The sequence below is a fragment of the Ceratotherium simum genome, chromosome 8 (assembly GCF_057802395.1).
Source record: "Ceratotherium simum simum isolate JZ-2026a chromosome 8, ASM5780239v1, whole genome shotgun sequence".
Classification (NCBI taxonomy): Eukaryota; Metazoa; Chordata; class Mammalia; order Perissodactyla; family Rhinocerotidae; genus Ceratotherium; species Ceratotherium simum.
The window spans coordinates 31334749-31623106 of NC_141907.1; the positions used below are offsets into that span (position 1 = coordinate 31334749).

A 288358-nucleotide genomic window follows, 5' to 3' on the forward strand; every position below is an offset into this window, starting at 1 on the left:
AAGATGAAAGAATCCACAGAGAGATCTGCTGAAGTCTTTCCTTGAGTGGACCAGGTACAGGGTGGATGTAACCACAAGTCAGGAAGTATGATGATCTTCTTTTAGATGGTGTGTACTCCAGTGTGCAACCCAGAATTGGAACCACAATCTTTGTTGATAAGATACCAGGAGACGTAAATGAGGATGAGCTTGTGCTGTTTCTTGAGAAGGGTGGTCTCATTTGAGATCTACATCCTATGTCTCATCAGAGAGGATGCATTTAGCACGTTCTGTGGAAAGGATGCTGACAGAAAGCTGGTAAGTTGTGTGACGGCCATGAAATTTGCCACAGTATGCATTTCTGTGGCAATCAACAGGCTGGATCGATTTCACAAAGTAAGACATAGGAAAAGATTTTGAAAGAAGTCACACAAAGTTTGGTCAATGTTATTTTCTGTCATCAATATCATCTCTATAATAACAACAAAAAGGTTTGAGAGTTCTGCTTCTTTAAGAATCACCAGTTAGCAGCACAAGCCAGAGGCTGGCTGGCTGGAAACCTAAAAAAAATAGAAAAATGTAATTACGGTTAAATGGATTGACCTGTGGATGAAACAGACTGAGCTTGTGGCAAGGTATATATTTTATCTGGGAGAATGAAAGAAATATTGAATAGGCCGTTTTTTGAATTTAGAAAACTCAAAAGGAGGAAGAAGTTGAAATATTATGCAGTCGCTCACAAATGGTAGCACGCTGTACACACTGTTCTGCGTCTGCTTTTCAGTCTCCTAGTTAGAAGGACATTTAAGGTGTTTCCAATTCTTTGCTAATATAACATAGCAATGAATAACATTGCATATGTCATTTTCCCTCCCATTCTAGTATAGAAAAAATGCTATTTTAACAGCTAAAATATCTCCTTGTTGAAAGAATGACATGAAGTGGTCTATGTGAGAACACTTGATACATTGCAAAGTGTTAAGTATTACTATCGTTGGATAAATGAACAAATTAGATTTATAAATTATGTTTCACAATCCACCCATTTAGTGTTTGCAGCTCTGTTTTAGAAAACCTGTATCTTTTTGCTGCCCTTATTTCCCAGATGTTGAGAGTAATTTTTAAAAAGAAAAAAAATTAGTGTTTCTAGGTTGTGACCATTATAACCTGTTGAGGTTAAGGTTGTGTGGGCTCCCTAACCAGACTATCTGAGTTTCAATTCCAACTACTTTCTAACTATGTGGTATTGGACAAGTTTTTTAGCATCTCTAAACCTCAATTTCCTTATCTGTAATGGAGATGAAATTGAATCATTTTTTCAAAATCATTGTTGAAGACATTTTTTAATTGCCTTAGATCATGGATGACACTAATCGGTGATTAGGGAGAAATTTTAGACCATCAGTAGAAATTTATTAGCTATTGGAGAAAACGCTCATAGAACATTAGGCCCCATGGATGACACACAGATGTACTCATTATTGTTCCTGCCAAAGGAGAGAAAAGTTTGCCTGGGGAAATGAGACACACAGGACCTAGAGGAAGTATTGAAAGAAAATTTGGGATTAATTCTTTTGTAATCTTGGAGTGGGAAAGGCCTTTCTAACTCCGACTCAAGTTATAAAGAAAGGATTGATAAATTTGCCTACATTAAATAGAATCTTCTGTGACAAACTGGGGAAAAATATTTGCAACTTGTATCACAAAGGGCTTATCTCCCTAATCTCTCCAAAGAGCCCCTAGACATGAATAACAAAAGAGATCAACAACTCAAGAGAAAAAGGAGCAAATGATACAGAAAGATAGTTCACAGAAAAAGGAACACAAATGTCTTTTAAGCATATTTTTTTTAAGTGCTCAAGATATTTTTTTTACCCCCTGTTGTTTCCTGTGCTATTTCCTATTCTTTTTGTGGTTACTCTTAAAATCTTAACATGTAAATTTCCTCAATCAGGTTTAAAGTTAATATCTCTAGCCTCCACCCAAATAATACAGGAAATTTAATGTTTGCTTACATAATATATTCAAATGGTAGAAAATTCAAAAGGTGCAAAAGGTTATATAGAAAGTGAACTGTCTCTAATCTGCCCTGTCACCCAGTTTCTATGCACGAAGGCAACCACCTTTGCCAGTTTCAAGTGTATTCTCCCAGAGATCTTGTATATAAAACAATTACATGATGGATTCTTTTGTCTTGATTTGTTTTATCCAAGTGGTACAACACTGTACACAGTGTTCTGCACTCTGCTTTTTTCATTGAGCAATTGCGAAAGCATTTTAATGTTTGTGATTATTCACTCCTTCCTTCCCTGTAGATGGAGCATATGAGAAATCCGTGTTCATTGTCATAGCCCACTGAGATGTTGTAGTAGTTAATGCAGAAAAATCTGACTCATATAGAAATAAATTTATTCTATATCATACTCAGAAATGTATTTCATTCTTTTTAATGGCCAAATAATACATATACATTTTTTTTTGCAGGGGAAGTTTTGCCCTAAGCTAACATCTGTTGCCAGTCTTCCTCCTCTTTTCTTCCTTTGTTTTTTTACCCCCCAAAGTCCCAGTACGTAGTTGTGTATAGTTGTAAGTTCTTCTGGTTCTTCTATGTGAGCCGCCGCCACAGCTGACAGATGAGTGGTGTGGTTCTGTGCCCAGGAACTGGGCCCCGGGCCACCGAAGTGGAGCGTGCCAAACTTGAACCGCTAGGCCATCAGGGCTGGCTCCAAATAATATTTTAAAATAGGGATATAATGCAATCTGTTTAATCATTTCCTCTATTGATGAATATTGTGGTTGTGTCTAATTTGTGCTGTTTCAAACAATGCAGCAGTGAATAACTTTGTCACGTATCATTTCGTGTGTGTGTGTCTACAGGATAGTCCACTTAATTTTGAAAACCCTTCAAAATCTTTATTTTTGAAAGTTAATGCTTATGTAGATTCACCAAGCTGGTTGCTATTTTAATTCATCCATCCTACCTCTTCTTGCCGGAGCACATATTTTAGAAGTTGTTTAAGTCTTGACCTGAAAATGTCTTTTGTCACCTTCATTTGTTAGTAATAGTTCTGCCAGATAAAGGGCCCACGTTGATGTTTATTTTCCCTGGCACTTTGAAGTCACTGTTGAATTATGTTCTGGCCTTTTTTGTTTCTGACCAAAAGTGTGCTGTTAATCAAGCTGCCATCCTTTTGTAGATAGTTTTTTTTTTCTTTCTGATTGCTTTTTTAAAAAAGTATTTTATTAAGGTTTAATATACATACAATAAAGTGCATAAAATCTGAAATGTACAACTCAGTGACTCTTTACACATTTATGTGTCCATGTAACCATGAAGATATAAAACATTTCCAGTATCTAAAAGGGTACTCTCATGCCGCCCCTTTCTAGTTGGATCCCTTCCCTCCCACCTCTCTCCCAAGATAACCACTATTTTTTTTTTTTTTTTGGTGAGGAAGATTAGCCCTGAGCTAACATCTGTTGCCAATCCTCCTCTTTTTGCTGAGGAAGATTGGCCCTGGGCTAACATCCGTGCCCATCTTCCTCTACTTTATATGTGGGACGCCTGCCACAGCATGGCCCATTAACCGGTGCTTAAGTCTGTGCCTGGGATCCGACCCTGCAAACCCCGGGCTGCTGAAGCGGAGCGTGTGCACCCAACCACTATGCCACCAGGGTGGCCCCAATAACCACTATTTTAACACCTGACATCATACATTAGTTTTGCCTGTTCTTGAACTTCCTATAAGTGAGGTTGTGTCTTTTGCTCACTATTTGATGACATCTTTTGCTCACTATTTGATTGCTTGTAAGACTTTTTTTTTGCCCTTGGTGTTCTGTAGTTTTGTATGATATTAGGTATACACTTGTTTTCCATTTCTCTATCTCTGTGTTGCTTTTCAGCAATTTCCTCAGAGCTATCTTCCAGTTCACTAGTCTCTCGTTAGCTTTTTCTAATCTGCTGTTTAACCTTATTTTTTTTTTTATAATTTTATTTATTCATTTTTTTCCCCCAAAGCCCCAGTAGATAGTTGTATGTCATAGCTGCACATCCTTCTAGTTGCTGTATGTGGGACACGGCCTCAGCATGGCCGGAAAAGCAGTGCGTCGGTGCTCGCCCGGGATCCGAACCCGGGCCGCCAGCAGCAGAGCGCACGCACTTAACCGCTAAGCCATGGGCCCGGCCCCCAACCGTTTTTTTTGAGTTTCAAATTTCTGTATATATATTTTTTTTAGTTTCTAGAAGTTCTCTTTGATCTTTTTTCAAATCTTCCTTTTTAAATTTATCTTTTTACTATTAGTGTCCCATTCTATCCTCTTGGTTCCCATTTTTGCTTTTTGTTTTTGAATGATTTTTAATATGCTTGTTTTATTCCCTCTTTCAGCTTGTTCTATAATCTAAAGTTCTTGGGATGCTATTTCTTCAGTGTATGGTGTGTGCTGACTGTCCCTCACAGTGGATTGTTTTCTAGTGTTTGAATTTGTTTGTTTTTATTTTCAGCAGAGATTTGTTTGTTTATTTATTTATTTAATTTGTGGGAGTCTCTTGTGCCCTACTCTGTAGAAATATTATTACAGAGCAGTTTTGTATTTACTTCTGCAAGGTCCCAGGGGTTTTGCTATTTTGTTGCTCTTGTTATTATTGCTGCTGTTGTTTTGCTTGTTTTTTAAACTGTTTTGTTTTTGTTTTGTGGTCTTTTTTTAAACTGTTAATTGCTTTGTATACCTACAATTACAGTTATTAATTAATTATAAGATACTATTTACATGTGGTTGTAAAGAATACATTTTAGGGGCTGGCCCCATGGCTTAGCGGTTAAGTGCTCGCGCTCTGCTACTGGCGGCCCGCGTTCGGATCCTGGGCGCGCACTGACGCACTGCTTCTCCGGCCATGCTGAGGCCGCGTCCCACATACAGCAACTAGAAGGATGTGCAACTATGACATAGAACTATCTGCTGGGGCTTTGGGGGAAAAAAGGAGGAGGATTGGCAATAGATGTTAGCTCAGAGCCGGTCTTCCTCAGCAAAAAGAAGAGGATTGGCATGAATGTTAGCTCAGGGCTGATCTTCCTCGGAAAAAAAAAAAAAAAAAGAAGAATACATTTTAAAATGATGTGTATAGGGGCCGGCCCCGTGGCTTAGCGGTTAAGTGCGTGCCCTCTGCTACTGGCGGCCTGGGTTCGGATCCCGTGCGCGCACCGATGCACCGCTTCTCCGGCCGCGTCCCACATACAGCAACTAGAAGGATGTGCAACTATGACATACAACTATCTACTGGGGCTTTGGGGGAAAAATAAATAAATAAAAAATTATAAAATGATGGGTACAGATTTATATCTAGCAGCATAGTGCTACCCAAAACAACTATACAAAGTGATCTTAAAATTCATATGGAAGTAAAGGGCCATAATATGCAAAGTAATAGGAAGAATAAATGTTGGGAAACAATGCTCCATTGGTCTCTTGCATTTCTGCACATCTTTTGAGCAGGGGCACTGACAGATTTTTTTCTGGACTATCTTTTCAAGGATATTTGGGTAGCAAACAACTTTGGAAGACAGAAATAGTGTCTTCCTCCAGGGCATAGGGCAGATTTGTTTAATATCCAGGATGTTTTAGAAATGTTTCCCTCTGGGGTAAAGGATAGGCAGGCTTGCTAGCATCCCCCTTTAAAAGTTTGGGGTTTCCTAAGCTTGGGTTCCTCACTATGATGTGCGCAGCATTCATCTCAGCTCTTCCATGTCACACGTGGGACTTGGGGACAAGAGTAACTGAGGTGAATGTGAGCTTATGCTGCCTGCTGTCCTGTGAGCCAGAAAGTCCTTTGCCTCCGACTCACCAGCCCCTCATGTCTTCTGCCTGTATCCACGAAACAGTGACAGGGTAACTTGTTAGATGGCAAATAGATACATTCTCAGGCTCTTCACAGTTCTTCCAAATAAGAAGAGGGGAATTGTACTAGCAAATATTAAGATTTATGATAAAGATATAGCAAGCAAATCTGGCAGAGAGAGATGGACAAATAAACCAATGGAAGAAAATAATAAATAAGGACGTGTATATAGAAGAAATGGGTATATGACTAACGTGGCATCTTGGTGTGTAGGGAAAGAACTATTGAGTAAAAAACTCTGGAATAATTAGCGATCCAAACGGAAAAGCTAAAATTTAATCCCTACCTCAAAACATATCCACAACTATATCAAAAGGTAAATTCTAGTTGGATTCAAGATCTAAACATAAACAATAAATTTTTTTTTTTTTTGGTGAGGAAGATCAGCCCTGAGCTAACATCCCTGCTAATCCTCCTCTTTTTGCTGAGGAAGACCGGCTCTGAGCTAACATCTATTGCCAATCCTCCTCCTTCTTTTTTTTTTTCCCCAAAGCCCCAGTAGATAGTTGTATGTCATAGTTGCACATCCTTCTAGTTGCTGCATGTGGGACGTGGCCTCAGCATGGCTGGAGAAGCGGTGTGTCGGTGCGCGCCCGGGATCCGAACCTGGGCCACCAGTAGCAGAGCGCACGCACTTAACTGCTAAGCCACGGGGCCGGCCTAGTTACTGTTGTTTTTGTGTTACTTTTATTAGCTTTTGATTCCTGCACGAACTTGTGAGCAGCAATTCACATCTCATACGCATGTGACACAGGCTTGGAGTTTTGATTTCAGATCATGAACTCACTCTCCCCACCTCTGCCCCCCAGCCCAGCCCCCAACCCTCATCTTCACCCAGCATCTCACGCAAACTACAAGCTTCCCTGATCCTTGTAGCAAAATTTTTTCTAGTTTCCTTTTCACAGAGGTGTAGTCCTTTCAGGTTTCTTGGACCCTAAGGGATAAGATAGGACACCATGAATAAGGAGACTTGAAAAAAGAATCCAACAGAACTTTTGGAGGAAAAAAAATAATATAAATAAAAACAACTCCCTGCCTATCAGCCCGGGCCCACATTTCCAGTTGTGTGTGTGTGTGTGTGTGTGGTGTGTGTGTGGTGTGTGTGTATGTGTGTGTGTGGTGTGTGTGTGTGGTGTGTGTGTGGTGTGTGTGTGGTGTGTGTGTGTGGTGTGTGTGTGTATGTGTGTGTGGTGTGTGTGTATGTGTGTGTGTGGATGTGTGTGTGTGTGTGTGTGTGTGTGTGTGTGTGTGTGTGTGTGTGTGTGTGTGTGTGTGTGTGTGTGTGTGTGTGTGTGTGTGTGTGTGTGTGTGTGTGTGTGTGTGTGTGTGTGTGTGTGTGTGTGTGTGTGTGGTGTGTGTGTGTGTGTGTGTGTGTGTGTGTGTGTGTGTGTGTGTGTGTGTGTGTGTGTGTGTGTGTGTGTGTGTGTGGTGTGTGTGTGTGTGTGGTGTGTGTGTGTGGTGTGTGTGTGTGGTGTGTGTGTGGTGTGTGTGTGTGTGTGTGGTGTGTGTGTGTGTGCATGTGTGCAGGTGTGTGTGTGTGTGAGTGATGTTAAAGCCCTAGCCCTTGAGGCCCACACCTGGTCTCAGGCCTCCCTAAGGCCACGGGTGCTTCAGCTGCTGCTTTCTGCTCATCTCAGTCCACCTAGGAAAAATTTCCCAACACCTGAGAAATTTTCCTATCTTTCTTTGGAGTTCAACTTTATAATTGAAAGCATTTTGTGATATTTTACGTAGCACTAATATCCATCCGCATCGGGAGACTTCTCCGCAGGTGCACAGCCTGCACGCTGCCAGAACTCCCACCCATCACTGCAGGTTCCTGTAACCCTGCTAGCTCCCAGCAAAATCTCACTTAGGGGGAATGGGGCTTGAAGAAATTCTGAATGACTTTCAAGTTGTTAAGTTTTAAGTTGAAAAATGTTACTGGCTTTGGATAAGCTTTCCTGCTCTTGCTGGCAAACTTTGACCATTTACAAGAGAAAAATGTTTCAAACTTTTTCTTTACATCATTATACTGTTTCTGAAGCAGCACAAATGGTGAATTCCTGAAGTGTGAGCTTTCAAAAAGGTTGGAGTTATTTGAATTTTCACCTGAAAGAAAATAGCCTGTTAGGTTAGCATCCATTTCTCCCTACAGAGAAATGGAAGAGGAAAGAAAGCTGATAAAATCCAGAGAAGGAGGATAAGGAGCGACATTGCAATACTGAATAATAATGATAATGGCATGCTTTCCTACATGCCAGGTTCTGTTCTAAGTATTTTACCTTTATTAACTCAGTAATTCTATTGGCAGCATTGTAATGTAAATTCTATTATTTTTATCCCCATCTTATGGGTGGGGACACTGAGAACCAACACAAGTCAGTTAAGTAAATTGCCTAAATTTACAAAGCTAGGCAGTGACCCTTGGCCACCTGATGGTGGTCAGTGTGACAGGAATGGGGTCTTTCTTCAAAGGAGCATTCAAAGCTAAGGAGCTTCTGTGGTTATGGAACATTAAAGAGGAATTTAACACAGATTTGTGGAGTCCTGTCCCTGGGTATAGGAAGAAATGAGTTGTGGTGATTGACAGTGATGTTGAGGTCCAGGTGTGATCTTGTAGCACGCCAAATGTAACTGGAATTTTGAAGCCCGGGATGGGTAATGAGACACTAAGAAAATACTCGCAACTCAGAAGAACCTCTCTGGGTCATGAGAACAGTTGTAGATGTTATCCTAACACACAGCATATTAATCTTGGAGGACTCGTGGAATATGGGAAAATTGCCCGGAAATGCAGATATGGAAAAAACAACATTACACACTTGTATTAGTTAGCTTTTGATGTGTAAGAAACCACCCCCCAAAATCACTGACTTAAGGCAATAGACATCAAATTAGCATATCCTGTAATGTGGGCTGGGCTCAGATATGCAGTTCTGCCTTGGGCCAGGCTTGACTGAGCTTAGTTGAGGCTCACTCACGTGTTTGCAAGATAAGGAATGGATATGAGATGCATAATGGGACTACCAAGAGGTAGCAGGGCCTGGTTAAGGTTGAATGACTTGCAACTGTAAGGAAACCAAATAGTTTTTTTATTTTTCCTTTCTTCCTTCTTTTTTTTTCCTTCCTCCCTTCTTCTTTCCTTCTTCCTTCCTTCAAGTTCTGACTTAATATTGAGGAAAAAGACTGACTCTCTCCTATGCTTTTTTTTTTTTTGATGAGGAAGATTAGCCCTGAGCTAACACCTGCTCCCAATCCTCCTCTTTTTGCTGAGGAAGATTGGCCCTGGGCTAACATCTGTGCCTATCTTCCTCTACTTTATATGTGGGATGCCTGCCACAGCATGGCTTGATAATTGGTGTGTAGGTCTGCTCCCAGGATCTGAACCTGCAAACCCCGGGCCGCTGAAGTGGAGCACGTGAACTTAACCACTATGCCACCGGGCTGGCCCCTGCATTTTTTTTTTCGCTGAGGAAGAGTCACCCTGAGCTAACATCTGTGCCAATCTCCTCTATTTTGTATGTGGGTTGCCACCACAGCATGGCTGCCAACGAGTGGTGTAGGTCTGCACCCAGGAACCGAACCTGGACTGCCAAAGTGGAGGGCACTGAATTTAACCACTAGCCCATGGGGCCAGCCCCTCCTATACATTTTTTATACAGATGAGATATCCCAAAATAAAGAGCAGAAATAAGCCTTATTTGTAAAATAAAGACTTTGCCCATTATAAAATAATGCATGTTTATTGTAGATAATCAGAAAATTATAAAAATGTAAAAAACCAATGAAAATAATCATCCTGTTCCCATGAGTAAAGTTGAAATTAAAGACGTAGCAAGTGTTTCGGACAATCTGGAGTGTCTTCTTAGGGGAGAGTAAGTCTGTTCCAAACTGCTTTTCCAAAATCATGTTTTAATAAGAATACTTGAAAAGTTCAGTTGATAGATGACATGGTTTCTAAACGCTTTGGGTTTGCCTGCTTCACTTGGCACAACATCCGCTCATCATAAGCACTCTAATACAGAGCCCAGTGGCACCAACCTGCCTTCTCTTAAAGGAGTGGTGGCGTAGACCACATGGATGGAGACAGAGTTGCACAGGACAGTTAGAACCTCCTCTCTCCTTGCTGAGTCAATGCACTTCATTTTAGCCTCTATCTTCTCATCTCTATTAAAATCGTACTCTCAGAGACAAAGGCCTTCTAAATGCCCAGTTGCCCAGACCACATTCTGCTTGACTTCTCAGGAGCTCTTAACCTGAGATCAAAGATTCTCCAATGGTTCTGTGCATAGAAGCCAGGGAGTCAGTGAACTTGGATGGAAAATAAAAATACATTTTTTAAGCTACTTCTAGCAGTTCTAATCAAAATTTAGATTTTTCTTCAATTATGAATGCAGGCAACAAACCACAAAAGTATTTTCAGTCCCCATGACTTTGTCATTAATAGAAATCACACATTGTCATGTCACATTTCAGTAGACACAGGTATCTCAGGGTATCATGTATACTCATCACTACCTCAAAATCATGGTAGTTAATGGACTAGTGGCCAGATCTTGTTATTTAATATGTTAATAACAAAACACATATTCACCCTTTATCAGATACATGGTTTGTAAATGTTTTCTTTCTTCCATACATTGCCTTTTCACTTTGTTGATGGTTTCCTTTGCTGTGCAGAAACTTTTCAATTTGATGTAGTAGTTTTTACACTTTTAAATGATTGAAAAAATTTTTTAAATAATAATATTTCATGATGTGCAAAAATTTATGAAATTCAAATTTCAGAGTCTATATTCACTAGAACACAGCCACACTCATTTGTTTACATATGGCTTATGGCGACTTCTGCACTAACAATGACAGAGTTGAAAGTTGGGATGGAGAGTGAATGGCTTACAAAGGTTAAAATATTTACTAAATGGGCTTTTAGTAACAGTTTGTTGACCCTGAATTAGAAGAGTGTAAGGGTCCTGAGGACAGGGACGATCTCTCATATTTCTTTGGGTCACTTCAGTACCTAGCTCAAGCTCATAGAAAGAATCACTAATCCACAAATCTCTACTGGTTGAAAGCGCTCTGCTCAGCCCTTGGTGGTGCATTCCTGCCAGTTTGGGAATCTTGGTAAATTCTACCTCCCCTTTAATTTTTTCTCTAAGCTTCTAATTCAAGGACTCACGTTCCTTTCCCTTGGAAAATAGGAGAACTTCATCTTACATTTTATATTTAGCAACAGGAAAATGAGAAGAGGGCCGAATGTCTCTAGCTCAGCTTTACTGTTAAAGGAAATTACTAAGTAATGAAGCAAGCGCCCACTATAATGCTATTGCACAATATGAATTATTATGCAACAGAAAAAGTGATCAGGGGGCCAGCCTGGTGGTGTAGTGGTTAAGTTCACGCTCTCTGCTTTGATGGCCTGCAGTTTGCGGGTTCAGATCCTGGGCACAGACTTACACGCTGCTCATCAAGCCATGCTGTGGCAGCATCCCACATGCAAAAAATAGAGGAGGATTGGCACAGATGTTAGCTCAGGGACAATCTTCTTCAAGCAAAAAGAGGAAGATTGGCAATATATGTATATATGTTAGCTCAGGGCCAATCTTCTTCACCAAAAAAGAAAAGGAAAAAGTGATCAAAAGATGACTACCATGTGGCACATTTCTTCAATATGTACCGGTCAAGAGAAGTTTGATTCAGTCCAACGGATGCTCCCCCAAGCTGAAGGGTCAGAGGAGCCCAGCGGAAGTACAGCCCTCCCACAGAACACCTTGCAACAAGGAAGGTTATCCTGAAAGCCAAGGAAATAACCAGATTCTCCTTATGTCTTCTTTAAAAACAACAACAAAACAACTCTGTACAATATGTCCCTCAAAACTATAGTTTGATAAAGCAGTCATATGGTATAGAGGAAAAGAATTAGGCATGGAGGCAGAACATCTAGATTAAAATTCCAATTTCTCCCCCACAGGAAAACTCAAGCTCTTTAAGCCTAAATCTCTTCCTGTATATAATGAGGGAAAGGGGAAAATAACACTTACCTCTGAGGTCTACTAAGAGGATTAAGTAAGATGAGACACGTCAGTTACAAAGCACTATACACTCGCGCAAACATTCAAAGGTGCTGATGTATAAGAGCATTTGGTGCAGTGTGGAGCTGGAGGCCATGCCAAGCAAGTTGATAGTTCTTTACCTTGTATGTCTGTTCATTTATTCACTCATTCACACATTCATTCATGTCTGCCACATCCCAGAGATGACTGAAGGTGGCTTAAATACACACAAGTCAACAAAGAAACTTAAACATAAGTGAATACGAAAATAAGACTAAAGGAAGAAAAAGTAGACGAGGAGTAAGGTAGATAACCAATGCTTCCTAGACTTTGGATTTTCTGAACGAGTCAAATTTTCCCAAACACTGGGAACTGACACAAGTGTGCTATCATATTCTTTTGCCAGGTTAAGACATTAAAAAACAAAAAACAAGCCAACAAAAGTTCCTACCACTGACTCACCATCATTTCTTAAAAGAAAGACTTTCTTTTGTTAATCCCGACAAAGTGGAAATATAGGGTAGTCCAGTTTAGTTTTATAATTATACATTATACATACAAATATATTTACAATTATACATATAATTATACATAAATTACACATTGTTATTCATATTTTGTCTTGGATGGATGAAAACTGGCATAAGCTGGCAATGGCTTAGAAAGGCCGTTTGTGAATGAATGACTTAGTATGCAAAACAACCTCGATACTTGCCAAGCAGTGGATCCCAAATCTGACCCTTGAGTCCATTAGTCAGTGCAAGGATGGAGATAGAACAAGTTGCTCAAGGAAAGAAAAGTTATTCCTGGTAGAGCCCTGAGAGAAACTTTTTCCTGAAGTCTCCTTAAAAGGACATTGTGTGAGGGATTAAACAATATCCTCAGACTAAATCGGGCATTTTTATAAAATGTATTCCCCCAATATGGGCAAATGAAATAATGTCCAAGTGAAATTTGATGAAAGAAATTTTTCTGGATACAGTCCAGGCAAACTGCTCTTCACTTAGGTTGATCTGGTACAGGAACTGATTTTAGAGGATCCATATTCTGGAGGACCAGTTTTATATCTTCCAGGGAGTTCCCCAAAATGATATTTTTCTCAACCAAACTTTTGACAAATATTGAGTTCTTAGTTGTTGCATGATTTTACAATCCTTTTATAGTATATCTGGAAATCAGATCCTGTGTTGATGGTTAAACAAGGAGTCACATGCTTTAACTTTCAGCTTACCTAGGGGGAAGGACTGACATATCTCTTAGGACAGTTGAGAAACCTGATGAGGGCACAGGAGTAAACAGAAAGTTTCTAACTAAAGGAGGTTCTATACAGACATTCCATGAATTCCCAAATGTCATGTGTTACAAATTATTTTCATTCATTCATTCATTCCGTATTTATTGAATGCCCACTATGTGCAGGCTCTACTCTATGCATTGGAGATACAGCCGTGAACGAAACAAAAAAAATTCTCTTTCCTCATGGAGGGTGGGACAGAAACAGATGACAAATAAGATATGCAAGTAACTAATATAGTGTATCAGAGGGCGATCAATGATACGGAGAAATATAAAGCAGGATTACCTACCAGCAATGTCATAACAGCACTTGGGATAAAATGAAGTGGAAGTCTTGCAGTGTTGGAAGCTTACTCATCTTACCAGTCTGGGTGAAATCCCTGAGATCCATAACTCTGACAATTTGCAAAGAAATTCTCACAGACCTGAGACAAATTTAGATATCATAACAAAGAGTGACGTGCCAACACTTGCTCAGCTCTGTGCTTAATGCTCAAACCCACAAAACCAGCTCAGGTGGGAAGTGGGAACCCCAAGTAGAGGCTGGATATTGTCATAGAGCAGCATGGAACCGTTGCTTGTGTAGAGCAATGATTTAACAAACAGGAGAGGGAGCCGAAAAGGGAAGTGGAACCCGTGCCCAGAGTTTTATCTGCTTTGTCCATAAAAGGAGATGAGACACTTCACAGAAGCCTGCTCTGGGGCTCGACCATACCGTCCGCTTGTTCTCATGCCACGTGGATTTGTCGTCTTATCCATTGTAAGCACGAGTTCTCCCATGCAATAAAATTTCTGTTTATTTAAATTGCGGAAATTCCAAAATCTACATTGGTTATCTGCTCATTTTATTTTTTTACTCCACTATGTTTTATCATTCTTATGCCTTTCAGAAAGTAATTTCAAGGCCCTAAGGATTGTAGGCAAGTCAATGTAACATATTAGCTGAACTTGACTTTAACTCATTTTCTCATCATGAAGGATATTTCTTACAGCTGATTAAGATACTCAGGCATGACTTAACATACTGTTTAGATGCTGATAGTTATGCCTTGGGTTGGCAGGATTGGCAATTACCCAGCTTGCTACCTCGTCCCATGCTTGAGGTAGATGCTCCTTCTCCATCTTGCACCCTTTCCCACTGAACTTGGATTTTTTTTTTTTTTTGTGAGGAAGATCAGCCCTGAGCTAACATCCGTGCTAATCCTCCTCTTTTTTGCTGAGGAAGACCAGCTCTGAGCTAACATCTATTGCCAATCCTCCTCCTTTTTTTGTTCCCCAAAGCCCCAGTAGATAGTTGTATGTCATAGTTGCACATCCTTCTAGTTGCTGTATGTGGGACGCGGCCTCAGCATGGCCCGAGAAGCGGTGCGTCGGTGCGCGCCCGGGATCCGAACCCGGGCCGCCAGTAGTGGAGCACGCGCACTTAACCGCTAAGCCAGGGGGCTGGCCCTGAACTTGGATTTGGCTCAGAAAACTTCTCCACCTTGGGCTCCAGAAAGTCACCACCAGTTAACAGGAACAGGCATACTCAGTGAACCCCTGTACTATCCTAGGGTTCTATAGCCGCAGTAGTGTTTGGCCCCATTCCCTACTTAGTTTTATTATTGGTGACTTGAAGAACTACCAACAGAACACCTGCCTGGGCCCCCAGGGAGTTCTCTGTTGCCATCACCAAGGCCCCGTTGCTCCAGCCTCCGCCATGGCGATGTACCAGCCCTGCTGGGAGTCACATATCTGCACAAGGGGAAAGAGCTACTCCCTCCTAGAGCAATGACACTTGCATTAAAATCTGGGGGGTTAGCTCTCATCTTTCCACTCTGCACTAGGACAACAGGATGTCCCCTTCTGCATCCTACCAGCCCAGGTATCACCATCAGTCCCAAAGTCCTCTTTACTATTTCTTCCAGAGTTCCTAGAAATGAGTGCAAATGAGGTTGATGGCAGGCTATCCTCTACTCTCTGAGACAATGCTTTACAGCCAAAAAATTAGAAAATCCTTATCCCATATTGTAAAGGGAGTTCTGTTTCCAGGAAGCTAAAAGTATTATAAAATCCCTCATTACCATTCCTAGGGTACTGACCCCGGGAACTAGAACGGTAATGCGAAAATCACTGCTTCTCACAAGGCCGCAGCCCTTCCCTAACCCACATTAGGAGTCAGGGCGAATGGTCATTTGCCACTAAGTTGTAACTCTCTGAGCTGGAACTTGCTAGGTCTCAGCAGTGGGGGTGGGGAGAAGAATGTTTCCCCCACCACTACAACATTATGAGAGACATGGGGGATAGGCCTCCCTCTGCCCCCCATCCCTCCCACTTTCTACCTTTGTGACCTGATTAGCATCCCAGCTGGCTGCCTGTATGTACCTAAGCTTTCCTGCACTCTGGGACTTGGCGTGTGTGGAGTGGGGGCAAGGGAGTTAGTGAGGAAAAGAAAAGGGAGTGGAGTGGCAGGATGGGAGGGGTTCTGGCCAGAATGTTCTATAAGCAAAGACCGGCCTTGGCCTGACCCCTTTTCCCAGGAGCAGGGCTGGCAGGCAGGAATATTAGGTGAGAGTTTCAACCCTCATCTGGCAGGTCATATATGGAAGGCAGTTTAGGGGTGTCAATGCACTGGATGACAGTGTACCTGTCTTGATATCCTAGCACTCTGGAGATAAGTGGGTTCAGCAGGCTGCTGCAGAGAAGGAAGGAGAACTGTACAACTGAGTTGGAGGTAAAGATGTGAAATAGGGGCCGGCCCGGTGGCTTAGCGGTTAGGTGCGCGACCTCCGCTACTGGCGGCCCGGGTTCGGATCCCGGGCACGCACCGACGCATCGCTTCTCCGGCCATGCTGAGGCCGCGTCCCACATACAGCAACTGGAAGGACGTGCAACTATGACATACAACTATCTACTGGGGCTTTGGGGAAGAAAAAAAAAAAAAAGGAGGAGGATTGGCAATAGATGTTAGCTCAGAGCTGGTCTTCCTAAGCCAAAAAAAAGAGGAGGATTAGCACGGATGTTAGCTCAGGGCTGATCTCCCTCACACACACACAAAAAAAGATGTGAAATAATTATGGTGTGATTCAAGAGACAACCATATGGCTTAACTGGTTTACCTGGTCTTGTAACCTAATGAAGAACAATTTCCATAACCCAATAAACATTCTCATCATTAGAGTATATATGTCTGTATGTATTCCTCAGCTCTTTTTTAAAAAGATTTGAGGCTAAGTCTACAGATAACTGAGCTGTAACAAACAGTGAGCTAAGTGCTCAAGAGAGCAACACAGTGGCCAGAGAGAAAGTGGGTTATAAGGTGCTTTGGATCTTGGGGGTCCTAGCACCAACTAGTTCTGTGGCCTCCAAGAGGCATTACCCTCTTAGCTTCCTCATTAGTCAAGTGGATTTAATCATCTCTGTTCCGTAGAGTTTTTGTAAGGATTAGTGACAATGTATGTAAAGTACCTACCACAATGCCCCCAGTAGGCTAACCCTTCAAAGAATAATAGTTACTGCTATTACGGGAATCTCAAATCACGCTGTCTATAAAACTTTTGTGTCTCACTTAAATATACCTCCCCTGGACGTGAGCATCCAGAAGAATGGGATCAAGGAATCCCATGAGGGAGTCCTAATCAAAAAGTCTCCAAGAGTTTCTGTCAACTTCTAGGAACACTGTTAGGGTGGGGGTGGGGGGACCATGGACCTCCATTTGCCTCCTGAGCCAGGTAACAATAGCTGCTGCCGTTAGTCGAGGTCCATATATGTGTCACTGGGCTCAGCACTTTACATAACTGTCCCATTTTATCCTCACAATGGCCCTATAGAGTGTGAACTGGTTCCATTTGACAGGTAAGAGAATGGAGACCAGAGGTCGGCAGCTTGCCTACGTCACACCAGTGGTAGAGTTGGGATTTGGGTTCAAGTGCAACCCAGCAGCCCAAACTCTCAGCCACTTCCCTAAAGTCAGCTTCCTGCTACACTAAGCAACAAATCCCAAAAGATGCCGCCTGGGTTTCTCCACCACAGCCCCCTTCTGCAGCCGCCCCCCCCCCCCGCCCCCCGCCCCGGTCCATCTCCCTCTCCTTCCTGCTCTCCCCTCCCTGCTCACTCGTCTCTGGAGACGGTGCTAGGTCCCCTACTTCCCTCAGATCCCCCTCCACCACCTGGGGAGTGAAATTGCCCCTATTTACCTGGTGGGACAGGGGTTTGGGAGGTTTCCCTGTGTCCTGCAGACCGCCATCTCCTAATCCTAGGAGCCCGCTTTCTCACCCGTCTTACAGCTCCCTCCTGTCTCTTACACTCTACAAGTCCGCTGGGAACTTCCCCCAACCTGACTCAAGGGTAGGCACACCCAGGTGTGTGTGTGTGTGTGTGTGTGTGTGTGTGTGCGCGCGCGCGCGCGCGCTGGACCAGCAGGGAGAGAAAAAGCGCTCACCCCAGCCCCTGCGTCACGCCCGCAGTTGTTCAGAAACGGGGCTTACCGGTGTTTAATAAGGGGAGGACACTTTAGCCATTGCTGTTTCCGAGTCCCTGATTTTCGTGCCTCAGTTCACTCCCTGCCATTATCCCACCCTCGGACAGGAAGAAGGGGTGATGCGGGGGAGAGCCAGGTGGCTTGGTCGCCTTCCTGTGATCTGTGCAGTTTTCATATGTCCCTTTCAGAGGGAGAAGGCGAGAGTCCAGATGAGGGGGAGCGAAGAGCGGGCAGGCAGTGCCACCTGCTGAGAGCCCTGCGGGCCGAGAGAGCGGCAGGCAGCGCCACCTGCCATAAATAGGCCGCCGAGGACAGGGTGTACGACCGCACATCCCGCCGCGAGGGCCTCAGTCATGCGCGGGGCCCCCGGTCCCCGGAGCCCCAGGCTTACGGCGGGCCAGGAGCCTGCGCTAGGGCTGGATGGGGCGGCGCTCCAGATCGCCTCCCCCAGGCGGGGGCTGGAGCCCCCGGGGCGGGTTGAGGATGGACCGCCCGGGAGGGGAGAGGCGGGGAGGGGAGGGAGGCGACGGCTGACCCGCACTGCAGCAGCTGTTGCCCGCGTGTGACTCGCCTGTCCCGGCCGTGCCGCCCGGGCAGAGTCACGTGGCGCAGTGGGAGGGAGGGGGCATCGCGCCCCCCTCTTGGGTCCCTGGTGACCGAGTCGGGAGATCCCGGCTTCTGCCCTCCCCTCGCCTCCCCCGCGCTCGCCCAGCCCGGGAGGAGGAAACGCGAGCCGCGCGCAGACACCTCCTCCTCCGCCGCCGCCGCCGCCGCCGCCGCCGTCCCCGCGCCACCGTGCCTGTTGCTGCCGCCGCCGCCGCCGCGAGACTCGCCGTGTCCTCAGCCGGGTGGAGAAGAGGCGGGAGCCAAGCCGAGGGGAACCCCTCCCCGCCCCCCGCGGCGTGAAGAGCGCAGCCAGTTGGGCACGATGGACGCCCCGCCCGCCCGCGCGGTCCCCAGGCTGCCGCCGAGCATCTGCGCCCCCCGGCGCGGCCCGGGGCTGTGAGCGCGCCGGGCACAGGTAGGCGCTCTCTGAGGCTTCGCCCACGCCACCCTGCTGGTTCCTGCCGGAGCATCCCGGCCGCCCCTCACCCCCAGCACGCCCCAGCGCTCCCGGGCCCGCGGAGAAGCCGGAATCCGGCAGCCCAGGGGCGTTCCTGCGGTCCTTGCCACGCGGGGGGCTGTCGAGGGAGGAAGTGCATTGCTACCTGGTTGTTCCCTACTTGGACGAAAGCGAAACCTTCAAGTTTATAGCGACCCAGGAGCTCCAACAGGCACCCTCCCGCTGCCTCCCTCCACTCCTGCTCATTCGTCCTCGCATCTCTCCTCTCCAGCCAAAGAGCTCTAGGGCTAATGTGTAAGGCGACCAGATTGGGAGCAGGGCGGTCAGATGGATCCCATGGCATCCTTTAAAAGTTCAGGGTACTTTGCACTAGTAACTTTGGCAGCTCCACCAGTGCGCGAAACATTTCTTTCTATGGGCACATCCTGTACCAGTCATTTTGAAACCCTGCATAATTGTTTCTAGCAGCTTCCTGATCGTTCGGTGATTATGGGACCCTTCAAACTTCGCCACGCGTTGTTTTTTTAAAAACATAAATGAGGTGTCTGGTTTTTTTTTGAAATCCACCGAGAGGCACCTTAACTTGTGATTTTATTTAAAATAGCTTATTCTCTGGGAGTTGCTTAAAAAGGAAAAGAAATTGAAAGTGATGACTGTTCCTTCCACCAAACGGGTTAATTTTCAGAGTGCCCTACATTAATGAATGGGTATTCACTTCATATAGAGCTCTCATTCTTCCTTTTAGATGATTGGATGGTTTCATTTATTAATATAATCAGACTTTGAAAGAGCATTTAAAAAGGACCCGATTTAAATGGGTCACACCCAAGAAACTCAGCTATCTCTACAAGTCCAAACTTCTAAACTTTCTGCACTGTGTTTAAACTGAACTGCAGAGGCCTTGATAAAAAACCCTTCTTTAGGAAAGCAGAAATTCATTCTTTTTCCCAGATTCTAAATGGGATTGGTAGGAGTTGGAGAATGGCCCCCTCTGGGTTTTGTTGTGTTTAGGGAGCCTACTCTGTGTGGGCGGGTTGGTGTGGAAGAATGAATGGAGAGCTGCTGCAGGAGGCTGGGAATCCAGCTGGCAGAACAGACTCTTCATGTTTCTAAACACTTCATGTTCTATGGCTCACTTGGGTGGGGGGGATCCCTGAGGTGGCTGAGTTCTGCACCTTTTCTTAGAGTTGAGATGGCTTCTCGTAGTTGGGAGGAGGTGTGCCTCGTGATCAGCTCCTTCCTGGGAACCCTGAGGACTGTCCTAAGGAATAAGGACGTTGCATGAAAAAGTTTGTGTAAAAAATGAGGCTTGATTGCTTTGTAAACAGGTATTTTACAACTGTTGGCAATGGAATGCTACAGCACCTTCAAATCTGCCTGCTTCATTTTTTTCTGTACCAAATTATAAGACCATAAAATGTACTTTCTCTCCAGATTTGTCTGTAAGTAACCGTTGACATAACATGAGCTGCTGGATAGTGGGCACAGCTGTGAGTTAAAGGACACCATGAGAAATGTTTAGGGGACATTTTCTGAAGTGAACACAAGTGGAGTATCCTGAGACTATTAATTGAATGCAAGGAGGTAGAAAAGAGACTAAGCATAGCTCAAAGCAGTGAATAAAATCATCAGGCAACGATTAAAATAAATGCCTTTATGTGGATTTGCCCAGCTGTTTGCAAACCAGTAAAATAGGGAAAAATTCATTGGTGGTGTTATAAATTATTAGCATCAAAGTAGAGTTTTGCAAATAAGACTCCCTGCCATAGTCAATGATTGTCTTTCCCACTGAACGCTCTGGGGATTTCCCCTTTCACTATGAGAACGTTTCTGGTTGGGTGTCAGGGTTGACCTTTTATCCCATATGACATTGTTTGTCCTGGTACCAGAGAGTATGAGGAAGAAATGGGCAACGCTGAAGAAATGCAGCTTGCTCCTTCTCCCTTATTATCCATCTATTGACAGTTTCTGTCCCCCACTTCCCTAGAAGGCAGCCTTCACCAGAAAGCCTACAGTAGCAATCAGATGTCCCCCTGCCAGAGCCAGGTGTGGGCAGGCAGCTGCTTCCATGCCCAGATCTTCTAGAATCTTCTAGGATGTACCACTTGCAAGCAGCGGTTAGTGGTGCACCAAGCAGCATGGTGCTTACCTGTTCCCCATTCACACCAGCATCTCCAGTCATTGTGGTGCCTGGAGAAGGGATGCCTGCTTGAGAGGATTCTGTCTTTGAATATGCTTTTAATTTTATCTCATAAAATGACAACTCCCTCAGGCCTCTTTTAATCCCTTCACAGCATTTCTCTGAAGGTCCTTGGTCTCCACTCCTCAGATTCCCAGGTGACCTAAAACGTGTATCAGCCCATTTGGGGGCTTACTTCTGCTTATGTGTGGGGGCCTTGGCATAGTTTTCTTGGCCCTTTTCCCTGTCTTCTGTGCTGTTCTTCTCAAGTTTAATGGCCACGTTAGTCCCAATACATGGTATGTTTCTCAGCCCTTTTCTTTTCTTGGTCGTTAAAACTTGGAGAAGCAGAATCTGTTCATTAAAATGACTGTGAGTCCACTCAGCAGACAGAGAGTGTTGGGTTCGTGTCCCCCTGATGATGGCAAAGGATTTAGGTTTTCAGAGCAGAATTGTTACCTTACAATTGCCTTTGCTGATTTTTATCTTCATTTCTTCCTTTCCAACCCCGCATTCCAATAAAGAAAATTTTAAACCAGACTCTTCACAAAAGACATGAAGCTTTCCATTTTCAAAGTTTTTGACATTTTCAAGCCGAGATTTCCATTTGTCAGGTTCTTAGATTTAAGGAGAATGTGTCCCTTTTCAGGTTTCAAATGTTTAGAAAAAGATTTGTCATATTTGGGCCACATGAAATAATCTTGACACAGGTTTCAGTGAAGCTGTGCAGAATGTAGGAAATATGTTTTCACACCAACAAAGAAGCATTTAATTTTGAGTGTGCCTGCTTCCTTTGTGACAAGCAGCAGCTTAAAAAGAGAACATACTTATTTAACAACACATTATTTATGATCCGTGAATCTAGGTAAGCCCTTATGGGTTTGTTGTCACACTTAATTGATACATGTAAAGTCCTTAGAACAGTGCCTGATACATAGTGAGCTCTCAATAAATATTACTTATTGCCTTATTATATTTACCTGTTTATTTTATACTTGTAGAGTATAACTTGGACGTTAGATTTGGACTACTGAGGCCAACAAAAATTTAGGTAGAAAAACAACCCAGCTAACCCACTAGAAAGATATTTTAGATTTACCCCCTTCTAGAGATATTCTTATATCACAAAGAACAGAAATTTGGGCATAAGACAGGTCTGGATTCAAATTCTGCCTTCACATTTACTAGCCAGGGGACCCTTGTGTAAAATGGGGATGATAAAACATACTTAGAGTTGTAAGAATACGGAAGATCGCATATGTAATGTCCAAGAAGACATAGTTGACCAATAGGTATTCCTCTAGCAAAGTAGTTAAGAGCGAGCACAAAGTCTGGAGCAGAAGGACCTGGGTTCAAAACGTGGTTCTGCCACTTGCTACTAGTGTGACCTTGGGCAAGTGACCTCACTTCTCTGTGCCAGCAACTTCCTCCTCATCTCTCGTCTTTAAATTGGAGCTGATGATGATAATAATCCGTAAGAGTCCTTATTCAGATAAGGTAATAACAGTCCAAGGTTGTTGTGAGAGCTAAATTAGTTAACAGACACACAGTAAGTGCTATTATGTGTTAATAATAATTATTATTACTTTTAGGAGAATAACTCAAAGCAGCTGTGCAGGAGGGAGGGTTATACATAATCTCTGAAGGCCTGCTAGGACCCCCACCCCTACTCTTTTATCCTTTGCAGTAAAGTAGAAGAGAATACAAGAAGTGCAGTGGCATTCTAAAGGACTAGCCTTGAATTGGCTCTGATTTATATAGGAAGGAAATCATTCAAAACATCGTTACTTTATGTGTCAAGTTAGAGAGGCACACGCTGGTACTGCAGTATCTTTGATGATGAAAAGATTAGAACCACTGGCTCCGGGAGCTCCGTGCGATGGTGAAATAGCCAGCTGCTCCAAAGATCTTTGGAACCTGTGGGCAATTCCTGGCTAAGTAGAGCACTGCTCTGATTGGATAGGAGTCTATGGAGAAAGTGAACAAATAGTTTAGCCAAGCCGGAGCTCTTACTGCATGAGATTAGAGTGTTCAGGTGGCAGAATAATTCTGTTCTACTGCATGCCCACTCTCTCTGGGGTAAATAACGGAAGAATTAAACCATTGATTTGCAAGGGGAAGTGAATGGCCACCTGGGGACTCCCTGCTCATCCTGGAGAACCCCTGACTGCTAATCAATATTGTCTGGTTCCTAACCTGGCCTGGAGCTAGAAGCTTCCAACACCGCTCCCTTTATCCTTCTTTTTCTTTCCCTCCCCCTCTCCCACCAGCATTCGGAGGAGGTGAGAGCTGAACCTGCAGTAGCTGTGGTGTTGTTAGCTACTGGAAAGTCCCCATCCTACTCCCTGTGGTTTGCTGGGAGGGAGTGGAGTGGGGCTGGGAAGACAGGGGGTTCCCAATGGTGGCCTACTAACTCCCACCATCACTTCTCTCGCTTCCTGATCAATAAACCCCATGCTTTCGTCATGTACCTCCCCCACATTTATATTCTTGACGGGAAGATGAGAGCAGCTTTCTATTCCCACACAATGTCGGGGACATTTGGTGTTATACAGTACGAGTATTAGATTCATATTCACCAGATTTTAGAGAGAGAAGAAAACTTGGGGATGATTTTGTTCCATTCTCTTATAAGAATAAACTTGAGATTTGGAGCAGTTAAGTAACTGGCTTTCTCAACTTCACACTTGAAAGTGTTTTCATGAGGAAACTGAGGTTCTTTGAAGCACTGGGTTGGAGTCAGGGACTTGGATTATCCTAATTCTGTCACCAAACTTGGGCAAGCCCCTTAACTTCTCCAGAACCAGTTTCTACATTTCAAATATGAGGGAAATTTCTAAATGACTTAAAAGGACCTTTCTAGCTTAAAAATTTTATGATTCTAAGTGCATGCTTCAAGGGATATTTAGCATGGCAGGACTCACTAGCAAGTTTATTGAAACTGTTCTAATAAGAGTATCTTTGTGTTTTGGGTACTTACCATGTTTATGGACTGTGGTAGGTAGGAGTTGTATAGCATACAGACACTCTCTCTAAGGGATAGGCCTGTACACAGATGGCTCTACTAACAAGAACATAACTAGAAGCTCACTAGAATAATAGATCATAGTATTTCTTACTGATGGTATGAGGCACAAGAGGCCTCTTGGAATAGGTGGTTCTACCTTGGGCTTAAAGGATGGTCAGAGGTTGCATGCAAATGATGTGGACTGAGATGGCTTACAAAATAAACTAATGGTTTGTTAGTATTATTTGAATAGTTCATCTGTTTCAGGGAACTTTTTATTGAAAAGTAATACAGTTATTCACCTAGCCTAAGTTACTATGAATCTTATATCAGCAGAATCTGAATTGCTTATAAATAATTATGGCTATGTCTGAGGTAGAACTTATTATTTGATAGTTTATAAACTGTGTTAAGGTCCAATCTACTTTTTTACAGAGAAACTAAGACTATGCCCCAGCTGGTTGAAAAGTGAAAACTTTAGACATTCAAATAGTTTTGTCAGTGAAATAGCAGAACTAATTTGATGACTAATTATTTAACAAATGACTAAATTGTGTAACTTTTTTGCACTATGTATATATTCCCTTACAAGAAAAGTGAAAGTAATTCTACTACGCTAATTGCCACCGTGTTAATAACTGCCTCATCTACACTAATGGATAGATCTCAGGTCTATCCTTTGTAATAATTCTAGTACTTTAAACATGTCTTGGGATTACTAGCTGTCAACAGTTAGAACTTGAAACAGATTCAGTTACAGGAGTGGAAGTTGAGCCAGACATTTAATGCCACTTTCACTGGTAGGTCAGAGAGAGAAAAAAGGAATTAGAGAGAGAGAGACCATTATTTATGGGGTTATATGAACTTCAAGTCTGTTTTCATCGTCAAGGGAAGCTGTACTTTAAAGGAAAAGAGACAAGGGAATACACTTTCATGAAATACGTTGGAGCTCTAAATAAAGTATGGGTTTATTTCTGAAATATTGAATATTTAAATTAAAAAATTATCTCTGAGCTGTGTTCAAATTATAAAAATTCACTCTTAGCATAAAAACATAGAGTAAAAAGAACAGCCTTCCATTCTATTTCAGAAAAGGTTTAGAATTTCAGTACTGGTTTTAGAAATCCCAAACCTTAAGAGTTTAAGAAGCTTATAGTCTGGTTGAGGGACATCTATTCAAACTCTTAAAATAAATATGATGACTAGATGCAAAATGCAGGAGGATGTGGTGATGGATGCCCTACATCACCTTGCGAGAAAGGTGGCAGTTGATTGAGCTATGACTTAAATATGAGTTGGAATTAGGTTAGAGGACAAGAGAAGAGATCATTGGGAGATGATTCTCCGTGGGTCTCTCCTGTTTCTATACATTTTGTGAATAGAGACACTAACTGCCTTTGTTCTGAACTATATTTTTGTTTTTTTTTTTAAATCGCAAGCAGCCATGGAAGATAGATATAGAGTCTCCCTCTGGAGTGAAGGGCAGACATGCTTACTCCCCATTATAAACTATTTGGGCTCCCAAAGCTTAGGCGCCTCTCCTGTAACCCAGTGTGAATACAGATGTCACCCGGCCTGTGGGAATTGGGGGTCAGGGAGCTGACACAAATGCTGACTCTCTGGCTACTGCTGTTGCTCTGAGTAATACATCGTCCTTTGTCTCAGACGATTACTCTACCAGCAGGCTACCTTGTGGCAGGCTAACTTGTTACCTTGCAAGTAGGGTAAAACCTCAGACACTGTGCAGTTTGTGACAGGTGTTATGTTCCTGGGAGAGAGGAACAGTATACACTGTGGCACAGAGGCATGAGAAATCACATCTCACATGGGAACCACAACTAGTTCTCTATCTTCAGAGCCAAAAGGTGCAGTTGGAGATGTAGACAGGACCAGATTCTGAAGAGACCTTATGTACCATGTAGTAGATGTTATGGGGGCGGTTATTAAAGAATTTTTAGCAGAGAAGTGACATGATGAATTTTGTGTGTTGGTTAAATTACTCTAGGAAAAATATGTGAAGGATAAACTGAAGATTGGGCATCTTTTCTCCAGTTGAGAAAAGATAAGCCACATTAAGACAAAGAGTCAGTTTAGAAGTGATGATAGGATGAAGAAGGAATCTGAATGACTTATTTTAGTTTTTTCAGGCTGCTATAACAGAATACCATAGACCGGATGGTTTACAAACAACAGAAACTTATTTCTCACAGTTCTGGAGGCTGGGAAGTCCAAGATCAAGATGCTGGCAGATTCAGTGTCTGGTGATGGCCTGCTTCCTGGTTCATAGACTGCTGTCTTTTCCCTGTGTCCTCACATGGTGGAAGGAGCAAGGGAGCTCTCTGGATTTCTTTTATAAGTGCCCTGATTCAATTCATGAGGGCTCCACTCTCATGCCTTTTCACCTCCCAAAGGTCCGACCTCCAAATACTATCACCTTGGGGAGTAGGTTTCAACGTATGAACGTGGCTAGGACACAGACATCTAGTGTATAGCAATGACTCCTTGGCTTTTGACTTGGCCAGTAAATAGTGATGCTTCTCCCAGAGATATAGCTCATAGGAAGGAAGAGAAGTTCTGGGAAGGGGAGAGGTGAGACTGAGTTAGTTTTAAAATAACTAAATTGAGACTGAGGTGCCTATAGGCTATCCAGATAGAAATATTTAGTGGCCTGTGCTGACCTGGTACTCAGGAAGAAAGAGACTTCAATGGGAGACAAACACTTAGGAATCATCAGGGTGTATGCGGTAGATGCATTCTTGTGCAGCACTGAAGAGGATGGGTTGAGAATAAGGAGCAAGCTCTCCCACATCACCTGTGACAAGCAATTCAAGTTCTCCAGCCCTCAGTTTCCTAGGTTATAAAAAGGGCAACAATAGTAGTCTCTGAGACTAAGGTTAGGGGTGAAGGTGGTTATGAAGGTGAAATGAGCTAACACATGCAAAGTGCCTGGTACTCCATAAAAGTGAGCTGTTAGCAGCAGCAGCAGCAGCAGCAGCAGCAGCAGCAGCGAGAGTGTTAGAATGTGGTGGTTGACACCAACAGATTAGGTAAGACTGTCCAAAGAAAGCGGGTGGAATGAGGGGAGAGGATGATGTCAAGCAGGGAAGAAAGCCATCAAAGAACCTGAAAAGAAGCAATCAGAGAGGTAAGATGGGAACCAGAAGAGTTTCAAGCAGGAAGGAGTGGTCAACATCGAGAAATTCATCAGAGAGGACAAGGCAGTAAAGGACTAAAAAGCCCTCTTTGGATTTCACAACCAGAGGATGTGGGCAACCTTGATGGGAGCAATTTCAGTGGTTCCTCAGTGCTTCGAGTCACAATCCAGATTGTGGATGGGCAGTAGGAAGTGGGGATAGTCTAGACTTTACCTTAAAGAAATTTGTGTAGGGAAGAATTATGACTGGGGGATGTTTGAGGTCAAGGGAAAATATCTTTTTTTTTTTAGGATGGGAGAGACTTCATTCACTCCTTTAAAATATTTATTGAGCCTGTTTTGAGTCAGGCGCTGTGCCAGGCACGGGGGATAAAATGGTGAATCAGGCAGATGTGATCCTTGCCTTCATAGAGTTTCTCCTTAGCACCTGTGTACATGCTCAGGGAATACATGAGAAAATGAAGACCCAGGGAGCAAATGAGTAAAGAATAGTGCTTGAGACCCTGTCGACAGCTCAGCTCTGGACAGAAGGGTTTTATCATCCAATGGACAGGAAGGCATTGGGATACACCCATTGAAAGTCACCCATAGAGAGAGGAAGGCAGTTGAGAGAGTTTGAGCCTAGTAGAAACAACATCCGCTGTTGAGGAAGAGGAGCAAATTGTTGGGGTGATGGCTTATAGTTCATGAATTCAACAAGACAATATTTGTGACGGTGTTTGGAACATAATAGGCACTGAGTACATGTTTTTGGAATTTGAATTTGTGATTCCGACCCTCTTGTCTATGTCAGGGAGAGCCTTTTAAAACTTAAATGTTATCCTAAGTAATAAAGTCAGTTGTTTACAGCTGGCCTGGTTCAGTAGACTATGATGATAGATAGCTGATATTTTTTTCTTGCAAAATTACTTTTTTGGGGGGAGTCACCAGTAGTGAATTTGCTTATCTTAAAAAAATTCCTTGAAATATATGTTAACTAATACAACAGGGTTTAAAGCTATCCAGGTAGCATTATATTGTTTTCTATCATGCTTGCCTTTGTTGGCTCTATGCCGCTTACATTTAACAGGAGTTTCCCGGTGGGATCTTTGTAACCCGTAATGAGTGTAACAGTTATGGCATTTTCAGGTTTTATATGAAATACAATTTTAGGAAGGCTCTTTCTAACCAGAATGGCTTATTCAAACTAATATTCATTTCTTCCTGTGTTTGGGTTTCAGACTTTTAAGAAACTCTGAAATAATAACTCTTTGAAAGTAGCTATTGCAGTGACTTCATTAAATTCTAATGTGTCTGTTTTTCTCCCCTAGGATTCTGCATCAGAAGCACATAAAATAGATTGCTTGGTCTAAAATAGAAAACAGTGGCAACGTTTTGCTGAGTTTCCAGACCCTTCCCAAGATGGAACCAATAACATTCACAGTGAGGAAGCATCCGTTTCCTAACGAGGTCTCAGTGGACTTTGGCCTTCAGCTGGTGGGCTCTCTGCCTGTGCATTCTCTGACCACCATGCCCATGCTGCCCTGGGTCGTGGCAGAGGTGCGAAGGCTCAGTGGGCAGTCCTCCAAAAGGGAGCCTGGTACCAAGCAAGTCCGGCTTTATGTTTTGCCCTCTGGACTGAGATGTGAACCTGAACCGGGGAAAAGTCAACAATGGGATCCACTGATCTGTTCCAGCATCTTCGAGTGTAAGCCTCAACATGTTCACAAACTCATTCACAACAGTCATGACCCAAGTTACTTTGCTTGTCTGATCAAGGACGATGCAGCCAGTCGGCAGAGTATCTGCTATGTGTTCAAAGCTGATGATCAAACAAAAGTAAGTGGAGTTGGGGATCAAAAAGGTTAAGGTGTGGCTGGATGGTTTTTATTGTATGGGGGTCAGAACATTGATTTTAAGTATCCTGGAATGAATAAGAGATCATGCTGCAGTCATACAGAGAGTATTTCACTGGAATTTTGAATTATGGGATAGTTTCTTTATAGTCTTGAAGAACATTTGGTAACATATTAGAAATTATAAAAGTTCAAAAATTTAACAGAGAAATCTGTCTAAAATTATAAATAAGAGCTGAACTGTTAGGATTCAGAACATTTAAGATTGTGTTCTAAAGCAGTGATTCTCAAACAGAAATGTGCATATGAATCACCAGGGAATCTTGTTAAAACGCAAATTCTGATCCAATAGGTCAGGTATAGCCCTGAGACTCTGCATTTCTAACAAGCTGCTAGGTGCTGCTGATGCTGCCCCTTTACCGATTGCACTTTGAGAAGCAAAGTTCTAGATCAGTGAGCTCCGCATTTTTTGATCCTATTAATAAAAGTAGATTTATTTATAAACTGTATAAGAATACTATTAGCCAATTTCCCAAGGTGCAATGTTCACTTAGGCAAAGACCATTGATAGAAACAGTGGCTATGAATCTAAGTGTTGATACTTTCAGGGTTTCTGTTGCTATTGTTTTTTGCCAACTTCATGTCAGATCTGATTAGCTTGTTATTGTTGTATCTCATGATGTGGCTGAGAAAAATATTATATGAGAAGTGGTAAAAATGTCATCAGCTCTGCTATTTTCCTCTTCGTTTGGGCTTGCATTGTTGTTAGCATTGTTTGCAGTCCTGTGCAGGACTCGTTTGAAGCCACTTGTTCATTTTGTGAGGGTTGGTTTAGATAAAATTGGCAATATAATCCGTACAGCTACTTTCTCAATTGGGACCACGTAAACTGCAATTTGGTAGAATCTACAGAAAGCAAACGAAGAGGTGAGGGCCCCACTGTAGCCCTGTGAGCTGAGGAGTGCCGGCACGCCTCTGTGGCTGTCGGCCACGCGCACTGAGTGAGGACGCCAGGGTCAACCCATGTGGTAAATGTCAGTAAATAGAAATAGAAGTGCTAATGATTTCTCCCTGCCCCCACTGGGTTTTTTTGCACACCCTCCAGGGTGCACAAGCCTCATTTGGAAATTAATGTTCTTGGGTGACTAAGTAGGTTTGCGGAGAGTCACTTTTGTTTGTTCGTTCCTCGGTCTTTTTTACTCATTCATTCAGTAACTGCTGCTCCAAGTACCATTGGAGAGGATATTAGTACAGGCTAGAAGGATGGCAGAAGCATCAATAGGTAAATACCGCGTGGTCCCCAGGGCATGATGGGAAGACAGAATGGAGCCTAACACACCAGAGTGAAAGGAAGGCTTTTTGAAATAAAGGCTAATCTGATAGAGCTAATAGAGCTTAAAACCACTATTTTACCCACAGAATTAGGTATCTTTTTCTTATAAATCATTTAACGTTATTGTCCATGTACCTCAAATGAGCAGGATAGCATCCTGGTTCAGAGGGACTAACTTCCTGGATTCCAGTCCTGTCCACCACCTATAAACTGGGTGGCCTCAGGCAGCACTGAGCCTTTCTCATCTGTAAAATGGGGATAATTATAGTGTCTATCTCATAGAGTTTCTGGAGGAACAAATGAGCTAGAACAGGACCTAAAACTTAGTAAGCATTTATGGCCATAAGAAATTTTCATTAAAGAAAGTTTGACTGGAAGCAGATTATATGCTAATTTCATTTCAAGTCTTAGGTCAAAAGAAAAAGGAGACCAAGACAAGTGTCTTCAGCTCACAGGATGAAAACCTGGTCATCCTGGAGCAACATTTTGTAAGCTAGACACTTAGCAAGCTACATAAATAAACTTAATGGTTCCTGTTATTTGGGCAAATTCCAGAATGAAAATTAGAGGACTGAACAGCCTGTACTCAGGCCAGCTCTCTATAAGGACTGAGTTTCCTTGGGGAGAGTTTTTCCATAGAAGAGTTGTTCAGCACTTTATACTTTTGACTCTTGCCCAAAATCTTTTACAGCCATCTGAGAACAGGCTTCTGGCCATTCAGAGACCTGACAGGAAGAAGAGATTTATAATTAAATTCTGTAATTCGGGCTTCCAGTCTTGCTGAAAGGAGAGAATTGGCCTTACTCTGTGTTCTAAAAAGCCATGGTAGAAATATGAATTAGTTCTTAAGTTATTTTTGGCTTGCATACAATTTTTACAAACACAAAGTGCCAGTACTCAGAGTAATGAATTGCTGTCATCCTGCTCATTTTATAAAAGAGTGATTTATAACATAGGTATTTCAATCAGTGATTCTCTTAGGTATTTCAATCAGTGATTCTCTTATTGCTGGAAACCGGTAAACCAAATTGGCTGTGATTCTAACTGGTGTGATATCTTTTATGTTCTTGGGACATCCCTGGCTCTGGATCTCAGAGCAGAGGCTTATCTGCTATAGGAGCTTGTTAACCTATGTCATCATTTCTCTTGACTATTTGTAACATTTGCTCAGTGAAGTAGTTCTCCAGGTTAAGGCCTCTTCTAAATAGATCAGGTCAAACAACTGTGTTTGGCAGAGGAGGTATATGCATTTACTGCCACGGTGATAAGCACAAAACTGCTGTTTGAGAAGAAACCATTTGATCAGCATATACATTAACTTACTGAAGAATGTCTAGGGAGAAGAGGCACAGAAAGGAATAATTTTATTAGCACAATGTGAAGTTGTGTTTCCCATTGTATATTCCATAGAATGTACTCAAGGTGTTCCACAGAGAAAGGCTTCCATCATCAAAATGCATTAGGGTAGCGTCTCAAACTTTTAGATCTGAGGACCCCTGTTCACTCTTAAAAACTATTGAGGATCTCAAAGAGCATTAGTTTATATGGGTTATATATATTAATACTTACTGTATTAGAAATTAAAACTGAGAAATTATAAAGGTTTGTTATTTTATAACCTTTATAATTTAATTATAATAATTAATTATAAAAGTCTATTATTTTATATCATTTTATAAATTTATTATTTATTATTATTATTTATAATAAATTGTAAATTTCTTCATTTATTAAAAAACAAAAGTAATAAGCCCCTTACATGTTAGCATAAATAATATTTTTGTGAAAATAACTATATTTTCCAAAAAAATTTAGTGATGAGTGGCATAGTTTTATTTTTGTTGGGTTTTTTGGCAACTCGCTTTAACATCTGGATTAATAGACAACTACTGGATTCTCAGCTGCGTCTCAATTCATTCTGTTGTATATGTTGATTTGGTTGAGTATATGAAGAAATTTGGCCTCTATAGATGTACAGTAGGAAAATGGAGAAATACTTTATAGCCTTTTTAGAAAATTGTGGATATTTTTCTTTAATACTATACTAAAATTCGACAAGTGGTAGTTTCTTCAAGATTTGTTGTAATATGAAATTTGAAACGATAGCAAAGCACTTTTTGCACTTTGTTATATTAAAATCCATTGGTCTATCTTGCACTTTAATGACTCTTTTAAGCATACACGATTCTGTAACATCATGCATTGATAATGTATTGAAAAATACTGGTTCCCTGAGTTATACAGACCACCTTCTGACAACTGCTGTGTTAGGGAAACACTGTATTTTCTATTCCACTCTTGAGCTGTGCATTAGGCCATTAAATCCCCAAATTTATTGGAGCATAGGTTACATTTTCTCATAACACCCAAGAACATCCTTCAGAACACGTGTGAACACTGTTGTACAAGGTTCTGGGTTGAAGTGCGGTTTTGAGTTTGGGTCCATGGCAGGAAAAGAAAACATCCACTCTGGAAAACATGGTTGTGTGGATGACCCTGACTAGATCTTCACCCCATCCCATCACAAAGAAATCAAGAGTTTTGTCTGGACTCAGCCCTAGAAAAAATGAAAAGTCTAAGAAAATTATCTCAAGATTCTCCCCCTTTCCAGTTCTTCAGCTTTGCCTCTTCCATGCAAATCTATACTGGGGCCGGCCAGTGGCGTAGTGGTTAAGTTCGTGCACTCTGCTTCGGAGGTCTGGGCTTCGTGGGTTCGGATCCTGGGCACAGACCTACACACCACTCGTCAAGTGATGCTGTGGCGGCATCCCACATACAAAATAGAGGAAGATGGGCACGGATGTTAGCCCAGGGCCACTCTTCCTCAAGCAAAAAGAGGAGGATTGGCAACGGGTGTTAGCGCAGGGCCAGTCTTCCTCACACACACACACACAAAATCTGTATTTAGAAGAACATCTGATTTGCCACTCACTTGAGTGTTTCTTATGTCACTCATAAGAGTATTTACGTTTTAACCCTTTTCTTTATCTTCAGTGTGAAAAGCTCTGCCAGCACTGAGTTGCAGGTGGGGGACGTGTTGTGCTGGGGCTTCTGACACCGTCTGTTGCTGTTTAGTTTCAAGAAGAGGAAAGAATGGATTTTGAATGGGAAATGGCAGGGATTATGGGGGCAGTAATAGATGGAGGAGAAGTGTGGGTTTGAGTGCAGGCGAGGGGACTGGACAGTATGTGGGAGTAAGTCAGAGATGGAGTACATGGGAGTAGTCTTGCTATACGTTCTCACCGTTTTTAACTCTTTCTTTATCATACATGCAATCTGTCCCGGCGTTTCAAACACTGTTCCCGACTCCAGGCAGATTCTGATCTTCTGGGTTGGGTGCCCAGTCTGGGCACAGCGTGAGTGTTTCATAACTGTGATGGGACAGATGTCATTGATGCGAGAATGCTCACGGGCTTCTGCTTCTCCGTCTTGCCTAAGACAATCTTGTATTTGCTAGAATCTTACCAGCCTTACTCCCCTCCTCTCCCAAAGAAGTGTTATTTTTTGCTGGGAGAGAAGCTGAGTTGATCTCCGTAATGAAGTGCTAAAACCTTAGGGATGAGGAGGAAGGGAAAAGTGCGGAAAAGGAGCCTGGGGTGGGGGGTAGAGAAGCTGGAGTAACTGCATAGACTAAGAGGACTTTATTAACTCTTGCCGAGGAAGATGTCTTTGAGGGAATGTCAACGTCCTCTGAGGGAATGGGTTTCCTTTTCTATAATTTTTGGCAACTAAACTGCATTTCTTGAAGGTGATCTGAGTCTGAAACCTGTAGGCTCCCTTACTGCTAATTTTAAGAGTACTTAACTATTTGTGGACATAAGAGCAATAAATGTTTCCTTTTGAAATTTCCAGTAAAGAATCAGTGCCTTCTTGCTTGAGGCGCTGTAAGTACGTCGTCTTTCTCAGTAACTGATTTAGAGCGACCTCACTTAGTCTCTCTGGATTTGGTTATATTGGGTATTAAACAAAAAGGTAGTCTAAAGTTGTTTTCCTGTGGTTAGCAGAATTAATACTTCAGTCCCTTATTTTAAAAGCCAGAGTTGCTTTGACTGAATTTTATGATTTAATTAACAATTAAAAAAAATTTTTTTTATTGTAGCTTTGTTTCGGTTGCATTTTCCCCATTACTAATTTGTCTTAATAATTCCCCATCTGCTTGGAATTTTAAGTTAGTGACTTAAAATATGCACCACTTATTTCAGGATTTTCAATGGAGTCTGGCTTCAGTTGCATCTCTTGCTTGGCTGTTATATTTGCCAGCTCATTACTTTCTTTCTTTGCTAGAGTGAAGATCAGAATTATAACACTGAGCTGGAGCGTTTTGTTCCTGAGAGTGATTATTCTGAAGAACATAGTATTATTTTTCAGATATTCTTATCTGTTGCCCTCTCGGCATTTGGTCTTCATAGTTTCTCAATTTCAGACATTAGTCTCTTTTTGCTACTCAGGAAATGGTGCTGAGAAGGTTTTGTTGTGTATGTTTTGGAGGATTTTTGATCTCTGGTAAATTCCCACTGGGCATCTTTAATCCTATTCTGGTTTATTATGTAAGGTTTCATTCGGGGTCCCACCCGGTGGCTATGACTCAGTCACGGAACAGCGTATCCGTATCAGCTAACCAACGCTTGACCGTCTGTCATGCTAGACAGAAGTCGGTTGCTGGGTGCAAGGGTTGGCAGGGATTTTTTTTCATCTATAAAAAGAAAGTCCTGGACTGCATGAACTCCGAAGTATTTGTTGGAAGGTTTGGGTTCATGACACAGGATTGATTACATAATTTATTTCTGACTTTGAAAAATGAGTGTGAGGGCTTCAGAAGCATCCACCTTGTGATAGATGCTGAGATAATTTTTTAAAAGTCTTTATTGTCAATGCATATCACTTTATATAGCTTTGCATTTTTCACCAAATGCTTTGTTTGATAATTATTTTTTAATTTAAATCTGTTCCTAAGAATAGATTTTACGGGTATCTTGAACCTAAAGTTGACTTGTATCTTAAAGGGATTTATTTATAGCCTAGACCTTCACTGTCCAGTACAGTAATCAGTAGCCATACTGAGCACTTGCAGTGTGGCTAGTCTGAATTGAGATGTGCTGTAAATGTCAAAACAGTGGATTTCAAAGACTTGGTTAAAGAAAAGAATGTAAAATATCTCAATAGTTTTCTAGATTGATTACATATTGAAATGATAATATTTTGTATGTATTAGGTTAAATACAATATAGTACGAAAATTAATTTCACCTTTCATTTTACCTTCTTTAATGTGCTTACTAGAAAATTTAAAATTACCTATGTAGCTTGCAACCTCTTTCTACTAGTCAGCCCTGGACAAGGCTAGCCACCCAGGAATTATTTCTGGAAATAATCTGAACATTCATCAGAGTGACTCCAGGTTTCCTCCTTTTCTTTGCTGCCTTCTATTTGTTAATGATAGAATTTCACTCAAAGTTACTCTGAAAAGACCACATTCAAAACTATGACTTGTTTTTAATTCTAGGTGCATCTGGCAATGGACAAGAGCCCTGTGAGTCACTAGTTTGGGATATAATGAAAGAGATAAATCTCTTGTTTCTACTTTTTCTCTTTTGTAAATACTTTTCCTCCCTTTGGCTGCTTAGGTGTCCAACCCAATAATTGTTGCCTGCGAGCCTGAACCAACAACCAGAACAGGCCAAGTGGGGAGCTGGCTTGACTCAGAGGAACATCACAAGAGGCTGGATTGGGGATGGGAGTTGGGGGAGGGGCCTGATGTAGGACACACAAGAAAAGAGGTGGACTTGAGTGTGATCGCTGATGTGCGACACTGTCTCTGACCAAACACCTTAAATGTGACTCCATAGCAGCCGGTCCTGCAGGATCACTTCCCTGGCTGCTTTAGTTCCAACAGTGCATCAGAAGTCATCATTTCTTGTGGTCAAGAGATGTAGGTATTTGAACTGTTGCAGACTTTACGTTAATTCATTCTTTGGAATGCTACCAATGTGTCATGTACTTGGCTGGGTGCTAGGGTACAAAATCAAATAAGGCATGAATGTCCCCTCAAGAAGAATAATGATGTTTTATATGCCAAATATAGGTTCTGAATGCTGCACTGCCAGGAGTTAGCAAACATCTGTAAGTTATGGAAGAGAAATTTTGGGAGAGTGGGTGGAGGACTAGTATAATAAGCATTTGTAGTTATTTGAAAAGCCGCTGTGTACAAAAAGAAATAGACAAATTATGAATTGCTCCAGAGGGCAAGCCTAGGAACAATAGAAATTTGTAGAGAGATTTTTGTCTCTTCCTAACAATGATAGCCATCTAGTAATTAAATGGGTTATATTGAACAGTGGACATGGATGGATCCCGTCTCAAAGGGGTTTCACCTGGTAAGTCATCATCTTCCTGTTTCCATACTTCACACTATGAGGAACAAACTACCTGACAATGTTCCCTTTTTGTTTCAGACAACTGAGTTGCTCTTAAATCTGTTTTATGTTGAAATGAAGTTGTTCCCTGTAATGTCTAGTTGTTCATCACAGATCTATCTTCTGGTGGGACCCTCCAGAATGTAATGCATTTTCCATGGGACATGTGAGTGGGTTTTAAAGGCCTACTAGGAATTTCCCAGGCCAATGAGTTGGATGCAGATGGAATGGATGTTCGAAGTAGAGAATATAACATGTGCTAAGCCACAGCAGGACAAGAGAATGCAGAGGTGTCCACTGGGGCTGGGGCTGCTGCGATTACTGTTTTGCAAATTGCATAATCAGAGATGACACAGGAAGGAAAGGCTGAGGCCAGATTTTATAGGGCTTTGTATGCCTTGCTGAGGGAGTTGGATATTCTCCTTAAGAAGGTTGCTATTAGAGACATTAATCAGGGAAATGAAATAATTTGGTTTGTTTTTGGATTTTGGAGTGGCGGGTGGAGTAGAGGAATGACAGACAGATGAGGGGGACAGGTTAGGAGACTATTGCAGTAGTCAGTGTGAAAACTCAAGAAGCTTCTTGATCCACAAGTATAATGCGAAGTGGCTTGTTCTCGCTGAACCCAGGTTGATGTCTTCTGATCACTTTCCCTCTGGATACCCAGAGAGGTTTTAATAGTCTGTTTGTTGGTCTCTAATGGAAGAGAAAGTCAGCCAGACTCTAATTTCCTGTCCTATTGATGCTGACCTGCTTGGTTCCTAAGGAATGAGATGAAAAATAACATAGAAGTAAAATTCCTAATCTGGTCCTGCTTGGTCTTCTAAAAAGTATATCCCGGTGTCTCCCATCTTAAAAACAAACCCTTCCTTGACCACATACCCCATTTCAGCTCCCTCCACTTACCCAATTTTCTGCTCCTTTTTTCAAGAGTTGTCAAGGTGGCTACCTTAACTTCCTCTTACCATTTTCTCCTCAGGCTACCAGTTAGGCTTCTGTCTTCAGCATTCCACTAAAATAGCTCTTATGTCACAGCAGCCTACAGCTGGTGAGATCTGATGATCCTTTCTCTGCACGTCTCATCCAATTTCTCAGGAGCTTTTGGCATAGTTGGCAAGAGAGTGTTTTTTCTTTCTTGAAACACTCTTCTCTTGGCTTTTGGAAAACCACACCCTCCTGTTTTTCCTTCTACTTCAACGGTGGTTTCTATCCAGTCTCCTTTGTTTGTTCGTCCTCTTCTCAGTTCTGAGTTTCATGTCCCTCAAGACTTGGTCTTCTACATTTCTCTTCTAGACAGTCTTTCCAGATGAATTCATCATAGTGTTAAATACCACCTATTTGATAGTGACTCCCCAAAATTAATCTATTGCTTCAAACTCACTGATGAGTTCCAGACTTGTCTATCCAACCGCCAACTTGACTTTTCTACTTGACTGTTAGGCGTCTCAAACTCAACATGGTTAAAATAGGACTGAATTTACTCCCTACCAACCTGTTGCTTTCCCGGTCTTCTTCAGCTCTTAAATGGCAATGACAGTTGCTACAGCCAAACTCTAGGAGTCATCTTTGATTTCTCTTTCCTTCACACTTTCATCCAAATTATTCAAGACTCATTCCAAATCTGCCACTTCTCTGGTTCCCTTGCTAATCCTGAGCCCGAGCCTCCATCATCTCTTATCTGGACTGCAGCGGTACTTCTTAATTGTTCTGCCTGTTTCCATTCTTGCTTCTTCTCTCCAGCAAGCAAGCATCCAGGAGCCATCTTTAGAACATCTCTCAATTCATGTGCTTCCCTGCTCAAAACCTCCTTAGTGACTTCCGCCTGTACTTAGACTAAAATCTCATATCTTTGCTGGGATTTGCCCTGTGGACCTCGTTTCCCACACTATTTCCGGTGCTCTCTGGACCCCAGCCACTAGTGTTTGTATTACTAAAACATGACAATTTCATTCTTCACATTGGGTCTTTGCATTTTTTGTTGGCTTTGTCTGGAAAGCTCTGCTCCCACCTTTTCACGTGGCTCCTTCCTTGGATCATTATGAACTCAGTTCAGATCTCATCCTTTGGCCATCCAGTCAGAATCAATCACTGCCACTTCATCCAGTTTTAATGTCTTCATAACTCTTACCACTATCTGAAATTATCTTCTTTGCTCATTTGCTTCCTTGGGTACCGTCTCCCACCCGCCTAAGCAGCAAGAGAGCAGGGCCCTTGTCTGTCTTGTTCACTGCCAGACCCCAGCGCTCAGGACAGTGCTGATACATAGTGGGTCCTTCATGAATGAATGAATGAATTTTACCTTTTTGTATTCATTCTTGAGGATGTGCTCCTCTCTTTTTTTTTTTTTTTAACCCAATCTCATCTGGAAACCCCCTGTGCAGCCATATTAGTTTATTTCTTTGTTTTTCTTTTCCGTCCTCATCAGGATAGATTTCTCTTGCTCAGTCAGGATTTTATTCTTAGATACCACCCCTCCTCCATCCCTCTTGAGCTTCTTTCCCCTTAGAGTCTTTGTCATAAGATAATATTCATTGGCTCTCATCTCTTTGAAATCTACACAGTTCTCTTCGTTGGGTTTTATGAACACGAAATTTTCTTGGCATTTATTGGTGATGGTTGTGGGACAGATTTCATGAATGTCGAGCAGTTTTTACTATTGAGAAACTCTTTCTTGTGTGTAAGTTAAATTCTCTTGGCTGTGAGTTGAGCCCGTTTTTTTTTTTGCATCGATTTTTTTTTCTAAAATGAATACTTCTTCTGATTATAGAGGCATTTATGCTGAATGTAAAAAAAATAGTATAAAAGTGTTAAAATTAAAAGTTTCCTCTTAATCCTACCTCCCTGAGAGAAACCAACGTTAACAGATTGGTGTATATCCTTATAGATTTTATCCTTTTATTATATAAACAAATGTTTCTATATGTAATCACTTTTATTTTATTTTATTTTTATTTTTATTTTTTTTGTGAGGAAGATCAGCCCTGAGCTAACATCCGTGCTAATCCTCCTCATTTTGCTGGGGAAGACCGGCTCTGCACTAACATCTATTGCCAATCTTCCTCCTTTTTTTTCCCCCAAAGCCCCAGTAGATAGTTGTATGTCATAGTTGCACATCCTTCTAGTTGCTGTATGTGGGACGTGGCCTCAGCATGCCTGGCGAAGCGGTGCGTCGGTGCGCACCCGGGATCCGAACCCGGGCTGCCAGCAGCGGAGCACGCACACCTAACCGCTAAGCCACGGGGCTGGCCTGTGTAATCACTTTATATATTCATTTCTACCATTTCTTTTTTAACTCAGCCCCCCCATACACATACATGTATATATATTTATAAATACATATTTATTTATATAAATAAATGAATAAATAAAAATAAATATTTATCTCTATATATTTATATATAAAGTAAATATATATACACACACATAGCTGTAGCTATAGCTATAGATATATTTTAGACATTGTTTATGGTAGTAGAGGTGCATCCTTTTGAGTGATTGCGCAGTTGCAGCAGCAGAGAGAAAGGGTGGGCCAGTTTTTTGACTGTGGCAGAATTGCTCTTGGGTGACAGCATCATCTTTGTTGAGCTTTGATGAGCCATTTTGGTTATGAAAAATGAGCATGGTCAGGACGAGCTGGAAGTGACTCAGAGATGTGTGATCTGCTTAGCACAAGAAACAAACAGGATTTTGGAGTAACAAAAGCAAAAATGAGCAAGTGGGACTACATCAAACTAAAAAGCTTCAGCATAGCAAAGGAAACATCAGCAAAATGAAAAGGCAACCTATGGAATGGGAGAAAATATTTGTAAATCATACATTTGACAAGGGGTTAATATCTAAAAAATATGAAGAACTCATACAACTCAATAGCAGAAAAACAATGCAGTTAAAAAATGTGTAGAGGAACTGAATAGACATTTTTCCCAAGAAGACATATAAATGGCCAGCAGGTACATGAAAAGGTGCTCAACATCACTAATCATCAGGGAAATGCAAATCAAAACCACAATGAGATGTCACCTCACACCTATTAGAATGGCTATCATCAAAAAGACAAGAGATAGCTAGTGTTGGCAAGGATGTGGAGAAAAGGGAACCCTTGTGCACTGTTGGTGGGAATGTAAATTGCTACAGCCACTATGGAAAACAGTTCCTCAAAAAATTAAAAATAGAACTACCATATGTATACAAAGGAAGTGATAACAGGATCTTGAAAAGATATCTTCACTCCCATGTTCATTGCAGCATTATTCACAATAGCCAAAACATGGAAACAACCTAAGTATTGTCAACAGATGCATGGATTAAACGGTTGTGGTAATGGATAAAGAAGTTCAGAAAGAAGAAATTATGCCATTTGTGACAACATGGATGGACCTTGAGGGCATGATGCTAAGTGAGATAAGTCAGACAAATAATATGTCAGACAAAATAATTCAGACAAATAATATAAAAATATAAGACAAATACTGTATAATATCACTTATATATGGAATCTAAAAAAGCCGAAATAGAAACAGAGAGTAGAATGGTGGTTACCAGGGGCTGGGGGTGGAGGAAATGGGGAGATGTTGGTCAAAAGGTATAAACTTTTAGTTGTAAGATAAATAAGTTCTGGGCATCTAATGTAAAGCATGGTGATTATGGTTAATAGTACTATATTATATACTTGAAAGTTGCTAAGAGAGTAGATCATAAATATTCTCACCACAAAAAAGAAATGAGAATTATGTGACAGTATGGAAGTGTTAACTAATGCTATGGTGGTAATCATTTTGCAATATATAAGTGTATCAAATCAAAACATTATACACCTTAAACTTACACAATGTTATATGTCAATCATATCTCAATAAAGTTGGAAAATAAAGATACACAAGAACAATAAAAAAATAAAATAAAAACAACAACAAAGATTTTGGAGAAAGCCAGGCCTCAACAGTATGGGAAGCTGAGGCCAAAGTGAAATTCCTGTTTTCAGTGGCAGAGTTGGGGGAATGACCAAGGTTTTCTAAGAACAGGAGACCTAATATTTGTTTTTAGTTAGCTGCTATGTTGAATTATGTCGCAGTTGAATCTCGCTCCTCCTCCCACCATGTCCTCCCCTAGCTGATATCCCCAACAGCTATTACAGTTTGCTATACATAAGAGATCATGTGAGTGTTATTTGTGGACAACAAAGAAAAGGGCTGTGTGGTATATCTGCACACAGGGAACAGAGAAGGAACAAGTAATAAGAGCAGTAGGAGGCAGGACAGGGAAGAGAGCCAGTATTCACTGGGGGCTGGAAACTGGAGGTAGAGGGGACAGGAGGAGCCGTGGGCTCTCAAGAACCCCTGGAGAGTTTGGGATGGATGCTGGCCTTCTCTTTCCCCAAGAAAAGAGATTTTGATCCAATTTTTTTCATCTCTCAAGTGATAGATCGACCCTTGCTACTATCTGGACTATATATGGATGTACCATAATTTAGCCAGCTCCTATTAATGGTCATTTAGATTTTCCCCTCTTTATTATAGTTTTCTCTGCAACCAGAAATCTTGCTTAGCTTTGTGTCTGCTTCTAAGCAGACAGAGTTAATTAATATGAATTAATGGAAACAATGCTGCCCCCTCAAAAAACAGACTAAGAGTATTTTGAAGATGATCTCCTTAGCAGCAGATGTGGCCTGGAGCCCATAGTTGCTCTGTGCTACTTCCATGATGTTAAATTTCAACCTAGAGATTCCATTTTAATTATGATGGCGTGTCTTCATGGGATTCACGGCTTAAAAAAGCAACTGGAGACAAGTTGAACCTGCAAGTGAATAAATGTCACATCCATGTGATTTCCATTCTCAAAGCTTGATTTATAACACTTGGTCTTCTAAAATCTGTTCTTGCCTTTCTCCTTCCACAATAGTATGGATTTTCTCAGGACTGCTCATAATAAATGAGGTGACTACCACCGACTTTCACAATGATGAAAAGCAAAAGAAAGATTGTTTTACATTGGAAAGCTGCATATAGCATTTGCGTTTATGAGGAAAATAAAATTACACTAAATAATATTTTACGTTTTTCTTTGTTGGCTTTTATGTTTTAAATAATGACCAAACCAATGTCATTATGGAGTGTTTCTGGCGTTTTTTTTTTGGTGAGGAAGATCAGCCCTGAGCTAACATCCGTTGCCAATCTTTCTTTTTTTGCTGAGGAAGATTGGCCCTGAGCTAACATCTGTGCCCATCTTCCTCTATTTTTTTTGTATGTGGGTTGCCACCACAGCATGGCTTAATGAATGGTGCACAGGTCCGTGCCGGGGATCCAAACCTGCAAACCCCAGGCCACTGAAGCAGAGCGCGTAAACTTAACCACTATGTCACCGGGCCAGCCCCTGGCATTTTTGATCAGTATCCAAAACGGGGTGTACAAATGTACACTTCATCTAACAACTAATTATAAATTATGCTATTTTTTAAAAGATAAACAGCATGTAACTATTTTAAAAATTTCTTATTACATTTCTGGTATATATAACATTTTTTAAAATATTAATTAGCATAATTCAACGTAATTGTTGAATAACTTTTCATTTAAGGTTTTAGATGATATTTTACTTCTTGTAATAAAATAACAACAGGGAGAAAAGTCACACAAGAAGGTGATTCCTGTTTGCAGGCTTGAAGACTTATCCCCTCCTTTTTTTAAAATTAGAAACGTGTGTCTTGAAAATGAAAGGTGAGAAAGAAGATATAACCCAGAGAATTTTATGGTTATAGATTTTAATTTGATCAGTTTCTATGCAGTTCACTCCTGGGAAAGGACAGCTACTCCTATTTAAGACTTATAACGTGATCATTGGTTCAAAATGCATGTGCATATTTCTCAAAATAAATACTCTAATGTAAATTCAGAATCTGCTGTATCATCTGTTTCATAGTTTGAATATACAAACTTCCCCTTCTTTTGACTCTGTCAGTGCGAAGTGATTACAGTAAATTATCCGTGTTGACTCTTGCAAGTTAACAAACTATTTTCATCACAAGTAGAATGTTCTTATTTAGCTTTGCTACAGCTGGTGAGGACTGGTTTAGTTCAGTAAACATTAACTGTTTATCTATGCTGTGCCAGGCACTGTGTTAAGCATAACGGATACAAAACCCTACGAACAGCCCATGCCCTTGAGGGACTTCGAGTCCAGGGGCTGTGAGGGTGGGAGGGAGTTTGGAGGACAGTCACAGACAGATGCTTCAATATAATCTGGTAAGAGGTAATAACGTACAGTTATGCGCAGGGCACTAGGTGAGCTCTCCTCCACCTGGGGGTTCTGGAAAGCCATCTTGGAGAAGACTAGTGTGAGCCAACTCTTTAAGGAGGAATGAGAAACAGGTGAAGAGACACGGCACAGAGCCAGCTGAGAAAAGTGTGAAGTGGGGAGTGGCTGAAAAGAGGAGGAAGAATGAGTGAGTAGGTTTCTGGCCTTAGTGGCTGCCTGAGATGAGGAATAAGGGGCAGATTGAAGGAGAGGAGCTGATGACTTCCATTTGGGGCATGTGGGGTGTTGGAGTTGTTTGAGAAACGTCCCATGGGCTGAAGCTCAGAAGAGTGGTCAGTGCTGGAGATACGTAGATGGGGCATATACATAGTAGTCAAAACTGTGAGACTGGTTGACAACATCCAAGGAGAAAGGAACACCGGGGAACGTATTTTAGGAGGTGGGTAGGGGAAGGGGAGTCCAAAAAGGAACATTAAGATAGGAGGAGACGCATGAGGCAACAGTGTCCCAGGAGCCAAGGCAATAGGGAGTTTCAGGAATGAGGACAAGGAGAGCAGTGTCAAGAGCAGTAATGAAGTTTGTAAAGCTAATAGCTGAATAGATAATATTCCCTAGATTTGGGCATATGAGTGGTCACTGATGACGTTTGTCAGTTTCAGTGGAGTAGCAGAGTGTGGAGCCGGATGTCAGTGAAGAGTGGATGGACAGCAAAGACAGAGAGATGCCATTGTGACTTCTAACCCAACCCAGAAAAAGAAATCTATATGTATATGTATATATACATATAGATGGGTAGATATAGATATATAAAATTTTTTTTCTGCCTGACCTATTTTTATTTCCTTTTCCTATTTTTATCTCTACTCAAGCCCATTCACTTTTTGTTTTTTACCTCCCCTACCTTTTGATCTTAAAACAATAACTGCAACTAATTTGCATGGCTCTTTGTAATTTACAAAATACTTTCACATACATCACTGTTTAATATGCTCACTCACCCTCTGAGTTGGTATTATAACTAATCTATGTTTAGGGTGGAGGCTCAGACATGTAGGGTCCTAAATGCCTTGTCATTCAACCGCCTGTTTGATATTGAGGAAACTGAGACTCAGAGAGACTTAGTGTCTTATGTCAATTTCACTGCTCTTTGTTGAGGTCCTGGCACTAGAAGCCAATCTCCTGATTTTCGCTGCACAACTCTAATTACAGGGTGGGGACATTGGTGAGGTTCAGGCAACCCTGTTAGAACTCAGTGCAGGAGAAGCTTTGGCCCATGGCCAGCTAAGATCCTGTACCTTTAAACTATCCTGACTCACCTATGTGCTAGTTGCTGGTAGGCAATAAAACCAAACCTCAGACTCTCCAGGCTCATCTATGGTAACTGCCTCAGACTCTCTCACTTTGTTCCCACTCATGTCTTCTCTTGGTGGATGTTCGTTCTTTTTGCCTGAGCAGTATCCACTCTTACTTAAATTTATCAACAGCTGCTCCATATGGTCCACTGGGAATGACCCATGGCTAATTAGCAAATTCTGTTACTCAATGATTGGTCCAGGTGTAGTCTTGTAATCCAAGCCAGGCAAACCTGAATCAGTCCTGGAAGGAGAATCTCTCTGCTAGGTCTGCTGGAGACCACGTGGCCACTGCCTGGAAAGAGCCCTTGTGAATGAAGCCCACGTGAAGGCAGCACGGTGATGGATGGGGTAGCTGGGTCCTGACGACACCATCTGCACGCTGGGATCCAGCCTGCCTGGAGCTGGAGCTCTCCCTGCACTTTGAGGTATTGGCATGAGCCAATCAAGTCCCCATTTACGTTTAATCCTTTTGAGTGGCAGTTACAACCACAAGAGCCTTAACTAATATTTTCCTTTTTTCAGCCCCACTTTGCCTCTGTGTCTTGATTTGACTCACTGAGTTTGATCCTCGAATTCTCTAGGATTTGCTTCAGACCCATCCTTTTACTCTGGGCTTCCCACCTTGCTGGTTCCTGCCCCATCAGCCATCCCTTCCCATTCCCCTCCCCAAACCCTCTCGTGGGATATTTTCTCATTACTTTGCTATGAGTCAGAGTTTATGAGCTGCCTGCGCTTTGTTTGTATGAACTGATTATTGCTACTATTAATAAAGAGGGAAGAAATTTCTACCGTTAGACCAGCACTTGTTTTATTGTGATAAAATATGCATAACATAAAATTCACTGTTTTTAGGTGTACAGGCCAGTGGCATTAAGTACATCCACTATGTTGTGCAACTATCACCACTATCCGTTTCCAGAACTTTTTCATCATCCCAAACAGAAATTCTGTACCCATTAAAAATAAGTCCTAATTTCTCCCTCCCCCCAGACCCTGGCAACCTCTATTCTACTTATTGTGTCCATGAATTTGCCTATTCTAGGTATCTTATATAAGTGGAATCATACAATATTTGTGCTTTTGTGTCTGGCTTATTTAACGAAGCAGAATGTTTTCAAGGTTTGTCTATGTTGTAGCATATATCATAATTTCTTTCGTTTTTAAGGCTGAATAATATTCCATTGTTTGTATATCCATGTTTTGTTTATCCATACATTTGGATTGTTTCTTTCTTTTGACTGTTGTGAATAATGCTGCTATGAACACTGGTATGTAAGTATCTGTTTGAGTCCCTGCTTTCCATTCTTTTGGGTAGATACCGAGAAGTGGAATTGCTGGATCAACCAGCACTTTTTATGTGCCAGGCACTGTGCTATCTATCTTATGCTCATTATTTTACTTAATATTCACAACAACTTTATGAAGTAGTATTATTATTCCTACTTTACAGTTGAGGAAACTGAGGCTCGGAGGAATTAACATGCCCAACGACACATCCTTTTTCATGAACAACCCACACCTGTCGGACTCCAGAGGCCATGCTCTTACTCTGCTATAACGTCACCCCTTCAAGCCCTTCAGGCATATACTGTGTGTCAGGCACTGGGCCGCAGGCTGGAGTGCGTAGTCACGTGTTCATCATGCCTCGTGTGGTCTTTAGCGAGTTGAGAGGAAGAGCAACACCCTGTAGCATGTAGCATGCACTGCGTGGTGCCTGGCCCGTCTTTCGTGCATGGGGTCTTGTCGTCTCCATTTGCGCCACTGGGCTTTATTTTTGCCCAGCCGGTGACCAACTCTGCCAGCCTCTTTCAGAGCGTGGACAACTGCTTTCTTGTATGAGTCCAATCCTGTCTGTAGGTAGAGGGAACAAGGAAACAAGCTGAGAAAAAAAATGTCTGTATTTCTTCTGATTATAAAAGTGACACATAACCATTGCAGGCAATTTGGCAAAAAATGGAAACATATAGCAAAGAAGACAGAAACTACCCTCTAATTATTCTATTCAGACATAATTGTTTTCAATGAAAGTTTAAAAATAAATTAATAAAATGCTAGATTATCCTCTATTAGAAAAGATCAAAGTAGTTTGGTGTCAATTTACTCTGTAAAACAAAGGGAGAAATTGGCCCTAAAAGTCCCCCCATCCTCTAATATGTGTAAATTACTCAATTCAGTTCCTGCAGATTTATGTCTTTCTGTTTGGAGGATATTAATCCTACAGAATTTGCCAGATGGTGCCCTGCGATGGCTCTATGATTATCCATCATCATTAGGAGGAAATGCTCTATAATCTGTCTGCATTAACTTGAACTATTTGGAAGGAATGTGTGTGCTTTGGAAGAAAGCTACCATGTGAGGAAAGCATACAGGGAGACCTCTCTAGGGAAGGTGGTGAATCCTAGCAGTAAACATTGTTACCTAAACTCTACTGCCCGAGGCAGAGATAATGTAAATGACGCCAGGATCCACTCCAGGACAAGATTCCCTCCCTTTGTGTAGAGTATTCTCTGCCTCCCATCCCTTTAGGTCAGGTTTGCTCCTTCTTAATGCTTTAGCATTGCTCTCCAGGGCTGCTAATGCCATATGGCACCTTTGTCCAAATTAGACAGAGGTACCTCTTCCTTCCTCTGAGAGGAAGTGGCCCCACTCTACAGCTTGGCCAGTGGAGTGATGGTGACTTCATTCTTCACTTGCTTCCTTGTCCTGGCACCTATGTTCAGTGAACAACACATGAACACATGTAATGGTCCTGGCTCTGCCTTTTTGAGGCTCGTCCCTCTCTGGGGACGTGGAGGCTGTAGATATTCTAGATCTAGTTGATGTGCCTCCAATTCTGGGTGAGCCCTTGTGACATGGTCCTCAATTCAACACGTGTGTATTGAGCTCTTACCATCTAAGCCTAGTCCCCACGGAAAGCTACCTGGACTTGGGTACCAGTCTTGCCTTCTTCTTGGCCCCTGCCACCACCAACTCTGTGTTTTAGAGCCTAGAACTTTCAATCAAGTCATCTAAGTATTGGCTGAATTTATTGGAAGTAGTTTTGTCTACAGGTGCTTGATATATCACTATGTAATTATTAGCAGCTATTCAAATGAACAGAATCCTAATATAGTCACAGACACATCAGCTAGATCTTCCAAAACTATGGCCCTATCCAACACTCTCCTCATTTCTTTTTTTTTTTTTTTTCATTAGAAGCTAAAGTCCACTCTCTTTCTACTAAAACAGATTCTATTTCTTCTTTGGGTCTTCGTTCTTTTTTTTGTTTTGTTTTGTTTGTTTGTTTGTTTGTGAGGAAGATCAGCCCTGAGCTAACATCCATGCCAGTCCTCCTCTTTTTGCTGACGAAGACCGGCCCTGAGCTAACATCTGTTGCCAATCCTCCTCCTTTTTTTTTCCCTTTTTCTTCCCAAGGCCCCAGTAGATAGTTGTACGTCATAGTTGCACATCCTTCTAGTTGCTGTATGTGGCACGCCACCTCAGCATGGCCAGACAAGTGGTGCGTCGGTGCGCACCCGGGATCCGAACCCGGTCTGCCAGTAGTAGAGCGCGTGCACTTAACCACTAAGCCACGGGGCCAGCCCCTGGGTCTTGGTTCTTAAACTTGCCGGGGCTACTTGGTCTCAAGCCTTTCCCTTCTTAAACTACTCCTCAAGAGTCTGTCTCTGAAAACTATTGCGATTTCACTCACATTTTCGTCTGGGGAGCCCAGATCCATGGTTCCAGCTGTACTAGATATCCCTAGTTTTTGCTTTATCACAATGATGTTTGTATAAAAGCAAAACCAACAATTACATTGTCTTAGAGGTGGTGGATGGATTTTTCATGTTAGAAATAATCATTGTGCCATTATGCAAATGAAATTAATTTTGTGGATATATGTGATACAGCATGAAGCTGAGCTCCTTAAATACAAATCCTATGGTTTTGTCCAATTAATGCACCCTCAAAAATATTGGTAGGTTGTCAAAAAATTAAAAATAGAAATACCTTATGATCCAGCTGTCCAACTTCTGGGTATTTATCCAAAGAACTTGAAATCAACAATCCAAAGAGGCTTATGCACCCCTATGTTCATTGCAGCATTATTCATTACAGCCAAGACATGGAAGCAACCCAAGAGTCCATCAACAGATGATTGGATAAAGAAGATGTGGTATATATATACAATGGAATATTACTCAGCCATAATAAAAGACAAAATCGTCCCATTTGCAACAACATGGATGGACCTGGAGGGTAGTATGTTAAGTGAAATAAGCCAGACAAACACTGGCTTATTTAAGAGAAAGACAAACACTGTATGACCTCTCTCATATGTGGAATATAAACTAACACATGGGCAGAGAGAACAGTTTGGTGGTTACCAGGGGGAAGAGAGTTGGGGGGTGGGCACAAGGGGTGAAGGGGCGCATTTATGTGGTGACTGACAAATAATAACGTACAACTGGAATCTCACAATGTTATAACTATTATGACATCAATAAAAACAAAATATTGGGGGGCCGGCCCCGTGGCTTAGCAGTTAAGTGCACGCGCTCCGCTACTGGCAGCCTGGGTTTGGATGCTGGGCATGCACCAATGCACCGCTTGTCCGGCCATGCTGAGGTGGCGTCCCACATACGGCAACTAGAAGGATGTGCAACTACAACATACAATTATCTACTGGGGCTTGCGGGAGAAAAAGGGGGGGAAAAAAAAAAGGAGGAGGATTGGCAATAGATGTTAGCTCAGGGCCAGTCTTCCTCAGCAAAAAGAGGAGGATTGGCATGGATGTTAGCTCAGGGCTGATCTTCCTCACACAAACACACAAAAATATTGGTAGGTTGAATTCTGGTCATTATTGTCCCTTCACAAAAACAGTAATGATTGATATATGGCAAGTGTGATTAAAAGCTGCACTCTAGAGCCCCTTACTACTTCAAGGACCTTGGGAAAGGTACTGACTTTCTCTGTGCCTTAGTTTCCTCATCTGTAAAGTGTGGATGATAATAGTACCACTCTCCTGGATTGTGGCAAGGATTAAATGAGTTAATATGTGTAAAGTGCTTAGAATAGGGCCTTGGCAACTAGTAGGAGTTGCTGGTATACAAGTGTTAGCTATTACATGGGAAATACTATATAATTAGCTTTTGGAAGTCAGACAGAATTTGGGTATGCATTTTGATAATGTAGTCTTACTTTTTTAATGCTTCGGCCAAGCTAATTGAGATTAAATCCAACAGTGATAAATACCAAATGTTTAAAAACAGATTGGTGTTTTGTTTTGTTTTGCAAACTTTCGATAACTGAATTACCCTAGGAGTTTTTGCTCTTCTGTGGGATAGACTTGTTCGCAGTCAAGGTAAGTGTAATAAGTACAACCTTAATTTTTCCTTCTTTTGCATCTGATCGTTGAGTCTCTGTTTCCGTTACTTTTTCTTAATCCCTGTGGCAAGAGCCTCTACTCTGTTTTGTTTCTTGCCTGGTTTGTTTGGATTCTGCTGTCTCTCATACTCACTGCAGCAAGGCAGCCAGCTCTCACAGTGGGCAAACTTCAGAAAATTTAGATCTTGATTTTGCAGTTTGTCCGCACACAATAAACATCCAACCTGTGCCAGTTTTCTTCCAGGCTCTTTTTGGCAGAGGAATGATGACTGGCTGCCATGATTAGGAATGCTATGCGCTCCACAGTGGGTGGCCAGATCTGAGCTAAAATAGAAGAAATCCAACCTTAAGCTATTCCGATCTTTTCTGTTGCAGAAATTGATGTTATTATAACTGAGACATTTATAGTTCCCGGTTAATTTCCCTTTTTACACTACAGTAGTTATTTTTAACAAGTAATTTCTTGAAATTCAAGGTCATACGAACCATAGGCAGAATTGTCTGAAGCACTGAGAGCTCTTCCTGACAGGTGTCTAGGCTTGGTCTAGGAACCGTGGGCAGGAAGCAAAGAATTTGTCTGGACTGCTCATCTGAGCCATTGTCACCTCCTTTTATCTACTGGTGCCCTGAATTTGTCATGATGAAACTGTGAGATGGCTCAAAGTAAAACCACATTCAGTAATTTGTGTCTTCTTAATCTCTTTTTGATAATTTCATAAGTGACTAGTGGTATCTGTATTAAGGGATGCCAGGGCAACTTTTTCTTTCCATAATCTAGTCTAGCATTTATCCGTCTATTTATCTACCAATTTAGCTCTTGAACCAGAAATGATTAAAATGAACCATAAGTGATTAGCAAGCATACATAAAATACTACAATATTCTATGGATTAAAAATTGGTGATAGAGGATAGAAACACAATGATAAGGATATCATACTGGAAAGTTGATAGAACTTTGTTGATAGAAAGTTGATAGACAGAAAGGAAAGTTAAAATGCTGTACTATGTAGCATTACACCAGTGGTTTCAAAATTTAGCATGCATTGGCCTCACCACGGGGTATTTGTTAAAAATGCAGGTTCCTTGGCCTTACCCCCAGGAACTCAGGCACGTACGTTGTTAACACGTGCCCCCCAGGTGATTCTGATGCAGTGGGTGTAGGATCACCCTCTAGAAGCACTGACCTGTTTACTTGCTGCAGATGGGTAAATTAGGCTCCAAGCTTTCCGGCAGTCAATAGGAAAAGGGAAGGCTGTCTTTTCAAAGAACATAACATCTTTGGCATAAGGTATAAATGAAGGTTTAACCTATGCTTATATCAACTTTGATATCTGAGTGGGATCTTGACTTGCATAAGAATCCAGAAAGGAAATGTCTTCTATAGACCTCCCTAACGTGAAATATGTCAATGTTTGTTGTATTCAATTAAATGGCATTAACTGATCTTTTTAGGGGGTGTACCAAAGTCTCTTTGGGAGAAAGGAAAAGAAGAAAAAAAAGAGGAGGAGTGGGGGGATGGGAAGATACAAAAAGGAAGGGTGAGAGAATGAAAAATGAAACTGGCCGCCGGTTTGGACAGCAGTTTGGTATTATCTACCAAAGGTGAATGTATTGCACACTCCATGGCCCAGCAGTTCCATTCCTAAGAGTATACCCTATGGAATTTTTGCACATTAATGCAAGAAACATGAACAGAAGGTTTATAGCAGCATGGTTTGTAATAATTAAAAATTGGAAACAACCCAAATGCCTATCAACAGTAGAAGGGATAAATTGTGAAATATGATGGAATACGAAAAAGCAGAATAAAATGAATGAATTACAATTATGTGCAAAAACATGGATGAATTTTAAAAACATAATGCCGATCAAAGGAAGCAGGTGGAAGAAAATACATACTGTATGATTCCATTCATGTCATTTCAATGTGGGTAAAAAGAGAACTGATACATTGTTTAGGAGTACATACTTAAGAGTCGGAGTCACTACCTTTCCAGGGAAGAAAGATGCTGGGATCATGAAGGGGCACATGGGGATCTTTGGGCGGATAATAGTCATTCACTTCTTTACTTATATGATAGTTATTTATGTGTCTGTTTTAATATAATTTGATGAGCAGTTTTATGTGCTTTTCTATATGTGTATTATTTTTCACAATAAAAAAGTTTTTTAAAATGTTAATAGAATGTTATTAACAGGTTCATGGATAAACAAATGGCGGTATATCCATACAATGGGATATTACTTTGCAATAAAAAGGAAGAAAGGATTGATACATGTAACAAATGGATGATCTCAGAATCATTATGCTGAGTACGCCACTCAGAAATGAGGATATAGGGGGCCGGCCCGGTGGCATAGCGGTTGGGTTCGTGTGCTCCACTTTGGCGGCCCAGAGTTCACGAGTTCAGATCCCAGGCACGGACCTACGCACTGCTCTTCAAGCCATGCTGTGGCAGTGTCTCATGTACAAAATAGAGGAAGATGGGCACAGATGTTAGCTCATGGCCAATCTTCCTTACCAAAAAAAAAAAGAGAGATAGAGAATATACTGTATGATTCCATTTATATAAAATTCTAGAAAGTGGAGACTATGCTAGAGTGACAGAAAGTAGCTCAGTGATTGCCTGGGAACTGGACAGGGTGGGAGGGGGAGGGAGGATTTACAAAGGGCAGGAGGAAACTTTTGGAAGTGATGGAGATCTTCATTATCATAATTGTGGTGTTGATTTTGCGGGTGTATACAAATGTCAAAATTTATCAAATCATGCTCTTTAAATATATGCAGATTATTGTATGTCAATTATACCTCAATAAAGCTGTTAAAAAAACATTGATGGGAGAAAAACTAGATGTCAGAAATGCCAAAGAAATGGAACTGTCCTAACCAAGCCTTCTCACGGTTAAGGGTGGACACCCTTCATGTCAAGGGTTAGTGAGAGGACCCATGGATGTGGGTCAATGGGTGACTTGGATGTGCCTAGTTGGCCAGCACCTCGTTAGGGTTTGGGGGACAACCATTTATTGACTCTCACTGTGCCTTTATTTCTTCATCTGTAAATTGGACATAAATACCTTTCTTCTCATGATCTTTTATTGAGTAAGGGGAAAAGAGAAGAAATCTCACGTTGGCCAACTCACTTGCTCACTGACTGTTCATATAGTGTTCAGACAAGAAGGCCTTCAGGGAGAATTGAGCAAAGTCTCTGCATTTACCTGCCTTCCACGTTTTTCTTCCATTAATGTAAATCATCGTGAGATGGCTAACAGTGGTTTGTTGTAAATTCTAATCCACTGAGCTGTTAGACAAAAGACGATGTTCTCTTAATGTGCACATTTTTCAAAATACAAAATTTTCAAAGCAGTGTGTTATATTTCCATGTTAAATTTTTAGAAACTCACTAAAATAATTTATTTGGAAGGCAGATCTGTGTGTTGATGTAGCATGAATATTTGTAACAACAAAGAGCTAGAAGTTCATGAGCTCAACAAATTCAACTGCATTGTGTGTTGGTTCCCTTTTCATGCTTCCTTTAATTGTTACTGAGATAAATTTAAATAAAATCATTTCTTAGAATCATATCTAACTCAATAAAGTGAAATACTAAATGCCAAGTATTTAAACTGGATAGAGATTAGGGATAATTAAATGTTTTAAAGGTAGAATAAAGTGAAATATTAAACTTTTCCTTAAAATGCTGAATTCTGTGGTTACAGGTTTCTAGGACAGGTAATACTTTTAAGCAAATCTGCTTTAGTCATTGGAAGATTTTATATTGAACGAAATAAATACGACATATTTTTGTTTTTCTAAAGGAGTATTTGCCAGACATTAAAATAATAAATAATTATTTAAAAGTATAAGTAATGAAAAAGTGAACAATTAGGCACAGTCACAAGATAAAAATTCACTCTAACAAAGGTGGAGAAAGTCATACTGGATTATACTTTGAGAATGCTCCCTTTCATATGGAGAAAGAATGGATTTGGAGACTTTTTGTTCCTGGGTTTATTTAATAATGATGGCCATTACCATTTCTTACATGCTTACTTTGTGCCATTCAACACGATAGGTACTTATGTCTTTTATTTCCAATTGTCACAAAAATTCCTGAAAATGAAGTACTGTTGTCCCCATTATCTCCTAACCTTTTTCCACTCCTTCATTCCTTTCTATTCAAACTCATTCACACCAGGTGTTTTGCAAGCTCATCCTTTAATGTAAAATAACTTTTACTCTTCCTGTGCCTCACATCTAATTCATTTTGCCCTGATGATAGTAACTGAACAGGATCGAGAAATAAATTCTGAAATCGTGAATTAGATCCAAAAGCCCTGTATCTGTTCCATTTTTTCCCCATTAGCGTCAGTCATTATAATTTTGACTAACAAATTTGGAATCATCTGAGAAAATCTTAAACTCATCTGTCATTGTTTTTTTTCCAGTGGCAGCTAAAGATGGCCTTCGTGGGCTGTTGCCAGAATAAACAGTCTGAATCTTTAGCCGGATCTCTGAACCCTAACTCCCAGTCCTTTCTAACAGATGTGTCAAGACTGGGCCTCTGTAGTTTGCTCTTCACAGAAATAGCTTCTCTCAGTTCTCTGTAAGCAATTCCTTTCGTGGTGCATTGTCTAGCCCACTAAACTTGGAGAGAATATACAATTGTTTTCATTTCTGACCTTTTAATTAATGTGGGAAACTAAGAATAATCACTGGCATTTCATAGTTGTTCTGGTCTCATGCATTCATTAGATGGGAGGTCATATGAAGTCAATTTTTATTGTTCTCATTGCTACTTGGGAAAATAATTTTACAAGGCTTTCAGGATGGAAAAGGAAAATAGAAAACCAAAAGTGTAAATACTAGGAATCCTTTTGAGCAAGCATTAATCTGCTTTAAATACAAAGCTATTATTTTAAGAAAGACTTGATTTGATGTTTTATGTCTTCTGAATTGTGGCATTTTAGAGCAGGAGTGGCCCTGACGAGGCATCCGGTCCAACTCCTGCATTTTACAGAGAGGGAACTTTGAGTCACCTTTGCCCAGGTGCTGCTGGGCAGTGGCAAAGCTGGGAGTGGAACCCAAGACTCCTGGCTTCCTGCCCCCACAGACCAATTTCTAAATGACTTTCACAGAAAATATAATTTTTAATAAACTTAAAACTTAATAAATTTAAAAGCATTTTAAAACTTCTATTGGAATATTGTATTCTACTAGGTGTGATACCAAGTGGCTAAAACACACATTACCTACTTTCTAACCTAACATCAGAAAATTTTTACACCTACAGCTATACGCACACGCACATGTACATATATACATATATACTCACAAATATGCACAAACATATACACACATATACTTATACATAAACACACCTACATGTATACATACATATATATATATATATACATCTGCACACATATTTACCTACACAGGCATACTTCATTTTATTGTGCTTCACTTTATTGTGCTTTGCAGATATTGCGTTTTTTACAAGACCTTCCACCAGCAAAAAGGTTACAACTCTTGAAAGGCTCAGATGGTAGTTAGCATTTTTTAGCAATAAAGTATTTTTTAAATTAAGGTATGTACATTGTTTTTTAGACATAATGCTATTGCACACAATAGACTACAGTATAGTGTAAACATAACTTTTATATGCACTGAGACACCAAAAGTTCACGTGGCTCACTTTATTGTGCTATTTGCTTTATTGCAGTGGTCTGGAACGGAACCCGCAATTTCTCCAAGGTATGCCTGTGTATATACACATACATACACATATATGTATGCCAACACACCCACATGCATACACACAAACACACGTATTCCTATAGATATACACACACATATATGTATCCACACACACACAAACATACACACACACACATATATAGCAGAACAGTAGGAAATAGGGGCTCTGGAATCAGGCACCTCTACAATCCTGTTGGTACTGGTTGTGTTTCCTCAGGCAATTATGTAAACTTTTAAAATCTATGTTTCACTATTTGTAACATGGGGAAAAATAATACTACTCTTTGACTCTAAGAAACAAAATAGATAAAATATTAAACATTTAGCACATTGTCTGCCATCTAATAAGCATTCAATAAATGTTAGTAGCTAACATTGTGAACTATATGTACAAAATGTGAGCAATGAGTAAACGTAAGAAAAGATAGGTGTTTCGATAGCTTGACCTCCATGCTCGTCATAATCGTCATGGTAGGCTGGGTATCTCTGGTTTAGGGACTGGGCCTAAACCAAGGGAAGTGGCATAGTCTTATTAATTTGGAAAAAAGGGCTTTTAAACAGAGGGTGACACTCTCAGTCCTAATGTATGGTGGAAGGAGAAAAACATCTCAGGAGCCTGGAAGGTCAGGGAGCCAGATAGCCTGTGGAATAGCCTTGTCCCTGGCGAAAGGTGAGCAGAAGCCACCTGTGTTGTGTGTGTTCAGTGGGAATGAAGACGCTTACACATGTCAATTTGTACTGGGTGAGCAATGACCCTCTGGATCAATTGGGAGAGAGCTGGTGGATGAGAGGCTTTGTCAATAGACATCCAGAGCGTCGTGGTCTGAATTCTGAGGCTGAGGAGTGGGAATGTAGAGAGAAGAGGAACCAGACTGACTGGAATCTGGAAAGGTCAACTAGGCACACAGCTGTTTGTCTGGGGGCGTGCCCAGAGGCCAAGACCAGAAGCTCAGGACGAGTCAGAATGGGCATGGCCACCACATGTGCAAGTTGTCCCAGAGGCTGTGCTGGCGCACGTGTACCTCAGGCTGCCCAGACGGCCTGAGGCACAGGGTGGGTCCAAGACAAGAAAAAGGTTAGCCAGACATGAATCCGAGAAACTGGTCAAGAACTGGAGGGAGGGTAGAGAGTAAGTCAGTCACAGGCGGGCCCAGGGCAGGGACAGATTTGGAGGGAGGGAAAGATGTGTTGCTTCAATTGTCATCTATTCCCCCTTGTTTCCTGTGCAGTTTGTGCCCCCAGGCCTGAAAGTTGATGCAAATGGCTTCTGAAAAAAGGAAAGGGAGCAGAGTGAGAAGCAGAAGAAAAAGGGTTTGTTTTTGTTAGGATGGGAACCTGAGTTAGCCAGCAGAGAGGAGTCTGACAGAGGCTGATTTGCAGAGGTTTCTGCGAGTCAGAGGCTGGGGCAGGAGTGGGCTTCCTGTGTAGGCTCCACTTTATCTGCTAGCCCTTAAATGTTGCTTTTTCTCAGGGTTCTGTCATAGACCTGCCTTTCTTCCCACCTGTATCAGTCAGAGTAGGCTTGGTTTTGCTGCAATAACAAATGATCCTGAAATCTCAGTGGCTTTAATAACAACAGACATTTATTTCTTGCTCTGGCTACATATTCATTGTGGATTGGCTACTGCTCAGTTTCTTGTAATCTTTGTTCTGAGACCCAGTCTGACTGAGCAACTTTCATCTGGAATGTTGCTGCTTGTCATAGCAGGTGGAAAAGAGACCAGGGGGAACTTGAGCTGGGCTTAAAGCCTCTGTGCAGAAGGGGGGTGACACATGTCATTGGTCAAAACATGTCACGTGGCCAAGCCTGACATCAACAAGGTGGTAAAATCTAATCCTTCCCCAGGGAGGGGCAATGAAGCTTTGTAACAATAACACAGACCACCCATGACTGTGCTGACCCCAGGGTCATCTCACGACTCCCAGGACCTGAGTAACTGTCCATGTGATCTTAGATCCAGTCCTCTAGCTCAGGTCTCTACACTGAAAGCCAGACGCACATAGGCAGCTGCCGATCAGGCAATTCTCCTTTTTCACTTAAACTGAACATACCAAGCTGAAGTCATCTCCTCCTAACCGTTTCATGTCTTTTTAATTAAAGGCCCACTGTCCACCTAGCTACCCAAATCAGACACCCAGGTGTCATCTTTGACTTCTCGCTTTCCTTATTCACCCCATATCTGACCATCAATCAGAAGGTCCTCTGGATTGTACCCAATAAATGTCTCTTGAATATTTCTGCTGCTTTTCGTCTCTCCTACTCCTACTTATTCAGGATGTTGTCTTTCTATTCTGGACCACTTTGGTGAGCTCAGTGCCTCTGTATCTCCCCTTTCGAATTCATTGCACCCAGCACCCAGACTGATCTTTCTAATTTGCAGATCTGATGATACATCCTTCTGTTGCCACCTCTGGTAAGCTCTTGCATGGCTTCTGATTGTTCTGAGAATAAAGCTGTGGAATGCTAATAAGATTCGTCATCTGCCTCTTCAGTCTCTCCTTAACCATTATCCCACTCCTCATGACTGCTTATGTTTTATGCCCCCACCATACTGAACCTCTTCCATTTTCTCTATCATGCCATGCTCTCTCTTATTTCTAGAATATTGCATGTGTTGTTCCTTCTGACTGTTATGCTCTGACTGTATCCTCTTCAGCAGGCTAACTTTAACTCATCCCTCAGACCTCAGCTTAAACATCATTTCCCCAGGAAGCCTTCTCGGACCCCTTCCTAAAGTAGGTAAGGTGTTCCTATTATGTACTTGTATGACGCCATACTTCCTTTTCTATAGCACAGGATCACCATTTAGAGCTTACTTAAATGTCATTGTCTGTCTTTGCTGCTATACTCTAATCTCTTTGAGGGCAGTGACTAGTTCAACATTATGTCTCCAACTCCTAGCAGAGTGCCTTGAACAGTCTAGGTGCTAGCGTTTGTGGAATGATGACCAATGGCCATTCATGCTGTCGAACAGTAGGGTTTGTCCCGAACTCAAGAGCAAGGCCAGAAGGACATGGAAAGATCCTTGCTTCTTTCATGTCAAGGGAAGCTCAGAAAAACTAGCTTGGCTTAGGGCTAGAGGGATAGTATCAAAGTAAAAGAGACTTCTGGAGAAATATAAAGGCAGGGCAGTGTTGGGAAGAAGTGAGATCCACTAGACTGTAAGCTCCTCGAGGGAAGGGATTTTTGTTTTGTTCACTGCAGAATCCCCGTGCCTAGAACAGTGTTGGACACATATTAGGCAGTTAATAAATACTTTATTGAATGAATGAATGAACAAATTGTGGGTCAGTGTTCTTGGCTCAAAGAACCAACCCTGGCTGATGTAAGCAAAAACAGAATTTATTGGGAGGATATAGGGTAGTTCACAGATTCGATATGAAGACCAGAGAATCAAGCCTTGCAAACGAGCAGCAACCAAGGGAGCCAGGCAGGTGGAACCACAGCCAAGGTGGTGTCACAGGAATACCCTGCCGAGGATGCCAACACTGGCACCACTGCTGCCAGACACTGTTGTCCCTGGCACTGCCACCACTGGTCATTAGCTGTGGCACCATGTCCTCCTTGTGAGTCAGGTCTCACTGACCCTGTGACCTGACTTTACCCCTTCAGGATTCAAAGTCCCAGACAGGAATAGCTGACTGGCTGAACCAAGGTCGATTGTCTGCTCATTAGTTGCCAGAAAGCAGGAGAGAGTGAATATTTGTCCCCTGTCAGCAGAGGGGGCCATGCTGCCACTTGTTTTAAGATTTTTCCCTATCCAAGACAGTCATTCAATGCTGGGCAGCCTAAAAAGCTCTAAGTGTCCACTATGGGAGGACTGGATAGGAAAATTCAGAACCCAGGAAAGTATTTTCTCATTTAAAATATTTTATAAATGCTCACTGTAAAAAATTCAATCAATTCAGAAGTGTATAAAGTATAAAATGTAAGTTCACTCCTCACTTCCCAATCCCTATTTCATCCCCCAAAATAGAGTTTCATCCCACTGTTATCAGTTGGGAATATGTTCTTACACACTTCTTCAAGAAAATTCTTGGATAAGAATTGTTTCTTAAATTGCACAGGGCTGGACTTTATAGCATTACTGGGTGCTTATAATTTACATATTAAGCTTGTCATCTGATATTTTTTACTTTGGAATAAAGTGGCTGCTTGGAGTCTCAAGACTGATGTGATGGCATCTGTCACTTTGATGGATGTCAATTTGGGTTCTCTTGGTGGGAAGGTCCTGACTCTGCCTTTACCTTCATTGAATTGAGTTGCCAAGGAGACAGCCTCCTGTTTAGGATGTCTCATATGGAGAGTTCTGTTCTTCTTAAGAAACAAAAATTATCTGAAATAGGGGCCGTCCCGGTGGTGTGGCGGTCAAGTTTGCGCATTCTGCTTCAGTGGCCCGGGGTTGACTGGTTCGGATCCTGGGCAAGGACCTACTCACTGCTCATCAAGCCATGCTGAGGCGGCGTCCCACATAGAAGGGCTACAACTCTACAACTGTGATACACAACTATGTACTGGGGCTTTGGGGAGAAAAAAAGAAAAAAGAGGAAGATTTGCAACAGATGTTAGCGCAGGGCCAATCTTCCTCAAAAAAAAATTATCTGAGATAATATTTTGCTGGGAGTTTAAAGAAATAAAGTTCTAGAATGAACCCATCCTCAGCTGACCTTAAGGGAAATTATTCTGGGTAGCTGTTAATTTTCCTTGTTGTGTTGGTGGTTGGTTGGTCTGAGGTGTCCAGGAAGTGGCACTCAGGTGCCCCACAGTGGTTGGGTGGTGCAAACATAAGACTCTTATTTGAGACAGTTTCGCACAAAAAACAGAGAGTTGTTGTTAAAATAAGCAGTTTGAATTTTAACAAAGTACAACTCATTAAAAAGCTTACTTGTAAGAAATACATGATAAATCGTATGTGAAAAATATAAACTGAATAATATACTTAAATGAGGTGGATGAATGCATCTCAGGTGGTTACATGGCTGACCCAAATTGATCATCGAGATTGGCCCCAAAATAAGGCCTTGGACTGGTATCCAGTGTGGTCTCTGAGAACCTAGAAGCAAAAGCTAGCGCTTCATTCCAACCCGCTTTGCTTTGTATTGTCACATGCCCAGGTCAATGTCAATGAAAGATGTTGCATACATAATTTTTGAACGGTGTCATGTTCTTCTTCTTTACCAAACAAGCAGTCCACAGCATTTCTGCACAGAAGGGAGCAAATACTATAAGATTAAGATGTGACATCCTGGATTCCCATACAAAACCTTTATGTCTGAAATCAATGCCATGTTAGTACCTAAACTGGTAGCAGTTCTGTTTTACACTCGTGAGATGGGATAAATTTTAGGTCTTTTCGATAGAATCTAATGAACAGATATGAGTTGAAATTTTAAAATGCAGGTGAATTGAGACAATTCTAGTCTGAAATCACAGCCAAAAGAAAAGTCAGCTGTGATTCATTTGAAACCATGTAGACATTTTGAGTGTTGATAACAGAGAAGGGTCTTCAGTAAAAAACATTATTTTGCAACATGTAATTACAGCAGAGCTGTAACAAGTATGACAGAAAGCCATAATATTTTGTTGACACAAAGAAACATTGGCTCTTTAAAAGAAGGTACCAGTTCAAGTGGCAACATTTAAAAAGAAGTGAAAGCAATCAACTTTGATATTTTAATTTGAATTAAATTTGCTCTTGCCTTGGTGTCTTGACTGTTACCCAAACAATCCTCTGTAGACTAGAAATGCTGGAAAACCCAGTATCATATGAATCTGTTAAAATAATATCCTTGTTTTGTCTGAGCAGGAAGTGACCAATTCTGTCATGTCCTCGAGGGGAGGTTAGACCACGACTGGGATGTGGAAGGGTCAGCAGTGGGAAAAGAATCAGAGGCATCAGCTGCAGAAAGAGGAAGCTAAAGTGTGGGGGCTGCAGTGACGAGAAGTGGGAGTTGTGGTGAGAGCAGCAAGGGACCGTGGGGTCTGGAGAGGAGTTTGGGAGTAGAAGTTGTGGCCATGCTGATGCTAGTTGTCTTTTTAGCCCACGGGCCATGAGCCAGGTGCTCTCCTGGGCTATGCGAAATTTCGGTATAGCCACAGGATGCTACGTGGAAATGAAAATACATGGCCACACAAGTCTTGTACGCCAGTGCTCCCAGCCGCTTTATATGTAACAGCCCAAAATGGAAAACAGCCCGGAAACTGAAAACAAACCAGATGTCCATCAACAGGTCACAAATAGAATGCTACTCACCAATAAAAAGGATGCATATAGCACTGTGGAAAGTCTCAAAGTCATTATGCTGAGTGAAACAAGCTGTCTCCCCCAATAAAAAGAGTACATGCTATATAATTCCATTCCTATAAAACTCTAGAAAATGCAAACTAATCTCTAGTGAAGAAAACAGATCAGTAGTTGCTGGTGGATGAGGTGGAAGGAGGGATGGATTGCAAAGGGGCACAAGAACTTTTGGGGGTGATGGAAATGTTTGGTAAATTATGTTGGTTTCACAGATATGTTCATATGTCAAAACACATCAAATGGTACACTTTAAATATGTATAGTTTATTGTAAAAAAATGTTAAAAAAAAAACTTCCTAAAAGAGAACAGGGTCTGTTAGCTCAATAAACTAATAATAATAGTAATAACAATATGGGGTAGGAGCTATTATTATCTTTGTTTTACAGATGAGGAAATTGAAGCCCAGAGAGGCTAAGTAACTTGCCCAAGGTCACACACCCAGCTGGTAGTATGGCCAGAATGCTCTCTAACTGCAGAACCTGAATCCCACAGTAGGAAAAAAAATGTGAAGACAGAGCTAGAAGAGCAGGCCCAGAAAGAAGATTGTAGGAGGCAACGTGCCAGAGAGGCAGCAAGAGGGGAATGAAGAGCGGTGGGCACAGGAAGAGCTCTGGCTGAGCTCTTTGTGGACATTCTTTATTAAGTACAGGAACTTGGCTTTTCTCTTTCAGTTTTTAATTCACATACGATAAAATTCACCCACTTAAAGTATGCAATTCAGTGGTTTTTAATATATTTACAGGGTTGTGCAACCATCACCACAATCTAATTTTATAACATTTTTGGCACTCCAAAAAGAAACACTGTACATATCAGCAGTCACTCTCCATCTTCCCCACCCTCCCTCCTCTTCTGATCCCCAGCCCTAGACAACCACTAATCTACCTTCTGTCTTTATAGATTTGCCTATGGTGGACATCTCGTAAAAATGGAATCATACAATATTCCTTTATACATATACATATCACATCTTTCACTTAGTATGTTTTCAAGGTTCATCCATGTTGTAGCATGTATCCGTACTTCATTCCTTTTTACAGCTGAATAATATTCCATTGTATGGATATGCCACCTTTGGTTTATCCAATCATCAGTTGATGGACACTTGGATTGTTTCCACTTTTTGGCTCTTAAGAATAGTGCTGCCATTCTCAATTAATTCTGTTTAAACAACTGATGGTTATTTTAACTGGTGAAGAGAGAGGCAGGTATCAATCATAGGCACACATACCATTCATTCAAGCAGAAGGCTCTCTTATATGCAGGCCTTCTGGTTTATTTTGGTATTTAACAAGATATGTGGGGATTCTTGAAATATTTTCCTGTGTGGTAAAGAATTTAGACTTAGGCCACCGGTACCAATGATAGTGTTTCCTAATATTAGTGCTTAGGAAAATTATTTGCAAAGTAATTGATAACATTTATTGAGCATTTCATATGTGCCTGGCACTTCCTATGAGGTTGGCATGTATTTCCCAATATAATTTTTACACTGATCTCTGTGCTAAATGTGATTATTATCCTTATCATAGAAGAGGCTTCTGAAGCCCTGAGCCATTGTATGCAGCACATGCTGTTGATGCCTGGCTCCAATTCCTTTGACCCACCTCTGAGTTCACCTGCAGCTGCATGCAGACAGGTTCTTATTTTAACCAGCCTCTCTGCTTCTCAGCCTGAGGCTTTCTCAGGAGCCACAGGGGCTAGCTCAGATTGCCTGAAGGACAGCTTGGCAGTTCGAGGGACCTAATGGCCCCAGGGCAACCCCAAACTAATGAGGTAAATAAATACAGCCATTCCTCCTCGGTATCTGCGGGGGATTGGTTCCAGGATCTCCTGCAGATACCAAAATCCACGGATGCTCAAGTCCCTCCAGTCAGCCCTCCATATCCGCGGGTTCCACACTATGGGTATTTTCCATCCCCAGTTGGTTTTATCCGAGGATGCAGAACCCGCGGATGTGGAGGGCAGATTGTGCTCAGCTTCCCTCCCTCCTTCCGGATGTTCTGCATCAGGGTCAGCAAACTCTTTCTCTTAAGGGCCAGACAGTAAATATTTTCAACTTTGCAAGCCATACAGTCAGTCTCTGTCGCAACTCTTCAACTCTGCGGTTTCAGCATGAGAGCAGCCATAGACAGTATGCTAAAAGAATGAGCCTGGCTGTGTGCCAGTAAAACTTTATCTACAAAAAGAGGTGGTGAGTCCAATTTGACCTGCTGGCTGCAGTTTGCTGACCCCGATTCTCCATGATTCCTCCGCAGATTCCCCAGTGGAGCTGAAGCCCAGTTGCCCCTAGAAGTAACCCCTTCATTACCACACCTTTCTTGTTTGTTTTTTTTTTTCCTTTCCTGTATCATTGTTTGCACATCCTGACTTGCACTTCCTGGGATCTTTAACCAGACAAAATCCCTGCTCCCAATTCCTTTTCTCAGGGCCTGTTTTTGGGGGAACCAAATTGAGAAATCAGGACCATGCTATTCAATACAATATTATGACAGGCTGAGGATGTGAAGAGGTCACCGGCTCCAGAGTGAGTCTGAGCAGCTGTTCTGCTTCTGAATGGCCCTGGGCAAATGCCTTCACCTTTTTGTGCCTCATTTTCTTCATCTGTAAAATGGGCATTATCACAGAACCTACCACAAACCAATGTTATGAGGATTTTATGTTAATCTTAGTAAAAAAGTGCAGTGCCTGACGTAGTACATGTAGATATTATAGAGCATAGAGTATACAAATATTGAATCATTTTGTACACCTGAAACTAATGTATGTCAATTATACCTCAATAAAAAAACACTAAAATTAAAAAAAATAAAGTATAGAAATTTTGCATAGTTTTTCCTTCATTCATGGAAAAGTTCCTTAATGCCCTCTTTGCAGGAAAACTTCAGATTGAATTGATGGACTTTTGTTGTTTATTGTAAGTGAGAAATATAAATGGCTGACCAATATTATGCATTTTCCCCCAGTTTGGGCCTTGATTTGAAAATTTATTGTCCATCATGTTTAAACAGCACAAAGCATAAAGAGTTCTTATCTTTTAGAGCTCTATACTGAAATATCTATGGATGAAATAATATGTCAAGGGTTGTCTTTAAAATAATCTGTGGGAGAGAAGGGGTGTGGATATAAATGAAACAAGATTGGTCCTGAGTTGACAATTGTTGAAGTTGGGTGATGGGATCTGGGAGTTCATTATAATATTTTCTCTACTTTCCTATTTGTTTGAAAATTTCCATAATTATAAGTTTTTTTTAAACCAGTTTCATAATTTATAAACAAAACCTTGCTATTATAAGGACTATATTATATATAGCAGGGAAGGAAGGGAATTATCTCTAGCTAGAAGCTGAGGACCACTACACTCAGTTCCTTAATATATCAAAAGTGTAGGCTCCTTTTTATTCTTGAGTATCCTTATGCCTAAGACTCCCTGCACGAATTACCTTATGTGGTCAGCAGTAGAGGAACAGGCCGCATAACACTCAACGAGAGAAAACATATGGTGACACTTAGCAAGGATGGGAAAATGGACCTTATGGTCATAAATTAGCAAACTTCAAAAGGAATATTGAAAGAGATGTTCAAAACAAACGTTTGAAAGAGATCAGAGTATCTGCTCAACAAAACACTTAGGATCTATAAAGTGGGTTGTAGTGTTTGTCCTGGAGGATGAAACACTGATGATCTAGAAAGAGGTCACAGTGTTTGCCCAGAGGATTAAGTCATTAAGAGTTTTAGCCTTTAGAATATTACCATGAAGGTCAGTTGATAATGGACATGCCCTTTACCGTGCCCTGCACCCTGTGAGTGTACAGATCTACACGTTAGTGCCTAAGAGTCCTCGGGCTATGAATAAGCCTTTTCCTGGGTGATAATTGCTCACCATTACTGTAGCAGACCTGTGAAGGAGATGAAAGAGAAGGTGGGGAGGATCTACCTGGAAAGCAACCATGAGCTCCCAGTGTTGGCAAGGTTGAGACTGTCACAAAGCCTGTGGTCATGCGTAGCCCAGCAGCTTCCAATTCATACCAGTGGCCCTGAGATTATTTATGCTGTGTCTTCATGTTCTTTGAGATTTCTGGTGTGGTCTTCCCTGAATCAGTTGTGGATATCACAGGGTAGTTTTTAGATCTTTACTTTTACTGTATGTGACAAAGTTCTGTTGTTTTTGGGGGGAAGCTGATATTCTTGGAGCCCTGGTTTTTCACTTATCCCTCATGTCCTTGTCGTGTGCACAGATTAAGTGATGGTTTTGAGTTGATCGGGCTACAGATAAATTGTGCTGATTTACAGTGGAAATCAAAGCAAATCAACACATCTGACGGATGATGTGCAGTCATCATCATGTGCTGATGGGTGTGCGGTGTCTGACAGCTGTGGGTACTCGATACCCACACACGTCTCCATTCTTCTCCCATCCTGGCACTCAGACATAGCTTGCATTCAAATTGAGTAATCTGATGCCTTTTCTGGCAAGTTTGGGCTGAAAAGTATGAATGCTAAATTTTGGAATAATATTTTAAAAGATACATGGGAATACAGAGTGGTATGAGAAGCATGTTGTTAATTAATAAAATAGAATCAGATAGGAGTTTCTTGGACAGATAAGAAAGGGATGGTGTTTTTAATCTGGGAATGATCATGAATAATTCTTCTGAGCTCAGTTTTAAGCTGATACATATTAATATCAGACTTTATTAAAAAAACCTATCAAAGTGCCGTGTGCAATTAAGGCTTAATCAAGGAGAGGCATATGCATGTCATTACTGGCAATAGAACACTGTTTATGTAGATTTTAATTCCTACATTACTGAAATGGAACACAACCAGTTACATAACATAATATATAAAATCTACCAGAGAATTCAATAATTTTGCAATTAAGTTTGAGGTCTTTCAAAATCATTTTACGTATTAAACCTGTCACTGTAATTGTTTAATAATGACTTGAATAAAATACTATAGAGAAACATATTTGGGGGTGTGTGCAAATATGGTTAATGAAGGAAAAAAGTGACCAGCTGATGTGTAGAATAGTGGTAAAATCTATAGAGGCTCCTTTGAGTGAAGGATGAGCATGAGCCAAGCCTGGGAGGCTGTTTGCATACATTGAGAATTCTGGATGGCTAGTGTCATTAGCTTGGTATGTGGGAAGGGACAGTAGACAGTAAGGATGAGTTCAGCCAAAAGTATTAGAATGCCCAGTTTATAGTGGCTTATATCCTCATTCTTCAAAATGTGGTCCTTAGACAGCAACATTACCTGGGAACCTTTTATTAATCTACCTGTGTCCCATCTCAGACCTACTGACTCAACATTTTCATTTCCATGAGATTTCCAAATGATTCATAGGCACGTTAAAGTCCAGTTTAGGCAATAAAGATATTTTGATATCTCTCAATAAGAATTTAGAAGTAAGCAGTTCCAGAATGGCTGGATCTACATCATCAATAACACAGGCTGTCATCTCATTGCACTCTGCCATCCTTAGCATGTTGATTTTGGCCTTTTGGTTTGTGACCTTATGGTTCCAAGATGGCTGCTGTGGGTCCTTGCACAAGTGAGTTCCAAGCAGGAAGGATGGGGCATACTTCTTCTAATATCTCATCGGCTAGAACTGGGTCACGTGTTGACTTGTAGACTAATCACTTGGGAAAAGGAATGGTATAAACATGACTAATTTATACCATTCATTCATTTAGTAAAAAAAAAAAGTGGACTGCCTTCTATGTGCCAACTCATGAGCGTCCGTGGGGTAAAGGCCAAGATCAACAGTCTTTTTTCACTAATTGCATAAAATTAGGGTTCTGTCAGTAAAGAGGAATGGGGGGAATCATTATTAGGTGGGACTCATTGTCCACCACAGGAAGGGGAGGCTAGATTTGGAAGAGTCTTGAAAGCCATGCCAAGGCTGGACTTGATCCAGGTGGCATTGGAGAATCAAGATAGTGACATAATCAGATCTGTGTTTTGAGAAGTAGTAAATCTAGCCTGTGAAGGCTGGACCGAGACCAGTAAGAAGATTTATGCAGTCGTCCCAGTGAGAGGTGATGAGGGCCAACAGTGGCAGGCAGAATGGAGAGAAGGGGATACATTTGGAAGCCTGGGCTGAGACAGAAGTCACTACTTAGTAACGCCGTATGTGGGTGGTGTGGAAGGAGACCACTCAGATGATTCACTGAGACTTTGATGGGATAACTCACTCAGCTGCCTAACACTAGTTGCCATTGAAACGTATTTTATATACATATGATCATAGGATACAAAGCTCTGTAATGTAGATTTTCCACTTTCTGTATCACGAACTGATTCTATGTCAGTCCATATAGAACTATCTCATCCCTCTTTAACTCAGTTTTTATTTTTATTTATTTGAAAAATACCCTAAGACACAAGCAAGTTAAAAACCGTTTATAATCTGATAAATTTAAGAAACTAACAAATAAAAAAGGAATCACCTTCTCCATCTTGCTTCTGGAACAGTGCCTCCCCCAATTTTTTTCCTAAGGTAACACAGACACGTTGAGAGATTCGATACACATACGTACCTCTCCCCTTTCTCTCTCTCATAATCATGCTCTTCACGTTAGTCTCCCTCATGCAGTTTCCATTGTTATGCTTTTCCACAAAAATCCCTGCCCTTTATTTGTCGTGAGCGGCTGTGCTCCAAGAACAACCTGTGTTAACTGTAAGAGGGCTTTACTTCAAAGTTTACACCTTCCGTTTATCTATTTATTTATATAGATTATGATCTAAACAGTCCGCTTCTAATGAACTTCTAATATACTATGGCATTTTAAAATTTGTTTTGTTTGTTGTCTGTCTCTCTCTTCACTGGGATGTAAGTTTCGTGAGGGCAGAGATTTTTGCTTTGTTAATAGGTGTATCCCCATGGCTTACACAGTATCGGGCCCCAAATAGGTGTTCAGTAAGTATTGGTGGATAAATGACCAGATTTCTATCTGATTAGCCTCATTATGCCAGCCCTGGTAGTCTAGTAGTTGAGATTCGGCACTCTGACCATTGCGGCCGGGTTTGTTTCCCGGTCAGGGAACCACACCACCCGTCTGTTGTCTGTCGGTTGTCATACTGTGGCAGCTGCATGTTGCTGTGATGCTGAAAGTTATGCCACTGGTATACCAGTAGGGTCACCCATGGTGGACAGGTTTCAGTGGAGTTTCCAGACTAAGATAGACTAAGAAGAAGGACCTGGCCACCCACTTCTGAAAAAAAAAATGGCTGTGAAAACGCTATGAACAGCAGCAGAGCATTGTCTGATATAGTGACCCAAGGTGAGAGGATGGTGCAAAAAGACTGGGCAGGGTTCTGCTCTGCCGTGCGGAGGGGCGCTGGGAGTTGGAATCGACTCAATGGCACTAACAATCCTCGTTGTACTTTGCTTTAACACATTTAAAATCTTTAAATGGCTTTTCCCTGTACCTCCATTCTGTCTTTCCTCCTTCACCTCATATGGTGTGCTCAAAGGTGTCAACTAATTTTAATATTAATCTAAGGAAAAGGGGAGTTCAGTAATGAATTACCCCAGAGAAGTCACTCAATGCATGTCACAATGAAACATAAAGGATTATTGTTATCTAGTCTTTGCAGTTATCAGCACCACTGCCTCCCTCCCCTCTAATGAAGGCTTGAGCTGACTGCATCAACATTTAGACCCTTCAGGGGCTGGGAGGACATACGCAGCTGATGAGTGTGTATTAATACACATGGCCACACCAGCACAACGTGGCAGGCGTATCCCTTCCTCTCCAAAGGAAGGAAAGAAGTGAATATATCTGATATATGACATTGTGTGACACTTTTATCCCCTCACAACCATTAGAGTAATGAATAATATCACCCTTTTAGAGATGAGGAAATTTATCTCATCACAAGAATGTATAGTAAATGGAGAGAGCTGAGATTCCAATATAGTCTTTCTGACTCCAAACTCCAATTTTTTTTACCCGACACCACTTTTTTGTAAAAGTTCAGAACAGATTGTTTGGCGTTTTTCTTTTTCTTTGTTATTACTTTTAAAAAGGTCAATTCTGACATTTGATTTACATTTCCTGACAAGCTACATATCATTTTCCTCCCTCCCTCCCTTCTTCCTTTTCTCCTTTTTTTCATTCTTTGCATTTATAATACAACAGATGATAGTTTTTCTTGATGTCCTGTAGATGGTGTATTTTATTGAAAATGCCAGACAAATAAAATTGTAAGTAGTCACTGGTGGAAACCTATACTGGAAAGTATGATTTCAGCTATAGTTGTATATTTTTTAAAATGCTATTTTTGCTGATCTCTACTCAGAGCCACGGAAACAGATGGCCATGTTTGCTGGATTTCCTGCTAGTTTTTATGCCCTCTTTTCTCATGTATATTTATGGTGACCAAGTTTGCTTTTAAAAATATATGCTAAGAATAATGATATGTTTTTCAGTTTGAAGTTGTCTAGAAAAAGTATGCTTAAGAAAGAGTCTGTGAGATCAACATAGCAGATTTGTCTCCTAGAAAACCTATTCTCTGATCAGGCCATTTTATCTCCAAAGCTTTCTGGCCTGTCCACCTTCTATCCCCCCACCAATAAATGCCAAACTCCTTAGCTTGGCAGCCAAGGGCCTTGACCATCTGGTCTCAGATGATTTTTCATACTTTTCCCTCTAATTCCAAGATTTTATACCCTGTTCTCCAACAAAATGGGACTGCTTATTTTTCCAAATTAGCCAAGCTTTCTTCTTTTTTGCTCATTGCTGTTTCTTTTATCTGGAGAGATTTTTTTCCTTCCTTTACTTAAGAAAGCATTTCATCTCTCACAGCTCAAATGCCACCTTCTCCAGAAAGCTTTCCTGGATTGGATTTGCTTTCATACCTCTAGACCTCACCAGTCTTTGTTTATCTCTTCTTTAGGACACTTATACTAGATCTTTTACTTTATTTCTGCCTAAATTCAGAGAACCATTTTAAGGCTATGCATTTAAAAAAATCAATGTGTCGAAAGACTTTGAAAGAAGGCAGTTAGCAATAGTTCCTGCTAATGGTCTAATGGGACGAGGTTGCAGACAGGTGGCCTGCAGATATTTTTTTCATTTGCCTGCCATAGTGTTTGAAGAAAAGCAATTCACTTGGAATGCCTGCAGATTGGCATGCACACTCAATTTCACCAGTCTCTTCCACTCCTTATCACCTTCCACCTGGCGATTCACGTGTTTACATTTGCTGCCTGACGCCTCACAGTACTTGAGTGCACAAGCTCCATGTAGCAGTTAAATGAATCACTTGATACACCAGATCCCTGTCATGGCTCTGTCACTTGCTAGCTAGCTGTCTCAGGTTAGGAGTTAAGAGTTCTAATAATATCTTTGAATGGCCTTTTGTATTTGAGGTGGGCAAATTAATATTTTTGCATATGGACTCAAATACAGACACACACACATGACTTGGGCCAAAGATTCCTGGAATGAATTGGAAAACAAGCATATTTATCATTGAACTGAAAGGACTCCCTTCAACTTACCTCTCGGCCTTAGAAACAGAAGTGACCCTTTGCTACTGTGAATTAAGAGGCTGGATTAGGTTGGAGTAGGTTGGCAAATGTGTGCAGTTGTTACAATACTCCTGTATCTTGTGCCCATGGCCAACATCATTGGTAGTCACATGACTACCCGTGACATCACCACTGAGCCCAAACAGGGCCTGGCGACCCTCGTCACCACTGCGTGCTAGACTTCTACTACCAATAGATCACAGTTGGCAAAAGAGTGAAACACATTTGGCATCTTGCAGTTAGGAGAACTTTGGGGAGCTGCTTTAGTCAGAAATGGAATACTCGGATTTACTCAAGTTTGGTAAGAAGTGAAAGCATGTATGCAAAAGTACGTTATAAATTAGGGAATGCTGTAAAAGCAGCTGCTGTTGCTTGCTCTGCACTCTGCCTGAGTGGTTTCTGATCATTTCACAATGCTTGAAAGATGGGTGTTACCTCCATTTTATGGATGTGGAAATAGGGCTTGGATGTTAAATAAATGTGCCCGGGTCTCCCAGCTCACGGTAAGTTGTGTGCTGTGATTCCCTCTCAGCTCAGTCTGCCGGCAGGCCTGTGCTCTTTGCATGAGGTCATGCTGGCTTCCAGATCACACTCTACGCACGAAAGTTAGTTATTACAGTAATGATTTCTACTATCATTACGTTCTATTTAAATATAAAGTAGGTCACGTTCCTTCTTATTCTCCCTCAGCTGATCCATGGTTCCACACTCCTTCCATACTAACTCTCCCACTTTTTGAGATATGTGAACAAGATTCGCTCCGGCAGAGAAAATAGGAGACAGGAAATAGCAAAGGATAAAGGAGAAAAGGCCAGGGTCAGGTCAAGAGCTTCCCATGTCTTCTCTTTCCAGTCTAGCCTGAACCAGATGGAAGCCTGAAGGAGGTCCTGGAAGCCAAAGGCGATAATCAAGAGAAGATTGCAAGTTAAGTGCGATGCTGAAAAAACAAGAAACATATTTGCAGCTCAGACTAACATTGATTATCTTAAAATGTCTGCAAGGTAAAATAATATTTATGAATTCTCATTTTGCTTCTAACGTCTTATAACTTAAAGCAGCTTTACGCCTGTGCCTTAGATTCTGTACAAAGCTTTGATAGAGTCACAGATGTCTGATGTCAATCTAGATCACCTGTGAGGCTTGAGGAGTTCCTGTGTGGTTGCTGGATTCCAGGCTTTAGTGAATTTTCTAGATCAAGAGTTGGTAGGTAGTTTTGCTGCGGCTACTGAAAGTGGATAGTAGTTATGCCTCTGAACGTCTTATTCCATAAAAAGCCAACTGGATATGGCTGTTTAAGACCCATCTGAGGCAGCCAGAGGCCAACGGTTCCAAATTCATTCTCAGTCAAAGGATGCTCGAAACTGACCTCCAGAAAAGATACAAAGTCTCAGTCCTAGGCTGCCATATTGTTCCTTATTGAAGAGTCATGGTTTTGTAACCTTCTCTCCCCCCTCACACTTCTCACTGGAGGAGGTTTGTTAAGTTTAAAAATTCAAGACAAGTCATAAAATGTTTGAGAAGTAATTGCAGACAGTTCCTTATTCACATTTTTTTAAACCTAAAGGTCATTCTTGATTCTTCTCTCTCATGTATACCCTGCCTTCCATCCATTTGCAAGCCCTGTTGGTTCTGTTTTCAAGATATATCTTGAATCCATCAGTTTCTGTCTAATTTTCACTGCAGCCACCATCCTAATCCAAACCACCACCAAAATAGCCTCCTAACTGGAGAACTGGTCTCTTGTTCCCATCCTGTCCCCCAATATTCTGTTCTCCATATAGTGGTCAGAGTGACTGAGTAAAGATTGGATCATGTGATTCCTTTCCTTAAACCCACCTATAGTTCCCCATAACATTTAGGATAAAGTACAACTCCTTACACAGCCTTCAAGGGCTTGGGTAATCTGCCCCTTGCTTATGTCTCCAGCTCTATCTTGAGCCACTACCTACCTCACACTCTCTTCTGTATTCACAGAGATAATTTAATCCTTCCATGCACAGAGCCTTTGCACATGCTTTTCTCCTGACTTGTGACATGGCCATCTCATTCAGGTCTCAGTTTTAGTACTAACAGAGGCCTTTATTGACCACATGTTCTAAAGTAAGTCCCTTGCCCACAGCCTTTCTCTCTCACATTACCATGTTCCCTTCCTTAATAGCACTTACCACACTTTGTAATTATATATTTCACTGGTTTCCTTACTTGCTTATTGCCTGTCTCCTCCACTAGATAGTGAGGCCCATGCAAGACAGGGACCGTGACTGTTTTGTTCACCATGATGTCAAAGTACTTGCTCTTCCCCTGGGGCTGACTCTATGGTGGGTTCTCTGTATAAGTAATCTTTGTCTTGGATCAATGCCCATGCAGGTCAAGGATGAGTTTCTATTAGGTGTGGGCATAAGATCCTACCCATTCATTGCCCTCTTTAACGGAAGAACTGGATTTCATCTGTAAAGGAAGACATCATATCATGTGAATGCTGGAGCCTTGTTCTCCTGTAAGATTCATATCTCTGTGTTTCGAGCTCAGGCCAAGCACCACAGATGTATCCTAAGACAACACTGGAAGTATTACTGGGGTCAGAATCCTTGGGTCTTAACCCCGCTTCCTCTACTTACGAACCTTGGGCAAGCTGTTTAACTTCTCAGATTTTACCTCTTAAAGCTGTTGTTAGAGACATTAAATGTGTCTGAATTTTGTTTTAACGTTTAATGCTTACATTTATATGAGATTCTTAGCTTCACACCTGGTAAATAGTAAGCCTAAATGATTTCTGTTGGGGGAGAAGCACAATCAATATTTGTTGAATGAATGAATCAATAAATAATTTAACTGCTCAGACTTGTTTCATCACCTGTAAATAAATAAGTTTAGCTAGGTGATGACTTTCTAGACTAATAGCCTGTGGATTTAGTTATGAGGATGCTAATAGTTATGATAATTTTTGGTTATGTTATTATTGATTTTTTTCAGGATTATTATGAGGAATGATACAAAATCAAATTCTAAATGGAAATAAACAAATTGAATCAAAAATTGGACAAAAAAGAAAATGTTTCAGAAATTACCACAAGTCCAATGATAAGCTGGTCTTTGATTTAAAGTGTGTCTGTGATCAGCACGGGGCTGGCAGCTTCTTTGAGAGTCTTCAACATCTCCACGACAGTAATTAATCATTTAGTGTAGGCATCTCTATGGCAGTGAACAGGAACTCTTTGTTTCAGACATCTCTTTACATATGCTCCCCTAGGGCATGGGATATGAAACCATTAAGAAAATACAAGCCAGGTCCTCTGCTAAAGAGAATAAAAATCATTTAGTTGAAGCTACGCATAGTTAGTAGCTTATACTCCTCTGTTAGTTGATTTACCTAACATTGTGTTTCTAAATAATTGTTAAGTCAAAGAACAATTGATAAAGAATTAATATCCAGACTTATAATGAATTTCTACAAATCAGTTTTAAAAAAGACAACCGAGTATAAGAATGGGCTGGCAATGTGAACAGGCGATTTACAGAGGAGGAAACCTGAATAGCCCTTTGACATATGAAAAGATGGGCCATTCGCTAACAACCAGGGAAAGACAGATTAAAGCAAGAAAATAACATATGACACTCGTTAGATTCACAAAACTTCGAAGGTTGATAACATCAGGATTGTCGAGAATGTGAGGAAACAGGAACATATGCACTGCAAGTGGGAGTATAAATTGGGACCATGGTTCTGCAGAGGAAAATGGCCATGTCTAGACAGCTGAAGATATGAACACCCTTAACCCAGCAATGCTATTTCTAGCCATACATCATGGACATACCTGCAAGGAGACAAGTACAAGGGTGTTGTTGCTATGGCAAAAAAAAAAAAAAAAAAAAAAAATTGGAAAAAAAATCTAAATGTCTATCAAAACGGAAGAGATAAACTATAGATAAACTATGGAATAGTCATACAATTTAATACAATGGAATACTATTCAGCAGTTAAAATAACACAATGTTGAATATAAAAAAGCAATTTCCAAAAGAATATATCCACTATGATACCATGTAGGAAAAAATTTAAAAGCACAAAATGCTACTTTGTATTGTTTGTGGATTGATACCTATGGGGTTAATACATAAAAACAACAGAGAGGGAAAGATACACCAGCACAGGATGGTGAGTACCTCTGGGGGTGGAGGGAGAACTCTTTCAGTAACGTTTTACTTCTTTAAAAAAATACATACATGCACATATGTGCAAAATATTTAAAACTGTTAAAACTGGGTAGTAGCTACATGGGTATCTAGCATATTATTCTATTTAATTTTTTAAAAATATTTTATAATTATAAAAAAATCTTAGAAAATAAGAATGGTGTATATAATGAAAAGTCCAGTATCAGACTCTACTCCTTTTGGAGACTAGGGATAATGTCTCTCCTCTTTTACCTCTAGTGGCTAATTTCTACTTGGCCTTTGCGTGCATCCTTAAGCCTCGCTGCCTCCAGGCCGTCTTACAGGGCCCCCAGCGTTGGGTTAAAGGCCTTCTCCAGAAGCTTTACATAGCACCCTCTCTTTCCCTTCTTGAAGCACTTCTCACCCAGTTGTGCTGTTTCCTGTTTACTTGCTGTATGGGCCCACTGGACCCTAAGAAGTTCCTCTAGGGCAGGTGGCTTGTTTACTGTAGTATCCCCAGGGACTAGTGTGTGGTGGGGTGCAATAGATATTTATGAAGTGACTGAATGAATTAATGGATACTGCAGTGGCTTAAGTTCACTACTATGCATGAGGGGGTCCAGAGTTGGATACCTGAAATCACCAACTATATATATTGTATATCAACTGTGAATTGAAACTATAAAGCAACATTTCTTGGCCCAGAGGGGCTGGGTGCCTCTTTCTTGGATTTGGCCAGCCTGTGGCCCTTGCAGCACAATGTCACAGTTGGAGAGGAGGGCGAGGTTTCTTGTAAGGAAACCTCATCTTAGACCCACTGACTCATCCAACCCAAGAATCAAGTTCTCTTTAAGCTCCAACCAACTGAATTTTCTGGGCACTAGGAGGTCGAGGTCCTCCACTCCATTAGCAGGCCAGCTTTTCTCAGGCAGAATCACTACTCCTGCCTCCCCCACAGCCCCTGCTTTGTCCTGGGTTCAGGGCGGGTCTGGCTTGCCAGCCCCCAGCATGGCCTCCTTCTCACTAGCCTTGAGAAGAGCCCTGCTGCCTCAGACCCAGAGAGAACTTGCTTCCCTTCCCTTTCTTTCCTCTCTCATTCATTTGATTATTCATTAGAATCTGCTGCTATTTCAAGCTCACCTCCATCCAGTCTAGCTGGCATTGGCCCAGCCCCCAGCCCCAGGAGAGAGGCAGAACTTCTTCCCTGACAAAGCCTGCTGTTGGCTGGAAGCTGGTGGCTGTCTCGAGAACCTCTATTGACTAGACTAGATCCCTGAAATCTTAGAGCATGAAGCCCTGTGTTGATAGCAGATGGGACCGATTGCTTTCTTGCCATTGCAGAGGGAGCCTCAGCTCTACCCAGGCATGACCTTGGGTGAGTTATTTTACCTTTCTGAACCTCAGCTTCTTTGTCTGCAAAACAGAATAAGTAATACCTTGCAGCAGAGTTTCGAGATAATAATTAGGGGCCGTGTAGTAAAGTGGTTAAGTTGACAGAGTGCTTGGGCCAGAATCCCGGTTCTGCCCCTTCAGTTTCCCCGTCCAAAACAGGGTAATCCTGGTCCCTACCTCAAACATTGTAAATGCTTAAAACAATGCCTGGCCTGTAATGAGTGCCATCTAAAGGGTTGCTGGTGTTAGCAGTGTCTGGTAGATAGTAAGTACTCAATACACACTATGTTCTATTACTATTAGAACATTTGGGCTGCTATAACAAAACATCCTAGACTGAGTGGCTTATAAACAACAGAAACTTATTTCTCACAGTTCTGGAGGCTGGGAAGTCCAAGATCAAGGTGCTGGCAGATTCCGTGTCTGGTGAGAGCTCGTTTCCTAGTTCATAGACAGCCATCTTCTCGCTGTAACCTCCCATGGTGGAAGGGGTGAAAGCTCCCTCTGGGGACTCTTTTACAAGGGCACTGATCCCATTCATGAGGGCTCTATTCTCATGGCCTCTCTTATCACCTCCCAAAGGCTCCACCTTGAAATATCATCACATTGGGGATGGGGTTTCAACATATGAATTTTGGGAGGACACCAACATTTAGTCTATAGCATTCTTCCCAAAATTCAGTCTTTCTCACATGCAAGATACATTCATGACATCCCAACAGCCCTCAAAGTCTTCACTTGTTCCACATCAACTCAAAAGTCTAAAGTCCAAAGTCTCGTCTAAATATCATCTAAATCAGACGTGGGTGAGATTTGAGTTATGATTCATCCTGAGACAAATTCCTCTCTAGCTGTGAAACTGTGAAATCAAACAAATTATGTTCTTCAAAAATACAGTGGTGGGACAGGCATAGGATAGACATTCCCATTCCAGAAAGAAGTCCCAACTATAACGCAAACTCCATGAGATCTTAAGGCTTGAGAATAATCCTCTTTGGCTTGACTCTCTGATTCTCTGCCCTCCAGGCCCACTGGGGTGGGGGTCCTACCTTCTGGACACACTGGGACAGAGGTCCTGTCCCTGCAGCTTTGCAGGGCAGGAGTTGGACCCCCAAGACTCTGGGATGCCCTCTCCCCAAGGCTTTGCGGTTGTTTTGAGGATTAATGAGATAATATATGAAAATACCTAGCATGCGATAAGTGCTCAATTGATTTGGTTTCCTTCCTTCCTGACCCTTGATCTTAGAGAAGGGCTGCCTCAGACAGGAGGCAGGTGACTCCTGCCATTGATTTGCAGGCATTCATTCTTGCAATCTTCTCCCTTGAGGTAAGGAACCCACTCTAGGTTTCTGGAAAAGTTCCAAGAGCTTTGGTGCCTTGGTGACTTTATGACCTTGAGATTAGTGAGCAGGTGTGTTTAGTTCAACCTTGATCCTGAGCTAAGGCTACCAGCCTGAACCCATCCTGAGCATTTAATTTATCACATATTTCATAGCGTTCCTGAGGGAAGCTTAGAAGGGACCTTGGAGATCCTGAGTCTAACCTCCGAAGTTTATGGGGTGGACATGGGTCCAGAGATGCAACACGAGCTGCCTGAGATCTCGCAGCCAGTCCTGGGCGGGTAGAAGCCAGCGGCATGCACCTGAATGCCCAGCTCCATGTTCCTCCTGGGCTGCCTCTGAAGACGTACTGCCTACACAGAGAGAAGGACCCCAAAGGGCTCTGTGCAGATCAATCGGACCACTTTAGATGAATCCTGACCCTCCTCTGAAAGCCGATTTATCTTCACTTCGCCCAGAGTTTATAATCTCTGTCATGTTTGAAAAATTCCAGGTGAGGAGAGCAATGTTTGAGACCTGGCTATTTATAAGCATTTGAGAAATCGAAGGAGATTCCAACACAAAGGGAAAAGAGAAGCCATTTCCCTCATATCTTCTCAGTCCTTACGTCTCCTGTCTAAGCTGACAGAAGTTGTTTTCATTTATCTGCCTTTTCTGGCTGTGTGTAGAGACCAGGATGCAGATGATGGTTTATTTTATAACCTATGCAATCCTTTGCTAAGCAGTGACTCCAAGAGACCTTTTATCTTCAAGGTTTTAAAATGGCATTTACCTAGGAACACAGCACTTATGTCTTAGCTTCTGGAAAGTGTGTTTGTTCTGTGCAACTGAAAATTGTGCTGAGCATAACCAGGCATGCTCCTCTTGGTGATACGCAAGTGTACGTGGGTTGGTGGACTTTTTGTAGGCATCTCAAGCTACAGCGAGGAGACATATGAATTGCTTTGTGCAACTATGCAGAGCTACTTGGTGGCTCTGTGCCAGGCACCAGTAACCAACACGGAAGAGTCACTGTTCAGCTTCAGATGCTTGCTGTGCGGCTCTGATCCAAAATCCTGAAGCACATAATTTAGGCTTTGAAAAGGGTGACGACACTGACAGAGTTTCAGTTGTATTTAAAACTTGGACGATTTTTTTAACTTAATTTCTTAGAGCAGTTCTAGGTTTACAGCAAAATTGAGAAGGTACAGAGATTTCCCATATACCCCACCCCACACATAAATAGCTTCTCCATTACCAACATCCCCCATCAGAGTGATACATTTGTTACAATTGATGAACCTACATTGACCCATCATTATCACACCAAGTCCATAGTTTACATTAGGATTCCCTTTTGGTGTTGTATATTCTGTGGGTTTGGACAACTGTATAATGACATGTATCCATCATTATAGTATTGTACAAAGTATTTTCACTGCCCTAAAAAATCCTCTGTGCTCTGCCTAGTCAGCCCTCCCTTCCCACCCTCAACCCCTGATAACTGCTGGTCTTTTTACTGTCTCCATAGTTATGCCTTTTCCAGAATGTCATGTAGTTGGAATCACACAGTATGTATGGAGCCTTTTCAGATTGACTTCTTTCATTTAGTGATATGCATTTAAACTTCCTCCATGTCTTTTCATGGCTTGATTGCTCATTTCTTTTTAGCACTGAATAATATTGTCTGGATGTACAACAGTTTGTTTATCCATTCACCTACTAAAGGACATCTGGTTGCTTCCGGGTTTTGGTAATTATGAATAAAGCTGCTATAAACATTCGTGTGCAGACTTTTGTGTGGACATAAGTTCTCAACTCCTTTCGGTAAATACCAAGGAGTGCGACTGGTGGATTGAAACTTGACCATTTTAAAGAACTAGATGAAGATGAACAAATAGAAATTGTTTTAGAAGTGGGAAATCACTTTAATCAAAGGTAAACTAAATGACCTTTTTTTTAAAAAAAAGGAAATTATGATTTACAATGAAAGAAGGAGAAAAGGCAAGTTTTGGTGTGATTTTTACTCACTAATAGATTTGATTAGGAAATAGGAATTGATATTTTTCAGTCTAATTTTTTAGGAGAAACATAACTTTCAGTTTAGGAAAAAAAGTTATTTTTTGGTGACATTGGTGCTATGCAAAGTGGTGTTTTAATGTTTCTATGATGAATTATAATAAAAATGAGTTTAAAGCTGAGCATCTATGTTTAGTTGTAGCATAGGGTGAAGATGTCAAAAATCTTTTGACTCTTAAGTTTTCACTGTATTTTCTTTTATGAGCTCATTGCCACTGGGTTTTTCCATGAATTTGAAACATGTGTGCACAGTAATTTGGAAAGAAGATTATTTGCTTAAACTTTATAGGCTGAGCTAAAAATAGAAAAACACTGTTTCTATTTTTGGAATGTCTTACCAACTAAAAAGTGAACATGATTACTATACATATTAAGTAAATTAATTACTGAGAAGGGAACAGATATTTAAATAGCAAAATGTATTAATTTAGTTGGTTTAGAAATGTCATAAGCATTTTAATGAATTGATTGTTATTTTTAATGAAGAGATAACTTTGTGTCGTAAAGTAAATTTCTGTTTTCACAAGAGTGCTGAGTGCAGAGAGAAAAAAGCCATCCTGAAATTGGTGTGAACTTTATTCTTTTTTTTTTGGTGAGGAAGATTCATCCTGAGCTAACATCTGTTGCCAATCTTCCTCTTTTTTGCTTGAGGAAGATTAGCCCTGAGTTAACATCTGTGCCAATCTTCCTCTATTTTGTATGTGGGTCGCTGCCACAGCATGGCTGAGGAGTGGTGTGGTCCACGCGGGGGATCTGAACCCAGGAACCTGGGCCGCCAAAGCAGAACATGCCGAACTTAACCACTAGGTACCGGGCAGGCCCTGTGAACTTTATTCTTGAGGGAGTTTGTTACTGTTTGGTTCCCTTTAGAGTTATAAGTTCAATGGCTCCCTTTTTATACTGCAGAGTCTTCTTAGTATTTCTAATTGGGCTGTAGCCAGTTTTTAATTTTGAAAGGCTTTTGGATAAATGTACTGAAAGTGGCTGGAGCCACTAAAAATGTTCTTATTAAATCCATTTGCTGTTTTCTGGCTAACAAGAAACTACAGCTTGACACACAAAACCAAAACATAAAATTGGAGACCTTAATTTAAGTGTTGACATGATCTATCAAAGTAGAATGTTTTTCAGCTAATCACCTGAACTTATTGTCTACCTCCAAATAAGTCTTCACCAAATTTATCCTCCCACTTTCCCACCATACTTTCTTTCACTCATTCACCAATTTATTAAGCACCATTTGCTCTGAAGCTGGTCTTCAGATATTCAGTCTTGCCACCCAAAGACTCCATTTTGAATTTAGCATGATTTAAAATGTGAGTACATGTGAGTGCTTGAGAGAAAGCAAAAGATGTAGACAGGTAAGGAGGCACAGGATGTGTGGGGAAGAGAAAAGGGAGAGTAGTAGTTTGAGTGAGCAGGATCCATTTCTTAGGGAGGAATTTCTGAACCGTTTGAAAGTGTGAGAGGCTAGTAATGCTTGTGCACTGCCCAGCTAGAATGATAGGAATTTACCAGAGAAACTTGGACGATTCATGGTGTGGCTTATAGAGTTAAAGTAACAGATGGAGCATAGTCATACTGCTAGACATAGCAACTCATAAAAAGGGAGAGGAAAATATTGAGAGACATCCTGGGGGCCCACCCATCCCAGAATTAGTTTTGGCTGACATGCAGTCTCCTCTTTGATCTCAACTGTTTGTCCTGTCTGTAAACCCAGCCATGAATTTGAGACCTCCAGCCCATCACTTCTGTTTCATTTCTACATTTATAACATATACTGTATTAGCCAGAGTTCTCTAGAGAAACAGAACCAATAGGATATATTAGAGTGTTGGCCTTAAACAAATAGACAGCCAGTTATTTCTCCAGCAAAAGTGGGTTTATTCGGGATCAACAAAGAATTGCAATTTGGGATCTGCAACCGTGGCAAGCCACTTGCAAGAAGAAGGGGAGGAGAAACTCCTTTATAGAGGGGAAAGGAAGTTGGGAGGCCTACTGTAAACAAAGAGTCCATTGGAGGAAGTAGAGTACAAAGTATAGTGGCTTGTCTTTGGCTGAGTTGTGACTGTCTCTCATTGGCTGAGCTCTTGCTGAGCAGAAAGAGGAAGTCTTTCTTCTTCCTGTTGGGCTTGCCGTCATCTAAAGGGCCTGAGAGCTCCCCCTTCTGGCCTCTGGACTCCGTTTTCAAATGAGGTTTCTGTTTATTAATTTTCACAAGAGATCTATATAAGAGGAGATTTATTATAGGAATTGGCTCACGTGGTTATGGAGGCCGAAGTGCCTCACGGTCTGCTGTTTGCAGGCTGGAGAACCAGGAAAGCTGGCGGTGTAATTCAGTACAAGTCTGAACACCTGAGAATTGAGGGGCCAACGGTATAAGTTCTGGTCTGAGTCTGAAGGCCAGAGAACCAGGAGCACTGATGTCCGAAGGGCAGGAGACGATGGATGTCTCAGCTCAAGCAGAGAGAGAGAATTCACCCTTCCTCCACCTTTTTGTTCTATTCAGGCCCTCAATGGACTGGATGATGTCCACCCAACACGGATGAGGGTGGACTTCTTTACTCAGTCTACCGAGTCAAATGCTAATCTCTTCCAGAGACACCCTCACAGACACACCCAGAAATAAGGTTCACCAGCTACCTGCGCATCCCTTAGCCCAGTCAAGTTGACACACAAAATTAACCGTCACACATACTCATCATTAACCAACGGCACTCACTGCTACAGCTGACATTTCCTGAGCACCTTCTATATGTAAGGATTCAGGCTGAGTGCTTCATATGCATCTCATTTAACCCTGAAACTAGCCCTTTGAAGTGTGCGTTCTATTATTATAAAGGTGCAGGGAATTAACTTACCTAAAGGTATTCAACCATCATCTCATAGAGGGATTTTTTAAAATTGAGATATAATTCCCATACCATGAAATTTGGGTTTTTAATATATTCACGAAGTTGTGTAACCTCACCACTATCTAATTCCAAAATATTTTCATGACCCCCAAAACAAATCCTGTACTCATTAGCAGTCACTCCCCATTTTTCCCTCCACCCAGTCCCTAGAAATCTACTTTCTGTCTCTATGGATTTGCCTATTCTGGATATTTCTTATAAATGGAATCATACAATATATAGTCTTTTGTGTCTGGCTTCTTTCACCTAGCATGATGTTTTCAAGGCCCATTTATGTTGTAGCATGCATCAGTACTTCATTACTTTTTTTTTTTTTTTTTTTTTAAAGATTTTATTTATTTTATTTTTCCCCCCAAAGCCCCAGTGGATAGTTGTGTGTCGTAGCTGCACATCCTTCTAGTTGCTGCATGTGGGACTCGGCCTCAGGATGAACGGAGAAGTGGTGCCTCGATGCGCACCCGGGATCCGAACCCGGGCCGCCAGCATCGCAGCGCGTGCACTTAACCACCAAGCCACAGGGCCGGCCCGATTTCATTACTTTTTATGACCAAGTAATATTCCATTGTGCAGATACGCTACAATTTGTTTATCCATTCATCAGTTGATGGACATCTGGGTTGTTTCCACCTTTTAGCCATTATGAGTAATGCCACCGTGAACATTCATGTACAAGTTTTTCCATGGACGTATGTTTTCAATTCATACAGAGGGATTTTCTTCCATGATTTTTCTGGACTTGATAGTATCCTCAGCAAATATTTTTTTCTGGAAAGAAACTTTTATGCTGGTGAGGCATGAGTGTACAACTCCAAACTACCATTTACTAAAATTCTCTCTACAACATGAGCTCTGATTTTTGTCCTACCTGCCCTAGTAAGGCTTGATTTCCGGAGATGAGCACCAGTCCTCCATGCCTTTGTCCAGCTGGTCCTTCTTCCTGGAAAGCCCACTCCCTCATCACCATCTGTAAAAGTCCTGATGTCTTCCAGCCAGGAAGCTGGTTCTTCCTTTGCAGCCTGAAGTTAGCTTTCATTCCTCTGGGAACTCCATGGACCTTCACCTGGGCCTTTCCCGTGGCATTCTTCTCTTTTCCCTGCCTGTTCTTCCCTGCTACCCTCTATGCCCCTTGAGGTCAGGCTTCAATTCTGATCATCTTTGCTATTCCTTGCAAGTAAGTACACATGTTGCTTACACAATAGGTGCTAATGAATATTCTCAAACTGAATAAATTGCTGATCAGTTGCTGTGATATTGTGATTTATAATAAGAAATATATATTTGGTCTTCACCTCCTTCCAGGCACAGAGCTCCTAAAACCCATGGAATTTCCGTCGAAAAGAGCTATAAAAGTGTCTTTTGTTATGTTAATGAGGTGGCTTTTGGAAAGCCTCTAGGTCACCCAAGGATGGAGGCTGGTTGCCCTGGCAACCAACCATGTGATTAGAGGGTTGAAACTTTCAGTCCCACCCTCTGACCTCTGGGGAGGGAAGAGAGGCTGGAGATTGAGTTCAATCACCAATGGCCAATACTTGAATCAATCATGCCTATGTAAGGAAGCCTCCATAAAAACCCAAATGACAGGGTTCAGAGAGATTCCAGGTTGCTGAACATGTGGAGATGTGGGGAGAGTGGTGCTCCCAGAGAGCATGGAAGCTCCGTGGGCTTTCCCCATACCTTGCCCTATGCATCTCTTCTCTTCCATCTGGCTGTTTCTGAGTTACAGTCTTTTATAATAAACTGGTAATCTAGTAAATAAAATCTTTCTTTAAGTTCTGTGAGCCACTCTAGCAAATTAATTGAACCCAAGGAGGAAGTTGTGAGAACCTGCGATCTATAGCTGGTTGGTCAGAAGCACAGGTGACAACCTGGACTTGTGATTGGCATCTGAAGAAAGGTGTGGGGGCAGCATTGTAGGACTGAGCCCCTAACCTGTGGGATCTGATATTATCTCCATGTAGATAGAGTCAGAATTGAGTTGAATTGTAGGGCACCCCACTGGTGTCCCAGAATTGCTTGTGGTGGTGGGAAAACCATTGTAATTGGTGTCAGAATGGTAGTTGCCAAGTGCGAGGGGGTTCTGATTCACTTGAAACCAAGTTGAGTGTCGTTGTTGAGTTGGTATTACAATGGCTCTATTTTTAACCATGTCTTGTGGGGAGGAACAAGTTGGCAGAGTGAGGTCGTGCTTTTGCATGCTTCTAGCCTCCCTGCCCTCCACATCTGAGTTGATGGAGAGCAGCCTGTCTGGCATCTTTTCCTAAACTCTCTGGAGGTTTTTCCTCTTGCTCCTCCTCAAAGGAGGAACTTGGCAGAAGAGTAGGGCAGGAATGTTGGGGTTTATTTGGGGGAGTATGGTCAGGCTTAGCAGGGGAGCAACTCTTCCAGTTCCTAAGTTTTTCTCCTCTCTTTTCAAGATCTCCCTTAATGTCTCAGGAAAACTGAGATGGTGAGAGATTAAATCATCCTTTTAAAGTTACTTAGAAAGACAGCAGTCTTGGATTTTCTGTAGATCCTAGTTGTTTAGATCTCAGTTGTCCTATTTGGAAAGTGTATTGCTCTCCACAGAGCAACCGTATCTTTTTTTTTTTTAAATAAGGGATCTAGAGGGGCTGGCCCCATGGCCTAGTAGTTAAGTTCAGCATGCTCTGCTTTGGCGGCCTGGGTTTAGTTCCTGAGCACAGACCTACACCACTTGTTGGCAGCCATGCTGTGGTGGCAACCCACATACAAAAGAGAGGAAGATTGGCACAGATGTTAGCTCAGGGTGAATCTTCCTCAGCAAAAAAAAAAAAAAAAGAAAGAAAGAAAAGAAGGAGGCTTAAGTTATGTTTAAGTCAAAATTAAAAAAAATAATAATAATCAGGGATCTAGAACTTGGAAGTGGTTCTCAAACCTGGCTGACAGTCAGAATCACCTGTTAGAATACACACACACACACACACACACACACACTCTTCCAAGCTTTAAGTAAACCCAGAGGTCAACACCATATAATGACCTATCTTGCTGAATTCATTTGGCTGACACATTTTACTTGTCTGTGTGGGGTTTTAATAATTGAGCATGCATTCTCCAAGATGCCACAGTTCATTCATTTCTTATTGTCTCACACCTGGCCCTCTTCAGACATTTATATGACCTGCCTGCCCTTTGAGGTCTCTGAGAATACAGCCTTGCCCCAGAGCAGCCCAATCATCTGCCCTCCTTCCCCACTTACCCCTACTTGGCACCACCGGTAACTCTGATAGACAACGAGGGCTGGGAATGATCAGCTGGGAACCATCAGCATCTTTGAGCAATGACGATTCTGTCTGTAGAGATTCTCAATTCTGGCTGAAAGAGAATCACTGGGGAGCTGTTAAAAATTATCGATGCTTTTTTTAGTTTCCACATATAAGTGAAAGCTTACAGTATTTCTCTTGCTCTGTCTGACTTATTTCATTTAGCATAATACCCTCTAGGTCCAAACATGTCACAAATGGTAAGATTTCATTCTTTTTTTATGGCTGAATAATATTCTCTTGTATATCTGTACATCTTCTTTATCCATTCATCTATCGATAGACTCTTTGGTTGCTTCCATCTCTTGGCTATTGTAAATAATGCTGCAATAGGGGTGCACATATCTTTTTGAATTAATGTTTTCATTTTCTTCAGATAAATACCCAGAAGCAGTATTGCTGGATTATATGGTAGTCCTATTTTTAATTTTTTGAGGAACCTCCACACTGTTTTTATGGTATGTCAACTATACTTCAATTAAAAAAAAATTACTGATGCTTCGGCTACATATAGTTCTTTCCTGAGGGAGTATACAGTTTCTTGGGTAAGGAAACCTTTTTCAGATGGGAGGGAGTGCAGTATTTTAACGAAAATTGTTTTATTTGAGTGTGGGATCAGTGAGATCGTCTGATGTTAACAGTTTCCCTTTAATGAAATTCTAGATTATAAGAGAATATCTTCATGTAGTGTGACTGCCAGCTACATGTTGGCAGTAAATTAAAATAAGACCTTTCATGTATATTTTTAAAAATATTTGGTGTCAGAGCTCCAAAGGTCACTGTTTATCAAGTCTACCCATTGGAAAGGCCCTTATGTTCCCAAGAAATGAGTGATTCTGCTCAGTCCTGGATCAGGCAGGGAGACCTGGAGCAGAGGGAGACCTCTGTGAGTCTCAACCATATGTAAGGTTTAGGGAAGTTCAAACCAGGATCTGCATGAGCCTCCACCCTGATGTGTATGTATGGAGAACTGGATCCATGTTTAAGCAGTGAAGGCCTGATGCCCCTATTTCACCTGCCCGCACACTTTTTCTTTGTAACTATTACATTCAGGATTTGGTCTGACTTTATTATTATTATTATTTTTACAAGAAGTGCAATTTTTATTCTCCAAAGTTTAATATAATTTCTCTTTGCCTCCTACCTAGTGGCAGAAAATTTATCTCCGACAGTTAGAGGTAACTGAGGTTTCTTTAGGCAATTTTGGGTTCCTCTGATCTTTTCCCCAGAGTTGCTCTTAAGTTCTGGGCGTTTTCGTAGAGCTCAGGCTGGGGATTGGAGTGATGGAGTACGATGATTGTCATCAGTCCAGCTTGTCCCTCCTGGTCCTCAGCTGCCCATCCACTCCCATCCAAACCATGTTGCTGCCCCAGAGCTCTCCAGATCTCTAGCTGCACTAGTTCACACCATTGCAAGGACTCAGGACAATTTTAGCTGTTCTGTGAAGGGGCTGTTGGTCAGTAACTTATTTTAAGACCAATGTCAATGAATCTCATATACTAGTGCATCTCAAACTTTAACGTGCATACTGGCCACCTGGAATCATGGTAAAATGAAGGTCTGACTCAGTAGGTCTGGATTAGGGCAGGGCCTGGGATTCTGCACTTCTAACAAATTGCCAGGTGATGCTGAGGCGGCTGGTCCATGGACTACTCTTGGAGGAGCAAGGTTGTAGGGGCCAGAAGGGCTCTGACTTTAATGGAGCTCTCAGCCTCTATCTCTTCCATTTGCTTGGGTAAGTGGTGTGGTAACAGGGAAAGATTTGGTTAAATGGCTGCAAATGCACTCTCCTTTGCCACCTCTCAATTTCTTTAGGGAACATCACTGCTTAAAAGAATGAAAGAATAGCACTTCCCTAAGATGCTCCTAAGGCCCTTTTCAATTACCCAGGTAGGCTCTGTTAGAATGATATCACTCTTGACTTTCCCCATGCCTTTATCATTTATCTTATTCCCATGCACCCTACCTGAAAGGAGAAAAAAAAAGATGACACCCTCTCCCTCTTGGTATTCATGCCCTTTTGTAATCCCCTTGCCTTGAATGTGGACTAGACTTATGTCCTCGGTTTTAACGAATAGAATACAGAAGTCTTGGGATGTCACTTCTGAGATTAGTTTATGAAATGATTGACTTCCTTCTTGGACATGTGCTGTTTCTTGGATCACCTGTGCTGGGGGCCACAAGCTGCCATTTTGTGAGCAGCACTATGGAGAGGACCACATGATGCAGCAAGAAACTGAAGATCCCAGGAACAGCCCGCAAGGAACTGGATCCTGGGAACAACTATGTGTGAGCTTGAAAGTGGCTCCTTCCGTCTGAGTCCAGTCTTGAGATGACTGCAGCCCCAGCTAACAGCTTGAGTGCAACCTCAAGAGAGACCTTGAGCCAGAGGCACCCAGCTAAGATGCTCCTGGATTTCTGACCCACAGAAACTGTTTTAAGCTTCTCAGTTTTGGGGTAATTTGTTATGCAGCAACAGATAACTAATAGACCCACCTAACTCAGATGCCAGGCATTTGGGGAACATCATTGAAATGTCTTACTGGCCTATCATGAAGATAATGCATAATTAATATGATGAAAGGAAAGAGAAGCAATGTTCTTGGGCTAGGATGGCTCATTGGCCTGGCCTGAGGAACTCAGTGAGTGTCTTAGCATGACACATATATTTACACACTGGCTATCAGACCTTTGGTGTTTTTTTTTTCCGACGTGGAATTCTTGGGTGTCTGAGTTTGAAACTCAGCCTAACCTTTGTAGCCATAAACAAACTGCACTGTTTTATCATCTTGCCTTGGGAGAGAAGAAAACTGTGGTGAAAACAACATTTCTCACGTTGCTAAAACCTCCAGGCTGGCAGGAGGTGAAGGTTCTTTTCTTCCGCCCCTTTTCTAGTCTCAATAGCTGAGTTTTCTGACTCCAAGAAAACCACCTTTGATTACATAAAGGTATTAGCGGCTGGGGAAACACTGGTCCTTTTGTTACCAGCAATCTCGAGCGTTTAGGAAGAAACGCCATGGGGGTGGGGGTAACCCCGGGAAAGTTGGGCGGGCTTTCTGTCCGCTCCATCTCGGGGGCTTTTCTCCGACCTCAGAAGGAGGAATGCCTAGTTTTCCGAAAGTTGTGCGCAACGGACCCCAGAGGCCTAGAAAGCCGCGCCTCCGGGCAGCAGGGTTTGGACTCCTCCTCCCGGAGCTGCACAGCCGAGGCATCCCGGAGGAGGGCGACCCCCGCACGTCCAGCTTCCCGCCGCGAGCCGAGCGTGGGGGCGGGGTCGGCCGCGCTCCCTCCCCGCGCCCCCTCCCCGCGCCCCTCCCGCCCCGCGCTCTCCGCACCCACTTCCCTTTCTGCGCCGGGCAGCCCTGCGGGCGCGACCTCTCCGGGCAGTGACGAGAGGGGAGGAGCCCGCCGCCGCCGCCGCGGGGGAGCCATGCCCGGGCCCCGCCGCGCCCCGAGCCCGCCCCCGGCTGCCCGCCGCCCCACGGGCCGGCGGCGGGAGTGAGCGGGAGCGGCGGGCGAGGAGCCGCCGCCCGGCCCGCGATGTCACCATTGTTCAGCTGGGTGGCCAAGGTAGGCGGCGTCGGGGCAGCGGCGGGCCGGCGCCCGGTACGGCGGCGGGGGCCCTGGGAGCCGGCGTCCCGGGGCGCGGTTCGGGGAAGCTGTGTAACCGTCGGGCCGTGGGGGGTCCGGAGCGCGGGGAGCGCCGGCCGCGGGGGCCTGATCGCACCCGGGCCGCCCGCGGTGGGGGGCGCCCCGCAGCCCGGGGACCGCGGCCGGAGAGCGGCCAGCGCGGCCCAGGCCGTGTACCAGGTGGTTCTCATTCATTAGTCCTTCTTCCCCGTGAGGCGAACGGGCGAGTGGTGTCACGCCCATTTCACAGGTGGGGAGAGTGAGGCGCGCCGCCGGGACGGTCAGCTTCTCTGGCTCCTGCAACCCCTCACGCGCCTTGGGTTCACCGCTTGTCGTTTCCCCGGCGTGGGGACCTTGTGTGTCATCCTCCTTGCTCCAGATTTGTGCCTGGTTGTCTGCGATAGTGCTCCGAGGATGCCAAAAAGCTGAACTTGTTGCACATACAGGGTGTCTGTCTCTTATTTTTAACTCCCTGGTTTCAAAGGGCAGGTTTTGAGGTCTGAATTTTAAGTGTAAGTTCTTTACTTGCTGTTAACATTTTATTTTCAGAACATCGGCGCCTTCAGAATAACTGAGCGATAAAGATCCAAGTCAGTTTCACTATTGCTAAAATGAAGAGACTGGAGTAGATTTCTGGAGTTCCCACCAGCTTGAGAGCAGTAATAGAATAACATTCGCCCAGAGCACCAGGTGTTTGAGGGTTTTGAGTGAGGCATCCCTCGCAGCCTCTGAAGGCCAGCCGGTCAGTAGGGCATCTTTCACTAACCCCACAGACTCGCTCCCTTAGCTAACCCCTTGGCAGGGCTTACTCCTGGCGTATGGCACGTTGAGGAATAAACTCATATTGACAGAATCCGTTAGCCATTCTGTGACCCTTTACAATTAATAATTAGGTGGTCGTTATATTTCTAGTTACGATACAGTGCTTTTAGAGTGTTATTTTTATAAATACCCATTTCTGAGACAGGTAAGTCTTTGCCTATCATTTAAGTGATAAGAAAATGGAGACAAAGAAACCAGATGACATTAGTTACTAGACAGACACTATATAGTATTCCATCTCCCATTTCGCACCAGAGTCTTCACTTCCTGAAACACAGCTAGTCGTAAAATGAAATGACTTTCAAAAGAATTTCCAGTCGTTATAAAGTAGTTTTGTACTGAAGAAAAGTTGATAATGCCCAGATTTTCTGGGTTGAAGTGATAGCTAATTGGCTTTTATAAATAATGCTAAAACTTTAAAATCATGTTATGTAGCTTAAAAAGTAATTCAAGGTGTGTTGTCTGAATATATTTTACTTACTCATTTTTGGTTGAAGATTTGAGTCTACTTTTATATTGTTATACTTTTATACTGTAAAGCCAAAGGGAGGAAAAAAACAACAAATGGAGATTCATTATGTTGTTTTATTTTGAAATCAGTAAGAAGTAAATCTAAAAAAAAGTATTGCCAAGTACTATTTTATAGTTCTACTTACTTTTCTAAAATGTGTGTAATAAGATGCTTTTCCCTAGAGAAGTGAGATGAACTTTTGTCTACCTTGACCACAGAGGTGACAGTGAAAACACCAGACCACAGCTTTATTTCAAAAAAAATATCAAGGACTTTTACAAGGATTGTCAGCCTTCTCCAACTGGCAATACTTTTGAAAAGTTCATGTAAATGAACTGTATGTTAACTTGATCTAAATTCTGAATCATCTTATTTCAAAGTTGTTTAAACTACAGAACAACAAAAAAACTATGAAATGTTTTTGAAGCAGAGTTATCAGTTGTCTGCATAATTTAAAAAAATGTAGTTATTTTATATTTCATTTCTTCTAGGTGTGGTGCTATTATAAATTGCATCCTGAAATTGATTTTTATAGACAATATGTTATTCTCTGAGAGCTTTTAGACTATTAAACTATTCTTTGAAAGTTCATTTCTTGGGGTTCTAGATTACAAGAGTGGCTTTCTATGGAACCTATTTGGTTTTCAGTTAAGAGACAAGTCATTAACACACTGCGTTATAGACAGAGAAATGTTTTAAGAGCAGAAACGAGGCACAGATAATACACGCAATGTGCATAATCCCAAAATGCATTTATATTTGATTTTAGAATGACCCTTCAAGAACACACAAATGCGTAGGAGCACACACCTCACACGGACACTTGCACGTCTCATTTCGTTTCTGTTTTGTCCTTTGCAAACTGCAGCTGAACACCTTATAGGGAAGGAGAAGCGGAGCGGGCATCCCTGGATGCAGATGGATACCTGAAGATGACTTTGTTTTTCTTGGGCAATGCATTAATATTGTGTGAATATTGACTATGTAGAGTACGCAATTGCATGATGTAGACAGGGAAGACTTTTGTTTCAAAGAGATTATGTTTAAAAAAAAAAAAATGCACCTTTTTTAAATTGGACATGACCTGGATCCTTAAGGCAGGTGTGTGTTGTATCGCGAACAGGGCGAGGTTTTATAGAGGTGTAGTTTTTGATTAGCCTTTCGTGGGGACACTTGAGTTTTTACATAGATTATGAATAAAAAGAAACTTCCTCAAACTTCGTGATTTTCATACTAAACCCACAGATGTTCCCACCAACCTGGCAGTTTTGAGTATTTCTGTTGATTGTTTCTATGGCTCCAAGTGTCTGTTAGTGAAGACAGGCTGCCGCGGAACTGCCAGGTGACTTTCTGAATTTACTTGGATTTGTACCTGCCTGCAAAGATAATGGCGAAGATTATTGCTGGTCTCTCAAATTAGGGGATTTTAACGATATCTGTCAGTTTATCAGATAAGATGGAAAATGGGACCTAATTCTAGCCAAATTTGCCCTGTTCTCAAATCCAAATGCAGTTTCATATAGTTTATGCCTTGTTTTAAGTTTTTTTTCCAGTGCTTATGTGTTTCTTCAGCAGATGTTTATCAGGTGCCTTCTGTGTACCAGGCACCATTCATGCCCTGGAGGAGGTAGTTCACTTTGCACAAGTCTATCCTTTAAAAAATGTGTACCCTGAAGCTTTGTAAGTCAAATATTTAATAATGCATTAGGCAAGGAATCCTTTTGTAAGAGAAGTAATTGCTAATGAATATTTTATGGAAAACCAGGTTTTTCATATTCTGGCCTTGGCTAAAACGTAGGTTTATAGCCTTTATTCATTCAACAAATCATTTAACGTGTGTTCAACGCAGTATCAAGTACCTACTGCATGCCAGGTACTGTTTGAGGAGCTGGAGATTGAGCAGTGAACAGGCGGACCAGGTCCCTGTTTTCTTGGAGCTGGAATTCGAGGCAGGAGAGACAGCAAAGGAGGAAGCAAATAGATAAACAAGGTAATTTTAGATGGTGGTAAGTGCTAGGAAGAAAAGTAAACAAGGCAGTTTGGTGGAAAGTGATTGGGCACTGGGATGGTGAGGAGGTGGCGTTTCATCTGAGTGGTAAGAGGGTGCTAAACATGTTCTAGGCAGAGGGAACAGCAGGGACCAAGGCCTGGAGGTGGCACCAGGTGAGCATGTTAGAGCAGCAGGAAGAAGGCGGGTGTGACTGGAGTACAGTGAGCTTGGTGCGGAGAGGTGGGCCCGGAGCCAGGGAGGGGTAGTCTGGGCCAGGCTGTTAAGGGCTCTGTAGGCACAGTACAGGGTTTGGATTTGCTTCTAAGTGCAGAGGGAAGCCATTAGTGCGCATGAAAGAGGAGTGACGGCTGATGTCTATGTTGGGTGGACGCTGGGGGACCGCTTAGGAGGTGGTTGTGGTTTGGGCAGGAGGTGATAGTGGTAGCTTGGGCTTCAGTAAGGAAGGAACACCGTGGATATGTAATTGTTCTTTATCTTCTGCAATGCTGTGGCCCAGCGGCTTTCCTTTCTTGTTTGTCTGAGATTGGTGCAAATGACCCAGTACCTAATCGCTTCTCTCTCTTTTTTTTTTTAAATGGTACAGCCACTTTGTTTTTTTTTTTAACTCTTTATTTTTTCCCCCAAAGCCCCAGTAGATAGTTGTATGTCATAGTTGCACAGCCTTCTAGTTGCTGTACGTGGGACGTGACCTCAGCATGGCCGGAGAAGCGGTGCGTCGGTGCGCGCCCGGGATCCGAACCCGGGTCGCCAGCAGCGGAGCGTGCGCACTTAACTGCTAAGCCACGGGGCTGGCCCCCTAATCTCTTCTTGTATGTTGAGTACAAGTGCAGTTTGTCCTTTGGCTGGCTGCTTCTAGCCACGGCTTTCAGACGTGGTGTGTCCTGATGCTGGGCTGATTTATTTACCTTTGAGGTTTCCTGCAGACTGGATCAGCCCACTTTGGGTGCCTCTGACCAGCGTCTTCTGTTTACTTGCACACAGCAGCCTTCCTGTAAGGTGTGACTCTGGCTATAGCTGGTACTCAGGCAGCAGTTCTTCTGCTGTCTTGCTTAAAGTCAGTCCAGTATTGGTTTGTCCTTGAGGTGTGTGTTAGGTTAATGTGGTGGATTTATTTAAAAATATATATTAAAAAATTTTTTCAGGGCGGCCCGGTTGCCTGGTGGTTAAGTTCACGTGCTCTACTTCGGCGGCTCAGGTTGGCAGGTTCGGATTCCAGGCTCAGACCCGCACACTGCTTATCAACCCATGCAGTGGGGGGTGTCCCACATATAAAGTAGAGGAAGATGGGCACGGATGTTAGCATAGGGCCAATATTCCTCAGCAAAAAGAGGAGGATTGGCATCGGATGTTAGCTCAGGGCTAATCTTCCTCGCCAAAAAAAAAAAAAAAGAAATTTTTTTTTTCTTCTGTAGACTTCTATTACTTTCAATTAGTGGACATTTGAGTTTAATAAGGAGGGAAGAACTTGTCATGGTCAAACCATTCCTTGAATTTGAAAAGTCTGCTGCCTCTGCTAAGCAAGGCTGGTGTAGCTCTGACCAGGATCTCAGCAGAGCTCCTGTGGGGCATCCTTGTTTGGTCGTGGCAGCAGCCTCGCTTTGGGTTATGGGAGCTCTAGCTGCTGAAAGTGACCATAACTTTGGCACAGGTTGGTTTTACTAAGAGAGAACAAAGAAAAGCAGGGATAGAAGTCCCACCTAATCCACAACAGAACGCTGAGCCTGGAGCAGCTCTCATAATGAGACAAAAGCAAATTATAGTGTGTTCCCCTAGACAAATTCCCTAAACCGGTCTTAGCCTCTATGTGCCTCTGCCCTGGTCTTCCATTTCTGACTATCGAAACCGTTCTCATCCTTCACCCCTTCCCTGAAGCATCTCTGATGACTCATTTGTTCATTCATTCATTCATTCATTCATTCATTTGATGGGTGTACTAAACAGGGTTGAAGATAACCCCTAAGGCATTTCCTCTGAGGGGAGGATAGACCACTAGCCAGCTGGGCTGTGCCAGGGGGGAACAGGGAATGGCTTCTGCCTTAGCCTGAAGGTGGCTGCAGAGGAGTTAGGGAAGGACAGAGTGTGCCAGGCAGTCAGAGTAGCATGTGCAAAGGCCTGGAGGCATGTTGGAGGAACCTCTGTCACGGGCTCTTGTTCATGCTGGTGGGAGAATCTGCTGTAGCGGGTAGCAAAGGGTGAGACTGGACAGATGAGCAGGGGCCAGGATGCATGGCATACAGACTCCTTCAGAGGAGCTGGCATTTTATTCTGGGGCAGCGGGGACCCCTTAGGGACCAAAGCTGATCTTTTCCTGAACTCTTGTAGCTGCATAGTCCATTCTGTTTGATGTCTTGTGTTGTGGATATTTGAATATTTTGTCTCCTCTATTAGCCTGTAAACTCTATGAAAACAGAGGTGGTGGTGTCATATATACCAGTGCATACAAATCACCTGGGCATCTTGTTAAAAGGTAGTTCTGTTTTAGTAGGTCTGGGATGGAACCGAAGATTCTGCATTTCCAGCAGGCTCCCAGGTGATGCTGCTGGTCTGGAGACCACACTTTGAGTAGCAAGGCTCTCAATTTGGGTATTTTCTGTTAACACCTACCATTTGACATAGGAGTTGCTCATATTTTTTGGCACAAAATGCCATGATTTCAGATATGTCACTTGTATCTTTGGGGAGGATAATAGTGGAAATAGTGTCCCATGAAATAAAACTTAAAAAAAATCAACATAATCTTGAAATTGGATGTCTGAGGAAGAAGAATGGAAGGAAAAATTTGTACTGCATACTCTTGCACCTTTTAAAAAATTTGAGCTTTTTTCATATTAACTATGCAGTTTATTGAATTTAAGAAATACTTTGGCCTTTCCTCTTTTTCAGTGTATTTAACTTTGTCCCAAATACTATTAGGATATTATAATCGACTAGGAATCAGATTATTATTGAAAAAATAGATTCAAATTGCCCCTCTTCCGTTTCTTTCTTTTTTTTTAATTTTTATTTATTTATTTTTCCCCCAAAGCCCCAGTAGATAGTTGTATGTCATAGCTGCACATCCTTCTAGTTGCTGTATGTGGGACGTGGCCTCAGCATGGCTGGAGAAGCAGTGCGTCAGTGCGCGCCCGGGATCCGAACCCCGGGCCGCCAGTAGTGGAGCGCACGCACTTAACCGCTAAGCCATGGGGCTGGCCCTCTTTCTTTTTTTTTTAAGAGACTATGCTTTAGAGCAATTTTAGGTTCATGGCAAAATTGAGCGGAAGGTACAGAGATTTCCTGTATACCGTACCCTGTTCCCACACATGCATAGCTTTCCCCTGTTATCAATATCCCCAATTGGAGTGGTACATTTGTTACAGCTGGAAAAACCAGTGTTGACATATCATCATCACCTAAAGTCCGTAGTTTACGCTGCTGTTCACTCTTAGTGGTGTACAGCACCAACTCTTTAGGTTTGGACAAATGTATAATGGCATGTAACCACCATTATAGTATCATACAGAGTAGTTTCACTGCCCTAAAATTCTCTGTGCTCTGCTCATTCATCCCTTCCTCCTCCCACTCCCTGGAAACCATTGATCTTGGTAGTTTTGCCTTTTCCAGAATATCGTATATTGGAATCATAAAGTATATATCCTTTTATGATTGGCTGCTTTCACTTAGTAATGTGCATTTAAGTTTCTTTTGTGTCTTTTCATGACTTGATAGCTAATTTCTTTTTAGTGCTGAATAATATTCCATCATCTGGATATACCACAGTTTATGTATCCATTCACTTACTGAAGGAGATCTTAGTTGCTTGCAAGTTTTGGCAATTATGAATAAAGTTGCTGTAAACATTTGTGTGTAGGTTTTTGTTTGGATATAGGTTGTCAGTTTCTTTGGGTAAATACTAAGGAGCATGGTTGCTGGATCATATAGTAAGAGTATGTTTAGTTTTGTAAGAAGCTGTCAAACTGTCTTCCAAAGTGGCTGTACCATTTTGCATTCCCACCAGCATGAATGAGAGTTTCTGAGGCTCCACATTTTTGTCAGCATTTGGTATTGTCAGTGTTCCAGACTGTGGCCGTTCTAATAGGTGTGTAGTGGTATTGCATTGTTGCTGTAATTTGCATTTCCCTAATGACGTATGATGTGGAGCCTCTCCCCCTTTCTTTCTTTCTTTTTTTTTTTTTTTAATTTTATTTATTTATTTTTCCCCCAAAGCCCCAGTGGATAGTTGTATGTCATAGATGCACATTCTTCTAGTTACTGTATGTGGGATGCGGCCTCAGCATGGCCGGAGAAGCAGTGCGTCGGTGTGCGCCCGGGATCCGAACCCGGGCCGCCAGCAGCGGAGCGCGCGCACTTAACCGCTAAGCCACGGGGCCGGCCCAGCCCCCTTTCTTTTGATTGTTAACTTTTAAGGAGTAGAAATAATAAATTAGTCCTTCTGAATTTTATTTCATAATACATGGAAGTATTCAGGAACATCTATAAAAACTTACAGAAAAAAAATATTGTATGGTTATATTTGTGAATCTAAATTTAAGTATCCCTAATTTTTTCATTATTTCTATTATTTCAGATTTTGCTATTGGAATAATGATGAATCAGCAGTCTACACTGTTTTGTTAGATTTATAAAAAAGATGTAATAGGAGAAGAATTTCTTTAGTTTTCATGCACTTTGGTACTTTTTCTGCAAATTATTTTTATATCTGTCATGTGTTATAATGAGATTAGACTCAGAGACTTTGTTCACTGACTTTGATTGAACTTGGCTTAGTTAACTTTGCTGAGCCTGTTTTCTCACCTATAAAATTAACTTAGTAATATATTTTGTATTTATTTGTTTATTTATTTATGTATCCTGCTTTAAATTGAATAATGTCAGAATCTGCTTAGGAAATCATGAAGACCACCTGCAAACGTAAACCGTTTAAACCGTGTTTGAGTTTGCAGTTTAAGGCAGTGGTTTTGTGTGTGTGATGCTGGGCACTGTGGATCCAGAGAAGAGCAGGACACGGCCCAGCCTTTGAGCAGTTTGCTGTCTGGCAGGGAGAGGGGTGCCTCTGAAGATAATTTAGTGTGGTAATACAGGTGTCTGCACAGGGAGTCACTCAGTTGGGCACTCGGGGAGGCATTTTAGAGGAGATGAGGTCTGAGCAAGTCTTTAAGAAAGATGATTGAGTTGTAGGTCATTGATGCGGTGGATTATAACAAAGAACAGTTAGGAAGTTTTCCACCAGGTTTCGGAATTATTCAGAGTTGCTTTTCAACTCGGTTGGCCTTGTTCTTGAGTGATTTTTAACCTTGGGGAAGGCACACCACATCTGTTAAATCTTAAATCGGTTAAATAAATTACCCAGATATAGGGAGATTCAGAATGAAGAGCAACCGTTTTTTTCCATCCCAGCAAACCCTAGGCCGTGCACACACTTATCAGTAATTGCGGCTAGCATGGTGGTCATTCTGGTGTAACCAGACTGTAATCTGTAATGTAATTCCATTGGTTCTTTTCTGCATGGGGAAACTGAGACTCAGAGCAACGAAGTAACTTAATTTGAACAAGCCCCCACAGCTAGTTTGTGGCAGAACTTAAACCCAAGGTCTTGGTCCCCTAGGTTTTACACACCATGCTCATGTTGCCCTGCCGATTTGTTTGCGCTTTGTCTCTAAAGTATTATACTAAAATCAAAAGTATGCATGCCTATGAAACAATATATTGTATTTCAGAATACTTTATTTAATCACCTGAGTGTATACACATGTATTTCGGAGTAGGTCAGTCGAGGTGCCTGCAAGGAAACAGGCAAAGAATGGAAGCATGACGCTGAGCAGTTTGGAGTGGGTGGAGATGCTCTGACATGTGAGGGCGTCATAAACGCTGGAGCCTGGCAGGCCTGAGCGGTTGTGTGTACTGTGTGTAGGAAGAAACCAGGGCCTGAGTAGTTGAAGAGAGTAGAAGTTGCCAAAGTCCAGGGTGGCGACATAGCTCCCTGGTGTCGGGCTGCTGTGACCTGCTGGTTCACGAAGTGCTCCCATTTCCAGGAGGACGTCCTGTGGGAGATGGAGTAGGTGTGTATAATGTGTCTCTTCTCCTCTAATAAGGAAGATTGCTCAGAGAAACATCACTTGCAAAGCGGATTTAACAGGAGGGAAAATTACATTAGCATTAATACAACCATGGAAAGGAAGAGAGAATTTTTTTTGAGCACTTAAAATGTGCCAGCTATTGTGTTGGGAGTAGTCAACTTCCATAATTTATTTAATTCTTGAAATAATCGTGGAGGTAGTGGTATTATTCCCTCCTCCCATATTTTTTGGAAAGGAGTATGAAGAAACTCAAGTTCAGAGAGGCTAGGTAACTTGTCATGGATATTAAGATTAAAGCTTGAATTGTCTGGCTCTAAATTCATGTTTTATCTGTTGTACCTATGCTATTTCTGTAATGAAGGGTTTTCGTTACAACATGAACACATGTTGTAATGATATGAACAGATATGTTTGGATATGAAACAAGGATATGAAACAAGGGTGGTCAGAACTTAAAAAAAATCTTGCCCCACTGAAAAATTGAATTTTTTTTATCCCTTAGGTGAGAGGTATAAAATGTTTAACTTAGCTGCTTTTAAAAATAGGTGTATAAGATTGCAGCTATATAAGAGTGGAGCTAATATTTTTTAAATGCCTAAATTTCATGGTGTTCTTGGTTAGGGAGGGAAGAAAACAGGAAATACACTGGTAGGAAGATTGAAGATAGGTCGAGACTGGGGGAAGGTTAGGGGCAATTAAATGATAGTCCAAAGAGGTCAGTTTTCAGGTGACCATAAACCTGAGTTTTCAGTTTTCTTGTTGACTTGAGTTGTGAGCTTTAGAAAGTTATCACTTATTTGAGATTCTTTTCAGAACACCATGGAATCATGTTTCATAATTATTCAGCTTCTCTGGCAAGTTCTCTTTAAGAGTTTATTCTGAATAGGCTCTTCAGAGAATCCTACCATAGTGGACATTTTCTCCAGCCTGTGACAGTACACCAGACAGGAAGTTAAAGGCTTGGGTTGGATGCCCCGGTTTGCCCTGTGTTTGCTGTTAACCTTGGCTAGATGCCTTGGGAATGACGATCATTGCCCTGCTGCGCATCAGGTAGTCCTGTTTGGGCGTCAAATGAGATGATATAAGTGAATATAAACTGTCAAGCACTCTTTAATATGAACTTGTCTAGGCAATAGGGTGGATGTAACCATATATTTCCATTAAATTTCCTGTCTTATACTTCAAGTTATACTTCCCTAGTCCTCAGTCCTTGATCCATAAAACGAAGGCATTGTGTTGAATGATCGTAATGATTGTTCTCAATTTGGAATCTGTGTCTCTGTTACTGCAAGTCAGGCCAATCATTTTAGATTGTCCCCCTCCGATAAGGAAGAGAGGGTCCCTGGAGCCATTGATCTGAATTCACTCTCCATCTGTTACTGGTAGAGGTATGACCCTGGACAAGTCACTTCTCTCTAAGCATGAATGTGTTCATCCACAAAATGGGGATAATAGCCATCTTCCCACCTGTTGAGGATTTATCCACGTAACATATTTAGAACAATGCCTGGCTCAGATCAAGCGCTTAGTAAGGGTGGGTCATCACCACTGCCACTGAATTTAGGGGTGGAGAAGACCTCTGCAGTTGCTTATTTCTGCTCCCTCTTTTTAAAGATGAGAAAATTGAGTCCTCCAGAGGGGAGGTGGCTGTCTCAAAGTCACAGCTAAGATTAAAACAAGGTGTTCTGACTCTTTGTCCAGAGCTCTTTGCATCACCTGGTACTCACCATGATATTTAGATTCTTTCTGTTGTTTTATCACATTCTGCATGAATTAAACATAAGCCCTGGCTCAGTAGTACAGAACAAGAGCAAAATGCTTTCATCAGGCCACAAGTAATTTAGATCAGATAAGGGGAAAATGGGGCAGAGAGAATTACAAAAGCCTGGGCCGGCCCCGTGGCTTAGCGGTTAAGTGCGTGCGCTCTGCTGCCGGCGGCCCGGGTTCGGATCCCGGGTGCGCACCGAGGCACCACTCCTCCAGCCATGCTGAGGCCGCGTCCCACATACAGCAACTAGAAGGATGTGCAGCTATGACAGACAACTATGTACTGGGGCTTTGGGGGAAAAATAAATAAATAAAATCTTTAAAAAAAAAAAAAAAAAAAAAAAAAAAAAAAAATTACAAAAGCCTCTGCCACCAGCAGCCTGTGTGACCTTGCCCAAGGTCACAACTCTGCCTTGATTTCCCCTTCCCTAAAATAGAGGTATGGAGGGGCTGCTCAACCATTTCTGAAGTCCTTTTCATCTCTCAAAATACTGCAAAGAATTTCTTCACTACTAGAGCTGGTAAAGTCCAGGAAATGGTGTGCCAACCAAAGATGTAGATTCTCCAATTTTGGAAAACTTTAAAAATAGGAAGGAAGTTTATTTGTTTAGCAGAGTTCAAAATTGTAGGCCTGCCGAAAGCAGACAATCAGGCAAATGGTATTTTGCGGAAGTTCTTTTTACAGGGTGGACCCAAAGGAAATCACTCATAGGGTGAAAATAAACTGTCAGATCTTTGAGACAGTATTTGCTTAGACTCATTTACACAGGTCTATTGTGATGGTCTCAATTGTGTAGGCTTTTTGTTTTTTAGTACATGTAAGTTTCCAAACTTAAAATATTAGAGATTTAACTGTAAAATTTGACATCAGAAACACAAACCAAAAACCTGCTTATGAGTAATGAGTTTGTGGCCTCTTGTGCGTTGATTATTAGTAAGTGTATAATGAGCATGAAATATTGCTAATACTTTTGCTATGGTCAGAACCCTCTTATAGTTCCAGAAATAGGCATATTACCGAGTTTCAAGGTGAATAGAAGAGAGTCTCTTCTCATATTTGAAAATATATGAAGGTAATACACAGGAATGTATATTACACTGGATTTTCAGTAAAGGCAGCACTTCAAGTCTGTACCACCCAAATTTAGTGTAGCTGAAAGAACACCATACCAAGGTTTGATTTTGTCAATTCTGTAGTGTTGAAACTAGCTGAAATTGTGATCTCTGGATTTTTCCCCAGGGAAAGAGCTCAGTGTGCTGGACCACCAGAGCATACAATTCTGTATTAATTGTTTTGCAGTTACCACACTATTTAGGGGAGTCCTGTGGTATTTCCAGACATTCTTGGCCAAGAAATCCAACTTCTCCTTCAAGTTCAGTGTCAATGAGAACATATTAATTGTGCATCTTCTCTGTGCCAGACAGTTGGGACACAGATTCCAGAATGACAAAGATACAGTTCCCACCCTCATGGGGAGAAGGCAGGCGTGTGCGAAGGGGCTTACGCAGTAGTCCTACAGTTATGTGGGCTGGGGGAGCTGGAAAACCTCTGGGTACTCAGAGGTAATAATTTTCCAAATGCAGTAAATTCCACTTAACAATCTCACTGTTCATTTTAATCAGCAGGAATAGTCAGGACCAATTGTACACTGTTAACTTAAATATCATCCTTCTCAAAAACATTGTTTTCAGTTCGGGAGCCAGAGATGTGGTTTGGATATGGGTGTTAAGAAAGGTCTGTAGTGTCCTGGAGCGCTTCTCTGTGCAGATTTTGGGGACTCTTTGGATCTCTCTAGTAGTTTTTTGCTTTAATGCTGATTGAATAAACAGAGGCAGTGGATCCCATCTGGTTCCTCTCTGAGAGAGAGAGGGTAATTCTGCTCTGAAGTCCTTCATGTAGACCCCAGGATGGGCACCAAAGCCCTTCATATCCACATAGCACTAGTCATTAAATTTGAAAGTGCAAACCCAGTAAGTCTTGTGAGTGTAAGAGAAATCCCCCCAAGTCACTGGAAATGTGGTCACTGGCTGCTCTTCTTTTTTAAAAAATTTTGTGGGCTTAGAGGTTTTCGTCTGATAAGGAAATTTCAAACCGAAGACTATATTTCATCCCAGTTAAAAGCAAATCATGGGACCTAGTGTGGTCTAGAAAAAGAGACCTGAATGGGGATGTTCGGCTCTGACCAGGGGAGCTCTGTAACCAGATGCCAGTCATTCCAGCCCTCTGAGGCCTTGTTTCCTGATAAAATGAATAGGTTGAATGAGTGGCTCGAGGGTCCCATCCAGGAGGTGAGAAAGCACATTTGGATGGAGGAAGCTGCCTGAGCCAAGGCCTTGAGGTGGAAATGCAAATGAGCAGAAGCCCAGGATATGTTTGAGAACTGACACCTTCCCCATTGGTGAATAGGGATGTGGGCCTCAGCATGGAGGGTTCTGAAGGTCAGGCCTGGGGTGTTGGTGTTTGGGTAGATTGGAGAGAAACCCTAGAAGGTTTGTGAGTGGTAGGCTGGTGCCATAAGAGCTGTGCTTCTGGAAGATCAGGCTGTCAGTGGAGAGTGGGATAGGTGGATATGTATTCTGGGAGAGGCCAGAGGCAGGGCTACAGGTCCTGGGGGGGTGGGGGTGGGGTGTCCTTGCTGTGGTCTGGCTGAGTTAAGTACAGGCCTAGACCAGCACTTGAGGTTTTGGGCTCATACTGAGAGAGAATATATACTCTGATGGCTTACCGATAGATGGTGAAAGGAGAGATAAGAGAAGAAGCCACGTTCCACGTTTTGCAACTAGTTACCTGGAAGGCATTTGGGAAGCAAGTAAGGAGTGAAACCTGTTGTAGGGCAAAGAGAATGAGCTTGATTTGGATGTTTTAGGGTCAAGATACCTGAAGTCTGAGTGATTCTCAAAGAGGTGATTGGAAATTTGAGGCGAGTTTAGGAAAGAATTCAGAGCTAAAGAAGTAGATTAAGAAATTATCTTTGCTGGCTTTGGGGGAGTGGATGGGATCCCTGGAGAGAAACAGAGTAGAGAGAAAAGCAGAATGCTTATAAAGAGTCTTCCCAAGATGTCTGTGAAATGGAAGTGCATTTTACTAAATAGATTCTGAAGGAGATAATTACATTAATAAGGTTTCCTCATACCATTCCAACCCTTAGGGCTTAATTTTATTTTTTTCCTCTTATTCTTGTAAATCAAGATGAAGTCTCACTTTTGAAAATGTCATTACAATTCAGAGACTACACTTCCAACTTGGTGGGTGGAATTCTTGTTCTTTAATCGCAGAATCCATGGAAGGTAGATCAGAGTTGAGATTCAGCGAGTCGCTCGAGCTTCTGGACACACATTAGCCGTTCCCTTGGCATGGGAAAACATTGCTTTGAATACATTCCCAGCAGCAGCTCTTGGCTGGTGTAGCCAGTCTTTATCTCTTCTCAGCCTTGGTTTCGGTGTTGGTTCTCTAGGAATGTTCCTGATTGTAAAATGTGGTCTCGTGAAGATGAAGTCAGCACTTCCCCCTCCCTCCTGCACACAGACACACACAGACACACACAGACACACACAGACACACACGCACGCACGCACGCACGTACGTGCGTGCCTGACTGGGGAGAGAAGGGACTGTGTTTTCAAACGCCTGCCTAATGGGAACTGTTGCTCAGGAAGCCCTTGAAGGTGGAGGCAGGTTCTCAGTGCCTGTCTTGAAGTAAAAACCTAGACCTGGGAAATTGAAAGTCTGATTTGGTGCAGCGTAGGCATGCTCCCTCCATCCAGTGCTCAACCTGCTCCTCGAGGGATGCTCAACATTCCTCAAGAAGTCTGTACCATTCTATGTAGCTTTAATTGAAAGAAAGATTTTTATATTCTAAGCAGAAATCTCATTCTCTGTCCCACCTTCTTTCATTCCCATTTATGACAGAGCAAGTGAGCTAATGCGTCTTCCTTGTGACAGATTTGCACAGTTAGGGACAGTGATTCCTGTCTTCCCTTTCCCAAGCTGAAAGCCTGTGGCTCCTTACCCCAGTCTCCATTCATGGGTTTGCAGGCACCTTGTGACTCTTATTGCTGCTGCTGTTAAAGTCTCCTATAACCGAAAATGAAACTTCCTCTGTGGCTTGATGAGCAGGAAGGACAATGAGGCTGTGACCTCTCTCTTAATGTAAGGATGACATTTCCCCTATGCCATAGGCTTTTCTTTCCTTTTCATTCTTTTGGTATCCAGGCCATTCTGCTGGCTTATCCAGGGCTTACAGTCAACTAAAATCCCTAAATCTTTTTCACATGAACTTTTGGCAAGCTGAGTCTACCCCATGGGTACTTACCCGGCTGAGGTTTTTCCTTTTGAATTTTTTGCAACTTACACATAATAGTTTACATATATCACCATGTTCCTGATACTGGGATTTTTGTTTTTTTGTATTTTCATTCTATTAGCTAATTTATTTCTAGAATAGTAGAATTCTGGAACTGGAAGTGATTTTAAGAGTACTGCAGTTCATTTCCTTCACTGTGACACATGAGCAAGCGGCCTTGGGGAAACTGGCAACGGAGGGATGTTTGGGTGCTGGGGCAAGATCCGATTTTGTTTCTCACACGCTAGGAGTGTAGGCAGGTCAGGGAGGAAGAGAAATGTCAGCTGAGGGCTAGGCTCTGGTGGTGAATTCACACTTGGACAACTTCGTTCTATGTGCAACTTTATACTGTTTTATCTTTTTTTTTTTTTTTTTTTTTAAAGATTTATTTATTTATTTTTGCCCCAAAGCCCCAGTAGATAGTTGTATGTCATAGTTGCACAGCTTTCTAATTGCCGTATGTGGGACACGGCCTCAGCGTGGCCGGAGAAGCGGTGCGTCGGTGTGCACCCGGGATCTGAACCCGGGCCGCCAGCATCAGAGAGCACGCACTTAACCGCTAAGCCACAGGGCCGGCCCCAATATACTGTTTTATCTTTGTCTTGCGTGGTTTTTTTGATTGATTGCCTTGATCTCTAAAAAAAGGAAGAGAGTATTTGCCACTTAATTCTGCTTTTGAGGTATCATGTGCTAGGAAACAATCTGAGTTTTATAAACATTTCTTGAAGTTATCTAACATTTATAACTTTCTGAGAAAGTCAAGGAGTAACAAATAGGATTGTTATTGTTACACTTGGTATTACATAAAGTATAAAATATGTTAAGTGGAAAATAGATTAGACCAGTTCTAACTAATATCCTTTACTGGTCAAAGTTCTGATTTGCCTGTTGACCAAGATTAAAGAAAAGGAATGGCTGAGTGTAGTGTAGTTTGTAGCATGGTGAGTGTAGTTTATTTCAGGAGAAGGACTGAAATGATCTGCGAGAGAAGACCTGTTTCTACCGCTGATCTGAATGAAGTTTGTGATTCTTGAACACGTGTGATAGGTTCTATTCAAGAATGCAGTTAAGGCTGTAAAAGCCAGGGTAGTGTAATTAAAACCTAAATATTTGATTTATGCATACCAGAACCCATTCTGGTGATTGAGCGTGGAAACCGTGTATTAGTAAGTGTAAGTTTCTGACATTCGCTTGGTACTTACCATGTGGCTCACAGATGCTGCGGCTGAGCTGCTTCATGTTTGTGCAGGTTGCGCACTGCACAAAGGCACCCGCCCAACAGCAAAAGCAGGGGCTGAGATCCAGCCCACACGTGACCTTACCAAAGTCTGCGACCCATGAGTTTTTGTCTGTGAGGTGGGGGAGGACACGGATTTGGCTTTTAATAATTTGAACAAAGGCACCATATATGCGAGGGGTAGCCCTATGCTATAAATTATTTTGTTTTTTTAAAATATTAATATTGTTGTTGTCAATGTGATTCCATACTGTGTCTACAAATGTAATAATTTGAATTACATTCATTTTACTGCAATTCCTAGGTAGTAGCAAGAGTCTTTATCTGATTAACAAGGGTAATGGTTTATCTAAACTTGTTTGTACTGTCAGCTTCATGAAACAGACCAGTTCTTACTACTATCACAATTTTGATTTCAGCTACAAATTTTTGTCTTAAGTAATTACCTATGCGTATAAAAGGACAGTCTTCTGATTATTGCTTTTATACTGTCATCTAAAGTTTTTGGTTTCTATGGATATTGAAGTTTATTTTTCAGTTGTGTTTCATGACTTAAAGGCTTTTATATGTTATATAGTGAAGCATTTGGGGGCACTTAGAAATGTATGCCGTTTCACTTGTACCTTGAAATAATTTATCCTATTTAAAATGATTTTTTTCTTCTCTTTCCAAATAATTTTGTCCCTGGAAGACTTTACCTAATAACAGTAAACAGTAACCTCTAAAACTGTTTGAAGTTTAAGAAAAATATACTCTTTTAAAAATTAAAAACCTTTTTTAAGATTACAAAATATATGTAAATATAGAGAAATAACATAAGCAAAAATAACAAACCACCATATTCCTGCAACCCAGAGACTACTATAGGTAACTCCTTCCAGATCTCTTTTATTGATAAGCACTGTTTTAAATTGCATCTCTTTTGCTGAAAATAAGTAGAAGAGAAAACAGTTCTTCACACGTACTTTTTTTTTTAATTTGTCAGAATTTTTGGCCAGAGTGCCAAAGTGGGCTGGGTGGGTGGGGGAGGGGCATTGTTCTCTGAGCTGCAGAACACGCTGTCTGCACAATTTCCACTTTTTGTTCAGGAATGAAATGTGTTTGAAAAGAGAGAAAACTCATATGAATAAATATTGAATTGTAATTTATATTCAGATTTCTGGATTTTTTTGGTCTCGGTGGATGATTCTACCATCTGACCTCTCACATCTGGTCAGTTACCAATTCTTGCCTGTTTTACCTCTGGAGTAGTTCTTTACCTGATCCTCTTCTCTCCATTGGTATTGCCACTGCCCTGGTTGAGGTAATCATTTCTTCCTCCTCAGTTGCTCATTTGGTCCTTCATCGTTCGTTTATTCAGTCTGAGTTGAGGAACGGTGCCAGGTACTGGGGTGCCAAGGCCCCTGCTTCCAGGACCAATCATCTTGTTGGGGATGAAGGCAGGTAACTAAGCCATTTCCACTTCAGCATCCTACTGCCTGTCGTCCTTCCTCTGCTATTTTGTTCATCAAACCCATGCTCTCCACAGCAGCCGTGTGATCTGTTGACAGCGTAAACTGGCCCAGCCTCACTGGTCCCAGTCTCAGGGTCTGCTGGCGGCCTCGAGCATGCTGTGTACAGGGCCTGGAGAGCCTCCCTCCTCATGTCTCCTGACCAGCCTCTGCTCCGTGATGGCTCAGCCCAGGGCTCCTCTCCTACAGCAGTGTTCTCTGACCCCCCTCCTCCTGTGCTCCCCACCCCCAAATGAGGGGCCTCTCCTCCGTCTACCTGGTGAGCTGAGGCTCCTTAGCTCCCGTGGCCTCCATTGCCTTCTTTTCTAAAGAGAGTGTGTTTCTGGCCCCACTGTAGATGGTGCTACATTCATCTACAGGCCCAGTTCACAGCACTGATCCAAAAGAGTCTGCGTTTCTGTAAAATCCAAATAACGTGCCTTCCTCAGAGGATTGGTGTGAGGATTCAGTGAGATAATCGACGTAAGCGTGGCTTCGGGCATATAGGTGGCTTCGATTAGTGGTGTTAGTGCCTGAGATACTGTATTAACTTAAACGACTCGATTCAAGTGGTGTCAGAAGTTTAGCTTTTCCCCTTGACAGTCTCCATGTGATTATATAAAATACTAGTGTCACACTTTCTCTACCTGATATTAGGTGAGGTTAGAAAATGAAGCCATTTTATTGTTTGTTTCTTTTATTTTAACCTGTACAGTTTACCTACAGGACTTTGGTGAATTTTCAAGTAAATATATTTAAATTGAGGCGAATTAGTATTCCATTATCCACTTTACACTTTAAGGTAGAGAAACAGAAAACGGCCCTTTATTTGCCTCTCAGATTAAAGTGTGTGTGTTTAGTAAACACTGCCACAAGCCTGCAGGGTCCACAGAAATGGATCAAACAGTACCCCGCCCCCAACCCAAAGTGTGGAGTGGGAGATAGACTCATGCTGTGACCTGTGCTACAACAGAGGGCCAGGGGCAGGGGAACCCAGGGAGACCAGCCCTGTGGGGCAGTGGAACCAAGATGCTTGAACTGAATCTGGAAGAATCAGCAGATGCTAGTGGAGAGTCAATGAAAGAACATTCTAGAGTAAAGGCTCCCCGGCTTGCCTGCAATTGTCAAATGTGAGCTGCAACCCAAATAACAGTGTCTTGAAATGAGGATTCAAAGGTATTTATTTTGTCATATTTTTCCTGTTCTCCCATTGGCAGGAATAATAAGTTGATAGTTGAAAATAATTTTCTGTCTGTTTCTGTATTAGACTAAATTGTCACATTCAAGCACTAGCTAAGCAGTAAATCACGTCGGACTTAAATTGAGTATTTGTAACATTTGGAAAGAGTTGTAATCGTTTTATATTGATGATGAATTTACTTTATGTAGAAATTAATTCCATAACTCTATCTAATGAACACTTGAGTTTTACCCAGTTGGAATTTGCTTTCCTTATTGACTACATCGTGCCATTTTGATTTCTCTTTGTAGACTTTTTTTTTTTTAAAGATTTATTTATTTTTCCCCCCCAAAGCCCCAGCAGATAGTTGTATGTCGTAGCTGCACATCCTTCTAGTTGCTGTATGTGGGACGTGGCCTCAGCATGGCCGGAGAAGTGGTGCATCGGTGCGCGCCCGGGATCCGAACCCGGGCCGCCAGCATCGGAGAGCGCGCACTTAACCGCTAAGCCACGGGGCCAGCCCCTCTCTTTGTAGACTTTGATGGCTATAGTTTTTGGCGCAGCTTTCCCATTTTCATTTGGATTTATGTTTGCACTGGAATGGTGGGATAGCTTTGTTGCATTATTCATATTTCCATATCTACACACCGTGATTCTGAGAGAGATGACTGGTGGTGGTGGTGGTGATCATATCTTTGAGTTAGTTGTAGCTGGTCCCCCCACCCCCTGGGCTTCCTTTAGTCCAAGGAGCCTTAGCCTGGGATCTGAGGATGGAAGTCAGGGGGGGTCTATGAACTTTGATGGGGAAAATATTACATCTTAATTTTTACTAACTTCTAACTGAAATTGAACATCTCCTTCAATTATGAATGTTGTCATCAAACCCAGTAGCATTAGCAGCTCCTGTGGTGGTAACATCAGTAAAATCAGTTATTTTCATGTTGCATTACAGTTGTTACACATTTCTCAAAAATACTGTGTATGCTCATTATTACTTTGAATTATAGTAGTTATTTGACCTGCCCCTAGGTCTTGTTAAATTTAGTAACAAGCACATAATACTGTATCATAATTATTTGGATAATTCCCTTTTAGTATAATTAAATTCTTTTGTATTGCCTTGTGTTCTATTTTGTGCATTTAAAAACCTAATTCTGATAAGGGTCCCATAGGGGTCTGTCAAAGGGTCTGTGGTACAAAAAGTTTGGGAACCTCTGCCTTGGTCCCCGGGGTACGTTTGAGAGAGAGCCTGCCAACATTTGCCTAGGGAGAACTGGGAGGAACGTGGGGTACATAATTAAAACCTGAGATACTGTCTCTCACCTAAGACGCCTACTGATACCATACAGTTGGGCCTGGTGCCCCAGCCCAGAGCAGCACACAGCTTAACACAACCTCAGTAGCTCCTGTGGTCATTGTAGTATATGCTCACCACAAAGAAGAAAGGGTTAAACTGTATTCTCTATAGCCTTTGAAAAAATACACGAAATGATTCCCAGCCAAAAATGGTTAAAATAGCTTAGGCGCTTAAGGGTCAGCCTTCAGCTGTCTTGAAAAATCTTATAATCCAAAAGGACTTAGTCCTAGTGTTTCTGGTTTACTATTTTTGCAGCATTTGTTCCTTCTGCAAATATCTGTTGCATGCATGCTATGTGCAGGTGTTGTGTTGGAGATATCACAGATTTATCATGGTTTTCCCTTCTAAGGTCTACTTGAGGTACTCTTTCTCATCACTTAAAAGCCTTGAAATCAGTAAATTTTCATTTTCAATTGCAGTCTTCATACACTGAGCAAATTTACTGAGTACTTGCAGTGCAGCGGGCGTGTCCTAGGCACTTGGGGCTACATCAGTGAGCAAAGTAGACAGTAATTCTGTGCTCTAAGAGCTGACATCAAGCATGTAGGCGTTTTATGCTCTGAAGTTTGTAAGGCTGTCCTGAATGTGCCACAAAACTGCCTGCCACTCACAGACCTGCAAAGTTTGCCAGGGAGTGGTTTTCACCCTATGTTCCTGTGGGCGCTTGTGATACTTCAGTGCTGGTGGAAGGAAGGAGAAGGGGATGTTCTGCTTCCTCAGCTCCACTTGAATCAGCGCTTTCCTACTCTTAGATATTTGGGATTGCTGGAAGGTTGGGGGTGGGGTGAGGTGGGGGAGAGTTCTCTTGCCTGCAGGATGTTTGGGAATGAGGTCAGATTTTTAAAATGTGATTGCCATTATCTGCTGCTGGCTGATAGAGAATACATTTTTGTCATTTATTACCAGTTCGGTACTGACAGGCAGTTGGAATAATAGCAAGCTCCTTGCCTTTAGGTGCTGTTACTTTGAGAGTTGACCTTTTCTTACTTTGCAAACATGAAGTCAACAGCTAGCATTTATTGGGAGCCAATATGTGCTAGGCTCTATACTAACAACTTTGACATTCATTGTTTAATTTTATTGTCAAAACAACCTCCAGAGTAGGTTGCTATAATATCCCGTTTTGATAGAAGAGGATGCTGAGGTTCTAAGAGGTTGGGTGACTTGCTTGCCCAGACTTGCACATGAAGCTACAGGGTTTGGAGCTTGTTGCAGCATTTTGGTCACAGATTCCCTTGTAGGATCTGTCAGTGCAGTGGATTCATGGCTTCAGCTGGGGCAAGAGTTAGGGCTGGCTTTCTCCTAATAGTTGTGACCAACGGCAGCGAATGTTCGTCTCTGTCTCTTTGAAGGTTATTCCATTTCAGTTTCTGCTCCCTCTGGATGGCATGTTTCTCTCTGGTCTAATAAGCAGTATTGGGTTCACTGTTATCATTTCTTCTACTCGCCTCCCTCCCCCCAATGTACACACAAACACCTTACATCCTCTACATACAAGTAGGGGTCTAGGCGCTTTATGCAAAGTTTGTGATGCCAGAATGGCTTATTATTGAGCAGAATTCATGACAGCTGGCATAAGGTTCATTGGAATTGGATCTTGAACAGTTTAAATTTTTTTTTATATTTCCATTGTGTACAGTATTTGCAGTGAATGAGATTGATACTGTGATTATCAGGAAGGAATGAGATGGTTCTATAATGGGTTGACATGTCAATGCAATATGCCCATGATGATAAAACTTAGTTGGAGAACACTGATTCCATTTTTTTTTTTTTAGTAGAAGAAATTACCATTTAGTATACACAAAGAACCACATGTAAGAAAAACAAAACTGTTAACTGTGGATATTTCTAGGCTTGGGATTATGGGAAACTTTATGTTTCTGTATTTTTCTTTTACATGGATGTGTATTAAACTTATTATTGGAAATAAAAGATGACTAAAGAATACATTCTGCCGCTGTGTTTAAAAAGGAAGCTGGATTATTGGGAAGTGGTGAAACGATTAGTACTTTGTTCTTGAGGTTGGCCCTTGCACACCAAAGCAAGAGGTTGCAGCCCGGCTTGCTCCTTGCTGGGGCCCAGGAGAGGGGCCCTGACCTCAGCTTCTGGAAGGGAGTCAGAGGCAGGGGGCAAGGCGGTCCTCTTCTGTTCTTTCTGCTCAGTAGCAACCTGTTGCAAAGTCTTGGTCATAAAATGATTGACCTTTCAGTTCAGCCCAGAGACATCAGCCAAGTTGGCCTAGAGGCACCTGGCTGTTGCTGACTGGGAGTGGAGGCCCCAGGGACCTGAGGAGTAGAGTGTGCGTAGGAAGGAGGTGACCCAGAGGGAAAAACGTATGCTTTATGGGAGAGCGAGAGGAAGAATTCGAGAGCAAAGCCTACGTTTTCCATTAGTTGCCCTGATTCTGATCAACTGATTCCCTTCAGTGTGTTTTAAGTACACGGAGTGAGACTTGTATAACTACTCCAGACAGTAAGGGCCTGTCTGGGGCAGTTATACATGAGTCTAGGGTGTTGCAGTTTACTGAGGAGTAAGGTTCCGATTTGATTAAGGACTAGACTGTGTGGCTTAGGGAGTGAGTGTGCCGCTGCCTGCGTTTGTCTGGAGTGTGTGGTGCTGTCCCCAGCCTTGCTGAGTTGCCTGGGTTCTGAGACACGAGCGCAGGCTCCGTGGGGACAACTCTGTTTCTTGTTGCTGTGGCTCAAAGCCCTACACTTGGCACAGGGAGCCCTTCTTTCCCATTCAGTTCCTCTGGGGGAGGAAAGCCTTTTCTTTTACCTAAGAAATAAGACCTGCCCTTGGAGGTCTGGCTGAAACCCAGAAAATTCCTTTGCTGTGGTTTTCATTTACAGGTAAGCAGAGGAGGGATGTGAATCCCAGAGAGAGGGCAGGGCCACATGATACTCCAGCAGCCGCAGTCACTGAGGACTGGCAGCAGTCCAACTGCAGACGTGGACCCTGGTGCAAGGGGAGGAAAATTACCTTTTGAGGGAAGGAAAATCATCTTTTTTTTTTTGTTTTTTTGTGAGGAAGATCAGTCCTGAGCTAACATCTGCCAATCCTCCTCTTTTTGCTGAGGAAGACTGGCCCTGGGCTAACATCCATGCCCATCCTCCTCCACTTTATATGGGACGCCGCCACAGCATGGCCTGACAAGCGGTGCGTCAGTGTGCGCCCGGGATCTGAACCGGCGAACCCCGGGCCGCCGCAGCGGAGGGCGCGCACTTAACCGCTTGCGCCACCAGGCCGGCCCCAGGAAGATCATCTTTGAGTGGCATATTTAGGCCTATGTGTGAGGCAGTTAGACACTTTGCAGTTATAAGTCCCCTTATGAACTGGGGCTGGGCCTGTGTGTCCCACCTAACCGAATGGGAGTGGGGCGAGGTACTATTTATTATTAGAAGAAGGGGAGATGGATTCCAGGAAAACAAAAAACTCTCAAACCACGGCAAAAAACATGTGGACCACAGGGACTGGAGAGTCTTTTTGAGTTGAGAGTGAAGTCTTGTGGTAGGAAGAGGATGTCTTAGCATCAGGCAGATGCTGTCCTGGCTCTTCTGCTTACTAGCTGGGTCACTTTGGGCTAGTATTTTCCCCCTTTCTCAATCAAATTATATCATGCCTGTGAAAATATTTTTTTGTAAAATTTTCGTTAAAGTATAACAAACAGAGTTATACATAAATCATATACTCAGTGACGTCACAGTTTGAATAATCTTGTGTATAGCCAGCACCCAGATCAAGAAATAGAACAGTCCAGAAGCCCCCACAGGCCCCCTCCTAGTCAGTCCTTCTCCAGAGATAATTACTATCCTGATAACATCATAGTTTAGTTTTGCCTCTTTTTGAAATTTTGCAAAAGTGGAATTATACCATGTGATTCTTTTATACCTGTTATTTTCACTCAACATGATGTTTAGGAGTATTTACCCATGTTGTTGCGTATAGAATAGCTTGTTGATTCTCATTCTACATGTTTTCAATTACGTGAATATACCACATGTTTTTCAGCTCTGTTGATGGACAGTTGGTTGTTTCTAGTTTTTGACTGTCAGAAATGCTGTGACTGTCCTTGTAGGCGTCTGGTGGTGAGCCAGGACATGTCTCTGCTGGAATGGAATTGCTGGCTCCTGCACTAGGGCTTTAACTGCTCTGAGATTCTCAAGGACTTTTGTTTTGAGGCATAAAGGAGAACAGGTGAAAAAAACTCGGATGTCTATCACCTAATAGAAGGTCCATATCCTCCTTTAAGCGTTTTGTCTAAGATTATTGATTTGGATGTGAAAAAACAACACATGGGCACTTGTAAGCTTAAAAGTCAATTTTAATAAGTTTAATATGTTTGATCCTGCATGATTTTAGGTAGAAGCAAAACAATATTGGTGCCCAGTGCTCTAGCTGATTTTACTGTTTTGTTTATAAATATACACTATTTGACCAAATATTCCTTTATTGAAGCTCTCTCCCTCAGTGACAAAATTTCATTTGTAAAAGCTGATTATGGTATGTGTCCTGGAGAAGGAGCCAGTGCTTTGTTTAATGGTTTCTCCTAGCATGTTTACATGTTTTTAGTTCTCTGGCTTGTAGAAAAGGGACCCCCGTGTCCCTTTTCAAAATTATGTAACATACATAACTAATGTTGGGTGATTGCTATGATTAATTGCTAGTGTATTATATCTGTGAGTGTTTCTTAATCTTTGAGAGATTATTTTGAAGTTTGATCAAAATTATAGAGTAGCATTTCTTATAAGGCATTCGCTCTTAATGTATTTAATTAACTGAGACCTCTAAAATGCAGTGACTTTATTTGCAAATCAGGTTTGCCCTTATATGGTATAAATAGCTTGTCAATATCTGTGTGGCGATTCTGTCTTTTTGTCTTCACTGGTTTGTTCATCTCTGCTGTCTGGTCTGGATCTGTGTAGTTGGGCTCCTTTATTGCTGTTCCCAGCTTGCCTAGGGCCTTAATAATCAAATAGTTTTGGGGTATGATGATGTGGGGAACAGGGCGAGAAGGTGGTATTCCTTACTGGGCGGATGAAGAGGACAGGTGATAAATCCGGGATTCTGCGCATTAAAACTGCCCGGGTGCTTCTGGAAACTGCAGCTGCCGGGGTCCCACTTCATCTAGACTAGGGTGGGGCTAGACATTAGTTTTTAAAAATAATGGCATTTCTAACATGCAGCCACATTTGTGTTGGGAATCACTGCATTCAATGAAGAGGGTTGGACATTGAGGACTTAGGTTGAACATTCACTGATTTATTCCGTGGTTTCTGTCAATATTTATGCTGACCAATCAAAATGTTTTGACTTTTAAAAATTGTTTTAGAAAACTTACAAAATAATTTCATAATCTTACAGTGATATCTTCTTCCACCCTCTTATGTTAGCTCCTGCAGCAGTTAAACCACTTCTTATGTTAGATTTTGCTCTCGTTGTCTTAAATGTTTGTAGCAAGGTGTTGGTTTAGTCAGAAGGTTATAGTGAACCTTTCGGACGATTATTTTAGTGTATGACACTGGGTTTTGTGTTTGCCTAGACTCTTTCCATGGGTTTAAAAGCTACTGAGCGTTTATTCAGCTTGCCGTTTCAGAAGGAGGGAAGCTGAATACTACTACTTCTATTTTACATAAGATGAGAGATCAAGACCCAAAGGATAGAAAGATAGGAATGAATGTGAGGGTATGTGGCCCTGTGTTAGGGGCCGGCAGTCATTAGCATCTCTTATGTGCCAGATGCTTTCTCGCCCAGCTACTAATGAGCACATCTGATCTCTCTTTTGGGAAGATGTAACACATTAATCTGACCTTTCTGCTAATTGTAAGTGCAAAGCAGGAGTTGAGCGTTAGTCACCTGAGGAGTCACGATAAGTGGGCGAGACAGACCTCTGCTTAGGACCAGCCTTCTCTAGCACGCATTCAGTCGCTTTGCTCCTGTTCGTGTTCTAGCATCTGTCACGTCATGTTGGAAGTCACATGTTTAGAGCGTCTCTTCCTTCCTAGACGGTGAGTTTCCTAAGGTCGGGAGGAGTCATGTCTTATTCATTGTATGAGGTGTATCCACATCTTTATGTTGAATCTAGTCTCAACAGGCTGAACTGTTGGATAATATGAATGCTCACGTGTGTTATCTAGAGAGTGTCAGACAAGTGTTTTATTCTCTTTGAATAATTTAAGTGGTGAGCGCTAATGAGAAGATAGTTAGGTGTTTTGTGTGAAATTCAAGGCATGTAAGATAGAGTGAGGAAATACTTGGTTTAGTTTTCTTCCCCTATTTACCTTGTGACCAACAAATATGAATAACCGCTTATTATCAACAAAAAGAAAACACAAGTCTTTTCCTTCTGGAAAATAATTATGCTGAATAATAATTTTCTGTTTGAAGTGCTTGTTTTAACTGCTTGCAGTGAGAGACTATTTCATCCAAGGGACAAAGCACATGTGGCCTGCCGTGTTTTTGCAGTTTTGGAATGTTTTTAATGTTAACTAACAGGAAAAAAAATGCTAGAATTTTAAATATAAATACGGGCTTCTTTAGATTTAATATTTATTTGTTACTAGTTGACAGAAAAACAAAAGTATGAATGCAAAGTAAAATGACTTTTCATTCTAAACATTGTTTCAGGAGCTCTTTCCTAAGCCCTTGTGAATAAAATTACACTTGCAGTGTCATTATAATCCTTTAAAATCTTGAAATCCTTGCAAAGAACGTTGACCCAAATGTTTAAATAATGACTTTATTTAGAAGTGAATGTTTCTAATTGTCATAGAGTATCATTTTCCAGCTGCTTATAAAACAATATTCGCTTAAGCCTGCTGCAGAAACTGCATACTATATTGTGCATTTGTTAGTATGTGAATTCAAAAGAAACTCGATTTGGTTGTGATATAAGTGCGGATTTACTTTAAAATCAAGCTTTAGTATAAACTCAAGTAGGTCGACAGAAGAGCAGTTCAGTAAATTTTTATATGTCTAAACAGGGCCTGTTTCTTCATTATTGGTGATTCATTTTAATTAACATTTTTGTTGTGATTTCCATTGTAAAAGGACCCGTATTGAATTTATCCCAGTAAAATGCTTTTCAGATTCTTGTTTTTGTTGTAGTTTTGATTTATTTTATCTGCTTATCTGCAACCAGAAATGATGTAGATGTTGCTGTGACTAAACTAAAAAAAGATTTTTGTTAGAAGTACCCAGATCATATCAGTGGGAATAAACTCCACTGGGCTCAGCATATTTGCCCTAAAAGGGTCTGTGAATTTGCAGTAAATATTGTAACTTGAAGTGTATGTTCTTATAGACTAAGATTTCACCTTGAGACATTTTTCAGTTGTTTGCTTATTTTGAGGGATTCGTATTGGCGTTATCCGCTTTATTTATTTTTATATATCTCTATAAGCTGCCAACTCCAGCAGACCTGTCTCAGCCCAAAGTTTGTTCTCAGTCACCTTCTCTCCCCTTCTTTAAAGGGAATGCTTGCTTCCTTGGGCATCTCAAACATCATCCTTGCCTGCCTGCCTTCCTACTTCTCTGCCTGCAATTCCTCTGTTTCTTTATACCTGAAATGTTGGTGTATCCTAAGGTCCCATCTTTGTCCCCTTCTTTTACTTTCCCTCTTTCTGTTCCCAAGGCGTTAGCCACCTCCTGTATATGAGCTGTTGATGTCTCAATCTAGGTCTCCTGTAGTGGACTCCAGGCCTGTTTGTCCAGCCTTTACTTTCAAGTCCTCCTGGTCTTACTTAAGATGTACAAAAGCAGAACTCATTGTAATATCTCCCCAAACCAGCTTCTTCTGTATTCCTTGCTTGAGAGGCCTGAGCCAGAGCTCTGCAAGTCACAGCAGTCTTCATGCCCTCAATTCCCCATCTAGGTAATCGCCAAGTCTTGTAGATTCTGTCTTCCAGAATCTTTTACTCAACCTTTCTCTCTGTCTTCAGTGCTTGGTTCTTAGTTCAGCCTCCCAGCAGACCCACCTCCATTACTGTAGAGGATTCCAACTATACCTCCCTCGGGCCCCACTCCCTTCCTCGTATCATCTCACACTTCTCAATCCCTGCCTCCTGGCATCTCATCATACCTAGAAAAAAGTGTGGAAATAAAATGATGTAAATGACTCAGTTCCCTCATGTAACAAGTAACAGTGTAGATGAGTCCAGGACAGTTAGAAAGAATGGAGAGTTCAGGATTTCATCACATGTGGACATTATGCCTTCATTTTTCGAAAAACAGTGCCCCAGGTCTGTTCTGGTAAAGGGAACTAAACTCTCAGTCCAGTTTTACAAACTTACACACAGGTGGAGCCCACTTTTGATTGAAAGAGTCTCTTAGTATATTTGACTTATAGTAATGTTTAAACAACATTATATTTTTAACTGTTTACAATTTATTGTTGAAACTGTTTGACGATATGCCTTCAAATATTCTGAAATTGTTACGTTCTTCTGGTCAGGATCCCGGTGAATTTTTTTTTAACCCCAGTTATCTCCTTTATTCCCCTATTACAGCTCACCTGAGCAAGGAGAGGAGGTGCTGGTCTTTGACTAAAAAAGTATGAGCGAGATGAGTGATTGGAAAAACTACCACAGCCTCAGCTCTGGCCAAGGTCTGATGTACTTTTAGCCTCTTCTTATCCCCGTGAAGTGAGGAAACAGTCAGGTTCTCTGCTTTGTGTCTTGCTCGTGTTTGTGCCCTATACTGCTGAGTCACTATAAATCAGGGGGCTTCATGTGTTTTCTCTCCTTTGGATATGTAATGAAAGACACCATTACTCACTTTGGGGGCAGCGGAAGACCCAGCATATAGAAATGTCAGCTGTTTTAACAAGTCTCCAAAGACCGTAAGCTTTGAATTTTCTGTTCAGAGTGGGGTTAATAATTGAGAAGATTCACGTGACTCCTGATAAAAATAACTTCAGACACTTGCTCAGAAAATTGGCAGTGTTCCTTACTTGCATAAATTGGTTATTTTTCTTTGAAAAATATCATTATTCTTTACCTCAGAGAAATAACTTTTACCTGAAAAATCTTATAAGCTTTTTTTTTTTTTCCAGAGGGAGAAACTGAGGCTCTTTTTGCCAAGGTCTTGTGACTCACTGGCAAAGGTGTGAATGAAACCTAGGCTTCCCACCTCTTTCTTCTCTCTGTCCTTTCTTCTTTGATATTGGTGAACAATTTTTAGGCTTCCACATGAGGTATGATTATTTGGCAGTAGAGGAGTGAGCTACAGCACAAGGAAATACTCAGTGCAAATAGATACTTGACGTATATTGAAATTTTGGCTTATTTAGTATCGTTTAGATCTGATGTTTTAGGAATCAATTTTTTAAGTATACAATATCCCTAAAAATATTTTGACTCTTTATATGATAAAATACCTTGAAAGAATATATCATAATCTTTATGGTAGAGAAGTTGTCTTTAAGATGTGCTTGATATGAAATCACAGAGAGAAAAATCTGTGGGTCTTTGAGGATTATGTCATGAACAGAATATAAGAGTGTTAAATCTACTAAAACCACCTCCCTTTACTGTATATGTTGATCTTTGACTTGAATTGAAAAGGGTTCTTTTTTCCTCTCTATAATATTTTTAAAAAGACATTGGGCCTTAAATTGAATTCTCTTACATGGAAAAAAGGAAAAAATTGCTTTGGGTGTTAGGTCATAAGAAAAGGTAGGCCCTTAGGAAGGTTGAATTCATGCCTGTCTTGTTTTGGTGTTGGGGCTGTTCGTCATCCAGATGATGCACAGATGCTCATTCTCTGCTTTCGCAGATTTGTCTTTGTGTCTGCTGCTGCTTTGAAGGGTCTTGTCAGAAGCTAATGAAGAGATGGGACAGCAGAAGGGACGACGGTAGCACACGAGACCCTTTTGTTCATTCTCTCGATCATAACTTTACATTGAACTCAAAGGCTTTGGAGTCTCGGTGGGAAGAGGCCCCAGTGTGTTGCTGTGAAAATAATACTGTCCTGGGTTGCTTACTCCTTGATTAAGACCTCCTAGCTCTGTAGACAATCCTATTCAACTATTAGGAAATACAGGACTGAGTAATAAATTGTCAGTTGTCATTGAAGAAAATAATGATATTATGATTTGAAAAATGTTGTATAAGATAATTTCAGTCTTTACATGTCATCCTCATCCCAGCCCTTTATTGTTGAAGACTTTCCAAGATACACTGCCATGAAATCTAGAATAACCGCATGATGTTTTGGTGAGCCACATTGGAGACACACCTCTGTGGGAGGCGACAGCTTCTCCAGAGAGGACCTTTGGCTTTGGAGTGGAACCAGCCTTGGTTTGAATCCACGGCTTGCCACGTTGGGCTGTGTGTCCATGGGCTAGTTACTTAACCTTGTGGGGTGTTGTGGGCCTGTGAATCATCCAGCATAGCCCCTGGCATGGAAGAGGTGCTTAATAAGTATTATTCCCCTTCTGTTTTCTGTGCAAGTTGTGCATTTCCCTGTCCTGGGAAGGCATTCCCGGTCTCAGATTACCCGTGGGATCCTCCTTTAGTACCATGTGATGGAACAGGCGGGGCAGCAGATGGGGAGAGCATGGTGTCGGCTCCTTGTGTGTTCATGCCCTGCGTGTGCAAGCGTGGGAGGACCAAATACTGCCTGTTCCATGTAACACTCTTTCCTTTCTCGGCAGGTGCCTGAGATCATCAGCTCCATCCGACAGGCCGGGAAGATTGCCCGCCAGGAGGAGTTCCATTGCCCATCAGAGTTTGACGACTCCTTTGCCAAGAAGTTTGAGGTGCTCTTCTGTGGCCGGGTGACGGTGGCTCACAAGAAGGCCCCGCCAGCGCTGATCGACGAGTGCATCGAGAAGTTCAATCACGTCAGCTGCAGCAGGAAAGCCGAATTTGACTTGGGGTCTCAGAATTCCAAAACCACAAATCCTGAGGGAGGGTTTTCCTTCACGGATAAATTCCGATCTGTGCTCCAGCCTGTGGGGAATGGGGCGCAGGGCCGGAGGCCTATGCGCAAATCCTTCTCCCAGCCTGGGCTGCGCTCTTTGGCCTTTAAGAAGGAATTTCAAGATGGAAGCCTTCGAAGTAGTAGTTTTTTCAGCTCTTTTGAGGAAAACGACATTGAGAACCACCTAATTAGTGGACACAGTATTGTGCAGCCAACAGATATTGAGGAAAATCGAACTATGCTCTTCACGGTAAAATATTATCTATCAAGCCTCATGCTCATCCCCAGTCTGAGATACATGTTCAAAAGAAAATCTGTTTTACTGAGCGAAGATTCTTCATAAATTGCTTTTGGATTTATGTGTGAATCCATATGTTTTTATACTAAGTAATTCTTAGGATAAAATCCTTACTTGAGTCTAAGCCTTTAAAATCATTGGGGGAAACCTAAAGAGAATCCATCTTGTATCCTTCTATAATTTTTATCCCCCCTGTCCCTCATGGTTATAAAGATTCATTTTCAATGTGGAAATAACAATTAATATATGTAGAAGAGGCCCCAAAAGGCATTTTTAAAAATGTGTATTAATTACAAGTAATACGTTTCAACAAAATCTTTTAGTTGGAAAATACTCCCTCTTTACTGTTTTTATTAATTTATAAAACATTTATGCTTTGTTAATCAGGTTAACTGGATTTGGAGATGACGTGATATCTGAAATTTATACCCAAACTGATATAGTAGTTCAGCCAACTGCTTACACTTATTTCTGGAAAAAGTTTGGTAAACTGATAGCCAAATGCTAGGAAGGAATGGACAGGGAAGCTGTCCCTGGCAGTCGGGGTTCCTGTGTTCCGTGCTGACCTGGGCTCTTCTGGACGGGCTTGCCCTCCTTGGGAGTCCCCTGGGTCTGAGCTGATGGGACTTGGAGCCGTCCCAGCAGTGAGCTGGCCTCTGACGACATGGGGAACTGATTGTTCCTCTGCACCCTTCTCTGTTTCTTCTTTGACGCAAGGCTGGCTGACATTTTAGAGGGAGCAAAATTTTCTTAAGTGTAATGTCTTGTTTTTGTGCCTAACTCAGGGCAGTGAGGTGGCTGAGGGGTAAGGAAGCTGGATACTTAGGTTAATGCTGTGTGGGCGTATGTAGGTTTAAGATCAAGATGTGTCTCAGGGTAAATAGGGCTGATTTTCCTCTTTCCATCATTGACCTAGTATACTGGAAAGAAGGCCACGTTGGCAGTCAGACTTGTGCTTTAATCTGTGACCTATATTTAAAAAAACTCTTGGTGTCATTGCAAAGGCTGCTCAGTGCATTTATTTTCAAGTACTTATCATGTGACTGCTGTGTACGTGGTCCCTAGCAACACGTTAGAAACACACAGTGAACAAAACAGGCATGGTCTCTGCCCGCGTGGAATTTAAATTCCGGTTAAGAGAGGCCAACAACTGATTGTACAAGTATTTACCTCATTACAATTGTGATGAATGCTGCAAAGGTGAAGTAGAGGATGCTGTGAGAGCATCTGCGGAATCAGGGAAGGCTTCTTTGAGGAAGTGACTTGCACTGAGCAGAGGTTTCAGTGTGGCCAACCGGAGCGTGTCCTGGGTTCAGGGAACAGCAGGTGAGAAGGCCCTGGGGGAGGGAATGCTGCACGGTTAACAACGTGACTATTGCAGCACAGTCCTCCGCTCCAATGGAGGTTTATTATGCTGACCCAGGTCAGGAAGACACTGCTGATTTACGCTAATCCTCTAAGTTGAAAAAATCAGCTGAGTAGTACGTGAATGCCTAATGCATAGTATGTACTCAACAAGTGGTAGGTTATTTTAACAATAATTTAAAAAGAGTTTTTAGTAAATAAAAAAAATCGTTGGAAAGTGTTTTGGAAGTTTTAAAAGAGAAGCTTCTTTCTGGAAGATTCACGTACGTAGAAACCTCACTTCCTTACAAAGGGGGGATGTGTGATCTGAGGTTTTGTAGCTCACTTTTGGATATTTGGTCTTTTCATCTCAAAGAAGATAAGAAGAAAGAAGACTGCTGTCTTATGTAGGCGAATGCACTGATAGTTGTCTTGTGCCACCTGAAATCCATAGGATAAATTATAACCTTTGAAGTGATTTTCTACAATGGGACGGAGGTTTACAGAAGCTTGCCCCTTTTATTCTTTATTTTCATAGGTCATGAAATGAGAAAGTTTGTATAATAAATGTGAATTCAGCTTGCATGACGAGCTAGTTTCTTTTTTTGTTTGTCTTTTAAGATTGGCCAGTCTGAAGTTTACCTCATCAGTCCTGACACCAAAAAAATAGCGTTGGAGAAAAATTTTAAGGAGATATCGTTTTGCTCTCAGGTAAGTGCAGATGGGTTATTGGCTCAATTGCAGTTGAATTTTTTAATTTTGCTCTCTGTCATTCAACAGAAGTGCTGAAGGTCACAAGATGTACACTTTCTAAGTACTTGATTTGTGATCTTGCAATTCTTTCTCCTTTGCTTTAGAAATTAAGGTAAAATATAATTTTGAAACTAAGAATTCTGCTCTTAGCAACAGTAACCTACTGGAGAAAATAGATCTACTTTCCTTTTTTTCAGTTATTGGTGGTAATGTTCCACAGTCATGATTTCTAGATGTATACATGTGTGTCTGTGTGCGTGTTTTATATATACATTCATATATACACACAAATACACATTTTTAAATAGATACTTTTTTTGGTACCGATTATCATTATTTCTTCTTCCTTTTAAAATATAATAGTGATTATCTTTGAGGATGTTTTACTCATAATACAGTGTCTACTTGAGTTCCTTCTTGGCAATCTCCCAGGTGTGTTTCATAGAGAGATTTGGGAGAATCACTTATAATAAGCTATGCCAATTTACTAAGGATCTTCCGAGCAAATATGAGATCACTTAAAGTTATCGTTTGGCTATTTTTTTAAACAGTGACTTCTAATTTCCTCATTTCTATTTTCTCATAGTAAGATATAATGAAAATCTCATTGTTTGTTGATTTATAGCATGATCTACATAAGGATTCAAAAGGGAATTTTTTTTTTCCAAAATGTGAAAATAAAGAATGTTCGCTTATAGTTTGAATAGGGAACTATTTACAAAGGAGAAGTTCTTCCAAATTATATTCCCCTGAGAAGTAACCTCTAGTGTACGCTTAACTTACTGTTGGAGAACGTCGATCAAGATGCCAGGATATGTCGGTGGTTGCCCATTTATTGGAAAATATTTGACCTGAAAGTGAGATTATCCACAGAATTTTTACCTTGATTGGCTGCTATTTCTATTGAAATGTTAATGTTAGATGTTTGCTTTTTCATGTGGTAGTTTATGATTTTCTAAAGGATCACCTGAACTTAAGCTATCAACACTCATATCTCTCATGCTGGTGCTTTCAGGAGACACCCACGGATTAATATTTATGGACGATGTCTTATCTCTATCAAGGTGCTTCTTAGCTGATGCTTTCAAAACAAGTTTACATATTGATGTTTATTAAAAAGAGCTCTTAGGAAACTATGGTAGAGCCTTGGTCTTAATATCTTATGTTTAAGAGCGTCTCTGCTCTGTGTGTAGATAGTTTTTGACTCTATGGTTTTTGACTCATTCTTCATACCAGTTTACTTTGGTATTTACCTGTTTGTTATTTTAGGAGTACCAATATGTTTTAAATCTTTTTTTTAACCTTTGTGTTTGTGTGTGTACTTGTGTGTGTCTGTGCGTGTGTGTACAGTTGTTTCTTCATTCATCTCTCGTGTGCTTTTGATTTTCCAAGTAGTTTTTAGTTCTTTAATACCTAAGAAAATGCTCATTTTTCTGTGTCAGCTTTTCTCCACTCCCTTTTAGTAATGAAACGGGCATTAAAAACTCCAGTTTTTACATCTTCTCTTGTTGTGGGGATAATCAGAGTAACATTTTAGTAGAATGATGTTAATCTTCATCATATTTGAGAGATGTTTTTAGACATTTAAAATATTTGAGAAAATAATTTTATAGTGCTCTTTAAAACCACACCATGTAAATCTTAAGTTGCCTCTCTGGCAGTGGTGTCTCTTTTGGACACAACTGAATGTTCCTTCCTCTTTTCCTTGCCTCCCACAGGGTATTAGACACGTGGACCACTTTGGGTTTATCTGCCGAGAGTCTTCAGGAGGTGGAGGCTTTCATTTTGTTTGTTATGTGTTTCAGTGCACAAATGAAGCTCTGGTAAGCGAGAATGAGTACTTCTTACCCTGAAACCTTATTTACAAGGAATTCAACCTCACTAATTTTTCTTTGCTTAGCAAACCATATGGCCTCATTGAGATATCATTATTTGGCTTTAATTATTCATTCATGACTAATAACTATCTAGTACATATCCGAGACTTACTTGGGTGTGCATTTTCAATTTTCATTATTTTTGAAGAAGCTGCTCACTTTCACCCTCTCATCTAGCATATTAAAAATGTCATTTTGGACATTCGATCAGAGGAGTTGGCTTTTTCGCTCAGTATTGACTTAGTGTTTTTTGTTTTTACCTTATCTCCTTTAAGAGCTGTGAGCATCTAGGTAGTATTTCTCAGACTGTCATCCTAGCAGTTATTCCAATTATTATCCATTGACCTGTGACTAATAGTCCAGAAAAATACTAAGTCTTTCCACAGAGTCGTGAAATCTCAGCCCAGCTTGTCTTAAATGGACTTTTTGCTGGTTACAGTCGCTCTTGTCTTTGACCAGGTGGATGAAATTATGATGACTCTGAAACAGGCGTTCACGGTGGCTGCAGTGCAGCAGACGGCTAGAGCCCCAGCCCAGCTGTGTGAGGGCTGCCCCCTGCAGGGCCTGCACAGGCTCTGTGAACGGATAGAGGGTGAGTAGGGGCCCCTTTCAAGCTTTAACATAGCTGGAGTTAGAGATCCCAGGAAAACCTTAGACGATCTGCATTTGTTGAAAGGTTCTGCCTTACAGGGGCTTGTGTTAGTTCTGTGGATCGCAGGTGAACTTTCATCGCGCAGTAGAAGTCTTTTGTGTGTCAGGTATTGTGCTAGGTGCTCAAGGTTGAAGATAAAATCCATGTCTCCTTCTACCATCTCCCCTCCAAGGGACTCCCAGGGGAGTGGAGGAGTCAGGGAAACAGGTTACAAAACCAGTTGCCTAGCATTTATCAAGGTTGTGAGTGGTCCTTCGTATTGGCTGCCATGGAGAGATCTAGCAAGATAAGAACTAAACAGTTTCCCCTACGTGTCTCAGTTACAAGGTCATCGGTAGAAGGTCAACTGCTAGAACAGTTTTAATGGAGTGGAGGGTGCAGAAGACAGGTTGCAGTTGAGGAGCCAGTAGGAAAGTGTAAAAGAAGTGGTGACCGTGAGTATGGACTACACTTTCTAGAAATTTGGCTTAGGGAGAAACCATGATAAATATTATGATTTGCAGCTAATATTTATAAAGTATTTAAGATGTGGCAGGCACTGTACTTAGAGCTTTATTTAACATTTATTATTGTCCATTTAATCCTCATCACATTGTGGGGAGGAAATGGACTGTTTATTCTGTACATTTTAAGGATAAGTAAATTGAGGATTAGTGAAGTCTAGGAGTGAACTAGTGTCTGATGAATACAGGAGTTAGCCCTAGGTGGGAAAGCCCTAGCTGTTACCTGCCGCCAAAGCTCCTCCTCCCAGGAGAAGGCCATGCTGCGGGGAGATCCAGCTGACTTGACTTTTTATAGTTGGAGAGTTTGAGCCAATTCAGAGCCCAGGGGACCAGATGGGTCAGAATGGAATGGAGACGATCCCTCCTGAACAAGGGTGGGAAATCTGCCTCAGGCAGCAAGAGAGCAGCTCCGTCTCTGGGATGCAGGGGGTCGAGGCGGGAAGACAGAACCAAGGTTAGGATGAAGGGGTGGCAGTGATGCTCATCTGAGGGAACCTGGAAGTTGAAGGGGTTCATTCCTTTCTTTTCTTGATTTTGTGTTTTGTTCCATTTATGGGAGGATTTCTAAAACTTTTTGTGTGTGTGTGGTTTTGAGGGGGGTCACAGGATTTAAGCAACCTATATTATTGTAAAAAGAAAACAAATATTTGATTGTTTCCCATGTCTCTGGAATACTTATTATAAGCTCTACTTATGTAAAGAAAAACAACATTACTATCTAGATCTAATTTCCATTTTTTTAATAGTTGTGGTAAAAATACACAAAATTGACCAGTTTAAGCTTTTTAAAATGTACAGTTCAGTGGCATTAGTATGTTCACATTATTTTGCAACCATCCCCACCATCCATCTCTAGAATTTCTTTTTTTTTTTTTTTTTTTTAAAGATTTTATTTTATTTATTTTTCCCCCCAAAGCCCCAGTAGATAGTTGTGTGTCACAGCTGCACAGCCTTCTAGTTGCTGTATGTGGGACGCGGCCTCAGCGTGGCCGGAGAAGCAGCGCGTCGGTGCGAGCCCGGGATCCGAACCCGGGTCGCCAGCAGTGGAGCGCGCTCACTTAACCACCAAGCCACGGGGCCGGCCCCATCTCTAGAATTTCTTAATCTTTCCGGACTGAAACTCTTTAAACAATAACTCCTCATTTCCCCCTCCTCTCAGCCCCTGGCAACCACCATTCCACTTTCTGTCTCTGAATGGTACTGGTGTAGGTACCACATATAAGTGGAATTTATAGAGTATTTGCCCTTTTGTATCTGGCTTGCTTATTTAGCATAACGCCTAGTGAGTTCATTCATGTGGTAGCATGTGTCAGAATTTCATTCTTTTCGAAGTCTGAATAATGTTCCATTGTGTGTATATACCACGTTTTATTTATCCATTCATTGGTTGATGGGCATTTGGGTTGTTTCCACGTTGTGGCTATTGTGAATGATGCTGCTCTGAAAGTTGGTGTGCAAGTATCAGTTCAAGTTCTTGTTTTCAGTTCTTTTGGGAATATACCCAGAAGTGGAATTGCTGGATCATATGGTAATTCTGTGTTTAATTTTTTGAGGAACCGCTGCTCTATGTTCCACAGTGGCTACACTGTTTTACATCCCCATGAGCAATGTACAAGGATTCCAGTTTCTCCACATTCTTGTCAACACTTGTTACTTTCTGTTTTTTTGTAACCATCCTAATGGTTGTAAAGTGGTACCTGATTTCCCTTTTTAAATGATATAAAGTGATCTTAAGGTCTTCGAAGGTTCATTTGCTGGCATTACAGTGCTCTTTAAAATGAATCAAAATGATTAATATTCTTTTTTTTTTTTTAAGGAAGATTGGCCCTGAGCTAACATCTGTTGCCAATTTTCCTCCTTTTTTCCTTTTTTTCCTCCCCAAAGCCCCAGTAGATAGTTGTATGTCATAGTTGTGCATCCTTCTAGTTCTTCTATGTGGGACATCGCCTCAGCGTGGCTTGATGAGCAGCGCGTAGGTCCGTGCCCAGGATCCAAACTGGCGAACCCCAGGCCGCCAGAACAGAGCTCTAACTTGACCACTATGCCAACCAACTGGCTCCAAAATAATTAATATTCTTTTTTTTTTTTTTAAGGAAGATTGGCCCTGAGCTAACATCTGTTGCCAATCTTCCTCTTTTTTTCCCTCCCCAAAGCCCCAGCAGATAGTTGTATGTCATAGTTGTACATCCTTCTAGTTGCTCTCTGTGGGACGCTGCCTCAGCATGGCTTGATGAGTGGTGTGTAGGTCCATGCCCAGGATCTGAACTGGATTCGGAACCCAGGCTGCCAAAGTGGAGCGCGTGAACCTAACCGCTATACCATCAGGCCGGCCCCAAAATGATTAGTATTTTGAGCTTGGTTTTTCTAGTTGTTACTATTTGCTGACATTGTACAAAATATATCTGGGAACAAGAAAAGTTGTGTTTTAACTGGAGATCCCATCTGAGAGGATCACTAACCCTTTCCTTAGTGGTTGTCAAGATAAGGTAAACGAGGACGGAAATGTCCCTTAAGAGCTTATTAAGAAGCCAACAAGAAGCCAACAATGACTTTGGCCTTGAAGTTAAAGTAGATCGTGATCAGCAGGAACTGGAAGGATTCCAGAGTTCCACTTGATAAATCTCTCTTTGGTCTGGCTTAGCTTTCAGAAAGTTGTGGCTGAAAAGTTTAATCAGGGTAGGGATTTTTCTGCTGTAGTTTTGCATTTATCATTTAATTCTTCCTTTTATCTGATAAAATCCAAGCAAAGCAGAAAGCTGTGCTAATGCAAAAACATCCATTAAACAGCACATTTAGAAGGCTAGTGAGGGTATGTTTTGTCTACACGATGGGAAATGTTTCTGAAGTATAGATGGCACATTATTAGAGGCATCCTTAGTAGAGGAGATGCTAATTATTTTATGAACAGTTTGAGGCCCTTGCTTTTTGCTATATTGCACTCCTAATAAGTAGAATGAAGTGGTTTATTAAAGCTCATTGTATGTTTCCATAAGAGTAGTTCTAATAGGAAGTTGTGGTCTGGCCAAGAACTCCATAAACTGTGGAGAGGACCAGTGATGCGGCCACAAAAGGCAAGACTTAAAGACTGTGTTTTCTTAATTGTTATAGTCACATTATGCCTGGAATCTATAAAATAGAATCAGCACACTGTACATATGATGACATCGGCCACTTACAACAGGTAAGAGGTACAGCTGTGCTTGGTCTGTATTTGTACAACGGCTAGTAGTATTTAGTAGTAGTTTGCTTTTTAAAGTTTAGAGGAGCATTTTGGGAATTACTAGAGTGAATTAAACTTGCACTAAAAGGAAGAAAAAAAGTAGAACTGAGGTTTCCTTTTGCTCTCTAAGTAAATTTGCCTCTGGCAAAGCAAAGCCATTCATCAGAGCTCCCTCTAATAAGAGCCTTTTCAGCAGGACAATTTGAAAGGGGCTCACTGACAACCCAGGGCTGCAAGGGATTGTCCTTTGGGAATGCCTGTGACCCTGGTTCCCTTTTTCTGTGTTGTTCTTTGCCTCCCCCACCCCCCCCCCCCACCCCGTAAAGCCTTTTGGCGTCACGTGGGGAGTGCTGCCTTCTTGCTGCAGAAACCACCTGGTGGTGGCTGGAGGTGGTGAGAAGCCACTTGGAGGGTGCACAGTAAACATGGAGTGGAGAGCGAGGTGGTGGGACCCCCTCTGTTTTGAGATGGGGCTGGAAGGACCTAATGAATTGAGGCATCCTGAAGACAAGGATAAAACTTGTCGAAGGATCTCTCGATACCTGCTGAATGTGAAGAATAGTCGGTATTGCATGATTTCAGCTAAAATTGTTAGAAGTGTATAACACTCCTCTTAGTTAGTTAGTCGAACTCCTCTTAGGACTTGGGGTTTTTCTCCACATAGGAATGTCTCATCAAGCAATACAGTATGTCCAAAACAAGATACTTACACTGTGTCAGAGACATCCATATGCTGGGAGGATTCTGAGTTAATGATTACTGAGTGCTTATTTAGACACTGTTTTGATTCAGCATTTAAGTAGTGAGTGAAGTAAAACCATGTGTGTGTTTCCCTGGCTTGTGTGACCCGACAGCTTGCCGGAAGAGCACCTGAGTTGTGCTCTGACAAAGCCCATCTGTCCTGTCTGCACTTGACTCACCTCTGAATTCACTTTGGGATTGAAGCCCCCTTGTGTCAGGTGACTTGACTGTCCTTGCCTGTCTGGGTAAAGGGAGGCAGTGGAGTGTTTAAGAGTGTGGTGTCTGAAGGTAACAGACATGGTTCAAATTGTAACTCTGTCCCTTACTTACTGATGACCTTGGACAAAATGCTTGACTTCACTGTGCCTCAGTTCATCTGTACATTGGGATTACTAAAAATAGTGCCCCCTTCAAGGATTATTTTGAGGAATAAATGAGATTACACATGTAGTGCTGAGTGGAGTGGCACAGCAGTCACTTAAGAAATATTGGCTTTTGTTATTTTATGGTGGCCTCTTATGGTTTTCTTGGCAGAAAAAAAAAGTTGTGGGGAGACAGGAAGGACTCCCTAGAGGCTGAGCTGGCTGCAACAGTTCGAGCGGGGGCAGCAGCCTGGCCACAGCCTTTCAGGAGGGTAGGGGCTCTGCCTTCAGCTGCAGTGGGAGGGGAGGAGCACTGCTCTGGGGCAGGCTTGCCTGCTGATTGGCTTCCTGACCTTTGACAAGTGGAGGCTGGGCTGCTGATTGGCCACCTGACCTTTGACAAGTGGAGGCTTGGCTGCTGACTGGCCACCTGACCTTTGACAAGTGGAGGCTTGGCTGCTGATTGGTCACCTGACCTTTGCCCAGCTTCTCTAGACCTTAGCCAACTCGTCTGTAAAACAGGCAGGATCTCCAAGTTCCCGTTCCAGATTGTAGAGGTGTCCCCTCCTGGCTGTCCTTAGTTACACAGATGCATCCACACTGTTCTCTGGCTCGGCCTTGCCCAAGCCCTTGCCCAGCAGCTCACCTCGGGAGGAGGAGAAGGGAGTGGCAGGTGGGTGAGGAGAGGGCTGCCCTTGGAATAAAAGTAATAGGAGGCAGTTTTTTCATGGCTGTTACATCAGCAAATCTTTTCACTCTAAATCTTCTCATCGTGTGTAACGTTTATCTCTGGCACCAAGAAAAGGCAAAACAGGGTCTGAGCCATATAGATGTGTAGAGAAAGAACTTTCTGAAATACCAGATTCTAATGGGCACTAAAATTGAGACTTTATTTTTTAACTTTTCATCAAAATCCTCTGTAGTGGTAATTAAATGGCTATTAATAAGCAATTGGTGGTAAAAGGAAAGTTGTTAGCCACATGAATCAATTTTACGTGAAGGAGCCTAACATGCCAGAGAAAAACGTTTGTCGGTTTTCACGTGGAGCACCAGTTTTTCCGTGAGAGAAGTTGTCAGGTTTATATAAGAATACTCCCGAGAATTTATCATTTTCTGAGGACAATGTTCTGATTGTGTGAGGTGTTTTAACACGGAGTGGTGGAACCACACAGGCCTGAGGTCAGGTCCAGTGTGGTGGTCTCTGGAAATTCTGTAAGCTCTGTGGGTCTCATTTTCCTTAACTGTAAAATGGGGATAGTCGAAGCCTCTTCATCAGATTGTTCTGAGTATTAAATGAAGTGATGCAGGCCTACTGTTTAAGACAGTGCCTGGCACATGAGGGCTTAACTAAAAAATGCTTTGTTATCATTGTCATTGCCATCAACGTTATTATTGATTAGAATTTCCATAAAACATTGAAAGCCTGAAGTAGGTGGATGAGACTGTAAAGGGAGTGGATGTGGAATGTGTTAACTCTGCCGTATAACTTTTACATAGAGTGTTTTCATGTCTCTTTTTTCGTAATAGGAATGAATTCTTCCAAAACCAAACTAGAACTCCAGAAGCACCTGACGACATTAACTAATCAAGAGCAAGCCACTATTTTTGAGGAAGTTCAGGTACAGTACTAGTGTTTTGTTTTTTTTTTTCCTTCCCAAAGCCCCAGTGCATGGTTGTATATCCTAGTTGTAAATCCTTCTAGTTCTTCTATGTGAGCTGCCGCCACAGCATGGCTACTGACAGACGGCTGATGTGATTCTGCAACTGGGAAGCAAACCCCGGCAGCTGAACTTTAACCACTAGGCCATCAGGGCTGGCTCATGGTACTAGTTTTTAATTTCTATAAGGAGCGAAAAGGCAGGCAGCTTACTGTGAAATGTTATTTATAAAAAATAGCAAACCAGAGCATTCACAGCCCCGAGTTCCTCTTTAATAAGCTTTAACAGCCCCACAGAGGCTGCAGATCCACCTCAGGTCTTGGTTTTCATGGTGAAAGCAACTAAACCAGGGAAGCTGTCCCTTAAAAAACATTTTTAGAATGAGAGAAAGGAAATTATAAAGTGGAAAGAGCCTCAGCCTGGGAGACAGGAGTCCTGGACTTGGGTCCCCTGCACTCCTCTGCTCCAGGGAAAACCTCTGCCAGCCCCTGCCTGCTCGCGAGTTCAGCCCTGAGTGCGGGAGTCGAAGGAGGTGCTGTTGTTTTGTACATGAAATTGAATGTTAATTGTTCCTCCTCTCTTTTAGTTCTTTTTTCAGTTTGAAAATAAATTTAGATGATAAATTTATCTACTTAGAGCTGTATAATCTATGAAACCTAAACGTAAAAACAAAATACAAAACAAAAACCAAGCTCATTGGCTTTCTGCGTTCAACCTGGAAGCTCGCGCTTGTCCCTGCAGTGAGATGCAGCGTATCTCGGGGAGACTGTGCTGCATGTGCTGGCATGCCTGTAGTCTGTTCATTATGAATCTTTAATGAGCTCATCAAAAATTTCATGTCTGCTTTAGCCGAGGGGCATTTTCTATGGTTTCCTGGCACTTTTCTAGGGAGGAGAGCACAGCAGAACAAAGAATAAATCTCTCTGTTTTGGGGGGAGGAAAGCGGCAGGGGTCCTTCAAGTAGAGGAGTCATTAAACTGAACAAGAAGGCCAGCCAGTCTGCATTGTAAGTTCTCTCTCCCTCCTTGTTGGGGGAAAGACTGTACAGATGGGGCCCATGATCTGTTTTCTGTTAGTGTGGAAAATTAAAGGATTGTCTTTTTCTTTTTCAGCACATGCTAGAGTTTTTAATTTCATAAATAGCTCAGAATGTAATTTTCACAATTTCTAATTGCCTTTAAATTTTCTTGTTTCCTTCCACATCAACTTGAGACACACTATTTTTTCTTAAAAGATCTTTAGAGTTCTAAGTACACAGTACCCTCAGACAAATTTAATGTTGTTTGTACTTGGAATTCACGAGCGGATGGGCAATTTGCTTCTGATTATTAATGTGTTTACAGTGGAAGCTGGGCCTTTGTCATCTGATGCCAGCCTGCTTGCTGTTTTAGTGCAGTCAAGTCACTTTTGGTAATGTCTCTCTAGTGAGCGTAGAAGATGCGCATTCCTCCCCTAATGTGAGTTTTCTTTTTTATTTAGACGGCACTGTGTACTTTCCCCAAAACAGCGTGATGACTCAGAATAGGTAATACGCAAAACGTTCCTGTGCAGCAATGAGAAGTTCCTAATGGGTGTGTTTCTGAGCTTCTCTTTGACCCATGCCAGTTTTTAGACACTCAATACATTATGGCAAAAAGACTTGAGAGAAAAGTGGTGGGTGACACAGCTTTATTTAAAAAACAAATGCATTCAGTTAATATCCTGGGACCCCTATGTGTTGTTCCATAAGGCTCTGTAATTTTTTGATTGGTTTCAAGACCAAAAAGAAGTCACTGGGTTTGAAAGCCGTCTCATACTTTGTCCTCAATCATTGTAAGCCCAGCTCTTCCTTGAATGATACGAATTTGACATGGATCTCTTCTTCTAATGGCTTATTGATATTCTTGGTAACTTATTTCCTCAATGATCATTCTTGGTTTTTATAAAACATTTTATAAACCAAATCACTGGTTTTTTTTTAAGTAGTCGTGCCTGCTACTGTGTTTGAAAATCGTATATTTCAAAAAGATCATAAAGAAAAAGGTGGCTTTGCAGTGTCATGAGTCCTTTTGTAAATAGAATGATTAATATTTTCCTTTATACAGTCTTTCCTGGAGAGGAATTTGTTTCTGAAGAACTCTCCAAGGGCAAATTTTCGTAAGACAAATGTAATTACCATTGAAATTAATGGTACATGATTACTTAAATAGTTATGAAAGCATACATAATCATTGTTTTTGTAAATAAATGTTTAATACAAAAAGTGCAATCCAAACAGCCACCAAGAAAGAGAAATCAGTAATTACTATGCATGTGGTGCTGGAGATGATGACTGCTGCAAACAAGCCGACTTAGAGCGCTCGGAGCGGAGCACTAAGTGCCAGGTGGGCACGCGGGCCTGTTAACCCTTCTCTTTGTAAGAGGACTCATGACGCTGTAAAGCCCCTTTGTTATGACCTTTTTGAAACGTATAATTTTCACACATCTGTAACTGGGCATATGTGAAGATGACCTGCAGAGTCTTGCTCTCTTCTCCAGCTGCTCTGTTGCTGGCTGAGTTGCCAAATCCAAACTGGTCATCCTTAGTGTAAAAAATTGCTTTCAAGCCAAAGTAGGGCTAGTAAAGAAAATGTCTCCAAATCTAATTCCCTTCCTCTGAATGAGTGTATTTCAGGGAATGACTTAATTAATGCTGAGTAGGTAAATCAAGGAGATTTATACTCAATACGTGTCGATAATGGATTAAAAAACATGACTTTTCTCAAGTTAAAGATTAGTGGTCAGAGGAGCTTTTTTTTCACTTTGTAAAGAATATATATCAATTTAGTTGGATTTTCCATGGTTTTAAAACTGTTATAAGATTTGATTATAATAATTTTTTTAAAATGTCAGAATGTAGTGTCCAATGAGCATTGCCATTTTAGGTAGTTTCCTCAGAAGACTGTAGACTTTCTCAGCATTCTGATATTATTCATTAGTCAGTGTTGGGACATTTATTTTTGAATTACTTTTCAACCAATTTATAGGCCCCTTCATAGAAATGAAGTTAAGAAACATAACAAAACTGGCTTTGTTATTGTTAACAGGCAGTTGTGTTTTTTTAATGAAATATACCTATAGAAAAGCACATAGATCAGTGGTGTGTAATGCAATGAATTTTTGTAAGATGAATACACCTGTGCAGCCAGCACCAAGATTAAGAAATAGAGCATTTCCATTCCCGCAGAACCCCCCTCAGGTAACCACGATCCTGGCATCTGACACTGTAGATGAATTTTGAATAAGCAAGGTAATTTTTGACTGCAAAGTGGTGTTATCCAACTTGATTTCCCATTATTTTCTTCAGACTTGTCTCTCTGACTAATGAATGTTTATAAAGTTAAATCCACTTGAGGAAATAATGGTTTGCCACTATGGAAAATGGTGAAGTCCCAAATACCTATGGGAGGTATTAAGGAGATAACACCTTGCTAATCATTTTGAACTTAATGCAAGAGAAGCCCCTAATCATGTTTCATTTATTTTAAGGAAGGATTTCTTGACCGTGCATAACACCATGAACATGGATTTCTTGGCTTTGGTGACTTTCCTCTGTGATGTTTAATGAGCTCCATGGCGCAGTCTCTGGTTCTCAGCGTCAGATTCCAATGGGCGGCACCTGTGGTAGTAATGGTGCTCAGTGCTAGTCTCATTTTCTATTTGAATAGCTTCTTTCATGTATATTTTGAGGAAAAGAAAAATGTATTAATGCTTCTTGTTACTGCATTCTTAGCCTTTTTTGATATTTTGAAATAAGCAATCATGAAGAATTTCTCCAAGAAAAAAATACACATTTTCTCATGAGAGCAGCCCAAAGGTTTAATTAAAGATACAGGAGAAGAAAGAATGAGTCAACCCTTGGGTGCCTGCGCCTGCTCAGAAGCATCTCGTGGTTCCTGTCTGCTCCTCTTTTCCTGGACTTTTTTAAAAACAGACTTTATTTTTTAGAGTAGTTTTAGTTTTACAGAAAAAGTGGGTGGAAAGTACAGTGAGTTCTAACCTCTCATGCCCCCTCCCCTAGCCAGTTTCCCCTATTATTAACATCTTGCATTAGTATGGTACATTTGTTACAGTTGATGAGCCAATATTGATACATTGTTATTAACTAAAGTCCATACTTTACTTTACGGTTCACTCTTGGTGGTGTACATTCTAGGGTTCTGACAAATATGGTGGCATGTATCCACCATTATAGTATCACACAGAATTGTTTCACTGTCCTAAAAATCCTCTATGTTCCACCTGTTCATCCCTCCTTCCGCTTCTGACCCCCAGGCAGCCATTGATCATTTACTGTCTTCCATTTTGCTTTTTCCAGAATGTCATATAGTTGGAATCATGCAGTACGTAGCCTTGTTAGATTGGCGTCTTTCACTTAATAATATGCATTTAAGTTCCTCCATGTCTTTTCATGGCTTGATAGCTCTTTTCTTTTCAGTGCTGAATAATAATTCATTCCATTGCCTGGATGTACCACAATTTGTTTATTCATTCACCTGTTGAAGGACATCTGGGTTGCTTCAACGTTTTGGCAATTACAAATAAAGTTACCGTAAACATTCGTGTGCAGGTTTTTGTGGGGATATATATTTTCAACTCATTTGGGTAAATACTAAGCAGTACTATTGCTGAATCGCATGGTAAGAGCATGGTTAGTTTTGTAAGAAGCTGCCAAAAGGGGCTCCCAAAGTGGCTATACCATTTCACATTCCCACCAGCGGCGAATGAGAGTTCCTATTGCCTCCTGGGCTTTTAGGCTCCAGTATATCGATAACCTTCTTGGGGTCAGCAGTATTGAGTTGGGATGTGGTACTTGACTACCACTTTCCTTGTTTGAAGATCTGATGGGAACTTTCTCTGGAAAATATCCACTTGTTGCATAAAACATGTAAAATTTTGTGACATCAAGGTTCATGGCTTGGAATCCAGTTTGAGAGTATCTGCTCTAGCTTCTAAAATATTTAATCCTTAAATCTGAAATTTGAAAGAACACAAAGTCCTCAGTGAAAACAACCCCTTCTGGTCGTTTACTATCTTTTCCTTGAGTGACAGGAACAACTTGTCATTTAAAATGATCTTTTTCCTTAAGAGAGGGAATGTCAGAAGGTCTGGGTTAGTGTAACCTTTGCTTCTAAAGTCTGTGACTTGGAGAGTAAAATCATTGTTCCGCGGTTAGCTGGGGAAGAAGGTTACCAAGAGCAGCATTGACCCAGACTCAGATGCTTGTACAGTTGGTTCGTTTATTCCACCCTTTGTTTTAAGGGGCAGGCTAGAAGTTTGGAGTAGGGAGAAAGGAGGAGCAGGACAGTGGATAATTGTCGGTATTTTGGATATATTTCCAAAGTTTGTAGACTAGAAGCTTTGTGTATCTCCAGAGTAATTCAGTTTTGTTTTCTTCATATTCAGAGAAAATAATACATTAAATTAGATGATCTTCTGCAAGTGAGCTCTGATAATTCAAAGACGAAGACTTTGGGGTTTGGAGGCAACCTTGGAGTTCACTTTGTGTATGATCTTCATTTGAACAGATGAGGAAGCTAAGATTAAATGACTTGCTTTGGTCACACTTTGAGGCAGCACTTAGAACCAACACGTCCTGATTTCTGGTCCAGTATGCTTTGACGCTACCCTGCCTGAAAAATAAAAGGCATAGAGAGAATTGTTTTAAAAAAGAAAAAAAAAACCATTAAGGCCATGCCATGAGATTTTGTGTGCAAGTACATGCATCATGGGACTTCCAGAAAGTGCTTCATGACAGACACATTCAACATGTGGAACCGTGACCCTGAGTCCAGTTGCTATTTTCCTGTCCAGCTCCCTAACCGTGAGAGTTTATGAATGTGTAGCCATTCTGGCTCTTGACCTCTGCGTGTTTACATAGATTTTGTTCTTTTCTTCTGTTTTCAAGACTATTTATTTACTAAATATTTTGACTATGCCTCTATCTGATGTGAAATGTTTTTTTTAAGTATAAGGACAGCAGAGGTCAAAAGCGAAATCTGGCCTACTGGCTCTGCTCTCTGTCCCTTTTTAAAAATTGTCCCCAGTTTTAGGAACATTGGTGCCTCCTAGTGAGATAATTGGGTAAAAGCACTAGTTAATGGATGGATGAAAGCTGTTAGAGTTTCTAAAGGGGCGGTTTAGCAGTTTTGTTGACAATTAAAAATAAATGTAATATAGTTTGCTTTTTTTTTTTTTTTTTTTAAGAAATTGAGACCAAGAAATGAGCAGCGAGAGAATGAATTGATTATTTCTTTCCTGAGATGTTTATATGAAGAGAAACAGAAAGTTCACAGCCATACTGGAGAGACAAAGCAGGTATTGTATTTTTGTCTTTTATAATTTTTCCAGGACGCTAATTAAAACAGAGTCCTGGGAATTTTCTGAAGCTCTGAATCCTCTCTTTCTCTGTGTATTTTCTTTTCATTTGTTACACATATAGGGAAGATTTGGGAATATTTAGATTGTGCTCAGAGAAGGTGAGAAATTCCTGTCTGCATTGTGGTGGGGTTGGAGCAGTTGCTCTGATGAGAGGACTGGTGTGGAGCATCAAGAAAGAAGTTTAAGCAACTAGACTTTTGGTGGTGAACATGATGCAGTCTATACAGAAGTTGAAATATGCTCCTGAAATTTATATAATTTTTAAACCAGTGTGACCTCAATAAAAAAAAAGGGTAATTCTGTGAGGTCAAAAAAAAAAAAGAATGAAGTTGAAGAGTAGATACTGCAGGGACAAGCTACTTGACCTGCTGGTAGCCTGTCTCTGTCACCTCACCTTTATCCCTGGTAAAATGGGAGTGACATTTTATAGCTGCCTTCAGAGTTACGTAAAGTCCCTGGAAATCCTTTATAGTATAAATGCTATGCAAATATAAGATAGCACTACTGACAAATCAGATGCAATGTTAAAGCAGCTGGTTTATGTGCTATTCAGATATAGAACTTCCATTAATTCCTGCCATCCTCTACTGTCCGCAAGCTTTATTTAGCTTCTCTGTTTTTGGCGGGGGGGCTATGTCGGAAGCTGGGGCCACTTGCAGGCCTCTGTCTTTGAAGAGCTTCGAGTTTGGGATTCAGTACACACGGTGCCAAGGACAATTTTCCGATGTCTTTTGGACTCTAAGTCGATTCATAATAACCATTATAGCTTCAAAACATATGCATTTTATATTTGCTTAAGTTACTTGTAGGCCAGAAAATCTAGAGAAAAATCAGTGAAGGATGTTGAAAAAATCCTTAATTTTTCAAAAGCGTATTGCCTTTTTTTAAGAAAACAGTTAATGAATGCTTGTTCTAAAGGTGCTTTACTGCTCAGTCATGTGCTTGCTCTCTTCCCTGCACACAGCCTGTGCTGTGCTGGTGACCTCACCATGGTGTACTTTTACTCGATACTCTCATAGCAGCTCTCCCCATCTGATTTCTACCTTCCAGTTGGCTTTGGCAATCATGCACCTTTCCTGAACTCTTAAAGCTCATGTACAGTGTCTGACGTTGCTTTCAGTCTCATTGGCCAACGCCAGGGTCCCTTAGCAGTGACCCTACACCAGGATACTGTCTGTGTTGCTGGCCTTTGGCTTTTGTGTGTTGGCATTCCTGCCTTCTCAGCCTGTACCTTAAGAGAGCTTGGGAGTTCTGTGCTGCTCCTGTGCACTTTTGGCTGGGCCACCCAGTCTGAGTCTTCAGTTAATTCTCTAGTTCACTTTCCAAACTATTTCTTTTCTTATTTCCATTCCATTTTTTTTTCTTTTATGCTACTAGTAGTTTTTCCCTGTTCTGATTTTTTTCCTAACTTGTTCCAACAGGAAATTGATAATTTTTAAATAATTTATAACTGCTAGAGGGGAATGAAGCATTTATGGTGGATGGAAAGTTTTGATCTAAGTGCAGACTCACTTGTATGGAACAAGGTAGTATCTTTGTGATTTGGGCATAGATTAGTCCAACGGAGAAATATATTTAATGGTTTTTTTCATTTGAAAACATCAGAGAATTAAATGTAAGAGAGACCGAGCCTCACGAAGCAGGACTGGCATCTAGGCAGCACTTTCTCTAGAGATTTCTAAACATTCTCTTACCCGGGAGGCTTGTGTCTTTGCCTTTAAAGCATTGCCCTGATCCCCAGATGTGGTTGGGTGTCCCCGGGCTGGACACCCTCTCAGGCTCTGAGGATCAGCCTTTTCAGAGCAGCAGCCGCTTTATAGATCCATCAAGTGGAGCTTTGAGATTCGCCAATAGGTTCCTGTTCTCATTTTCTGCTACCAAATAGTTGAACCACATGGACTTCATTACCTTCTTGTTGTACCTAACAATTCCTGTAGCCTTTGAAAATGTGTTATGATTTGACCTAGAGAGAGGTAGAACCATGGCTGTGACGATGAACTTCTCTGGCCACCAGCCTTCAAAAGTGGACAGAAGACAATGAGCACAGACTCAGGGCTGTGCTCCTCAGAGGCAGTGGTGACACCGTACTTGCTTTTCAAAGACTGAGATGGTAGTTGGATAGCTGTCGGAGGAAGCATTTTCATGAAGTAGAAAACAACTGAATGAATCCTTTGATCTTATGGAAAAGGATTCTCTTTGGGCAAAGACCTATAAATTAATAAAGTTAGAGGGTGTCATGTTTTAGTTGTGACACTCAGGATGGTGGGTTCTGAACTGAGAACTTCAGTGTAGCATCAGAATTTAAAACTTGGCTCCAAACTTTCATGCTTAGAGTTCACCCATCTGTTGTGGGATGGGTAATATGACGACTGCAGTACAATTCACCCTAGAGCCCCAAATTAGAAACTTGTCCAAGAACGAGCATCATCTTCAAAGGAGAACCTTCTAGATGCTTATTTTAAAATAAGAAATATGTTATTTTCTAAACACTATTTTCTAAACATGAGTTATTTTCAAATTATATTTGAATTTTGATGATAGACATAGAATCTTACTGGATGGTAGAGGAGAGCACAGGAAGCATTGATTTAAGTGTACAGAGATTCTTATGGTTTGGTTTAAAAAAAATACAAGTGCAGTTTTTCTTCTCTGTAGGATCTACCACGTAATACTAGTCTTTTAGCCAATATTTTCTTTAAATATCAAAATGATCAGTTCAGAATGCTCTATTTTATGAAAACTTGTTATGAGTTTGAAAGCAAATCCATAGCTTCTTTGAGTGAACTGGCATTGGGTCAAAGACAGGGCCCTGAGGGCCCTTTGTGGGCAATTTCTTTGCTCTGGAGGCTGCCTTGAGTCTGGACAGGCTCTTATTCTTGGTAAATGATTGCAGAGGACCACTTGCAACTAGTAAGGCAACTACTTATGGTGCGTAAGGTTTAGCAGGCACTCAGTCGACACTTGTTGAGTGAGTCTGTTACTTCAGTCTCATGTTTCCATGGGCCTACCTGGTGATCATTACTCATTCTCTCATTCTTCAGCAAGCAAGTGTTAAGTGTCCAGAGTATGCTCAGTATACTCTGTGAAAACACAAAGATACATGATAGTCTCCCTTCTTGAAGTTCTAAGCTAAGTCATTCTTTTAGTGCATGTTCTAATTCTCATAGAAATAAAACTCTGGATAACTAGACAAAGCCGAACGTAGCTCTCATCAGAACCTTTGTCTTTTATGCCTTGAAAAATGTATAACGTTCATTGGTGAATTAGAATTTCATTATTTCCAAGAAGATGTAAGGTCTTTGATGAGCAAATAACTGAATAAAATAAAAAAATGCTGAATTGTAATAGGAAGCAGGGAAAGACAAATTAAGAGACCATCTGTACCCATGAGATTGGCAGAAATTTAAAAACTTGGCAATACCATGTAAAGGTGAGCTCTCGTATGCTGATACTGGGAAAATGAATTGGTATTAGTTAGGGGAGAGAAATTGGACAGCAGAAGATGCACAGACCCAGTGATCCAGTGACCCAGTAGGAACGTTCCTAGTTACTTACCTTGCAGACACTTTCACACGTGTGATAAGGAGCAATGTATGAGAGAGGTTACTGCAGTCTCCTTTGTAAAAGCAGGAAAAGAGAATCATGTTTAACAACAGGAACATGAATAAATTGTGTTAGAATCATATAGTAAATATTACACTGTGATTAAAGTGAATCAAATAACATTTTTCAACACTGATAAATCTCAAAAACAACATTGAAAGAAGAAAGCTAATTACAGAAGGAAATGTACAGTATGATACATTCATTTAAAGTTTCAACTGTATGTAAACCAACATATATGTTTTATGGATACATACGTATATATATATAAAGGTGCAAAATTTGAGTTGATAAACACCAAATGCAGGAGAGGGGTTATTTCTGCAGGTGGAGGAAGGAGAGTGGTTCCTGGAAGCTTCAAAGATGTCTGTAATGTTTTCTGTTAAATGTAGAAAGAAATAGAGAGAGTAGCTAATAATCATGATAGCTGACATTTATCGAGTGTCAGGTATGTTCTAAGAGCCTTAATATGTATCCATTTAAATCTCATAACTGCTCTGTGAGGAAAGTTCGTTATGTGTCCTCAGTCTGAAGGTGGAGGAACTTGGAGAGGCAGCAGGTAATAACCTACCCAAGGCCACATAGCCAGGGAGCAGCAAGGAAGTACCTCACCTGGGCACTGAGCTCTAGAGCCTGTGTTCCCCACTGCTCTCAACACCTGCAAAATGTTAGCTTGGCCAAAGTGGGGGGCTGGGGTGCACAATATGTAACAACAAATAGTAGTCAGTGTTTACAGTAATGGGGGATGTATGTGTTTGTGTGTTTTTCTAACAAAATCATCATCTAGCAGGAAGCAATCAGGTAAGAATCCATAGAAGTAAGAGGCAATTTAATCTAGAGGGTTTTTGTAGTTTTTTCCCCATAAACATACCTCTTTGTTAATTAATGACATTAAACTTCATTTAGTGGTTGGCAAACAAACTCCATTATGTTGTCAGGCTCATATTATGGTCAGTTCAGTGAGAGAAGCTTGGTTGCAGACGAGAATGAAAGGGATGTTAGAACAATAGGTGGGAGAGAGGAACAAGTGGAGAAGACAGCTCTATAGAAAGGGATGAAGTGATTAGTATAGGCAGAGAGAATGGATTCTTCAGTGGATAAATTTATTTTGTTTCAGCCTCTGAAATGCCCTGAAAGGTAAGTTACTACTTTACTTTGAAAATCTAATCACAGCTACCTTTGTACCAGAAGCCGTGCCCGATGCTTTACCTGTTTTAATCTCACAACACAGCATTATGATTAGATCTTGAGGTTGGTCTCAATTTACAGAAGAGGAAATTGCAGCTCAATGAAAGTAAGTAACTTGTATAAGGCCATAGTTAGTAAATGACAGATCTGTGATCCAGCTGCAGAGCCCGAGCTCTGAACTGCCTTGTTAACTGGTTGGTTTCTAAGCACATTTCCTCCTTTTGTTGGAGTAGGCAAAGCAACTCTTTGAGGCAAAATTATTTCCTGGACTTGCAGCCATGTCACCCAGGAGGAGATGAGATGAGGTCACAGAAAGAATTAGAATAATGGCCTCAGGTTAAAAAGATGCATCCTAGAGATTTTTCAGTCCTTTAAAAAGGAAGAAGGAGGAAGGAGGGAAGGAAGCTGTAAGTGACTTAACTTTTCATTGTTTCACTTTTTAGACATCACAGATTGCAGCAGAGAATATTGGAAGTGAAATAGCACCTAGTGCCACTCGATTTAGGCTAGATATGCTGAAAAACAAAGCAAAGAGATCTTTAACAGAGTCTTTAGAAAGTATTTTGTCCCGGGTAAGTAGCATAATTTCTCCTAATTTGAGTTAAAGCACTTTTTAAGAGAGCATGAGATTCAATTCTTTGCTTTTATTCCATCAGTGTTCATCATAAAATATAGAAGGGTACAACCTTTTTTAATATCTTCTTAGTCTTGGAACAATGTTATCTACACATAAAATTCAGATTTTAACTTGGCCTGGGTTAGAAAAAATTCTCCATTCTTTTGTATTATGTTATATCCCGTGGAATTTTTTGTCTCCCAAAAGAATGTTATTCGTTGGCCAGTCCTATAAAGAGCACAGTTAACACACCAAAGCGTGGGTTCCGTTCTCCCTAGTGTCACTAAGTACAACTTAAAAATCCAGTTACTGCTGACGTGTCTGGAACCCTCTATAGCAGGAGTCAGCAAACTACAGTTCTTGGGCCATGTCCCAGGCCACTTCCTATTTCTGTAAATAAAGTTTTATTGAAATGCAACCACATCAATTCATTCGCCTGTCGTCTAAGGCTGCTTTTTTGCAGAGTTGAGTAGTTGTTACAGACACTATATGGCCCACAAAGCATAAGAGGTTTATTATCTGGCCCTTTACAGAAAAAGTTTGTGGCCTGCAGCTCTATAGGAAGAATAAAGTATACGTATACATCAATCTGGGAGATATTTAAAAAATTACTCCCCCCCACCCCCCACCATGAGTGTAAAGACTTTTGATGGCACTTTTAAGAAATGAAAGTTCTATTTTGTTTCAGTTTCACACCTTTCTGGAACTTGCAATATCTTTGTATAGTTCTTTTTGATTTCTTGACACACTCCATTTGAAAGATACTTTTTTTAAAAGAAAGTTAAATTGTATTTTCTTTGAAGATGTTTCCAAGAATTTTGCAGCATCCTTACAGATAATTAAAAACAGTTCATTTACAAAACCAGGGTTGGGAGGGGCTGCCTTTGCGAGTTTCCAAATGGATAGAATGTTGTTTGCGTGTCACGCAGCTGACGGGTTTATGGTGACTTGTGACTCGAGAGACGGTCGTTGAATACGCTTACTTTAGCACTTGCTTTTCTTCATAGACGAATTGTCTCTTTTTCCTGCCTATCATCCCCGCCAAATGACTAATCTACAAGGTGTTTTGGAACATTTAGGTTCGTGTGTTATTAAAAAAAAGAAAAGGATATCAGAAATGTTGATTGTCTTTATGTGCTCAGCAGCATTTCTCAGTAGTTGCATTTTTCATGAGCTTATTTAAATAGACCAAGCTGCTTCTAGCTGATGCCTTTGCATAAGCCTCAGGGGTTATAACTTGACTGCCTTTTCTTTATGTAGGGTAATAAAGCCAGAAGCCTACAGGAACATGCCGCCAGTCTGGATCTGGACAGCTCCATGTCTAGCACATTAAGTAACACCAGCAAAGTAAGCAAATTTTTCTTTATATGACACCCTGAAGAAACCAGCAAATGGGTCTTGTTCCTTTCCTATCTACAGAGCCTATCAAAAGCAACAAAAGAAGGCTCATCTCTCCAATCATGAAAAGTTTGGTGCGTCCAGACTTCTTAGTGCAGATGGAGGGCTGGTCATGCAGTTCTACTATAACATAAAAGTTTTACATAACAAAGCAGATGACCATTCCACAAGCAAAGAAACAAGATCACAATTTTAGACCACTGAGATCTAATTTATTGCAAGGCTACCAATAGATTTTTTTCTCAAGTAGATTTTCCAATGTTAAAAATAATTGAAATTGGGGAAGTCTTAAAAGTGAGTTTGTAATTCCGAGAAGCATGCAATTTCCTGAACTTACTTTGTTCTCTAGCTAGCTCTATGATTATAATTAAACGTTACTGTTCTTATAAATAAGCAACTAAGCTTCACCCTCGCCTCTGCCCCCAAGCACAGCTTTGTGATAAGGAGCAAGCCAGCCGTTCTCTTTGGGAACAAACCTGTGTCTATGTCTTTGTTTTAATTTCTTGCTTTCTAGGCATTTAAGCATATTTAAACATGGTTAGTTCAAGTTTTTAACCACGAAAAAGTGGATTTGGGGTTTTGTGCTGGAAAGGTCAGCTTTCCTTCTGCTACCAGAGCGCCCTCAGATGCAGGAGAGAGGAAGTGTTTGTGGAGGCCAGCTCCCTACCATAGGAACTCTAAATTCTTCTGCGATCTCTCCTGGGTGTGAGGACTTCAGAGTTTTTAGACCATAACCAACAGTAAGAAACACATTTAACATTGTGAAATGGTTCACAAACACACATACATACACACACACACACAAAATAAAATAAAATTTCACAGAACGGTATTTACTATAGACTGCATGTGATACATAATGGTATTTTCTGTTCTCTTTCACTTAAAAAATGTTCATGGAAAGCCATTAAATTGATATCACTACCTACTGATGTGTTACATTCTACAATTTGAGACATACTGTCTAAGATGAGTGCTTCTCAAATTCTAGGTGCATCTTTAATGGGGTTCTGGTTAAAGTGCAGCTTCTGATTCAGTAGGCCTTGGGTGAGGCCTGAAATGCTGAATTTCTGACAAGCTCCAAGGTGATGTTGATGCTGCTCATCTGTGGACCCACTTTGGGGAGTGAGGCACTAGACACCAGGCTTCTGAATGTGATTTTCTAAGTTAAAATCTAGTGGAACGTAGCATCATCTATTACATACTGGCTCTACCCCACAGTTCAGATGAATAGGACAGAGCCCCTGCCCTATAGGAACTTAGCCTGTAGGAGAGAGATGACAGTACTCAGATATCACCAGCATCAAGTAGAGTGTGGTAGGAGCCCTGAGGGTTCGAAGAAGAGGCGGTGGCAACTTAGCAGTCACAGGAGCAGGGGGAAGGGAAGTTATTTTTGGTCAGTGCAACCAGAGAAAACTTGGGGAGGGAGGCAACAGTGCTTTTGAATTGAATCTTGAAGAAAGTGTACGAATTGTAGCTGTGGAAGTAGACAGGGAAGAAGGGGTTCCAGATAGATGGGTGTGAATAGAGATACTGTAGGAAATTCATGTCGCTCGAGTGACTTTTCCAGTAAGTCTTTATTGCTTTTTAAAAAATTCTTCTCCAAAACACAGATCTAAGAATATACATATAGCTTGAATTTCTAGGGTAATTCTAAGAGAAATGCAACTTTTCAGAAGCCACCTGTTTGTATTGTATGTGTATCTTTATGTGCACTTCTTTACATCTTTTTTTCGTCCTGAGATTGACAAACTGTTGTAAAGGTATGCTTCTTATGTAATTGGATCTCTTCCAATAAATTAATCATCTAGGAGTTACAAGGAAGCTGAATGTCAGAGTGGCCCTTTTAGGTGTAAGATTAAGCTATGGGTTACCTCTTTTACATAACTTGGAAGGATGGTAATGAGAATTGAGATGAACAGGTTTACGTGATGGAGATTGTTTGCTGTGGTGCATTGTCTTAGACAATTTTTAAATCCTTAAAAGAGTCTTTGGAGCTGTAGAGTCCCGAAGAATGAAGAATTTCAGTTATGTTTAAAGTAATTAACATTTCATAGTATGTTGGGAATTAAGCTTTTCCTATCTAATTCCTACAAAATTAAGTGTGTATAACCTCTTCCCTCAATAAACATAAATTTATTTTTTAATTAAAGTCCTTAATACCTATCATCTAAAAGGCACTCAACTATATATCAAATAACAGAATTTAGATTCTCTAGTCCACCATTAGCTGCATTTATTCCTTTTTACTCTTTTCATGTGGATTTATTCCTCCCTTCTAGCAATTTCAGGAGGGACAAGCTGGTACATTTTCTCTTATTTTGTATTTTTTGATTTGAGAAAAATATATTGGTCACCACCCATTTCCTGGGTGTGCAGTGCTGTGCATCAGTGTGCATGAGTGATAGCAGTACACTTCTTTGAAACAGTACGCATCTTGAAAGCCTACAATGTTAAGTTCTTGTCATGATTCTCAACAAATGTTTGAGTACCCACTCAGTAAATTCATTGAGTATCTAATAAAACAATAACTAATATTTGTATAATATTTTACGGTCAACAGAGTACTTTCAGTTGTCTTATCTTGCTTAATTCTGAAACCCAGGGAGATAAATTTTCACTATCCTCTTTTACAGATGAGGAAATTGAGGTACAGGAAGAAGTTAAGTGACTTGCCCTGAATCATGGCAATAAGTACCTAGAGAGAGATTTTCCATGTTCTAAGAATAGTATAGGATACAATTTTTAACCCTCAAAATTACCAAGTTAAATCTCAACATTAGGTCAAATTCAGATAGAGCCTTAAAATGTGGGTATAACTTGTGTGGACACAGCTGGCAGAGAGACAGACTTCTTGATGTGTTTAAACAGTGCAGACAAGTTACACAACCCTCATCACCCTTCTTACGAGCAGTAGTAGAGAGTGCTGTTTTCTAGAGAGGGAACTATTTTGGTTTTGCTTAGAACTGTTACGTGCCCTCGCTTAGTCCTTCTCACTTGCATTTGGGCATTTTCCCCATTCATCCAGCAAACTAGCATTTTGTCTCTGACAAGCAGGCATTTAAAATGGGCCTTCATTTCCTTATTTTTTTGGTGGCCTCTAGATGGCATTATGATCAGATGTGTGCCTTTGAAATGTTTTCCTGCCCCTGGGATTAGAGATTTGTAAATCTCACATGTTCCCTGTGCTATGTCTGATCTGCTGTCTCTTTGCTGCCAGGAGCCATCTGTGTGTGAAAAGGAGACCTTGCCCGTTTCCCAGAGCTCCTTCAGGCTCCTCGGCTCCTCGGATGACCTGTCCAGTGACTCGGAGAGCCATCCCTCGGAAGAGCTAGCCCCACTCTCACCCCAGCAAGGCTTCAGAAGGCGTGCAAACACCCTGAGTCATTTCCCTGTGGAATGCCAGGACCCTCCTGAACCTGCACAGGGGTCTCCGGGGGTCTCGCAAAGAAAACTTACGAGGTATCACTCAGTGAGCACAGAGACGCCTCATGAACGAAAGTAAGATTTGTTTAAAATGTAAATTTGTTGTATAATAGCTGGGGCATATGGGTTACTAACCAGGTATGTGCATCCCAGGTATGATTATTGGATGAAAGTGAAACCTGAATCAGGTTTAACTTGGCTAAAAAGTTTCCCCACTTTCCTCCCGTGGGGAATATGTAGATGTAAGAGCTACTTGTTACTTATTCGAGTAACAGGTGCAAGTATTATGAGGAAGCAGGTAAAACTGAGCAGAAATAGCCCTTAAAATGTATAATAATCACTCTTCAAACAGTATGAGAGGCAGTATTGACTTGGGGACTTAGCTGCTGGCTTTGAGGAAAAGTAGCGAGTAGGCGGGCAGGTGAGTCTGCTCATTTGAAACCTGGAACATTCCTGCGGTGGGGCGGAGATGTGTGATCAGTACTGAGCAGAGCATGAGAGGTAACATGGACGCCTGTGCCAGACGCAGCAGCCTTGGGTTCTGGTCCTAGCTCTGTCCTGAACTGCTTGTTTCCTGGGCAAATTTGCTTAACTTCTCTGTATGACAGAATTGGAATAGATATTTTCTAAAATCTCATTCAATGTGAGAATTCTAGATTCTTCCAATAAGATTTACTAATTTTAATAATTGGGCTCTAATGAGCAGTTGGAATTTCCTGGTTGTAGAGATGGGTAAGCAATATAGTAGCAGAAGTTCGCCCAGTTCCGTTATCTTTACAAATAACGTTAAAAATCTTTTATAATACCTCACCTTATAAATATGCAGTAGGGCCACACCTATGCGCAGTCGCTGCCTTGCTCTGACTGGTGACAGCAGAAGCCACAGGATGTGTGTCAGCGCAGGTCATACCTGGATAATGGAGAGTCCATGCGGAGGTGTTTGAAAGGTGTCCAGTGAAGAAGTGACAGTGTCAGTAATCCTCGAACGATGTAGTAGGGCTCTTAGCTCTTTGTTTTCAGTCAGTCATTGAAAATAGCTGTGATGGTTCTTTGGAATTCAGCTGGACGACTGTGATCCGACAGCAGAACGTACTTCAGAAGCTAATATTTAATACTATGACATTTTAGAGACAAGCATATTTGAGGCTTTCTGAGGTTCTTGTCATGTTTCTTAAAACCCTGTATACACGCTACTCCTGTTCAGCCTCTCCACTGTGTTCCCACCCTTCTATTTCTCGGATTTTCAGTGATAACGGAAACCTTCCTGTCTGGAGATGCCTAGTTCTCTTGCTAAGCCAGAGGTGGTAGGAAGTTAGCATCCCTGGCAGTACATTTCCCTTCTTCCCTGAGAAGGCAGCTTCCTCTGATGGATCGTGTGGACATAGGTGATGAGAGGGAGGGAGGGAGAAGGTCTGCCTCCCCAGAGTACCTATTTTGCTTTCTGCCCTCCTTGTGAACTCTTTTCTCATTTACGTACAGGAAATGAGACATTGAAGTTCAAGGCAGGTTATTGTTCGTTTAAAAGAGAGCTGTATTTTAAAAACTCTGGATTTTGTTTTGCTTTCCTTTGCTTTCATTTTAATTAAAAAAAAAATTTTTTTTCCTGTCAGTTCCTAAAAAGGGAATAGAGGAAAAGGTACTCTCGGGTGCATAGACGTGTGGGCAATGATCAAGAATGACCTTTTACAAGGCTTTTTTTTTTTTTTTTTTTTACTGAAAACTGCCTTTGCCAACGAGAGTTGGGATGCAGAAGAGAAGTGAAAAGCCCTCTCGCTCTGTGACGGTTCCTATTGAAATGATGCGACACCCGCAGCCATGTCCATTCTCTCTGTTTCCTCCGTGCTTCCCGCAGTGGTCCCTCTGTCTCTCCCTCTAACCCCTCTTGCTTTCTCTCTGATTGCTGTTTAGTGTGGATCATCCGCCTGTTGGCGAGTCTAAAAGTTGCTCAGGTCAGTCTTCAGCTCCTGCTCCTCCAGCTCGTCTTAACCCCTCCGCCTCCTCGCCAAATTTTTTTAAGTACCTAAAACATAACTCAAGTGGAGAACACAGTGGGAATGCTGTGCCAAAGAGGTGAGCACACTCGCACGGCAAGTTCAGTGTCGTCTGTCTTGCTGGGAAATTCACACACAGAAGATGTGCTGAATGGAGGGAAAGTGTGCAGGGAGCCTGGGGCCACTGCTTGCATGTGTGTTTTGTCTGTTTTTGGTTTTATTATTTTCACTCTATCATTTGAACCCACTTAATTTTACTGTTGATTAATTTTCTCAAAATTATTATGAAAACAGATTTTGATGGCAGGCCGTTTTTTATGTACTTATTTTCTCGTTCCCCTGCCGTAGTACGCACACACAGGTTAACAACACTGTGTTTGATCACATACACCACAAGTTGTGCCATGTCAGAATCTTCCTCGTTAATTTAGGAAAGTTATTTTTTCCAGTTTGAAAGGAAGAGTCGTTTTGGAAGATGGACTGATTTTTTTGTTGTTGTTTTGTTTTTATTTTATTCTGTTAAGAATGCTCAACATGAGATCTACTCTCTTAACGAATTTTCAAAGTGCGCAACACAGTATTGTTAACAATAGGCACAATGTACATTGTATGGCAGATCTCTAGAATTTATTCATCTTGCATAACTGATTGAATTGATGTTTTTCAATTACTTCATTGATTCCATTCACTTAAAGTGGAGTTTTAATGACTGAAAATGAAAGTTAAATCTCACTTGTAAACTATTTTTAATTTCTTACTTGGTTTAATTTTCTTAGCATTAAAACTAAAATGTTTCTTTTATTTTGAAGCTTATGTTTTATACTTTGTGTATTTGTGTTTCTTGATCCTAAACTCTTTTTTCAACCAAACTCTCAGCATCTCCTACCGTAATGCCCTGCGGAAAAAACTTCATTCTTCTTCCTCTGTGCCAAATTTTCTAAAATTTCTGGCTCCTGTAGATGAAAATAACACCTCTGACTTTATGAACACAAAAAGGTAGGGTTTAATTTAGATATATCAAGCCTGGGTAGAGTGTTGAATTATTGTTAGATATACAGGGATTTGAAGTCATTTAAAAGAAGAGGTTCTTTTGCCATTTTAAAAATCATTTTAGCTAAATCTATTGTATCTTCTTTCTTATACTTTTTTCTTACTGATTGTCATTTTTAAGAATGTGCAGTCAACCTGTTCTCCATTTTTGACTAGGATTAGTTTATTAATGTGGTGTTATCTTCAGAAGATTAAAGAACGTCTTAACCAGTTCTCTACCAGATAGCAGTCTTTCTGGGTAGTGCATGTGGCTGTCATAGTTAAGTCAGGCTATCTGATCTGTAAGTTTGGATGATTGCTTAGTTGTGGGTATATACTCGAGTGTAAATTAGGGCTTCCCCAAGTTGTCCTGTGAATCGGAAGAAAATTAATGATTAGAGATTATATTTATGTACATTGATAAATATTCTTTGTTTTGTAGTTTTAAAAATACACATGGTTACAACAATCATCCTTGGGGCCATCCCAGTGGCATAGTGGTTAAGTTCGGCACACTCTGCTTTGGCGGCCGAGGGTTTGCAGGTTCCGATCCTGGGTGTGGACCTACACCACTCATCAAGCCGTGCTGTGGCGGCGACCCACATACAAAATAGAGGAAGATGGGCACAGAGGTTAGCTCAGGGCCAATCTTCCTCACCAAAAAAAACCGCAAAAAGACAACCATCAGCAAGTGACCGCATAATTATTGCCTTGATGGTTCTGTGTAATTTAAGTTTTTTCATTTTTTGTGGTGGTCCATGGAGACACAGGCATTTGCTGGAAAAATATTCCCAAACACGTACTAGGGGAGGTGGCGGCCCTGGTGGCAGCGCCCCCTTTTGGCAGTTTCTCTTTTCTGAAGTGGCACCAAGGGAGGCCCAATTGGAAGCTAATGATCTGTGGAGTGTATTTCTTAATATCTTTTACAATAGAAATAAATTAAGGGCATGTGATTTTGCTCTTTTCATGAAAAATATCCTGTAAGAATGCAGTCCTTTCGGAGTGTTGACCCACCGTGAGCCTGATTTGACATTTGTGATTATATAATTATGTTTGCTCATACAGAGATAATTTATAATTTAGTGCTCTGTTAAAAAAAAAAAGTCAAGTTAAAATACCTGTTTATATCTCCCTACCAGTCATAAATTAATTATCTTATAATTTTAGGGACTTTGAATCTGAAGCCAACCATCTCGGCGATGCCAGTGGGACCCCTATAAAGACACGGAGACACTCGTGGAGGCAACAGATATTCCTCCGAGTGGCAACCCCCCAGAAAGCATGCGATTCTCCCAGTAGATATGACGGTAAGGCCCACCCCTAGCAGAAATGAAACTGCTAGATTCTGGCATGAGTTTTACCTGTAACAAAAGTACATTTGGTGGGGGGCTGGCCCGGTGGTGTAATGGTTAGCTTTGCACTCTCTGCTTTTGCGGCCCGGGGGTTTGCAGGTTCGGATCCTGGGTGCAGACCTACATACCACTTATCAAGCCATGCTGTGGCGGGTGTCCCACATATAAAGTAGAGGAAGATGGACACAGATGTTAGCTCGGGGCCAATGTTCCTCAGCAAAAAGAGGAGGATTGGCAACAGATGTTAGCTCAGGGCTAATCTTCCTCACCAAAAAAAAAAAAAAAGTACATTTGGTGGAAGAAGAGGTTAAATGAGATTTCAAGTCAAAAGCATCCCCTGATTTTAAAGCTCCTTGGGTAAGAAGCTCAAATGACAGTGTTTCCAGAGGATCCCCAAATTCCAGGGACACCTCTACCAGGGCTCAGCAGCTTGCAACACCTTGTGTTAAAAATGGCGCCTCTGCTAAGCTTTCGTGCCCGCCTCCCCACCCTGCCCATGGGAATGTTGAGGGGCTCAGCCTGACACCCCCGCTTCCCTCCTTCCCTTTGCAGTGTGTTTCCAAGCTTGTCTGTGTTCCCTGTCTGCAGTCTCAGTGCAGGTTTGCGCACTGCCTTCGCATGGTGTAGTTTTAGAGGTACCCCCGATCCCAGCACTCTGCTCTCAATGTGATGCCCCGCGCCTGGTCAGTTGCTGTCACTCAGTCTGGTGTCATCTGAGGACCATCTTGTGCCCTTTTTTCCTTCTCATCCGCCCTAAATAAGTACAGAATGTGCTGAAGTCTGTTTTTAGGCCTTCCTATGTTGAGTTATAATGTAAAAAATGAGTTTAAATGCAGTTCTGACTAAAATTAAGACTTTTCTCAGCCCAGTGATATCATAAACTTTCAATAGCAGATAATTCCTTTCTGTAATGTTCTTTAATCAGGAAACATTTTTTCCTTAAAAAAACAAAGCAAACAGTAGAACTCCAGAGATTACCTGAATCTGAGGAGATTGCGTGTAGTGTGGATTCACCCTCGTCCCTTGACACACTTCTGTACGACTCTTAGGAAGCAGCACAGGCTAATCCATGAGTTTTCAGACTGGGTTCCATGCACCTGCCTGGGAGGAGGGAGGCACTGTTGGAGGACCTCTCCCCGCTCGCTCTCCTCACCCCTTCCCCTCTCCCTTGTTTCTTCTCTCTCTCTCTCCCCTTTCCCTGCCTCTCTCCCCCAGAGTTCTCCTTAATATTTAATTTAAAAAATGAATCCTCTGTCACATTAAACAACAGCCTGGTTTGGGCTCAGTTCGCTGTGTGATGTACATCTTCTAACTTCATTTACTCTTAGTTCCTTCAGTTGTAAAACGGTTATTGTAATGTTGGCTTATCCTATCATCTGGAATTATATTAAATTATAAATGTGAAAGTATTTAGAAAACCAATGTAAAGTGATCACATTCTTTTGTTACCATTATTGAGATTGGAGCACTGGTGTAAAGCTTCCTATACTGTTGTCCCCAGTAGGAGCAATGACAAAGAGAAGAACGCTAGAAAGACTGCGTTTATAAATTAGGTGAGATTGTTTAAAAAATTTCAGTAAATTGAGTTATTTCAATTTAGAAAGTTTAGTTTTAAAGATTTCATTTTTGTAGATTGTCTAGTGGTGTCCAACGGCCATATTGTGTGACCCAGTTCCCTCCTTTTTAAACTTCTTAGCCAAGGAGTCCTCTGGGCTGGTGGCTGTAGAAATCACCACGCTTGTACAGTGCACAGCCCCGGGGGCTGTGCTCCTGGTTGGAGCTCTGGCCTCTGAGGAAATGCTGGTCATCTCTTCAGGCCCCACCCCAGGGTTGTTCTTTTCCTGCGTGCTGAAGTGTAGCGACTTTCTGGACGGACACTGTTGTCTCCCAGTCCATGTCTGAGGACCCGAGTCAGAAGGTTAGTCAGCGCTGGCAAATGTTTACTTCTCTGGAGAACCCCAAGCTAGAATGTGCGAGTTGAGTTCACTGTGGGCGGGTGAGAGGACGTGATCCCGTGTCACCTCAGCGGGTGGAAGCGCGAGGAAGGAGAAGGGAGAAGAGAGCCACAACTTGTGTCCACATTCTGTTTTTGGAAGCCTTTCTTTTTAATTGGTTTAGTCTGGGAATATTGTAAGAGATGGATAGTTTGTCAAGGTGCATTCTTATTTATGATATTTGTAGTTGACAGGTTCTTTGGTGAGTTCTGGGCTAGCTGACACTGTTGGGCAGAAGTTTGCAGTGAATGAGATGGGATGATTGGTTGTTGCCCTGGGGGCCGGAGCACTGAGCAGATCCTGCTGATACCCTGGACCCTGGGCAGCATGGTCTCCAGGGAACTGAGAACAGAGCACTTGGTATTGTCCATCTCCCCTGCTGGAAATGATACTCAAAATAATACTCAGAAGAAGACCCAAACGTCCGCCTGATGAGGTCCCCTGGGATCACTCGCATATTGGTAGGAAAGCAGAGAGCTAGCCTCTTCTTCAGCGTGGGAGGGTCTAAGGTGGTCACAGTGTTGAATTTAGGGAAGGAATTTAGAGCTCATTTACGGTAGCCTCCTCTGAAAGCAGGAGCAGAGTGATGGCACTCAAATCCCAGCTTTTTCTTAGGAGCCGTGAACTGGCACAAGCTGTCTAAACTAAATTTCTCACCTATGACATAGGATTAATTATGCCTCTTGCCACACTGATTGAGATAAGGGAGCATGGGGCCGGCCCGGTGGCTTAGAGGTTAAGTGCACGCGCTCCGCTGCTGGCAGCCCGGGTTCAGATCCCGGGCGCGCACCGACGCACCGCTTCTCCGGTCATGCTGAGGCCGCGTCCCACATGCAGCAACTAGAAGGATGTGCAACTATGACGTACAACTATCTACTGGGGCTTTGGGGGGAAAATAAATAAATAATATTAAAAAAAAAAAAAAAAGAGATAAGGGAGCTTGATGTTTTTACTGACATTTTATTTAAAAGTGTTCAGAATTCATAAGATTAGAAAGAAAATTAGTGAAGCAGATGTTTCCAGTGTAAGGTCACCTCCCATGGTGTGGAAGTCCCTCTGGTACTCTGCCTACTGCTTCTCTTGCCTCAGCCCCTCCACATGGGGGCGCCGTGGAGCGGCCCCTCTGCCAGTCTTCTGCTGCGTGGAGCCCCTCGGTGGCGGAGCCGCTGTGCTGAGTGGCCAGGGTTGTGACTTCTCTTGCTGGCAGCGTGAGCGGGATGGCCATGCCGCACTCTTCCCCTGCCGCCTTGGAGAGGCCCTCCTGCTGCAGAGGGCTCTTCCTCCCAGGTCCTGTTAGGGGGTGGGGTGGACATGGGCTGAGGGGGGAAGGGGAAGGGACTGGAGGGAGGCCGCGGAGGGGGAACTGAGCTGTGATTTGTGGCTGAAACAACAGAAGAGCAGTAACACCAGAAGTGGAGTTTCGGTGTTTAAAAATAGTGCCCCGGTATGGCGTGGCAGTACCTCACAGAGAGTTGTGGAGATTGAAGTGCCATAAGGTATTTCAATGTGTAATGATACAATTCAAATGAACTTCCTTAGATTGAGCCAAATCCTGTCCCCTGTCATTCCATCGCTTTGTTCCGCTCTGGTCTCTGAAGCCACACAGAACACATGTGCTGCTACTTCCTGTTCTTCAGGTGGCAGAGGGTCACAGAAGCCGCTGCTTCCGCTACAGTGCTTCTCCTGGCTAATTGCCTTGGTTCCTTGCCCTTGCACACTTTTGCTGTTGGGTCCCCTCTAGTCAGAGCCCTGTCCTCTGAACACACTCTGTCCCTGCGGAACCCTGCGCCCAGCACAGCATTCCCGCCGTCTCCGGCCCTTACCGCCTCTTCCTGCCACTGTTCTCGTTCCTAGTCTGTTTCTGCTTTAAGTAAGTAACTCACGTTCTTGGCTCTTATGGTATCTTGTCCTTTGAGGCATGAACTGTTGCTTAAAAATTGGACTGATTTCTAGCTGCACTTGAGTAGGGTTTTTTTAAGCCTCTTCCCAAGCAGTTTGTGCCTGTGAAGTATTACAGCATCGATTTTGGCCAGTCCTTTTGGGATGGTTTTGAAGCTCAATTCTGATAACCAGTTGTAGAGAGCTGTGTAATGTTGATGAGCCATGCCTCCTGTGTCTGTAAGTGATTGACAAACATGCCACACACAGCAGGCCCTGCAGTGATACTGCTCTCCTATTCCTAGTCCATAATCATCGCTAATTCTTCAGGCCCCACACTGTTCAGCTGCTCTGGGTTTTCCCACCGTCTCTTGCAGGAAGGTGTCCTCAGAGACCCCTATGCAGCAGCACTAGGTGAATGTCATGGTACATCATCCACCTGTCTTCTCTGATGAAGACTTCTTCTGGGGCCCCTCGCTCTCACCACACATGAGGCCTGCCTGAGGCCTTTGCGTGGGCTGTTCCCTCTGTCTGGGATGCTCTTCCCCTATATCCCTTCCCCCATGGCCCCTCCCACACCCCCTTCCCCAAACTTCCTCACCTGCTTCAGATCATTGCTTAAAATCGCTTTTTCTTTCTTTTCTTTTTTTTTTTTTGTGAGGAAGATTGGCCCTGAGCTAACGTCTGCCAATCCTCCTCTTTTTGCTGAGGAAGACTGGCCCTGGGCTAACATCCATGCCCATCTTCCTCCACTTTATATGGGACGCTGCCACAGCATGGCTTGACAAGCGGTGTGTCAGTGCGTGCCCGGGATCCGAACCGGTGAACCCTGGGCTGCCGCAGTGGAGCGCGAGCACCTAACCGCTTGTGCCACCGGGCCGGCCCCAAAATGGCCTTTTCAATGAGGCCTCTCCTAGCTCTCTATTTCAAATTGCACCCTCCCCCTCCTACCACCAGACATTCCTAATCTCCTTATCCTGATTTTTTCCATAGCACTTATCTCCTTGTAACATACTCCAGCATTTACTTACTCATTATCTTTATCATCAGGTTTCTCCAGTCCACACAGGCTTTATGACTTTTAAAGGCAGGCAGGTAAATTCTCAGATTCTTACAAGCTTAGTCTTTGTTCATTAGTGGTTTCTTAACTCCCTCCTCCTCTTTCTCTATAGGCTGTTCTTTCTACTCTTGCAGAATTAAGAAATGCTGTCTGAATTTTTTGATTATATTGTAGGTACTCTGTGTATGCCAGCTCTCATGATCTAGTGGTTAAGATTCTTTGATGCTCTCACTACCATGACCTGGGTTCGTTTCCTGGTCAGGGAACCACTCCATCTGTCTGTTGGTTGTCATATTGTGGCGGCTGCATGTTGCTGTGATGCTGAAAGCTATGCCACTGGTATTTCAAATACCAGCAGGGTCACCCATGGTGGGCAGGTTCCAGCAGAGCTTCCAGACTAAGACAGACTAGGAAGAAGGACCTGGCCACTCACTTCTGAAAAAATTGACCATGAAAACTCTATGAATAGCAGCAGAGCACTGTCTGATACAGTGCCAGAAGGTGAGAGAATTGCTCAAAAAGACCAGGCAGGGTTCCACTCTATTGTACTCAGAGTCACTGGGAATTGGAATTGACGGCACCAATAACAAACTGTGTATGAGAGAGAGAGAGAAGAGAAAATAAAAGCATTTAAGAGTCTGAATTGGTATAATAATAACCACTTACGCCATTATTTATGGCAAGTGTTGACATGAATTATTTCCTTTAATTCCCAGTCAACCTTATGAAGGTTGGCATTTTTATTATACCCATTGCACAGATGAGGGAGTAGAGGCTTGCAGTGGATTAAATCACTTTCCCCAAACCACAGAACTAGTGGGCGACAGAGGCAGGACTGGAGCTCGTGGGTCTGTGTGCCCCAGAGCTCGCGCACTGACCTGCACGCAGGCCTAGGCTGTGGTCACTTCAGTCAGTTGTCCCCGCTCCTTGCATGTTAGCACTAGGACTGGAGTGTGCAGGGGAGGAAGGGTGATTTCTTAATATCTGTGAGTTTTGTTTTCCCAAATCAAGCATCTTCATCCTCTGCCACTGTCTGCTCCCTGTCTTTAGGTAGCAGAGATGCCAGCGCCTTCCACTGTGGTCCGTGACCATTTGGATCACATCTCAGCTCTCTGTGTGTTCCCCTCCACTGCGAGACCTCCAGATCCTCAGGCACTTAGGGCCCCAGAGGTCCCTGCTGTGGCCAGATGGTCCCAGCAGAGTGTGTGCTGCTAGAGATGGCTCGAGGCCTCTGTTCCTGCCCTGCCTGAGGGGCGTGACCCGTGGGCAGCCCAGGTGTCTGTGCCTCTGGCCTGTGAACTCGGCCTCTGACTTGGGCATGAAGGACATGAAAGTGTGCTTGTAGCGAACACTTAACAGTGCCTTTTAAAACGTTTCGGATGCTCAGGGTCACTATTTGTGACTCTTTTGCATTTATATTCTGGCAATGCAAAGTTGAGTTAGACAGGAAATCTTTTAACTTTTCCTCAAGGTGGAAAAGTAAGACAAGGATATTTGTACTGTCCTGTCCATTTCATCCCATTTGGAAAATACTAATAAAATAAACCATCAGTAATTTAGAAACCATGGTGTTTGCATAGCAGTAAGGATACAGATGAAGGAGAAATGGAATTTTCTGTAATTTTGGGGTTCTGATTTTTATAGATTGGCTAAAACCTGGAAACAAGAGTGTTAGTGAGTAAGCAGTGGTGCTCCAACTAAATATAGTGTAAAAGAGAGGAAAATACAGTCAGGTAGTGTGGATAGAGGTGGAGAGATTAGACTGGGCAAATATTATCTCAAAATCAGCCTGTCATTTCCTCTGTGTGTGTAACTTTCTATATACACAGCCCTGTGAAGTCGTTAAGTTGCAAGAATCTGGATTTTATGTTTTGGAGACCTATCTGAAGTAGTTAGGCAGTTCTGTCTAGAAATTTACTTATATATGTGTAGTAGGAACAACACAAACCGTCCCAAATCCCAGACTGTTTTATTTTTTTAATTCAGCAGAGACCAGTTGGTCTTCTTGTAGGAATTCCCACTTGAAGTTAGCAAAGTCTGGGAGGGATGGTTTCGTTTTGAAGCTCACAGGGGAGGTCTCTGCTTCTTAGACGGGGGTCAGCTGCACAGCAGCACTCCATTGAAGGGAAATTATACACTAACTAGGGGAGTCACTGATTTGTACTTAAAGACTTGGCAAGGCAAATGTTTTTGTAATAAAACAAATGTAGGTATATGATAAAATAGAATACTAAAAGCTGCATGGTGGTTTAAATTTAAAGCAAAGGCTTCAGTGATGCTTTAAGTTTGGGTGGCCACTTATGGCCGTCGCCCCAGAAACCCTAGGGAAATGCATTCTCTCTCCTTTGGTTTAGGGTTCTTTGGGTGGAAGCTTTGTGAGATGCTGAGTATGTGAAAGGCCCGCAGTTGGTAAACTATAAACTCGATGGAGGGTCGTATTATGAGGGTGCTGTTAAATGGGCTATAGACCACAGCTGCTGAAGGTTCGGTGAGTTTAAGACTGCATTTGTAGGGCATGGTGTTTCTCTGAGTGGGGGATAGTGATGCTGATATCTGGGTGACAGCCTTTGTCATCTTCAGAGCCTTCCCACTGTTGAGCCGACCGTAGGCCTGCACTGCAGGTAAAGCTGGAACTGTCACCCCTCAGGTGAAGACGTGAACACACCCGTAGGCATAGTGGCTCTCTCTGGATCACGGTCTAGAGCAGCACTTCACAAACCCGCACGTGTTTGGAGTCCTCTGGGGTCTTGTTAAAAGGCAGATTCTGATCCAGTGGGTCTGGGTGGGTCCAGAGGGTCTCCATTTATTTCTGACAAGCTCCCCAGTGATGCTGATGATGCTGGTCCAGTGTGAGTAGCAAGGGCTTAGAATAAGCAGCTGTGGTAAAGCCAGCCAGACCTTCCAGTCCTAGTCCAGGACTCCTGTGCCTCTCTGCTGCTCTGCCTCACTGTGAGGACCCAAGGAGTCACCCTAGTGTCTCAGACCTCAGATAAGTCTGGGTCATCAGTGGCGTTTTTGGAGAAGATTTGTGCTGCCTGGAGAAGGAGAGAATCTGGTGGGGAAAATGCAGTGATAAAAAAACGTGCTAATAGGAGTACAGAAAAATTGATAACGTGCTAAATGAAACCAAACATATGGTGCTCTGCCTCCTTCCTGCCGTCTTGTTTCCCAGGGCAGCTTTGTCTCTTGGGAGGCGCAGGGCCCAGAGGTGTGCAGGTGTTTGTTTTCTTAGCTGTGGGCTCTGACCTCATTGTCAGCCTGCAAAAAATGCTGAAAATGAACTTCTGACAAGACATTTGGTAGTAGAAATACTCCACAGTTTTTCCTCCTAATGTATCATACAGAAGCTACTTCTTTGTTGTTAAGAAATAATTTTAGGTCACTCTCAACTATGGAATAGGGAGAAATCCCCTTATTTACCTCTGTGAGCCAAGGAACAATTTTAGTCTCAGTCTAATGCTTTTCATTTAAGCATTTCAGATTACATTGTGCATTTACAGTTTTCACCACATTCAGACTTTACATGTCATGTTAAAAAAAAGGAAAGCCCATATAATTTAGATAAGGTTTATTGATTTGAAACTCATTGTATAGAAGCAAATAGTCCAGTGAAACTAAAGTTCAGAGGGTTTTTGTGTTGTGAGTATAGCTGTGCCAATATGCCTACTTTATGATAAGGTTAAGTCTATTGGAGTAGAGATTAGATGTGAATAGTAATGGCACAACTAAGGAATATAATCTGAATCTTTATAATGACCATTTTATATTGTGAAAAATGTAGAAACTGTTGTATGACTAGGATTTGTGTTGCACGTAGCCAAATTTTCAAGAATATATATACCATTAGGAAATTTTAATGAATGATGTAGGCAGAATAACTACGAGTAAAACTTGACTGGAACATATAAGCATAGTGACATCTGTAGGACCTTTTGTTCTGATCGGGGGTTCTCGACTTTCACTGGACACCAAAGTCACCTGGTGAGATTTTTAACATACAGGCTGCACCTGCCCTCTGCTCTCTGCCTCGTAGCGTCAGTGGGTGGGGAGGGAGCCTTAGCATAAATTCTGTTTTTTTCTTTTTAAACACCCCTAGAAGATTCTGATGGCTGCCCGGTGTGAGACCGCTGGTTTAGACATCAGAGGGTGACTTGAGACACTGTCACCACTTGGTGGCAGTGTTGCCCCCTGTCTCGATGGCCCTGCTTTCTTTCCCATCCCGTAAAAGTGCTTGATTTCTTCATGTTTTTGTTTTTGTTTTGTTACAGTATGTATCTTCCTTGCTCATTTGCACCTTATTTGAATGGAGAGCTACCTTCTGAAATCCAGAGGTTTTTCTTTCTTTTTCTGCAGGGTTTCAGAGAGTGAGCAAACAAGGAAGAGAAAAGTGGTCTTTGATTGCCAGAGACACATGGCTTTTTAAGATGGTTCTTAATCTACTTTCCATATAACTTTGCTTTTCTGTGGTGAATAAAGACCGAGTTCAAGATAAAATATTGCAAGCCATGAACCTGACTGTTCATGGCTTTCTATAGTTGGAAGCTACTGGATTTTTTTCCCTTTATTGTGCTTCCTGGCATGTCATTGCAGACACTGGTACAGTGGAGGGCAAGATTTGACCTCAGTTTGCTATTTTTGCGCCTGTTAACGATTGTAAGTTAGCATTGATTGAGCTTTTCCTAGTTAACTGTTGGTGTTTAAACAGTCCTTATATTTGTGCCAGGGCTAGAGCTAAAGGTTGTTGGTGCTAAGGCTACAGGAGTAGAGAGCTGAGGGCTTGGGCACTGGCGGCCCTGGAGGCAGATGGCCTGGGTATGAATCCCTGTACACAGTGCCCAATCCGTCAGGGGATTGCTCCTGTGGGCTGATCTGACTCCACATTCTGTGCCTGCTTGCCCACAGGATCAAAGTCCAAGGTGGAAGATCTTGATCTGTCACCTTTGAACTATAATCTGTAGGCACTAGGGAGCCACTGAAGTTTATAAAGCAAGAGAATGGTAAGTAGTTTGAAACTGTTTTCAGGGGGATAAAATCTGTAGACACATCTGAACCTGAAGCAGCCTGAGAATCAGGGCAGGACTCCCCGGGTGAGGTAAGCAAAATTTAAGGAGGCACTCACTTTCAGGGCCCTGCAAGTGCTGACCCTGAATGTACATGGTCCTGAGAATGAGTGCTGCCTTAAATATTATGCCCTGGGTATCTGCTCACCTCACCCCCCTCCCAGCACTCCTCCCAGCTGTGCACTGCTGCCCTGCAGCCTTCTCACAGCCTTCTTCTGGGACAGTACTGCCAGGGAGGTTAGATTAGCTCTGAGGAGGGGTCCTTGGCAGTAAGGGTTTGTTTTATTTAAAGAACAGCTTTATTGGAATATAATTCATATACTATACAATTTGCCCATTTAAAGTATACATTTTTTCCCCTATATTCACAAGGTTGTACAACCATCACCACAATCTAGTTTTAAAACTTTTTTGTCCTCCCAGAAAGAAACCCATAGCTGTCACTTTCTATTAACCCTCCCAAACCCTAGACACCTCTAATCTATACTTTCTGTCTGTAGATTTGCTCAGCTGGACATTTCATATAAATGGAGTCATGTAATATGTGGTCCTTTGTATGTGGCTTCTTTGACTTAGCATAATGTTTTCAAGGTTCATCACGTAGCGTTTCAGTGCTTCATTCCTTTTTATGGTCAATTAATATTCCACTGTATATACATATAGACTGCAAACACGTTTTCTTTATCCACTTACCAGTTGATGGACGTTTGAGTTGTTTCCACCTGTCGGCTGTTATGAATAATGCTGCTTTGAACTTTCATGTACATGTTTTTGTGTGGATGTATGTTAAGAAAGGGTTTTAAGGGTGAGCTGGCGTGGAACGTCCTTCTCTGGGGAGCTTTGAGTTGTCACCTGTGATTCTGGTCATGAAGATGGTTAGGCCATGGCGAGTGGGTGAGGTTTGGTCCCCCAGTACCAGGCTTCCCTGCTGGCTGCCTTGTTGGTTTTTCTTCTCCTGGGTGAGAAGGAGGGTGGGGGGGACTCTGGCATTGCTCTCAGAAGTGCCTGGGAAGGCAGGGGATGAGGGAATCCTCCATCAGGGTTCCCACGGCTCTCCCCATCCCAGGGGACAGAGGGCCACAGGTAGTGGCATTGGCCCAGGGCTACATTTCTTTCAGCTCTTCTCAAGCTGAGGGTGCCCAGAATCCTTTGGAGGACTTGTGGAAACACAGGTCACTGGACCTCACCCCTAAAGTTTCTGATTCTAGAGATGGAATTCTCTTAGTGAAGCCTGAGAATTTGCATTTCTTACAAGTTCCCAGGTGATGCTGATGCTGCAGATTTGGGGACCACGTTCTGAGGCCCCCCCAAATTTCTCAAGCTGTAGCGGTTGGTAGGCAGGGATAAATCCTACTGCGATTTAAACTCCGGCCCAAAAAGCCTTGAGTGGTTGTTAATAAAATAAACAATGGATTGAAAATTGGAAACGTGTTCTATGGCAGATTATGAAACAGCCAACAAATCCTATTTTCTTTGCAGTAAAACTAATCAAATATTAATAATAGCCATTGTAATTATCCCTGTCACGTATTACGCATTTAGTGTTTGCACTTGTATTACACAGTTAGGTGATAATTCTCACATCCACTGCATGCAGTAGGTACCACTGCCCATTATTTTTGGGATGAGGCTGCAAAGATTGAATGGTGTGCCGTAGTGCCCACAGCGCTTAGTTCACGTCGCTACGATTCACATCAAGTGGGTTTGACTGTAAACCCAGTCTCTTAGTCCCAGTAATGAACTATTGACAGTTTTAGGAATAAATTCTCAAGAGTTTTGACTGGTTTACTCACTTAGATTAGTGTTCGTGTGGTGATAGGCTGTGTTAGAGTGAAAAAACAATTCTTGGAAGTATTCTAGAATTAAATGTTAACCCTTGCTAATACAGCACACATTTGGGGCATTATTTATTGGTAATCCTAGTTTTTTTAAACAGAATTAGAATCGTCCTACTTTAATTGTTTCTGTTAATTTATTTAAATGAAAGAACGTATATCTCTTGGAGGTGGCGAAGCTGTGTGTTCCCACCGGACATGAGCCAGCGATCCCAGCATTACAGTTGTTGGCACGCCCAGTGAACTCTTGATTTTGTAAGATCCTGAGATAAAGCCAAGGGAGGCATTAAAATGCTTTCTAAATGGATTTTTTCCAAGTAAATTTGTTTTATCACTTTTCTGTAAATGAAAATATTTACAAAATGAGCACTGAGATTTTAAACATCATTTACCGAAGTAGGAACACTGTAATTGTGGTTTTATATAATTCTGAAAATAATTTGTAGTACCAAACTATGTATTTTATACTTGAGAGAATAATAGGTTTTCCACAGAAAGTTGAAGTACTGTGGTTCATTCCTGTCCAGGTGTGTTAGCTTGAGAACTTTTGATGAAGGGCAGTTTTGGTGATGAGAGGTTATAGTCTAACCTCTGTGGGTTTGGTTTTTGGAATTGGTTTTTTTGCAACATCATCTTCCCCAAACCGTTACTGAGGGGAAGTTTGTTTGCACCAGCCTTGTCTCCTGCTGAGGCTTGTGTTGAGGGGTGGGGGGTAGAAACAGTTGGCTTTTTCAGCTCTGCAAGCCTTCAAATTGTGGGACTTAGATTAGGGGTCATAGGCGGATAGCTGTCTTCACAGAGTGGTATTTCTTCCTATTGCTGCTTGCAGAATGGCTGGTGTGGTTTGAGTTCGTCATTGTCCCTTAGAGAAACCCATATGCACCACATTCTAGAAGTTTTCTTCCATTATTCCTGACACTACAGTCTCAGTCATGCGTGGTGTATGTCCCAGTGTACAGCAGGCTACGTACGGTTAGACCAGATGTTTTACCAGCACATAACAAAGTCACCAGATTCCCATTCATCTGTTGGGGATTCCTCCTCATTTCCCATTGCCTGATTTTCTCTGCCCTGCCAATTCCACATTTTTTAGCCTTTCGCCTCAGATACCAAATTTGACATCATTTAGAGATTAAATCTTGCTACACTGGCATAACCAAAGAGGGATTAATTTTTCTCACTGGACAGTGGGTAGAGCAAGGCTGGTTCAGTGGCTCCATGATGTTACCAGTGAGCCAGGCCCCTTCTCTTTCTGTCTCATCCTCTTAGATGCCACATGGTCACAAGACGGCTGCTCTACCTTCAACTTCCCCTCCAGTTCCCCTCAGAACAAAGAAAGAAACAACAAGGAGGAAAGGGTGATCCCTCCCTTTTTCTAAGAGAGCAAAACTGTTGTAGAAATCCCTAGTAGAGGCCCGGTTGTGTCTCATTGTCTGGAACTGTGTCACCTGGCCACTCATAGCTACAAGGGAGGCTGGGAGACACTGATTTTTGGCTGAGCACATTGCCACTTTGTACCATATCCACAGTTGTGTGGAAGAGGGGAGACTGGATATGGGGAAGGGAACCAAGAGAGACTGCAGCACTGCCCACGCAGAACGTTGCACCTTTCCCTGCTGTGCTGTGTTTCTTTGTGCTGCCATGATTTTTGTTTCGATTGCTGATCTGCTCCTTTCTATATCCAACCCACAATGCTTGAACACTGACAAACTTTTCCTAATTCTTTCAGGCCACTTCAGATGTCGCCATTTCTTCCTCTTTTCTCTCAGGCGTAGTCAACCTCTCCATCCCTGATGTTCCTCAAGGGTTCGTGTTTGTCCCTGTCAGAGAGCTGCTTACTTTGTCTTGGGGTTATTTATCTTGACCTCTAGATCTGTGCTGTCCAGTACAGTAGCCACTAGCCACTTATAGGTATTTAAACTTAAATGTAAACTAATTACACTTAAATACAATAAAAAATTTAGTTCCTCACATTAGCCTCATTTCAAGTGCTCAAGAACCACATGTGGCTACCATATTGTAGAGTGCAGCTCTAGAACATTTCCTTCATCCAGATGCTCTTGGACAAGTTACTCTAGATGGTGAATTATTTGAGGTCTCTGTTCGCTGTGACACTGTCCCTCAGAACCACAAGAACTTCCCCTTCAGGGTGGTGCTCGTCTTGTGTTGTCTCCTAACTGAAGTGGTAAACTTTGGGCAGAGGCAAGATATTCTACAACCCACATGGCTTCTAAAAATATCGTTAATGGGTATGTAGAAGGTATTGAGTCCACTGCTTTCAAGGAAGACTAAGCAAATGGGGACTTTGAAAGTCATCTGTTCCAAATTTCTTATTTTATAGATGAAGAAACTGAGGGAAAGGGACCCACTTAAGGTCAAACAGGCAATCAGTGGCAGAATGGACTAGAATCTTGATTGTCACATCTGCATTCACTTCTCTTTCCATTAAACCAGACAAGATTGAGTATCACCAAACCTGTTAGTTTTCCCTAATTAAGTTCTGTTCCTGCCCATTCAACCAGTTTCCAGTTTCTTGAGAGAAGAAGTTGTTTTCAGCTCCTTAGTTATCCTCAAATGCCCACTGCGTATAGGTGGTGCTCAGGGAATGCTCAGGAAACAGATGAGTGGAAGGCTGTCTTAGTCAGTGATTGTTTGGTTGCAAGAAACAGAAAATAACTCAAGCCAGCTTCATCAGAAGGAGGCTTGTAACAATAAAGATAAGAGTAAGAGCCGGAAACTAGGCAGTTGTCAGGAACCAAGGAAGTCTCCCATTCTTTGGGGCTGTGTAATTTTTCTTTTTTCTTCCAGTCGCCTGTTTATTCTGCACACCGGCTTTCCCAGCTTGCTCATCACTGTATACAGTCATGCCAGCCCCAAGTGTGTATGACCTCTTAGCTCCAGAGACATCCAGTTACCTGGCGGCCAGTCTGTGCTTTATTCCAGAGTTTTGACAACTGATTGGCCCAGCTCATGGTAGCTCATCCAGGGAGGGGCAGGAGAAGCATGGTACCAACATGGTAGCGGGGACCCACCCGGGATATTATCTGGGCTGTGGAGAGCGGGACAGGGCTAACAAGAGTAACTGGGGCTCACTAGCTTTTTAACAGTTAATGGTTATCCAAAAGTAGGTGAAATTGTGTGTGGGAAAGTGTGTAAATTTCTTCTTACTGGAAGTACTTGGCTAGAAGCTGAGTGACCTTCTGTCAAAGATTCCTGTGCTGGGAATGAAGTGTGATTAATATGTTTACCCAGTCATTAGAATTTGGGATTCTCAGAGCAGTATAGTTGGCACGTGGCTTCACAGCCAGAGGTGGTCAATGTGAAAGACTGGCGGGCCATCACTGGGCTCACCGTGGACCTTAGACACATGCTATGAGGCAAGCCGGCCCTGTGGAGGCCTCCCATACCCCTGCGTCCACTTCAGTTTGCCCAGCCACTGCAAGCGTTTGAGGCGCACTTCTAAAATCCATTGCAAACTCTGTGAGGGCAGGGACACTGTCTTGTTCTAGTTCTAGGACGTGGCATAGGGTTTGGTTCATAGATGGTGGTTGATTTCTGTTGAATACAAGGACATATGATTTTGGAATATTTAACTGAATGTGGGTATTTTATGGTGACTACTCAGATTTTACTATGTAAAAAAATAACAATATATACATGGAGAAAAAAATACAAAGAAAATACACTGATATTCTACAGAAGTCGGGGGGAGGTGTGGTGATAGGTGATATTTTCCCCTTTTTTCTTGTTCCGTTTTATAATGTGACATTTTGATAGTAGGAAAAATTAATTTTTAATTAAGAAAGAAACATTTGAAATATATTTAGTCTTATAGGAGGTTAAAATAGAAACACATTTCTGTCGTGAATTGTGATGGTAGCAAGTACAGACATGCTGCATATTGATGTTTCTGTCGATGATGGACCGCGTATACAACGGTGGTCCCATAAGATTAGTACCACATGGCCTAGGTGTGTAGGGGGCTATACCATCTAGGTTTGTGTAAGTACACTCTGATGATGAAAACGTGTAATGGCCCATTTCTCAGAACATATCCCCGTCATTAAGCAATGTATGATTATATTCAGATTTATTGGAAATGGACTCAATTATAAAATCACTTCTCTCTCTTGTGGGCTTGAACTACTGATGATCATTTGAGTATGTTCTTCCCCCTTTCTTCTATGGAATTACTAATTTGCGTGACCAGTAATTTGACTTGAGAAAGTGACAGCCTTAATTTGCATAAATCAAGCCCAAAACTTAGAGATTCACGGTCTTCATTTGAAGGGTTTTTCTTGTTCCTGGCCCTCCTGCCCCCACTGTCATCCACCTCAGATGCCTTTGCTCCCAAGGGCCGCTCGTTACCTGCTCACTCGCCCTGGGAAAGAGCCTCAAGTGTCCCAAAACACTTTGTTGCCTGATGCTCATTGAGATTCCAAATTTCTCTGGTTCCAGCAGAAAAATAATTTCAGAATGTTATGTTTATCGTTTCAGAGAATAGTTTGGAAATTGATGTTTTTAAAAAAATAAGTTACATTAAGAAATATTATATAATATATAAATATATATTAAATAATGTAATGGATCCTTTTTCTCTGTATCCAGTAGCTTAAAAGACACCCCATTTCCTCTTCTGATTGCTCTTCCCATACAACTAAAAACTTTTATTTTGAAATTGTAATCGACAGGTTAGTCCAAATCAGTATGTTCTGTTTCTAAATTAACATAGCTTGTTAAAGTTTAAACTCTGCGGTTGAAGTCATTTTAATGTTCCTGCTAATACATTTTAATGTTCCTACTGAAGTAACATCAGTGATATGGAAAAAGCAAACATTGTGGTGTCTACTTTTAGTGGTATAATGACGGGGGTCATCGCCCCTAGATGCCTCTCAGTGGAGGGCTTTTGACTTTTGCCTTCTCCAGTCACCCCATATTAATATGAACTCCAGTCCACTGCCACAGTCCCTGGCCGTCCCATCCTCAACCTCTACAACTCCTTTGGTTGTGATCTATAGTTGTTCTACCCACTGTGGGTCAGAAATAGTTTCATTTTCATCCTTTGGCTACTTGATTCTTTCTGCAGTGGTGGTGTTCTGTCTCCATAGTCTTGGGCATGTGTCTGTTGGTTTTTTCCCAAGATTCAGACTCTTGGATCACAGGGTAAAAAGACTCTTTTGTTTGCTTAAATACTTCTATTTAATACTCCTAGTATGATACTCTGAGTCTGTGGAGCCCAATAAATTCTCCTTGATATTGTTGATAACTTAGATTATTTAGGGCTTTTCATATTAGAAAGAACAGGGATTCTTAATCCAATGCCTCATTTTACAGATGGGAAGACTGAGGCTCACAGACTGTGATACCCACATGAGCCTTCATCTGCACTGTGTTTAGGAATAGTATCCAGGGTCGGCACCCTGGTATTGGATCACGGCAGAGCAACCTGGTTAGGAGTCCTGGAGGTGGGTGGGTGTGGGCTGCGGGGTGCCACTGTTGCTTCCTACCTCTAGGACCTTGGGCCTGCTCCGTCCCCTCAGTTCCTTACTTTATAAAATGGAGCCAGCAGTAACTGTCTCCTTCCATGAGAGGCAGTGTTGTATCGTGAATGAGAGCGTGGGGCTAAAGAAGGCAAAAGTGCGTGCCCTCGGAAAGCCTCACAGGCCTCCAGAGAGAACCTCCGTGTGGCAGAGAGACAGGACCTGGGAGCGTTCTGAATTGGTGTGACCTTTGGGAGGATATCCTGGAATCTCAGATCTTCACTTGCATCAAGACTCTTTCCTTGCACACCCAGAGTTTTAAAACTGGGCTCTGTGAGCTTTTTTCCATTGCATCATTCCAGCTCGTGGTCCTTTGTTTTCTTGGTATGTCACGAGGCAGAATAAAGTGAAACTCAGTTCTAGTTGATAACTCCCATTGTAATGAATATTTCTGCAAATAGTTTCTGGCCACCTGAGGGAAAAGGGGTCATGTATGATTTCAGAAAGATGTGATCGACTGGAGACTCAGTGTAGCATCCTGGTTAAGAGTATGCATTAAAAAATTTTTTTTTAAATGTAGTAAAAACACATAAAACTTATCATCTTAACCATTTTTAAGTGTATGGTTCAATAGCATTAAGTATATTCACGTTGTTGTGCAATGGGTCTTCAGAACTGATTCTTTCAAAACTGAAACTCGATACCCATTAAACAGTAACTCTCCATTCCTTTTTCCCTGCTACCCCTGGCAAGCACCCTTCTACTTTCTGTTTCTGTGACTATTTTAGATACCTCATATAAGTAGAATCATACAGTGTTTGTCTTTTTGTGATTGGCTTGTTTCACTTAGCATAATATCCTCAGGATTCATCATGTTCTAGCACATGACAGGATTTCTATCCTTTTTAAGGCTGAGTAATATTCCATTGTATGCTTATAGTACATTTTGTTCATCCATTCATCTGTCAATGGATATTTAGGTTGTTTCCACCTCTTGGCTATTGTGAATAACGATTCAGTGAACATGGGTGTGCAAATGTCTGTCCAAATCCTGCTTTCAAGGCTTTTGGATGTGTACCTAGATGTGAAATTGCTGGGTCATATGTTGATTCTATTTTTAATTTTTTGAAGAACTGCCATACTGTTTTCCATAGCAGCTGCACTGTTTTACATTCTCACCAAAGTGCCCAAGAGTTCCAATTTCTCCACATCCTCATCAGCGCTTGTTGTTTTCTGTTTTTTTGAAGTGGTCATCCTAATGGGTGTGAGGTGATACCTCACTGTGGCTTTGATTTGCATTTCTCTATTGGTTAGTGATGTTGAGCATCTTTTCGTGTGCTTGTTGGCCATTCATATATCATCTTAGGAGAAATATCTATTCAAGTCCTTTGCCCATTTTTTATTTCAAGTTTTGGTTGTTGTTGTTGAGTTGAAGACTATGGATTTTAAAATCAGACTGGTCCAGGCTTAAATCCTGACTCCTCCATTTATGAGCTGTTTGACCCAGGGCAGCTGCACCACCTCTCTGTGCCACAGAATCTTCAGCTGTCACACAGGTACAGTAATAGCACCCAGCTCTCAGAGTTAGGGATGTTGGAGTAACCATGAGGAAGCCCCCCAGAGAAGGGAGCTAGTGCTACATAAGAGTGCAGGCAGGCTGTTCCTGATAGGATTTTGAAGGAAATAAAAATAGCTGCCTTCTCAGTCGTCTGCACAGATGGCAGCCGTTCTGTAATTCCACCCCCACCACCTTCACTTTTAACATCACTGGACTTTTAGGACAAGTAAAAGGATGTTCTTGGACAATCAGAGACTGGCGTATGGAGGACACTCGTGTTACCAAGAAGAACCTCTCTGGGCCTCCTGGGCAGTGTGCTGGTAGTGTGCACAGTGGCTTCAGCTTTTTTGCAAGGTGGATATCATCACTGGAAGTCACAGCCAGAGGAGACCTGCGTCCTTACGGGGCGGCTTGCTGCTCCTCCTCTGCCCCAGGTGCCCCCCTGTGACGACAGACCCGCCTCGCTGAGCAGCCCCGTGCTCTGAATTCAGAGGCAGAAAAACCGCGGGCCACGCCTGCTGACAGGGGCAGGGGACCAGTTTCTTTTCAAACTCTTTTGATGGAGAGAGACAAAAAGACTGGGAATCGTTGTAAAGAAATTAGTCATAGATGTTTCACTCTTTAAAATCATCCCAGTGAAAGGTTAGACAGCGTACAGCTTTCAAGATGTCCCAGAGGTTGATGGGTGCAGTGGGGTGAGACCTGGCCGGCCAAGCACACAATTACCAGGCTCCGGAGGATCGATTTCCCCCGTGGCTGACCTTCCTCGGAATGTAGGCGCCACTTTTCAGCTGCGTGTGCAGTACTTGGTTTTCTGTGTTGCGCCAGCATGTTTAGAAAAGTATCCCTCCTTTGGGGTGGCAGATATGTTAAGTCTTTACTGAATTATTTTGTTTGTTCTCTCAAAACAGCCCGTTTCTCCCCTCTTTGTTTCGTCCCATGAGCACGTAACAACTCGCACTTCTTACCAACTCCGCATGGAAGCTCTGGGTGCTGGGATATGCCACGGTCAGTTATGGTCAGTAGAGACTTGCAAAAGGAGATGTTACCTCTTTAATGAGTCTTTGGGACGAAGTAAACTGTGGTAATGTTGAAGAAACTTGCTTACCACAAAGCAGTTTTCAAAGAACATTTGAACTTGACTTGTCCACTTTACCTCATAAACCAGATTAAATTTAAGTGTTTGAAATCTATTGAGGTTTTGAATGAGTATCAGTGTACTGACTTTTAAGGGATAGAAGCCATCTCAATGATCATCTAGTTTGTTTCCATTTTCTAGCTGAAAACATCAAAGCCTGAAACTTTACACAGCTAAATCCTAAGTTTCCCAACTGCCGAACAATCATGGATTCCTAAAAAGAATGCTCCTTCCCAAGTTTGTTTCTTTCAGGATACGGGCCCTTATAAGGAAAGCAGCGAGGCTGGGGTTTTCCAGGAGGAAAGATCACATTTCCACATAGAGCCCAATGAGCATTGTGTTGAGTTGGGGGAAGAATTGGGTTCACTATTTTAAACTTCTTGTTTCATAGCGTGGACTTCCCCATCCCCTCTCCCCAGTAAAGCACAGAAGTATTTCCTAACTTTTAAGTCATGGGCTTCCTTTCATGGATTTTGACCTTAGATCATATCCAGATAAGCACTGTGTAATGGGATGGGTGGGGTTAGATTTTTTAGTCACAGATGCATGAGAGGCAGGAGGGAGGGTGGAGGGCAGCAGAGTTTATAACTGGGGCTTTTAGCGGTTCATCCTCGTCAGCGACTAAGGCTTCTCATCACAGGACTGTTGTGCAAGCAAAGCTCATCACGGTTTCCCCACTGCCTGTTCGGATCACCTGTATATGCCTTGGGGACCTTTCCTTCTCTCTCCCTCTGAATTTTTCCCTTGGTCACATCACACATTTCTTTCTTACATCCCCCACATTACCCTTTCCCTGCTTCCCATTCCCACTTTCTTCCCCTTTCCTAGCAGTTCCCACCGAAGGTCTCACAGCTCTTCTCTGGGAATTACAGGTCTGTGATGTGACCGTCTCGTTTTTGAGTATTTCTAGTTGAATAGCTTCCAATGCTCATCTCCGGAGATGAGTCCTAAGTGTGCACGGCCCGCCTGCTGCCTTTATGTGGGACTGAGGTCATGATCCCACTGCCCCCTGCGGCCTGCTCCTGCTTGGGTGTGCCTCAGGCACTTCAGACTCTGCCTCCCATTATGATGTTTTAAAAGGGTGGGTATGGACCAAGGAGATGACACAATGCAGTGCTACCAAAAATCAAAATATAGCATGGAAGGTACATGTTCAGTGAAAATCCAAGAAAAGACCAGAAGGAAATATGTGAAAATATTAGGAGCCCCTATCTTTGGGAAGTAGGATTATAAGTGACTTTTTTCCTTTTTTTTCCATATTTTTTAGTGTTTCCAGGTTCTCTGCAATGAGTTAATCGATGTTACTTGTTTTAGGGGAAAAAAAAGTCAGTCAATATATCTAAAAACCCTTGCCTGGGCCAGAGGGGAAAAAATAGGGCACTCTTCTTGAAAACTGCCATTTGTGCTATTGTTTTCTCATTTTACCGGTCACTAGAGATTGGACCCGTTGGAGGAGGCTCTCGGACTCCTTTCTCTGAGTCTCTCCTGCAGCAACTCTGGCCACCCATTCCTTCCTGCTCCTTGACTGCCCCTCAGATTCATCTTTCAGACCTCTGTGGCCACAACAGCTGTTCCCTCTGCCCCTTACAATGGTTCTTTCTATAACTCGGTCTTTATCATCACATCATCAAGATACACTGATATAGTTTTTAATGAAAGTCCAAAATTTGCATGCAAGATGCAATGCCTGCCCGTGACGTGATGAGGGAGATTTATCCTGTGTTGTTTAACATGCAGATGTTCTGAGTGCCCAGTTGTTTGCAAAGCACTGTACTAGGTGTTGGGTTGAAAGTGGATTTAGTGAATGATAAAGGAGCATCCGAGTGTAGTATGGGAGACAAATAACAAATACCAAGGGAGAAAAAAGGATGGGAAATGCTGAGTCTGGATATAGCTAAGGTCAAGGTTCTGAACTGGAAAGCTGTGGCTGCGAAGGAGAAGAGCCTTTTAAATTCCCCAGAGGATTTTTTATGTTGTCTTGTATTGATGTAGTGCTGTTTGTGGCGTAAACCTTAGTGATTTTGAGGTTACAACTTTATCGGGATAACATGATCTTTATCTACACCAAGCTTAATAAATATTATTGAAGCATAAATTAAAGATACTAAATCTACCCATCTATATTACAACTGTGTGGCAGAAACTATATCTTGACTCTTGGTTCTTTCACAAAACCTTAATGCATTTTTGCCTTGAGCGTGTTTTGTCTGATTTTATATCACAAGCCTGTGTTTGTCTCATGTCTTGAGTCTGTGGAATTGTCCTTTTTTCCTCCATCATCTTATGGGTGTTCAAGCGATTTTAATTAGAAGTTGGGCTTAAATCAGGCACTGGCATTGCGCTCAGTGATCATCTGGGGACTTGAAAGCACATATATAGTTAAGTGTCTGCCTGGTTGGTGCACTGGAATGGGTTGGGTTGGAAGTACCATTCCAAATCTGCGTCTGGCGCTAGGGCAAGTGAAGTTGTCCTGCACTGACAAGGAAGCAGGCTGGACGAGGAAGTGGGATAAAAGGTAGACCAGGTGACAGAGTTCAGGTCTAAGTCCTATCCCAGGACCTGGCTTATAAAAGATGCCACAAATATAAAATATCAAAGATACCACGTGGCAGCACAAGTCAGTTGCCGCATTAGTGACATAGATATCAAGTGCTGTGAATTCAGAAGGAAAGGTGGCTCTGAGCTAGAGTACTTGGTGTCTTTGCTCAAGCAGATCCCTCTTTCTGGCCCCCAGGTCTCCCTTCCCCCTGCAAAAAAAAAAAATAATAATAATTTTGCCAATCCATCAAGACTCAAAACACCATCCTGTTCCTTTCAGTCATAATGAAATTTTGTTACCTGTGATTTCTAAACTTTCCTTTTTTCTTAGCTACTGACTGAAGTCTTATTTAAGGAGAGTTTGCAGAAGCCCTATAAAACATTAAATCAGACCTGCTCTGCTGAAATGGAGAGGAGAGGTAGTTTAGAACCACATTTGCTCCTGCTACAGATTGACTGATTGTGTACTCCCCAAATTCGTAGATTGAATCTCTCATACCCAATGTGATGGAGGTGGCACCTTTGGGAGGTAATTAGATTTAGATGAGGTCATGAGGGTAGAGCCTCCATGATGGGGTTAATGCCCTTACAAGAAGAGAATGAGACCAGAGCGCTCATTCTCTCTGTGCCATGTGAGGCTACAGCAAGAGGGAGGCTGTCTGCAAACCAGGAAAAGGGCTTTCACCAAGAACCCAGCCATACAGGCACCCTCGTCTTGGACTTCCAGCCTCCAGAACTGTGTGAAATAAATGTTTAAGCCACTCAGTCTATGGTATGTTGTTATGGCAGCCCTATCTAAGAAAGCTCCATTCCCCACCTCTTCCCTGGCCTCCTGCATGGACTTTGCAAACAGAGCTTTGTGGAGTATAGTTTGAAAGCTGTCATTCCTTAATGCAGCCACTCTACTCACACCAAGTCTGATTCTGACCCTCTTAATACCCTGTGCTGTGGTCAGGGGAGATTTGAAGGTGAGGACATTGGTTTCCTCTCTAGGCTTCTTTTCCCCGTGCCTCAGTAGAAACTGAGATGCAAAAGGGCCCCACGAGACCGAGGATACCTTTCTCAGGTGGCGGCGGCTGTCCTGGCTCCGAGGAGGCTCACATGGAGGAGGTGCTGGGAGCCCAGCTGTAAACAAACGAGCGGCTTTTCTGCAGATGGTTAAATAACAAGGGCTGAGAAATCGTGATCTTCGCTTTCAGTAGTATATTTTTCTGTCTGTGTTGGTTGACTCATTGGTCTGTGTTTCTGTTTCTGTTCATATCTGGAAGTTTTCTGGAAGGAAATTTATTCTCACTGTGATAATGTGGGTAGTTGACCTCAGTCAGCAGGGAGGGACCACTTTCTGAATGCATTTCTTAAGAAAATGGTATTAATTTTAGTTCAAACAGTTGCCTTTGACAAAGATAAAAATGAGATTTGGCTAGTGTTTGAAAAGAAAGATACATTACATTTCAAAATTTTATTTAATAGTCAGGTCACCCATAATGGATGGAGTCATTGCTTAATTAATTTGAAAGGATTATTTTTAAAGGGTACCTCTGTTCCCTAAGTGTCAGATAATATGAAACCACAATTAAGGTAAACCCTTAACCTAAAGTGAGTGGCTGGAAAAAGTGCTGAATGTCAAGGGCCAGGACTTTTCAAACTTTAGTGTGCGTTAGGATTCCAGTTGTTACAACTCAGACTTCTGGGTCCCGCCCCAGAGTCTGGGATCCAGCAGGTCTAAGGTGGGGCCAAGAGTTGGCAGTTCTAACGAGCAACCAGGTGATAGATGCTGCGGTCTGGAGAGCACCGCTCCCATAGACAGAACCCGTGTCCTAGGTTCTGTAGATGGTGACCCCATGTGCTGTTGTGGGGAGGAGGGTCAGGGGGACGTCTTGTCTCTACGCCCTCAGTGAGGTCCAAGCAATGTGGGCTTGACCAGCAGCTGTAGTCATGGAGAGTCAACAATGTAAATGACAAACGCTGGATGGTCTGATACCTTTTTAAAAATCCATGTGGATGAGATCAAATGGCCGTGTGGGTAGTGGTGGGGTAAATCCCCACATGGTTACTGCTCACTCACTGGCTCTCTGAATAGAGCTTAATGGCCAGTCATTTTTTCACCTCTCTCGGGCTTGTGTCAGTGTGGCAGCCTTGCATAGCACAGGAAGCCCTTCACCATTTGATCTGACTCATTTCTTACCATCTACATCCACTCCTCCCTCCCCCAACACACACACTTTCCCAGGGTCACGTAGAACTACTTGCAATTCCCGAAGCCATCATGCCCTGTTGTTTTACTTCCCGCACTTCCCAAGGAGTGACCTTCCCTCTCTCTGGCAGTCGCCCCTCCTGGTCATGCTTCAGGACTTAGCGCTTAACCGTTCCCTCCACCACTGCCCTTTCCCCTACCCCAGTGAAAGGGTCACTTGAGGGTCGTCTCTTCTAGAGGCAGGGCTTCCATGGTGGCCTTCTGTACTTTTTCCATGGTGGCCTTCTGTACTTTCACCACCCCAAGGGCTGTCCTGCCGCTTCTCACACTGACCTTCATGGTGGCCTACTCAGCTGTCTGCTTGGGAACAGAGGTTGGTTTCATTTCATCATTGGTCTTGGGATGAATTGAATGAACGATTGGTCGCAGAGGTGATTAACACCTTATTTGTACTATGTTTCTTAAAAAGCTGTATATATGTAAAGTTATGGATATATGACATTTAGATATATAAGATATATTTATCTACATATGGATATATATGAAGTTTATATGAAGTTTTATAATAGTTTTGCATAATTTAAGAATAGAACTGTTGAAAAGAGCTGAGCTGGAGTCATTTGGGCCCGGAATTGTGTGCCTCCCAAGGAAGGGCCTTGCTTGTTTCTTCCCACTTCTGTGCATGTTTTTCCCATCCCCTCCGTCTGGACTGCCCTCTTTTACTTCCCTGCCTTGTGCTTGTCTTTCCCTGGATGCTCCGGGCTGCCTTGATCTCTTGCTTCCCTGAGCTCCTCTTGCATTTTGTTACTGTGCTCAGGGCAGTGACTGTCAGCCCCAGGGGTGCCTTTCTCAGAATCACAGAGGCTCAGCTGAGGTTCCTGAGGTTCGCCTGGGTGCTGGGGGAGTACAAAGGAGGTACTGCAGGATGGGCGGGGCAGGAGTGGCTGGAGGAGTCTTCCCAGAGGGTGTGACCTTGGAGCTGGGCTTTGAAGGAGGAGGAAGGGAGTCAGCTAGACAAAGAAAGGCCAAAGGGCATCCCAGGCATTGTGAGAGTGGCTGTCCTCTGCAGTGCTTCCATGCCTCTCGTGACCACAGGCCCTGGACACACTAAGGCAGTGACCAGGGGCCTCCTATTGTTGTGGGGAGCCCTGGGGACAAAACTGTTGATTTCTTCGTAGAATAAGTGTCTGCCTTCCTCGGTATCCTTCAGTAAACCAGTTTGTTTTTTTTTAATCTGCAGCCCCAGTTTGTGGAGAAGTCTAAGGCACAGAGTGATTTTGCCAGGTGTAAAGTAAAATAGATAATGATGATAACAGGATTTCAGCACTTACCCCTGGCCAAGCTCTGTTTTAAGTGCTCTCAAGGATTTTTCATTTAATCCCTGCAACAAGCTGTGGGAGGTGGATGCTGTTATTGACTGTGGTTTTTGGATGAGGAAACTGAGGCACAGAAGGGTCGAGGGCTTATTTCCTGGTTAGTAGGTGGCAGCACTGGGGTAGTAGGTGCCTGCTCCGTTCCCTCTTTGCATTCATGTCCATCACGCCACGCACTGGAGGAGCCAGCCTGGGGTCTGAGTCCTTGTCCTGGCTCCACCAGCCAGTTAGCTCCGTGTCCCAGGCCTTGCCATTGAAGGATAGAAACAGTCCTCACCTATCGGCTGCTTGTGAGGATGTGATCAGTGGGTACTTGTAAAGCACACTGCCTGGACATTGTAAGTGCTCAAAAATGTAAAACTTTGTACCTCTTTGAGCCTCAGTTTCCCCACCTGGGAAGGGAGGGGGTGGAGGGAGGGGTCATCTTCTAGTGCCCCTTTCAGCCCTAAGTTTCTGTGTGTGTGTGAGTGCTGGCGGTTCCCCCCACGATGCAGAAGAAGGAAGGAGAGAGAGCAAGGGCTGGCTAAGGCGGTTGGCATGCAGCTGCCTGTGGGAAGTTCCCCGGCGGGGGGCCAGGCCCAGGTCCCCAGACACCCCGCTCACACACACATCCTGGTGGTGCTGACCAAGGGCCTTTTGTAGTGGTGATGCTTTTCCACCCAAAGGTGTCTCATAAAATTGCAAGAACCACAATTTGAAATCCAGTGTTATAAAGGGGCAATATAAGAGAGCAAACTGTGACAAAGATCAGCATTTTATATGCCAACTGGAGCTGAATATTTGTTCCTCTTTATAGTTTTATTGACTTTAATCAAGAAACAAGAGCCCTGACCTTTAGCCCTCTCCAAAAGTACAATATCCTTCCATGTATTAAATAAAAATTCATTCTTCTGCAGCATTTTCTTGGTTCTTTTCAAGCTTATGTAGACCTCGACTTTTATAGCCACTACCTCCCCACCCCTGGGCAAGAACAGAACTCTTGGTGCTTTGTGCCTCTGCCCTCGCAGGAGAGTGGCCCGGAACGGAGGAAGTCAGGGGCCTTGTTGGCTGAGCAGAGCTCCCGGGAGCGCCTGCTTCAGTCCTGTTCTCTGTGCCGCTTCCTTGTTCTCTTCCCGGGGCTTCCCACTGCAGGGCCATCTTTACTGCTGCTCCTTTGAGCTGTAGGTACAACCCCTAACCAGGCTAAGTCCGGGCTTTTGGCTTCCTCGTCTCTAAGTCGTCTTCATAGAGCCTTGGAAACTCACCCCAAGTGGCTAATTTGGGAGGGTGTAGGGATAAAGATCTGGAGGGCTCTCGCTTCTGTTTCTAGTTTCTGCATATCTCAGCTGCTGCTTTTTAAAACAATTTGTGTCCCCCCCACCCCACCCGCATCACATATCCTCACCACTCCTCGCACCCCACCTTAGGCAGAGTTAGGCTGGCTATTCTGTCTTCATAGCTTTTTTTTCTGAGCAACTTTTTCACATTATTTCATAATAGGCTTTCATTTGTCTGATACACTAAGCTTTGCGTTCCCTGATGACCAAGATATCTTGTCATTGCTAAAGAATGCATAAATGAAATAAAATTTCCTTGAAAAAACTGTGAAAACCCCAATCTTCTATGACTCCCAGTTCCTTACTAATTAACACATAAATTAACCAGCCATTCAACGCTTTTGTAATCTAGGCTCAATCACTCCTGTCTTCCATTGCTATGTTCACACCATCTGGTCATTAGCCAGAATGGGTCATTGGATGATTAATTGATAGTCACCTGTATGCCTTGTTTATGCCGCTCCATTTACCGGAAATGGCTTCCATCATTTCCACCTGTCTGAATTTTCCTTGTCCTTCAGGAACCACCACCACTTCCAAAAACCTGATCCTGGTGATAAGAAGAGTGATAGTTGACATTTGATTGAATGCTTGCTGTGTGCCAGGCTTGGTGTTTTCCCACACATTTACCTATAATGCTCATACTAGGCCTTTGAGGTAGGCACTATGATGCACATTGTGCAGATGAGGAATAGGTATAAAGGGATCTCACAGCCCATCTGAGGTTAAGTAGCTGGATGAGTGGTCAAGTGAGGATTTCATCCCAGACTTGTGGCTCTAGGGCCCATGCTCTTGACCTGATACAGGAGAGAGTTATCTTTCTTTGCTGAACTTCTAGAACACTTTCTTTGTATTTCCCAGTAGTCGTGTACTCCTCTCAATCACCCTGTTGAAATTTGAGGGACTGTGTCATATTCATATCTGGATTTCTAGCAGCATATGGCAAAAACTTAAAAATATTTCTTTTTACCAAATGAATGTTATTTTTAAAAAATTCTATTTTCTTATAGCTACACCATCATATAATACAACTGTAGAAAATCATGAGGTTCTTTTTTTGATTATTTTCCATAAAACATCCAAAGAAGTGCTAGTAGGGTTTAGAGCAGTCTCGGGTACATGAATTCATTTGCTCAGTGACTGTTCCATGTGCATCTGCTGTTCCCAGGCACAGGGTAGGGCAAGGAAGCCAGAAATCTGCCCTCCTGGCATCCACGTTCTGCTGTAATAGAGGTAACTTTGTTCGTGCTTTGTAAACAGTTTGACGGCATCATAGAGGACTTTCTGTTCCTTAAATCTGCACGGTTGTTTTACTGTGTTTTTTTAGGAAATTTTTTTCAGCTGTTGGTAACAACAGATGCTGCAGATGTTAATCCCCAATGTTGTTAGCTTTTCTCCAGAGATTTAATGCTCAGTTTTAATTCTCATTTCCAAAATCTATTCATGTTGTTAAAACAGAGGTTTCAGAATAACTGGAATTTTAAACATTTCTTTTTCTTTTGGCATAGGAGATCAGGATTTTCAAGAGGGATGGAGAGAATTATAAAATGCTCTATTGTGAGATAACAGAAAAAGCCAGAATATTGGAGAATAAGGATCTGTCTCTTCATTTTCTTCCTAGAGCTCCTCTTTCTTACAGGGCACTTAACGTGTGATTTAATGTCCTGTCCGTAAGAGGAGGAGAACTGCAGTTCAGGACTTGAGATCAGTGTCTTGTGAAAATACAGGGAAGGAGCCATGTATTCTGTACTTTATGGAGCCAGATGCTGGGCAGATGTGAGGCCATCAGCATGTTTCTTTTCCTCCTGCCCTGGTTGTGTCCATACCCACGGTGCAGTGTTGTACTCTTCCCACGCATTTGTGTGCAGAGAGAGAAGCATGCAGCAGTACCAAGGTGTTGGAGAACAACTTGGCATCTAAAATATTGACACACCAGCATAGATCATATTTATGACTCTATTGAGAGTGTCACGGCAGTGATTTAAATGGAGGCAATTGTCTCTTAGGGCCCCTGAATTATGGTTGGTTTTAGAATTCTTAGAGCCCATTGAAGGCTGTTCTTTCTGAAGGTCTATATAATTTAAGCATTCGACATCCTGTCGTTGTAGGAGATGTCAGAGCGGTACAATCTAATCCTAGACTAATGTGTCACTGCAGCCCTTCGGTTTTGTGGCTCTGCAGACTTTATAAATATGTGTGTGAGTGCCTGTGGTCTCCACAGTTGGGCAGTCGGAGGTGAAGATCATTTCTCACTTTGCACCAAGGGACTGGAACCCCAAAGGCGTATGTGTTTACAAAGGTTTACAAAGAGGGACCTACCAAGCTGGTGGGGTGGAGCAGCTTCCAGCCCCCGGCGCAGCCTCTGCTGGCCTAAGCTCTTGCACGTCAGTCTCTGTGCAGTATCTCTCAGCAAAATATAAGTCAAGGAAAGGAGCCAGATCCCCAGGGTTGTTCTGGAGAGTATTAGAAACATCAGAGTGGCCTGTCACAGACCACCTGGCACATCACGTCCTGGGTACGTATAAGGCACTCGATAAATACTGGGGTAAGGGGCTTAGGAATCATCCAAGTTAAAACACTGTACATATTTATTATTAGAACAAGGTTCTCAGTTGACAGTTGTCCAACGTTTTCTTGCTATTATCCGCACCCTGCCCCTCCACCCACCTGTGTGCCCCTCCACCTAGCCACCTGTGTACGTGGTTACACATTTCACAAGACTGCACCCCAAACACACACATGCATGCTTGTGCAACACAAAGAGGACTGATTACAAAGCTATAGCCTTGTCCCAAATCTGACTCTTTTTGCACTGATAAGAAAATAGCCCAGTTGGAGTCATTTAGCCAGGCTAAATTTAGAACAAACAAATATTTTAACTATCCCTGTTCTGTAAGTTACTAAACTACTTTGTAACTAGGTGACTGTTAGTATAAACAAAAGATCATATTTGTAAAAAAAATTGTGAATTTAAACTATAATGTCAGTAACTGTTACCACATAAAATAAATTTGGGTGAAGGGGATATGTGTTTACTCCTTTCTAAGGTTTAGGAGAGGATAAGTGATGAGTTTTTTTACTCTGAATTGGGTTCTCGCTGGAGGTGACCTTATTCCCCCTGCCCCCCAGGGGATATTTAGCAATGTCTGGGTAGTTTTGATTGTCACTGCTGGCGTGGGTGGAGATTACTGTCATCTAGTGGGTAGTGCCCAGGGATGCTGCTAAACATTCTACAAAGAACAGTCCCCCATGACAGAGAATTATCTAGCCCAAAATGTCCGTGGTGCTGAGGTTGAGAAACCCTGCTGTAAACTATTAGGTTTATTTGCTGACCTTGACTGTGGATTAGCTTTTATAGTTAATTCAGAGGTGAAGTTAATACTCATCCTTGTAATCCTTCTTTGTGTTCTGGACTTGGCCTTGGTACCTGACCAAGGTCGGGACAAGCTCTGGCCATGTGTGAAGATCTAAATTCAGGTAGCTGACAACAACAGCACTTGAACCGTGTTCTAATGGTAACAGAAAGGAAGGCAAAGAGCTGACGTGCTAAGTACATAGGGTTGCATGAAGGAATGAGGCGTGAAAATGTAATGTGGAGCCCCGCCACTCAAAGTGTGCTTTGAGAACCAGCCGTGGTGGCATCGCTTGGGAACTTGATAGAAATGCAGACTCTCAGGCTCCCCTCAGACCTACTGCATCAACATGTGCGTTTTTGCAAGATACCCACATGCTGCTCCTGCATCGAGAAGTTAGAGAAGCCCGGGGTAAGCGTTGTTTACTGTGGAGGAAAATACGCCCTGGTTCAAATTGTGCATCTGACTCTTACTAGCTGTGTGACCTTGGCCAAGTTAAAAAACCTCACCGCACCTTAGTTATTTTGGCTGTAAAATTAGGATAATGTCACCTAATCTCAGGAGGTGGTCATGAGACTCAGACAAGTTTATTGGTGTCGAGGCCTCATCATGTGGTAAAAGTTCAGCACCCTGAGCTGTGATGATGAGAAAAAGAAGACAAGAGCAGAGACATGGGGAGGCAATTTATGTCTTAAACCTGACAGTCGTCATCGCCAAACAATGCTTGTAATCTTTGTAGATTTAATTTCTCTGAGAAGATAGCAAAAACCAGGGCTATATACCCTTCTGTAGACCGTGGTTCTTGTCAGCAACCCAGTTGACAGTGGGCAAAGGGATCTAGGGACCAACCAGCCTCAACTCCTAGACGTGTTTCGTCAGCCTGGCCTGAGTTACACCTGTCCTGCTCATTACGTTCCAGAATTTGAAAGTAACGTAGTAGAATTTTTAAGGTACTCGGGAGGAGAAAGGCTGTGGTAAACAGGAAGGATGAGGTTAGAGGAAGGAGATTAGGTGAGATGAGCCCTTGTCTTATTAGCAGGGTTTAAGAATGAGAAAGAATTTACAGATTAACTCCACCTGATGCTCTGACGACTGGACGGGTCCCGGGTTCTTTTTGTATCAAGTCCGCTGAAATGCTGCTTCAGCTCCTGCTCTGACGCCTGCCACATCAGCCAGGACATCTCACAAGAGTCACTTTTTGGAAACGAGGCTCTTGTGCGAACCAGAGGGAGTATCAATACTTCCAATAGAGATAAAGCAGAACTCGAATCGTAAGTGCAGTGTCCAGCAGAGTTTCAACAGCCGAGGTGGTGAAACAAAAAAAGGAAAGGAAAGGGCTTATGTGGAAGACTTCAGCCTGCAGAATAAGATTAAATGATAATCTTGAGTAAAATTGCTTTTGAAAAAAGGATTAATTTAAACTATCATATTCAGTAATGACTAATCCTAAGTATGCAGGTTTTTGGGGGTTTGATTTGTCTTCTGTTTTGCAGGAGAACGTTTTTCAATCTTTGATTTAAATCAGAATAGATTTGCATTATTTAAAAAAATTTTTTTGATTATAAAAACGTTTATTGTCACAAATTTAGAAAATACAGGAAATACAAAGAAGAACAAGCACTCCCAAACCCAGCACCTACTATCTCTTGTTTTCTTCAACAGTTATTTGTCAGGCACCTGCTGGGTGCCAGGGACCGTGCTTGTGCTGGACAAACCCTTGTTGACAGGGCGGCCTTGTCCAGCCTTCTTGGAGCTTACCGTTGAGTGGCTAAATTTTGATGTTTCCGTCTAGTATTTTTTTCTGTGCCCTTAGTGAATATGTGATAGCAAACAATTAGAGCTAATGTTCATCATATTCTTACCGTGTTAGACCCTGTTTTAGGTGGGTTATATCATATGTATTAACTCAATCCCTGTAACACCACTGTGAGGGAGGTGTTGTTATTCCCACTTACAGTAAGATTGGAAAGCTGAAGTATAGGCAGATCAAGCAACTTGCTGAAGATCACAGCATCAATAAATGGCAGAGTCTTGATTAAAACCCAGGAAGCCTAGGGACTGGCCCTGTGGCTTAGCGGTTAAGTACGCGCGCTCCGCTGCTGGCGGCCTGGATTTGGATCCTGGGTGCGCACCAACGCACCACTTGTCTGGCCATGCTGAGATGGCGTCCCACATACAGCAACTAGAAGGATGTGCGTCTATGACATACAGCTATCTACTGGGGCTTTGGGGAGAAGAGGGAAAAAAAGGAGGAGGTTTGGCAATAGATGTTAGCTCAGGGCCAGTCTTCCTCAGCAAGGAGGAGGAGGATTGGCATGGATGTTAACTCAGGGCTGATCTACCTCACACACACACAAAAAAACCCAGGCAGCCTAGCTCCAGAACCTGCCCTATTAATCACTAAACTATACTGCCTCTTATAATTTTTAAAATTGAGATCCTACCATATAGACAGTTTTAATTCCTGCTTTAGTATTGATCATTACATATGAGCATCCTCCTATAATGTGCATAAACTATTACTTCTTACCCACAAAAGAAGTAGAATTTTAATGTATTCATTTGTTCATTAGGATCATAATGAAATAAGCATATACAGAAATGTGATAAACCTTTAAATGCTTACAGAGATCATGAAGCATTCTTAATGCTTATCAAAATTTTTTTAATCCATTAATTTAAAGGCAGTCAGATGGACAAGTTACTTTAGGAAATTAGACATTTCATAGCTTGTGTTTGATTTCATAGATCTCATAGCAGGAAAACAAACCCAACTTCAGATAAAGATAATGAGCAGTCAGTGGTGACGACTGTTCTGGAAGTTAATCATAACATGGAATTATGTTGGAGCTGTCCACTGGAAGAGATTGTATGTTGTATTACAAGTGGTTGTGAGACTCAAGTCACCCGTGAAGGGCTTTTCACAGCATATGCTAAGACCATGGTTTTATTTAGGTTCAGTTTAGGCAGAAGTTCTCAAGAATGCATTGTGTCAGATGAGGTCCACTTGTAGGGGAACTTCTGCTCTTCATACCTAGTTTCATATTGAACAGGTAGAACATTCTCTGTGCATGTCTGTAAGGTTTTTGTGAGTTATAACAACATGGTGTGCTAGCAACATAGTGTCTGCAGTTGAGAAAGGTACAAATTCATGAAACGTAAAGAGATTTCAACTAATAAGTAGAAATATGAAAATTGATGACAAGGAAACATTTGAATTGTAGGGGTATCTAGAGGAAAGCATGGACTTCCAAGTCAGGCAGACATAGATTGGGATCCCAACGCACCTGCTTATTCACTGTGTGACTCTGGGCAAGTTACTGGCTTCTCTGAGCCTTAGTTTCCTCTTCAGGCTAATACCTGCCTTCTGGAGTCAGGGTTGAATGAGTCTGTCCATATAGAACACCTGGCACGGTGCTCAGCACTTGGTGGAGGATCCGTTAAAGATCGCTGTTATTATTGGCTATTAAACATGTTTTAATCTTCTTTCAAAATACCTATCCATATAACACAGTGGTTAAAAATGCACACGAAAGCCAGACTGTGGGTTCTAATCCTGGCTCTACTACTTCCTTGCTGTGTGACCTTGGGCAAGCTACTTAAACTCCCCTGTGCTTCAGTTTGCTTTGCCTTAAAACTGAATAGTTATAGTTCCTACATCTTAGGGTGATTGAGTGTTAAATTATTATACATAAAGCCCTCAGAATAGTCTGGTACATAGTGGGCACTATATGTATGTTTCTACTATTATCAATATATAGTCCTTAACTCAGAGGAAGATAAAAATATTACACCTTAAAAAGTAAGTATCTTTGAACATTTTTTCAGCTGCTACAACTTTTGCTCACTATTTGATGTATAATTTGTTTATGTTTGCAGCTCAGGCATAGTATACTCCAGCGCATATGGAAACATGAATTTTACACTTGGGTGATATCATTACGTACATCTGAATGAGCAGAGTTTTCTGATTTGGCACTGTGTTTAAATATAAATTTTTATTGAAAAATGATCATTCTGAGATGTCGTTTTCCCTCTCCAGAATATTCAGAGCTGGGAGAGCTTCCGCCACGATCTCCTTTAGAGCCGGTTTGTGAAGATGGACCCTTTGGCCCAGTACCAGAGGAAAAGAAAAGGACATCTCGCGAGCTTCGAGAACTATGGCAAAAGGCTATTCTACAACAGATACTGCTCCTCAGAATGGAGAAGGAGAATCAGAAGCTGCAAGGTTGGTTTGCCATTTTTGAAATTGAACAGGCCTGATGATCTACATTCATCTTGGGTCTGAAGTGAATCATATCAGACATAAGCTTGCTATCTTAAAAGGCAAGATACTCTAACGTGTGTGTGTGTATGTACATACATATATACACACACACAAAATGTCTACTTTTTCAAAGTAAACGCTACTTACTTTCTGGAGATTTAATGATAATCTCATCAACCTATCAAATTATTCCTTTATGGTCATGTTTAGCATAATGTCTATAACTTCTGAGAGAACAACCTTCAAATTTAAGCTCTAACCCTCTGAAAAGTGTTTGTTTTTTGTTTGTTTCTCTCTCTCTTTCTACTTTGTCTTCAGCCATAGTCTATGCCTGGGTGTTAGGTATGAACTGTTCCTACATAAATCATTAAAGTTCATAACCTCACTCTGTGCATTTTTAGTGAGTTGTAGGTAACCTGAAAACAGGACTAATCTTCGACATTAGCTGAGGTTAACCTGTGCTGATATCAAGGTTTTACATAGACAGACTCATTTAATCCTGACCACAACTCCAGAAGGCAGGTATTAGCCTGAAGAAGAAACTGAGACTCAGAGAAGCTGAGTAACTTGCCCAGGGTTATGTCAGTATCAAAATAAGACGTGAACTTTGAAAGTTTAGATTTTGTTCATTTCCTGTTTCCGTACTGTCACTTGAAATAATAAATATTTTCAGAGTAGCTGAGAAGCTAAGTTGATGTACCCGGGGTGGTATAATGGAAAAGAGCACGGGTCTTGGAGTGTAGAAAGCTGCTGGATAAAAGAATGAGTATTTTGATCGGGAAGTCTGAACAGACTCTTTCAAAGGGAAGCTGTGCGGGTGGTTCAGTCATGCCGCCTCTGCCCAAAGCAGTTTTGGAATTAGAGTACCTCTCACTGAACTTTCTCCTGCACTGCAAATCTTCATCTTTTAATAATGATCTTGATGTTTGTATAGGACTGAAAGTCATTAAGACACTAAATCTGATGAATAACGTTCATAGTCCAGATAACTATGTCATCTTTGACCAAAAACAAGAAGTAAAATATAAAGTAATAAGATCTTTTGATATGCAAGTAGTCCAGCAGTTAGAATAGGCTGCTTATGGATGTAGTGAGCTTTCTGTTACACAGTATTGAAGCTGAGAGAAATGGGTCACCCCTTCACAGTGCTATGGAAGAGGATGCCAGAGCGAGGGGAGTTCAGAGCAGTGAATGCTAAGTTTTCTTCCAACTCTATTTTTCTACCATTTTCTTGTGTGTTTTTGAAGGTAATTCTAAATGCAAATGTCTAAAAGAGGTTTGATAGTGATGGCATCACTCAGCATGTCATCAGCTAAACGACAGCTTTGGAGCACAGCACTCATATTCATGTGTACGTGGGGATTTTTGTTGAAAAGCCAAAAGGCAGTATGTCCATCATATAGGTCGTAAACCTTAATGACCTTAAGGTTTATCCTGGCCGATCTTCTTGCAAATGACAGCCTCAGAAAATCAGGGCATAGCTGTAAAATAGGAATTGTGCTGGCTGGCTTCTTGTAAACGTTGGGAGGAATCATGACTAATTAATGAGATGAGAGTTAGAGTACCTTTGGAATTAGAGTACCATTCCAAAAAGTTCTTTGCTTTTGTGGCATAAGCAAAGCTTTTGTAAAGCTTTGTAAATGACTAGACAGACTAGAATGAACAGGGAAGAGCTTCCTAAGGTTACCCGGAACACCTTGCCAGGTATGGCGTTAAGTTCACTGGCCCTTGCCAGCATCTTTCTGCTTCCTCATCTCATCCGGCAGTGCTCAGTTCTGTGTGGTCTTTCATTTTTACTGTTTGAATTAGTTTCTCTTCTTAGCTCTATAAAGTTGAACATATGTTTACATTTGTGGTGAAAGCACAATAAACTTGGTAAATATAATATAAAAAGCATTGTATCAGTGTGTACAGTAGCTATATTGCTGAGAAAAGTAATCATCTATAAGAGCCTTATCATGAATTGCCTAAAAATATTTAGTTTTGTTGGGGTGGGATGGGAGGCAGGACTTTTCTCATTAAATACAGAAGCAAGATTTGACAAAAACTAACCAGAGAGTGTACTCTGTACAATTTTCAATTGCTTTTTAAAGGAAGGTTAAATTGCAACTGGAATTGGCTCTTGAAATTGATCAAGAGTTCAGGCTGACTTCCATGCTCTTTGGGAAGGAACTTAGAGAAACATGTATGAGGAGGTTCTGCCTATAGTTAAGCCTATTTCCTGGCTTTTTAATATATGGATCAGATATTTATTACTATTCTGGAAGCGTTGCATCTGAGAAAGAACCAAACCATGTCATCTAAATGTACCTCACTCCATTGTAGATAGTTGGAAGCTGAATTATGATTTTCCCAAAGTTAAACAGCTAATTTTCAGTGCTCTTGGGGCTAAAATGCATTTCTCTCTCCCAAGCCAGCAGTCCTCCGCTGTGCCCCTCTGCAAGGCCATTTCCCCCGTTATAAATGAAGACGCCTGCAGCCTAATGCAAGACAGCAGGGTGTGATTCAATACAACCATGGGTTTTGGTCAGCGTGTCATGGCTTTTCAGCATTTCCTGTTTATCTAAGATTAAAATGTTACAGATAGTACTTCTGCATAATGATGTGATAACACATGGAATTTTGAATTGTAGTTCAAGGTATTTTAATTTAAAAAAAGGTTTTCCTTTGTTAAACAAATAGTACATGTTGGTTGTAAAAAAAAAAAAATTAGAAATTGAGTGCAGTTTTTCTAAAATCTCTACAATTTTGGGGGTCATTTAGTTTCTGAGGCTCCCAGCCTCTTAGCCTTCCCTTTCTAAGCTTTCAAGAGATGGTGGCAGTTGGAAGAGTGTTTTGTCTGCGAAGGCAGTTGCTAACTGAGCATCGACAGCCACCCTATGCCATGGGTATAAATCAGACCTGAAATTGTTAGTCCAAAGTCCAGGTTAGTACATATGTCAGTGTTAAATGGTAATAAATGTTTAGATGACACTTCTGCAAAGTCACATTTGAGCTCATTTAGTCCTGGTTTTCCCCGGTCCCAGAAACTCACAAACACGGGTTTGTACACTGTTATTTAGTAGTTTAAGCAGTTTGGTCTTATACCTGAAGTTCTTGCCTTGGAGCCTTGACGTTTGTTGCAGGCTTGCGCCATCTGCCTTGGATGATAAGGCATTTTGGAGGCCACTGATGTTCAGCAGCAGTGTTGTCAGGACATGAAACAGCAGGGTGTTGTGGGCCAACAGCGAAATACATGGCTTAAGCTTTTCCAGCTGCATCTTCTGGCCAGATATTTGTTCTGTTGACTTCAGAGCAGGGTCCTCATGTTGCTCGCTGGACTCTTTTAGTGTAGCCAGCCATGCTCACGGCAGAGTTCACTGCCAGAGACACATACGTTGACACTACGAGCCCAGTGCTGCATGCAGTCACTGTTCAGCAAGACTAGTCCTCAACCCGATTTGCCACAGGGATTAGGGCAACTCTAATGACATCTGTTGTGTTTTCTCATAGCCAAAAAAATCTAGGGTTGACATTTTTTAAAAATTTGAACTCCACAAATGTAGGGAATTCTTGAATTGTTTAGCGAGACCTTGAAAATATATTCTTCAAAGTAAGAAGGAAAAGAATAAAGATGGTTGATGAAAAACCACAAAAGATGAGAGGGAGGCAGCACTAGGCCTGGGGTCACTTGGCTACCTGCTAGCTAGTAAATGACCTTGGGCAAGTCTCTGAATCCTCTGAGCTTCAGTTTCTGTGTCCATGAAATGAGAAGCTGGATGAGGGAGCTCTGCAGGCCTCTTCAGTGCCATCATTTGATGCATTTGTACTTGAGGGCAGTAATTGGGTGAGTTAAATTCAGAGTCCATGCATCAGAAGAATAAGATCTTACCATCAGGGTAGCATTAGCCAGGTTAACTGGGTTAGCATTTGCTCAGTTTCTAACACAGAAAAAGAAAATATTTTATTTCGTGTTACCAGCACTTAGTTTGTAAGGCGGTGTTTTGTACCTTCTGTTATTTGTCTTGAGGTTTTTGATAATGTGTGGAGCACTTGCTAATGAGCAGGCATTTTGTAGATGCTTAGTATATTTCATCTCCTTTAATCCTCAGAAGAGCAAATCAATGAAGTAGCTGTAATTCTCGTTTAAAAAGTAGTGGGAACTGGGGCTCACACGGGTAGTGGTGTTAAACCTGAGGGCTTCAAATCCTGCCTCCAGCACTTGCTGCCTCTGTGGCCCTGGGAGAAATAATGAACCTGCTCAGCCTCTGTCTCCTCCTGAATAAAAGGGTGGGGGGGAGTGTGTATTCCCACTGGGGTGGTGGGCAGGGAGAACAGTCTTGTGAGACGTGCACACTGACTTACCAGCGTCTGTAGGACTAAGAACAACTCTATGCCAATAAACTTTACTCAGATGAAATGGACAAACTTCTTGAAAGATGTAATTTATCAAAACTGAAATGAGAAGAAAAAGATCTGAATGGCCCTGTATCTGTTAAAGAGATCAAATTTGTATTGAAAATCTTTTACACAAAACTCTAGACCCAAGTAGCTCCCCTGGATTCTGTCAAACATTCAAGGCCCCTAATGGATACGTGCCTAGTCCCAGAAAAAACATGTAATTAACAACAGCAAGCTCTGCGGTGGGTGCGGTGGAGAAGGGCGAGGGGCCAGGCCTGCTTTGGGACGTTGGGGGAGCAACTCAGCCCCCACCCCCTTGTGCCTTAGTCTTCTCATCCAAAACCACATCTCAGAGCATCGTTAAGATTAAAAGTTACTAAATATAAAGTACTTAAGACATATGGTATTTGTTTATTGTTATCATCATAAAGAAGATGAGTTTATCAGCTCTGCACAGGTCTGTGTATTGGCTTTTACTTAGCTGTGTACCCTCCCTGCTTTGTAATAAACACACATTCTAGATCTGAGACGTGATGCAGAATGGACTTTGAGGCAGACATTACCGCTGTGTCTAAGTAGGATTTAGGGGTTTTAGGTGGGTGCAAGGTTGTCCGTTTTAATCCTTCTCAGAATGGTCAGTTTCACATTTTCCTTAACTGATTTTCCTCCCAGTTGGTAATTTAGGTATAATTCTTCTTAATGCAGCTTTAGGCTGAATAAGATTGGTGGGAAACATAGCTATCTTTATGTATTTGAGGAGATGCCATCTGAAAAGGGTAGGTTTATTCTGTTCAGCTCCAGGAAGCAGGAACATGACTAATGCTGGAAGCTACCTGAAGGAGGTTTAGCTGTAAATAAGAAGGAACTATCCTTGGAGAACCTCTCCTAGTTTAGATGAAGAAATTTTGTTGAGCTCTAGCCATGCCAGGTGCTGGAAATTTTAACACATACCTCCTGCCCTTGAGATGTTGATGGTTTAATAGAACAGTCAGGGAGGATAGAATTGGATAGGTATGGGATATATTTTAGCAGTAGAGCCAACAGGACCCATTGGGGGTGAAGGGGTAAGAGAAACAAGGATACATCCTAGGTGTTCAGCTTTTTCCAGGATAAGGAAAAGGGGTGGGGCGGGAACAGTGACTTGAATTTGGACCCATTGAGCTGGCTGTAATTGCTCGACATCTCAGTGGTAAGGGTAAGCAGGCAGCCATGTTGTGAACTAGAGGACATGTAGCCATAGCGTTCACTAACGTGCACTTCAACGGTCTATTCTAGCATCTGAAAATGATTTGCTGAACAAGCGCCTAAAGTTGGATTATGAAGAAATCACTCCTTGTCTTAAAGAAGTAACTACAGTGTGGGAAAAGATGCTTGGCACTCCAGGAAGAGCAAAAATTAAGTTTGACATGGAAAAAATGCATTCGGCGGTTGGGCAAGGTAAGCTTTACTGGACATCGGTCCAGCCAGCGTCACCTCTCCCCAGTCATCAATGAGAAGTGTGGAATAAAAAAAACTTAACGTCCAATTTTAGTGGCCATCTGGCTCCTATTTATCAGGTCTTCATCTAATCTGTTTCCAGATGTCTTAATTAATTGTTTCATGATTCCTCTTGATTAAATTAATTAAAATGCCCAGAAGAACAGGAAACAGGGAGAGGATAGAGGAAAACCCAAGGGCTTAGTTGCCTACAGACTAGGTCATGATATGATGATATACTCTGAGTTAAATAGTAAACTGAAGACTGACTGTGTGGCTTCTCTCTGGGCACTGGTGGGAGACAGCACAGAGTGTCGGGCACAGACTTCAGACAAGTAGTCCTGGGTTGAGATCCCAGCTCCACCAGTTACTTTGCAGTGTGGAGTGAGGCAAACGACTTAACCTCTCTGAGCCTCACTGTCCACAGGTGTAAGATGTGGGTGATGACAGGGGTGGTGGTTGTGAGTAAATGAGCTGATACCCGGGGGCACACTGCACGTGTCTGCTGTACTGAAAGGCCTTGGAGAGTGGGCAGTATTGCTGTTTTCTTTAGCGTGGTCTGCTGACCGTGTGCCAGTCTGAAGTGTTAGTGATCCAAGATAAATACAGAACTTGAGACTAAGCATTTAGAAAGGGTCTAAGCAATTTGAGAGAGTTATCCTAATGAAAAAAAATGTGGACTTGTATTTTGTCAGTCTTTTTTCTCATTCATTTTTCTACTAATTCATTTTTACTGTATTTTGTAAAAGAATCAGTCTACAGTGATTGGACAATTTAAAAGAAAAAACGTCCTTCATCACAGATAGTTTGAGAAGTACCATTTCAGAGTTTAACTTTGTTTTACCTGAACACTAATAATCATCAACCATTTCTTTTAAAATGTATGTTAGTGTCTGTGGGCAAGATTGGAAGCTTTCTGAGTCTAATTCTAGTGCTACTGAGTTCTGGTCCATCTAGGCATGAATAACCAGGTGTTTAGAATAAGGTTTGCAAATATGTGTAAATGTTATGGTTTTCTTCTGACTCAGCTGTTCAGTGGATGAAGTTCCACATGCATTATTTATCTCTAAGAGAAAATAGAGCAAAGCAGTTTTTTCTACTATAGTCTATTAGGTATTATTTAACCTTGATATGAGTTTTGACAGCATCAAGTTTAGTAACAATATGTAGTTATTGCTTTTTGTGACTTTCCCCTTTCTATGGATAAGGAAACTTGGGCTAGAGCAGTTGAGTAATGGGCCCAGGGCCACAGAGCTGGTCTCACACCCCCGTCTGCTGGAGTTCTGGCCACCACAGGGCACTACCTCTGGTTGAACCGTGCCTTAGCAGTGCTATTCTCAGTGACCAGAAATGTGGTCGGTGGTGAGGACACAGGTTCTGAATCAGCCAGCAGCTCCCAGTGTGACCTTTGTTTTTAATCACAAAATCTAAGCTTTCGCTTAAACATCAGAACATGTGATACTGTCCAGTGATACAGCCTATATCCTTCTCCTCATCTTTCTGGGCTATGGCCTCCTGGCTGGTAGAATGAGAGGTGTGGACCAAGCAGAGGATCTCAGAGCTCTCTTCCAGTTCCCACATTCTTTGCATCTATAGTGGTTGCTGGAGGCTCACCATTGCACCAAAGGGCCCCAAATTGCTGTTTTGAAAAAGTTTGCTCTTTGCCTTTTCACTGTTGACTAGATGTTGGTCTTCAGGAAGGTAAGTTGCATGGGTCTATGACAGCCATTCCAAATGTTTGAGCTTCTTGGAAGCCTGGCACCTGGGTATATTGGTTTTCATCCTGCATTTTATGAAGGGGTCTAATAGAAATACTCTGGGCATCTGGAACCTGTATGGTGAAGAGGGGCTAGATGATTGGACAGTTTATATACTGCAGTGAGCCATGGCCAACCTGGGGTTTCCTCATGTATCCCCCAACATTGCCACATCTCTTTCTGCTGCAGGATCTTTATTGAAGGAGCTTTGTCAGTGATTCGGCTGGTTTCAGCACATGATTTAAGGACTCCAAACAAATGACCATAGTATATCTCATAGCTTGGAATTAAGATGAGATTAAATCAGAACCACACCTTCGACCTTTCAGGCAGAGGCCAAGTCACTTCCAAGCCCTTGAAAGAGAAGATAGTTCCTGTGTGGGTAATGAGGCCTCTCCTTTTAATGACCTCAAGACCCTAAGTGATAGAAATAAAGGGATTTATAAACTTTCCAAGTTAAAATTGGATCAGAGTGGCAGGGTTAGGGTGTCAACTTGGGAGAAGGAACAATAATTCTATGGAATTTTAAATAACTCAGAGTTTAGTTTGGGTTTTAATGATTTCTCTGAAGCTATCAAGGTAGTACTTTATGAACTGGAGAGTACTTTTCTAGGATTGGGATTGCAAAGAGGTCACCTGAGCAGTTGGCAGTATGGGCGAGATGCATACGCTGCTTGCCTTTGACCCAGTGATGCCATGTATAGCAACCTGTTCTAGAAATCAGTCAAAAATGTACTGCCGTAAGAAGAATGCTTATTGTGGCATTGTTTAATAGCCAAAAAACAGGGCAGAACCAAAAAACACCAACCGTGTAACCATCCCATATCATATTCCTTGAAAATGACATAGTAGATCTGTATTTACTATGTAAAAGATGTCTGAGATAAGTTGTTAAATGGAAAAAAAAAATAACAGCATGATCTCATGTGCAGTTGTATATTTCTGTGTGTGTATATGTAGAAAACATCTATGATGTGTTCGCAGATACCCGGGTAATGGACAGGCTGGCTGTACATCCCAGTTGACCTGGCATAGCCCTGGTTTACGACTCTTGGCCTAGTAAAATAATTAATAGCTTTCCTCCCTTTTGCTTTCAGAAGCTTCCTGCTTTTAGATGGTGAATTATATGTTCACTCTAGTTATGAGTGGTTTTTCTCTTTTTGCATATTCAGAAATTTTTTTTTTCCCACTTAAATAGTGAGCATATATTACTTTTAAAGTCAGTAAAAATAAGAAGGTATTTTATATTTGGGGATGGGAGATGGGGATGGCCTCCTGTCCACCCAGAACTCTGCCTACAGGCCCTGGGTGGACTCCACTGTCAGGTTTCTCTCTTGGGTTAGGAGTGGAAGCAAAAACCGACGATGGGGAAGGGTGTTCCAGGTCATTCTTAGCAAAAAACATTGCCTCCAATCTGCATGACCCTTTGTTTCTTTTTTTTTTTAATTTTTATTTTATTTATTTTTTCCCCCAAAGCCCCAGTAGATAGTTGTATGTCATAGCTGCACATCCTTCAAGTTGCTGTATGTGGGACGCGGCCTCAGCATGGCCAGAGAAGTGGTGCGTCGGTGTGCGCCTGGGATCGGAACCCGGGCCGCCAGTAGCGGAGCACGCGCACTTAACCGCTCAGCCACGGGGCCGGCCCAGACCCTTTGTTTCTAAATCACAAAATCTAAGCTTTTGCTTAAGCATCAGAATATGTGGTACTGTCCAGTGACACAGCCAATATCCTTCTCCTTCAGCAAATAAAGGTCTGATAAGATAATGGGAATGGTTTAGTAATAAAAGGAAATTGGTCATTTCATAATTTGGGAAAATTTCCCAGTTTGAACAAAATATTTTGTGAAAAGCCCCGCTATAAATCACTTAACATACTGACTGTTTTTCAGGCCACATTTACTTCTAATATGGTTTGAAGTAGTAAGGGCTTGCGCGTGCGTGTGTATGTACATACACACAAACCTAAGCTATATCTCTGAGCAGGAATAGTAGAGAGGGAGAGAAGGAATAGAATAATATAAAAAGGCAGATATCAGAATGTATTCGTTGCTGCCATAACAAATTATCACAAAATTGGTGGCTAAAACAACAGATTTTTCTTTCACGGTTCTGGAGGCCAGAATCTGAAGTCAAGGTGTTGGCAGGGCTGTGTCGGCCTCTGCCAGCTTCTGGGGGCTGTCAGCACTCCTTGACTTGTGGCTGCGTCACTCCATTCTCTGCCTCCGTAGTCACATTGCCTTCTCCTCTCTGTGCCTCTTATAAAGACACTTATTTGTCATTGGATAGAGGGCCCACCTGGATAATCCAGGATGATCATCTCATTTTAAGATCTTAATTGTATCTACAAAGACCTTTTTTCCAAAGAAGTTAACATTCACAGGTTCTGGGGATTAGGGTGTGGATATATCTTTTTGGGGACCACCGTTGAACCCATGACACAGGGTCATCAGATTAATGCTGAGATAAACATGCAGAGAAGGTTAGGATATGGTCACAGTTATGTGTGGCCTGGTGTTTCTCCCACAGGCTAACTTTTTTTTTTTTCCCCAACAACTGTACGTTTAAGGGAAAAACCAAGTTACTTACTACACCTTAAGTATTTCCAAGAAATGGCTGAGTGATTGTTTCTAAATAGTTTCTTGTGGATCTGGTAATAAATGAAATTGACTACTATATGGTTCAAATCCACAAATGATTATTTTATTATTAATTGCCAGGTAGGGACATAAAATATTTTTCTCCAGTGCCCATCTAAGTAGCAGCTTGTCTGACGGCTCTGACAGGGAGGACATCAAGAGGAAACGACAGGCAGTTTCCCTGCACCGCTGCCACTGACAGCCGACGATCTCCGGCAAGGGCCCTGGTCTCACTGGTGTCTGTTTCCTCATCTTTACCGTGAGGATAATCATGTTTCCCTTAGTGGGTTGTGAGAGTGACGTAAAGTGCTTAGAATGGTGACAGTGCCTAGTCACTTCTTGGTGAATGTTAGCTGCTGCTGCTGTCTTGCCAGAGTAGAAACTCCTCTCAAAGACAGCCTATAGGAAGCTAGAAAGACAGTCTTCCTGGGCAGGCCTTTTGAGTGGCAGGGAAGTGTACAAAGTGTTTTTCTGAATAGAAAGAAAGATTAATCCGTAATCTGGAGGTTCCTTTTCTCTCAAGAGAACTCCTGTCAGAGATGAGAAAGATTTGGTGTCTTATTCTGCAGTTTTCTTTTGCTCCCCATTTCTGCATTTGAGCCTTATAACAGCTGAATGATGAACCAAAGAATTTTAAATCAAAACTGTCATTTTTTTATAATGAGGTTTGCCCGAAATAACATCATTGACTTTAAGAGAACTTTTCTTAGTTTTAGACATTTTTTTTTTTTTTTGGTGAGGAAGGTCAGCCCTGAGCTAACATCTGTGCCAATCCTCCTCTTTTTGCTGAGGGAGACTGGCCCAGAGCTAACATCCGTGCCGATCTTCCTCCACTTTATATGGGACGCTGCCACGCATGGCCTGAGAAGCGATGCGTCGGTGCGCGCCCGAGATCCGAACCCCGGGCCGCCAGCAGCAGAGCGCGCGCACCTAACCGCTACGCCACGGGGCCGGCCCCTAGACAACATTTTTAATCACTTTGAATATTCGAATTAAATTAAATTCGTTAATGCTTGTTAAAGCATTAACGAGGCTCTTGGATAATTTTTCTTGGTTTTAGATCTCCATTGAACACTTACCATGGCATGTCTATGCAGATGGTCCCTTGTCCAACCTCTGGTCCCTTCCTGCAGCTCACCCTTGCGGGAAGGTGTCTAATCAGTATTCCTCAGTCTCAGCTTTGATTTGGCTACTCCCTCCCCAGCTCAAAAACATTTGCGGTTCCCTAGAGCTGCCAACTACAGTGCAGGTTTCTCGCTCAATTTTGCTTCTGGTGAAACCCTTCCAGCCTAACTTCCACCTGCTCCTTCCCTGTGCCCGAGGTGACCGAAACACTCGCAGCTCCCTCCTTCTGACTTGTCTTCTCTCTTCCATCCCCCACTCTTAAGTCTTGGCACAAGTGAAGGATTCTGTGACACTTGGATCTCCATCCAAACTCACCTCACTTTGATTGTACCCCTGCTATGAGAGGACATTTTGCACTGTAGTCTTATGTGCTTGGTCTTGTTTCCCTAGAACATTATTAATTGGCACCAGATAGGGGCTCATGGCTTTCATCAGTTTATTCCTTGCAGAGTCTGAACATAGTGAATACTTGAAAGGTGAAAGGAAAGTGGGAGGCGGTCTGGGGGGCTGTGGAGGAAGGAAGGAAGCAAGCAAAGAGGACAGAATTTTGGTTGCTTCCTTTCCATTCCTATGCTGTTAATTCATAATGGAACAAGAATTTGGATCAATGGAATGAAACACAACTCATTTATGTTGTTAAGTTGTATTCTGTGCATAAAGTCTCTCTCTGTATTGTCTACCCTCCCCCCCTTGAAGGTGTGCCACGTCATCACCGGGGTGAAATTTGGAAATTCCTAGCAGAGCAATACCACCTAAAACACCAGTTTCCCAGTAAACAGCAGCCAAAGGACACGCCGTACAAAGAACTCTTAAAACAGCTCACCTCCCAGCAGCACGCAATCCTTATCGACCTCGGTGAGTCTGCAGTTGATTTGACGTGAAAATGGAAGTTTCACTCACCTGAGAAATCGGAAGAGACTGGCAGGTTATTTAGTGAGTTGCCTTTAGGGTTAGCAGTCGAAGTTTACGGCTGAGACTTCCGATTAAAAAGCCCTGGAGTAGTCACAGATGTCTTCCTCAAGTGTATACAACTCTCGCTCTCCGCTGGGCAGGTTGTTGACTCTGCTCAGCATGGGGGGTGGCGGTCATGACGGTGGTTCAGTTCAATAATTCAGGTATTGCTAGGAGGTTTTGTAGCCAACCCAAGGAACGTCCTAGAAGAATAAGTGTCAGAACCGAGGCTTGGTTTAATTACAGGAGCCACTTCCTTAGTCTTTACGGCTTACTAACAAGATTTATTGGAAAAATTGTAAGAAGCAGTTTGTATGTGTGCCAATAGCGCGGCCCCTTGTCTCTTGAACAGCTCTCGAGACACTATGATGGAAACAGTGTATTGGATACATTTGTAGTTGCCGCAGGGAAGCACTTGTGGAATTACGATGTATAAAGAGCTTCTGGGGGCCGGCCCGGTGGCACAAGCGGTTAAGTGCGCGCACTCCACTGCTGGCGGCCCGGGTTCGGATCCCGGGCGCGCACTGACGCACCGCTTGTCAGGCCATGCTGTGGCCGCGTCCCACATAAAGTGGAGGAAGATGGGCACGGATGTTAGCTCAGGGCCAGTCTTCCTCAGCAAAAAGAGGAGGAATGGCAGATGTTAGCTCAGGGCTGGTCTTCCTCGCAAAAAAAAAAAAAAAAAAAAAACAGCTTCTGACTTGTCAGTGGCCACACCTGGGATGGAGGTGGGGTGCATCCTTTGCTGCCTGCTGCCTCTCACAAGGGCCTCCATCTCTGCTGGCGGCAGGGCTCCCGGGGAACCCGCTGGCCCCATGTGGCGGGAGCTAGGCCCTGCTGCTTTTAGAGCACGTGGTCCTGCTGCTAGAACATCCATCCTGGCTGCTGCTGCCACCGCCGGGGCTTCCCTAGAGCCCGCTCTGTGCGTTGGGCCCTGCAGTGGCCTCGCTCTTTGAGGTTCCTGCGGCGCAGCTGCCAGGAGGGAAGGAGGATGTTTCCCAGGACTTGGAGGTGTGAGCTGGGTCAGGCAGTACTGGGTCTTTCCTGTCCAGCTGCATAGCAAGTCATAAGGGTTGATTTCCTAAATGTTGCTCTGTAGGGTCTAAACTGAGATGTCATCTCTGAGAGACTGCCCCTGACCACAGCCTCTTCTCCCCACCCCAGACTGGATTAGGTGCCTCTGCTAAGCCTTTCTGTCCCACCCCGTACTCGCCCCCTATGATACTTATCACATTTATTATTACAATTATTATTATTTAAAGCTAATACTTAACTTTACCTTGGGCCAAATGTTGTGTAAAGTTACTTAAACTACTTTCTTTAATCCTCACGACATGATCAAGTAGATATTGTTCTATCCCTGGTTAGAGTTGAGAAAAATTGAAACACAGGTTAAGTAACTTGCTCAAAGTAACACAGCCAGTGTGCTGCTGAGCAGTGTGAATCGAGCCTGTGCTCTTTACCCCTCCCGCCCCCCCACAACTGTCCTCAGTTATGTGGCAGTGCCTTTCCATTGCCTTTTTCCCCTGTAGGATGCAGCCCTCTGTGGGCTGGACTGGAAAGTTTTACCATTGTACCCCCAGCTCCTAGGACAGAGCCTGTCACATAGTAGATGCTCAGTAAACCTCTGGAGATTTTGGGTATGAGGCGCTGCACTCACACCCCAAGCTCTTGTGACCCTCACAACAGCCCTGGGAAATAGGCCCTGTATCCTCTTTAAGAAATGAGGAAACTGAGGCACAGGGAGGTCAAGTGTTGACCACACTCACACAGTTGACCCACTGTGGCTCTGTGCTACAACAAGGCCGCTCCGTCCCTGACGCCCTCTGAGCCCAGGAGCCCCACGTGTTCCTCCGGACATGTCTGGCTGGGTGAAGGGGATGCTGACAGGCCGTGATTACACTTGGGGACAGTGTGAGACATGGGGCTGGAGCCCATTTGGCCCACTGACCCCGAGGAGAGCAGTTTTGTGAATTGGCAGTAGCTGTGTTTGCTAATGTGATGAGTAACAGAAAAAATGACATCATGTTCCTATCATGTGAAATGAAGTGAAAAATAAATTTCGAGTAGGAGGTTGAGAGGGAGGGAGTACAGCCGGTTCCTCTGCTCCCCCCACTCCTTCCCCGGATGGAGGAGGAGGGGAAGGGAACATGTTTTCCCCCCTTGATTCGAACATTCTCTTCTCTGTTTTCCTTCAGTGTTCCTCTCGTTCTTCCATGGGCAGGATCGGCCCTCTGCCTCCTGTTGCTCAGATGTAATCGCTTTTCCGCAGAGGCGGAGGAAAAGGCCAGGTCAGCACGAGGCCTCCTGGGGCCTCTCCCGGGGGAGCCGTGTTTGCCCTGGCCTCACCTCGGGCGGCTCCTCTGCCCAGAGGCCCACTGCAGCCTGTCCTCCAGTTGGCACAGGGTCTGTGCGAGCCGAGACTCGTCCTTTTCTCATTCTCGGGCAGGGCCAGGCTGCATTCACGTCCTCTCCGTCCCTGCCCATCTCCCACCCTCACCCTTTTATACTCCCAGAGGCCAGCTGCAGCCACCCCTCTCTGGCAGTGCCGGCCTCCTCTTTCCATGTCACTTCTCTCCTAATCCTGGCCTTCATTTTGGATGCTCTCCAGATACCCTCCCAAGGCCTAAAAGAACCTCTGTTTCCAACAGTACGTTTCCCAAGTAACCTCTGTGCCTCTCTCCCGGCTTTATCCAGAGACCCGACTGGGGCCAGCCTTCTCTCCCCACTTAAACTGGGAAAACCCGTATGTTGGCCCAGACCTGGTGGTGGACCCAGGGTGCCCGGCCTGCCAGGCTCTGGTTCTGCACAGTCTGGGTCAGGGGCCTCACTTTAGAAGTTCCTCTAAGTTTTGTGCATTGCTCCCCTCCCACCTCTCACCAGGAGTCAAGCCAGTTGTTTAGTCTACACTTTCTATTTAGTCTTCACTGTAGCTAACTCAAAGCCCCATAAAGGTGTGTAGTGCTGAGCAAAAACAAATCAGTATTTCAGTTTTTCTTGAAAAGTGACATTTATATCCTAGCCAGAAGAACAGAATGCTTGTTGGTTGGACATATTTTGGGTTTTCATGGATTTTTGTTTTCCTGCCTCTTGCTTTACTTTCTGAAACTAGCTGTTAGTCTAATCAGATGTTTGCAAGGTTTTCTTCTTCCGAAGAGTAAGAATGATAGACTTTGTAGGTGGGCGGTGTTTTATAGTTTGGGAAACATATTTTCTAGCTTTGTCAGATTTCAGCTTTACACAACCCTGTATGAAATTGGGCACGTATTATTCCACTTTAGAGGTGATGAATGAGGCCCAGAGAGGTTGAATGCTTTGCCCAAATTTCAAGCTACTCAGTGGCAGAAAGTTCTAAAGTCCTCAGTTAGGAACCTGCCCCACCCTTTAAGCGTGGTTCCAGCCATGTGCATTTGTACAGCCCTCTCTTCTCTGGCCCCCATCCTGGGTGAACAGCACAGACTGCCAAGCATCCTGCTTTCTGGCTGGGCCTCCCACTCTAGTTCTGGCCATACTAAAGGCTACCAGTGACACTGAGCAACTGGCTGGAGACCCCCTTCAGGCTCTACTTCACCCCTCCATCTTCTGCCACTTCGGTTGCTCATCTCCCTGGCATCCCAGCCTGGACTCCTTCCAGCTATCAGTGCTTCCACCTGGTGAGGTGCCCAGCCTCTCCCATGATAGGAGGGACTTAGCCAGAACCACACTTGAACAGGTCCAGGAATGTAGGGACACCATTAAGTAGAGGGCAGAGACAGGGAGTGCTCCCCCACATCGATTACTTATTATTTTATTAATCTGTGTTTTATAGATCAATAAAGTGGCGGCATAGTTAAATACCCTGCAGAGATCTGGTGAATCTTTCAGTGACCAGAAGTAGCATTTTTTGATAGACTTCTAGAGAGCCCCTATCAATGACACCTAAACAGGTTTAGGCGTGCCCATGCTGTAGTGAGAGGCGAAGCATCTAGGCAAAGCCATGTTCGGGTCAAGAATCCAGCATGGGTGCTGTTGTATTGGTTTTTGCCTCCACTTAATGTATTTTTTGTGTGTGTGTGTGAGGAAGATCAGCCCTGAGCTAAGATCCGATGCTAATCCTCCTCTTTTTGCCAGGGAAGATTGGCCCTGGGCTAACATCTGTGCCCACCTTCTCTACTTGATATGGGACGCTGCCACAGCATGGCTTGACAAGCGGTGCATCGGTGTGCACCCGGTATGCGAACCCGCAAACCCTTGGGCCGCTGAAGCGGAGCGCACGCACTTAACCGATGCACCACCGGGCCGGCCCCACCACTTAACGTATTTTAACCAAAGGTATAAAACCTGCCTGGTATCTGGAAGAAAATGAGCTATGCTCCAAGTGTTATAAAAGAGAATTTTCTCCCTGCTTTTTTAGCATCCATTAAAGATGAGGAGAAGAGCCTCCAAAGGAAGGATCGGCAGAGAGTATGTAAGATGACTCAAGATAGAAAGGCAGAGGAGAGTGTTTTCCCTTCTCCCTCCCTGCTCCCCTGGTCTTGCCACAAAGAGCTGTGTGCTTTGAGTAGTAGGTGGGGCTGTTCATTACCAACAGATGGGTGCTCGTGGCGAGTGCTACTTTCTGTTTCATCTTCGGGTTGAGGTCCCATATGAGAAACTTAAAAAGCATTAATGGCAGAAGACAGAAAAGTATCTGGAATTTGTCATGCAGTAGTCTTGTTACTTAACACACCTGCCTCTCCAGTTGGAGACTTTGCTTTATGGAGGTCTGTTGAACAATCACAGCTCAAGAGTGATAAATTCTTGCCCAGCTACATGCATTGTTCCAAAGGGTCTGTCACTGTTTCTGATATTATCAAGACCCCATCCTGAAATCATATTTATTTGGTCATTCCAAATATGCTCTTTAGCCTCAAAGGGATATAACTCAATGTGGGTGATATAAGGAAAGAGTCAAGTGGGGTGTGACTTCATTTCCTTTCATAGAGGTCTGAAATCTTCATGCATCCTTCGAGCCAGTCAATGGTGTACTGGCAGATGTTTAACAACCAGCTCCCCTAAACCCCTCAAGTGAAGCCCAGTGTTAGCATGTACAGATTTCCATGACATAAATACTCCCACTTTGGCTAATTTTAAGCTACCCTTGATGTCACTGATGGCAGAATTGGGCAGATATGTGTACAAACAGAGCCAACAGAAGCTGGTTCCAGTGGCCACTGGACTCAGCCAAATGTTTCCTAAAAATAATCTGCGTATAGAAGAGCTCTCCCTCCTTACTCTCCCGCTGTGTCATTCAGTGGTGATTCCATAGATGCTTCTCGAGCACCTGGTGCATTCCATGCGCTCTAGGAAGCACGCATTCTAGAGGGGAAGACAGGCACTGAACAGCTGATGACCAGATTATTTAATTACATTGTGAGGAGTCATACAAAGGGTATTTTTTTCTTCTCAAATTCTGCTCAGAGCTAGATGCAACAATTGAAGATCTTAGGATCACAGCTCCTCCTCTAGGAAAGAGCCTTGGAGGCCATTCGATTGTAGGTTACTCTTCCTTCCGCAGGTGAGGAAACCGAGATCCAGGGAGTTAGAGATCACGGTCAGATGGCTGGTTTGCCAGCACCTCTCCCTGGAGATGCAGAAGTCTCCAGGCTCTTTGTGAAAGGAAGCAAAAGAAAGAAACTTGTTAGTCAACTGTTCAGAGCCTCGTCAAGACTGAATAGCTTTGCCAGTGGCCCTGTGTGTGCTGGACAGACCTCTGGCCTCCTGTAGCAGCTGCAGCAAGTAAACAAAGCTGAGAAAACCACAGGTCTCACCCAAGGTTAAATCAAATGGGCTCTGAAGAGATAGGGCAGGACACTCTTAAGACTGGAATGGTATTTGTCACAGTACCGTGCAGGGGTCACCTGTAGGGTCCCTTGAGGAGCTTGTAGAAAACACAGATTCCTGAGACCACCATCCCTGACCTGCTGCTAAAGAAGGGTTTCCAGGTGAGGGCCAGGGATGTGCGTGTTTCACAAACACGCAGGCGGCTCTGATGTGATTAGTGTTTGAAAACTGCTGGAGGAAAGCTCCTCGTCCTCAAGGTGATGGAGAAGGTAAAGATTCATCCTGGAAAAACATCTCTTAGATGAGTGAAATTCCTTGGGAACACTTAGATTGTTGAGCACTTCGTGAAATTAAGTTGTAGGTCATTTAGAAATACGTGTGAACTGTGCCTTGCCTCTTAGGGCTTTCCAGCACGCTTCTTCAGATAGGCGTACAAGACACAAAATGGTTACCTGTCTTTTTAATACCAATAAGGGGTTTCTTTGTGCTCATGTTTGACTTCCTCCACTTAACAGCCTCATTCTCATTTTGTATATGAAGGGAGAGTGCTTTAGAGAGAAATTTAAAGGGCTTGTATTTCTCTACTACGTGGCAAACAGTAAAATTGAGTTTAAAGAGGCAGGCCCTGTAGCCTGATACATTCATAGGAAGGGCTTCACGGTTTTTACCCAGTTTCCTTCTACGTTGGCAGAAATAAGGTATTTTTCCTAAGCTGGAGTCATCTGGAGACAGTGTGCTTCTCCTGGGGATGTGCAACGGACGTATGTGTGTCTTTATCAAGTGCCGTTTTTTTCCTTCCCAGTGCTGGCTTGGTACCTTCTAAACTGGGGCTGGAGTACTCAGTCCTGGATTAAATGAATGCGGAATGTCTAGGAGCATTTCTAATCTGATGGGTCCATTTCCTGCCCACGAGGCCTGCCTCCCTTCTCTGCTTGGTGTGTGTATGCTCAGCAGTGTGGGTGAGTGTGGTGTCAGCCTAGAACAGCGGTTCCCAGACTTTTGATCTCAGGATTCCTTTCACTGTTAAAAATTATTTTGTAGCCCAAAGAGCTTTTTTTGACAAGGATCATTTCTATTAGTGTTTACTATATTAGAAATTAAAACTGAGAAAGTTTGTTTCTAATATTAAATATTTGTTGTTAAATAATATAATAATATAAATACTTTTGTATTTATTTTTCAATAACTAGAATAAACTCATACATATAAACATATGAGAAGTGGATTTTCCAAAATAAAAAAAATTTAGTGAGAAGAGTGGCATCGTTTTATATTTTTATAAATCTCTTTAGTGTCTGGCTTAATCAGCTGGATTCTCATATTTGCTTCTGCATTGGATCTGTTGTGATTGTGTCATTTGAAATACATGGAGCAAAAGGTGACCTTGCATAGATACATGGTTGGAAAAGGGAGGGAGGAGCTAAGGGACCCCCTGGGGTCCTTAGAGTGACCATACATTGAGAACCATTGACCTAGAAAAATGTAATATAGGAAAACAGCATCTCCCCCAGAGAGAACTTACTGTAAAACATGGACTGCATTACAAAGTCAGAGGGCAGTCATTCCTTTATTCCCGTTAGTTAGGAGCTGAAGGCCAGAGATGCGTGACTGTTCCCCAGCCTGGAGGCGAGCGCAGGGCCTGTCTTGCTGTGCTGAGTCCCAGACTCTGTAGGACAGGAGATTGCATTTGGGAGTCTCATGGAACTCACAGGAATATTTGTTTTAGCTTGGTCAGATTCGTGCAGACAGGTTTCTTGTGTAAAGAAAATCAGTGACGGTTTCTGGGACTCTGCACCATGGAAGAGTTCTGTTTCGGTGAATCTAGATGGTGATGATGTTTATTATTGTTATTATTTGGAATTCATATCAGCTTTCAGTTCCACAGGTTTTGTGAATTCCAAATTTCCTGAAATTCGTTGCTGGGACAAAACTTTCCTTTGCCTCTAGACCTCTGTTAGAAAGTGAGATTTTCAGGCTCAAGTGGAACGTGATAGTCGATAGAGCAGTGGTTCTGCACGCTTGTTCCTCTTTTTGCGTTTCTGCTACAGGAGTATTGTGTGTGTGACTTTTTTTCCCGTTCTGGTTGGAAGCTTGCTTTTTGTATGTTTTTGAATGGCAAATCTGAAGACTGTGCCCCATGCTTGAACGCCATTAATCACACCCATTCGTGCTGGGCATTGTACATGTACTCCCAACTCTGCAAAGTGTGCTTTCTGCCCATTGTAAAGAGGAAGCCGAGGTTCAGAGAGGCTGGATGGTCCATTCCTAGCTGCACATGTGGGGGTCAGAATCGTGCACCATGCCCCTTGCACTTGACCGTGCTGCCTGGCAGACAAATCCACCTAGGGAGATTCTGTCTCCATTTGTCAGAACTCATAAGCCTTATGTTTTAAGTAAGATGTTTAGCTAAATTCTAAAAACATTGTGTTTTTTCTCAGCTATTAAAAATGGGGAGCATAATGCCTGCTGTTCAGGTTGTGTGGGTGAAGTAAGACAGAGCCTGAAGAACCGAGTTCAGTCCTGGCCCAGGATGTGCGGTACCCTGTACCCACGTTATCGTCTCTTTCCTTCTTGTCAAGTGTCTGAGGGCTCATGAAACTAGAACTTGAAATAAAACCTAATTATTCCTCACAAATGCCCCTTAGCTTTTTACTTACTTCATGAATCCCTTCTGTATGGGTAATTCTCCTGATTTCACTTTTATAAAAGTGAGTCCTCCAAGTTGAATAACACTTGCTAAGCCTAATTCAAGCTATGCATTTCTATAAAGAACACACTGGATTTCAAAGGCTTAGTTTAAAAAAAAAACAAAGAATGCAAAATGTTTTATTAATAATTTGTATGTTGCTTACATGTTGAAATGACAATATTTTGTATATGTTGGGTCAAACAGACTATCTTGTCAAAATTAATTTCACCTCTTTTTAATGTGGTTGCTAGAAAATTTTAAATTATGTATGTGGCTCACATTACAGTAAAGTTGCACATGCTGCTCTAGAATAGGAAAATGCACAAGCATAACTGCACCCTCTCATACTCTCACACACGCACACTCAGTTCTGCACACAGCCCACAGGGGTTCAGAGACCGGGAGGGCCCCCTTCACAGCTGCTAGGTTAACCCTGGAGTAGAGGATCAAGCTGGGAGGGTAGGCGAGGAGGTGAATGTGTGGAGCTCTATTGGGGAGCTATTGATTGCTTTCTAGCATTGGGGTGATATGTGCAGAGTGTGTTGGGGAAAGATTTGTTAGGGTAAGAGGTAGAGCAGGCAAGAAATGAAGACAGGAAAAGAAATCAGGAAAGTAGTTAGGAGACTGTTGCCATTCTCTTAAGTCCAGTTCAGATAAACCGATCTGGATTGATTAAATGCCTTCTCACGAGGCTGAGGGAGAGCACACGAATGTATCCTCCTTCCTTTGCTGAGACCAAATAGTTAAGGTGAACGAACAGTCAACGTGTGGCCTAGATACACTTTCTGCCTTTGCTGATCCAGATGAGGCCATAATTCTTACCTGGGTCCAAACTTGGCCTTGGCCGAGCATTTCTTTTAATCAGGCAGTTTTCTGCTCCCTGGAAACACACTTCCCCATCAGTCACATTCTAGAAGGACGAGGTGAGGTGGGATTTGACAAGTATCAACTACAAAAGCCTGCTAGACAAAAGAAGTCTTTAAACCTTATCCGAATACCAGCTTTTTGTGAAAATAATCAGGGTATCGAGAGCTTTCTTTTCCCCCCTCCCCAAAGCCTCAGTGCATGGTTGTATATCCTAGTTGTAAGTCCTTCTAGTTCTCCTATGTGAGCTGCGGCCACAGCATGGCTACTGACAGACAGGTGGTGTGGTTCCGCGACTGGGAAGCGAACCCCGGCCGCCGAAGCGGTGAGCGCCCAACTTGAACCACTAGGCCGTCAGGGCCGGCTTGAAGTTTTGTTTTTTTTAATCTTTTTTTGGGAGGTAACTCTTTTGTGTAAAAGAAAACACTCGTTGCTCCTCAGTCTGTTTCAAAGCACTGCCTCTGGTTTAACAGTTCAGAATATGCATGTGGCGTGAAGCATTTGCAGGCAAAATATGTGCAGTCTGGGAAAAGCTGATCAGGGAGTGTCTGTAGCTAGGCGAGGCTTTTGGCTGCATTTAGATGATGCTGGAACAGTATGGTGGTAAAGAACCACAGCTGTCTGCTCCTCTTGAGAGTGTAGGATCGATAGGTTTTTTTTTGTTGTTTTAGATTGAAATCTAGATATCTGCAGGACCAAAGGTAGTTCTAATTTCTTTCTCCTGAACCACCACAAAAAAACATGAATAATTGCTGATTTTTGATTGCAACATTATTCTAAAAACAACCAGCTGACCTTGTTTGCAGAGCTGATTTACGATACGATCCAGCTTCTAAAGATCTGTTGCTTTGACCTGAAGCACCTCGGATTTCTGGTTCAAGGGGCTTTCTCTTTGCAGTTACAGCTCATGTGTGTTGTTTTCACAGGACGAACGTTCCCAACGCATCCGTACTTCTCCGCCCAGCTGGGAGCAGGGCAGCTGTCCCTTTACAACATTCTGAAGGCCTACTCACTTCTAGACCAGGAAGTAGGGTATTGCCAAGGCCTGAGCTTTGTAGCAGGCATTCTGCTGCTTCACATGGGTGAGGAAGAGGCCTTTAACATGCTCAAGTTCCTGATGTTTGATATGGGACTGCGGAAGCAGTATCGGCCGGACATGATCATTTTACAGGTAGAGAGCGTCCTACGTCTTTGATGAGACAAATGCCAAAAACGTGTGTGATTCCTTTCCAGGTCTATTCAAGGAACTTTTTCACCAGCAGTTAACATTGTAATAGCTGTCATTGCTGAGAACTTACTCTGTGCTAAGTGTTAACCAAGTGTTTCATATGCACCTAGCTCCTTAATAACCCTTAGGAAAACACTATTAATCAGCTCAATTTATAGACGGGAAAACTAAGGCTCAGAGAGGTTACATAATTTGACCAGGTCACACAGCTAGCAAGTGGCGGAGTTGGGATTTAAACCCAGGCCTGTCTGACTGCAGGGCCCTCCCTTTCACCCCTCAGGAAACCGTCTTCAGGTAATCTAATTCCTGCCTCCCACTGTATTTGCTACTTCCTCCTCCAGGGACCCCACCCCACCCCCAGCCCCCAGCCCTCAGCCCCTGTCACCCGGAATTCAGCTCAAATATTACATCCTGGAGGAGCTCCTCCTGGCCACCCTCCTGTCGAGTCCCTCCACTTCTGCCCCGGCACACTGTGTCACGTGATCCTGTCTCATTTCTTCTGCATAGCACTCTCACTGCCTGAGATTATCCTGTGTCCTTACACTCATTTACCTGTTTATTTTCTGACTTGCCTTAGCATATATTGTGAGAGGGGGATGTTACCCATCTTGGAGCTGCATCTCTAGTTCCTAGAACAGTGCCTGGGATGAAGTAGGCACCCAGTCAGTATCTGTTGAATGGACGAGTGACAGGGCAGGTCATATCAAAAGGAAACCAAACACAGCAGCAAGCACCAAGTGCTGCTGTCGCCACCTTTCAGAGGGAGGAGGACCCTGGATCCTGCTCTGGGAATATTCCTAAACATTGGAGCACATGTTTACGTGTTCATTTACCAGCAAGACATGATTTCAGAGCCTTAGAAAGTATGCTTGGAAAGCTTACATTCGAGCCAAGGACTCTTTCAGAGCACCAGATTGCGTGGTTAAAAATCCTCTTACCTCCACCTGTGAATATGAACCACATGAACATAAATCTCATGAATGAAGCCATTTCATTCATTAAAAGATTTTGGCCCAATAACACTTTCCACAAATCCTGTCAAGGTCTTCCTACATTCTCCCCATTAGCTTTAATATAGGCACACCTGACATCTAAGCAGAATTTTTGAGTTTTATATAATTTAGTATCATGACACATGACTCTTTTTGGGCTGGTGGCCTGGGTGATTAGATTCTTTTCAATATGAAAAAGCCACAGCTGTTATTGGAGGACTGTATGGTCTGGGCCCCTGGACACAGTCTTTTTCCGGTTTGGACAGTACATATCCAGCTTGTAGCATCTTTATAGGGTTCTGACCCTCTCTAGGTTATTATTTCTTTGGGCTCGCTTAAGCCATGGGACACTGAAAGCTGGGCTGGCTCTAGGACCTCTGTGAGCCCTGGGACTCATCCTGGGGCTGACCGCCGGAACCATATCACTCTGAAGAGGGAACCCTTTCAGTTGAAGTTCAACTTCAGTTGGAAAAGTTATTTTCTCCATCTTGAGATAAACATTTGTCTTTTTATTTTAATTTGCCCAAGATCTGTATATTTCGCATTATAAACCTAAAGAAATCACATTCGTCCTGCCCACTGAGTAATTTGGGGGTTCAGAGGAAATTTACTGAGTGAATAGCACAATGGAATGCATCTACAGAAGCATCATATGCACCCACTTCACTCTTAGCAGAGAGGCTGGCTTTTTATTTCTAATTCCTCTGGGTTTGAGGTTTGCTAGGAGTGTGTATTTGTAAGAGAATTTGAGAAATGTTTTCACAAGACAGATGTTTAGGTTCTCTTACCCAAGGAACACAAGGGGACAGTAAAAAGAAAGGAAGTGGTAGGAGAAGACCCAACATGAGTGTTCTGGGCCTGCGCCCAGCCGGTGCCTCGCGTGCAGCAGGCACCCGTAAACGCTTGGTAGATAAAGGAGTAGTTGAGATCAGTGGATATCACAGTTCAGATGGAATGTTTCAAGTTCTAGTAACTCCTCTCTTACCCCTCGTGAGTGGGATAGGTAACTGAATACATGTGGCAGATATTTAGTTCTGACACCTGTGTGCGTGTATCCCCACAGATCCAGATGTACCAGCTCTCAAGGCTTCTCCACGACTACCACAGAGACCTTTACAATCACCTCGAGGAGCACGAGATTGGCCCCAGCCTCTATGCTGCCCCCTGGTTTCTCACCGTGTTTGCCTCACAGTTCCCATTGGGATTTGTAGCCAGAGTCTTTGGTAAGTGTGTGTAAATCTGTCTGCCAGAACCAGCATCCTCATGTTAGGTGAGAAACATTTATTGTCACTCCGCGCTGGGTCTCCTTCCTTTTATACCTGTCTTCCACAAGAACAAGGTACTGTTTACGTTCTGAGTTTAGTCAGCATTGGGTTTTGTGCATTTCAAGACGTGCTTAACTTCTGATGATCATTGGGCTTCCCTAGATGCCTTCATCTTGTGGGATTTAGACCCAGTTTCCTCACCACCTGGCTGTCCCTGGAGCAGACATCTTAAAGACCTGGCCAAGGAGCTCCATGCATGTATTCCAGGCACATCTGTCATGAATCATGTTCCTCAACCTCTCTGGCCCGTGACTCTGTTTACTGATAGCTCCTTAAAACTTTTCAACCGATGACTTCTGGGCTGCTCTTCTTTCTAGATTCCCTTCGCATCTCCTCTTTCCCTACCCTTGGCTCTTCATTTTCTCTGCGGTCCCGCTCTTGAAGACACCTCTGTGTCAATGAGTGACTCACTGTTCCATCCTCACGTGACCCCTGCCTCATCTTCCCGAATGTTGTGACAGCTGCTTCCACTTCTGTGCCCCACCGCAACCATAGGTTGTTCACATTTCAGACCATCTCCTGTTTTCTCTATTTACTTTTTAAGAAGATTGTCTCCGTCAAAGTTAAACAGGTGTTCGTGTGCAGAGTCTCAAAACTATACCTCAATAGAAAAATAAAAAATAAAAATTTTAAAAAACTGCCTTGAGATGGCAGGGACCAGTGCACCCTCTTGGATACCAGGAGCCGAGTGAACACCCAGTCAATTCTTATATAGTGTGTTTTCCCTACTTCAGAATGGAATAGTAATTTTGACAATTCATGTTATTTTTATTTTTTTAATGTGGAGGAGGAGGTTATTAAAAAATTGATAGTTATCACATGTTAAGTTGTTTTAAAGTATCATTTATGTTCAGTCACTTGCTAGCTTAAAAACCTGTCATCTTATACTTTTTTAGATTTGTTTTTAGAATTAGCATCTTAAAGGGAATGTTCGAAAACATTGAGAGAGTACTGCTTTACGCATACTCGGGGAAGACAGCTTATATGTCCAAATTCTAGAAATCCTAAAATTTGCTTTTTAATGTGAATGGGCTTTGATTTGTCTTCTCTCCTCCTTTTCCCTCCAAAGTACTAGATTTTTATTATTACTCACTTCTGTCCACAGGAACTTTTAAAGACTTCCCCATTTGACTTTACTAGAAGAATCCATGTTCTTAAAATATTCATTACCTTCTTTTTCTCATAACTACCTTCCGAAATTGATTTTTATTTTCTGTCCCTAAAAAAATAATCGTTGAAAAAAATAGATACTAAAAACTCTCTCCTGGTTAAATAAATCGTTAGTGAGATTTCATCAAGGTTTTATACCATAGTTTAAAAAAAAAAGATAACTAAAAGCCTCAAAATTTTCTGCTTAGTTTACTAACAAAAGAGTCACAGAAACTGTAAGACCTTTAGGTGTAGGCTTCAGTCTTTCTTTACCCAAATTTCTGTGTTTCTCACTCTGGAAATTAAAATTGTTAGTCCACCTTACTTTCCTCCTGGTTCTCTACTGCATTTTTCAGGGTAATGGAGAGGAGTGAAGATTGAAAGGGCATGGAGGGAGTGTTGTTAATGGTTTGAAAACAGCTCAAGCATCGAATTACACTGTTTGTGAGGAAAATTCTACAAAGAGGCCTGTGCAGGAGGGGCTGAGTTATCACTGCCCCCAGCTATAGGCAGAGAGTTCTGGGCTCCAGGGCCGTAAAGCTCTAGGAGAAACTCTGTCCTTAGGCTGCATAAGTGCATAAGAGGCTTTAACAACAAACACACTCTGCTTTGGAAATGACAGCCCTTCTGTTGCAGAATATTCGAAACTATGAAGTTCATCCTAATGTCTTCATAAATAAAAGCTGAAGCCAGTAAAAGGATATTTTTCTCTATATTATATAGTTAGTGGTAGGTCTTGGAGTTTCTTATACATTATGCATAAGGATGCCAGTGTCTGTGTAATTCCTGGATCCCACAGACCCATGCTGTCCTAAGTGGGTTCATGTCCAGCTGGCTAAGGGCTCTGGCTCCTCAGATTATAGGCAGGAAGTAGAAACTCAAGGCAGCATTGTGTTGTGATGTCATTTTGCAAAAACTGCTGTTTTTTTGCACAGTCCATCCCATCTATCAGTCCTGAAAAACTGTTTTATTAGTAGGTTCCGTAGACAAGTTACGTTTCTTAAAAACCATTTCTGTATGTAGCGTAGGTGACTTGAACCGTGTTTGTTTAGCTCCATGATGGTGAATAGCTTCGTTTTAAATCCCAAAGCCTGCCATTCATACCCTGTAGTCTTTTTTGGCCTGAAGCCCATTTCATTATAAGCCTTCAGGCCTAGATAAACCCAAAAAACAAATGGACTATTGTTAACTATTCACTATTTTATATACAAGTAAAGGATTCTCAGCGTGCAGTCAGCATAGCTCGTATATTAGTAGATTACCTCAAATTAAGTGTAATGTACTTGGAGGGACAGTTGCCAATAATGTGTGTGGCTTAACCTTCACATGGTAATCATGCTTTTCTGAATGTCAGTCCTTCTCTCTGGGTGTCACATGATGTAAAATAGCCTCCTCCTGCATTTTTCCAGTTTGGGTATAGAGGGGTCCTGAGAGAGATGCCTGCTCTGTTCACCTTCTAATTGTCTGCCTTTGGAAAAAATCTGGAAAATAGGACCTGGGCTGCTCCTCGTGGAGGAGGAGGCTGCAGTATCAGGCTCCTGATGTTTGTGCTGCCAAGTAGGTGAGAGAGGAGGTGGAATATAAAAACTAAGTGTTTGGCAAAAAACACAGAAGCCACCTGTAATATAGGGAAGGATTCAGAGAGGCTTTAGGACTGAAACAGACTGGGAAAACAAGATTGTTTTTACGGCCAGGAAAAATGGCTCCTCGGGTAACGTGATCCAGTGGTGACGAAGTGAGTTTTTGCAAAATCTGTTTGTGCTGTTGCTCTGCTGCAACGCTGTCATCTTTCATCTCCCTCCCACCTGTTCCTGGTAGGAATGTAGGGGTGTCACACCTGGAGGACTATAGCCTCCCAGGAGAAGGTTAAGGAGAGGGATTGCCCTGGACCAAGACAAAGCCGGCGGGAGAAGAGATGGAGTACGAGTTTGCTTACTGGCCTCGTGCTTGGCGTTTATCATTTTCCCCCATAGGAAAATTGCACTTTTATATCCTGGGGAGTTTCAAATAGAGTTGCCATACACGTTAACACAATAACAGGGCTGCTGAGGTATCTTCAAAGGAAAGTAGTTATTTGCATTATTCTCAGCAAGTAATTGGCAGAGTGGTGGAGTCAGCTGAATTTAAGGGTCCCTCTACTTCCTGCCTGATAAAACCCTTTGCCTGTTTCTAGGTGACTTGAAAAAGGAGAGAAGAAAGGAAGTTGGCCACAGTGTTGAGCTAGGCCACTGCTCCAGCTGTTCACTTTCTTCTGCAGTGATTTTCAAATGTGGGAAATTAACTCACTTTTTCCCAAGGAGATTATTGTTTTTTTAAAAAAATTTCATAATGTAAATGTGTGAAGAAGATGGGCAAAATGAAAATAATTGGGTTGGGGCAGTGAGTTTGTGGGTAACATTTTTCTTTACTGTTATTTAAAAATTATTTAATTTTTTTAAATTTCCAGAGGGAGAAAAATGCACTCACTGTTTAAAGCATATAGATATTGCGCCACACGTGTAGTCAGATAAATTTAGGAGCCACTTCCTCCAAGCAAAACTTTGAAGGATCCGTCCTTCAACCTGTCAGGCACATTCCTTCATTGTGCAGCCACATTAACTCCTTACTTGAGACCTCCCTAGTCTAACAGAAGTTTCTAGGGCTGAGCTTTCCCAGTCTCACTAGTGTGGACAACTGGCCGGCTTGTCTTCAGCAAGATGGTGCCTGGAGCTGGCCTCCAGGAGTGCTGATGAATCGAGCATCTCACTGCTGGCAGCACGCACTTGTGAGTCTGCTGGTGGGAATCAGCGTGGTCTTGCCAGTAGCTCGCAGAAGGTGGCTTTTCTCTGTCTAAAGCTAGCTCACCCTTGCGAGGATCAGCCCCATGACGTGGATCTCGTTAACATCATCCCCTTACCAGTGCGCTTACCTACTCAGAAAAAAGGAACAGAAAGCCTTCGGTGACCCCTAGTGCGCTGGGTAGTTAGAACGCAAGGCCTGGGCAGAAAGCCCTTGAGGTCTGGCCCCCGTCTTTCCCTGCAGCCAGAGCTCTGGGCTTACCATGCTCTTTTCAGGCTCCTGCACGCGCTATGTGGTTCTTTCACGCCTCTCTGCGTTTACACCTTCTTTTCCTTCTGCTCAGAGTAATATCCCCTGGCTTCTCACCTAGCAGGTTTCTATTGGTTCTTCTAGACTTGCTTTGCCAGCCACCTCTTCTTGGACTTCTGTCTTCCCTTTTGTTCTCATAATACCCTGGGCATAACTCTACGAAACGGATAGTTGTGGTGTCTCGGTGGTTTATTCTTTGTGCTTTGTTCATGGCTTAATCCCCAGAGCCCAGGACGATGCCTGGCTTATACCCAATGCTCAGTGAACGCTTGTTAACCTGAAGCAGAGAAACTTCTCAGCGGATAAGAGTGTTCCTAAGGTGTTGGACAGCATTAGGAAAGATTTCTTTATTGTTACATTAAATACAGCAGTAGATCTAATGAAATAAACATGTCCAGGCTAATGTTTTATTTCTTTAACATACCAATAGAGTTAAAAAAATAAATAAATAAAAACTTCCACACTTCCTTTTATTTTCTTCATACAGTCCCAAAAGTCTTAGTTTAGACTCGTAACAAGCATTCTACTCAGTAGATTTGTTATAAAAGCCAAGATCCTAAAGGAATAAAACTTGGAAGACCTGTTGTTAACCTTAGAGACTGCTGATGTGGATTGCATATTTGATTATGCTCATGAAAGTTCCCCAATAATAATTTATTTTAGTTGGCTTAGATGTGGTACTGTATCTAGTTTTAAGATACTTGTCCCTCAGCATCTAAAGATACCGAGCTATAGCCAGTCATTGCTCTGACCGTGCAGTCCTTTCCCCAGGAGCCCTGCGCAGAATGTCTTGATATTTATTCTGATAATGCCATCAATTTTTGTTCAGCTATAAATGTTCATATATTGAAAGGAAATCTTACTGTCTAAACCACAGAAACTTCAAATTTACTTTGTTTTGTTTTGGGAAATATCATTTCTGTTTAAAAATACATCTTGGTGATAGTGCTATTTTAGATCTTTTTATTTGCTGTGGTGGTGAATTACATGGGTAGACTGTATGTTTTATAAAGCAGACATTTCACAGGAGTATTCTGCCATAGCGCTGCCTTGAGACAGGTAAAACTTCCCCTAAGAAGCTCAGATTTCAAAGATACAATCAGTTCTCTAATGTATCTTTGCAGCCTCTACAGCCAAACCTAAGGAGGCAGCATGCATCCTTTCCAGTGTCCTGGGGCCGCCGTGAACCATGAGCAGTGGCGTTGTTTGCGGGAACTGTGGCTGAGCTCTGTGCGAGGGACAGGCTGATCTCAGCGGCGTCATTGCTTAGGGCTGGTTAAGGCCTTTGTGAAGGTCACAGAGCATCACCATGGCTAACCCAGCTGGCCGAGTCTCTCCTGTGTGCTGTCCACAAACTATTCTGACGCAGACACATTTCCCGTTCGCACAGCAGCATCCAGCCTTTGCCTTCCTGTTTCTTAGCGGCTTTTACATTGTCATCACACTAAACCACCTAGAGAGACACGTGCTGGGGAGTCTTCTCTCACCTGCTTTTGTCTTACTTGACTTACTGAAATTTACAACTTTGTCTCTTCCATTATCCTGCAACAAAAACAAAAGAGAGAAAAGAAACATTGACAGTTGCCTCTGATCATCTTTAAAACTGTAGTTTTTCTTACATTGTTGTTCCAGTTGTTAGGTAACATGCCTGAATGTAGTCACCCAACAATTAGTTATTAGGGCTGTGCTTTAGCCCAAGGACACTTCAGTCTCTGTCTCAGTGGCTTCACCTCCATGAGGAAGGGGGTCCAGGCCTGGGCTGCCTGCTTGCCAGTTGCCTTGGCCGCTTGCGCTCGCCCTCCCTGTGTACGGTCGGTGTAGATTTCCTGACGTTTGCCAACTGTTCTAAAAAAAATATGGCAAGAACTAGAAAAAAGCTTTGACAGAGTTCTTTGAATTCCTTAGAGGAAAAAATGTTTTTTATTCCATTTTATGCTAAAATTTGGTCTACTTGTAAGTATTTAATAATGTACTTTTGCAATTGTGCAGACTTTTTACAGTTTTTAGAGATCTTTTAATTCCCCTTATTTCAACGGAGGAAGCAGAGACATTTTTTCCATCTTAATTTCTGATGTTGTATCTATAAAAATCTTTCAGTTTGGGCCATAAAAACATATGTTTTAGTAACTACTTTAAAATCCAGAGCATTCCTGGAAAAATAGACTAATAAAAAGTTTTCTTTTTCTCCATTTAACTTCTTTTTCTCTTTTTTTTTTTTTGTGAGGAAGATCACCCCTGAGCTAACATCCGTGCTAATCCTCCTCTTTTTTGCTGAGGAAGACCGGCTCTGAGCTAACATCTATTGCCAATCCTCCTCCTTTTTTTTTTCTCCCAAAGCCCCAGTAGATAGTTGTATGTCATAGTTGTACATCCTTCTAGTTGCTGTATGTGGGACGCGGCCTCAGCATGGCTGGAAAAGCGGTGCGTCGGTGCGCGCCCGGAATCTGAACCCGGGCCGCCAGTAGCGGAGCGCGTGCACTTAACCGCTAAGCCATGGGGCCGGCCCTCCATTTAACTTTTAAAGCATGCTTAAATTTAATATATTTTTGGAGCAAAAAAAAACAATCATCTGAACCTGTGATAAAATCTTAGCAGTATGTTTTTGTTTTTTTTTTGTATTATTTGCAGTATTCAAATATTGCACTGTTATCTTGACAACTCTATCTGAAATATCATGCTCTTAAAGTTTGCAGTTTGGGTTTACGTTTCCCACCGTCCTGCTCTATGATGTACAGAAAAGAAAATGGAGTGGTATTTCATCAGAAACTGGTCTGGTTTAACTTCTTGCATTTCTGTGTTTTCCCAGATATGATCTTCCTTCAGGGATCAGAGGTCATGTTTAAAGTGGCGTTAAGTTTGTTGGGAAGCCATAAGCCCTTGATTCTGCAGCATGAAAATCTGGAAACCATAGTTGACTTTATAAAAAACACACTCCCCAATCTGGGCTTGGTGCAAATGGAAAAGACCATCAATCAGGTATGATTCCGTTCGAACCTTCCAAAGGCTTAAGCAATCCTGAATATGTAGAAGCTTAAATTTTTTTCTTTTTTCCTTTTTTTGAGCAGGGCCTATTTCCTGCCCCTTTGTATTCTGAGCAGCATCTTGTGTGATGCCTGGCGTGTAGGAGACACGTCACAAATGTGTGTTCAGTGATTAAATGCGTGTCTGAGTGTGCATGTGCTAAGTGTAATGGGGAAATGCCACATGGAAACACGGTGGTAGTGTTTAGGTATGATAACCAGCACAAATTCTCAGTTTCTTGTAATTAAGAGGTTTCACCCCTAGTCATTTGTTGTTCTGAAATACATACGTTTACTCAATGCAAGGCTTTTGTAAAATGAGTGCTTTGATTTTTCTGCTGAATGATATTAATTGGAATTTTTAAAAAATAACTCTGATAGCAAAGTTGTGATAGAGAGTATGTATTCTATATTTGTTTCATGATGTGTGTGTGTGTTTTTTTTTTTAAATAGAATTCACTTCCACGTCTGTGGTTTCAGCACCTCTGGTTTCTGTGTACAGTGGTACCATTACTGTCTGAAATGTTAGAGGTGAAGGGTGAACTGAGCTGGGAATTACAACTAGACCAGTTGTTAAATGGTCTGGGTTAGGGGTGGGAGCAGATTTTGACTCTATAACGAAGAATCTTCCAGTAGTGACTGCTGACTATGAAGGACTGAGCTGCTTAGTAGAGGGGATGAGGTCACCATTGGAAGTGTCCAGAAGTTGGATGGCTAAGAATGCTCTGGAAGAGATTTCTGCATCAGGGCACTGCAGAGTCATCAGTCAGGCCTCTCATAAGCCTAGAACTTACCTTACCTGCTCCAAATATAACGAAAACAGAGCAATTAGGTAAAAACAGATAGTGAAATAAAGCTATTTTTTAAAAAATCCTCATTCCGAGAATTTCTGATAGTTCAAGAGGAGTCCAGTGATTCACGTGGATTGCACCCAGATGCAGCATTTGTGATGTCATTTGCTGCCCCTCCTTAGGTGTTGAGCACAGAAAAAGAAGCAAGTCTGGCTTGGAAAAGGGAGCGGATTTCATCCCGATGGTTAGTTTGGACCTCTGCACATTTCGTATGCCTGTGTGAAAGAGCAGTTCTTTTCCGCTCTTCCTCCTCGTCTTTAGTTAATTGATAGGCTCTGCATCTCTCTGTATTTAACTTCCCTGGCACGTTCCTCTCAGTGTGAATAGCTTTGGCTTATTGAAGCCCTACTTTTTGCCAGGTTCTGTGTGAATCTGTATATATACATGATCTCATTTGGTCATGACCGCATTCCGGAGAGGAGGGGTGGTTTTAACCCATGAGGAACCTGGGGCTTAGAGTGGTTAATTAACTGCCCACAATAACCCTGCTGCAGAGTTGGGGAGGAGAAGGTTTCAGACTCTGGTCCTCTCTCCTCAAAGTGCATTAGCAGCTACTCAACCCCGCCAGGTACCTCCGGGTGTCGTCTAATTACAGAGTTTTCTGTATTTTACCTGTACCTTAATACTGAATTCTCCACCCTTGTGATTCTTTAACTTATGGCATTTGCGTGCGTTTATTCCCATTTAGAGCTTTCACTGAACACATGTGTATGTTATGCCTGCCGGGTCAGACACAGGGCCTACAGCAGTGTCTGTGCCCAGGGAGTGGCTTGACTTGGCTCCTAGCTCCTGGCTCTAAGGCAGGCAGTCTCGGCTGACATTCAGTTTACCTCCCAGATACTGAGCCTCAGGAAAAAAAGTCCCATATTTTCCCTCTTTTCTGTAAAAGGTTACTTATTGAGAGTATCAGGTATCTTTAAATGCTGGAAGAATGGAAATGGGCACAACACAGAGACAGAACAGTTTTGTGTGTGTCTACCTGATTTGTTTTAGGCAGCTGTTTTGAACACGTAATCCTTTATTCCACTGACTCCTTAACGACTCTGGGACATGTGTTATAATCCCCGGGTTTTTTTGTTTTTTTGTTTTTTTTTTTTTGGTGAGGAAGATTGGCCCTGGGCTAACATCCATGCCCATCTTCCTCTACTTTATATGGGATGCCGCCACAGCATGGCTTGACAAGCAGTGCATAGGTCTGAGCCCGGGATTGAACCTGCGAGCCCTGGGCTGCCAAAGCGGAGCACATGAACTTAACCGCTAGCCCCCGGGCCAGCCCCATAATCCCTACGTTTTTAGATGGGAAAAACTGGGCATGGAGAGAGTAACATGCCCAGCACCCTGTATAAAGTGGTGGAGCCAAGAAGGTAATCTGTCTCTCTGACACCAAAGCCCATCCTATGCAGAAAATAACGATGTCATCCAGTAATTTCAAGTATGGTAAGAACTACAGTGGTGCTTGTGCAAAGGCTTATAGGAGCCAGGCTGGTGGAGTGAGTGCGTGCTGCCGGTTGAGAATCGAAGGGGTTTCAGCCGGGCCTAAAAGAATGAGCTAAGTCAGGGGTCGCACACATTTTCTATAGAGGGCCAGATAGTAAGTATTCTAGGCTTTGTGGGCCATAAGGTCTCTGCAACCACTCAACTGTGCCTTTGCAGCACAAAAGCAGCCACAGGTAGTATGTATAGAAATGAAATTGTTGCAGTAAAACTTTATTTACAAAAATAAATAATCTGTCCCATGCAGTGGGACACAGTCAGTCCACAGGCTGTAGTTTGCTGACCCCTGACCACAGCAGACGCAAAGGCACGGGAGTGAGAGAGAGAAATTCTAGATGCCTGACAGGTTCAGCTTTTTAGGGGACGTTGGAGATTGGGAGAGGGCAGTGTAGGGAACACAAAATCTACATTTCAGGGCCCAGGTTTTCATTCTGCAAAGTCTTGATGAGAAACAGTTATAATGCCAGGCAGCTCTCTGCCCTCTTCCCCTCTCATGTTTTTCATGTGGAACTAAACATCTGAGTGCTGTCAGGCTTTCTGCCCTCTCACTGTCTCCTCCCCTCCAGAGGGTGCTCTAGTCTCAAGTCCTACTCAGGGATGAGGCCTGAGATGCAGTGCAGTTCCTCTGCTGCCTTAGAGAACCCCCAGGCTCAAATCTTGGAGGTTCACAGGGTGGAAGTGACAGATGCATTAACTGCACACGACTGAACCTTCTGTCCTGTGTATGGATGGGGTGGGGTCTGGGTGGTCCTCTGTGATAGCCATGGCTCCATTTCATCAAATGCCCTCTCTATGGATGGCCTCAGCTTGAGCAGTGGGACACAGCCTGCCTCCAGGATGGGAGAGGAAGTAGCTAAGGACAGGGCTCTGGAGCTCCAGCTCTGGACAGGCTGGGAGCAGCCCCAGAGGGGCAGATTCAGAATTGACCGAGTCCAGAGCAGAAGGGCAAGGGTCTCTGAAGGCCCTGTGGTAGTTCCTCAGTGTGAATTAACTGTCAGTTGAATATAAGCCATAAAATCCTCTGACCCAAGAAGGGAGGAAGCCCCGGGAATGACAAACGAAGAGAGGGAGGCCAGTTTGTGTTCCTGTCCCAGTGAGTGCCTCTGCCTGCGCAGCCTCGGGTCAGGGTAAGTAAGAAAGAGTTGAAGGGGCGCTTGGGAAGACGGGCAGATAGCCTATTTTTAACATCCTTTGGGCTGTATTCAAAGTGTGGCCCCAGACCAGCACCGTCACTGTATCATGTAGAAACTTGTTAGAAACCAGCATCTGAGGCCCCACCCCAGCCCTGCTGAGTCAGCATCTGCATTTTAATAAGATCCCCCGGGGGTTCACACTCAACACGAACATTTGAGAAGCTCTGTTATGGGCAACTTCATTGTAAACACACTGGGCAATTCTTTGTTCTAGTTGAGCTTGTAGGATAGAAACCAGAATCTTAACAACGTTCCTTTGTTCAGAAGATGCTCCTCAAAATCGCAGTGGCGAGGCTGCCTCTTCTCCCCTTGGGTGGAGCCCTCGCTCCTTGGGCAGTTTGCACTGTTGAAAATGAGTACTTTTTTAAACAGCCAATCAGTGCTGTACCAAGAGGGTGGGGTACAGTGAGGAGGAGTATTTTACCACTGGCATTGTTTGGAATTGCTTGCATGTGGTGATAATAAAAAGCAGACCAATTTTTAGTTGGGTTCATTATTGTTTTTAAATTCACTGCAGATTCTGCGCCTCCTTATTGCCCATAACCAGGCAGACTGCTCCACTGTCCAGCCTTTGGTGTGCCACGGAGACCAACAGATTGGGGGGCAGGGTCTGGGGATTGGGAAAATGGAAAGTATGTGGCTAGTTCTGCAGACATGAGGGTTAATGGCTTCGTTATACTGAGTGTCCACAGACTGCAAAGAGAAACACTAAGTCTCCAATAGCAAATAAGCCAAGAACATAAACAGATAATTCACTAAAAAGGAGATTCATCTAGTAAACAAATATCTGGGAAAATATTTAGCTTCGTAATTTAAATTTAAAGAACATATAATGCTTTACCTACTTGACTAACAAAATGGAATTTTTTAATGCCAATACACAGTGCCAAAGGTATACTGTATCTGGCACATTTGTATGTTGCTAATGGCATTGTACATTGATTATTCCCACTTGGGAAGTAATTTGGCAATACGTATCACAAGCCAGTGAAATATCCATAGCCTTTGACTCAGTAATCCCATTTCTTGGAATGTATCCTTAGGAAATAATCCAAAACATGGGGAAAGCAATATGTACAAGGATGTTTAGAGTTGTCATTTACAACAAAAACTCTTGCAAGTAACTAGATATCCAAAACTTGATGAATGGATTAACATGGTTATATGGTGAGTTGGTACAATACCATGAAACCATTTATAATTATGGTTATGAAAAATATATAGCAATTTGAAAAAGCATTGTTTGAGGACCAGGGCTCTCCTTTTACCACAAGCCACATACTGCCATGGTTTGGGATAAATTCTGGGGCATAACTGCAAAATATCAAGGGCTGTAAGTGTTTTGGCAGCCAGAAGATAATGATGCAATTAAGCAGAGCTGATTATTACCCAGGATGGTTCCTAGGGCTTAATGGAGGCCTGAAAGAGTGTGTGGCTTTGGGCACAGCTGAGAGCCATTAACCTTAGAGCATCAATCTGTATAAAAGGCCAGAGGTTTTGTTCCTGGGTTTTCCAGGTTAGGAGCTCATTTAAAAATAAATCTTTGGGGCGGGGGGAAGTAACTGTGTCTATGACATTTATTCTGCACCATATTTCTAATTACATACTAATGCCATGGCAATCTCGGTTTTAATGTTTGTGGTTTTTACTCTGTTTGAGCTATTCAGAAGTTCCATGAAGTGGCATCCTTGGTAATTTTGCTGAAGCACAAGGTTGAATGTGAGGGTTGCATGACAAGTGTGTGGAAGCAGATCCCTTAGCTAAGTGAGCAGCTACTCAACCTGCCAGGCACATGCTGAGAACTTGCATGAGTTGTCTCGTGTAATTCCCTCAGCGATGCTGGGAGATGGGTGTTTTCACCCCCTGCTGGAGGCCAGGAGCTGAGACTGGGAGAGGTCAAGTCACTTGCTCAAGGTCGTTCAGTGATTTGCCAGTTGGAGCCACGATTCGAGGGCTGACTCAAAGCCTCTGAGTCAGTTTCCTCGACTGTAAACATGATCATCCCTGCTGACCTCACAGTCACTCTGAGGGACAACGGAGAATCAGATCAAGGCAGTAAACTGCTCATACACATGCCACAAATACAATCTGTATTAGTTTTTCAGCATAGAATGACTTTTGTGCCTCATTAGTATTGTCCACTGAATTAAAGTGAAAACCAAGAAGCTGAAAAATTAATCTCAAGAGAAAATAAGACTGTTGGGAATGGTGAGAAAGAAAACGTGGTTTTTGAAAATTGATTTCAGGGAAGGTAAGACTCATCTGTTTTTGAGTGCTAACAGGGTGCCATCAGGGGAAATGAGTTTTTCATTGACTTTAACTATGTTGAAGTGTCTCTCTTAAGGAAATGCAGTGAAGTCAGTTTCTGCTCTTGTAAAGTCTAACTTCATTCTCTGTGTGTGTGTTGTGATCATGCTGGCTTTTTTTTACGTGGTCACTGAAGTTGCAGATCCCCCAAATCCACATTGGGGTTTCGCTCCTTGCTGAGAGGCACAGCCCCATGGGTGATCCCACAGAAATAATGGGAGAGAGAGGAGGTGCCTTGGACAGCAGCGGCATCTGCCTTCTGACCCCCTCGTCAGCCTTGTTTCCACCAGGCTCACTCACCAAGAGAAAGTACAGACGTGAACAGCTCACTCACTTGTGTGCTCTGGGGTTGTTTTTCTCACGGGTGGTTTTTTTCATCACTGTTACTATTATGGGAAGGAAGGCAACTCAGGCATTGTTTCGTATTCACTCATCTGTGTGGGTGACATTTGGGTTTTGGCTCTTTTCTGCATATTTTGTGTGCAAAGGAGGGTTCTTCAGTAAACAGTTCCATTACTTAGCTGTTCTTGTAACAGCTGAAAACCCAACTGAACTATAAACTTTGACTTGGTGACTGGGCAAATAGGGCTATGATTCTTTTGTTTTGTTTTGTTTTCTCCCTTTGACCCACAGTTTATGTATCTAACCTAATAGAATTTTCAGAGAAAAAGGAAATAGGTACTGAAATAAGAACTAAAACTAAATTTTTGTAAGCCTTTTCAAAAGTAAGGTTTTGGCTTTTGGAAAATGAGTATCAGAGACCCATTCTTACTGTTACCTTAGGCTTATTTCTCAATGCTTCTTATATCATTTTTTCCCCAGTAAAATTATTACCTTTTCAGGGCAGAGAGTTTTCCTTAGTTTTCACTGAGAGTAGCAGGCAGAGAGTGGGTGCTTAGTGGATGCTCACTGACATGATCACCTGTGAGTGTGGGGGGTGGGGGTGTGTGTCTGATTGTTCTCGTGTTCAGTGCCTGGTGACTTTTCTGTATTTAACAGGTGTTTGAGATGGACATCTCTAAACAGTTACAAGCTTATGAAGTTGAGTACCACGTGCTTCAAGAAGAACTTATCGATTCCTCTCCTCTCAGTGACAACCAAAGAATGGACAAATTAGAGAAAACCAACAGCAGCTTACGCAAACAGAACCTTGACCTCCTTGAACAACTGCAGGTAGAGAATATGTATGAGGCGGCTTCCTGAACCCCGACTGTCTGGTAGTTCATTAACGCACCAAAGGCACCAGCAGGCTGGGTTTTCCCATGACCTCAGGACCTTTTTCTCCCCAGTGTGTTTATAATTGGGATCAAAGGTATCCCAGGAGAACTGGGCCTTTTTATTAGGGGCAGACAGATTATCCTTTGCTGAGGTCAGAGAGTCCTGGAGCTTTCTAAGAGGCTGTTTCTGCGCAAAGCGTTTTAGGAAACAGGCCCAGAGTTGAACTTGGGTTTAGGATGCTGTGGTGCTATTAGCTGATTGCCAGCAATTTTGCTTTTTGTAATGACAGGAGAATCAAAGGCTTTTGAGCTTCCATGAGCGAAACCAGCTAGGTCCACAGAGGGATATTAAAGGAGGAAAGTGACACAGAAATCTACCAACAAAATAAACCAGAGCATATGATCATGATTTGTGAGTCCTTGCTGCAAACACAAAGGTTTGATTAATGAAGGACACAGTTCGCCCCTCTAGAAGCTTCCATTTTAACATGGATAAATGTGGATGAGGTCATACAATAGAAAGGCAAACACAGACTGTGCAGGCAGAAGGGTGAGATGGAGCGAGCGAGGGAGTGCAGTCCAGAGACCTGGATCTTGCCAGATGTGCTGCTGCCCCCACCACATTGTCGCCTTGCACAGACTGCTAACCTGCTCTGTCCTGATTCCCTCGTCTGTGTGACAAGGACAGAAAGAATACCTAACTTCTTAGCATGGCTCCTTTACCAATCAAATGGAATAAGGTAACCATACAGTCTGCGTTTTTAAGGTCATAAATGGGTGCTAATGCTGTAATGTTTTGGAGGTGTTTAAAAAAATTTTTTTAGTTGCTGCAGAGAAAAATACATATTTCATGGTGTTCCTAGGCTGTCCTTAGAATAAGCTTTCCATCCTGATCTAAGCCTCTTATTTTTCTGCATAGAAAGTTGCCACTTTGCAGACACAAGCTTGGCAGTGATGTGAGAAAGGCCAGCATTTGAGAGCCGAATAAATCAACCCTTGTCTAAAATGCATTCCTCCCAGCAGGGATGTATCCCAGTAGACCCTAGTAGATGTTTACGGTAGAGGAACCAAGAAAAATGCTTTCTCTACCCCCAGTCCTAACAACCAGTCACATTCTGAAATTTAGCTTCTTTTTCCCCGCTGAGATTGAGACGTCCTAACTGAAAATATGCCTGTGTACGATTTCCCAAGGATGTCTCAGCTACAACCGGAAGGGAAGACTCAAAGGGATAGAGCCTTATCTGGCCTGTAAAGGTCTGCAGTGTAGGTGGTGATTGTAAATGATTTCCAAACAGTAGGTCCCTGAAATATAACACGATGGAAACCGTTCTAACAAGTCTCAGATTTGCATTTGAAGCATTTGGCTCGTTAAGATAGGCAGTACTCGAATAACAGCTTCATTTTATTGGGCTAATGCCCATGTGGTTTGTTTTGTGATGAGGGTGGAAGTAATTTTATGTTGCTGCTGGGATACTGTACCCGTTTTGTGAAGAGAGGGAGTTGTGAAAAGCTGCTCGGTTATCAACGTTTTTCAAGAAAGGCATCAAGCGGTAATGGGTAATACAGATGTTCTCCTTGGAATGATCTTTCTCTTGACCCAGTGGCTCTGCGCTTCTAGAGGTATCATTCAAGACTGCAGCTTGTGGCAGTCCACCATTATTTAGAGTCTTTGCTGTGCTGGGTGCCAGGGGCCACCAAGATTCATAAGACACTGCCCCTCTCAAAGAGTTGGGATAGGGATGTGGTGTGTCAATTGGTGGGTGCTTGAATATGGTTTTCCAATTACCCTCTGTGAGTCACATGGATTTACTGTCTTTCAGCTGGATTATGTAAGTTCTTTTTGTGAGACACCTCCTTTCCTTTTTTATTTTTAAACAATTTTCTGAGTCCAAGGATAGGTGTTCAATACAGTAGTACTTAATTTTCTAACATAAATCTTTGGTTTTTTGCCAAGGTATCAAAATTGACGTGATTTTCAGCTTTGTTCTCTTCAAAGAGTTTTAGACATACTAAGTCGCATTTATTTTCTGTTAATCACACAAGAATGTTGTCTAGCAGCTGGAGACCAAACTGTTTAACCTGTTTTGTCCAGCAGCATACCTAAGACGATTGCATAGACAGGCCAAATGGTGCCAGATAATAACGGACGTACATTTTCTGTAATAACCACAAGTCATTGAGTGCCCACGAGCTAGGTGCTCTGGGAAGCCAGACTGTGTGCAGGATGAGATATGCTTTCTTCCATGAAAGAGCTTCATCTGGGGCCGGCCCGGTGGCATAGCAGTTAAGTGCACGCACTCTGCTGTGGCGGCCCGGGGTTCGCAGGTTCAGATCCCAGGTGCATGCCGCGGCACTGCTTGTCAAGCCATGCTGTGGTGGCATCCCATATAAAGTGGAGGAAGATGGGTACGGATGTTAGCTCAGGGCCAGTCTTCCTCAGCAAAAGAGGAGGATTGGCAACAGATGTTAGCTCAGGGCTGATCTTCCTCACAAAAAAAATAAATAAATAAAAAATAAAAAGGTTCATCCTCACAAAAAAAAGAGCTTCATCTTACTGAGGAAACCTGACATTCATGCAGAGCAGTAAATGACCAGCAAAACAGCTCACTCTGAAGCTGTGAGGTACACCTGGGCATGCTGTGGGACTGGAGAATGAGGAGTCCTTTGTGGGGATGAGGTGGGACCTGGCCCAGGCTTGCCCATGGGTAGGATTGTGAGGATCAGAAAGTACTGCTTGGAGATGCACACCAAGCATGACCACCCCCTGCTCGGGAAGCTGACAAACTTGGATCTCAGTCCTTTTATCCTTCTATTTTGAGTATTCCAGTGGAACCGCCAGAGCTAGACTTTGAGTCATAAGTTATTTGTCTGGCACGAGTGTTATCTTGTTCAAAAAACTGTTTCCCTTGTTTTGAGAATGGGAAAAAAAAATGTACCATTTTTCCCACCTAAAATAAACGGGGGCACGTTGAGGGCTGGACTGGATTAACAGGATAGAGCTGTACGTTACTGACCCAGTGACCTGAGCACTACAGATGCAGTTGTGAGCTGAGGAATAGGCCAGAAAGCCCTCGGGGACAGCAACATAAAGGTCGTACTTTCTGTGGTTCTCTCAGGAAACCACTCGGCTTCACTTGTTGCCCGAGAAGCTGGCCCTAGTAGATTAGAGAGAGGAGGGACTGTTGCTAGAGAGAAGCACCTAGAAGTTGCACCTGACGTTAATCATGTGCTAGGCTGAGGGTGTAGACTGGGTGGGAGTGAGGACACTGCTGACCTCTGTGGTGCTGGTGACCAGTCAGTGAGACCGTGCATGTGAACCTCTGAGCAGAATGCTTGGCCATTGTGAGCACTCCACACGTGTTCTTGGGGAAATGCCCAGGTTTCTTGGCATAGTGATGTCTCGTTACTGTAAGGAAAATAAAAAGAATTTCAGATTAGAGAGCTGTTACTACTTGGGCCTTTACACAGAAACCGTTTTAACTATCAGTCTGAAATCACTTAGTACGTGTAAATATATGTATTAGTCAACATAGGCCAGGCCGTGCTCTGGTAATAAAGCTCCAAATCTTGGTGGCTTAGCACAACAGAAGTCTTTTTGCCCTTGAACCTCTACCTCTTGTTCATGCGACATTCTTTGGCCATATCAGAGCTGTCATCCCTGGAGTGGGTGACTCGGGGATTGGGCTCCCTCCACATTGAAGCCACCATCTCAACGTGTCACTTCCAAAGTAGTCACAGCAGGGGAAGAAAATGCTGGAGGATCTCAGGATGGCCCAGCCTACTTGCAAGGGAACCTGGGAAATGTAGTCTTGTTGTGTGGCCAGAAGAACTGATTACAAACACTAGGCTGTCTCTGTCAAAATATGGCTCCAAAGTACCCTCAAGGCTGGAGAGCAGAGTGTATGGTGGATCTGCCTGTGTTATCACTGGACAGCTCCATTCTCATTTCTTCTTTTATTCTCCAGGTGGCAAATGGTAGGATCCAAAGCCTCGAAGCCACAGTCGAGAAGCTTCTGACCAGCGAAAGCAAGCTGAAGCAGGCTACCCTCGCCTTAGAGCTGGAGAGGTCGGCCCTGCTGCAGACGGTGGAGGAGCTTCAGAGGCAGGCTGCAGAGCTGAGCGGTGCAGAGCCTGACCTCACACAGCCCGAGCCCACGGGTGACTGACAGCGCAGGGGACAGCACCTCGCAGAGCATGGCTCCAGAGGAGACCTTGCAACACCATCCCAACACTGTCCAGGCCTTAACTGAGAGATGCAGAAGATGCGGGAGGGAGAGAACCAAGTGTGTGAAGCGTGCTTCTCAGGGAGGAAACTGGCTTGCCAGCATGCGGATTCTTCTGAACTAAGACTTGCAATTCAGGGGGACGAATGTCCTGGTGTTTTTGTTGTTGTTGTTTAGGTTCTGATTCGTCCCTTCTCCGGTCCTGATTCCTGTACTCAGTAGATTTAGATGGCGTGGTCATGAATAAATGCACCTTTGTGTTTCCATGTTGTTTCCTTTTTCAGTTTCACTGTTTCTGAAGAGCATTCTTAGTACTGTGGAATTTCAGAAGCTGGAAGGGTTCAAGTTGATGCCTCTGGCAAAGAGGTGGCTCCATCATTCTTCCAAAGAGGATTTGTGTGACCATACCCTCAGCATCACTGGCAGTGTGCAGTTGGCCCTTGTCCATTCTTGTTATGGAATGCCCAGAGGACCACTGGGAAAGATCAAAAGTGATTTGTTTAAATTTGGCATCTTGAATTTGATCTCTTTCCTTGGTATTTAATGACGTTTGTCTTTTTAAAAAAATAGTATTTTCATACATTTTTTTGCTTAGCTCTTAAGTTTTGATCGAAGTCATTGTAGATAAATGTTTTATGGGAAAATCACCATTTTTTAGACTTTACCAGGTATTGCTAGTGTGCAGCCTGCAGTGATAGAGTCTGAGCTATTTATTTCTTTGTGGTGTTTCATATCCATATTATAGAGTCTTGTATTTATTTTTGCCATTGTTTGATGTCATGCAGCTGTGTGTCCCTTTGAGCCTCCAGCCCTTCAGAATCTGTTTCCTTGCAGAAGTAGCCGCCACATCAGGATTTTTAGGGGTGCCAGAGATTCTGGAACTTTCAAAAAAGAGATCAGCCTGAAATTGCAATCAAATGTCTGGCAGCTGAGAGCAGTTTTTCAGAGGTAGGTTGTGTGTTTGAACATAACTCACAACACAGTGACACCCTCCCCACCCTCAGGAAGATGAGGACCCTGTGCCTTCAGCAAGCGAAAAGCCGCTCACGGTTGCCCTGGTTGGTTTCCCCCCTCCTTGCGTGAGGCCTCTCTTGGAACGAGTTCTTACAAAGGATCGGGTTAGAGAGTAACTGGGGAGGCACATATCACTTGCTTGACAGCAGAATCCTTTCTGGTCTTTCCTTCATTCCCGTAACCACTTCTATTCCCCAGGAGTTTCTTTTGAATCCCTCAGTGGTGGGCATCTCTTTTAAGCCTGAGGTGAAAGGAAGGATTTTCATATTTGAAATCATTATAGGTCCTCTAGACATTTCAGAGGGAGACAAACATGCCTCCCCCAGTGCCTGAACGGTTGGTTGACGTTTGGGACTCTTCCTGTTCCCCAGGTCAGCGGAAAGCAGTTCCCTTCATCCACCAGGATGGCAAGTCCAGTAGCCTTTATCCCGAGTTGTTCCACCAGATATAACTTAGAGGAGTTAACGTTTGAGGGCTTCTTTCCACACACTGTACTGTTTGAATGTTTAATAACGTTGAATTTTCGACATCTTATTACCATTACTCAAAAACATTGACTCTGTTAAATAGGAAGAGAGCAATAAAACAAATAATTCATACCTGTTACTTGTATGGTGTTTTTTTTTTAACTGTGGATTTTTGCTCTCCAGCCCAAGACTGAAAGAATGCCTCATGAACACCTGTGGGTCAAAGTGTGACTATTGCCTAACCACTGGTGAGGTCATCTGAGGGCCTGGCATCTGTGTTTCCAGTATTGCTTGTCATGTTGTGACACTTCTGCATGGGGTGTGGGTGGTAGCACCAATGACAGCAGCTCCATCAGTTGTAGGTGCCAGCGAGTGCAGTTAGGAGATTGTGATGGGCGGACAGGACTGTGGACATGAGCCTGTGGTACAGGTTGGACAGGGTCTCAGCCTTTGACTTAGGGAAAGAAAAATGCATAGAGCCAGTTCACACTGGTGTGTGAGGATTCGCAGAGGCAAATTTTTAAACCAAGTAAGTTTGGTATTGTATTTTCCTCAGGCACACAACTATATGCACACACATGTGTGCACTTGGAGATTTTTCTTTTGATTTGTGCCTACTTGACGCATTATGAGCCATCAAGAAGCTCACTGTTACATAGAACATGTATAAAAAGATCTATGCAGAACACTCAGTTTGGGGCCCTCTTAGGGGTTACATATAGATAGAACAACAATGCCCATTTGGGTGTTTGTGTGTGGATTGATTGGTAAATCGGGAGAGGAGTTGCTCTGAGTGCTATGGGATACAGGATTTGTTATAGGAAGTAGACCTGGCCTAACCGTGTGAGGAGCTGAGAATGAAGGTGTGGAGGTGTGCAAATCCAGAGAAGTCACCAGCTAGTCTATCTGAGAAGCAAAACATTGAGAGGCTGAAGTAGGTCCGGGCAGGGGGCGCTCGGGGAGCATTGTGGGAAGCTGACACTGCTATAGTGACCACCTCTGTGTGTCTACAGCCAGGTGCTGGGCGATGGGCCTGGGGCCACACTAGGTCAACACTTGGAAAGAAGAGCTGAGGTAGAGTGGAGGAGAATGAGGACAAGCTGGAACCAGCCAGGCACCTCTGTGTCCATCGCCACATTTGACTGTGATGACCTTTGGAGAAAAATAGCCTTTGCTTCACTTTTGCCTTCCAAATCTCACACAAGCACGTTTTTGAGCCAATTCCAACTTAGAACCACCAGAGAAGGGGACTCTGGGAAAGGTAGTTCTGGCTTAACCAAGTTGACAAGAACAAACCACTGCAGTGAGTTTTGGAACCTGCCTATTTGGATGATGGCATGCCCAGATGAGTCATTTTACAGAGGCCTTCCATCTAAGGCCATGTGGTTAGTAATCCATAGAGTTCAGGTTCACAGATTGGTTTTGACTTTGAGAGTCACTGATAGTGCAACGTTGGGCACTACAAACTGCTGCAGACCATTGCTGGCATCCAGAACTTCCCCCAACCTTCGTCTGCTTCCCTCCGTCAAGTGTTACCAAACGTTCTAGAAATTAAGATCCAGGAACTTCCTATGTGGTAAAATAATTTACAGGCCACATTATCTTAAAGGGTTTAAGGGTTTGAAATGGCTCAAAGTAATCTTGGATTGGGAAAGCCAGAGGGAACCTTCTACTTTATACTAGAAAACCACCTCCCACATCATTTTATAGCAGAAAAAACTGAGGTGCGGAGAGGTTCAAAATCACCTAATAGTGGGCTACAGGGTCAGAGTAGATCTGCAGTCTCCTGGCTGCCTGATGGTCGACACCACCTGGCTTTAATTCCAGTGAATTTTAAGGAATCATTTCTGATGACATCAAGATTCAAAGCAAGGAAAGTTCTGCTCCATTTTGCAAGGGTGATCTGTATGGGAAGGAGCCCAAATCAGGTTCTCTTCTGAGATGTGGGATCTCCAGGGGCCTTAATTTATCATGAGTTAAAACCAGGGGGGCCCCTCCAGCCCACCCCTGTGTATGGACTCATGGGCAGAGGAATACGACTGCAACAGGTCTGCACTGATTGGGTACAATGTTTACTCTTGACAGTCATTTCTTTTTTACCTTTAGACTTTTGAAAACCCTTGTTTAAAAAATCAATACAGGGCCGGCCCGGTGGCTTAGCGGTTAAGTGCACGCGCTCCGCTGCTGGCGGCCCGGGTTCGGATCCCGGGCGTGCACCGACGCACCGCTTCTCCGGCCATGCTGAGGCCGCGTCCCACATACAGCAACTAGAAGGATGTGCAGCTATGACATGCAACTATCTGCTGGGGCTTTGGGGGAAAAAATAAATAAATAAAATCTTTAAAAAAAAAAAAATACAGAATTGCCTTTGGCTTTATAGAAGTGAAACTTTCCATAATATAAAGTTACCATCTGTAGAAATGATTAGAACGATTAGGGAAATGTAAGAGTTGTGATATGGAGCAGCCACAACAGTCATTATTTCGACAATTTGAAATTGGTAACAAAAGATGAAAAAGAATGTTCTTAGTATCTAGGCTTCATAGATAATCTGCGTTCACATCTCTAAACTGAATAATCAACCAACTGTTTAGGTTGTAAACCCTTATTAGCAAAGCGTTTGAATTTATACCACCGTATATGTATTTATTTAAAAATGTACGTGACTAAATGTTAGAAAATAGAAGTTTCAAATGAGGTGAAATAAAATAGTTTAAAAGTATTAATGATTAAAAAGTTGATGTCCAGTGATTCTAAGAATAATGAGCACTTCATAAATATTGTTTGAAGACTGTGATACAGTAATTCAGGGGTCAGTTTCCAAGTTCAGCCTAGATTGATGGTTGGTTTTAATGCACTGTCATGGCTGAAAAAAGGTGGCTTCCAAACTCTAAATGGAGGAAGGCACTGCTGGTCACATTAAATCATGATGTTCATTAAATCACTTTTATTTACCAATTATGCAAAGGTTTTTGTTGAAATCTGGCTAGTAAATTTCCATCTTCTCTAATGGCAGAGTAATCAAAACGTGTTAGAATTTTGTATATTTTAGCGAAGGACCTTAAAGCACTCAAACTCTTCATGTGAGAAGTTTTGAACAAGTTATAAAAGTATTTCCAAGATTGTTTAACATGTTCACATGGTTTTTGGCCAAGAGGTGACCTAAACGATGGCAGCACTTCCAAACATCCTTTTCTGAAATCCCTCTCCATAGCACTTTCTCAGTAGTCTTTTCTAGGGCTCCCCCGCTTGGAGCCCTCTGCTCTCGGTAATGGGGCAGGGGTGGAGTAGGTTCTAGCGTATGGGTCTTCTTTGTCCATGTGGCTGCCTGCTCACCGGCCAGTGTGCCTGCTGTAGACACGTGGTCTCGCCGCCAGCCCCTGTCCTGCGGTCCCTCAGGAGCCTGGAGGTCCTGGGCCCTGTGAAGTGCCGGGCTGAGCAGAGCAGAAAGGAGCTGCACAGTGTGTGTGTGTAAAACAGCACCTGCGAGTCCCTGCACTGTATTACTGCAGTGACCTTTTCTCACAACCACTGGAGAGAGCCTGGACACTTGGACAGGAGGAGGGGGAAACTTTGTCACATTCTTCCTCCTGGTCAGATTCGTCTGCTTTTCCTCATTCTTCTGGCTACATCTTCTTGCCATTGTTTTTGTCTGATTCCATATTTGGATCTGCATTGACCGATTTTGAGTGTCTTCTTCCTGCTTGTCTAGACAATTTCATCTTTTTAAACCTCTGTGTTTCTCATTTCTTCCAACGGTAGGACAAGCTGACTCTTTGATGCCCGTTAAACTCTGACTTTGGTTCTCAGCACCCTGCAGGGTGACATCCTGAGTTACCATCTTGGGGAATCTGTGCAGATTGCAAAGTAGCACATTATGGAAGTAGAGGCAAGTCTTCTTTTGGGGGCGGGGTCTATTTAATGATATCAAAGTTCTGTGCACCTCAATTCTTCCTGTACTTTCTACCAACGGTGGCATGATCCATTTTCCTTCCTTTGAGGTGCATGGCAATCAACTTTACTTCTAAATTTCGATCATCTAAATGGCTTGGTTATTAGAAAGGATAAAATGAGCTTTTCACTCAGGCTCCCTCTCTTTTCCCCCAGGTGTTCCCGTGATCACTCCTAATATCACTGTAGCCCCATGTCTTCCTATCATGTAGAACTGGACCTGCCACTCAGGCCCCAACTCAGTGGTCATTGATGTCTCACCTGCTTGCCTGTTTCCATTCCTTCCAGCAAATGGTTATGGCGCCCCTGCTATGAACCAAGCCCTGATCGAGGTCCTGGGACTACAAGGCAAGTATCTGCCATCATTGAGCATTTGTCTAGCAGGGGAGATAGGTAATTGAAATAAATAAACAAAGATCAATCATGGGGTAGTGGCTGCCTACATAGAGTGGTCAGAGAAGGCTCAGCTGAGGAGCTGGAATTCAATGTGAGACCCGAAGGATAAGGAAAGGAACCAGCTAAGGAGGAGTTGGGAGAGTGTGTTGTGGGCAGCTTAATGTTAGAAGATGGAAGAGTACTTTCCAAATGATGCATAATTCTATCCTAACCTTGAATCTTGTGCCAAGAGATCTCCTTTCGAAAACTCCAACACCAAACACATGGATAAGGAGAAAAAATTAGTGATTACCAGAGGGGAGGGTGTAAGGGGTAATGGGACACATATATATGGTGACAGATAAAAACTGGACTATTGGTGGTGAACGTGATGTGGTCTATACAGAAACTGATATATAATAATGTACACCTGAAATTTACACAATGTTACAAAAACCCCAACACACTTAACACTGTGTCTTTTTCAGATGGCAAGAAAATACCAATATTTTTTGAGATAGACAAAACTCTCATTACTGTATAGGCCCATAAATATAAATGATAAATTACTGGCCTTATCCACTGATTGTTTCAACTGACACAAGGGAATCTGCTATTGTCGACTTCACATCAAGCTACAAGGAGGAATGAGTTGGTGAAATGGGCATTGTGATGGGCACCTGACAGGGAATGACCTTGTTATTTCAGGTTATGCTAGGCTCACCTGCAGATCTGACAGACAGCCTGTGGACACAGCCATATCAGCTTAATGCTGTGAAGATCAGCAAGGGGAAACTAGATGTTGGGAAGACATTCCTTAAAGTGAGGTGTGATTTAGTGGCATGAGCGTCCAAAAGGTAAGGTGAGTCAAGAGACTGTGTGAAAATCCCCAAAAGTGAATCCTGAATGCTCAAATTACATTCCAGGGTACTGAGAAAATGTGAGCATAAAATTGCTTAATAGCCGATAATATTCGTTTGGAGTGAGTTGACGATGGTGGAAGAGGCACTGGAAATGGGAATGCAGAAATCTTTAAGAATTCTAAAGCTAGCCAAAATTCTCATTTTTTTTTAATAAAGGAGGAAGTGGATGGTGGAAATCATGGTTAATCAAGCACTGTGAAACTCTTACCTGCACGGATCATGAGGATGTTCTTGTAGACATTCCTTTAATCCTCAGTGTCTTCTTTAAGGAGGCCCAGGGCTTCTTAGGTACTTCTCCCAAGCAATGTTTATGTTTAATCCAATGTCAACCGTGCAATTGAACTTGTGATCCATTTTGACTTGACATTTGCAGAATACTCAAAGCCAAATTGGTGACCCTTCAGTGAGCAAATGTGCAAATATTTTGTTCTTACTCATGACTTATTTTGACCCTCTCTGGTCTTACTTTATTCCTGTTATTTCATGCTTTCTCATATCTTTAACATCCTTGTAAGTCATCATAAAACATTTGAAGAACAAGATGGAACCTGGCAAATATAAATAGCAGTAACATCTGGTGGTTAAAAATACTGGCCCTGGAGTCAGCTGGAATCCAATCCTGATTCCTCGTGTGTAAAATGGAAATAATAATAGCTATTTCATAGGATTGTCGTGTGAATATTTATGAAGAGCACTGTGGCTGAGACAAAGCTAACAAGCAATAAATGTTAGCTATCATTACATTTTGATTATATAAACTAAATGGATCCAGTTCTGTGAGCTTGAAATCAACCCCAGTCAAAATGCCCCAGCAGACTGTAAACATATTTAAAAGGTGATCTTTAAAATTAGTATGATTCCCAAAAAGCAAGTCATGCTAGGCCAACATAATTTTATGTTTTTGAAAGTGCAATGGCCAAATATAGGATGGAAGGCTATGGGAAAACATACCTTGATGTCAGCAAAGCTTTGACAACATCTTTCACAATAAGTTAGATAAGTTAAAGCTTATGAAAGCTTAAATAAGTTAGAGTTACATGGGCAGAAGGACAGTTCAATTGGGTTGATTTAACAGGTTAAATCATTAAGACTCCTGGAGGGTGGTTCTCAGCCTTGGTTGCACATTAGAATGACCTGGAGAGATTTTTTCTTTTAAATACCAGCACCTGAGTGAAGTCCAGGCTGATAAACCCAGGGTGGGTCCTGGGCATCGTTTTTTGTTTTGTTTTTTAAGCTTCCCTGTGATTTTAAAGTTTCACCAGGATTGAGAACTACTGCTGTAATTATAATGGATTGAGGTGAGCCTAAAAACTAGGGGTTTAATCATCTGACCTGGATTTTGTCCTTAGCCAGCCTGAACCACATTTGTATCAGTGACCTATATAAGGTCCTAGGGTGCATGCCTCTCAGATGCACAGATGCCACAAAGCAAATGCAATGAATGACAGGACCTTGATTGATGTTGACAGGCTGGACCCATGATCTGATTCGACCAAAATGCACTTTAAGTGTCAGGTTCTAAATTCATGTGTAGGGGAGTGGTTCCCCAAGTATAGTCCCCAGACCAATAGCATCAGCAGCATCTGAAAACTTGTTAAAAAGTGCAAATGCTCTGGCTCTACCCCAACCTACTAATCCAGAAACTCTAGAGGGTGGAGCTGTCAATCTTTTTTAACAAGCCCGTGTGTTGGGGGGAGGGGATTCTGATGCTTGCTAAAGTTTGAGAACCACTTGTATGTGGGGAAAAAAATCATACTGGACAAGTACAAAATGGGAGACGATTGAGTTAAGCAATGACTATGAAAGGAGAATCTTTATTTTGATCAATAGTGCTATTTCATTCTCACTTTCCCATTGCTATGAAAACCTTCCACACTTTGTGGGCGGTGCCACTTGCCTAGCAATTTGTTCCATATTCATGGAATAAATTCTGTTTATTATTATTTTATTTATTGAAAATCTGAGTAATTCCAGAGACTGTTAATAGAAATACTGAGGATAGAGTATAATGATGTAATAATAGCTAAAAACCAACAACTGAAAAAACAGCAGGCACTATATGTCAGGCACTGTTATGAACCTCTTAGATGAATATTAACTCGTTTAATGAGGAAAGACACAATTAGGATTTGATCTGTTTGCAGTTGCAGAATGATCACCATTATTGGTGAGGCAGAAAAGGTTGAAGGGTGGGCTCAGTTAACTTCCAGTGATTTCTTAGGTCACTAGGTATGCTGTGTGCCTGAAGATCTTTTGGATAAATAGTAAAGATTAAGAATGAGTGATCACCAGGATTTAAACTTTCATACCCCCTACCTCACTCCTCCCCATCCCCTGAAAAGGGGCAGGTGAGGAGAAGAAAAATCTGCCTCAACACACAGAGGGAACAGGAGAAGGCAAAGAAGTTGGGAGAGACCCTGCAAGGTAGATGACTGGCCCTGTTCCAGGGAACATGGATGGACGCGCGCCTGTCTGAGGCCACGTGGGGAATGGGGTGCGGATGGTGAATATATGTCTCAGGGCAGTGGAGCACAAACACTTCCCCTCCTCCAGCTCCTGGGGGACTTGCTGGTCATTCATCCACAAAGGGAGGTACAAACCAGAGAGACCAAGACTACCTGTGGGGCTTCTCTTTTTTCTTTTTTTTGAGAGGATCTGTGATTTAAGAATAAATTGCTTGGGGGCCAGTCAAAAGTTGCGTGAAAGAACTGTCATGTCTCAAGGTGCATTTCTCAACTGAGTGTGGAAAGAACAGTCTGAGTCCAGCAAAATACCCCAAACAGATTTTTCCGTGGCTGTGGCCAGGCTTAGCCACCTTTAGCTGTCTAAGGCTTGAGGAAACAGTGTTGGCCAGATCAGTGCTTCCTAAAATGTTCTGAGGGACATCATCTCAAGGATTTTGCTCCCCTTGGAGATTAAAAATATGTTAGCACATGTTAAGGAGGCTGAGAAGTCCTATAGTAAATGTGATATTGTGATTTATAATAGGAAATGTATGTTTGATCTGCGCACAGAGCTCCTAAAACACTTGGAATTTCCTGTGAAGAGAGTGATAAAGGTGTCATTCGTTATGTTGATGAGGTGACTTTTGGAAAATACCTGAGGATGTGGGCTGATCACCAGAGGAACCAACCATGTGATTAGAAGGAGGAGAGGGGCTGGAGGCTGAATCAATCATGCCTATGTAATGAAGCTTCTATAAAAACACAAAAGGACGGGTTTGGAGAGCTTCTGGGTTGCTGAACAAAGGGAGATTTGGAGAGTGGTGGTTCAGAGAGTCTGGAAGCTCTGAGCCCTTTCCCCATACCTTGCCCTATGCATCTCTTCCATCTGGCTGTTCCTGAGTTATAGCCTTTTATAATAAACCAGTAATCTAGTCAGTAAACTGGCTTCCTGAGTTCTGTGAGCTGCTCTAGCAAATTAATTGAACCCAAGGAGGGGGGCGTGGGAACCTCAAATCTATAGCCAGTCTGTCAGAAGCATAGGTTGGGGGGGGGGGAGTGGGGGCAGGGAAGCAGTGTTGTAGGACTGAGCCCTTAACATGTGGGGTCTGACACTATCTCCAGGTAGATCGTGTCAGAATTGAGTTGAATTGTAGACACCTACCTGGTGTCGAAGAATTGCTTGGTGGTGTGGAAAAACCCACACGTATTGGACATGATGTCAAAACTGTAGTCAAGAAACCTAGTTTCCACCTTTGTAATATGTCGTCTTTCTAAAACATTTCTTCTTCACGACTATGTTGCGTACTGTTAAAAAAATGATTAAAAGAAGACAATTTAGATGATACAAACTACATTTAACTCCCCATGAAGTGGACAGTCTCCTTTTGGAGAACTGCAAAATGGAGCAGAAGGCAAGAAAGCTTTTATAAGATGAAGAATAAAGAACAAGGAAGAGACAAATAGAAAATACCTGATTGGCTGGGGCCTCATAGTCGACCTCGTTTGAGGTGAGAAGGCCCAGTGTTGGTTTGGCCTTTGGGGATTGGCTGGTGAACATACTGCATTTCTGGCAAGCGGAGCATTTACAGGGACGTGAACGTTATCTGAGTTTTGGTTTGCTGACATGGCATCCCAGGCAGGAGAGGCTCCATCTTGGGCCTAGAAATTTATTGCAACAATGCACACGGCAAAAACTCAAACACACAACAGAAACATACAAAATAAAAGCAAAGTCTTTCAAAGCCCCTCAACCCACATCCTACTACCCAAAGGTAATCACTTTTATCAGTTTCTTATCTCTCCTTCCAAAAATTGATATGCATACCACAGGAAACGTGTATGTGTGTGTTCATGGAAACGTTTTGGGTTGTAACAACTGGTGGGGAGAGGAAGGGTGTGTACTACTGTCTTCTAGTGGGCAGAGGCCAGAGATGCTGCTAAATATCCTACAGTACTCAGAACAGCACCCCACAACAAAGAATTATTGTGCCCTAAGAGTCAATATTGCTGATCTTGAGAAACCCTGCAGTGGTTTTGAAACATGAGTGTATCAGAATCTTCTGGAGGGTTTATTAAAACACAGATTGCTGGGCCCCATCCCCAAAGTTTCTAATTCAGTAGGCCTGGAGTGGGGTCCCCAAATTTGCATTTCTACAAGTTTCCAGGTGATGCTGATGTTGCAGGTCCGGGGACCACATCTTGCGAACCTCTGCCTGGGGCCTTCCGCTTGTCCCCATGCATGAGGTGGGCTCGCTAGCAACAGGTCTTGGTTCTGCCTGTGGGAACGGATGAGAGAGAGAGGAACACTGCCCACTCTATAAGTACTGAACCAAGAAGTAGCAGAAGTCACTGCCATTCACGGTCCGTTGGCAAGAACGTAGCCACACCCAGTTGCCCAAGAGGCTGGAAGATGTGGTCTCCAGCAGAGCGGCCATGAGCCCTGCAAAGACAGTGGGGATTTTATTACTAAAAGGAAGAAGAGAGAATGGATACTGGGGACAGTTTGCAGTCTCTGCTGAAAGATCTGCCCGCCACCCCTGCTCTCTCTCTGCCCTCACTTCCTGTCTCTCTTCCTCACTTGCTGCTCTCCAGACACACTGATCTCTCTGCTCTTCTGCCGCCAGCGCACTCGCTCTCAGGGCATTTGCACCACCTGCTCCCTCTGCTTTGGAAGCTCCTCTCCCAGACAGACGGTTGCTTGGTTTGTCCTCTCACTTCACTGGGGCCTCAGCTCAGATGTGACTCTCAGAGAGGGGCCCCTGACCACCCTGTCTAACACGTACCCTCCCCACCCCTGCTGCCCCTTTATTCTTTCTCCCCTTATCCTGCTTTTTCTGTCCATGTTAGTACTCTCGACAGTGTATTGCATTTTTATTTGCTTCTCTATTTGCCCCTGTCACAGGAAAGCAAAATTTGTGAGGGCAAGGCCTGTCTTCAAATAGATTTGTCCTTAGGTTGTGAAGCCAGGAGCCTGTTCAATCCTCATTAATTTGGAATATTTTCTTTGGGCTTCAGTGTGGTGGCAAATAGGTGCAGTGGCCCTGGAACATTCATTACTGTCCCTCTGCCTCTCTGGGGAGGCCTCATCTCCCCAGGTCCCTGGGGCTGCACTTCTCAGCTGGGTGTGAGCCAGAGGAAACAAAGAGGGCTGGCAGCAAACTTTCCTGAGGAGGCAACGCCATTTCTCAAAGGAAATGGTCTCAAAGGTGTGATGGTCACCCATTTAATGGAACAGCCTAATCAAGGGAGAGGCATTGCTTCATCTGATGCAGCCCTCACCAGAAAAATCATCCCCTATCTACACCATCTTGAGTTACAAGATTCTTAGTGGCTCAAAAGTGCCTTATCAGCTTAAGCTGATCTAAGAAAATAAACACTTCATAACTGTGACAATATAAGCGGCTCAGCCCCCATGCATGATTCTTATAAATAAACCAGGCCATTGCACACTCCAGAAATAACTAGAATTTCTGTGACTTCACAGGGAGCCAGATGGAAATGCCCTTGCTAAGTGAATGCCAAAGTCATCCCGTAGTGAAAATATGGTCAAATGTTAGATGTGAGCCAAAAATGTTTTGCTCCAACTTGAGCCACTTCTCAAGTGGAACCCAGTTAACTCGAGCCCTCAAATTGAATTTTTATGTGTAGATTTTAGGGAAAGGAGACATAACTACAACAGCATGAGCTCATCTAAAGGGTCTGGTTAGCGCCAAACAGAAACAAATGCCGGCAGCCAGCGCGGGCCTGGAATCAGATTTGACCAGTGGCTTATGCGTTCTACATCAACAGCCCAGGCCATCTGGACTTACAGTGCCCTGGAGCCCGGCAGGGTCCTGTATGATTAAAAACAGGCCAGGCGTTGGTCCATGAGACATAGATTTTCAGCATCACTGGTTAAAATGAAAATACTTTCCAGTTAACCAGAAAAGGCCAGTTATCAGAAGAACCTCGTGTCCTCAGCATTTCAATTTTTGAGATTTTATGGTGATAAGAAAACAAATTATTTTTCAAGAGAGCGTGCTGTAGCAATTTCTTTGGGAAATTATATCTTCTGGGCCAAGGTGTCCATGTGATCTGTTTTGGATGGACATAAGAGTAGCCTAGACAAAATCAGGGGAGGCCCAGCTTCGTCCACAGGCTCAATTCCAGGCAAATGGTGCCTCTGTAAGGGCAGGGCTGCACTTAAGCCAGGTTGGCCAGAAGAGGTCGTTCGGTTCAGACTGTCCCCATAAATTCCCCTAGAGATTAGGTGGTGATTTTTTCTTACTCCCCAGATTCCAAATCCTTTCAGTAACTAGCTTGGCAGTCTGCATGATGGGCAGTCAACACAGAGGAGCGAAAGTCTCCAAAGGTAGGCCAACTCAAGGCTTGGGCAGGCTCCAGGGCTGTGCCAGAAACCAGCAGCCCCAGCAGGGTAGGGATCTCTGTGAAACCATGGGTCACCTCTGTGGCTTCAGGACTGGTAGGCACCAGCCACAAAGTACCATCTTGGCCCCTTCCAGAGTTTTCCAGAAGGTTCTAGCATTTTCTGCACAAGGCAGGCGTCATAATCCTGTGGTTTAATGAGGGTGAGTGCTGCTGCTACCACAAGCAGCTCACCAGTCAGGGAGTGTCTTCCTCCATGTTCACTGGTAGAATCAGACCTCAGCGAGCTCAGGTCCTCAGAGCACCAAAAGAAAATATTTTTCATGTGATGCGTTTGGAAACTATTTCTCATATGCAGAGGCCCACTGAACCTTCAAAGGCCACAAAACTAAAAATGTCACAGACACTTTGGAAGCCAAAGAAGCTTTCCCAGTTTCCTGAGGCTGTATGCAAAGGCTGCCAATGTTCCTATAGCTGGTGGTCTGAAGATTCTTCCCTTTCTTTCTTTCTTCTCCCTGTTTCTTCCCCCATCAGACCCCTTCCCTGAGAGGCTTTTATTCCTCAACTGTGACAGCCTGGTCCCCACGGAAAGTTTGACTCCAGCTGTGAGAGCTTGGAGGGAGGTAAAGAAACGACTCCTCCCATGCGGGGGGGTGGTTCAAAGCAGAGCTGTCAGTGTCCCAGTGTCCTCCAGGGGGCAAATGGCTTTTTATGTTTTATTCACAGTGCCCATGACCCATCCCCATCCCAAGACTAATACCCAAACTGTCGGGGGGACTTCAGGAGAAGACTGAAGAGAAGCACAGCATGATGCTTGCAGTCTAGATGGTCTGTCTCCGGCTCCATCTCAGACTGCAGTATCCCCTGCCAGACTCCTCATGCTGGCCTGCAATAGAACGCTGCTCTTCTCCCCACATCCCTACACTTGCCTGAACCTCAGAGAAGACAGCACCCAAGAGTCACGCTGGAGACTTCTCCCAAACAAGTCAATGGCAAATGAAGCAAATGCTCTGGGACTGTGCCATCCAATACAGTCGCCACTGGCCACAGGTGGAGACTGAGCACTTGAAATGAAGCTAGTGCAAACTGAGATGTATTGTAAGTGTAAAATACACACCAGATTTTGAATACTTAGTATAAAAAGAGAATGTAAAATGTCTCATTAATCATGTTTATGTTGATTACATTTTGAAATGATACTGTTTTTGATGTATTGGGTTAAATAAAATATACTCACATTAATTTCACCTGTTTCTTTTTACTTTCATTCATGTGGCTACTAGAACACTTAAAATGACGTATGTGATCTGCGTTACATTTCCATAGGACAGCACTACTCTAGAAACTCGGGAAGAAACTCCAGTGTGGTCCGAAGGTCAGGGAAGTCCCTGGAGAAGGGGAGAGTGGAGCTGTGTTGAGATGGGAGGGGAAGATTTCATCAGAGAAGGAGAGGAGGGCTTTTCGTTTTGGGAGAAACTATTTCGATTCACTAGCAGACCAGCCGGGCTGGGGCAGCAGGGGCAGCTAGCAGTGAGCAGGATGCTAACTGGATTTTATTCAGGTGCCTATTTCAGATGACTTGTTAGCTCAATCCAGCCTCAGTCTAATGTAGCACATCAGGGGCAGGAACTGGGAAGCTGTGACGCATCTGTCTCCAAGCCCTTCAGCCCTCCAGAAGGAAAGGCGCCTGTGTCTGCCCTGCAAGTCGCTGGTGCAGACAGAGGCCGACATAGAGGCATTTTAGTATCTGGGCACAAAGTCCAGTAACAGCTGCTGTTTCGATGCTGCAGAACTATCCTAAGCGCTTATTGTCTATTCAGTGTTCTGAAAAATCCCGTTCAGTTGGTTTAATTACCGCCAGCGTTTCACAAATAAGGAAGCCGGATCCCCCAAGGGTTAATAACAGGCAGAAAGTCACACCAGGTAAGAGAGGACATCAGGATTTGCCCACGTCCCTGCTCCTGCACTCTGAACCACCAGGATCCACCTCGGTCCAGTCTCTGCTTGGACCCGAGGCCCCGCCCCAGCTGCCCGGCCTGGCACACTCCACAGCTGGCTCCTGGCCTGGGCAAGCTTTCCTGGCCTCTGTTGGCTGCACCTAAACCAACAGGTACAGCCGAGTCCCTGCCCAGAACCCAGCCTTGTGCTTCGGGCTGTGGAATGTAGGAGAAGCATCCAACAGCATGCTCTCCGCAGGTTGGGGAAGCGCCTTGGGCAAGGGGGTCAGCGGAGGCACCTGGCCCTCTGATCCCTGCGGTCAGTCCCCGCGCTCCCTCAGGGTTTGTGTCTGCTCCCGGGGAGAATTGGGCTTGTGGGGCCTCTGCCTTTTGTCCAGCCTCTGTTTTCTCTTTCACCCTGGCTGGTTCCATCTGGCATTTAGATATTATAAATAGCTGCAGCTAGGGTGTGACTTGGGTGGAGACCTGGAGCCTGTACTCCACCCTGAAGGGGGAAAAAAGCTTATTTAATTCATTTCTGCACTTGGAAGCCTCTAGTTGTGTAGAATGCCAATTAGACGGCAGCTGCTGGGGTTTTTTCCTCTCCCTATCCCAAGATGGCCTGTCTGATTTTCTGTGCCTGTTGACTTAAGCTCTTCCAGGAGGCTGGGTGGGGCGGGCGTGGCAGGACCACAGCCGCTCTGAACGTGGGCTGGCTGAGCCTCGCTGACTTTCTGCAGGAGCCTGCGGGTGGGGGTGGGTGAGGTTCCACAGAGGGGCCCAGCCCTTCCCTGTTTCTCCCAGGACACAGGAGTTTGGGGTAAGAGGAAAGATGTTTCCCTGAGAGACGGAGTCCAGCTGCCCAGGGCCTGAGGAAGCCCCAGACTAGTGCCCTAAACAGAAACCCCCCAGAAGGGGTCTAGGCCTCTTGGCTCCTGCAGAACTTGGGTCTCTGCACCGCACATCTGGCATCGATCACGTGCTGCCTTGTAGATTATATCCGCTCTAAGGCGCTGTTTCCTCGGCAGTGAGTGGGGATTACAGGGCCAGCCCAGAGTTCTGGGGAGGGCGGTGTGGTCCAGTGCAGGGAGAGTGCCTGGCACAGAGCCTGGCACACAGTCAGGGCTCACAGATAGCGGCTCTCACCAGCTTCCGGAGTAGGTTGAGACACAAAGCCAGATGACACTCAAGGAACAGTTCCTGAAGGGTTCAATGCAACTTCCAGGAAGACCAAAATGAATTGGAGGGCTTCCGATTCTCAGTCAAATATTAATATCTAAAGTGATTTTTAAAAACGAGAGCCTTACAGGGGCCGGCCAGGTGGCGTAGTGGTTAAGCTCGCGCGCTCTACTTCGGTGGCCCAGGGTTCGCAGGTTCAGACGCTGGGCGTGGACCTATGCACTGCTTGTCAGGCCATGCTGTGGCAGCTTCCCACATATAAAGTAGAGGAAGATGGGCACAGATGTTAGCCCAGGGCCAATCTTCCTCAGCAAAAAGAAGAGGATTGGCAACAGATGTTAGCTCAGAGCTAATCTTCCTCACCAAAACAAAAGAAAGCCTTACATAATGAAATGTAAAATGTATTAATACATAATGAAAAAAGCATTACAAGATAAAATGACAACAAAAAAGCAAAGCAAATGGGTATGTCAGAAGACAAAAATGAGAAACACCCCAACACTCACCCTCCAGGGGTTATTGCCATTATTAAAACTCCTTGATGTGTGACATTTTGACTCCTTTTCCGTGCATATATTAATCTGCATTTGCGAGAGTGTGTGCCTCTGTGTGTGTGTTTTGTCTGTGTGTGTCTAGGCAGCAGGGGCTAAGGCTCTGATGCAGTTGCTGAAAGGAGTAAGGAGAAACTAACCCTTCTCCACATGGTTCTGTGGATGGGCCTGGGGCTCGTGGGACTGAAGGTGGAGAGATGGAACTGGGGTGTGCAGGGGGCCTTGCAGAGAGAAAATGGATGACAAGGAAGGAATGTCATGGACTTTCTCCTCCACCCACCTTGGAACCAGGTTCAAGTTTTCTCCAAGGGGAGGGGTAAGGACCAGAGGCTAAAGAAACTGTTTTTGTGAAAGGCTTTGTGAGACTCTGGGCACAGGAACTCAGCACCCAAATGGCAAGCTGTGGCGCAGAGTTGGGAGGACAGTCTCAGCACCATCAGTTGTGGTGACAGGGAGGTTTCTTTAAGGGTCTGTTTGGTGGACTCTAACAATGATGACTTACTGCAGAGAAAGCTAATGGAGAACGCTGTGTGGTTCAGGTGGCCAAGACACTGACACTCCTTTGGGATTGCCCAGAAATAACAGTAAGATTTTAAAGGGGGGCTCAGGTCCTGCCCTCTGGCAAGGGGAGCTCAGAGTCATTGGAATTTGGGCATAAATGTGAATGTGATGTCATTATTAAACAAATATTGAGTCATCTGTTTGTGTCACTTCATAAGTAGCTCTTGTTGCGTGGTTAATTAGGATGAAAACATATTATTGATTTTAAATTAAATCCACAGAGTCCATTCCAGCATCTTTGAACAATAGGAAGAAGGTAAGACTTGAAGCAATTCCCCAATATTCTTCAGATTCTATCAACTGTGAGACACTTTGGGTAGTCAAAGATGGCTGGCTGCCTTTCATTCCCCTGAACTCTATCATTCCCTGAAGGAAGGAAAGTGAACACGAGGCCCACCTAGTGCAGCTTCTTAGATCTGATTAGGCACCCAAATGAGTGAACAATTTGAACTCAACATATCCCAAGTTGCAAGAGTGGGCCAAGTCTCTCGGCACCCAGGACCACAGATTTGCCTCCATCGGGAGCTGGAAATCTGGTGCTCAGAACTTCAGGTGTGTGCCACGCCCGTGGGAAGAGGCACACCCTCTTGTGTAATGCAGAGGTCACAGTCTGGACTCCATTCTAATCCCCATGTCTAGAGTTTAAGTGCAACAGACGAGGAAAGTCTGACTAGAGAAGCTTAAGCCCTTTCTAGGTGGTAACACTGTCTTGCAGAGTGCCGTTGGAGAGCTCTATTGCATGTTAACGTTTGCTGTGAACACAGTGCATATGAGTCGCATGCCTTAGAGAATATCAGAGGGATAAGCCGACTGGCTGGCAGGGGCTGTTGGGGACCCCTTTCTTCAGATACGTTCTTGCTTTGGAAACTCCGTGGCCTGTGAAAGTCTTCAGGGGTCAAACCTCTTGTTCTCTCTTCTATGGGCCTCCCTCTGCCCAAATGGAAAGAGTCTCACCATCTCCTCAGAAGATCATTTAATTTCCTCTTCTTCATAAACTGAGTCTTCATTATCAGATGTCAAGATGTTTTGTACTGAGGCATCAATGTCACTTTTCAAAGAGACAGTGTTTTAAAACCTGAAGACAGAGAAGAACAGGGCATAGCTGCAGATACAGACCACTGATTCATTCATTCATTCATTTTTTCCTTCAGTGAGTGCCTAGAGAAATACTTCTTGAATCCACCATCTCCATGGCTACTAGTTTGTTCAAGCCACCATCCTCTCTGGGCTGGACCTGTGCAATAGTTTCTTAATGGTTCTATTTGCTTGCATTCTGGCCTTTCTCCAACCATTCTCATCAAGATGATTAAAGAAAAACCCCAAAACCCCATAAATCTGGTCTTGTGTCTTCGCACCCCTGCTGAAATTCATTGACTGCCTTTCCCTTCCTCGTGGGATGAAGACTAAACCCTGCAAGGCCCTGGGAGCCATGGCTGCTGCCTGCTCCCAGCCTCAGCTTCCCCTCCCTTCTGAAACACAGCAACACGGGGGTGGTCTTTCAGATCCTCAAATCTGCACTCCCCTCCCCCCTTCAGAGCCCTTGCCTGGACTCTCTCCTCCCTGGCCCTCTTCACCTAAAATTAATTTCTCTACTTCAGATCTCAGCTCAAACATCACTTCCTCAAAAAGCCTTTTACAGCCTCCAGGCATGAACAACTTCCTTGCACTATGTTCTCTTAACACTTGGTAATTTCCTTTCACATCACTTATCAGAGTGAGTGCTAATATATTTTTCTGGGTAATTATTTGATCCATGTCTGTCTCCTCAGTGGATTAGACATTGCATGAGAATAGGGAGTGTGACTGTTTTGCTCACCATAATATTCTCAGTGCCCAGCACAGAACCTAACACAAAAGTGCTCAATAAAGATTTGTTTAATACTTGAATAGATACATAGACTTAGCTCCCAGGGGTTTATCATTAGCTAGGAGAGAAAAAGATTTCTTCTAACTCTCCAAAGCCCTCTTCAAATTTCATCCTCATTGTGAAGTTTCCCTGTTCAATCTCCTTTCCTCCTCCCCACTCTGGGCAGAATAAATCTCCTCCAGCATGCTCTGTTCCCTAGTAATCCCTCCTTGGGCTTTTGAAAAAAGACTGGCCTGACCTCATCCATACCTTTCAATGGGATGGCTCCATCTGGATCCCTATATCTATTTCTTAGGGATGCTGTAAACCAAGTGCCACAAACTGGCTTAAAACAACAGAAATTTATTTTCTCACAGTTCTAGAGGCTAGAAATTTGAAATCAAGATGTTGGCAGGGCCATGCTTCCTCTGAAACATGTAGGGGAAAATCCTTCCTTGCCTCTTCTAGCTTCTGATGTTTTCTGGCAATTCTTAGTGTTTCTTGGCTTATAGATGCATCACTCCAATCTCTGCCTCTGTTGTAACATAGCCATCCTCTTATAAGGACACCAGTCATATTGGATTAAGGACCCACCTTACTCCAGATGACCTCATCTTAACTAATTATATCTGCAACTACCCTATTTCCAAATAAGGTCATACTCTGAGGTATTGGGGGTTATGACTTGAACATATCTTTAGGGGGGACACAATTTAACCCATAACAAGCCCAATAGGTAACTCAGGTCCCAAATTGCCCTCTGTGATTTGCCCAAACCCACTTATCCTCCTGTATTCCTTATCTTAATTGGTGGCACCAAGGCCCATCTAAAGCAGAAGAATGGGAAGTCATCCTATTCTTCTCCCTCTTCCATGTCTAATTACGTGAAGTTCTGTTGACAATCTCTTTAACATTCCTCATATTCATCCCCAGTGACTCTATTTTAGTTCCTTCATCATCTTTAACCTGGACAAATTGTGGGAATCAGACTGGTTTTTCCATCTCCTGTTTCAATCCCTTCCAATTCATCCTCTATGTTGCTGCATGAGAGAAGTGTTTCAAACACAAATATGACCATGATACAATGTTTAAAACTCTTCAAAGCTCTGCTCTGTTCGTAAGGTGATCCAGACTCCTATGCATGACCCACAAGATGTCATCATCCTGTCCCTATCATCTTTTCTATCTCAACTTCAGATACTTCCTCTCTGCACTCTCTTCTTCAATCATTTTGAACTGTTCAGTTTCCTAAACCTAGAAAACTATTTCATGCCTTTGGGTTTGTGGTGGACACATTTACTACTCATGGAATAGCCACGTGTTTCTGTACGTTTCATAATCTGGGCAGGCATGTGATTAGTTCTAGCCAATGGGCCGTGACTGGAAATTTTACTTATCACCTCTGAGCCAAAGCATTTAAGAGCCGATGTGTTACCTTCTAGCTGTTTGTTTCCTGCAAAGCCAACTTGGAAGCCAAGCTTTAAGAGTGTATGGATTCCGCTAGCCTGGATTCCCAAGTGACTGTATGGAGCAGAGCCCTGCCCGCTGCTTCTGCTCCCCACCCCCCTAAGCAGCTGACCTGCATTGGACATGTGATTTGAGTAAGAAACAAACCTTAGCTATATGAAGCTACTAAGGCTTCAGGGTCATTTGTTATTATGGCATAATAGGCTATCCTGACTCATGCAGAGCTTTTGTACAAGTTGTTCCCTCTGTCTGCCCTGTCCCCCTTCAACTGCCCAGGAAAGTCCTGCTTATCCTTCTAGCTCCGGTCTTCTCGTCTGTGAAATTGATCTGACCCATTACCAAATAGAGTTAATTACTCCATCCTGTGATCCCAGTGTACCTTGTATATAATGCAAACATCATCCTTATCACCTGTTATCACAATAATTTAATATCTATCAAATCATGTAATAGTAAATGGTAGGTACCTTGAGGGCAGGGACTTTGTGTCATTCAGCTATCAAGTTTGTATCTCCTCACCCCAGAGAGTGATTGGCATATAGAAGGTACCCAATATAATAAATGATGAATGAATGAATAAGCTGATTAAATGTAATCTGTATATGCTGTCAATGGAGGGTGATGGAGAAGGCCCAGAGGAACATGAAAACTCTGTGTGGGCTCTATGGCCCTATGGCTCGGAGGCATTAGGAATCAATGATTGCAATTCTGAGCTTACGTCGAGCTTAGTATAATATTGACCTATATAATGTACATTAGTGAGGCTTGAGTGAATGAAAGCATTATAGAAAATAAAACTATTATGCTTGCAATCAGAAAGGTGAAGTTTAAAAGAAGTCCCCAAATTACTTTTAACTCATGAGTGAGTGCACAAGAATGGAATAAAAGAGGGTCCAGTTAGCAATAAGCAGTTATTTAGAAAATAACACCGCACATGTGTGACACAGCCAGAATGACTATCAAATTAAAATCACGTGTAACTGGCACATTGAAAAAGCACGAACAGGGATTGTGAATAAATTGCAGCTCTATCTTTCTATCATCTATCTATCTATCTATCTATCTATCTATCTATCTATCTATCTATGTATCTGTCTATCTATTATCTATCTACCCCATGAGAGCAGTAGGGGCAGATCCAAGTTTTGGGGGTCTCCCTCATTGTCTCTTTAAATTTTATTTGATAGCAGCAGCATTCTTCTACCCCCCAGTGCTGATTTCGGCAAGCCAATGAACTTACTGTTGCATTCAGGCAATTAAAAAATCCTTTGACTTGCAAAAAGTAGCCTCAATTCAGATCTTAGCATTCCAAGTCCAAGGTAATAGTTAAAACTGAAACTGACTTAGCCTTAAATCTTCTCTACTCCCTTGGCTCAGACCTGCCTCGACCTGGAAGCCTGCCCTGGGAAAGGGGGCATGGTCCTTTTCCTTGCCTCTCCCTCTGCACCTCCTCCCCCTTGCTAGCTGTGTTTCCCTTGATGGCTGGATTGAAGCCCAGAAAGGGGAGAGGTACGGGAATAAGACAGTTCTCACGTGGCTGGGTGGCCTAAGCCCTCTGGGCCAGCAGCTGGCCTCCATGGGGTGGCCTGGCAGATGATTAAAGCTGGCCCTGTCATGGGCTTTGCAGAGGCCTCCAGCTGGGCCCTTGTCTCCTGTGGTTCCCTTGACCCAGGCTGAAGGTCTCTATCCCTCTGGGTGGTCTCATATGACTCCTTCCCCAGCTCCTGGGATTCCAGAGGTATAATGGCCAGCACCTTTCTGCTGAGGTCTTCTGTCTATGCCCAGCGGCCCCAAGAGCACCCCATACTACTCCACACCTGCTCCCTTTCCCACGGGGCCCACATCAGTCTTGGGACACTCTCCTTGCTCTGCCACCAAAGTAATATCCATCACTAACATTTAAATGTCGTTTCCAATGTTCTGGCACTATCCTATGTACTTTACATTTATTATCTCAGTTAACGCTCACAATCCCTACAAGGTAGGTAGATCTGGTAGGCTATATCCATGGGTGTTCATTTTAAAGTTCTGCCTTAAGTTCTGTGGTCACAGAACACTGCAGACACATTTCATTTTGTGATTGATTTTGATTGCAGAAACAGGAATTGAGCGATTGAGGCTTTATCTTAGCTTGACCATGAACTCACTATGAGGCTTAGGGCAAGTCAGTAATATCTCTGGAATGGACTCATCAACACCAAGCCTCCTTCTCGCTCTAAAATTCTGGGACTTAAGAAATAATTCTAGGGTAAGGAATTGCAGGTAGGTGTTTGGGGTGGGAGGTGAAAAAGACTAGTTAGGACCTGGGGCATGGAAAAGCTCAGACCGTCCACATATAAGGAACCCTTAACAGTCTTGAGCATCTTTAAGCTTTGAAAAAATCATATTTAAAATGCCTCAAAGTATAGGTCTTTATCATTGCTTCTTTTATAATCCTAAAGAGAAGTCTCAGTAAAAAGAGAGGTTTCAGCACGGTGGTTTCAAGAACTTAAAAACTTTTGTCCCTCTGACTCACTCTACTACCAGAAATAAATTCTAAAAAAATAATCAGAAGCACACACAAAGGTTTGTGTATAAGAGGATGAATCACAGTAGTCTTTATAGTGGTAAAAAGTAGAAACAACTCCCTTTGTTCCATTTCTGCTCACATGACACCTCTTCAGAGAGGGTCTTGGACTGCACTAAACAAAGTGTCTCCTCCCCGCTCACCCTCCTTTATTTTTTCCATCATGACACTTCTCACCGTCTGATGTAGTATATATTCATTTGTTTACTTGTTTACCTTCTTTCTCCCAACCAGGATGTTAGCTCCACGAAGGAGTAGGGGTGGATCCAAGTTTTTTGGGGCCTGAAGAGCATATAAATCTGAGGTCCTTTTTCAGAAAAAACAGTAAAAAAATAAGAATATAAAATTAAGCATGAAAATGAATTTTGATTTAGAATGAAAAGAAAAGGTCCTTGGAAGGCTCCTCATTAACCTTACAGTGAATGTGCCTCAGAAGGGAAGGAGCGTGGTCTGTCTTGTTCAAAGCTGTATCTCCAGGACCCAGAACATGCCTGGCCCATTGTAGGTGCTCAGGACTGTGGAATGAAAGAGTGACTGACAGTAGAGATCTGATGAAATGAATGAGCAAAAAGAGGTGGAAAGAGGTTCCATAACTTGCCTCCAAACACAATTAGTCATTGAAAGGACTGGATTTGAACACAGTTCTGCTCTCCCCTCCTGTCTGGGTTCATGGCTGCCCAGTTGTACTCCATTCCCAGTCTCCCTTGCAGTTAGGTGTGACCATGTGATGAAATTCTTGCACGTTAGATATGAGCAGATATCATGGTGCCACTTCTCAGCCTGATCCTTAAGATCATGGGTATGTCCCCTCCACGCTCTCTTCCTTCCACCTGCTGGCTAAAATCTGGATGGGGTGGTGACTTGGTCTGACAAGATCCTGGAAAGAACCAAGGTTCCTGAATGACTGTAAAGGAACAGAGCTGTTTCACTGAGCTGCACGGTTTGTTATGTGACAAAGAGATGATCTTCTTTGTTCTGTGAGTCACGGTATTTGGAGGCCTCTTCGTTACAGCAGCTTAGCCTACACTAACTAATACAGTTGTTAAACCCAGGCTTTTTTCATCACACTATACTACACTGCCTTCTAACAACACTACTAGAAATAAGCAAGGGGATTTACTCACAGTGGGCCTGAGACATGTCTTGTGGCTTTCTCCTGGCTGTTCCTCATGCTTACCTTCCCTGGTGATAATAACAGTGGCTAACTATGTGTCAAGTACTGTCCTAAGTGCTTTCTATGAAATGACTCATTCATTGCTCACCTTTTGAGTAGATAGTATTATTATCTCCATTTTACAGATGAATAAAAGTGAGGCACAGAAAATTTAAGCATCACAGCTAGTAACTGTGAGAGCTGGGATTTAGACCCATACAGGCTGGTTCCACAGCTTCCTTTCCCAGCCACCTTGCTATGTTCTTCTGACCCTCTTGCCTTGTTTCTTCTGCTCCCTTCCCAGGGATCCTTCAGATCCATTCAACTCTCCCCCATTGCGAAGAGGCCAATGAAAGCACCAGATAGTCATAAATCAAAAGAAGCTCCTGCCCCTTTCTCTCTGTTAGTTGTTCCACATTGATGTCTCTTTGGTATCTTCACATGATGTTGGGAACTCTAGCATTTGGTACAAATCAGGCCTGCATTTCCTCAGGCACACTGGGCACATCAGAGAGAGCCCTGAACTGGGAGCCGGAGGTTCTGTCTCTCAGCCTGCCTCTGCCACGGGTTTGTGTGTGACGTTGACCATGGCACTCCCCTGTGTAAAGTGACAAGCATGGATGGTCTCCAAGGTTCCTCATAACTCTGAAATCTGCAATCTATGATTCTTTCCTTCCTCCGAGTACTCTCTGTTTTCTGGTACTGCTGCCCTGCCTTTTTGCAGGAGGCCAAGGAGCAGGGGTCAGCGCCATATTTGGGGTTTTGGAGGAGCTTCAAGTGGTTTCACTGGATTCAGAGATGCAAAAGGAGAAGGTGAGGATAAGTCAGACTCTGCTGGTTTTCTAGTTGGTCCTCTACCTGCAGGCTCAAATGTTTTCTGGATATGCAGATGCAAATGAAACAAGATTAAAGGGTAAGAATGGGGACAAGGAAGCTTCCAGGCTTGAAGAGGGAACTTGAACTCAACTGATTGACCAGTGAAATGATCCCCAGCCTGGAATCCCAGTTTGCCTGCAAGTTGGGGTAGGATGCCCTCCAAGAGACTAACAGATGTATTCAGCTCCAGTGTCCATGAACTTCTGTCAATCGTGGCAAAAGAGGTATCCCCTAAAAGGGAGAGATTGGGCAAGAAGATTTTGAGGATGCATGAATGAATAAACAAGAGATATGGCAACTCTCTTCCTGCGAAAGTCTTGAGCAATCAAACAGGCATTCTGCTCTCCAGGATGGCTCAGGTGGACCTCCCCATCAACTCCATGTGGAATTGGTCATGGCTGGAACATGCCAGGGCGCAGGAGGTTATGGGAAGCCTTTGATTCTGGCTGTCTGCTAAAACCAAACTTTCCTTCCTTCCTGATTTTACCATAGTCCCCCTCCTAGAAATTACTTGCACATTATTGATTCAGTATCAGTTCTGGGCTAAGAAAATGGCAGCCAGGACCCATTTGGTCATACGATGAACAGTGTCAGAAAAAAATAGGGAAGAGATAAAACCTTCAGCTGTAAGTAGGGTGGGCCTCTGCCGAATGGAGGGTGTCTAGAACTCTTTTGCTTTCTCAACGAAGTTATGAAATTGAATACCTTGACGTGTGTGGCTGAGCAGACATTCTCTTGGCCGCAAATCTATTAGCTCCTTGCCTGCTCTGTGAGGGTGTGGTGCAAAAATAAGAGGTCCAAGGAAGAAGCCAGCAGTGGTGGGAGAGGACATGAGGGGCCTCCGAGACATCAGGAGCTGAGGGACAATGACCCAGAATTCAGAGGAAAGGGGTGTCTGAGGGAGCAACTCTGCATCCTATTCAGTTAACTTTTCTCTAAGGAGAGAAAATTTGCCGCAGATCATTTGCAATTCAAAGAGCAAGAGGCAAACAGTTGAAAACATGCTTTGTAGGAGGCATTCACAGGATCCATGCCCCAAACACATCCCACCCCAGAGAGGTTGTCCATATATTTGAGAACTTTTCAACGACATGGTGCCTTCATGCCACCACTTTTCTGTCTTTTCTCGTCTTTCCAGACTGGCTGCATATTTGTCACTTCAACTCAGGCCAGCCATCTGGAACCTTCCCTACTAGATAATATCCCCACCTCAAATTAAAAATGGTCCTCTCCTGCTTGTTCAGAGCCCTGGTGTCAGGATGTTGAGGAAGATTGTTAAATGGCAGTATGATGTGGAGATTTCCTGGGGATTTCAATTACCCCGCTCCCGCTACCCTTCATGATAAAGGTTAATCACGGGGGGAATGAAAACAACACACAATCTTATGACAAATGAGGGATGGGTCAGATGGAACCCACAGAGGCTGGCTGAGATTTCAATTTTCTTACTGTAATGAAAACTGCATTTCCATTAACTGCTGCAGTAGATATTACTTACTGACCGTCACCTGTGAGAGCATCAGCCGGGGGTCATATGTGTGCATCAATTCTGCTAGGGATGGTTGCTGAAGCATCTACTCATTACCACCCTCCACATCGTCCTGGAGATGCTGCAGATGACCTAAGGCTTTTGTGCCAGTAAAAAACAAGGTGCCAAAACATAATATCATGGTGATTTAAAGATCTTTCCTTCTTCTACCCTTTTTCTGTGACCTTTCCTTGCCTGATTTGAATGTATGATTTTCTGCATGTATTCCAGAGGATGCCAGATATAGGTCAATAGTAATAAATAACAAACAGCATTATGTTCCAGGTACCTATTATGTGCCAGGCAGTTTCATATACATTATCGTATTCATATAAGAGTTTCATATACATTATCCCTTACAGTTTCAATAACCCTGTGTGCCAGAGACTGTCCTTCAGTATCCATCCTTCCCTTCTTTTTTAATAATATTATCCCACGTTTTTTAGCTAGGCACATGACTTCCTGCAATAAGATCACATAGCCCAGCTTCCCTTGTAGCTATATGAACCCATGTGGTCAAAGGGATGTAAGCAGAAGTGCTGTGTGCAATTTTCAGGAGGTGTCCTTAACGTAAGGGAACATGCCCATTGATTCTTCCTTTCTATGCTGACTGGAATGTGGACATGATGGCTGGACATGAACAGCCATCTTAGACCATGAGGTAGAAGCCACTTGTTGAAAAAGATAAAGCAGCAAGGAGCAGCAGTCCCTGATGATTGTGAGGGAAAATTTTGAGTTTTTTGTCACTTGCAGCTGCACCTGTCAGCTGCAGAAACACCCGACAAGAAGGTACTAGAATGAGGAGTTGGAGAATATGGGCTTTGGGGTCAGACACACCTGGGTTAAAATCCTACCTCTTGTACACTTGCCAGCTTTGTGACCTTAGGCAAGTTACTTAACTGCTCTATGTCTGAGTCTTCATGTACAAAATCAGTGTAAATAAAACTTCAATGCATTTTGGAACAAATTAAATTATAAAATATACTTAAAATTTTCAGCATAATGTCTGGCATGTGGTAAGTGCATGATGAATGCAGATATTGTTATTCTAATGTTATAGATGAGGAGAATCTCATCAGACCTCAGAGAACAAACCTGAAAGAAGTTAGTAACTTCTCCATGCTGATAAATAATTTAGAGAGTTAGACCCAGAAGCCCCCAAGGCTTGTAATTTTTCCGTGACATTGACCACCATGGATGCCCAGATGTCACCAAGAAAAACAAGAAAAAAGGTCACTCTTCCTCATACTTGCTAGTTAACACAACTAGACACACGCACACACACACACACACACACACACTACACACTTTAGGTAGCTCAGCTCATTCTTTGAATGTAAGATTATTATTTCTTACAAACAAATCTGCTGAAATGGGAATGTTTATTTATTTGAACTATGTGCCCAAATCACTTGGTACAAAGTTTCCAGCAAGCTGTGCTGTTGTCTGCACAGGTGATCAGTCCTTTGTGACGTTATCACATTCTTCATTTCCTTGCGTCCACACCGAGCTCACTGTTTAATTTGCGGATGAGTTGAACTCAGAGATATCAGTCCTTAGAATTCCGAGTCAGTGCCAGTGGTATCCTTCCTACCCAGACTTTCCAGCAGACCAGGGCTGAGGTTTGGATAGGACTGTTCAACAGCAACTGTGGGCTCATAACAACGAGGATGAACGCAGTGGCCTATGAACAGAGGTGGATGATTTAAGGGGGCTGTGAGCTCCATGAAGGCAGGGACTGTGCCTGTTTTGTTTACCGATGTATCTCTACCAAGAAGGGCTCAATCACCATGTAGCGAATGAACTCAGAATGAATGAGTGCTCTCAGGATCACCATGCAATAAATCGCCATGGATGAATTAAGCTACTGAACTGATGCTCACAGAACTCCCCCATGGGGCCCAGGTTTGGGGGGCACTCGCCCGGCTTTGCCACCCAGCACCCCATCCCACATCCTAATAGCGCTCCATCTTCCTTTTAGGGAGCTTCCTACCATGGGCTGTTTTTGGGAGTGGGAGGTTGTGGTGGAGGGAAGTGCCCGCCTCTTAGAAACCACAGGGGCCAGAGCCTCTCCCTGGGAACTTTGAATGTGAAACTGGCTGCAAGGAGGCAGGATGGCTGGAGGCCATTCCCTGTAGGGCTGGGGTAGCGTGTAGACCACATGCCTCTGCTCTGGGTTTTGCAGTGTCTCCTTCAGCCTCTCCTTCCCGAGCTCTTTTAGCCCCTGCCCACATCCCCACCCTAGACTTCTAACCTCCCATGGATTCTGATGTGCCGTAAACTCTTTGAATAACCCCCAGCCCTTTTGTTTCTTAAAACAGCTTGCAAGTAAAATTGCAAGAGCAATTTCACTGATAACATTTGTCTTCCCTGATAGGCCTAAAGATTATTTGGTAAATTTCCCAACAGCAACTTCGGAGCAGTAGAGTGAAGCTGTATGGTCAAGGCTCATATTTTTCAATTTGAAATATGGAGGCTGAAGTAATTGGAGAAGGTGATAGCGACTGTTTCTGAAATGATTATTAGGATCAACTATTTGGCACTGAAAAAGTTGGCGAGACGTGAGTTGAAGACTGAATCCATGGCTAAATATGGTGCCAACACCTAATTTTACAATTGCTGATGCATTTTTCTCATCCACAAAGAATGTACGTTGGCAGGTTTCTCTCCTGCCCTTGCAGAACCGTTATTGCTGTGCGGCCTCTTCCTGTGCTGTGATGATTCTGGGTCATTTTCTCAAGTTTGAAATTGTGGATGTGGCAATGGCTGTATCCAGACAGAAAACAGTGGAATCCTGGAAAGAGCTGAAGTAACTATCAACTGTGATTTCGTACTTTTGTCCAACTGAATTAAAAAGCAGATCCTTTGGGTTTTATAGATCCATGAAAAGAATCAGGCTCTCATATTCTACACTGTGAGTGTTCTTCTTCTCTGAAAAGAATGCACTTTATTATTTAAATTATATCAGAAAATATTCATATTGTGTTTTATGTGTTTTTTTCTTTCTATCTTGAAAAGAACGATTTTGAGAGTCAAGTTTCATGTGCCAATTTTAATAGTATAATTCCTGGGGAAGTAATTAGCTCCCTTCTTCTTCATCTTTTTCTGAACCTACTGAAGAAAAAGACAAACGAGAAGGGCAGATGGAGACCAAAATAGCATCCTTCCTACTGATAAAGCTGACACTGGAGAAAGTGGAATATATCTGTGAGCAAATGGACTTCCTAATCCTGAGCCCAGGTATTGGAGGACCTGCCCACATGGCCCCAGGCAGAGTCGGACCACCACTAGCCTCCACACAAGGCAGGCGTGGAGTGAGGCTTTACTGCTGTGCTTCCCATGGGTTGGAGAGCCGCCTAGAGCGTGCTGTCTCTGCTCTTTCCTAAGAGGAAGAGGAGACAGGAAGCGGCCGGGCCGTGCATGCTCAGCTCCTCCTCACAGACTCACCAATCAGGTAAGTCCCTCCACTGCCCTGGGGAGGGGAGAGTGGGGGCCGTAGGGAGACCTCCACTAATGGGGCTCACACCACAGGGAAGGGAACACACACTGGAGTGGGAAGAAGCACCTTCCCCAACAGTCTGAAATGACGGTCTATTGTGGTAGGCAGTTTCTACTCATCAGCTTTGGTTTTTATCCCTCTCACCTCCTCACTGCCCCTTGAACATTCTAATTTGAGCAAGAGAAAGAAAACAACATAGTACAAAGAGCACTGGACTGGCTGTCAGGAGACCTGGGTCCTGGTTGGGGCGGGCGGGGGAGTCAATGGGCTCTTGCGTCTTGTTTTCCTGTAGTCTCCATTGGTCTGCAGTCTGAGGGTGTAGAAGAAGTTGCTCCTCCTTGCTAAGGCCAGTCCTATGGTCTGGCCCCATCCTTCTCCTTCTGGGAACTTTGTCCTTTCCTGTATATTCAACTTCTTTTTTTCTCAACCGAGTTCCTTCCGTAGGCTTTTAGACGTCGACAGGTCTTTCCCACTTAAAAACAATATCCTCATTTGCCCCCCACCCTTTCCAGCAACTTCCCTATCTCTGTACCATCTTCTTTATAGGAAAACTTCTTTAAAATGTTGTTGGAATGCACTGCCTCCCCTCATTCACCCCTCAAAGCAGCCTGGTTTCTGGCTTCCAGCCTTATGACGCCTCCAAATGACTCTCACTCAGGTGGCCAATGATCTTCATGCAGCTCAATCCAATGGACACTTTTGTTCTCGTTGGTCTTGATTTCTCAGCATTAATTGACACTGCTGACCAGTCCTTGCTTTTCAGAAATCTCATTTCCCTTTGTTTCCCTGACACAACACTTTCTTGGTTGTCTGGTTTTGAAGGCTCGTTTTCCTCTAGTCAGCTATAGCCGGGAGTTCTGCAATACCTAGGTCGTCTCTAGTTTTCACTCTATCCTCTCTCGGTGAAAGGATGGTTAGACAATTTGCTTATTCATTCAATACACTTTTACGGGCACCTCTTATGTGGTAGGCACTGTTGTAGGCATTGAGAATTCAACAGTGGAAAAGAAATTCCCTGCTCTGCTGGAGCTCACATTCTAGTGGGAGAAGAGTCAATAAGTTAAGCAAATAAATATATAATGTAGCAGGTGGTAATAAGTTCTATGAAGAAAAGTAAATTGGTGTGAGGGGATAAGTGGGAGGGGGGAAGTGATGCTCTAGTTATATGGGAGAGTCAGGGAGGACAGAGTCCTGAAAGACATGAGTGACAGATTTTGGTATCAGAGTAATACCGAGTGAGGAAGTGTTCCTTCCTCTTCTATTTTTTGGAAGAGTTTGAGAAGGATTAGTTTTCATTTTTCTTTAAATGTTTAGTAGAATTCACCTGTGAAGACATCTGGTCCTGGACTTTTTTTCATTGGGAGGGTTTTGATTACTGATTCAATCTCTTTACTTCTTATAGGTCTGTTGTTTTCTATTTCTATTTCTTCTTGAGTTTTCTATTTTCTATTTCTTCTTGAGTCAGTTTAGGTATCTGTGTTTTTCTAAGAGTTTGCTATTTCATCTAGGTTATATAATTTACGAGTGTACAATTGTTCCTAATATTTTCTCTAATCCTTTTTATTTCTTTAAGGCTGGTTGTAATGTCCCCACTTTCATTTCATTTCATTTTTTTCTCTGTCAGTTTTGAAGTGAGTGACTGAATCATGGAGTTATCTAGTGGCAGAGTGTTCCAGGCAAGATGACAAATAATACCAGCTAACATTTACTAAGAACTTCCTGTGCACCAGAAATTTATTCCAGGTGCTTTACCCAAATGGCAAGTGTAGCAACTATTATTAATTATTATTATTATTCTCAGTTTCCAGATGAGGAAACTCAGGGCACAGAGAGGTGAATGAACTCCCCTGGGGTCTCACGGCTAATGGGGGCAGAGCCATGAGACCAGCCAGCAGTCTGACTCCAGGGCCCTGTCTTCACCTCTGCACCTTGACCTTTCACAGTCTGTGAGTTCATTGAAAGGAATTATCATCATAACTAATATCAAAACAAATACAGTGAAACAAAACGTCATCTCCTAGACCTCAGTATAGCATTTTTCGTTTTTAGAAATATATGAGAAATGTGTCATTTCCAGCTTGGAATAACAAATGGTACAATCATTTTACCACCTAATTTTACTCCCCAGCTGGTTCCAGGATATTAATAACCAGAACTGGACCATCCCTGCTACATTTTGCGTTTCTTAAAAATCTCTAGCTATTTCCCAATCTATGCCATTTTATAAAATATATTTTTCCCGAGTATTTTTTCCTTCCTGGGGAAACAAAAGCATATTTTAACAGCACACAATCCATATGCTTTTGATTTGCTTGTACTCAAATCTCAAAAATGTTGCTTTAGGGCCGGCTCCGTGGCTTAGCGGTGGTTAAGTGCGCGCGCTCTGATGCTGGCGGCCCGGGTTCGGATCCTGGGCGTGCCCCGAGGCACCACTTCTCTGTCCAACGTGAGGCCGAGTCCCGCGTACAGCAACTAGAAGGATGTGAACCTATGACATGCAACTATCTACTGGGGCTTTGGGGGGAAAAACTGAATAAATAAAAAAATCTTTAAAAAAAAAAAATGTTGCTTTATTTTATTCCTCTTCAAACTCTCTTGAACAAAAATTTCTTAACATTTCCTTCCTCTAGAACACTGAGCGGTATTTGCTAAGGGAAAGAATATCCTGATATCACCATAATTGGATTAGTTTAAAACCCAAAGCCAGGGCTTCTGAAAGGGCCTTGGAAAAACATGCTTCTCCATCCACAGCTAGATCGCGGGATGATTCTGAACCTCTAGGCAGCTAATGGCATAGGTTAAGAATGCTGATGGCCCCAAAGACACAGAAGAGTTTTTAATCATTGGCCCTTCCTACACACCCCACGGTGGAGCTCTAAGTAGTTTCCCCTGTATAGAAAAAAAAAAAAAGATGAGTGGGAGAAGAAATTTCTCTTGTCGGCTGGAGCTTTAAAAAGAAGAAGGAAGTGTGGGGTGACTGGTTTTTAAGCTCAGGCATATGCTAGAGGGGGAGGAAATGAGACTGAGTGAGAAAAAAGTGCTGACGCTGAGGATCCTCCACGGCCTCAGAGTGACCCTGGAATCTCACCAGTTCCTGTAACAAATGCCACAAAATATGCCTCATGCCAAGAGCAAGTTTTGTCAAGGAGGCATCGGCATTGAGTGAAGTCAGCAGAATTAGGAGTGGTGCCAACTGGGGCTCCTCTGTCAGGTGAGAACTGAATTTCCCTTTATCTGCCCATCCATCCATCCGTCCATCCATCCATCCGTCCATCCGTCCGTCCATCCATCCATCCATCCATTCATCCATCCATCCATCTATCCATCCATCCATCCCGGTATCCATCCCAGAAACACTGGGGAAGGCAGGCAGGAAGGATAGAAGGCAATGGAAATGAAATTCTATTGATCATTTGCTATGCCAATAATGACAAATAGGTTTAATCTCAGGGCAATGATTGATTGGGAGTGGCTGCCTGGAATGCTGTGTTGAGAAGGATTCTGAGGTCCAGTCTGTCTTCTATAGTAAAGAGTGCTGAAGTTGATTCAGGGATATCAGCTATGAGCATGACTGTGGTGAGCATCAGCAGTCACACACATCCTCAGAACCGCTGTGCTGTGCCATGCTCCCAGCTCAGGGCTGGTTAGATGGAGGAGACAAAGAAAGTTTTAGCCTAATACCCATCCAAGGCAGACGAGAGTGAGAAGAACTGGGCATGGGGTTAGGAGGCAATGGCAGGATTTTAGGAGTGAGGGCTTGGCCTGGGCAATATGTGCAGCTCTGCCAGGAAAAGCACTAACAGCTCCAGCATGCTAGTGAGCCTCTCCCTGCTCTGAGCCCGGCTGTATTTTACACAGTGCCCTGATCCCTTAGGTCCCCGTTACTGTACTCAGTAAATGAAAGCTTCCCTGGGTCACTCACTGAAACGCTGGGAACTCCAAAGTGATGAAGAGCATGGCTTTGCAAATCAGACAGCCCTGGAATTCTAGCTACACCCCTGAGAAACAGTTTGCACTCCCAGAATCCTACCGAGCCCCAGTTTTCTCATCTATAAAACAGAATAAGAACACCTAACTTACAGGATTGCAGTGAGCATTACACATAATATAAAGGGCCTGGCCTGTAGTTACACTTTCTAAATGGTTTATATTTTTATAAAAATGCCCTTGGCTTTAGGCTTTCTCAGTCAGTCAATGTGTATTACACACTTAGGTATGACAGAACAGAAAGAGATCTAAGATCTAGGGTGTTGGGTAAGACATACACAGGACAGAAAACTGTGGGGTCAGGGATTAGTGGCCCATTTCTACCAACCTCTGGAAGAGGTGGGGGATTTGAACTGGGTAAACATTTGAGGACAGTGAAGTGACTTCCCAGCTATAAGTTTGGAATATTCCTCTCTTCTCCTGTGTAGCCTTTTGTGTTCCTCAGAGAAGGGACCTGTAATTCTGAGAAGTGGTCAAGAGAAGGTCAAATCGCTGCTCACAAAACAATGACTCAAAACCCTGAGTCTTTTCCGGATTTACCTACATTAAAAAACATAAAATAAAAATCCTTTGCCCCATTGAGGAGAGCTCCTGAGAAGTGATGTGAGGGGCTGAGGGTCTCCTGTGGCTCTCTGACAAAGGCAGCCCAAGTGTGACGGAACCCTGTAGGCCAGGCCATGCCACCAGAAGGCCAAAACACAGCAAGAAACCCCATTCAGCAGACCACGGAAAAGTCCTCTTCGCTGTTTGAAATTTTTATCTCGTTTGTGGCAAGTCTAATGATTTAGTAACGACCACAGCTGTGTTCAGGCCCACAGTTCCCTCAGAGGCTTTTCCCCCCTTCAGAGCAGGGACAGAACCGGCTGGTGAGGCCGCTCTGCTCCGAGCTCTCTTTCCAGTTTCTGCCATGTGTTCGGGACAAGCAGAGCTTGGAGCAGCCATTCTGAGATTTTATCAGGCTTCTCCTGAATCTAATTCCAGTGGGAGGAAGTGAAGGAAAATTCGCTGTTTAGGTTCATGGACGATGCATTTCTGGGCATGAAATTCAGCTTTCAGTATCGTGCTGTTGAAGTGAGTTTGAAAGAGTCAGAGAGTTTCTTATCTTGGTCCTCAGTATGCTAATGACGGAATCACAGAGAAGACTCAGGTTTCCCAGGCCCTGCCAGGGGAACAGCTGGCATCTGCCAGTGACCACTTTCTTGCCTCTGAATTCCCCTGGTTTGTGTCTCCCTGCTGTGTGCTCTGAACCAAGGAGCGAAATAGAAGAGAAAGCCAGACATGGTGGCATGCTGTAGCAAGAACTGCCAAGGGGCTGGAGGGTGCGGCAGGATCTCAGAAGATAGCTGCCCAGTGGCCTGCAGCTGGCCCGGGTGTGGCTCCTGGGGACACCCTGCCCGGCTCAGTCTCACTGACGTGCCAGTGTCTATCGGAGCCTCACTTTCCTCAGCTAGGAAATGAAGGTGGGAGAGGGGAGGTTGTTCATTCATTCATGGATCTATTTATTTATGCACCCACCCATGCTTATTTTTTACACACAGACTGTGCTAGGTGCTGGGCATATGGAAATAATAAGATTGGGTTCCCACCCTCCTGGGCTCACAGTCTTCTGGATAAATATGCAAATAACTCTAGAAAAGTCATCTGAGTGAATAACTGGACTGTGTAAAGTGCCTAGCCCTGCCTGGAAATGTTGAGAAAGCTGATCTTGAAGGATGAGTAGAGGATGTCAAAAGGGTAGAAGGGTATTCTGGAGGAAAGTCTAGAGCTTGCAAAAGAAATTTGCCTGAGAACAATAGCAAGGCTGAAAGAGATTTCAAGCAGGGAACAAAAGGCAGGGGAGGCAACGTGGACTCTCCAGTTCTCAACACCCAGTGGAGATTCCAGTTTATCAAGAGAGGATTTTTTCCTTCCTTTGAACTCTGAAAAACGCGTGGGCCTTTTATCAGGATCGCCCAACAATGTTTATATACCACAGATAAGGCCAGTGATATTTGTTTTACCAGGCCCAGCATGGGAAGATATTTCTTGGTGCTATTTCTTGCAGAGACCCTTGATAAAGCCTGAGGACTTCATAAAGACTGTTGTGATTCTTACCCTTTATGGGGTCAGGGATCCTTAGAGAATGGAAGGAAAGTGATAAATCATCTCCCCAGAAAAATGCACATAGTTTTGCATACAATTTCAGGAGTGTCCAGAACCATCCCCCCTCCAAAGTTCACTCATACACTCCAGGTAAAGAACTCCCCGCCTAGCCTCTGGCTGTGGGTCAGGGGACTGGAATGACCCAGTGTAGACACAGAGCTTTACGGTGACCTGGCCTGATGTGGGCATTCAGCTGGGACATTCTTGAGGAAGGAACGTCACGAGGCAGGCCTCCAGCTTGCCCTGACTGAGGTTAGGTGAGGGCACGCGGTGTTGACAAGTGCCCTCGCCCAGACTTGGTGTGGCCCAGTGGTCTTGGACCTCGCAAAATCAGAAGCAGCTTTTTAGCTTGGCAAGTTAGCTGCCTGCTGAAGGGCGGTAATCTGCAGTGAGATCAGTGATGGCAACGGTTTCTGTCAGATTATCCACTAGTTACACTGAAGTGTGTACACCGTGTGTGTACTTCTTGTGACTTGAGTTGGTGAATCGAGTAGAGCAGCAGGGACTGTGGTGACACGGAGGCCATTCTCAGATGGGAGGAGTGAAGACACGTGTGGGGCAGCGACAGGAGCTGTGTGTAGCTCACTAATACACAAGGCTTTGGAAGGAAATTGAATCCTTCTCCAGAGGGCTTTGGCAGCGTGGATACTAGGCTGAGGCAAGTACGGCATTTGCAGTGGGTGTCAAATGTAAGGGAGGGGTGCCGAAAAGCTCACAGATCAAGATAAATAATATTTTAATGCAATCTTAAAAAGTCAAAATTAATGCAAAAATCCATGATGAATAAAATTTCAAAATTTTAAATAAAGACGGGATGCAGTCCTGCACTTGCCTGGCCCTGCCTCACGCTCCTCACCCTAATTCCAGCCCTAGGTTTTGGAGCCAAGACATGCATAGCCTTCAAGTCCCAACTTGTATTTGAGCAAGACTTCAAATTTCAGCAAGTTTGTGCCTGGACACTGCTGAGTTATTTCTGGGAACAGTCCCAGGTGGTGTGAACACTGCTCCTTGTCCATCTCTGTTTAGCTTCAGCCGGCCAGCTTGCCCACCTTTGCCTAAGGAACATGTGTTGGCAGTGACCCAAATGTTCCACCAGGTGGCACTCTTGCTCCAACCAGGTGCCTCCGAAAAGGGGCATCTTAGCCAAACTAAAGAGATTTAAACTAGTTGCTCAAGTGTTGCCAGTTGTTTTTTGAAAGGCCAGAAAGAATCTCTAGCGGGGGTTGGGGTAAGCAGAGATGCCATATGAGGATTGAAGGAGTCGTCTAGAAAGCCTGAATCAAGGTACTGCCTGATTAGTGACCACAGGCTGTGCTGCTCCTTAGCAGGTGAGAAAAATGAGAATTTTAAACCTCCTTTTGTTCTCAGATACAATATAAACATGCATGACAGAGGAGAGAGGACTGGGATTAATGGTTTTCTGAGAAGCATAGCCTGATGGGAAGAGCTCTGGCAGTTACTTGCGATGTTGGCTCCACCACTTACTGGCTGTGAACGTGGACAATTGACTGGACCTCGCAAGCCTGAGATTCTTCACCTTGAAGTGTGATGATTGTAGCTGCCCCCTGGAGGGTTGTTAGAGGATGATGAAATAAAGAGATGTACAGAAGGGTCTTTGCATGGTGCCCGGCACCAAGAAAGTGTTCAACAAAGGAGAGGGGCTATGATGGACTTAAGGCAAAGGCTGAGCAGCTGGATTTTGTGATTTCCCTTGACTGTTACATTAATTAAGGAGATGACCTCAGAGTGACCCAGAGAAATAACTTGATAATGAACCATGGCTTCAGCAGAGTCAACCCCAAGAATTTCCCACCTGGATCGAATTTCACAGGTGTGATTTTAGAACCAGGAAATCAAGCTGGATTCCCTAGCAGAACTGTCTCACCCTCAGTGACTTGGGAAACATCTGACCACCAGGTGACCGGCCCCACTTAAGCTGTGCATTGTTGCAGAAAGTATCCATTTACACGTATGTATGTCAGAGCCTTTCCATTAATGCAGTCTATCTCCTTAACAGTTCTGAAATCCTGAACCCACAAAGATGCCCCCAAATTAACTGTTCCTCAATAAGAATGATATTGGTAATGGTTCCTGTGTATTGAGCCTTGCTTTATGTCAGTCACTTTAATAAGCACTTTACATACACTGTTTCATTTATGCCTTGAAACCATCTGGAAAGGTAATCGAACCCATTTTACCGACAAGTCAATTTAGGTTTATTACCTTATCAAGGTTCCTTTAGCCAGTAATTGGTATAAACTTAGGTCTATCTGACTTCTACATCAATCAATCAATCAATCAATCAATCAATCAATCTGAGTATCATCTATTTATTTGATATGTTAAATACAAACTATGCTGATCTATTAATTAAAGCAAGTTCTTTAGAGACCTCTAGGGTCTAGGGAAATCTTTTTTGGCCTGAAGTGAGGCTTCTTTCTTGAAAATATAGAGATATATACATGGCTGTGTCTTTGCAGATACATACATACATGACACATATATGTGACATTTTAAGTAGCATGTTTGTACTCAAAGGCCCCATAACCCAGATTACGATCCACTCTTGTGCTAGCCACACTTCTGGGAGTCCCTGGAGAGAGAATTTTGAGCTGTATCCTCTCACTGGGGAGGACGATCGGACAATGCCATTCTCCACTCTGCCTGGAGCTCCCTTTGCTGGCACGGGAAAAGCTAGTTGACCAGAGTGGTCTCACTTTTCAATGGGAAACTGTTGGACAAGAGAGGAAGTGTCAGAACAAGATCAGTTTGACCTGGCCGCAAGAGGGGAGGGAGAACAAATCCTGTCTTCCAGAAGGAAAGCATCCCCAGCCATCAATGCAGGGAATTTGGTTTTCCAGTTCCTAACTGGGGAAGACAGCTACCTGTCAAATGGTGCGGAGGCTTCTTCATAAATACGGCTCTTGGGGTCAACTGGGGAGCCAGCGTGGATAAGTGAGAGTCCTTACTTACAACAAGTTTGTTTTTCCCCCCAAAATGCAGTTTATTTCCTCTAAGTTCATATCATAGCTCAACTCCAATTAATAAAATTTTTCTATTATAGGAGGTCCATAGAGACTCTACTTTATTAGATTAAGCGGGTTTTAATTAGTCATTTAGAGAATGAGTTCTTAAAATTTGTTTTGTCAAGTTATTTCAGTGAAAATATGGTTGGCTTTATTTGTTCAGTAACTTTTAAAAAGTCACTTCCTGTATATATTATTACAAATTAATCTTAAATGTCAATGAGGGCCATGGATTGAGAGGAAAAATGTGTTTTTCTTTTGCACATAAATTTTTTTTATTAAAATAAAAATAAGCCAAAGCAGTATAATAAAATATAGAATCACTACAATTTCTTAGGGAAATAGATGGATTGAAAGACATTTCACTTGCTTAAACAGCTGCACGTCAAGATGTAGAGAGGCATGGCGGAGGGGCCCCATCTTACTCATTTCTTCAATCTCAGTATGAAGCACAGGATGGATGTGTGGTCTGTGCTCCACAAATGTTTACTGGCTGCAATTAAAGCCCAGAACACGGATTCTCCTTTATTCGATTCCCTGAAATGAAAAGGGCCAGTCTTCTGCCCTTTTTATTCTCTATCAGCACTAGCTCCCTCCTCAGAAGGCCTAGCACAGGATCCCGTGCTCAGAGCCGCCTCCAAAGGGATCAAGGCAGGGGGCATAGAGGACACTGGTCCCAACCCCTCTCCTTTTTTGTGTGTGTGAGGAAGATCAGCCCTGAGCGAACATCTGTTGCCAATCCTCCTCTTTTTGCTGAGGAAGATTGGCCCTGGGCTAACATCCGTGCCCATCTTCCTCTACTTTATATGGGACGCTGCCACAGCATAGCTTGACAAGCAGTGCATCGGTGCGCACCTGGGATCCGAACCTGTGAACCCCGGGCCGCTGCAGCGGAGTGTGCACACTTAACCTCTGCCCCACCTGGCCAGCCCCCCCCTCTTTTTTTTATGGACTGGGAGGAAGGATCATAACCTCAGCTGAGCTGCAAGTCAGACAAAGTGGAGTGGAGGCCCTTTTATTGAGCACCTACTATAGTGCATCAGGAGCTTTGTTTATTACTAGGAGTATTATTTATTATTCTCCTGCTACAGTGTGTCAGGAACCTTATTTATTGTTATTCTTCCATTGGATCCTCACAAGGAGGTTGTGAACCCACTTGCATCGCCCATTTCATCTCCATTCTTGGAGAAGGAAACCAAGCTACAGAGTGAAATAACCCGCACAAGAGAAAGACCTGGGATTCAAATCTGGGACTTGAGCATGGAAACTCTTTCCATAAGGCCAAACATCCTCTCAGCAGCAGGGGTGCCTGCAGCCAGGAGAGGAATTCAGGCTCAACACCGAATGGTACCAGGTGTTTGCGATGTTTTGAACAAGGGCATTTCTAGGGAACTGGAGGACGTACTGTTGATTCAGCAGGCAACCTGCCAGAGAGCTGGAAAAGGAAACTGACTTGGGATTGAACAATCAATTCCATGTTTGAATATTTTTTCCTCCAAATCTACCCACTGAAAAGTCCTAGAGTAGAAAGGGACCCAAAAAGAGCTGTCAGGATGGAAGATACTAATTTCTTTCTTTGCATTTATTTTAAAAGGGCCTTCTCTAAAGCTCCCTAGATCCGCTTATGTCTTATATAGGAAGATGGGTGAGTCTCAAGTTCTTCAGTTAGAAAACCATTTCCATCGGTCAAAAGAGCCAAAGGACTCTGAGGTTCTATTTACATCTTCAAAAAGAAAAATTCATTTCTAGATCCAACACCCTTTCTCCTTTGACTGACCCTAGTTAAATTTCCATTTATCATCATTTTATCTGGCTTTCAGGACCCTGACAACTGCCATGAATGCCTTGTTAAGATGCTCATTTCCTGCCCTCTCACTGCATCTCGAAGAGTCTGTGAGCTCTCTGTTAAATCCTTGTCCTGTACAGGAATCAGGTGAGGAAGGACAATCTCTGTGTCCAAGAAGGGGTTAGGTAGGAGAATTCAATGGAACGGTCATGAAAATAGGGCCTGTGGTGAGGGGTGAGGACAGAGTCCTCTCTCTCAAAGGACTTAGTATCTCGTGGTAGATGGACAGGCCACTGTTGTCTGGGCACCCATGAGTTCCTCTGCCAGGGGGCGGGAGTAGGGCCCACCGGAAGCTTCCTTTTGGACCTAGAAGCTCTGCTGTTAAATCCAGCTCCTGGGTAGCTCCTAATTCTAAGGCTTTCCTACTTGCCAGGGAGACCTCAGGTTTCTAATTGATTAAAGAGAAAGGCTCCTTTGATGCTAAAAATGAGAGCATTTAAGTTGCCAAGTGATTTAATGCAATTATCTCTTCTTGGCCTGACAGGTCGAAATGAGCAAAGGAGTGAAGGGAGTGTCGGACCTTACACAAAACAAGCCCATTATTTTCTCACTAGCTATCAGCAGATTGGGAACGTCCATTGAGGAGATTTATGATGCTTCCTGCGGCAGCGTTAAGTGCATTAAAAAAACTATTTCTCTGAGTTTCCAACGCTTTCCAACTCTTTCATTACCTGGAGAGATTCTGCTTTTGTTTTCAATCCATTTTGAACCTTTGTGTATTGAACTTCCGTTTGGTTCCTTTGAGCAATCTCCTTCTATTCATTTCCTAGGGTTGCGGTAACAATGTACCACAAACTGGGTGGCTTAAACAACAGAAATTATTGTCTCACAGTTTTGGAGTCTAGAAGTCCGAGATCAAGGTGTTGGCAGCGCCTCTACGGGCGGTGAGGGAAGGATCTGTTCCAGGCCTCTCCCCTTGCTTCTGGGGCTTTGCTGGCAATCTTTGGCATTCCTTGGCTTGTGTACGCATCATCCCAATCTCTGCCTTCATGTTCACATGGCGCTCTCTCTGTGTGTGTGACAGTGTCCAAATTTCCCCTTTTTATAAGGGCACCAGTCATACTGGAGTAGGGACCTACCCTTCTCTAGGATGATGTAGAATTATCTTCCACTGCGTCATGAACTCTTCAGGAAAATCATGGCCTTCCTAGAATGTCTCTTTCAGTGGGGATGGCACTCCTGCCTGCCACACATGGCCACCAGCCTGGGATGTAGTGGCCTGTGAGAAGAATGAGAGCAGTCCCATCCCTGCAAAAAATGTCTACCCTCATCAGGCATGGCCTAAGATGACAAGGAAGGCATGAAGTCATTACATCAGTGGGAGACAAGAGAGGACATTGACCAGCAGGGTCTCTTGGCATTGAGGAACAACAGCCTGGAAAGCCACCTGGGAAGACTCCGGAACCTGCAGTGGGGGTGGGTGGCTGTCCTGGGTGTCTGCTGTGGGGGCACACAGGGCCAAGGTCACTGCCTGTGCCCCTCAGTTCTGTGGACCTGGACAGTCCGAATGCAGAGGGGCAAGAACCATGCAGGGTCTACACTCAACTAAAGCTGGGTCTGCAGTGGACCGTGGGTAGCCCAGAGCCCCAAGCACGCCCATGTGTTTGATGTGAGTGGTTACCCCAAATTAGCTGTCAGCACCACTGGTGGCCTGATCTGTGGTGCAAGAAACTGTGCGGGGCAGCAGGAGTGACCTAGGCCACCCTCCTGGAGCCACGCCAGCCACAGGTGTCCTGGCCACCTCAAAGGCACGAGTCACTGAGCTCTGAGGGCACCTGCCTCCTGGTCCCTGCTCAGGACACCCCAGGGGATGAGCCTGACAGCTCCTGTGGGTCCAGGCACCCACATAAGAGTTGGATAATTTCCAGGAAGGAGCTCTGAAGCACAGGGCCAGGGCAAACTGGCTCCCTTCTCAGGTCTAAGGGCCTATTGAGGCACAGGCCTTAGCCCTGGATACTGATTTCCTGGGCTGGGGGCTGGGCTCCCCTACCATGAATATGTTTATATGTATACACCATATGTGTAAAAACCTCCCCAGGTGATTCTAATGTGCAGCCAAGGTTGAGAACCACGGTGACCCAGCCCACTGATTTGCAAACTTGGCCACACACTGGAATCACCTGAGAGGTTTAATAAATTCTTACACCTGGGGCCAGCCCGGTGGTACAGTGGTTAAGTGCCTGTGCTCCGCTGTGCCAGCCCGGGGTTCGCAGGTTCAGATCCCGGGCATGCACCGACGCACCGCTTGTCAAGCCATGCTGTGGCTGCGTCCCATATAAAGTAGAGGAAGATGGGCACGGAGGTTAGCCCAGGGCCAGTCTTCCTCAGCAAAAATGAATGAATGAATGAATGAATGAATGAATGAATAAATAAATAAATAAATAAACAAATAAATAAATTCTCATGCCTGGATGCCACTCCCAGAGTTTCTGACTTAATTGGTCTGGAGTGTAACCTGGCATGGGGATTGGGAAATCATTACCTTTTGCCTGAAGTGGCTTTTTTAAGCCTCACATGGTGCCCTGCATCTGATTGGCCATCAGTTGCATACTCAGCTTGGAATCCCTTCAAATTCTGGTTTTGTGGGAGAGATTCCATTTTATCCACTCTCTCATTGCTTGACTGGCTCCCAGGGGCCCCAACAAATCAACCAACATGGCAGACAGTGAAGGCTAATGGGAACTAGGACGAACTTTAAACTTTGAGCAGAGTGTTTGGAAAATACTGTGACTATGGTCAAAACCCAGTCAACAGGCCTAAATACGAGTGTGAAAAATCCTGCATATATTCAAAGACACAGCTCTGGTCTCCAGCTCTCTTTTCAAGGCTTTCTAGTTCTTGAGCTGGGTACAAACTGCCTCTCTCTGAAGCCAAGAGGTCTATACTGACTTCTTCCTCCATGGAGGATGAATTTTATTTGACAATGTATGTTTCGAAAGTCAAATACTCTTATGACTAAAAATTAAAAACATTATCTTAGTATCAAAACACATGAGACTCTTATAAACCATAACGCACACTTTTAAAAAATGAAAATAAATATCTAAAAAATTTCATGCTTGCACTGGATGCTTCAGACTAGCCCTCCCTTCACTCTAATCAGCTCTTATGTGTTCTTTGTTAGGAAAGTTTGAGACCCACTGAAGCTAGCGGGTTCGACCTATTCATTCATGATCTAAATGACTTTGAATATGCTTTTTCCCTTCTAGGGATGTTCTTCCTTGCTAGGTTACCTGATGAACTTCTATTTGCACCTCAAAACCCACCTCAGATCTCCCACCCTTGGGCATAGCTTTCTTCCCCTACCAAATGCGGGTTATCACCACCTTCTCTGTACTGTGCATAGCACATAACTCAAGCTTTACACTTAGTCCACATTAGTGTAATTTATTTGTTCATGCATCTGTTTCATCCATAAGACTGGATACTCTTTGAGGGCAGGAATTATTTTTTATTCACTTCTCTTCCCAATGCTTAGCACTGAGCCTGCCATAGAGCAGAGCTCAGTAAGACTTTGTTGATTCAAAGTAATGTTTTCTTTACTTCTTAAAAAATAACTGAAAAATCCCAAATGCTCCAAGTTGCTGCTGCTTGAAATCCAAATGGCGAGTGTTAACGGTTTTCTCTGAGTCAGCTGTGTGACTTTAAGTGTGCCCAGAAAACACAGGAGTTGCCTTGACAGGGGGCTCAGGGAGGGGTTGTCACTAGATCCTGGCCCTTTGCGGGGAGGAAGAGAAGAGGGCATTGAGGAAGGGACAGTCCAGCAGCTGGCCCAGCTGTAGGACCTGCAGTCTCCTCCCTCCCTGGCCCCTCCCAGGATCTTGGAACAGCTCTGTACTTACAGCCACTTGGACAAGCCCTAGCATTGTTTGCCTCTGGTGTAGGGTCAGAGGCCTTATAGGAACTGCATGATTCTACTTCCTTAAATAGTGACTTGGGAATGAAATGAGTAACCATGTCTTTAATTAGCCATACCCCAGAGGCCCGGAGGGGGCTGGTAAATGGTGGGCTCCCAGCCAAGATCAGCACTGCGCGGCTGGTACGCAGCCCGGGGAGACTCAGTGGGATGTTTTATTTGCCTCCCTCCCCTGAGTTGTCCTGTCAGCCCCTGCTCCATTCTGCCATCATTTCAGCCTAATGGGCTGCTCAGGGTTGACAGAAGGAAAGAAGGGAGGAAAAAAGCTCACCTTTCTGAGCATCTCTCATGTGCCAGGCTTGTGCCAGATACCAGGAAGAGCAAAGTGAAACATCAGAGAAGCACAAGGATGTAACCCAGTGAAAGCGTAACCCACGTGGTCCAGTCTCAGAGCAGCGTCAAAGAAGAGGGTCTTGTGACCAAAAGATATTTCGGAATAATTTAAGTGCTTTACTGGTATTTTCAAACTCTGTAAATAGAATCCACACAGACAGTCCAGAGCTACCCTTACTACCATCTCCTTCCCTTATCTACCCACTTCCTCACACCTGGAGCCTGCCCTGGCACTCTTTCTTCAAAAACCCCCAGAAAACTGCCCCAATCTTTGCAATTTTTCCTTTTCTATCTTAGAGATAATATTTGTCTGGCCCTAGTCCACATACCTCTCATCTCTTCTTTTTTTTTTTTAAGTTTTTTAATAGATTATTTTGAGTTTTTTAATTCAGACTTAATTTCATTTATTTATTTTTGTTGTGAGGAAGATCAGCCCTGAGCTAACATCCATGCCAATCCTCCTCTTTTTTGCAGAGGAAGACCGGCCCTGAGCTAACATCTATTGCCAATCCTCCTCCTTTCTTTTTCCCCCCAAAGCCCCAGTAGATAGCTGTATGTCATAGTTGCACATCCTTCTAGTTGCTGTATGAGGGACGTGGTCTCAGCATGGCCGGGGAAGCAGTGTGTCAGTGCACGCCCGAGATCCAAACCCGGGCCACCAGTAGCGGAGCGCGCTCACTTAACCGCTAAGCCACGGGGCCGGCCTTCCTCTCATCTCTTCTAAACATCCTTCTTTCTGTCTCTCAGTTTTCTCTCCCCAGCCTGTGGTTCAGTATCACAGAAGAGAAAGGAAGAATTATACCAAGGGAGACCTCTATCCCCAGAGAGTGGTGGAAACCAAGTGCAAAGAGCCTTTCTAGCTGGTGAGCAGGAAGAAGACAAGCTGGGAGTACTTAGAGATGAATAATTCTGGTCCTGTCCCTCAGACTCAAACAATATGGAAGCATGCATGCGGTACAGCAAAAGTGTAGTGGAGGTAATGACAATCTCCACCAGGGGTGCCGAGGGATCGCCTCCCAAAGACAAAATGCCTGAGATGAGTTTTGAAGAAAGACCAAGAATTCACCAAGAGGCCAAGGAGAAATGGATTTCCATGCAGAGGGAGAGACATGGGTGAAGTTGCTTGGATAAGACAAAAGGTTGAATCCCTTGGTGGACTGCGTCAAGTCCCTATCAGTTTTCTAGCTCCCAATCTCCAGGCTTTCTAGAAATGTAGGCGACTGCAGATGAGGGTCAGGATCCCTTCCTTTCAGCTATTTATGTTGAAATCCTAGGGTCCAGTGGGACCTTGATGAGGCATATGTTAATGAGCTGGTAGGACCAGGCAGGCAGATGGTCCCTGCCTTTCCCAGGGAGGAGAATGCAAATGCAGCCAGTGTGCTGTGGCTGGGAGGTAAATGTGCTCTCTCCTGGGGAAGCAGGGAACACCTTGGGCAGGTCTGGGCAGGGCTGGGCAGGGCAGGGCTGGCTTTGCCCAGACCAACTTTGGTACTCTTAGGAATGAGGCGGAAAGCTTGACTATAAACAAGGCTTTCGCTGCAAGTCCTTTCAGCTGCCTCTTTATTCAATCTCCCCTGACCCTCCATCCTTAAGAGGTTTATTCTTAAGTTACCATTCAGCCTGGGCTCAACTTGTCCTAATGTCTTCACTCTATCTCCTACCTCACACACATATTTGTGCTTCTGGGATTTTAAATATCCTCTTGTGCTGGAATTGTGTTTCGAGCTGTGATTTATAGCAATGGTGTTGCTGGTGCTAACATAGAACCAAGAATTCTGCAAAGCAATCTCTGGAGGCAGAAAGTGTGGTCCCTGGATCAGCAGCATCAGCATCACCTGGGAACTTGTTAGAAATGCAAATTCTTGGACCCCCCCCCCCAGACCCGTGGAATCAGTGGATGGTGCTACAAGACAAACCAATTTGTGTTTCAACAAGCCCTTCAGGCATGCTCAAGTTTCAGGCATGTTCCATTGAGCTAGAGGGCTGCTTAATGTTGTGATGTTAACCAGTGATGAGTAGAACTGAGCCCCCAGGTTTGTGGGGGTTCCAAGGCATGGAAGACACTGTTTACTTAAGGGCCTCTTCTCAGGATGGCTACAAAAGCACTGTCTGCCCTTTTCCTTGAGCGCCGTCAGCTTGACAACATGCCAGAGGTGTTGCATCAGAGGCAGAACTGCGACTTCTCAGCAGGCAAATGAACCTTTGCTCTCTGAGGGTGGGGAGGAGTGGGGCCTTCAACCAGGGCTGTAGATAGGGCTCCCAGTGGCTACAAGTGGCCTCCACTGGAGGTGTTTCAGTTCAAGTATAATGAATGCATCTCTCCCTTCAATGCCTGCTCTAGGACAGTCCCTGCCCCTTCCCCTGACACTTCTCAGAAGCTGCCACGCCCGATTCTCCAGCTCCCCTTGGCGCTGAGCAAGAGGAAATGGACTGTAACAGAAGTAGGAGAAATTCAAGATCCCTATAAGGGACTTTCTGAGGGCAAAGCCTGGAGCAGATTTACAGGGCAGGTTGCACAATCTTGTTTGCACATCTCTCCTAGGGGCTGTGGAGTGTAGCAGTTAAGGTTGGAGCCTGATCTGGGTTCAATCCTGACTTTTCCATGATTCAGCTCTGTGATCTTGGGAAAATTACTTAACGTCTCAGTGCCTTCATTATCTTGATCATAAATTGGAGTCATAACGGCAAGAGTCATTGACGCTGGGGAGGATTAAATTAGACAATATACTCTAAGTAAGTACTAGCCCAGTTCCTTGCCTGTAAGCGTCCATTAAATATCAGCTATCAGCTATTGTTAATGCCTAACATGGTATAGGCATTCAATGTATGCTTGCTAAGTGAATGACGGGATCCACACTCCCTGTCTGGAGCAGCCGGAAGACTACCAAAAATATATTCCACTGCTATTTCAGATCCCCTTACATTCCGAATAATTAAATTACCAGGGAGTGGTTCCACTTCCCAAGGCTTAGTGAAACTCTAAGCAGGTATTTTTCACAGTGGTTTCCTATTTCTGGAATGTCTTCTCTTTTCTGGTCTGTTGTCATCCAATAGGCTGTTAGGGGAATCAGAGGGACTTAAATTGCTCCCATGGACAGAGGGAGGAAACAATTAAAAAGAAATGGGAAATGAGGCTTCTTGGGTAGAATTACAAGGCTTAACACCAGGTAGCATTTCCTGACAAGACTCAGCTTGGAAGTCTCTTAGCGAGTTGGAAGAGGGAGCCCTCACGCCTGCCTGACCCCACCCTCCGTGCATTCCTAGCAGTGAGCTGCTCTAGCCCCTTCAGCCCCTCCTTGGAGGGGTCTAACTTTAGCAGTGCAGAGGTCTGGTAGGGGCCTCATTTTCTTTGCTGAGCTGCTTAGAGGAAGAGAGACTGGGATTTTTCACTCACACTTGTACTCACAGGGAAAGACACCCTCAACAGCACGTCAGACCTGGGACCATATAAGTACCCGGAGATTTGTATATGACTTTATACCCACATAATGTACGTGGTTTCTCCCCTGCCGTTAAGCCTCGGTATTTTACAGTGAGGCTGTTAAGGAACTCCAGAGCAGGTGCAAAGGGTGGGGAGCAGGAAGGTTTGGAGAGCGCTTTGGGGTCCACTCTCCTGCAGAACCCTCCAGCCTGCCAGAGAACAGGACTAGAAGCCCAGCAGCAGCAGCAATCTGGAACGTGTGCTTCCGATTTTGCCCAAGTGGCCTGATTTCCCAGGGTGAATCACTCAGTTCCTGCAACAGCCCCTCCCCCACCTTATCTCCCCCTGTGGGGACCTCCAGGTCACCTTGATGGCTGGACATTCCTCTGTAGCTGCCACTAGAACTTCTGCTTCTGAGGTGAGCTTTTAAGAAAACCCAGCGTTTAAAAACAGGAACTCACAAAAAGATGAGCTGGGGAAGAGGATGATTATTTGTATTTGCTATATATAGGAAAGTGTCAGTTTATAACAGAATTATTTTTATACACTGTTTTTTCCAGAGCTCAGAACAGCCATCCAATCTAATTATGCCTATAAGCATTTATTTTTATAGCATCTCCTCTCTCCTTCCTTGGGGTCAGACATGAGCTCTTGCAGACTGTCTCTTCTAGTACTTTTCTGGCTTTCACCCATGCCTGGCACTGAGCTCTGCACTCAGAAGGTCCAACAAGTGATTTTGACTGCTGGGTATACTCAGGCCTGAGCTGGGGGAGCCGTACGGGAGTCTGGGAGCTGCCACCCACACCTGGTCTCTCCCGGAATGTGCTGCTTGGATAAGCCGTCCTTCTTCCTCTCAAGGTGTCCCGGCAATGGGAGAGTAAGGCAGGTGCATTCACCCCACCTGGCCTTCTCCTCTCTTGGCTGGAATAATCTGTGCAAAGTTGGAAACAGCTGGAGTGTGTTCTCTACGTGTCTGCATGTGTGAGCCCATTCCTCTGTGACTTGAAAACAGGCAAAGCGTGAAACGTAAAAAATACATGGGATGCAAGGAAGAGAGCTCTGTGCATTCCTGCTGTCTGACTTTCCACTTCTCGGACTAAGTCTGATTTATCAGCTTTGATGGAGTCTTATGTCTGTATCTAAGGAGGTTATTTAAAAATGAAGCTTATATCTCTGAGGATTGTAAGGGCTGGGCTGCAAGCAGGGACTGCTCAGCCAGGGGTTCTGTGCTCTCCGGGTTTGGTGCCCATGGTGCCTCTCCAGCCTTATTCCCAGCAGATCGGCATCACACCCAGCGTTGCACCTTCTCTGGAGCATGGCCCCGTGCTTCTGCCTCTAGAGCCTTTGCTCATGCTGTTTGTCTAAGCGAGAGGTCCTCGTCCTCTTTCCAGGTTGCCAGCCGCTGGAGGGAATGGAAAATTTCTTTTCTTTACATCTCCAGGGCCCAGGATAATGCTTGGCATAGAGAAGATACTCAGTAGATGCTTACTAAATGAATGGGGAGGGAGGGATGGCCGTCTCTCACCACACCTGTCCTGCTTGCCTTGCAGTTAGGGAAATTTATTGAGCACCTACTATGTGCCAGGCTCTATTCTAGGTACTCAGGGTACATCAAAACAGACAAAAATCTCTGCCCTTATGGAGAGAGACTACATTCTAGTGGGAGTGACAGACAAACAACAAATAGGATAAATAAATAAATGGTATGGTATACTACAAGGTGATAAGTGCCAGGGGAAGCAGGAAATGGAGATTGGGAGAGTGGAGGTGGGGGCAGGTTGTGATATTAAATAGGATAATCAGGGAAGGCTGCAGCTGGAGTAAATGGATCCCTCATCTGAACTCCCATAACAGTTTATTTGAACCTTTCCTCTGGCATTATCGCCTATTCCTTTGTGTGTGTGTGTGTATACATATATACACTATATATATGTATATATAATACCTATGTTGGCTCTCCTACTAGGCTGTCAGCATCCAGAAGTGGCTTGTATGCCTCATTAGTATTTGTATCCTCCTCAGCATCTAACACATAATAGATGTTCAACAAAAAGTGGTCAGGTGAGTCAGCCCTGATGACCTAGTCGTTAAAGTCAGGGCTCTCACCACTTCAGTGGCCTGGGATCATGTCCTGGTGGCGGAACCACACCACTTGTCTGTAAGTTTTCAGCCTGTGGCAGCGGCTCACATAGGAGAACTAGAAGGACCTACAACTAGGATATACAGCCATGTACAGGGGCTTTGGGGAGGAAAAAGAAAAGTGGTTAGGTGAATGAGTGCTTAATAATCAATTTGCTGAAGAGGATTATACTGACTCATTTTTTCCTCCCTACAGAAATAATAACTGTCATATTGACTATTTTATACACATATCCAACTTGCTCTCTCTACATTAGGTGTCAAATACCTTTGAGTACTTTATGAAGAGCATTCATCCTTAAATTTGGCTTAAGGGTAGATCTGCATCAGTGGGCTTTAGGAGGAGACTATCAATGAGCAGGGAACACAGTGGTGGTGGTGGTGGGGGGTTCTTGCTGTGAAAGACCTGCTCTTCTGAGCTGCATCAATTCTTTCAGGCTAGCCAGGGGAGCTTTGGTAAATGTTTTTGCTTCAGGGGACTGATTAATGCTTTGGTGTCCCCAAAGTGTTAAGTGGATTTACAAAAGGTGGTGATATATGGACCTGAGGGAAAGCAATGGGATTAGAGCGGGTGAATCGCTGTTTGGGAGGGAAACCAGGTGCAGAGAGATGGGGTGGGTTGCAGCAGTGTGTGGTGTCAGTGCCTGGGCACTGTTTCGGCCTGATTTGGAGAAGCGTCTACCCCCTTAAGCCTTTCGGCTCTTCTCCCCAATGAAGGGAGTAATTGGTCTTCTCTGCTGCTGAGATACTTAGATGTTACACTCCTGAGAGTTCCTCTGTGCTATGCTGTATCCTGTTTGAAATTTCCAAAAAAGAATAATAAAAATGATGCTATTAATAGAAGAGCTTCCATTTACTGAATGCTTACTATGACCAAGTCTCCATGTTTAGTTTATATTCAGTATTGCAATTTAATTTTCATGGCAACTCTACGAGGTAACGGTCACTATCCTTTTTTTATGGATGGTATTTCGAATAATTAATTTTTCTTTTTTTTTTTGAGTGGTTTATATTTTTATTTTTATTTTTTGTTTATTGCATAACATAGGTTTATAACATTGTATAAATTTCAGGTGTACATCATTATACTTCTTTTTCTGCATAGATTACATCATGTTCACTACCCAAATAGTAATTACAACCCATCACCACACACATGTGCCGAATTATCCCTTATGCCCTCCTCCCTCCTCCCTTCCCCTCTGGTAACCACCAATCCAATCTCTGTCCCTATGTGTTTGTTTATTGTTGTTATTATCTACTACTTAATGAGGGAGATCATACGGTATTTGATCTTCTCCCTCTGACTTATTTCACTTTGCATAATACCCTCAATGTCCATCCATGTTGTCACAAATGGCTGGATTTCATCATTTCTTATGGCTGAGCAGAATTCCATTGTGTATATATACCACATCTTCTTTATCCATTCGTACCTTGATGGGCACTTAGGTTGCTTCCAAGTCTTGGCTATTGTGAATAACGCTGCAGTGAACACAGGGGTGCATGTATCCTTATGCATCGGTGTTTTCAAGTTCTTTGGATAAATACCCAGCAGTGGAATAGCTGGATCATATGGTAGTTCTATCCTTAATTTTTTGAGGAATCTCCGTACTGTTTTCCATGTGGCTGCACCAGTTTGCACTCCCACCAGCAGTGTATGAGAGTTCCCTTCTCTCCACATCCTCTCCAACACATGTTGTTTCCTGTCTTGTTAATTATAGCCGTTCTGACGGGCGTGAGGTGATATCTCATTGTAGTTTTGATTTGCATTTCCCTGATAGTTAATGATGTTGAATATCTTTTCATGTGCCTGTTGGCCATCTGTATATCTTCTTTGGAGAAATGTCTGTTCAGGTCTTTTGCCCATTTTTTGATTGGGTTGTTAGTTTTTTTGTTGTTGAGATGCATGAGTTCTTTATATATTTTGGAGATTAAACCCTTATCAGATGTATGGTTTGCAAATATCTTCTCCCAATTGTTAGGTTGTCTTTTCGTTTTGTTGATGGTTTCCTTTGCTGTGCAGAAGCTTTTTAGTTTGATGTAGTCCCATTTGTTTATTTTTTCTATTGTTTCTCTTGCCCGGTCAGACATGGTGCTTGAAAATATGTTGCTAAGACCGATGTCGAAGAGTGTACTGCCTATGTTTTCTTCTAGAAGTTTCATAGTTTCAGGTCTTACATTCAAGTCTTTAATCCATTTGGAGTTAATTTTTGTGTATGGTGTAAGGTAAGGGTCTACTTTCATTTTTTTGCATGTGGCTATCCAATTTTCCCAACACCATTTGTTGAAGAGACTTGCTTTTCTCTATTGTATGTTCTTGGCTCCTTTGTCGAAGATTAGCTGTCCATAGATGTGTGGGTTTATTTCTGGGCTTTCGATTCTATTCCATTGATCTGTGTGTCTGTTTTTGTGCCAGTACCATGCTGTTTGGTTACTATAGCTTTGTAGTATATTTTGAAATCAGGGAGTGTGATACCTCCAGCTTTGTTCTTTTTTCTCAGAGTTCCTTTAGCTATTCAGGGTCTTTTGTTGTTCCATATAAATTTTAGGATTTTTTGTTCTATTTCTGTGAAAAATGTTGTTGGAACTTTGATAGGGATTGCATTGACTCTATAGATTGCTTTAGGAAGTATGGACATCTTAACTATGTTAATTCTTCCAATCCAAGACCATGGAATATCTTTCCATTTCTTTGTGTCTTCTTCAATTTCTTTCAGCAATGTTTTACAGTTTTCGGTGTACAGATCTTGCACCTCTTTGGTTAAGTTTATTCCTAGGTATTTTATTCTTTTTGTTGCAATTGTAAATGAATTGTATTCTTAATTATTATCTGATATTTCGAGAGGCCAGTTCAACCAAAGTTGCCCAGATAGTAAATGGCAAAGTGAGGGTTTGACTCCAGG

The 288358-nt window shown here is 42.9% G+C and overlaps 1 protein-coding gene across 5 annotated transcripts; it reads left to right on the forward strand.

The window, feature by feature from the left end:
* The first annotated feature begins 18542 nt into the window (after window positions 1-18542).
* TBC1D1 (TBC1 domain family member 1) lies at window positions 18543-234204 on the forward strand. 5 transcript variants are annotated; one of them, XM_014786740.2, is made up of 22 exons: window positions 18543-18683; window positions 28376-28883; window positions 122452-122970; window positions 124984-125073; window positions 126834-126938; window positions 127452-127584; window positions 133998-134089; window positions 140354-140464; window positions 145762-145890; window positions 147195-147281; window positions 150553-150833; window positions 152667-152828; window positions 153626-153745; window positions 154946-155085; window positions 189950-190135; window positions 195830-195991; window positions 202245-202403; window positions 212781-213025; window positions 215138-215297; window positions 222442-222611; window positions 229500-229673; window positions 233683-234204. In XM_014786740.2, exons 2-22 carry the CDS (start codon window positions 28467-28469, stop codon window positions 233881-233883), a joined length of 3843 nt encoding a protein of 1280 aa, XP_014642226.2. In that variant the 5' UTR covers window positions 18543-18683; window positions 28376-28466; the 3' UTR covers window positions 233884-234204. The 5 variants fall into 5 exon arrangements, with proteins under 5 accessions (XP_014642226.2, XP_087290306.1, XP_087290307.1 ...); XM_087434180.1 differs by lacking the exon at window positions 153626-153745; XM_087434181.1 differs by lacking the exon at window positions 145762-145890.
* The last annotated feature ends 54154 nt before the right edge of the window (window positions 234205-288358 follow it).

Bases quoted from the DNA above. Each gene is read 5' to 3' on its own strand.
- TBC1D1 (XM_014786740.2), top strand. From the start codon at position 28,467: ATGGAACCAATAACATTCACAGTGAGGAAGCATCCGTTTCCTAACGAG. The intron at 122,971-124,983 runs GTAAAATATTAT...TTGTCTTTTAAG, and splicing joins ATCGAACTATGCTCTTCACG to ATTGGCCAGTCTGAAGTTTA. The intron at 145,891-147,194 runs GTAAGTAGCATA...TTCTTTATGTAG, and splicing joins TAGAAAGTATTTTGTCCCGG to GGTAATAAAGCCAGAAGCCT.